The 288,358-nt window shown below is 40.7% G+C and overlaps 2 long non-coding RNA genes across 2 annotated transcripts; both read right to left on the reverse strand.

The window, feature by feature from the left end:
• Positions 1-12,421: 12,421 nt before the first annotated feature.
• Positions 12,422-56,391, reverse strand: LOC131080282 (uncharacterized). The gene is made up of 9 exons (XR_009114150.1): positions 56,218-56,391; positions 55,333-55,445; positions 47,902-48,005; positions 33,263-33,357; positions 32,224-32,380; positions 28,404-28,575; positions 19,073-19,128; positions 14,415-14,494; positions 12,422-13,420 (listed from the first exon to the last, which is right to left on the reverse strand). It is a non-coding gene; the product is annotated as an uncharacterized LOC131080282 (long non-coding RNA).
• A 5,175-nt stretch (positions 56,392-61,566) lies between these two features.
• On the reverse strand, positions 61,567-211,615 carry LOC131080283 (uncharacterized). Its single transcript, XR_009114151.1, has 5 exons — positions 211,542-211,615; positions 111,037-111,104; positions 108,155-108,253; positions 63,292-63,415; positions 61,567-61,738 (listed from the first exon to the last, which is right to left on the reverse strand). It is a non-coding gene; the product is annotated as an uncharacterized LOC131080283 (long non-coding RNA).
• Positions 211,616-288,358: the final 76,743 nt, after the last annotated feature.

A 288,358-nucleotide genomic window follows, 5' to 3' on the forward strand; every position in this document is an offset into this window, starting at 1 on the left:
AACCAATCTGATAGTAAAGCTTTGACCCAATTTATGGGAACAGCAATCCCTCGGGACTCCCGTGGGTGCTGTTGCCCAGCAGTGAACACCCTGCAGACACAGCCTGAGGAGCAGCAGGGGATTCCAGCAGCGCCCTGAGCACACACAGGGGCTCCAGGGAGCTGAGGCAAACAAGGGGATACATGTCACTATCTCCACTGCAGGCATAAGGACGAAATTTTCCAAATTCATGCAATTTTAGTGTCATCAGAATTTGTCATGTTGTTTGATATTCTTGCCCAAACAAAAAGGAACACAGAAAAATATAATTTCCAAAGAGAAGAAAAAATTCTTTTCTTTTTCTCCTATTTTTTTCTTTTATAATTTATTTCCTCTCTCCTTGTCTGACACCTGCCAAACTAGGCTTTCTAAGGAATGTTCTAACCCTGCATGTTATAGCATAGCAGTGATTTCCTCTTGGCTGGATATTACAGCGACCTGAGGAGGTCGCTGGGGTGAGAGAAGGATGAGAATCTTGTTTCTTGATCAGAAGGCTGGATTTATTGATATATGATATATAATACATTACAACTATACTAAAAAGAATAAGGAGAGAAGTTGCAGAGCTGCTAGGCTAAGAATAGAATAGAAAAAATCTATAACAAAGTTCTGTGTCCAGGGAATCTTTCCCGAGCTTGCTCCTGTGATTGGCCCTCAACTGTACACATGGAACATGAACCAATCACAGGTGCATCCTATTGCATTCCACAGCAGCTGATAACAATTGTTTACATTCTCTTCTGGGGCCTTTGCTTCCCAGAAGATGCACAAATCCCAAAGAAAGGATTTCTGTGAAAAAATGTCTGCGACAGCTGGAGTTTAGGGAAGTGAGGAAGGAAGTGAGGAAGGAAGGAAGAGAGAGAGAGAGAGAGAAGAGAGAAAGAGAGAAAGAGAGAAAGAGAGAAAGAGAGAAAGAAAGAAAGAAAGAAAGAAAGAAAGAAAGAAAGAAAGAAAGAAAGAAAGAAAGAAAGAAAGAAAGAAAGAAAGAAAGAAAGAAAGAAAGAAAGAAAGAAAGAAAGAAAGAAATTTGAATTACCCAAGTCCAAGTATTGGGTTTATCTCAAAAGAGAGAACAAGGGACATTAAAATTGAGAAAATCCAGGTGTATAGAACAAGCATATACTGCCTTAATTGAAACCCAGAAACATTCTAATTGCTAGAAAATGCTAATAAGCAAAACTACTGGTTCCTTAAATGAACATTTTACTAAATCACAGGCATTTAATTTCCTCTTGTGCATTTAAATAGCATGCATTGCCTGAAAATAAAGCACCACAAGAAATGTGAAGATTATGTTTACGAAAAAAATAATTGTTTTGACAATTAGAGTTTCTTCAAAATGATATTTTAAAATATTATTCATCAGCTAAGCTCAGAGAAAGCACATAATTTGGCACTAATTTGTCTCTCATTTGAAACAGAGGGCGCATTTCAGTGAAGTGTCTTGAGTAACCTTAGCAAGGGAACTTAAAGGAGTTCCTCATTTGACTAAGGGGATGGAAAGATCTGGCACTTTGGAAATCCCAGCCATGCAATATCCTTATATTTCTAATGAGAGCAACTTCATTAGTGCATTTTTAAAAGAACTTCAAGTGATTAACTGATAATTAACCAGTGGAATTGATTTTGATTTCAGACCATCAGCCCACACATTTCTAGGGTCATTTGACTTAAAGACAGAAAACTTCTCTGCAGTTCAGAGAAGTGGACTTTTGGCACAGAATTAAAGAGATTTTGCTTAGAATTACTCTGCAAGGTTTATATTAGTTATCTAGGTTTGATAGGACCTCCATTGTCAGGACCCAGGACATCCCTCTGGCTGTCCTGAGCAGCCCAGACCCCTGCCAGGGGTCTCAGAGACCCTGGCACAGAGCCCAAAATGCCTGTGGTTTTGATTATGACCTGTGGAGCAAGTTACCAACCTTAGATGAAGATCTGCAAGCCACAACAAATTAAGTAGAATGATAGTGAATTTATCACAAGGTGAAAAAGTAGATTTTGGGGGTTTTAGAATGGGGATTCAGGGGGGAAAGATGGAGGGATCTGAGTGTTTCCAGCATTTCTCCTTCTTCTTCTTCTTGGCCTCCATCTTCTGCTGTGATGTTGGCACTTATAGACTGGTTTAGAGTAGAAGCTCACTGTCTAACATAGGTGATAGGTATTGGAAAGTAATTGTAAACATTGTATATGTAGTTTTCAGTACAAAAAGACAGCACCACCCCAGGGGCAGGCAGAGTGCCTGGATTGTCTCGCTGAGCGGACCTTGGCAGGACAGGAGAAAGAATTTTATAGACAAGATACAATAAACAACCTTGAGACCAAGAAATGAAGAGCCCTGACTCCTTCTTTGAGCACCAGGCTGGGAAAAGAGACTTTGGAACTCTTCTTGGGGTCACTCTGACAAGCTAGAGATCCCAACACTCCATTTCATTCCTCTTACTGGACAACTGGAATATTCCTGATCTTTCCACTGAAACAGCAGACTGGCCCTTGAAAATTCCCAGCTGGCCTGAAAATTTTCTCAGGACAAGTCATTTGTGCTAAAGGACAGCCTCATTTCATATCTTTCTTTCCTCCAGAAGAAGCTGTGGCAGTAACCCTGCCCCAAGCAGGCAGCCAGCCCTGGGGGCTGCTCAGACCCTGCAGTGAGACCCCCATTTCATCAGGGCCAAGCATTCAGTATTCACCTAATGGGGCTTTTCAGTGAGCTCAGAGCAGCTGTGAGCTGGCATTCACTGCTTGCTAAGCAGTCTTCCCTCTCCTCTGCCCACAGAACCATGATTGTGCTGGCCCTGCTTTAATAAGAAAATTTTGTTATTAATGTATGGGGAAATGTGTGCCCCAAGAATAATGGTACAGACAACAGGAACACTGATAGCTTAAAGGGACAAGCTTCTAAGGAATCAGTGTTTGGGCTGAAGGTCCACAGAAATGAATGGACCAAATAACTTCAAAAAGAGCACATTTTTCATCTTAGTGGTCACATTCAGTGCTTCGATGAATTTTTAAAACTCATTGAACATACAGAAACTGTTACACATTATTCTCCAACAAATGGAAGTTCAGCTGTTAATCTTTTTACAAACCTAATACAAGCAACAAATTTGGTGAAGCTATACCAACAACTGAAAAAAAAACCTCCAGTGAGGATAAGTCCTTTGCTTTAACAGAGAATGGGTGGTAAGTATAGCCTTGTGAACTGTGTAAAAGTTTTATTGTGCAGAAGACTGGTAAAAGTCTAGCAAAAGCAAAGGAAAAAAATGTGAAACAGCACAGACATCTCAACTGTGCCAGGCTTATAGCATAGTATACATAGCTTGTAACTCATATTTCAGCGATATAAAAATGTATTTAATCAAATCTACTGAGAACTGTTTCAGGAAGGAATCCTGTGTTTCTTCTGACTCTACACTTCAGCTGAGTATTTGGCTTCCATAGGTCACTTCCACACACAAGAAGCAATTGCTTTTTACAACCTTTATCCATCCATTATAATTATAAGTTCAACTTCTTTCTTTTAGGCTTACAGAAGCTTTTTGCATCTCCTGAATAGGAATTGATTGCATCCATGATGACAGGCTGCTTCAAGGACACTGAAGCACACATGTGACATCCACAGAGACCATCCCCATTTCCTGGGAAGGCTGGCATAATTTCCTCAGTCATCCTCATTTTCACTTAATCATTTCCCCATGCTTTCTCAAAAAATGTGGGTATCTCAAACATCTTGCTGAAAGACAAAATTTATAGATCTAGATTTATCTTAATTTTCTGTAAACAGTCATTCCCACCTGCTCTGTTTCATGTTCTGCTGGATGATGCCATGTCTACAGGTGAGCTGAAGTGCTTCAGCTCCATTAGAAAAAGTTCAGTCATACACAGGATCTGAACTCTGAATTCTATTTCATCAGAATGAAATACTTGCTGAAATCTCTCCTACTCCTTCACAACAAAAACCAAAATAAAACAAACAACAACAACAAAACCCAAACCAAACAAACCCACAAGAAAAAACCACAGTGCCTGAGCATCTACTTGCACAGCCATGTCATCAGCCACTTTAAGGCAGTGTCATTCACCTACAATAACTGCAGATTTATCAGGCAAATTTGACTACCCAAATATTTCTCTGCATGACTCTGAATATTTCATCCACATTATAATCAAAACTCTCGCTTTTAATATTGACCTTTGTAATTTGACTTCTGTTCACTGTAAGCTCAAAACTGCTCCTTAGTTCAGGTAGGAAATTGCTTTTTCAAAGCAATACCCTGAGGCACACCAAAGTAACAAGGAAATTCAGCTGGCACGCTCCTCTCTGCACTCCTTGCTTGCCAGCAGGAGTCAAAAAAGTGCTGCTGCCCGGAGCCCACTTGGATCAGCCACCTCCAGCAGCAATGCCCAAATTTATGGGACTGCTGGTGCCTATGGACTGCAAAGCTTTCCTGTATGTCCTCGAGCACCCAGAGCTCTGTCCCACCCCTGGCAGTGCTCCAGGACAGGCTGGAGGCAGCTCTGAGCAACCTGGCCCTGAGGAAAGTGTCCCTGCAGATGGCAGTGGGGGTTGGAGCCATGTGATCTTCAAGGTGCCCTCCAACCCAGATGGTTCTGTGATGTTCTGAGGGCTGTAGGTCCATCTGACATTCTCACAGCCTTGGGTTGCTGTAGGTCCATCTGACATTCTCACAGCCTTGGGTTGCTGTAGGTCCATCTGACATTCTCACAGCCTTGGGCTGCTCTTCTTTCCATGGGTGACCCAACTCAGCAAGGAGCCCACGCTTCCAAAGCATCAAGGTAGAAGGCTCTTGCACTTGGGAAAGCAGGAATAATATTGCTTACCCAGCCTGACAGACAGTGCCATGAACCTGCCTGGAGAATCCTTTCATTATGCCTGACGACAAAGATACAACAGGTGAGAATTTCTGTCAGAGACTAGTGTCACAAAAAGAATACGTTCTTGGGCCAAAGAGTGGTGAAAATTAAATCACAGAAGGTTTATTAACTCTCATTCTATCTACAAAAAAGCCCAAATCTAAACAGACAACAAAAACCATAGGAAACAATTTCTTATACAAATAATTTAATAAATGTAAAAGATTGTATTTGTGCTTAGCAAACACCCAAACACTGAGAAGTAGGTGTATTTTAAATACTGACCAGGAACCCTAACTCTGTTTAGGGTCCAGAGAGGATCTAACTTCACACTGCTGATGAAAGGGTGAAAGAATCTGAGGATAAAATGAACACATATAAAGTGGGGAATGAGATTTATGTGTGAAAGTCAAATTCAGAGTCTTGCCCCTTCAAGCATTTGTGTTGAAGTTGCATTTGTGGAAAAAAAAAATACATCTCAACACTTAGTTCACACAGAATTCAGTAGGTTTCTACAGATGTATATGGGGACCTGCTTACATAAACTCCTGGGAGGAACACAAACACAGAATAATATCAGATTTCTATTCTTAGTATTGAATCACTAATAATGAAGGAAATCAGTGCAGTGCAATTTCTTTTTCAAATACAATTCAGTGGTGTCAACAAACACCATTTCAAACTCACCATGATTTTTTCTGCCCAAGGCTGTGTGGGGAGAGACAATATCTATTTTCATTCCATGTACAGTTCTTAAAAGTAACACTCTAATTGAATGATTCAGAAATACTGGATCTTGGAGCAGTTATTTTTTACCAGTGCTCCAGAATAATACTTCAAAATCCAACAGAATGTCTCCATAAAAACGTATGGATCCCATTATGTATGGCATCAGTAAAAATCTATGGTCCAACAGTCTCTGTGCTCTCCAACAGTTTTCCTGATTTTTTTGGCCTGGAAGTTGTCTCTGCTTCCAGTAGACTCCCCTTCCCTGGCACATGGTTTTGGGGTGGCATTAAACAGCAAACATCAGGAAACTGCTACTACTGCCTCCCCATCCTCTGCTGAGCCTCCCAGGCCCAGGCAAGCAGCCATTCAAGCTCCTTGCTGTCCCTCTGGCTCCTCCTGTCTCTCCTGTTGGGATGTTCACAAGGATGTGCAGGTGTAGATCCTTGGCTTCCCCAGGGAACTTCCAACCCCATCATGAGGCTCTCACAAAGATCCTCACCTCACACTACAGCTCTTGGCAAAGCCCAGCTAGTCCTAAAAAAGAACCCCAGACACTTATTTTGACAGCTTTTGAAGGTATCTGACTTTCTTAGTGGCTTTTTCCCTTCTGTCTTTAATAACTTCACCTTCTAATTAGGTCCCAGGAAGATACATCTCCTCATTTAACTTAAAAGGTTCATTGACCCTCTGGCATACTGCTATAACCCAGTAACCTGTGAGTACACTAATTAGGACATTATAAAACACTGACTTGATCTGCACACTTCACATTCAGAGGAAGGGACGTGTGCTGTGTTGCAAAGAGAGCTGGCTGAAGCAAGGGAAGCCCAAAGTGAAGGAAAAATTAATAATTTAGGAGAGAAAGTTGGGATTATTCACAGGAAGAAGAGATTGATTTGAGCAGCAAACTTCAAGGAGAGTTGTTAAGGGCAGCACTCAATTTGCTTCAAGAAAGCTCCAGGAGCAGTAAAGAATAAAAAGAGAGCAAAAGGCAGGAGAGGGAAGGGCAGCAATCACTCATTGACTTCTGTAACACCTTCCTACTGCAGCAGAGTCACAGTAACAGAGCACATAAGAAACCAGCCAAGAGTCAGCTCTTGTCACATGCTGCTCCTGGTGTGACCTGTGAGATGCAGATGGTCCCAAATTGTCTCCACTGCATTCATACAAACAGCAATTTAGCTTCACAAGGATATTCATGCAAATTCAGGAGGCACAATTTAAGAGGCACAAGGAAATCACAGCACCTTTCTTAAAGTGTTTTTCTTGTGAAGGCAACTGCCTCATTCTATTCTTATTTACTAGTACATTATTTTTCAGCCAATAAAAGTGGAATGTGTCAAAACAGCTGACAGCACCAAAGAGCCAGAGACAGATGAAACTGCAGATACAAGCTGGGGCTATACATCACTGAGGGTATGAAGCAGGATTTCAAGCACTTGTTTCAGACATCCCTGAAAGTAATGGCTTATGAACCACATCCTGGGCTTTTTAATAATCACAGATATACTGCCTTCAACAGGAGTGCACTGCTAAATATACGTGTACTGATGCCCAACATGATACTCTAAAACAAGTGTATCGGGCTCAGATCTATGTCAAAACAAAAAACACATTAAGGGTGTACATGGAACTGTACTTGTACCAATGAAAAATGTAGCTCATTAAATTGCTAGATTTAATGACAAGATTGTTAACATTGCAGAGATATCTACAAAATCCTTTGGATCATCCTGGATTATCTCTTCAGCTATTCCTCTTACATAATTTTTAATTTCCTTGGCTGTTAATCCTGTTACGGAGGAGGTTTTGAACATACACTTTAATTTTGCAAATTGATTTCCATGATAGCCCTTTTTCATTGTGCCCCTTCACTGTTCAAGCTCTGCAATAATATTATGTAATGGAGCCCACACATCACCCTTCCCTCTTTTATAAAACAGTCACATCACACCATGTACTTTTACAGGCACCTCAGAAAAATGATTTGCTGGTTACAAAACCCACACACAATTCTTTTTTTTTTCTTTCTTTTTTTTTTTTTCCCACAGAGATCCTGATTTGCTTTTTCAACATCAGTTATTTATCCCTGTAGCAGCCTGAAAAAATAGGCAACGTTAGTCACTGCTGTAAATCCTGAATAAGCGATGTTAACAATTACAGTTTACAAAACTGTTACTGCAGGAGACACCTCAAAGTTCATCAATGAAATAAAGTGTGCCTTAAAGTCTAGTGCTATTCCTATTAATCAAAGCTTTCCTACTTTACAGAAGCAGGCACACTTTGAGGGTATGCGTGTCTGGGGAGCTCAGCTTGCTGTAATTCCATAAACATTTGTCTTTCCTGCAGAGACACGAAGGGGTTCAATCAGGTTTGATATGACCTGGAGTGAAAATACTGGGGTGCAGCTCAGTGACTGAGGGACACACCTTCTACCTCACCAGATATGTGTCTTTGAAACTGGTCCCTTAAAGCCCTGCATTTCATGTTTGGCCAGGAGAAAGAGGAAAGGCTGTGCTGATGCACAGACAAACTTCAATTCCTGTTCAAAAAACTTTTCTCCCTGTTTTTGACTTTTTCTTTTTAAATTCTCCATTATTTTGGAAGACAGAACACTACTGCATCCACAGTGCACCAAATGGCTTGAAAAGAAGGAGTTTCTGGAAGAAACAGCTATTCCAGCTTTACTTGGTATCTGACCAAATTCTTTCTCTCAAGTATCATCTTTATCAACCATGCTTTGTTTTCACATTAGAAGAAAATTTTCCCCTAGATGGTCAGCATGAGATCTAGGTAAGTGTGGGATGGTAATTCTGGCATTTGATTGTTTAAAGCTGACTTTATGCCAATGATAAACAAGCCTCAAAGGACACATTCCAGTCAAAGGCAATGTTTGTGTAGATTTCAGGACTCCATCTCTCTCCAACAGGCTGCTACCCAGCCTTTCCACAATCAGCATAGGAACTCACTAATGTTCCCATTTTGTTTCCGTATTTTCCTTGCTGTGATACAAAGAGGTTCATGGGAAGCTTTAGAAAAATCTTCCATAAGAGATTATGCAATGAAAGACATTTCCTGTGCTCAGACAGACTTGATCTCCAAACACTATGAAAAATTTTGCAAATAATTGTAACTATATGAGCCAACTCTCGTCTAAGCTGTCAGAAAAGATTGGGAAGCACTTGCAAAAGACTAAGGGCATTTGGAAGCATGTCAGAAGGATTAAATAAGGAAAAAGAATTGTGGGGGTCTTTGAAGGAGATGGCACAGAGAAGAAAAGAATGGAGAGGAGAAGACAGCATAAATAATGTTTCAAAGCTGGAAGTGTCATAATCAGGTCAAAAGGGAAAAAAAGATGGCTTTAGCAATCTGTGGGTTTATAGCTTGAACGGAGATCAGAGAGTGTGTGTTATCACAGACAAGGAAGGATGTAAAGAGTTCTGGAGAAGGAGATGTAAAATTGTTTCAGTCCAAGTTTTCTCACTGTAGAGCTCAAAACCTCGGTGTCCGAGCCTTACTTAAGAGCATCACTATCAAAATACAAGCAGCATTCATAACCATTTCTTCTCCTCCTTTTACCCAATCCCACATTTCACAGTTTAATAAGTCACCATGGTGGATGAAAAGCCTTTCTTTGACCACATTTAAGCTGTTGGGCTATTTACACAGCAAGTGCAAAAGAAAAAAGCTGCCCTTGAGTTTCCATTCTCCACCAGCCTTGCCAGCAAAGGAAATCTGCACCAGTTTAGGAAAAGCTCACATTTTATGTGGCTGTGGGTAGAAAAGAAGGAGATGAGCAGGTAGCAACAACCCTGTCTCTCTCTTAGTTTGGGGTTCATTCCAGCTGCATTATTTACACTTAGGCTTTGGGTTTTGGCATTTTTCCTTTAATTTTATATCTCTATTAACTCACATATATTATGATAAGAGAATAAGGTTAGGCGTACAAAGTCAGCTATTCAAATCCAAAATTCAGGATGTCTTCAAAAATCAGTATCAGGGCACGTAGAATTGAAGCAGTGTGCCACAGACCCACCTTGATACAAAATCACTCTGAGTAAAAGGTAACCCTGTGTCTCTATCCTGTATGAACCAAGAAATGTGGTTGGATAATGGCCTTTGCAAGTGTTTTCTGGCATCAGAGAAACAAATGTACACCCTTGTCCTCTGGTCCTCTGGGTGCAGGATGTTCAATATCCTCAGGTCTCAGCCACTCCCTCTATCACCATTTTCCTGGTCTTTTATTTTCTCTTCCTGCCCAGGCACCTCACCTTTCTCTGCCCTGCTCCAATTCCCTCACTTTTATTATTGGAAAATGCTCTCCCACTTCTGCTGAAACAAAGAAAGTCTTAAAAGGAAAAGGCTTCTTTTAGAGTCAGGAGATCCAGTCCAGCCCCATGTTGTTCAGAAAAATTTGATATTGTTCAAGTTAGATCATCAGGGAAAAAAGAATTAAACTGAAACATACTAATTGAAATTCATTCAGCAAAAATTAGCTCTTTCAGAGCCCCTCTGGTCAGGAGTAAACCCCACTCATGGCCTCTGACCACAGATGAATGTGATGATAGGTGATCCTTTTTCTTTTTTTTTTTAAGAAAAGGCAAGTACGAACTCTGTTTGTTCAGCATGTCCACAGTCCCACTTCTGGGAGCCAACATAGTCATACCAATATATCACTGTCACTGCTTGATAAACAGCCCCAGATTTATGACAGGCACAGGACCCTAAAATAAACATATAACAAACTGTTCTGAGACCAGTAGAAGAAGCAAAGCCTGACTTATTAGAGATGAGTTATGGCTGAATTTGCTAACAAACTAAGCTCTGACCAATCCTTTTCCCTTGGCTGAAACAGCCAAAACACTTATTTCAGAAGTGGTCTGCCCAGTGCAATTGAAGATGTGCTCATGTCATTCTGTCCCTTACTGGTCCCTCCCCTTTTTTTTCCTAGTCAACTTTTCAACATCAAACCTGTTAGAAAATTGTGTATCTATGTCCTCTATCTCCGTTTCAAATTCAGCAAAACAGCTTGAAAGTCACTGGAGAAATTATACATATATGTGTATTCTCTTCACACAGACATTAGTTGAAACAATAAATCTTAGATCTGTGCAGGAAACAGATATTTTCATAGTTTTCCAAGTACTGATACAATTTTTCTCTTATTAAACATGTCTATAATATCTAATTATTCTGTAGATCATACAGGTCTGTAGGTCATTTTTAGATGATAGAAATTCAAAATTCAAATTATGATATGAGTGACCTGCAAAAACCTAGTGAGAAATAACTATTTAGAGAGCAATGAGTCAAAGCCAGTCTGTGGTGCCTCTGACTGCTGATCCATGTTCATGCAGCAAAGGCACACACACTGCTGTGGGGCACCTATGCCAGAAGCTTCTGGGTCAAGCCCCTAAAGATCTTTCAACTTGACCTTTCTTTCTTAAATGTCTTAGTGAGGATATCCAATACAAAAATATCCTGGTATATTTGATTTGATTTCTCTGTATTATAGGAGGAATGATGGTGCCTTCCCATCAGTACAGTTTACACTACAGGGAGCAAATGATTGCAAAACTCAATGACAGTGAAGACAAGGACCTAATGTGAAGTATCAGTGACAAAAATTAGTGGGGAAATAAGGGGAAAATTAAGAACTGATAAGACAGAGGGAACAACCCCAAACCTCTGAATAACCTACAGCAATTTCCACACCCTTGAGAAATGCAAAGTTTTTTGAATTAATGTGGTTATGTAGAATACATATTTCTATTCCACCAGCCCATGTGAATACAGATTTCAGCCTTAGGAAGAGTATGTTCCTTCAGGGCACTCTGAAATACCTGTTCTGTTTATTCTATCCTTCCCTTTCCTATCCTACCAATTCCTATTCTTCTTACATCACACTTATCATTGCATCTTGTCACAATCTTTCAGCTGAATGTTACATAATATTACTCAAAACTGTTACATACAGTATTCCAAATGTTTCAGTAATTGTTTTATTCTCGAGACAATCTTTTACTAAAAATAAAAAAATGCATATTCATATTACACTAATTTATATATTTTAAAAATCCAGATAGTTTCACAAAATACAAAGTGAATCCTTTTGTTCCTAAAACTAAAATGGGATTTAATTAGACAGAAGGTAGCTCTTGGTGCTGGGGCTAGTAGAGTCAGCATCCCTACAGCCATTCCCATGGCCAGAAAATGCCAGCTGGTGGCTTTTGGTGATTTTTGTAGATCAGACACCAACAAATAATTTTGAACCTTTTGATTGCCTTTTGAAAACTACCCACTGGGCCTAATTTGAGTGTCCTTTTTCTTCTTGATTTCAAGAAGATCTGGGTGTAAGCTGCATATCTGAAACTCTCTGTGGTCCTAAGCTCAAGTGACTGTACGTTAAATATTGGAATAGTTTGAGTTTTTCATGAAAGGTGTCAGAAAGATGCTCCCTCCAGAATCAAAATTGCACTGGGTACTTTCACTCTAAGGGACTTCTGGGGACAAGTGCCATCCACTTAAACTTCAATATTTGCTGTTGTTTTTGAGTTTCACAGCTGTGTAGCTCCTGACCCACGTGCATTTGACCTGCAAGTCCTAAAGATGCACAGCACAAAGTGGTGTGACCTTGTAGAGTAAACCTTGGGGTCCCAGTGTTACAACAACAGGACAAAAAGATAGCTATGAAACTAAATAAAGTGCTCAAAGTTAAAATTTCTCTTTTAAGATCAATGAAAATATTTTATTTGAAGAAGTTATGGCCCATTGCTGTTAATAATGAGGCTGCTGCTGCCAGACAACCTAAGAGATATGTCCCTCCAGGCAATGGTACAGAATTAAAACCAAGTAAAAGAGACTACAATATATTAATTAATCATTGGACTTCCAGCTTCTCATTAACAGTCTCCACTGAAGTTTCAGTAATTCCTAAGCATTCCATAATAAAATAGAACCCACTTCAGGGATTCAAGCAACAACAGATTAATTCAGCAAACTTCTGAACCTAGTGTGGGGATTGAGTTCTAATCCTAAATCTAAGGAGGATTAAGGAGGAAAATACGATGAACACAGAAAGGCCAAGACAAAACCAACCAGCCAACCAAAAAACAATGAGGCAAGACAAGGCAAATTTTCTATTATATTAAATTTAAATATGTTAAATATTCTATTCTTTTTTCTCACAAAAACTGGAGGAGTTGGATTGCCTGATGCTATTAAGAGATTTTTCAAAGCAATATGAATGCTACCACCTACAAATTAAAGATTTGGAGATTTTGCTTGAGTTTTTTTTAATGGATTTTTTGGGGTTTTTTTTGTTGGTGGTTGATTGGATTGGGATTTTTTTACATTTTGACTTAATACATATAAAGTAAAGGGTTTAGTTAGTGAAGAACCAAAACCATCAAATTTGCTGAGACATTCTGAATACTCCATGACTCTAGTCAGATGCCAGGAAGCCTGAGTTCAATTATTCTGCACCTTGTGGTGAACAAAGATTTCTGTTGAGTTGTGTCAAGGCTGAAGTGTGAACTTATTAGACTTGCTACCCCTTTTTAGAGACAAGAAAATCTACAAGGGGAGCAGTGGACAAGCAGAGGAGGATCTGGCTAAGAACAAATCCTTTCATATGTGCATTCTGTGGCACAGTGTCACTTAGTCATGAGGAAGTGATGCAGGTCAAGGAGTCCTATTTTGGAGCCACATAAATAGAGTTTACTAAGAAATTTTACAGAACATTCAACTCCTGTGAATTTTCCTTAAATGTCCTGTGTTCCTAGAAAGAAAAAAAAAAAAAAAAAACAAAAAAAAAAAAAACAGAAAACCACTTTTCTTTTCCCAAGAGTTTCACTTTTCATCTTCAGCATGGTGTTACAAGTTCATGAGGATAAAAAAAGGCAGTAAAAGCAGTAAGTCAGTCCAGCCTATTCTAATAAACAATGTTACTCTTGCAGTCACCATCTGGCTAAATGGTGCCCCACTTCAAATACTAGCATTATGAGTTGCCATGGAAAAAAAAAAGTAATTCTAACATTTTTAACGTAAAATAAAGAAAAAGTCTACTCAATATATGTAAGAATGCCATAGTCTGGTAACTTTGAATTAGGTTTGCCATAATTTAGAGGAGTATAGAAAAATGCATTTCAGGACAGGCTGAGTTTTTCCTTAACAAAAGTTACAGCCATAATTTTTTTTTTTTCTAAATTAAGCCAGGATAACTCTAGAAGGGATCTGCATCAGTTCAATCAATATCATACTGATAAAATATTGTCTATGTAAGGCAGTGAAGAGCTAAGGAAATCACAAAGCTCTCAAAGAATCATAAAGAACAAACCCAGTGACTGTATTAGAGTGGTCCCCTCACCAGCACAATTGCAGTTCACACTTTACTTCTCTGTATTTCACTCTCAGTGCCAGGGACTCACTCAATACAAGGAAGTATGAAGACGAACAATGGCTCTTTTCACCTTTACAGAAGTCAGCTCCACAACCACAGTGAGCAGATATTCTGCACCATGCAATGACAGCAAGGAAGGATTCAGTTTTAAGTTTAATTCTGCTGTGCCACAAAGAAGCTGAAAAACTTTCTACAGAAAGTGAGGAATTTCTCAGCATGGATGAAACAGGCTTATGTCAGCTTATATTTGATATCTGTTCTTATTTTTGCCCATATTCAGAAAGATATTTTTAATGATATTTCTTTGAGTTTGAAAAGAAAATCAAGCTAGAAACAGTATAGGAATATTTAAAAGATTATCTGGACTACCTACCTGAAGTGGAGCACTATTGCATTACTGTACAATATACTCTTCAAAGAGATGGTGTCATAAGCAATAATCACTGCCTGAATCTGTGGAGCAAAAGGAAGAAATTAGGCTTGATTAATATATATTTTTGACTAAGTAATTCAACAGAACAAGACATGAAAAGGGAAAAGATCTTAGTACTGTGTTAACAAGTTCACAAAAATGCAGGGAGTGTAACATCTGTGAGCCAGATAAAGTAGGAGGCAGAGAAATAACAAATGAGACAGATGCTGTCAGAGATGGAGACTCACCTGGAGGATAAATTATTCTGTCTAACCATCTCTAGTTCAGGGACCTACAGCTCTCCCATGGGCTCTGACTTTTTTTAGCTGGTTTAGAATATTCCATTTTTCTGGGGTTGCAACGCTGTGAACATACTATAACTCATTTATATTGAGGATAATTTGATTTGGTTTTTTGTTAAATTTGTTTTGTGTCAAATGAAAACTCCAGGGATATTAGCTGCATTAATTCACACAATTACTAGCAATTTTTTACCAGTTGAATGTCATTTTGTCAACTTGGTAAAGATCAGTAAGACTAAAATAAAAAGAAAGCATGATTTTCAGACACATCTGTTAGCTCTCGGGGCTTTCTCACCCTCCTCAATACAGATGATGAACTACAAGCAAATGGGGCTCATTGGTTTCTTCCTGGTAATCCCATTGCACAAACTTATTTTACATCACCTTTGGGATGAGATACAACCAAATACACAAGCAAATATTCCTCTAAACTTGGTATTCTTATGATGTGAAATGTTTAGAAGTTCAAGATAACTTCCACATTGGAAACACAAAGAAGAATATGTAGCTAAGTTTGGGCCATTGTATTCAGAATGCTAATTTATAGGTATTTTGTATTAAAAGGATATAATCCACAATTTTTTAGTTTTCCTTTTATCAGTGAATATCTGTGAAAATCCAGAAGATTGCTCCCATGGTGACTTTGAACCACAAGTATGCTGACCTTTAAAAATCAACACCACTTTGTGGTTCCGTTCTTATCTTTCCTCTCACTGACAACCACGACAGACTGTCAATATCTCAGACCATGGACTGCCAGTGAGTCACCAACTGTTCAGATACCTCGTTATTCACAGTCCAGTTTCCTCCTCAAGCCTCAAGGGACCACTGGAATGGGAAGTGCAAGATGTTAGTTGTGATTCTGGATCTGGCACCTTGATAGAAAAGCTGTCCTGCCTTGACTCCTAAGGCAGGAGCAGCTGTATATCCAAGTGGCATTGAGTTTCACAGGGGGTTTTGGCATAAAAAATGCCTGTGCTGCTTTGGGGCCCCATGCTCTGGAAGGCTTTGCAGGGTACATTTTTTTTAAATTAGTTTCCTCCAAATAGCAACAGTAAAGAGAGGAACAGAAAACATTTTGTGTTGCACGATGAGGCCACATCCTTTCCCCAGGAGTGGCAATGCTGCTGCAGTCCCACCAGGATGAGCAAAAGGATGGGAAAGGCAGAGATTGCAGTGGAACAGAGCAGGGCTGCAGGGCCCCAGGAGGTGCTGGGCTGCACCAGCTGGGGATAGGGGAATGAGACAGGCTTGGCAGGCTGTGTCTGGAGCAAGGAGAAGAAGGGGAGAATGTGGGAATTTGGCTGGTGAGATGTTCGGTATGTGGTCACACTTTGGTCAGATAAAAGTGTTCTTTGGTTAGAGAAAAGAGGGGACAGAAAGAGATATTTTTCCAATATCAGCAAGAATCTAGGTCTTGAGGCAATATAAATCAAAATATAAATGTAGCTGCTGACCATGACAACCTAATACAGATTCTCACCTCTCTTCTTAACATGATACTGTTTTGCTAGTATCATGTCCAGCTTCTGCTCCAACCACGGCATGTTATTACAATGAACTTTGCAGCTTCTTTGGTTTCCTATGGAGATCTAGTAATCTGGTTGGTTTTTTTTTTTTCTTTTTTCTCAATTATCAAATAAAGACCAGCAGTAGGTACTTTTGTACAGCTGATTGAAGGGTCTTCCCATGCTTTTGACATGTATAAATGAATGCAACCAGTTACCACCATTGAGAGGAACTATAGAGAGCATTCACTAGGAAAAAATAAGCAAAACTCTTGTTGAAAATCCACCCTGGTGATTTTTGTATTACATATTTGTGTCCTTATAGTATTTAAACTCATTTTTTTGGTGATATTTTATAGAGGCATGCTTATAATCACACATAATTACCTGAGTAAGAAAAGAAATACTGACTTCCTAAAGAAACACAATAGAATTTTCAGATACTTGTTTCAAAGCACAGCAAAAGGTGTCAGAGAGCCCCCACACTTCAAAGTTTCTGACTCAAGCCCAACCACTGCAGCTCAGGTCCATGTAAAATCATCTGCTGAGGTCAAAAAAAGCAGGCCATTGCCTGTGTGACAGTGTCTGAAATAGCAAACCCTGCTTCTAATTACAGAGGTGCTTCCAGGTCTGCTTGGGTTCCTGGTGCTTTCAGCGCCTCAGTCAGAGCTATTTGGTGTTTTCTCTGGCTGCAGTCCTCATGCACCCCTTCAGACTGAGAGAGATAAACACATGGATGGGGCAACTCTCCAAAGCAGTATTGATCAAGAGTGCCTTTCTAATGGCTCCAGGTGGACTTTGGAGCAGGCCTTGGTGCTAGTGCCTATTATCTGAGCAAAATAAAGCTTCATGGAATTGTAGCCTAGCCATATAAAAACTGTGAGCCATCCTAGGAGCTGGCTACTGCATTGATTCCACAGATTAGAAGGTCTGTTCCTTTTTGTTTTTCAGAGGGAGGCATCAAAGCTCTGTGGCATATTAAGCATTGTCCATTAAGTATGATATGACAGGAAACTACCACCTGCTTCTACTTAAACCTCTAAAAATTGGTATCTTAAGCACAGAAAAGCCCTAAATGGTGAAGCACATCACTGTCTTGGGTGCTCAACAACAGTGAGGTGGAAGAGCCTATAAAAGGGTCTACCTGTTTAAGTCAGAAATGGCTGGAGACAGGTAGAGATGTGCAAAAGACTTTGCAATTAAACTGCTGTGTAAGAAAAACTCATTCAGAGCCTTCAGAGAATCAAGTTCCTGATTTACAATGAGCTCCTGGCCTCCTTGAGGAAGGTGCTGATAAACCGTGACTGGACTTTTCACCACTGGGAGCTGTGTGACTCATGTGGTTTCCTCCACCATGACAATTCCTCTTTAACACCCTCACTGCTGTTTCCAATTCCTGTGATCTCTAGGGGATGTCTAAACTCAGTTTTGGAGCTGTTTCTTCTATGGTGTGGACCTCCCTCACCCCTGGTGAAGTTCCAACACATCACAGCTCCTGGAAAAGCCTCTGCAGGGCTGTTTCACCAAGGGCAGATGATCACTGTAGGATCCCAACCCTAGAGCAATGAGGGAGAAGGAAGGGACAGAAAAGCTTCAACTTGAGTTAGTTGTCTTGAATGACATAACTGCAGTTATCTTCTTTCAAGATTACTAGGTTCAGTTTTCTTTTCTTTAAGTGTCTGATCTGAGGCTCTTTTCCTTGTTCCTCTAGCAAATTTGAGACTATTTATGTTTCTATTAATCTTCTATTAAGACATTTTTCATCTTTTGTTTTATGATCTCACATTGGCTTTCCTTTGATAAAACATCTATGTTAAGGCATTTCTCTGTGATATTTGGATATAACAGACTTTGAAACAAATTAGTCCTTGATTAGTCCCTGCCTCTTTCTCCTCTCTCTCTGTCTTTCCTTAAACTTATCCCAAAATTTCAGTGAAAAAAAATTTCAACTTAAAACTTGAATTCTTTAGATTAAAACATGTGCAGTGAGACTCACTACTTTTTTACCTGAAATGGGGTGGACAGCAGGTAGCATTTAGTGCATTCCATTTTTCTCAAAATTGCTATCTCTTATTTTTTCCTGCTGTTGTTCTGTACTTTTGCCATATCTGTATTGAAGAAAACATTACAAAAAGAGGAGAAAGGAGGATAAAATAGATTTTTTTTGCCTCTCTGGTGTCATTTCCTTCCCCTGTTGATTTCTGTGAAATGATCAAAGCCATCTACCAAGATAGCAAGAAAAGGCTTAAAACATGTTTGTCCTCTGGTTTCCTGCTGCTCTGCCTGTGCCTCTTTTTCCCTTTGCCATTTACAGCATTGGTAGCTTCATTAGCAAGGGACTACAACAACCAAACGTGCCCTGATTCTCCAGGGACTGTCCCCATCTTCAATCACTTATTTAGCTGCTGCTGTACATTCAAACCAGCCCCTTTTCCAGCTGGTTTGACCTGGCCAAACAAACAGGAGCAGCCCTGACCTGACAGTATGTCCTGATTGAGGGGATCCCTCCTGGGTGAACACAGCCTCACCTGGCACAGAGCCTCCCCAGCCATGCCAGGGAGGATACTGCAGCTCCTGATGCCCTGCCCTGGCCATTTAGAACTGCTTCTAAGTCACCTCTTGGACCTGAGGGTCATGCACCTCAGCCAAAAGTGGTCTCCACACCAGTCAAATAGAAGCAGGAGAAACAGATAGTCCAGGTTTGAAAGGGCAGGCACCTCACTCTTCACACCCTCCTCTTCCTTCTCACCTCCCAGGAACTGAGAGTTTTGCCACTGCTGACAGGGTCAGATTTTCACATCACACTTACCCCAAGGAATTGTAAAATGTCTGGCTTTTCTGCATAGAAACACGGATTCAGATGCACTGAAGGGAAACATGCAAAGATAAGTCAGCTCAACAGAGAAACCATGAGAATAATCATTCCCAGCCAGTGAAGGAAGCTGACAAACAATTCATTAGTGACCTCTAGAAGTTCAGATAATCAATGGTAAAGCATGCTCTGCCACCAAAACACATAGCTCTTCAGGGGATTTTCATGAGATCAAGATGATGCTGAAAACAGAAGGACTTCCCAACAGCTTGTTTAAGACCAAGAAGATACCAGTTCCTTTGGGAATCTGAAGAAATACATAACTAGCTTATTGTATAAAGAATACAAGTATTGTAAAAGGTGGTACCGTGTTTTTTGCAGGGACCTTCTATACAGATTCAGTGAATCACAGGAAATCTGATCTTTAAAAAAAAAAAAAAACAAAACAAAACCAACTCAACAAAAAACAAACAAACCAAACCAATAGTTCCCCTGTGTACAGCAAAGAAAATATTATATATTATTAAAATCAGTTGGTTATTGGAATTTTTTTTTTTAGCTGAGACAAAAAAAAAAAAAAATCAAGCAACAGCAACAACAACAACAACAACAACAACAAAAAACCAAAAAAATAAACCAAAAAAAAAACTGGAAAGAAAGCTACTATCTACAATCTTGGTACATTTAAATGTTTCCTTGATTTTATAAACAAGGTTGCACTGACAGGTGCAATACCAATGTCCATCCTGTGTGCCTTTGAAGACAGCCATCAAGGAAGGCTAAAACCAACATTATTTCCAGTCTAAAAATAAGCTCTGAAAGCACTGTACTCCATGTGTCTCTCAGTCATGCTTTGTTTCTTTTGCACTGCTCTGGCAGAAATGGGCTCTCAAACCAGCTGATAACACTGATCACCTTGCAGGGAGAGATAAAAGGAGTCTCTTTTTGAGAAGACTGAGAGCTCTTCTCTTGTCTGTCTTGCCACTGGGAAAACACTTGCAGTTCTGGACACTGATTTCTGAATCCAGGAGTGTGAAGGTAGCCCTGCTGTAATCACTACATGCTTCACCATGGGCAGAAAGTACAAATGAGTTCAGCATCCTCATTTCTGAAGAAAAATTGCTAAATCTTTTTTTTTTCTATTAGCATATGTAAATAGACCAGATAAGCCAGTTCTGCTTAACAAGCTGGTCTTGACTAAAATATCACTAAAATTAAGGAGCCTCTAGAACACTCTGCTTGACCAATACTGATGCTCTGATTTGCAGAAGACAGGTGAAATTGTGAGCTTGATCCTCTTTATTTCAACGCAAAGTGTTGAACAGATATCTACAAACCTTATGCTACCATCAAAAATTTCTTCATAGCAGGACAGCTGGCAAACAAATCTCTGAAATGACTATTCAGATAGACTCAGAAATAATGGAATTCAGGCCCATTCTGGACAGCCTTATGTGTCCACAGCAGAGGGACAGAATCTTCTCCCTCTACCTGCTGGTCACACTTCTCTTGGTGCAGCCCAGGACAGAGTTTGGTTTCTGGGCTTCAAATGCACATGGACAGCTCATATCCAACCTCTCAACCACCATCACCCCCAAGTCCTGCCAGGCAGGGCTGCTCTCAATTTGTTCATCCCCCAGCCTGGATTGTTCCTGAGGGTGCCCTGACCCCTGCACTTCATCTTATTAAACCTCATGAGACTCCCATGGGACCAGCTCTTGAGACTGTCCAGGTCCCAAGGCATCCTGTACCTCAGGTGTGGCAACCACACCACTCAGCTTGATGTCATCTGCAAACTTGCTGAGGGTGCCCTGATCCCTTTGTCTCTGTCATTAATGAAGATATTAAATGGCACTGGTCCCAGTACAGACCCCTGTGGGGCACCACTTCCTGGCTTAGGTGTGTTCCCCCTTGAAAGATGTGGTGGTCAGACCCCAGTGAGCTGCCCTGTAGGGGTGACTGAGCTGGTAACAGTGTCTGTCCCCTCCGACTCAGTGACTGCCCTGGAGGAAAGCTGGGGAATGGAGGAGACTCCTGCTTCACGTTGGTTGGCAGGACAAGTGCTAGAGCTTCCTTCCTGCATGGGCTCGGCAACGGCAGTCCCATTCCTTTTCACATTCCCAGAAGGTCAAAGTTAATCTATTCAGACCTTCTCAAACCTATTTCAGTTTTACTTCTGACAGTTCTACTGAGGCCACCTTTGGAGAACAACTGTGAAGAGCAGTGAGTTGATAATTCTGCTGTGGTGGCTGTCCCTCAGTGCTGCTACAAATCTTCCTAAATCATGCTGCTCAGAACATGTGGAAATTATGTGCAGTCTTCCAGGAAGCTTTTTGTTGTGGTGTGCTGTAATGTCCCATTTTGGCCTTCCAGGTCCTTTCCCCAAGTGTGCCTATATCTCTCTCCCTTCCCCCTTGCCCCCATGCTGAGTGAGTCCTGTCAATCAGGCTCAACATTCCAGCAAGGCGTCATTTGGTTGGTCAAGTTCAAAGGATGCCACTCAGGCCCAGGGGTCATTGGCCTGTCTGGGTGTCATCTTCCCCTGAGACCCTGCCCCTCTCACCTGGTTGGTGGCTCACCTGTACCTCCCTTCCCCCTGTCCCTGAGCTTAAAAGGTGAATCAGACCATGCTGTCTTTGTTCTGTTGGAGCAGTTCCTCACGTTCAGACCTCTGTAACCATGGAATAAACCTCTGGACATTAAACCCTCCAGCAGAATCCTCTCCTTTTTCTCTTCACCATCACCTGAAGCTATTCCTCCTGAGGTAAACGGGGTCCTAACAAGCCTGGACTTGTTCAGTGCCCAGCTGCAACCACCAGCAAGCCAAGGTATCTCTGGGGTGATACACCGCAGTTGCTGCCTTTGGCCCAGCAGCAAGGGTCAGACTGGCCCAGGCACAATCTAACTGGTAATATTGGGAGTTATTTTTCCAATAGCTTTTCATTTGCTATTCACTTCCAGCAGCAGGAAAGCCTTCCTCAGCTTTCCATTTTAAACATCAAACCAAATCAAACAAAGCCTGAAGATTATTGTTTTCCTATGAAAAACAAATGAATAATTAATTGTCATGGGATTTCTCTGTGTAGTTCCAATCCAAGAGGAATTAACTGGAGTCCTTGAGATGGAAAACAATTAATGAGCACAGGATTTGCAGCCTCTGCATGAACATTCTGGGTTATTCCACATCATATTCTGCCAATAATCCCACTGTTGCTAAAGCACACATCCAGAGCTCAGAAGTTATGGCACGTGTGATGATGACACATTTACAGTAATGTCTCAGATGTGATCACCTTTAATTTCAGTGGAACACTGGCAGCAATACACACCCAGCATGTATTACAGGGGCTGTAAGAGAGTCATTAGGGTGGGATGCAAATATCTGAAATGAACAATGGACAAAATTTGGCAAGTGCTAATAGAACCATTAAAATATCTGAATAACAAGGAAGATGTTTACTGCTCCCCACAATGGAAGGGTTTAAAACTATTCAGAGCCAGAAAATGAAGCTCTGTGTGTTGTTCAGGAAACACAGCAGTGTTACCACCACTGTATTGCAGCCCGGCCTCTCTCAGCCACTCTCACTGCCCATGCAGGTGTCCCAATATCATGACTTTTCACTGCCCTATTAATTTAAAAAGGGTATCTTGGGATAGACCTAGTCTAAACCCAAGAAATAGAAAGGATAGGATGAGCTTACAGTTAACTATTATGTCTCCAACCCTGGCCTTTCTTGTTGCAGACTCTCTACTATTTTCTAGCATAGACTCTTACAAAACCCAGAGTCTGAAAACAGCTTGTTTTAATATGAAAAAATCTTCTGTGGCTTGTAAGTAACCTTGCTCTAAGGACATCCCCTTTTTATGTGGAAGGTGCATGGCCACATTGGGCTTATTCCAATTCCTAGAGAACATATGCATTGATAACACTTATGTAGAAGTATACATTTGTTTCAGGGGCTTTTGCAAGCTGAATGAACTCAAATTGCCAGAACATCTTGTGTGTTTCTTCCCAACTGTAGATGCTATAAAGCAAATCCTAGCAATTAATGAGTAAATTTCAAAAAAGCTTGAAGTTGCTTTCAGTGGAAAATCAAATGTTTGAAAAATTTTTTTGAGATATCAGCTCCCTTATGACATAAAACTGATCTGGAAATCTCACAAGCACTGTCACTGCAAGGTCAGCAATTCAAGCCTGCGATGCCACAAAGCCAGCTCATGATACCTTGAGGGCTGCTCCTGACAGTAGAAAATGAAGATGTAAAAGAAAAAAGGCATCCTTAGAGTTGGGCAGAGACAAAATTTCTCCATCTCTTATGAAAACAGTGGTTCAAGAAAACAGACAGATCCAAAAGTGTCCCACCTGAGAGGGAAACCCTTCCATTTGCATTCATAGTTTTTTAGATACCAGAGCAGTCAGAGAAGAAACTCAGAAGTATCAGAGATATTAAAAACTTCTGACAATTTTGTTCACATTCACAAATTTAATCACTGAGGAATCAATAATTCACAAATTCTGATATTTGTGATGAATGTGCTGAACATGCTGGAATTTACCCAGCTCTGACTTTCAGAACTGCTGCCTTTTGACTTTGAGATGAAACTGTAAGGAATCAAAATAGCAGATACTACTGCATAAATGTGTGCAAGTATCTCAGTGAATCTTTTGGAAGAAGGGAATGGATACTGATTGAATTCATTAGGATAAGAATTCCAAAATATATTAGAATCCTCTAGAAATTGCTCTCTGTGCTCAAGAGCCTGGTGTTCCAGCTGCTATTTTGTGGAGCCTAGGTGAAAGGAATGCTTTATCCTGAGCCTAACTCAGCACCTTAAGGGGTTCCCTCCCTAACACAGGGGTCCTAACTGAGGCTTTAATTCTTTTGTGGCAATTATGCTTTATATGAAAAGGAACTTGTTTTATACAGTCCACTTATGCCCAGAAGTAGAAACCTCACTCATTTTGTGATAATTTTCAGAAGCAGTGTACCTGAAGATGGCAGATTTGGAAATGGCATTATTTTATATTGCTGCAGAGCAGCAATTGGCACCCCAGCCTATAAAAGATACTACTCAAACAATATAAAATAGCCAACACCCACAAGAAGAAACAGAGTTCTATTCTATCCCAAAATATACCTCTGCAGAGTACCTGTTATATTGCACTTAATCTAATTTACTAAAGGAGAGATGAATCCCCTTGCTGCAATCAAGCTATTTTTAAAAAGAGATTGGTGGTGATTCAGCTGAATGGTGACTAAACCACTGACAAATTTCCCCTGTCAGCTTGTGTGTATAAAAAGATGCTTTGCTGGAATGATACATCTGCAGATACCACTGTCTTTTTGGACTGGTGGGGAGTTTTCCAGTCAAACTATATAATTTTAATTATTATTTAAAATTATATGCATATCAAGCTTTTAGCACATTTCAGAGAGGCATCAGGTCATACAATTGAGCTGTACTGGGTTTGCAGGGCCAGGAGTGGCTCCTGTGGGCAGTTTCCAGAAGCTTTCCCCAAGTCCAACAGAGCCAATTCCAGCTGGCTACAAGACAGACCCACCACAGGAGAGAGACTGTGTGGGAGGAACAGCTCTGCAGACTCTCTTTGGAGCCATTTCTGGAGGACTGTCTCCCATAGAAGGGACTCCCCACTGGAGCAGCAGTGAAGAGTCATCCCACTGAGTAGGGAGGAGTGGCTGAGACAAGGTCTGACCACAGACTTCATTCCCCATCCCCTGGACCACTGGATGAGGGGAAGGTAGAGAAAACCAGGAGTGAAATTATGCCTGGAAAGAAGGGAGAAGAAGGGAAAGATGTTTCCAAGATATGGATTTGTTTCTCATTATCCTACTCTGATTTAATTGGTAAATAATTAAACTAACTTCCCCAAGCAGACTCTGTTTTGCCCATGACAGTAAGTGGTGAGTGATCTCTCCTCTTAGGATGAATCCTTATCTCGATCCAAAAGCCTTTCACTGTATTTTGTTTCCCCTGTCCAGCTGAGGAGAGCAGTGACAGTGGCTTCAATGGTTCCCTGGTGTCCAGCCAGCATCAACCCACCACACAAGCCACAACAGAGAGAATTTGAAACAAATATTGAACGAGATCATTAGCTGAAACTGCTTGTTTAATTTACTTTATCTGAGCTGAATGTATCTTCAGAAAGGATAAACAGAGATACATTCCCATGAACAGAAAAGCAGAGTCATCCCCCATTCTGAATGTTACTCTGCAGCTCAAAAGATACAGGTTGAGTTCTTGCTCTCTATGAGCTGCTGCCTTTGGCAGGTACAGGATTACATCTATGGACTAGGGATGACTCTGATGCCTCCTACAGCTCTTCCTAACTGCAAACTTCCAGTTAATATAGCAGAGCAAGCAGGGGAAAAGGAGAGTTCTTCATTTACATCACCAGTGAGAAAGAAATTAAATCCGTAAAGTAAACTAAACCAGAAATGGAGTTGAGAAACAACTATTACAGTCCCTTGAGTAGGGCACCTAATTACTCTATAGCTCCTTTGGAAACTGCCTTCCAGGGACTATAGCAGAAGCTCATGCTCATGACATTTATCAGGATGTAAGTTTGGAATATAATAATCCTGGCAGTTCACTAGTGGGTTTGCTTGGTCCTGAAAAACTGATTTCCTAGGAAATTACTTTTTAAGATCTACCTGTAGTTCTGTCTGGTTTCTCTGATGATTTACAAGACTAGATAACCTGTTTTCTCACCATGGTGAGAACAAGTCTTAGAGAGCACAGAAGAATGCCTGTCCTTCTCTTCACCTTGACTTTAAATCTCAGAGTTTATGTCAGTGAAAATTGTTACACATTTAATTAGCTATTTTGTTGATGCAGAGTTAAAGACAGTTCAGTAAATAGTCTATTATTTCTATCCTCATAAGTCAATAATGAAAATTTTGTCACTCAGAGGACAGCATATGCAAATAAATGTGCATATGATAGACTGAAAGCAGAATAAGCAGAATTCACTGGCATCTAATAGGTGTTTAATTGCTTTGGAGTGCTACTAAAAAGCAATATTATTAGGATGTTTTTCTTGCAAATGGGTTTTACAAGCATATGGTCAGTGCTGTATAATCGCAGGCTTATAATTGAAACTAAATAGGTTAGAAATTACAAGGTAGAAGAAAATAAAAGCTCAGCAGCAAGTATGTATGGCTAACCATGGATAAGTGTGTGCTGTGTGGTGCTTGTGGGTGCACCCAAATGCTGTGCTCCTGCACTACACCTGCCAGGAATTACCATTATGGCTTAGGAGGAACTGTGGCTGTCTAAGGAGACCTCAGGGAAATGAATTCTTAGCTGGGGCTGACATGAGTACAGATTAACCAATTAAGGCACCTGTATCAATATAAGCATCCTGACTCATTGTTTAATGGGATAATTGGAATTCTGTAGAGGAAATAAAGTTGATTACAGGGATCAAACAGAGTGAAAGCTTTCTAAGCATTTGTCTCTTGCTTGTGACAAGTTGTAGCTTATGAGGCTGCTGACATTAATGCCTTAAGTTTTAGCTTTCATATTTTTCAGATTTTGTACTGCCTTAGTGTGTAACTCTGAATTTCATATAAAGTGTTAGCAAGTTCTCTTTACAGTTTAGTTCGACAAAACAATCCTTTTCCAGCCAAGAACCAAGGATACCATCACAGCTTCAGGCCCAAAAAGTACAAACAGCAGAGAACTGAGGAGAGCAGTCTGGGAGGATGGGACTTCATAACCCGAATCTGTAATTGGACAATTAACCCCAACATGTGAATGGACCAAAACTTACAAAAGTGTGAGAACTCAGGACCTGTCATCCATCTTGGGTGCAGCCATAGCCAGGCTCTTGTACTGCCCGAAGGCCTCTCAATAAACACCTACTTTATTCCTTTAACACTGTCTAGCCTCTGTTCCAGGGAGCCTCTTTAGGCATCAACATGGAACAAATAGCAGTATGGGCAGTAAAAGGTCAGGTCATTACTTTTCAGTGCTTACAATAAAATTGTGCACATGCTGTGAAGAAATATACAAAGGTCTGTGTGTTTACCAATAAAGGTGAAATCTATATTCCAACTTTTCGTATGTATCTGAATTCCCACAATGTTTTGGTTTTACCTGATGAATTGTTCTTGGTATAAAGCAATTCAGCAGATTTTCCCATCATCTTACATGAATCTATAAATCAATTTACAATACAATGTGTCTACTCCATGGTTTTGATGGGTGGATTTGCCCATGAAAGCATATGATGAACAGATGGTGGAAGAGAAAAAGCCAAAGAGATGAGGGGCTAGTTGGGCTATTCAATCCAAAGAAATAAGATGCGGATGATTTACTCTCTATAAACAGAAGACAAACTGATCTCCAGAGAGAAGGAAGAATGGAAATAAATTCACTGTATTCTCAGGAAGCAATCTATCACAAAAGGTCAGCATGCCTTTATGTTTGAAGAAGAAAATGAAAAGGCATTTGTGGCTTATTGTGTCCAAATGTATTGTTTCCTTTGAAGGATTCAAAATATTTTTGTCCAACGGAAACTGAGGCCTACATAACTTCTCTTACATGTTTCTGAAGAGTAGTCTGGTTATTTAAGAGAAAAAAAGAAAATCAAGTACAATAAAAGGCCTAGCAATATTTTTTCTTCAAGTGTCAGATGAAAGTTTTGGGTGTACAAGACTTGTCATATTTTATCTGGAATATCAACAGAGAAAAAATAAAGAACACCTAATGCTTTGTTTATTTATTCACATTCTCCTCTTTTTTTTTTTTTCCATTCCTGCCATTACTCTTTGCAGGGCACAGATCTTCAAAGGACTCCAGCTGTAATGCTCTGTATTTCTCAGGATGCAGATATTCCATTGGAATAGAGTGAGAATCTTACTGTTCAGTTTTGAAACTGCAGGAGCAGCTGGGGACCATGAAATCGAATAAGGGCCAGTACTAGAACTCTCCTTAGGCTACAGAAATTTGAAAAGCAAAAATCTTCTGTTTGAGGAATTTAAAACCATTTCCTTTCAGTTAAAAATGTCCAACCATCCTGTTCCAATTTAATGGAATTCTGGCATTTTAAAATTTTACCCAATTTTACATCAAAGCTCAAGATGAAAAAGGATGGAAATTCTCTATTAAATAACAGAAATTCTCTATTCCATAATGACTGACACTGCCTAGAACACAGAGCACACCATAATGTTATTGAACTGAATAAAATAAATGAGTACTCTGCAAGCTCCAGAACACATAATGAAATGAAAAACAATGAAACACATAATGAACCACAAAAGTCCATTAAATTTATTATTTTCTATGAGAGTTTACCCACCTTATCAAACTTCTGTGATAAAATTTGCCCCTTCTGGGCCTGATGAGTTTTGCAAATGGTGCAAATGAAACAATTCTTATCCAGCACAGAAGAAAAGTGCACACTGACCAAAAATTAGGACATGTAGAAATTCTTTAAATGAAACCACATTGAATGAGCCATTAGGATCCTTCTGTAGAAGAAAATTAGGAGAACAGTCACATTAGGACAAAAAGATGACCTTAAAATATGCACTTTCTATAAGTCCAGGATATAGTTAGTGTCTCAGTAGATACCAAATTCTGCTTTGAAATCTGTTTATTGACCTGTAACTTATGCAAGCAGGAAGACTCAAAGGTAATTGACAAGAGAGAGAAAGAAGCAATATGCTGTTGAGTGTACCCTGAGCTGTTTTCTCACCACAAAACTCTCCAATACATGTATACCTTGTAATTAAATATTATATAAAATTCTTGCTGAATACGATTACCATAGCTTTCAGATATATCTCTCCTGGAAGACCTCACAAGAAAACAAAATAAAAAAAAACAAAAAACAAACAAACAAACAAAGAAACCACCAAAAAACAACAAAACAAAACCAAAACCAAAACCCAAACCAACAACAGCAAAAAAATCCAAACCAAAAAACCAAAAAACCCAAACCAACAACAGCAAAAAAATCCAAACCAAAAAACCCCAGGCATAATAACAACTATGTATTCTGCTCTTAGTATTTAATATAGTAGAAGGTAAAGTATACTTTTTGTTGCCACTTGCAGCAACAACGTTAACAGCAGCATGTGATTAGGAGTCTGAAGTCTCTCCTTCATCTGAGATTGCTTTCTGAAATCAAATTCAGGCAGAGAGAAAAGGAGAAACAAACAAGTTTACTGCAGCTCTGCAGTAGCAAATAATCAAGATAACTACTTGAGGAACATAAAGTAAAGCACCAGATTCTTCAAATGATATGATAATTGAAACACAGGTGTTGAATATCCAGTTATGTGCAGATCTCTCTCCTCTCAGAGAATGGAAAGGGCACAGAAGGATTTAGCCTGAGATAAACAACAATGCAAGGGAAAAAAAAGAGCCAGTCTGTGCACTGGAGGACAAATCTATCTCAACCTAAAATTTGTCATTGGCTGTGTTGTACAGGCAGTCTGTTCAAACACATGACAAATGACACTGCTATTCATAGAGCAGGCATAGCACAGGTTGCCACAATCTAAATTGTTACCAATAGTGTCCCGTACACCAAGAAATGTCATGCATTCAGCTGTAGAGCACCACAGGCTGAAGGTGTGTATAAGAGGAAATTACAGTCAATAGAGTAAAAATTATCCAATAGCTAGCTATATGCAACTAATCTTCATGATTTGTTAAAAAAGCAAAAAACAAAACAAAACAAACCCCCCCCCCCCCCCAAAAAAAATCCCAAAAACCTCCAACCACTGAGGCTTTTAGCACCTCTTTTTGCAGTTGCACTGCATTTCAGGAAATGAGAAATATTGAATCTCTGGTTATAAGGAAGCAATATTTTGTTTTGACAAATGCTCCACATCAGTCCTTGATTTGCACAGCACTGAAGAAAAGGGTGCATCTTCAACTTATTTGTAGCCCCCACCTGTCTTTTTAAATATATTTCAAGAAGGGCACAGATTGTCTAGCCAATGAGTTATACTGTATGCATAAAAGTATGTGGATAATAATGTTCTTCTTCATACAGCTTCATAGAGAATCCTGGCCTCAGGCCAAACAACTGCAAAAGCAAAGCTTTTTCCCCTCAGCATTTCAGCAAAGTGCACATAATACATCTTTAAGTAAATTAGTGTTATAACAGGTTTCCACTGATCCATCTTGAAGAGTCAAATGAGAACTAAAAATAGATCCTGTTTTCAATTTCCCCTGAGCACCAAAATGATTTGAAATCCTCCCTTGCCACAGGAAACAAACAGATAAAACCCCTAAATTTGGCAATGATTCAGTAAATATATGTGCCTGTTTCAGTATTTAAATCCAGGAGCCAAGGAACTCTTTATTAGAGAAGGATTTGCAACCTATCCAATAAAGGTAGGGAGCAAGTGTGACTCTCCAAGAAAACCCCTTCCTCTTTGTGGCATTTGCAAAGGAAAACTCAGCTCAGAGCATGCAGCAGATGCCAAAGCCACCTCTGCAGAGAGGTGCAGAACATGTAAACAGCCACACACCATGACCATTCCTATACTTAAAGGGATTGGCAAAGCAGAGTGAAGATATGATCAGATACTATTCATTGGAATAAACAGGCTAAAAAATAGATCATAATTTCACCTTGAATTATGAAAAGGGGAAACCCCCTATTTGGAAAATTCCTGCAGAATGGCAAAGTCATTGAAACAGGAACAAACACAGCAAGCATTTTGAAGCAGAAGAGCCCTTGGCTTTAGGGCTGAGGGGATTACATGCAGTTTTTCAAGTAAATACTCCTGGAATTGTCTGAGATAAGTGGTTGTATTTTCAAAAATGAAAACAAGATGATCTCATTTAAAGTTTTAGTACTTCCTTAACATATTTATGCAAAAAAGTGGTCCCTGGCAAGGAGATTTGGATGTGTGGAAGGAGAGGACAAAAAGTAGAAACAGTAGCTCAGCATTCAGCTCAATTTTAGCACATATTTTTCTAAAAAGGATAAAATCATAGTGTATGATTTCATAGATATAGTTGAGATCAAATCCCTGAAAGAAAATTTTGCTGAATGTTGATTCAAATGTAAAAATTTTGACTGGTATCAACCAGCCCATCTCCAATTTTGCTAAAAACAGATGCTTGTTAAGTTATTTTTCTTAATGCCTGTTAATAGAATTGGCATTGAGTAACAAAAATGGATTATTTTTTGTATCATTGTTGCTAATGTGATGTTCTGTTTGTTTTTGAGCAGGGCATATGTATAACACTCAGCACTAGGGGCAGCGTAAGGAGGTAGCACGATTATCATGACAATAAACTAATTAAGACTGGCCTGAAGAAAGCCAAGGGTTTCCTCCTCTCCAGATCTGTAGAACAAAAGGAACGGGGAGAACAAGGGAAATATTAATCACAGTTTATATAAGAAGTGCTTGATTTTGCTCTGCTTATGGAATTGCAGCTGAATAAAGTGAAAGGAGAGAAAGGGAAAGTATTTCTTGGTCCATAGAAAAATAACAAATGGGTTGTTAATTGGCAAGTGTTTAAAGGGCTGGTTCTAATCAGGGTAAATGGGCTTGTTTTTCCAACACTGGGTCTCACATCAAAACAACAAGAAACAATTGAAAAAATCTTTCAAAAAGAAAGCAAGAGGAAGTGGGTTGTCACCAGCTGCTCCAAGACAAAATCCTCCAACAAATGTGTAGCAGCAGATGCTGTGTGAAGCACAGGGAATGTAAATGCACATGAGTCATCCCATAAGCTTAGGGGGACAAGCTGCAGGCCAGATCCTGGGGGCAAAGACTTTTGTGACTTTAACCATCTCCCCACTTGCTTTGTACTTTGTTCAAGTAGACAGTATATTTTTTGGAAGTTTTTCATCCCTTTTAAAGGGCCCTGAGCAGAAGGAGAGTTTCTTACAGAAATATTATTCCTTGGGTTCATGGCATCAAAAACAGGAGATGGTCCAGCATCATTGTCTGTCCAGCAGGGAGAAGAGTTTAAAGCATTTCCCCCTCTCCCCTCTTTTTTAAGGTTCATGATAATGATAAAAATTGTTAAAAGGATCATTTTTATAATTTCCAGCATTTCACTATTTGTTTTACACTTCAGTTTCATAACCTGGCACACTAGGAAAGGACAGAAAATTGGCATAGCAGCAAAAATAGAAGAACTACCTGCTGTGTTTCACAGAGATAATCCTGAGGATCCCATCTCAGGCTGGTTGCCCCTGGGCAGAGGGATAAGACCTTCCAAAAGTTGAAGCACAATGGAACTTGAAATGGAAGTGACAGAAGGATGCTCTCCAGGAGTTTTCAATAAAATCCTGTTTCTCTAAAAGAAATAGCAAGAAAGAGACAGAGGGAGGAGTCCCAGACTCAGTTCTTGCCTTGGCTGTCCCAGCTGTGTATATTTAGGTATTCTCATACTCTAGTCATTATAAAACACACACTGATTTGCACAATTCCATAATCTTATAAGAAAATAGGTCATTGGGGATTATCAAATTCTCATCCATTTAATTTCAAAATTCTTTTCTTGTTTTCCCCCAGCAACACCAAGGTCTCATATGGAGAGGAAAAAATGGATTTAGCAGAAGACTTTGCATGGAGATGGATCTACATTTTGAATCCATTTTTATGTTTGATGCTGCCGTGTTCCACTGTGACAGATCCTGAGGATTCCCTCCTGCCAGTTGCCCTGAAGGCAGCCATCCCCAATTTCTCCACTGAATTCATGCTACTTAACATGTCACAAACAATGAGAGGCTTTTTGTGCTTTAAAGGGGAACTCCAGAGCTGACTGGAAACAGTGATTTAATTTTGTGAAAATATGTTGATATTTTGATATTAGAACATACTGATGTGTGATCTGTCCTAGTTTAAAGAAAACAAATAAACGACGAAAAGGAGTGAGGAGGAGTGAGGAGAATGGGCCCTCAGTACCCAGTGGTGCAGACATTTGGAAATCCACCTGTGCCAGAAGGGACCCTGCAGGAATATCAAGCCAGTGGGGAAACAGTGACACTCTGAGCTGCACTGGGTGATGATTTTCAGGCTTCACTGGGATGATGCTGTGAACCTGGTGGAACCTGAAACATACACCTGCAGACTCTATCTGTGGTCAGGAGAGGCATGTAAGATTATAGTTTTCTTTGGGATATTTAATCTGCAAAGCTACTTTTTAAGAAACAGAATACTCCAAACACATTTGTACCTGATCTCAGGAAGGAGGCTTGAGGATTGGGCTTTGCCACGTCTCACTGCAGAGCACAGGTGGGAGCCAAGCATTAGCAAATCCTTCTTCTGTACCTGGGCAAATTTAGCAGGAAAGGAATAAAATTAGATCCTGCTGCCCTTTATCCCTTGTTTGCCAGATTTGGTGGAAAGAAACTGATTATATGTGATCCAAGCTAGATTCTTCTCCAGACTCATGATGTGTCCACTTCTCTAATTGTGTTTCCCACGGCGGTAATCAGGGAAGGGGAAGGGATGGGACAGCACGGGGCAGCCTGACAGCACACAGGCATGTTCCTCAGCCCTGGGAGCCAAACCATGCCATGAATCTGCAGCTTATGGTGCTTGGCTCCTCAGTGATGAGAGCGGACCACACAGCAGCTACTGTATTTCCAAGGGAGGGAAATCCAGCCTGACTTGGTTTTGTCATAAGTGATTAGATTTTATAGTGTGCTTATGTACTTCTCCTAATCAAATTAGCACGTTGGCTCAAAATCAGCCTAGCAGAAAACCTCTCATTTCCTTACCCATTCTGCTTCATTTATCACCTGGAATTACCAAAGTTTGGAGATTTTCTTTTCTCTCTGCTGGGCCCAGTTCTTTTTAGCTTATAAAATTTGAAACATTCATCGCCCAAGGTTGCAAGAGCAATGAATATTTATAATCCCATCTTCCCAGCACACTCAGAGGTGTCTCACAGTGTGACTTCATATTAGAAATGTCCCACCTGTGGGGATCACTCAGAAAAACACAGATTACAAATCTGTACAACATAGAACAAGGTCAATGCCCAAATTATGGGAATTATCACCTTAAAAAAGGTTGCATATCTGATGATGCACTGCCCCAACACTGATTTATAGGTGCTGTACTAGTGACTCTCCCCTGTGAAGATGGAATTTCAGCTATTAAGTTATGACATTATTCCCTGGTTCTTTTCTCAAGGCCTCTTATGAATCAGCTGCAAATTGTATAATGCACTCCTCTCACCATTTACAAAGGTAGCCCCTATCTCCAACAGCAAGAAATGAAAAAAGGGTTTCTCACCTGGCTTCAGAGTCCAGGGAAATATTATAGTTTAAAGAACATAGCAACTAGTGACAAAACACACGCAGGACTATGATGATGAGAACTGCTTAGAAAATACTGCAAATGAAACTTCCTGACCCTGCAGGCACCTTCTGGTAATTCACTGCAAATATAGGGTTTTTTGTAGGCTGAGGCCACACTCTAAAAAGCTCAACCCCCATCCCATTCATCTCCAAAAATGCAATTAAAGCTTAATGTTAATTCAGATTATTTTCCTATTCAAGACAGAGCTATGAGGATTACAGTCAGTTTTAACACTTGTCAGGAAAATATGGTTCCTTCCACTTTTCAGACAGGCAATTAACGCTCAGCAGCAGCACTGAAATTAGAAACTATCTAGAGGCCATTTTAGGCCAAGAAAGTTTTGCCATTGATTTTAATGCATCAAGATATAACGTATTCTCCAGTATCATGCCCTTTCCTATTTTTCCCAAACTTTGGTTGAACCATTAAATTGAAGCCTGCCCTGTAAATCCCATAAGCTATTAATGTAGTTCCCTTAGCTGGAAGATAGATTAATGACCTGAGACTTCTGTAGAATATTTGCTACTTCAGTGCAAATTAATATCATATTTTATCCTCATTTTATACCCACATCCAGCACTTCCTTCTGCAAAGGATACCAGAAGGAGCTGATTATTTAAATGCCAAGATTCTAAATCTTATCTTCAAATTTTTAATCAAGCCGTTAAACATGAGTCTTAAATTGCTGCATTTCCATTTTTCATACTTCTCTCACCTCATTTTTCATGATAAGAACAAATAAAAAATTAAGCACATAGATTTGTTTAGGAGGGGTTTTTTAATACTAATGAAGTTTTTTAAATACTTTATGTTTTTCAGGACTCTGTTCTCCTCCACACATTGGGCTGGGACTAAATTAAAATGTCTTTCACTTCACCCAGGTCTAAGTTCTCCATTTTAAAATTAGTAGTTTTAAATTTTCTAGGTATCAAATGCTATCCTGCCAATAATGATTTTGTCCACAGTCTCTGATTTTTTATGTATTTTTAATTAAATTACCAATTCTTATTCCACTGCCTAAAATATTTTTTGCTAAACACACTTCTCTGCTGATGAATGCAATTTCTGGAGAAAGCAAAATCATGAAAACCTGAAAATTGCTTGAGACACATGTTTAGTTCTAGAAAACTCAGGTCAGGCCTCCTTTCTGTAGGAATTAAAATTTATGGCAAAGTCTCCAGTTCCTCAGGCAAGCACATCAAGCTATTAGAAGAAATAAAAGAAGCAGAAGTGGGGGAAAAGACAACGTGGTTTTCTCTTACTATTCCTTCTTGCCAGCACTCTAAAAAAGTTTGGCCTTTATTTTTAAACAGTAAAACTAGGTTGAAACTTCAAACTTACAGAAAAATTTTTATTTCTATACTTCAAACCCTCAATAATAGTATTACTAATAATAAAAGGAAAAATGCTACAAAAATCACAGAAAACAAACAGCAGTTTGGAGTGAAATATACATTATATTTTCTTTCTATGTTTGTTATTATAAAAAATCTATGAAGAAAACATAGTCACTTCACAAAGTTTTTATTGTTGAATCCTTATGCTGTTTTGGCACCAGCATTAGGTATCAAGTCAGAGGCACATCACAAATGTAAAACAGATTTGCAAACACATTCACTTACACTTGATTAATCTGCCTTGTAAACTTCATTAGTTGGTATTGGGGATTGCTGTGGTCAAAATATTTTGGGGAGCACACTTTAGACACTCACCACTCTCTTGATTAGAATTATCCTTTATATCCAGTCTTAACATATTTAGAACTCAATATGACATTTTGAGGGGACCTACAAGGAATGTCTCATTCAACTGGCTGACCACTTCAGGTCTGAACAAAAGTTAAAATATGTTGTTAAAGGTATTCTCTAAATGCTCCTTAAATGCTATCAGACTATTGACAGCCACCAGATCTCCAGGAAGCACGTTCCAGTGTTTGACCATCCTCTTGGCAAATAAGTGCTCCCTAATGTCCAGTGTAAACCTCCCCTGGGGCAGGTCAGCAGCCCCTCCTGACTGCAGGAGTTGTATTTGCAGTGTTCCTCCCCTGCTGCCCCATTCCCCAGTGGTGCCAATTGTCACTGCCCTTCAGAGCAGCTGATGCCCTCCACAGGTCTTCCTCCAGCAGCTGAACTCTTCCTTGTCCCTGCAGTCATTCCTGTGGATTGACTTCTCTGTGGATTGAATTTTCTGTGACTCAGCCTGCCATGTCCTCCTGTTCAACAAGGGTCTCTGACTCCTGTCTTCTCCTCTCTCTTACACAGTTTCCTCCATGGCCATCTGAATGTCACCATCTGTGTGACCATGCTTTGAGTCTTCCCTTCCAGCTGTAAAGGTACACTTGGCAAAAGGTTTGGCTGTGCCCTGAGGTTCAGCTCAGTGAATTAACCATGAGAAATTACTGGACAAGGCAGAAAACAGAGCAGGAAGCTAACAAGTGTTGCAAATAATACCATGAAGGATGACTAAATTTCACAGGTAGTTAAGATGTGAAGACGGCCAAAGTAGGAGGTTTAGATTGGCTATTAGGAAAACTGTTTTCACTAGAAGAATTACTAAGCATTGGAACAAGTGGCCCAGGGAAGGTATTAACCTGGAACTATTTAAAATACTTAAAAGTGTTGTTGTGGCACTTAGGAACATGATTTAGTAGTGGACTTGGCAGTGTTAGGATAAAGGTTGGACACAATGGTCATTTCCAAACTAAATGACTCTATGGAATCTCACATATAATGGAGGGGAGAACAAAGGCATTTTGAAGAGTAAACCCTTGCTAGGTCCCTAGGTACTGCCAAATGATTGGATAGGAAACCCGAACAGAAACACCAAGTTCAGATACAGAGGTAGCAAAAGAGATTTGTGAGGAAAAAGTAACCAGGGTACAAAATTATTTGAGAGTAGAGTGAAAGGGAGGTGATCAAGGTAAATGAGAGAACAGGCATGGAGAATGGAGTGGAAGGGAACAAAAGGGGACAGCTGAGTGAGCTGTTGTTTGAGCTCTGCACCTGATGACCACAATCAATCCTATTTTCTCATTGAACTAAACTCCTATTTTCTGCGTAAGGGGTCTACCATGAGAATTCCTGCATGGACCCTTTGTTTGAGAAATAGCTTTGAAGTTAGAAAAAAGAGATACCAGGATACAGAAGCAAGAGAGGTAGCAATGTAGGGAACATGAAAAAATTCAGAATGACAAACTCTGCCTGTCCTGGCTTCAGCTGGGACAGAGTTAATTTTCTTCCTAGTAGCTGGTACAGTGCTGTATTTGAAATTCAGCATGACAATAATGTTGACAGCACACTGAAGTTTTGGTTGCTAAGTAGTGTTTACCTTAGGTCAGGGACTTTTATGTCTATGCTCTGAGAGTGAGGAACTTCACAAAATCTGGAAGGGAACAGAGATGGGAAAGCTGACCTAAACTGACCAAAGGGACATTCCACACCACAGAACATCATGCACCCTGTATGAACTGGGAGAGTCACCCAGAAAGGGACTAATTGCAGCTCAGGAATGGGCTGGGTACCAGTCAGTGGGTGGTGAGTAACTATGCATTATTTGTCTTTTAGGTTTTATCTCTCTCTCTCTCTCCCCTATTCTTTTTATTAGTATTATTGTTATTTTAGTTAATTTCAATTATGAAATTGTCCTTATCTCAACACATAAGTTTTACTTTTTCCCTCCTGATTCTCCTTCCCATCCCACCTGAGGCACAGGGTGGGGAGTAACTGAACAGCTGTGTGGGACTCTGTTGCCAGCTGGGGTTAAACCACAACACCCCCATAAAATTCCATGCAGACACTGCTGTCTATTGTCACTGGTTCATTGGTGCCCAAGCTGCTAAGCCTTTTGGCAGGGAAAATCAGAATGCATTTGACTCCACTCTGCTGCAGCCAGCATGCTTCCAGGGCCCAACATAATTCTTTTAATGCCAGGTCCAGTACCACTGCACTGCAGCACTGCCATACTTTGTCTCAGCAAGGAAAAGAGCAAGCTAAACAACTACACCTCCACTCAAAACTTCCCCTCCTTTTGTCCTAGAGGCAGGACTAAAAGCAGGACTAACATAAATAAATAAATTGGCAGTAGTATTGCTTCTGAGATCTCAGTAACTCTAACTTGTTATAATACAAGTAAATTGAATAATTGGAAGACTCAACAGAAGCTTTCATAGAAAACACTGTGACCCAAGACTGAGACCCTATCTAAAATACTGAAAAGGGGAAGAAAAGGGAAATTCACTAAACCAAAATCCGGAGGAACGAATTACAATGTCTAAGTTTCAACTTTGATTTAACAATTGAAACATCATGTTCTCTAACATTACACGTGACATGCTGTGGCATGATTTCTCTGATGTGCCAAACTCAAGACAATTGCCTGGTTTAGATGTTATTAGTCTGCTGACACCCTGTCTGTCTTAATTCTTTTGTTTCCAAGTAGAGACAAAGTCACAGCTCTAAACCATGGTGTGGATACCCACACATTGCACTTGTCTTTCCAATGGTGCCTTCCCAACAGATCAGTTAACAAAGGCCAATCCCATTTGGCTGGTATCATTCTCTTGAAATCTAAACTGTTTGAGAAGATAAATTATTGTTACTACATGCATAGCACCTGTCATATTTTACCCACTGAAGTGTGCATAAAATACATTTTCAGTGACTGTCAGGGAAGGAAGGATTGGTGCTGGCTGCCACTAGTGACAAGTCCCTTCCTCCAGCCTTTTGCCTGAGTTGTGCAAAGCCCTCATGAAGACTTTTCCACATCCTTTACCAGACCTGAGGAAAACCTCAACCTGGGCTCTGGGTACTTGCCACAAATTCTTTCAACTTTAACCTGTGAAATAGATGCTGTGTTTCGACTGTTGGCAATTAGCTCAGTGTGAGAGGATGACACAGAGGAGACTCTGGGCTCTTGTTCAGCAGTGATACTGCTGCTCTCAGTTTGTCAACCAGCCAGGCACAAACAGTTTGTTGTGCAAGTGTTATCGTTTTACTGAGCAGATCCCCAGTGCCACACTACAGCTGGCAAACAGAAACAGGAGCAGCTCCATTAAAAGCATGTGCTGCACTCCAGCCTTCTACAGGACACACTTCCCACATCCATCATCTTTGCTCTGGCTTCCCCACATTCACTCTGGCTTTTCCACGTCCCCACACTTGCCACCACAACCTTAAGTATACCAAGTTTGAAGATTTTCAGCCTACTGAAGAAAAAACACATTTAGCATTCACACAGTGAGAAAGCTGTCTTTTCCAAAATGTTACATTTAAGATTGATTCAGAATCATAATGGAATGAGATCTCAGCTGAGAAAAGGGAGAAGATGAAGTTAATTAAAGTGCTGTCCAGCTGGAACTTGAAAATTCTTCAATCAAGGAAATATATCATACTCTGCCTCTTCCCATGTACATTGAAAAATAGCAACTGCTGTGGATTTAATTAAAACTTAGACTTCGTTTTTACTGAATACTCTTTACTTGATTGATTATTATTCAGTCAAGATGCAAAGTTACAACCCTCATCATGAAAAAGAATGTTTTCCTACATTATGATAACCTATGTGAGTTTTTTGTTTGTTTTGAATGTCTTGTAATACCTGGGGAAAGCTGGAGAACAGAAAGGTTACTAGCTCAGCTGGCTTAAGTTGGCCTTTCCATTTAGTCTGAAGGTGGAGGATTTTGCTTGCTCTGTTTTGCTCAATAAATTTTCATTGTTTCTCAACCACAGATTTGAAGTTAAAATGTTATATTAAGAGTCAGATGCTCAAAGATTGCACAAAACTCTTTCTACATCAAAGCCCATAATCCATATTTCTTCACTAGTAGGGAACCATGCTGCAGCTAAACAAGCCCACCTGGAAGCAGCAAGATACTTCATTTTAATCTTGCTGTGGTTTCCTCATCACCTACAGAATCCAAATCCCAGGTCCTCAAATACACCTGTATATAATTCTAAAAAGATTCAAAACATTTCTTCTCCCAGCTACAAGCACAACAACAGCTCCGAGGTCTTTTGGCACCAAGAACAGTAACATTTATACCAGCCTCCCTCAGCTGCAGTGCCACATTACAAATAAAGGATAAATTCAAAATCACTGCAGGGGTGGATTTCTCCACCTGCAGGTGCTCTGTCAGCAGAGCAGACTGCTCTAAGCTGGTCCCATGCTCCAATGGCATAGATCCAAGTCTGGTGGGCTTTGCATGTTTGCATACAGTCTCGCACTAAGAAGGATGTGCTGATTTCAGAGGCCTTTTGGAGAGCTTGGAAAAGATGGGATGATACATGGCCCAGGTGAATAAGATGTTTCAGACATTAGCTGATCTCATCCTGGTATCTGCATCCTTATGTCTGCACTGCCCTCTCAAGTACAGGCATGCTGGGGAGCCAAAACCACACCATATCAATCAGTTTTCACCATCTGAACATGCTCCCTCCCACCCTCTGTGCTGGTAGAGTAGATTTACTTTGCAAACTGAAAATAAATCCTTCTGGCCTAATTGATAAATCAAATCTATGAGCTAAAGCCAGTGCTTCACTGTCTGTCTCAGTGGGGAAAATGCTACAACAACCACATTAGAGAGTTACAGCCTGCCTTCAGTGACCAGCATTCAGCAGTAGAGGAATCTTTACCCTTCTAACATAACTGCCCTCCCAAACTCAAACAGAGATGCTGTGTTTCTTACTATAGTCTCTGTTAGGGCAGTGCAGAGCAGGAGCAGTCACTGAGCCTCCTGAATCAATATAAAAAACAAGGAAGGTCTTTAAAAATATGCATACTAAGAAGACCGAAATTAAGGTTAAAATGTCCACTTTAACCTGAAGACACAAATCACAGAACCAAATAGGTTTAAGGGTTGTAAGACTGGAAGAGATGAAAGAAAACTTGTATGCAGGAGTTATGTGAGTTCCCACTGGGTGGTTGTGTAAATACCGTCCTTTCAATGTGTAATCTGTAACCGTGGCAACCCAGCTCTTTTTAAAGGGGGCAGGGTTGGAAAATAAGGCCTTCAGTCCCCACAGCCTGAGATAACCATCACAGAATAGCACAGGCTTAGGCAGGGAGACACATCTGGTGGGAAGGAGTCGAGGAGAGGCTGAGGAGGCTGCAGAAGGGTTAGAGTCAGGCAGGTGAGAAAAGGAAAATGCTCTCTGATACCTATATACCTGCAACATGCACCACTGCTCACTTACAAGGTCTGTTTAATTTTCAATCTTTGTTGTATGATTAACCTAAGGGTTTAATCAATCAAAATGAAGTTAGAAAAAACAGGAATAAGAATAAAATAGTCCTAAATGAGGTTTTCCTCCATAAGCATTAGGATAGAAATGGGGAAAGATAATAACAGACAGCTGCTGCTCTCTGTGACTTCCTGTCCCAGTCTCCACCTTAGCATTTACAATTTTATGTCACATCATAGATTCATAGAATATGGATTCAGATTCCAGAAAATTCTACCTAGATTTTAGAGACGCTATATTCCTCATATTAACAGGTTTTAGTGTTTGTATTTGGGCTTTTTCATTCTTTCATATCCTTTGCAAAAGGAAAGCTGGAAACCTCGCAATACTTCCTTGAATAAAAACCTTTTTTTGATGTTTTCTGTCCTGTAGACAAGCTCACATAATGAAAGAATTTGCAACACAAATTAATCCCCCAGTCTAACTTAAAATATGGTGGATAAATCCACAAAAAGCCCTATAGAGTATTGATATACTTTTATTCAACTTTTAAAAATGTGTTTCCATGGGTCTAGGATAAAACAGAAAAACAAGATAAAAGACTCAGTACACCTATTAATGTTACCAAAAAAAACAAGAAAAAAAGAAAAACAACTACAAAATCCATTCAGTGTAGGAACTGAAATTAACAAATTAGTATTCCTAGAATTAGTTTTTCACATTCACAGTAGTGCAGAAAAACTAAATTTAAGGCAGTGTGATAGAGACATGTAATTTACATACCCCCTTCCAGAGCAAGGAGTAGTGCTGACAAGTACACGTGACATAAGAGAAGAGAAAATGTTGCAACGCTCATTCAGCAAGACCCCAGGAAGATCCACACAGAAAAATGCTTTTCTCTCTAAATTGTCTACTGCAGCCTTTGAATTTTCAATACACTTATTTCATGTTAGTCTGTTTTAATCAACAAAAAGCAACTCACTGCCTGTTTTAGAGACCCCAGAGTCACACTCAGATCTGTGATGGTGAAGCCTCATACCAGGCTGCAGAAAGCAGGGATCACGCAGCAATGCAGCCTCTGCATCTAGGGCATGCACAGAGCAGAGTCAGAGCATCCACAACAATTCACAGTGGTGTGGATTTGAATTAAGAACCACCATGGAGAATGAATATACACCACAAACATTTGCCAAGTGTCTAGACAAGCACTTCTGGTGGTGTTAGCTGAGTAAATTTGCAGTGAGTTTGCACAAGCTACAACAGAGCTGTGAACACCAGCCTAGAAAAGGCCAAATAAGGTGACAGATTCATCCCATGGAGTCAATTCCCATCTTTAGGGCAACACAGTGGGTCAGGCACATCCACACAAGAAAATGCTTCACAGAAATAACAAGACACAAAAAAATTATAAGAGGTCTGTACACAACATCATGCAAGCCAATATGTTAGGATAATAGCAAGCTCAAGTCCTACTTTCTCCAGTTTCCCATTCCTCATTGAATTCGGTGGCTTGAAGGGATGGATTATATCATGTGAAAGAAAAAGGCAAATCAAAAGGATAAAATGGGGAAAGTTAGGAAAGAGAGATGACCAAGGGAACAATTTTTGCCAATTCACTGACCTTGGTATATTCTGTTGTATTTTTTAAAGATAATTTTTCCCTTTAGAAATACTCATCATTGGCCACATGCCTGGATGAGTCAAAAAGAAGACACATGGGCACTCAACAGACAGGGAGATTTAACATATTGTCATTGTTCTCTGGAATTTATTTTGGATAATGAATATTCCAGAACAGAATTCTTTTCTTTTGGTCCAAATATTACAGAAAATATTTAGCTTAAACCAGTCTGCTAATGTATTCTCATAACTGTGTATCTTTGACAGTAACATTAGCAGCTAAAAATCCACAAAATAAACAATATAGGGAAAACTAGGTCATCAGTCATAGTATAGAATGAAAAATGCAATCAGAGCTACTTTTAATAAATGCTCACACAGCATTTCTGCACTTTTGTGTTTCTTTTACAGAAGGTTTGACGTCGCTGAGTATTCAGTGTTGAATTTTTATTTCCAAAAGAAGTTATAAATTAAGCAGCCTATTGTGCTTAGAGTAAGGTTATGATCACTGTACTATATGTCAAGTCATTCTTTCAGATTTTGAGCTAAAAATACAATCTTTGTGAAAATCCCTGCTACTGCTAACAACCCCATGAAGTTCTTTGAAGTGCAGTGTGGCTGTCAAATGTGTCAGTTACCGAGGGAGCCTCTCATGGTGCTGAAGAATGAAATATTTGATTTGTGAGTCATGAAGAGTGGAATAGAGATGTGCTGACACAGAACTGAGCAGGTTCAATAGCCTGATCACCAGTTCTTTAGCTGGGTACGTGAATGTCATATGGCAGAAGTGGATCAAAGTGCCCCAGGGTGCCGAGAGCTCTGTGTGGCACATTTGGAGCCATTAGAGAGTCTGTCCCTGCACTGCACTGCAAGCACAGGGAAATCTGTGCAGAACTAAGGCCGAAATGCTGGAGGAGGCATTAAGGGAGAAGCACAATGGGACAAGTGCTTGGGAAGACACTCTGAGCAAACCAAATCAATCAGAGGGGCTTGTGACTTGAGCCATCCTGCAAGACCTTAGGTTGAATGCAGCATCTCTGGCACACCCAGCCACACTTTGTAGTTCTGATGTTCTGCTGTCTCACAGCCTCTCCCCAGAGAAATGGTCTTTATAGGATGAAAGAACATGGCCTCAAATGCTGGTTGTCAGGGCCAGTTCCCACTGCTATGCATTATATGCAACATTTGAACCCTCCAATTACAACCCTGTTATGCTAACCACTGCCCAAAATACTATGAAACCCCCACTCCAAATCCAAAAATACTGTTATCACTCACATATCTTTGATTGTGCTGTTTTTTCAATATATTAAAAAAAAAGAACATGAAGAACATTTAGTCTTTTTCATTTTTAAATTATATCTACGCCTCCTAATCAGGGACTGCAAAATAAAGTCACGTCATTGGACTTTGAGTTCACTTCTTCTTTTGCAACATAATGCAACACATTTTTAATTTCTTCATATGAAATTCATAAAAGAAGCTGCTGTCACTCTACAAAAAACAGATTTCTCTTCTTATTCCCACCATCAAGATACTTCCAGGATTTTTCAAGCTGATTCTGAGCTAGTGTAGAAATTGTTATTGTTTTAATGTAATGGTTTAGCTCTTAAAAATCCAACGTATTTATTTGAAGGAAATAGAACAGTTTTACTTCTCTTTCTAATATCTGAATATTAAAAGTATTGCTGTATGCTTTAGTTCTCCAAGGTTCGAATCTCCCTAAAACGTTTCTTATATTGTTCATTTATTTTTTATATTTATATATAAATTTGAATCTCTCTAGCCAGATTACTCCCAGCTTCTAATAGAAAGTAGCTGTAAGTGAAGATTGGCATGTGCTACTCTCCTCAAAATCACTTTGCCATGTTATTCCACCTGTTGTACCCATGTTTGCTACACTATTTTTGGTATTGACACAACACTGCTACCTTTGTGAGCAGCTCTATGATTGAAGATTTAATGAAAATTGCTAAAGATGAAAGATGAAGCACTGAATTTCATGAAATTGTAAATCCTACTACAATTAATTTGAAGATGCACATTCCAAGTGTGTGCCATGACACAAACCCATGTGTTAAAAGGAGAAAGCATCAGTCTTCTTTTAACACTACCTAGATTTTACATCACAGTCCTAATTTTGTTTAAACAAAATTTTAATGTTTGACTATGGAAAGGATGAGCTTGCTTTGTTTAAAATTAGAAGTACACCCAAAAAAGGTTGAGGGAAATTATTGGCCTGTAGGGTCAGGCAGGAAGAGCATTGGTCACACCCTCAGTAATGCCTGGATGTCTGTGAAAGTCACAAGAAATACTCAGAGTTTTTAGAAAGAAGAATCTGTACAGGTGTGCAGATTAACTTCATAATCTTGCAATTAGTTCCACTGATCTTTCAATTCATATGAACAATAACTTCCAAAGAGCATTAGAAATAATGAAGTCATGATGAAGTACAAATAGGGAAAGTATGCCAAACCTCAGCCTGAGGTGGCTGGCAAGTTATAGAAACATTTTTACATGCTTAAACTAGCAGGAGAGTTGCATAATTGATTGGAAAATTACAGAGAAAATAAACTTTCATTTTCATGGAAAAAGTAATTTTGTACCCAGGGGGCTTCACTCAGAAAGTTCCTTTGGTGTTCAAGCACTCCACTCCCGACAGTTCATGTCCAGGAGCAGGAGTACCACACCTGTGCCCTGCCAGAGCCAGGAGTCTCATCAGCTCATTAACCTGAGCTCTGTATCACATGAAAGCAGTCACCCGGCCTTCTGACCTGAGCAAGCCTTCCCAGACCAGTGGTACAGCCTCATGTTCCCAATCCAGGCATGCTTTCCTCACGCCAAGCTGCCTCCTCTTCCGCTGGATCTGACTCGAGAAAACAGATGAGCCTTTTAAAGGATTTTCACATTCCCATGGATTATAGAAAGACATAGCTTATTAAAGCTCATTTGGAGCATTTCCTCAAAGAGGAATCTTACTGTACTTCAGTCCTGTTGCAATTCATCAATGTTGATTTTTTTAAACTGGTGTCCACTGCATTTATTTGTTGACTTTTTCAATATTTACACAGGATGTAATGATCCACTGATAGTTCACTAAGTAGTTCATTTATCTTGTTAGAAATCAAACTAGGAAATCTCTAGGAAGCATGGCCAGCAAGCCAAGGGAGGTAATCCTTTCCCTCTTACTCCACTTCCATGAGAGCCCACCTGGAGTACTGAATCCAGCTCTGGAATCCCCAACATATGGATGTGGACCTGTTATAGAGAGTCCAGAGGAGGCCATGAAGATCATCATAGGGTTGGAGAACCTCTCCTGCCTCTCATACAGGCTGAGAGGTGGGATTATTCATCTACAAGAAGGTTCCAGAAGACCTTGCAGCAGTATTCCAGTACCTAGGACAGTTGCAGAGGAACTTTTCACAAGAGCATGCAGTGATATGATACAGGAGAATGGCTTTAAGATGAAAGAGGTTTAGGTCACATATTAGGAAGAAATTCTTTACTGGGAAGGTGGTGAGGCACTGGAACAAGTTGTGTCTACAAGTGGTTGTGTTCAACCACTACAGCAGTCGTTGAACTAGGCAACCTGAACTAGTGAAAGGTGTCCCTACTCACAGTAGAGGAGTTGGAAGTAGATAATCTTTAAGGTCCCCTCCAACCCAGACCATTCAATGATTCTATGATCTCCAAACTGTTTTACAAGAGCTCATAGCCAGAGATTTATGACCTGCAGATCAGTATGCAAGGATCAGTGTTTTCAGAATTCCTCCATTTCATATATTTCCAAGAGAAAATCACATTTTATAAAACCACAAATGCAATCTAGGCATTGTACCTAGAACCTGCAGGGCAAGTGGCTATTTGTAGCACAGATCCTGAACTGCCCCTGTACTAGGTTGTCCCTGTGGTTCCCTTTTCCCTGGCACCTCTTCTTGCCACACTCAGTTCATGGCCAGAACAACCAGGCCTCAGCCCTCCTGAGGGAGACTGAATGATATTGCAACACAAATATTAGCAGCAAGACTCTTGAGATCCTCTGAAAGGGAAACAAAGGAAGACTCTGTCCACACCATTGCCCCTCTCTGTACTATCACACAGTGAACCTAAGTCACTGTTCCTTGCTTCTTCATCAGCCTCCAGGTTTTCTGGTATCAGCCTTTGGATAGGTTGGGCCAGCAGCTGCTCCTGGACATATTGTAACTGACCCCAATAGAATCAGCCACAAATTTCCAGCTTTACACAGATATTACAGACAAGGACTATGCAGAGTGTTGGTGCAAGGCAATGCAGACATTTTAAGATTATAGTAATAGATATATTCAGAACTTCATAGTAATCATGTTCATATACTAATGAAGGTAATATATATATTTTAGTTTGACTAAAGAGGTCATAAGATTTTTCAAGGAAGAGATGGAGATAATTGAAATGCTTAGAGATTAATTACTGCTTTTATTTTATGGATTTTTACTGGTTTGTAAAGTGGAATGTGATAAAATAGCTTCAGAACACTGTGCTGAAATGAAAAAAAGAAAATACATTACTTTTTCAAAGCTCTCCCTTCTCTGGTAATTATTTGTTGAATTCAGCAGAAGTTAATTAGGAATTTCAGGACTTTTTTCTGGGGGGGGCGGGGAAAGTATTTGTTTTAGGAAATAAAAAAAAAAATTGCTCTAATACCAAATTTATTTAGAAAAACACTCACCCTGGCTTAATGAGGGAAAGAGGAGTAAAGAGCTCAGTTTTGTGATCCTCTGTCACACCGGTGTGTACTTTATTCTCCAAGTGCTTCAGCTGGGGCCAACTAATCTGCATGTACAGAGCAGAGCACTTATCAGGTTATATAAGATCAAAAAGGGTGGCAGATTTAGGTCATACTAAAGGTAAAAATACCCATTATTTTTCAGAAATAAAAAAGTAGATACCATAAAATAGGAAAAGACAATACATATTTGACAAAATTTGGGGGGAAGAGACAAGCCTTGTATACAACTAAGAGGTAGCAAAGAAAATTGATGCCACAAGCTCCATGGCTGGAAGCTCTCCATCTCAGTGGGAGCACTGAGACAACCAGAACAACCTGCCACAAAGTCACCACCTGAGGAGGTACCACCCTCATTGATTTCTTTGATTTAGAAATTATTCCAGTGCTCTAGTCAGCCAGATAATCGTTTTACAAAAAGAATTATTAGTATCAGAACTTCTGCAGCTCTGAAATGTCCCTCAGCAAGCAAACAACTAACTCTTCCACCCACTCAGTACGCCCCCACTTGTGAATTGCAATTAGCATTGCAAATGTCTTTCCCTTTTCAGAACTATTGATTGTGCTATTAAATAGCAGCAGAGAGTTTAAATGCTTGGAAATCTGCTTTAACTTCCATTCTATGTTACCTATCTACCTACCAAACTATCAACTATCTGTCTATCTATCTATCTATCTATCTGAAAAAAAAAAAATCCAATTCTCTACAGGTGCTACCATGACACAACCATTGCACAACCTTCTATCTATGGGCAATATATTTAATACTATAGTATTCCCACTCACCTTTTAAAGGATTTATTTATCATGGTCTGAATTTTTTCCCGCTAATTAGGGGAAATTCTCCCATTGTATATCCCCCCTGATAGTAGCCTAGACAAAACTTTTATGACTAGTTAAAAGAAATAGTATTAGCCCAGTTCATCTTCTGTGTGTCTTTGTTTTTTCTGCTTAATACTCCACTTTATTTAAATCTGAATATATAGATACATACGGATGTGTTGGTTATGAGGCAGAAAGAAAGTGAGATATTCAATATATAGTTGCTCTTACATCCAGACATTGCTTTAAAGGCTGAACACAAGGCTGTATTATGACTGACAAGAGTTCAGAAAATTGCAATTGTGGCAGTGAGCAAATGCCACATTGGTACAAGTGTTCTTAATACACCTTGTGCAACACTGGTATAAACCCAGCAATTTACCACACACTGCAAGATGATTGTAAACATCCTCTATAATCCTGTGTAGGCCTAGTGGTGGAGCTGAGAGGGGAAGCAGAAAGACTAAGAAGCCCTTCCTAAGAAGGACTCTGAGGAGGAGGTTGAGCTGGAGCCTCACTCTACCATGCCTATGCCCCACATCACAACCTCCTCAATTAAGAAAAAGAAGGTAAAGTGGTAAATACCTGAAAAAAACCTCTGAAAAATATAAAACTTTTTCCCTTTTGAGAGGACTGACTAGTCATGCTGACTAGACCCAATCTGCTGCTCACTGTCATCTTTGAAAGGTCATGGGAATCAGGAGAGGTGTCTAAGAACTGGAAGTAGCAGAAGTCACCCCAATCTTCAAGAAGGGAAAGAAGGAAAACTCAGGGAGCTACCAACCAGTCAGGTCAGCCTCAGCTCAGTCCCTGGAATGGTGATGGAGCAGAGAGGAAAGTGGTGGATATCGGTTAGCTCAACTTAAACAGGGTTTTCAACACTCTCTCTCACAATATCCTGATAGACAAACTCAGGAAGTGTGGACTGGATGAGTGGGCAGTGAGGTGGATTGAGAACTGTCTGCATGGCTGATCTCAGAAGATCATGGGGCCCAAGGTGTAGTTGGAGGCCTGTCACTGGTGGTGGTCCCCAAGGTTCAATACTGGGCCCAGTATTATTTGACATATCCATCAGTGACTTGGGGCAGAGGCCTCCTCAGTGAGCTCCCTGCAGACCCAGAGCTGGGCAGCCCTTCAGAAGGGCCTGACAGGCTGGAGAGAGGGGCAGAGGAAGGGTCTGGAGTTCAGACAAGGCAAATGCAGGGCCCTGCACTGGGGAAGGACCAGCCCAGGCAGCAGCACAGGCTGGGGGTGCCCTGCTGGAAAGCAGCTCTGCAGAGAAGGGCCTGGGGTCCCATGGACAATGAGCTGTCCATGAGCCAGCAGTGCCCTGGGGCTGAGAGGGCCAAGGGGATCCTGGGGTGCATTAAGGACAGCAGGGCAGGGAGGTGATCCTGCCCCTCCACCCAGCCCAGTGAGGCCTGTCTGGAGGGTTGTGTCTTGCCCCAAGACCAGAGAGACACAAGGAGCTCCTGAAGTGGGTCCAGCAGAGAGCAACAAAGACATTTAAGGGGCTGGAGCACCCCTCTTGTGAGACTGAGGGAGCTGGGCCTGTTGAGCCCTGAGAAGAGGCAGCTGAGAGGGGACCTCATCAGAGTCTGTAAGTATTTGAAAGGAGGGTGTCAAGAGGAGCCAGGATTGCAATCTTCCCAGGATTGCCAAATTTAGGACAAGAGGCAACAGGCAGAGACTGAAGCACAGGAAGTTCCACCTGAATATGTGGAAGAATTTCTTCCCTGTGCAGTAACCAAGCACTTGCACAGATTACCCAGAGAGGTCATGGAGTCTCCCTCATGGAAGATGTTCAAGAACCATCTGGACAGAATCCTGTGCCAGGTGCTCTGGGATGGCCCTGCTTGAGCAGGGAGGTGGGACCACATGACCTTCCAGCCTTTCCCATTCTGTGATTCTGTGAGATTGCTGTACCACCACAAAAAGATTCACAATCTCTGTGTCCAGGAAGGGAGGAGACAGAAAACTGCAATTTTAACAACTTCTGACACTAGAGGATGAGCAGGGTATGGAAAACCAACACATCAGAAGGGCTTTGTTTATTTCAGTCACAGACAAACTTCAACATTTGCATTTGCAAATGCAAATGCAAACTTCAACATTTCATTTGCATTTGCACAAACAGCAAAGTGTGCTACAGTAAGCTTTTCTAAATTGATTAGCTGGAGGAGGGGAAAGCAGACCTTCCTAGCTTTGAAGATCTATTACAGCGACGTGACGAGGTTGCTGGGGTGAGAGAAGGATGAGAATCTTGTTTGATGATCAGAAGGCTGGATTTATTGATATATGCTATATAAAAGCTAAGAATAGAATAGAAAAGAATCTAAAACAAAGTTCTGTGTCCAGGGAATCTTTTTCCGAGCTTGCTCCTATGATTGGCCCTTAATTTTACACATGGAACATGAACCAATCACAGGTGCATCCTGTTGCATTCCACAGCAGCTGATAACAATTGTTTACATTCTTCTTCTGGGGCCTTTGCTTCCCAGAAGATGCACAAATCCCAAAGAAAGGATTTCTGTGAAAAATGTCTGCGACAAAGATCCATTTGTAAGCAGGGGAGGAATGTGATGAGTGATCCTATGAGGCAATCCAGAGGAGGGGAGTCCTTGCTGCTCCAGAGGACTCCGCCTTGGGAGAGCCCACTGGGCTAATCCTCAGCTGCAGCAACCAAGGCAGCTTTTCCTGAAGGGCTTGGGGAAGAGATGAGTTTTTGACACAAGTTTGCCATGCTTAATTTGATGCTTTCATAGAAGCAGCTCCATCTCCATAATCAAGAGCTTTTCTCTTTGCTTTCCTGTTTTGATTTTAAGCTTGTCTAGCCACTGTATTTTGACAAATTTAGAGTGCATCAGCATTAGGGATGTAATATATTCAAGTGATGTTGCAGACAGGCCGTATGCAAACTGAGACAAGTCTGGGAATCCATGGGGTCATGGTGAAGTGCTAGGAACAAAGGAAAAAACCTCATAGGGAGGGATTATTCACTTGTTTCTGACACAGAGTTTCAAGCTGTGAGAATCAGCTGCATTGAAAAAGTCTCACATTATCACATGTGTCTCTTCTGATAAAACATCAGGTAACCCTCTGTTCCAGGTGTAAAGTACTCAGCTTGCTTATTGACTGCACAGTGGTAAATTCTTCATTAAAGCTGGTTTCTAGCTGTATCTCAGAAATTGAATGTTCATTTAAGTGAAAAGTGACCTGAAACCATTGCTACTGAGCAATCAGACATTATACAGGAAAGTCTGTGCAAGTCATCAGACAGATTGCAATAAGGTATCTCAGAGGTGAAAGATAAAAACCCAACTACAGTTGGCTTGGCAAAAAGTGTTCTCACAGGAACATCTTGCTCCATGAACACTGCCATTCTTAGAAACAGACCAGCTTTAGGCATGGTTTCTAAGATTCAGGGGAGTCTGGAGACTAGACAAACATCCCTTCTTGAAAACAAGAATTTAAATTTTTTTCCTGAACTGAGATGGACCAATCAACCCGGGCCAGAAGTGTGGAACCCCCCGAGAAAACTGCCATGACAAGAAGGGGAGCTTAAACTTGTGGTTCTTGCATGCCAACAAACTTCGGTAAGTAATTAGCTCAAGACCATTAGTTTCTTAATTGGTTAGCTATTCCTTCCTTCCTATGTCTGCAAATGAGAGGGAAAATTTTCCTGTGATAGGAAACTCAGCTATAATGTTATATCCTAAGGAGAGTAGTTTCAAAGTGTTTGTTTTTCTCTTGAGACCTGATGAGACAGAATCTAACTGTTTTTATCTCTATGAGTTCAGGAACTCAATGACCTTTTTATCTACGTAGACAAAAGTAAGGCCATTCCCCAGGCAGGTGGTCCACACCACTGCATCTCCAATCTGTAACTTCTCATTGGAACTGCATTTCACTGCTCTAGCTCCAGCACCTCTAGATGAGCCTTACATTTCAATCAAGGTAATTTCCAGCCAGTGATAATTTTTATCCCCCTACTTTTACATTGATTTATAGAAATTGTGATGAAAGATTCAGGAAAAAAAAATCTGTTAGTGTTCAATTACTTCTTTTTTTTTTTTTATAGCAAGCTGGTTACATTAAGCAAAAAAGACATTAAACTGTCACACTGACATGGAACAACAAGCTGACTTAGATTTGCTTTTGGAAAAAGAGTCAGCAGAAATGAATTTATATTTCCTTAAATGTTGCATATGTGCAAATATTCTGAGCGTTCAGTAAGCAGGCAGTTCAGTAAACCTACAGCATGCTATAAAACCTCAGCAGAATCTGAAATGGGAATATTACAGAAAAAGGAGTTATGGGTGCAAAATATGCTTGGACAGAAATCACCATTTCCCTGTATAATTACATAGTTTATTACAGCTGATTTTTCATGCAATTAGTAAATTAGATCAGGATGTTCTAAGTTTATTTTTTCAGCAATCTGCAAAATATTAAAAGCAATAAAATAACAAATCCAGACATTTATATTGAAGTGCCTATGGGGCAAGTTGCCATATTTCAGGCTTACTAAGGACTTTATTGCCAAATCCCAATTTATAGGACTCTGACATAAAATGAATCCTTTTAGTGCAGCTGTGTTTATTTTAGTACAGAGTATGCCTACGTTTGTGCTTTAGTTCAGATCATGAACGTGCTTTTGAAGGCAGATTGTACAGTTGCTGCCACTTAGAATGCTTTGATTCATATGATGGAAGGGCCTCAGAGGATACTTTTACAATTAACCAGCTTCTTTTCAAATTAAATCAAACTGGAGGATGGGATTGAGGAACACATTTACTGTCCTCCAGCTGCTATGACCATTTTGTGCTTTGAACCAGAGCAGAACTAGTTTGAAGTAAAACTCACCTGAAATGGGAAAAATTTTTTTTCTCAATCAGTCCTCAACACCTAGATTTCTTCCTAGGGCACTGAACTTCTTGCATGTGAAGGTACAGCCTCCAGAGACCCACAGTAAGCACTGAAAATTCCTTTACATTCCTCATAAGGAAAAAAAAATCCCAGCCTCAGTGTACAGTGGGTTTCCCAAGTGCTTTTGAGCCTCTGATGTACAAGTGAGATCATAAATTATCTAATTACTAAACCACAGAGAAATTTAATGTGATCTTTCCCAAACAGCAATTAACCTAATATTATCCTACAAAAACACCAAAGACATTTCAAACCAGACTGGTGTGTGTCATTAGAATAACATGGCTTATGTCACATCACATTCACTGGCTTGCATGAAAACCTCCAGAAAGAAATATCTTCCTTTTGTCTTTATTTTAGACTGTAAGGCCACTGGCTTAGGGACCACAGCATTGTGATACAGGAGTGGAAATCCCCTTTCTGTTCATGACTTGGGCTTGCTGCTGTTTATCCATTCAGCAACATCACCTCCCTGTGTATGCTCCTCACAAAAGCTAAGCGTATTTGTCCACACATTTGGCAATTGGGGATTTCCATCTGGAGTTAAGTTATGCACTCTTACTGAAGTGCTTCTCAAGGACAGTCAGTCTCAATAATACAAAACCTCCTACAACAGTAATGGTGTTAACTTCAATGTCAAGTACCTAGATTTGTTAAAATATTTTAAATTTAAATTTGAAATCAAACAATAAAAGTTGTACAGGACATTTTAAGTCAAGTATAAGCTCTGCTTCTATGACCTTAGACTTTTCTATATCATTTGGTGATTTTATTTATTTTGCAAGAGGATAATAAATAACAGGAGTTACAGCAGTTTCCATGCAGCCAGATAATGATTAGTACTCCCTAGGACAGAGTTCAAGGGAATGTCACCCCTTAACCCTGTATCCCCTCAGGGAAGTTTAGCTGTTAACGCAGTCTCCAACAAGTGCAAAGTAGTATGTAGCACATACAAATTTAATAGTTATGTAATTATGCAAATGACACTTACATGAACTATGTCATCCATAAGAGAAAAAATACCACTAAGCCTTGTGGAAAAGAATTTCCTGCTTTTAGAGGCACTAAATTTAGATGTATAATTTAAGCACCAAGGCAGCCATTATCTGATTCTGTTTATGATCAAAGCAGGGAATAATTGCACCTGTCTCTGCTAAGGAACAACATAATTTTCATAGTGGGTGGAAGCCAGTGATACACTGGGAGGGATTAGGAAATATATGAGCTGGATGGCAAAGCCTTTGATTCTGAATGGAAACAGATGGAGACCCTGGCACATCAGGGCCAGGGGTTTTCTACCAGCCAGGACTTTGAGGACATGCTGTGTAGACCATATTCAAGTCCTTCCCCACACACAGTAGATCCACTTTTATACCTTGCCAAGAGACATGTTTCACAGGTTTTTCTGGATTTGATACAATGATAGAACCAGTCTTGAGTTTTCTGAGTTCCCATTAGCTACATTTTTATAAGGCATATACATTTTTATCTATTACTCAATTTTAACATTGCAAATGCACAGTTCACTTCGGTTTGATATGTGTGTGGCATAGCAAGTTTTAAGAGGATGACACTGGAGTGCTCTAACAAAGCCCACCACACCAATACAATCCTCTGTGGTACCTGTAAAGCAGCAGGGTGCATTCCACTTTAATGCCAGGGCCAGCCTGGGAGCTGGAATTCAAGAACCTCTCTGTAAGAGGCATCTTTCACCAGGCAGCAGCACAGGACTGACCCTAGGAAGTTGTAAGAAAGAGAAGCAAATGGTAAAATGGAATATCTGAACATGGAAGGTCCTCCCAGGAGTTCTTAAGAATAACAAAGCTGAGGCAGGACTTCTGCCTGTCTGTCATTTAACTTAAATCATAGCTATTCTCTGACAACACAAGATCAATTTGCAATGCTTTGGAGATTCAGTGTGTGTTTGCTTTGCTTGCTTTTTCTTTATTTGGAGAATATAAAATGAGGATAGGAAAAAAGACAAAATTTTCACAGAAAATCTTGTTTTCAAGGCAGAGAGAAAGCAACTGGAATAAAAAAGCCTTTTCTTGATAAGGGATAAGGTGGTACTACAGAGCCATGAACTAAGCAGCACTATGTAAACCAAACTTAACAGAGTCTGATGGGCCAGTCAGGTGTATAAACATGTAGACATCAGAAATCTGCTTACACAGAAACAGAAGTGATAGCACTGAAAAACTTTTCAGAGAATGCATTATTGCTGAAAGGTGGGTACAGAGTTTAATCCAGTCTGGGAAAGCTGCCTGAACTTTTGGTTTTCCAATGAAGGAACCTGCTGGTGGCAAAGCAGGAGTTATTTCAAACATGTAGATGCAGGGAACAGAAGAAGTTGCTTATGAGAGGTGGGTGAAATTGCCAAAGATCATGAGGACTGGTTGGGAGTTAAGGCTGAAATAAGTAGCTGTGGGGCAAATGAACAATCACATTCCATGAGAACTGATCATGCTCATCTTACAGAAAAGACTCATATACTAAGGAATGACTTACCTTATTTCAAAAGTGCAAAATATTTACACAGTAACAGAAGATCCCAAGACATACATTATCTACAGCAAGAGTGGAAAGCTTAGACCACTTTATCATTACACTGCAAGAGAACTTGGTATATTCTGTACAGAGAGACTTCATGATGAATACTTAACATCTTTTGAAAGATGCAGTGTCAAAACCACTAGAACTTCTGGAAAAAAATAAAAGAGAGGTTCATTAAAACGTCTGTTAAACTTTCTAGTTCTGCTAAGTGGATAAAGTATTGGATAAAGTATAAGGAGAGCCTTACTTATACAGAGGAACCGTAACAGATGCAAAACCAGCTTTCAGTAGTAGGGGGAAAAAATACATGCCAGTGAGGGATCAGGAAAAAAGGCAAGAGAAAATTATTTAAGACTTATCCACAGAGCACAAGAAGAAACTAAATTATGAAGATCTGTGCATCTAAACTCCAAAACTCAACACCTTTTGCCATTCTGAAGATGGAACAAGAACAACAGATGCTGCAAATCCTGTCAATCTCTGTAGTGGTTTTTTGAGGTGGGCAGATGGGCCCATTATAAAATCATCATCTTGTACACAGCATTTCAGTACAGCTCAGTTATGACCAGTGCGTCTATTCCCGTGTTTCAATTCCCACTTATTTCCTTTGTAGTGAATGGAGCACAAATGCAGAGACACAGCAATTAAATTGTCATTCACAAAGGCTGAAATTGAAGCACATCTTTCCAACAGAGGCATCTATGCCTGCATTCACATTATTACTAGATCCTTCACTGTTTCCTTTTCAGTGGTTTTACAGTTGCCTAATAATTAGATATTCAGTTCATTGCTCAAAAAACTCCTGGAAACATGATGTGAAAAAGAAAAAAATAAATGAGAAAGTGGTATACCTGTCTGAAGAAATGCAGAGAAAGCCAAATCCCATCTGTCTGCAGTCATCTGCCTGGACATTGGATGTAGATTGTCTGAAAGCTATACACTTGCAGAGTAGGTAGAGCTACACATCAATTTGCACACCACAGCACATTAGTTTGCCACAAAGAAAATGTGCTGTTGCATACTTTTGGCTAGCCCTGCCTCATGTTCTATTAGCCCTGGCCATAGGAGACTTGCCCAGTCTTGCTGTTCCCAGATGAAACTTATTCCTGAAATCTATCCCAGCAAACCATCAAAAATTATCTTAGTTTCTTAAGCTATAATGAGATGTTTCATTCCCATTGCACTGATCTTCTGCCTCTGAGCAAATTTTGTCTTTGTTGCTAGATAGGAATAGTCTTTCCCATATGTAACAGGTATTCATTAACCATTTTTACTGGTGTCTTTTCAAAATTACAGGCCCCAGCATATCTCCAATAACACCTGGTGACTGCTGGTTTAAGATCTGCTTCTGCATGCAAGAATTGACTGGCCAAAGAGGACAAAGATACTGGCTCTGCCATACAAATAGAAGTGGCAGGTCATCCTGCCACATCCACCACTGCATCCTCCAGGCTGGGTAGGGAAGGGAAGGACAGGGAGCACAGGTGCAGTGAAATTTAGGGCCAGATAGGGAATAACTGCTAAGAACACATGGAGAAAGGACAGGTGATCCTGAGGTTCATAAACTCTTCTGTATTTTTCGAGGCTTAGCAGCATTCAGGCAGAAGCAAGAGCTCATTTTATTTTAAAAGATGCTATCTGGGCATTACAGAAATAGACTGGACTCTGACTGGCATTACATTAATCAGCCTCACTATCATTGCTATAACACAACTCATCTCTAGCTACATAGGGAATGGCTACAGCTCTGCAGAATATGGCTCCAGCAGAGCATGGTCAGGGAGTACTGCAGCAGCTGATTCTCTAACAGCAGTAGAGCCAGGCCTGCATTTATCCATCCTGCTGAGCTCTGTGCCCTGCTCCTCAGAAAAGCAGCCTTTGCCATATTCCCAACATGACAGATCTATCAAAATCTCTGCTTCTTGGTGACACTGCTGCACATAATACCAGGTGCAGAACTAGAGATATCAAGGAGCTGCTCAGTTATCTGTGCTTGCTCAAAGTCTGGCAAGTAACAATGATGAAGCTAATTAATGGGAGGCAATTAGTGCAGGTATCTGAAAAAGAAAATTTAAAAAAATGAAACAGATCAAATCTGGATGTGGTTGTATCTTTTTCTATCTTGTCATGATAATTTCTGTTGAGTTACACATTTGACATCATAGAAAGAATTCAGTTTGATGTGAAGACATTTACATGTAGGCATTCACAAATGCCTAAACCCTAGTTTTAGTTAGCAAATGCTAAGGAGCTCCTGAGGAAGAGTTCATTTGGACACCTGCCTGGAATTCAGATGCCTAAACACAGACAACCCATGCTGTTTGGGTGCTGTGGAGATCCCTGACCAGCCCCTAGCACATGCTCCAGGGAGTTCTCCTGGACCCCTCTGCTAATGCTCAGTCTTGAGCAGACATTTAAAAAGCAACCTAAGAGATCTCCAGTATTTATATTCTCACATTCAAGGCTGCAGAACACACTTTTTAAGCATCACTGGAGGTCAACAAGTACTGGAAAGAATTGTTAGTTAATTTGAGTTCCAAATGAGAAGCAGAGCAGGGAAACACATTGAGAATCCACACAGCCTGTCTTCTTGACTAAGGCTCTGGAGAGAGACTTGGGACATTCAAAAAGAGCAGCACACTGAGCCAAAATCTGCTGTTTGTAATGTGGGCATCACTATGTGGCTTGATGTCATAAAATCCAGACAAAAAACAATTTCTTACTTCATGGGAGGAGCCCACAGAGGAGAAACACAAATACCTAAGGCAATGCACTAAGGAGCCTCATGAAATTGTCTAGAAACACTGAAGGAGATCCAAACTGTAAAAATGCAGAGGAGCAAATCTGATGAATCATACACTGCAGGACAGATACTCCATGGGAGAAAGGGAACAGAAAGGTAGCAATGCTGAAAAAGATCTGAGCAGCATACACAGGAGGAAGAGTCAGAACTGGGATTGTGGTATCTAGTAACAAAAAAAAAATAAGCCCAAACTAACAGCCAGTGCCAATTGCACTTTTATCAGGAGCTCCACTGTGTGCAGTCTGTAATAAAGAGTTGAGGAGCAGGAGAGCACCAGGGCCCCAGTGGGGATCCCATGGGTTTACCAAGCCCTCCTGGGAGATGGCAGGGGCTGGGCAGCCCTTCCTGATGGCACATTCTTGAAAGCACACCCCAAACACTGCCATGTGTCTACCTTCATGCCAGGATGAATTGGAAGGGATCCAGACAAAAGCAAGGCAAATGACAAAGAGCTGGAGGGAATGACTTCAAAGGAAAGATTAAATGAGCTAAAATATGCATAGCATGGCTAAGAAACCACTGTAGGTCAGCAGACAGGGAATACAGAACTGTGAGCCATTCTTAGGCAGAGGTATAAAAGAAAAGGTCTATCATTGACAGCAAATAGGCAGCAGGAAGAATTTATCTTCTTATTAATATTCTTCTCCTTAATTTTTGCTCCATACATAGTAGCTTTATCATACCATCATGGAATGCCAGAAGGAGGAAGGACACAAGCACTGAAAAAAACCCCATCTTTCTTACTAGTGTACTTTGAATTTCATTTTATAATTCATTTAATTTCCTCCTTTCTTACTGCTGTAGGCCAGGCTTATCGTCACACAGGACTAAGGAACCAGTTCTCTCTGAAAACAAGACTATTTCAACAAGGCACATTCAAAATAATTTATGAACATTTCCAGTATTGCTACAAGATTATTCCTTCTTCTATGCCTTGTTATTTCAGGACCAAACAGTCTTGGAATTCCTTGGGCTCATACAATTTCAATGAAATAATAAATTATATTATGATTTTTCACGAGAATTTCTCCTCCCATATGTTTTTTGTTGTCATTGTTTTTGATTTTGCTTGGGGATTTTTTTCTGTTCTGTCTTTGGGGCACACACAGAGACATTTGAAAACAGATTCACCCAAGTCTCACCTCTCAGAAGGAGAATCCTTGTCTTGTCATCAGTTCCCTGTTTAGGTCGATTGTAGTCACTCAGGGAGGAGAATTCTTTCCATGTTGCTCTCCCCTATGTCCAAATTCTAACTTTTCAACAGCTACCTTCGTACTGTTTTCTTTATATTAGTTTCTTCTTTGATTACTAATGATTGCATGCTTTTCCCAGTAAGGATTTTTTTCCCTATTAAATCTTTTGAGGATTTCACTCCCACTATGCCTTTTCTTCCTTGTCACTCTTTACTCACTGGTGAAATGTATACAGCTGTTTTTATGTTATTTTTAATACCAGAAGGTCAGAACCTTGTCTGCATATAATCATACAAGTGAATACTTAACTCTGAGGAAGGTTTCCTCGGATCATGGAAGGCTGATATTCTTCTAGGCAGTAAAATTATCCCCAGTGATATGAAAGAGAAAGACACTTGCTTTGCTAACAAGTCTCTTAAAAGTTTGAGTTAAGAGCATCTCATCCTTTATGTTCAGCAGCCATTTGACCAAGAACTGAAAGAACTGAAAGAAATATCAGTGAATCACAGAAGTTACAGCTGTGCAAAGCTCACACACTGAGCTTTGTCTGCTCTATGCCCTACTCTTTTCATTATGGAAGAGGTCCCTACACTACCATTTGCTTTCTTTTTCAGGTCATAAACTCATTTCCATTCATAATGCAAAAAAGGAGTAATACAAACCAAGGCATGCAAAACTACATTTTAAAGCAAAATAAACCTGTGGAACTTATGACAAGTTGGAAATGTTTGAACATCTTTCACTAGAGTTAGTAGCTTGAGCAGTATGAGAAAATTAATGGGAATCTATGGATTTTTATGATTTTCCCCATATAAAATTGGTTTTGAGTAAGCACATTTGAGGGAGTGAAATGGTGCATTTTGGCAAGGAGCCTCTATATGATACATATTTATACTTCTGTGCAATATAATGCATACATTACAACCAAAATTATATTTTACATTGCAATATTTTATATTGTCAAAAATGAGAATTTCTGGGGATTTGATTTGATTTAGAAGTGAAAATAGATGGAATTCTATTTTTTTACAGGACCTGGTAATACTTTTTTTCCCCTTCTTGTTGCTTTCCTGGTGAGCATGCAATCAAATTTTAAAAGGATAATCTTTTCCCAACCTTTGGCTATAGTTAACAATGCTACTTAGAGACAGCAGTTTGAAAAGTTACAGTATAATTGATGCAGCATGAACTGAATCAAGAGGACAAAGTTGATGTGCAGATATTAACATAACCCACTCCTGACATTCCAGAGGAGTTCACATTCTTTCCCAGCATGTAATTTCCTTATTAAAAACACTTTACCTTTCCAGTACAGTCCTTTCTTGGGTGTACAAATGACAGCCTTTACATCCTGAAAGACACCTGTAGTCTTCCCTGCTGTCATAGCCTGCACATTTGGAAGAGGAAAATGCCCAAGTTTGGGGGTTCTTTTTGCACAAGGAGCAGTCAGCCAACAGGAGCCTCCTTCATGCAGCTGTTTCTACATACACACAGAGACACAAACATGAATAAAGCTTTTAGCTTCCTAATAACATGCAAACATGCTCAAATCAGTTCTGCATTAGATTACTGATCCTCATTTATATTACTGCCTGGAAACATATGACAGTGGCTCAGAGGAGATGCCTTTTATTTTTAAGTTTACTTAATTGTTTGAATAAGCAGACTCAAAAGGGAAAGGACAAATGAGTTTGTTCTCTGAAGGGATGAATGCACTGCTAGCTTTCCAGTGGGGCTCATTGTTTTCTCTCTACTGCAGACACACTTGTGAAATTACAAAATTCCAGAATGAAGTCAAATGTTAGAAACCACCTAATTTGGGCTCATGATGAAGCTTTCAGGTGCCTGTTATTAGTACAGCCATTTTCCAAATCTGACCATGCACTTGTGAGATGAACCAGTCTTGAAAGACCTCATTTTTCCATGATCCACACAGAACCAAGCAGTCACATCTGTGATATCTCACTCTCAAAAACCACACAGCAACTTTCTTCTGCTGCTTCAAACAGTCTCTGCATTCAGCATGGGCACCAGTGTGTGAAGAGGAAGGGACAGAGGGACGTGAAAAAGGAGTAAAGGAGTCAAGTGTGGTGGGGTTCCTCCCTCAGCACCTCTGCTGGATTCCTACCTGGAGATTACACAACCAGAAAGCTCAGCAGCACTTCCCCATATCTCCAGCTGTACTCATGTGGCACGTAGGTCCTGCAGTTGGAAGTGGTTATTTGCCAACTAGATGTGTCAGAGGAGATCCTATAGGATCTCCTTCCTGCCAGCTGTTTTCCAGAAATGGAGCCAGTGTTAATAACAGGAACAGGCAGAGCAGTGGCTGCTTAGCACATTGGAAATGAGGCCACTTGCATTTAAGAGCTTATAAATGGATTCAGTTTTCTAATTTCAGGACCTACATTTGCAGGAAAAAACCCTAATTTATCGTGTGGTTTTCATTTTTAACCTCTCTGTAGATGTGCGGATCTTTAATTTTCAGTTCTGCGCATACACTTTATAATCTCTCTAAGTATAAACCAGTCAAATGGTCTTCCTATATCTAAATTTAGTATTCTCTGATCAATGTATCTTTCATATGCATGAAAGAACTACCCCACATGCTACTGCAGACTCCTACATTTGCCTGTTTTTTTTATTCAGCTGTATTGGATTTTCTTTTTTTTGAGCAGTCATACTCCTTTGACAGTACATAGCTGTCGTGGTTCTGTCTCACAGGTTTCTGTACATCAGAGACCAGCTTTAAAACTATTTTGACAGGTTAAAAGCTGGGATTTTTCCAGGGACAGAATGGAGAGAAGCAGGAATAAGAGAAGTGAAAAAGAGTATTCCTTGACACCCCCTAATCTCCTCAGTGCAGATGGCACTGTCATTTTCAAGTAGCTTCTATGCACAACAGCCACTGCGAAAGAGTGAAAGTTGGAACGCTGAAAATAATCTTTTTTGGGAGAGGAATATACATATCTATATGTTCATCTATCCAATATGCCCAGCTGTGAATGCACAAGCAGACAAATGAGCAAAGCTTACCTTCCCACTTCCTCCCCTTGTCCATTCACTAAAATTAATTGTTCCCCAAGATGCTGTAGGCCACATTGTTAATTATTGTCTCTCTCTTCTGCACCTGAGGCATCACACTGGTTTAGAAAACAGCCTGCAAACAGATGGAGAGCTGCTGGAGATGAATCTGAAGGTACGTGGGAAAAAAAATAAAAAGGATGCAGACTTTATGGTACTGCAGGCTCAGATGGTCTATTAATTTTCAATAATATTCTGGAAAGGAAGGAGGTCTCTACATGTTTTTAGGCTTAATTTGTTTTCACAAAAGGAGTTACAAGAGCCAATTACTTTTATGATTTCATCACAATCACCTACGTTTAAAGAATATTTATGGGAAAATATTCCAATCACCCCTGCACCAGCCTTGCTGTTTGTCAGACAACCCTTCCCCCCATGGGCAGCTGTGCATGCACCCTGCCTGACAGTACCAAGGCTGCCTGACTTGCAGACCAGACAGAAATGCCAGCTTGAAGTGGATGCTGCATGCAGCCTCTTGCCTGCTGCCTTAATGCCACTGGTTCATCCCCAGCACCAACCCCAACAAGCTGGTTCTGCCACCACGTTGTCACAGAAAGCCACAGGGCAGCCTGGGGCAAAGCTTCCCTCACATGCCCAGGCTGCCCCCATCCCATTTGTGTGAGGCAATGTCCTGATACAATCCCAACAAAAGTGCTTCTCTCTTGGATCCAGTCTGACAATTAACAAAAAGCCACTGCAGTTGTTGACACTGTCTGGTTTTTCATCTTCCCAGGCTGAGGATCAAAGTTGGTACAGCCATAACAAGGAGGCAGGGATGCCTCTAATGGTGCTCAAAGCTGTCCTGTCCTACTGAGGAGGGCACTGCAAAGGCACACAAAGCACAGGCATCCAGACCTACCTGATGTGCACCATGCCAGCTTCAAAACAGGTAAAAGGGTTTCCCTTTCATAAGTACTTCAATGTGATCATTTTCTGTGTAAAAGTACCCAAGAGATATATCCAAAAACCATAAGCTCTTCTAATAGAGCCATCTCACTCTCTTCAAAGGGAAAACTATTGCTGCACATAAGGAACAGTTGCAATTTCTAAATGGGGAAAAAAGCCTTTCAGACTTGGCTGTAAGTTCAGCTCTGCACATTAGCCAAATTACTTCAGAAAGGCAGTGAAAAAGATATTAATAGATTTATCAAATGACTATCCAAAGGAATGCAGATATTTTAGCCAAGAAGCAAGAAAAAGCAAGTTAATTATGCCACGACCAGCCCTCTGATCCATATAGGAGCAAGGAAGAAGAGGTTATACCTAAAATGCAGTGGCCACTCTTCCTTTTACAGTGTTGGCATTGTGCATATTTTGTGGAGCAGAGTCTACTTGGCAGAGACTGGCACACAACTTGTCGAGTGTTGTACACAGTGTCAGGCTGCTATATGAATGTGTAAAGGAACTCTGGAACTTAAGTATGGTGTCATTTCCTCCAGTACCCAAATTCTGCATATAAGTATTTTGCAATCTAGCAGAGATTCTCAACTGCCATAACTTCATTAAATTCTTGCTACAGAAACAACTAAATGCATTGTATATGCTTCCATACATTTAGCTTAGATAACTAAATCTACTGTCTCTCACTCTTTTAAAAGCTCATTAAATATAATAAATATGTCACAAGAATCAGTCTGTATCACTATCACCTGCACAGGTTAATACACAGTATATTGTTGCATGACCTTGGGATTCCTAGTCAAGGATTCTTAATCTGCCTTTTCCCCTGTTCTGCAGATGGTGCAAAATGTGAATATTTAAAGCTGGTAGGGCTGAATATGTCTCTAGCTCCTTCTCTCTTTGCAGAGGCAGTATCAAGGCCTCTGGCACTCCATCTGCCCCATGGGTGAGAGGTGGAGGTAAAGGTGATTTCTGCTAAACCATCTTCCCCCTCAGTGCTGCAGAGGATGAGATGGGTAACTGGCCAGTGGTGGTGCTTAGCCAGAGCACTGCAGACTTCCCAAAAGCAGCGCTGCAAATAATACCAGAAAATAATTTGATCTGGAAAGGACAATCTATTCCAAGACTATTTTAGATTCCTTTCTTTCTTCAGTCAACCCTTTGTTTTATTTTGGACAACAAATCTTTGGTAAAATGCAATTGTCTTTAATGAATTGCTTTTCTGAGCTGTCACTGTCATTGTACTGAAAATTCAGGGTGATTTATTTGACCTGTAGCAGAGGTGTAAGACAAAAACTTTAGCTCTTCTCCATTCTAACAGGAGTATTTGCTCTGGTAGGATCAGTTCACCGGTGGGGGTTTTGGCTATGGATAGCACAAAAGAAAGATGCCAGACACTAAGGTTTGTAGGCTGGGCTGAGAACAAACTTGTCCAATGGTGGTGATATATCACAGATTCTTCTCTGGCTCTCATAGGCCCAAGGACGCTTCTTTCATTACTGCCTTTTATGAGGCAAAATAAGAAAAGATCTATGAAATCAATTCACACTCTCAAAATGGTGCTTTAGTCATGGGTCACACAATTAGCCACATCTGCAAAGCGGTATATTTGCTGATTGCTAAATTCTCACCTCCAAGAACCTGGGCTAAATTTTAGTTTAAACATTTTGGTACATGGAAAAAATGTTGCAATTGCACACATAAATGCCAGATATTGCAATGAACATATGAGTAAAGGAAGGTTTTTTCCTCTGGAAAAAGAAGGTTGCGGCTGAAGGTTCTGGCCTCTTCTGTATAATTTGTATCCTCTCCTGTATCCCCCAAAATATTTCTATCCTTCAGAGCCACAAGATATTTCTGGGAAGAACTGTATCTCAGCCAGACTTTATCTGTTAACTTTTAACTCACACTCGATACAAAAACCTTTTACATCCCAACAAAATAAGATTTTGCCTCTAGCATCAATTATCATTCATGTGGCTTTTGAAGAAGTTGACAGGTCTGTATTGTCCTTGCTCTCCTTTTTCATGTATCTTGAAAGATATTTGCCTTTCGTTCACCTCATGGCACCTCAACATCCTCCTCACTTCTCAAAGATATCTGCTAACAAGGCTTTCAGACATCATCAACCCACTTTTAAAAATTCAACGACACCATAGGTGCAACCCAATTTAAAACAGTCTTAGCCAGTTCCTGACCCCTTATGGTGCTAAGTAAGGTTACAATTTACCCACAGACTACTTCTGTATGCATGTAAGGCCTGATGAAGTTACTTAAGTAAAACATGGTAAGCAGTCTTCTTGTTCTGATAATTAACAATAATAAGGCTTCATCTAAGGTGCTGGTATTTACAAAATCTTGAGAGTTGTCAATAGACATCCCAGATTTTGTTGTATGCCTCAAATGGATAATTTAGGATACCCTTCTGTAAAAGCCTGTCAGTGACATCAGTGACCTTGCTGAGCTCACTGAGAATGATCAGCCCAATGCAGAAAGGACAAAATAGAAAGCAAAAGCAGAATGAAAACAAATAAACAAACAAACAGGCAAGCAAAAAACCAAACAACTTCTCTGTCATGGCAATTAGCAAAGCAATCTTTTGGGGGATGATCTCAGCCCAGGCTAGCATCTGCTCCTAGGAGGAGAAAAAACTAATTCAATATCAGACAGGAGTAAAATGTTTCAGCAGAGAGGGAAGACTTGCTCTAAATTTCAAACAGGAGACATTGGTAAAAAGAAAGAAGAAAGGAAGAGCATGAGAAAAGCCTACGAGGAATGAAAAAAAGCTAACATGAAGGAAAAGGAAAGCAAGCAGGGAGGACAAAGAGAGTTGCATGAAGTAGTTCTATGAGGAGACCATGTCAAAAGCCAAAACCAGTGCAGCATTACAATGGCACTTTAGTAGAGGAGAGAAACCCAACCCAATAGTAGCCAGAAGAAAACCCAGAGGTATTTAAAGTCTTCATTAAATGGAGGCACCATGAGCAAAACTGAAAGTAAAATAACAAAATTTGCACTAATGTCTCAAACATTCTCTCATAAAATCTGAACTTTCCCCAAATCAACACAGCCAAAATAGCTAAACTATTTGCAGTACTTACATGTAGTGCCTGCACCTGTCTATAAGAGTGATTATTAATTTTCTGTGCATAGGTCATGTAAAAAGTCACGTAGTTTCTCTGTGATTTAGTTTCCCATCTGCAAAGCTGCCACCTCTGCTTCATTAAAGGCAAAGAGGCAAAAAGTTGACAAGGAAGAATATAAATAAAGAAGGACAAAGCAGATGATTTAATGGCAACATCAGGCTCAGGTCCAGATTAAATTAAAAAGCATATAAAACAGTGAAGCAGTTAACTGATATATTTTATTATAAAAACATAAGTATCTTCCAAAATATATCTAAAAAGGGAACATGACAATTCAAAATATCAAAATAGTATGAAATTAAATTCCTCTCTTTTCTGTAGGCATTCACAGGCTCTGCTTCCCTGTTGCCTCCCTTCTAGTAAGACTTTTCCCCTTCTTTACTCTTCCTAATTGCCAAGGTTTAAAGGACACTGAAGAGCACAGGATGGGTTCATTAGAATTGCAAAGCATCACCGCATTCCATTTGCAGCAGGGCACCATTTATCTCTGTTGCCACACCATACTGTGAGGTGGCACCAAAAACCAGACGCTGCAATCCAGAGCTAGGGAATGCTAATCATCCTACATCAGACCCTAACCATGCAGGATTCAAGGTTAACTGTGGTGGAGAACATCTGTTCAAGGAAATAAATGACTCCCAAAGGCAAACAGGAGTGGGCTTTAGATTTTCGACATGACCAGCTTCTTTCTGTTGGCTTGGAAGGCCTGGTTTAAATTCTTGGCCATTTGTTTCCATCTCTTGTGTCTACATAACCAATTCTGTCCCCTTCCTTCAATGGAGGGCACAACTACCTCTCCTCAGACCTTTTGAAGGCACCAGGTTGTTACCCATGGTAAAAATTAACATGACCATGTCTTTCTTTGCTTAGTTGCAGTGAAGTAACAATATAAATTACACCTCCTGCACAGACCTCAGCACAGCATCTATGCATAAATAGCATCCTGTAGTTTGGCCAAAGGAATCTGTCTAGCCAGTTGCCCAGGTTCACCCTGTCCAGACTGATACCTGAGTTTAGTCTGCCTCAGAAATTCTACCTTTCCATAAAATTTTCTTTAAAAATATTTCTATTCTAATGTTGTTCATATTAAATGCCACACATGTATCCTGTCTTACAGCAAAAATAGGCAGAACTGGAAAAGGTACTCAGTCAGCACTACATTGTGGTGCCAAAGCACAACTAAGAAGTAACTATGAGGTTGCCAGATCAGAGACTGCACATTAAATTCTTGCATTTGGTCTAAGTCTGTAGCCCTGCTCTTATTGTAGTCTATAGCAAGCCTGCAGTTAATTGCAGCAATAGTAAAATGTATTTTAGGGAGCCACCATAAAGAGGTAGGCTGGATTATCTAATGACACATACGTATTTTACTAAATGTGTTACTTGTCAAGCTAATTAGTTACCCTGTAAATGAAAAGGTCAACCCTGCATAGCATTTGCATCTCATCTTTCTGAGTCAAATTTCCTGTGCATGGTAGGTGGAAAGAATTAAATTCTACTGAAGTTGTGAACTGCTGATAGGAGGAACAATTTGGCAGGCAGAGAAAAATTTTAAAAAAGCTGTTCAAATCTGATCTGAAGCTAAGAACATGGAACATGTCCATCAGGAAGACACCAATCCCATGGCCACCAGCTCCATATTGTACAATTTGTTTCAAATAGCTCTGCAGCCAAGCAATACATTGAAACTGTCAGTCACACTTTACACTTTTTCCACTTCTTCTGCTGCTCTTTACTAAGCCACATATGCAAGTAGAGGAGAGACAAGGCTGATGAAATCACTCCACTGCACCAAGGTGCTACTTTTGACCCCAAATTGCCACTCTGTAGAGGAGTTCCCTGACAAGCCACACTATTGTGCACACTCCACTGCGTGCATATTTCCCCCTATTTCTACAGCTGGAGGAGAAATCCATCACAATATAACTATTCTACACCTGCAGCTCACTAATTTTGAAGCTCTCAGGGCCTTGCACATCTATAGCAGCCCTTTTCCAACACCTTTGTCATATACATACATCTGAAGTATGAATACTTGGCACAATAACAAATACTTGAGAGCTATGGACAAAGCCATCAGCAAGAGGTTAAAGAAAAAGCATCAGAAGCCTTCCTGGGGAATATCAAACCAAAATAAACAGAATGTTTCAGGGCAGTCGGCAGATTAAGCAGGAACTTTGGAATATTTTTCTTTTTCAGAGAAACATCCAGCTTTGTGTTTCAGTCTGTAAACATCCTATGCCAGAAAGGGATCTTCAGAGACTCTTTGTCCTTGCTAAAGGGCTTTACTTAATGGGGTGTTACATGAAAAAGCCTATCTGTCTTTCAGGAAAATGTGCCCTGCGGGCTTACTGAAACACTGGCAATATCTAGAGGAAAAAGAAAACCAGGATATGAAATATGTCCTGGCTATTCTAGGTTTAAATATATATTAAGTCACTCTGCCAGGACTGAAAACTCTGGTGTCATAAATTTCACAGTAACCTGTGTGCATTAAGTAGATGTCAGGGGACCCTGCTCCCTTCAACAGGAGTCACATCTTCCAGGCAGAGAATCTCACTGTCAAAGGCTTGAGCTTTGCTTGCAGAAGCTGCCCCCGCCAGCTCTGAGCTCACTCTGCAGACAGGCTCTCCACTGCAGGGAAGCCACGGGATCCTTACAGCCCCCTGCCCATGGGCTGACCCCTGCAGCACTTCCACTGGGACTGACACAGCAGCTGGGAATTTAGAGCCCTTACACCTACACTGCAAATGATTACATCACTCTTCAAATGACAGGTCCTTTGAAATAGCTGAATTATGTTGGACTATTTCCTTTGTGAGTCCTTTGGTAAGAACTTTGCACCCCACTTAGCAGGCCTATATGTAACAGGAGCAAGTGGATGGTTTAAGATACAATATAAAGTCTTAGCTTATAACTTGTATTTCAAAACCCTTCATTCCCCATATATTTGACCAAAGTTTTAACTTCAGATGTACTTAAAGATGCCTTTTTTTTTTCTGGTGCACATACAAGCTTATGCACAGGTAGCACTAGGAATCAATTAGTCCATTTTAAGGGGAGTGAACACATACTCAGTTCTAGGCTTCAGAGAAGACACACCCTCTCCATGTATTTTTCATCAGGCAGGATTTTCCTGAATCCAAATAGCAATGAATATGGCACTCATGTTCACCCTCCTCTACTCATGGTTCATGTAAGAAATACTTCCTTTTGGCTTCGAGTTACCCATCTTATCTGTCAGAAGGGATAATAACTCCTCTGTATTACATCAACTTGATTATCTAGAAAGGAAAAAAAATCTGATTTTACTTGTAAGTCTTGCACAAGAGAAATTTAGGAGATAGCAGTAAATTTTTAAATCTCTTTCTTGTATGATCCTGGCTAAAAGCTCTCTTTCTTCCCTCCTTTGATTTTGACTTGGTTCAAGAATATCTGCCTTGTATGCAACTGTTGAAATCTTCTGGAACCATCAAAATTCCCACAATATGTACAATTGTGGAATTAATCTGAAAAGGTTTTGGTGTTAGGAAGGCAAACATTCTGTGTCAGCTTCAGCATTTTATAAGGAATATTGAAATTCCCAGTGTTTACATCAAGGACCCTAGTACCTTTAAACACAAATTACCTTTGAAGCCAGTAACCAACAGTTCCATTTGGTACCTCTTCAGCTGGTTCAGCTCTGTGCTGTGCTGATTCACCACATCAGCCCCAACTGTCCTATTCTTAAATTGTTTTTTTGTCCTGCTCTTTAAGATACAACTTGCAGCAGAAAGAAAAATGGGAACACCAGTGCAGACTTATTCTTAAAACAAATGCTCCCTTAATCAAAACTGGATGACTAACAAGCATAAAATTATGGCTCTAATACCACATATAATCGTTTATCTCATTGCAAAGAGGCATACATCATTTGCATTGTGTTCCAGTAGTGTTTTATACCCACTTTACCATAATCTAAATGAGCATGCACAACGCAGACAAATGGAGATTCTAGCCCATCTTATGCATTTGCCTGGAGAGAACAATGATGTTTGTTGTGTGCACTTTTAAAAATCATGTTCCTATAAATAAACACATTAAAATGTAAAGACAAAGCAGTGGGCAATCTCACTGCCTGAGCATTTTTAATTGTGAGATATACTTTTCACAAAAAAGGGATGTTTTTGTAATAGTTTTTTTCTGGGCAGCAGCTTTAATAAATTATATTTGAAACTGACATGAGCTATGGAATAGGTTTGTTGAAGTGAATTTAAACCTATGGATACATCAGCTCAGCATGTGGGTACTGCCAACCACACTTACAGCTCAGACTAGAGAGTATTTTCTTCTGCCCATTCCTCATTATCTGGGATGAAATGAACAGTCCAAGCCAAGGACTCAGCTTTAAGCAACTTTAAAAACTTACCAAAATGGCAACTGCCAAAGTATGTATCTCTTTCCTTGAGCCTACTTCTGCACAAAGGCTGTAAGAAGCTTTCACTTCTCCATCTGCAGCATCCTCCCTATTCCCAAAACCACCACAGCTGTGAAGTTCAATAATGCATAGTTCTTCAGGGAGAGCAGGTATGGCTTCACACGACAATATTTGCAAGAGCTGATTTCAGCTCCCATGTATGACTTTACATCCTTTTCTGACCTTGTAGATCTGTGAGAAACTGGCACTTGAAATTCTGACATTTTTATAAGAGACAAGCTGATCTTATACCTAATTTTAGAGAGCTTTATAAAGGTCTTTTTCCTATTCACAAGGATAACTCGCTCAGCACAGCTGATCTTACCGTACAGAACTATGAGGCTTTACAAGCAAAAAAAAAAGCATACTGAATATATGGCAAAATTCTATTTTGTATTGTTAAGATCATTTATCTGTGACATATGTGGCATGAAGATGAAAATATGACATGCTCTAAAGGCTTTATTGTTATTTCACTTGGACTGAACTGCATTGCTTATGCTCAATGCACCATTTGTTCAACATGCTTTTCTGATTTTGCCCACAACATAAAGCTACCATCCAAAAATCAAGGGAGCAGTACAATCTTGACACAGATTAACCTCAAAAATAAACTGTAACTACATTAAAGAACTGTGAAATTCTACCTGGAGATTATTTGCTCAAAGAACGGGAACATGATAGAGATGGTAGGAGGATGTATTGAAGATGCCCCTGCTCATCACAGGGGTGTTAGTCTAGGTGACCTTTAAATGTCCCTTCCAACACAAACTATTCTATAATTCTATGATTCTATGATTCTATGAATGATCCTCAGCAAAATAAAAGAGATAGATGGATACTCTGCACAGCACATTGAATGCTTTAGAGTTCAGCAGAGTATCATTCCTCTTTTTGCATCAGTCTGTCTTGTATGGATTTAGCACTTAAGAGAATAACTATATTACATATTTTACATACTATTACAGCAACCTGATGAGGTCTTCAGGGGAGAGAAGGACAAGAATCTTGTTTCTTGATCAGAAGGCTGGATTTATTGATATAAGATATATAATACATTATAACGATACTAAAAAGAATAAGGAGAGAAGTTGCAGAAGCTGCTAAGCTAAGAATAGAATAGAAAAGAATCTAAAAACAAGAGAGTTCTCTGTCCCTGTGTTCCAGAGAGCTTGCCCTGTGATTGGCCCTTAACTGTACACATGGAACATGAACCAATCACAGGTGCATCCTATTGCATTCCACAGTAGCTGATAATCACTGTTTACATTCTATTTCTGGGGCCTCAGCTTCCCAGAAGATGAACCAGTCTGAAAGAAAGGATTTCTGTGAAAAAATGTCTGCGACAAAATACCAGAACAATAACTATATTACATATTGGAGTAAGTATATTTATATCTGGAAATTAAGGATTCTATATTATTTATCTTGGTAAGCATTGTGCAGGTATTTTATTATCTGTATGTCCCACTCTTATTATTGATTGACATTCAGTGTTCAGCTGCTAGGGGTGGGTTTAATTGCATTCCTCTACTACTTTAAACTTTACCACTTCTTTCCTACCAGCATAATATTAAAAACAATATTTTGTCTTTACACACTCATGTTTCTGCATTCATTCTAATTTTTTCCCTGGAGAGCCTGCTTTCTTTCCAGTAACCCTCCTCTTGTATACCAGAGTGGTGTTCAGCTTTCACCACTAGTTCTGCATCATTTGTTTCATCTCTTCTCACAAAGTATTCCCCTTTAGCTTACATGCTTTATTTTTTTTTTATCCTAAATTAATTTAAATTTCATTTCATCAGTTCTCAGTATTTATCTCAGCTTAGCTTTTTAGACAAATCTAAAATTTGTGTGTGTCTACATATGACAGAGTGTCAAGAAATTTATGTATCCAAGCACAATGTGCCCTTTAGTTTACTTTTCTTTGGCTATTCAGGACTGTTCACACAGAAATATTGCCCACTCATCAAGCCTGACTGCCTGGACTTTAAACAACAGCAATTATTTTTCCATATTACACATCCACAGAATCACAAAATGTTCTGAGTTGGAAGGGACCACCAAAGATCACCGAGTCCAGCTCTTAAGCTAACAGGCCATACAGGGATTGAACCAGTGACCTTGGCCTTATCAGCACCAGTTGAGATAGCAACAGTTGAGATAATTCCATTTAATTCTCCCTCCAACTATCTCCAAAAAATACAGAAAAAACTACTACCATCTTTCTGTCTTTTGATGTCTCCCTAGCTGTGAACAAGATGTTGAAAAAATATTCGAAAGGTTTTCTTACTTCACCTTAACGATTTCTCTGGAATTTGTGAATGTCATTCATCTAGATCAGTTACTTTGTCAAAATGTAATGTTTCCATATACTTAACAGTGTGCTCTAGCATAATCATAAACCCTTTAATACCTTCTGTGGGAAAATACATTTTCATCTTCCAGATGTGACCTTCAGCTTTTGTCAGAAATGCTATACTATGAAAGTGAAAACACATTGAGTTATCTGCAATATATTTTTTAGTAACAATAGCTCTTATTCATGTTGCTTTATGACCTTGCAAGCTAGGTTTGACAGCTAATGCTACATATTCTATGCTTATAAAACCATTTCTTTTTACCATATTAATGCCATTAATTAGCATTATTATTACCAACATTAAAGTCTAAATTTTGCTTATCATCAATTTATCAATAACTTCAGCCTTTCTTGCAGCAGCAAGAACTCTCCCTTTTTCATATGAAGCATTTTCTTCCTCTGTAAATAATTTCATTAAATGTGAGGTAAAGTCTGGGTTATCTGGTCCAAGCAATATAGCTCACACTTGGCATTCACACACTTCTCACATATGTGAGTGTACACTTTGAGAGCTTCTACCTTCTGCATCAGACCATTGTACAGTACAGAACCATCTGTAGCTGTCTGTCATGACATATACAGAAAGAGGGAAATTCTAAATTTGCTTCACACTACCAACTTGTGCATCTGATGTTGGGTGTTATAAGAGAGAGGCAAAAGTTTGCAGGCCTAACAGCACTTCAAGCAGTGGAGAGCACTGGAATAAGAGGAGGCATAACATACATGAGCCTGTTCATTCATGGAGCACAAACTGACAGCTCTGAAACTCTGTAGACAGAGCTTGGCCCAATGTGTGTGATATTACACACATGGCAAAGCTTGAATATTCCAATTCAGATTTTTTTCCACACTGCTCAGGTATGAAGCACCTGTCTGGTGCTTCACAACCTAAGCCTGTTGACAGATCATGTGTTATTAGTTTTATATCATTTCACTAAATGTTCCCTGACAAATGTTTTGTGGATATGCAGAAAGAGAGAAGCTGGGTGTATAAATGTATCCATGCAAGGTACAGGGTCTGGAGAAACTAACTAAACTACCAACAACAATGAAAGCATCAAAGTACACCGGGAGACAGTTGTTATTGTGAAATCTTACATGTCACATCACTGTACAAGACAAGCATTTGACTAGCCAAACTACAATACATACATATGTATGTGTGTATACATCTATATATACAGATATATGTATATATATATGCCAAGTAATATGTGTATTATCAATTATGTAGCATATATACGTATATATATATATGCTAGATAATATATGCATTATCTATTATGTAGCATATATATTTATATATAGCTACATATTTATATATAGCTATATTTATATATAAGCCAGCTTTGCATGGCTTTCTGCACAATTAGAGCATTACCTGAGCAAGTCCCCATCTGAGCCAGCTGCAATTAATGCAATATTTTCCATTTCAAGCAGTGTCTTTCTATGAATCTATGCCAGTTTGCAGTGATCCCATTTGCACCTCCCATCAGTTCATGCTATCACCCTCACTGTGTGTCTTTTACTGCTACTGTGCCTTTCATCTGCAGATCACTTCCTTTTCATGCACTGTCATCTCCACCTTTTTCCTTAGAATACACTTTCACTTCACTGATTCTATATTTAAAGCTTGCAGCTCTCCCCATTTGCTTTGTCTAATTGGCTCTTAAAACCTTTTTCACAATGAAGTAACTAATTAAATTATTTTGATCAGTTTCCAAAATTTTCCTGAGGAAATGAATAATGTATCAGTTCGCATTATAATTTTCTTAGCTATTTCATTTAGGTAATTTTGGAGCATTTTTGCATTCATTCAGACAGAGATAAAGAAGCAAGTTTGGCTCTGTAAGGAAGCTGGCTTGGAAAACTGTGTCCAAAGAGTCCTATAGATCAGTCTCTACCTAAGTAAGATGATATAACTAAATTGTCCTTGAAGCATAGACTGGAGTGTTCCAAACCCATGGAAAATCAGGGTTACAGTTACTCCTACTCCCACTCTGTAGCTCATTGAATCATTAAATCTTTTATAGTCTGCCTTATCCTCTGGGCAGAGTTTGAAAGTACCCACCTTCCCCAACAACCTATATGCTGAGGAACTTTCCAGGTCAGACTGTGCTTGCAAAAGCAGAAAAAAGGGGCTGAAACAAGATGTCCTCTTGAAAAGGCAGAGGAGGTAAGAGGAATCACCACCTACTGCTACTCTGGTTCCCTTTTAAAAGAAAAGATTGATTCTTCTATGTGTTTTCCTGTGAAGAGGAGGATTAAGTTCCTACTTTCATGGCTGTAAATCATGTGTGGAGAGAAATGCATGCAGAGAAATGCACAGTTAAGCACGTAAGCCTCCGAGAGGGCGGGGATTTAAAACTTGAGTGAGTCCCCAGGGCTTTTCTCTTGCTGCCTCAGATGGCTCAGTGCTTAGGGCTGTGCACACCACTATAGGTCATATACATTCTTTCTTTGTCCTTGTACAGGAAACATACAATGCCAACCCAAGGCCACAGGTTCTGCCACAAGTCTCCAAATATCTCATGGTATCAAAGTCTTTGTTTGGCCAAAACTTAAATCTCTCTAACTTATCAATAATTTAATTACTTCTTTCACACATGTAGTGCTGTATGCCTCTGATCATTTACACATGAAATGTTTCACAGCTGGAACAGAGCAGGATATGCATGCAGGGATATGAATGTCAGCACTGCCAGGCAACACACTCACTGATGCACTGTATTTAAATCCTTCTGTACCAATGGACACCAAACCTGGCAGGTGCTGGAATCACTGATGTGTGCCTCCCCTGCCTTCTGTGCCTACCATTCCATGCATGACACATCAGAAGTCATGTCTCCACCTGTTTTTTGGTTTTATGGTCTTGTTATAGCTCTGAATTTCTACTCTTCTCATCCACTGCTCTGTGACCACAGACAGAGTATTGTGTGATCCCACTGATGCAGCAGTGGGCAAGGGAAAGGAGCAGAGCAGAGGTGTCAGGTGCACTGGAATGGTTGGAAGCTGGAGGTTCTGCAGGAAGAACTCATTGTTCAGGGTCTGTATTTGAGGATTGGAGGGAAGAGCAAGGTCTCAATGTTCCTAACATCCCAAACTGCAGTATGATTTACAGGTCAGAGGCACAATGAGCTCCATAGCCAGCATGACCGAGTGAGATGTTAACTCTCCCCTTCCAGCACCCCTCCAAGCCTCAGAGAAGCTTCATCCCCAGGCCCTAACAGAGCAAATGCCAGCTGGGGTGATTTCCTCATGCTCTGAGTCACCCACTGTGTGGGCTGAACACTCATCCTGAACTGTGACACAACCACCTACCTCTGAACTTTGACAACCTGTGCCCATAACGTTATTGAGTGATCGTGACCATTTTCAGTTAACTTTTTCTTTAATGCTTCATTTGCTAAAAAGGCAATTTTAGCTCCTGAAGAAGGCATTTTAAGCAAAACTCAGAAATGTGACCTGGAAAGACAATATGAATGGGATTTTTCTCTGTCATATCTCTATGCTTTTTATTATTCTTGACATTCTACAATGTTAGGTTATAAATAGAAAGCATTTTGAAAATGTCGTAATATCCTGAGTTTAATAAGAGAATACCACAGCTAGAAAATGTGCTTAAGAAATCAAGATTACATAGCAGACTCAAGAGGAAGAATTAAACTGGGCTTCACTGCAATGGAACTTAACAGCAACAAAAAATGTGAACTGTGAACTCAAGCTGGAAGCTAAAATTGAAATGTAAACATTGCTTATTGAAAGCAAGATGCTGCATTAATAACAGCAACCACAAAAGTTGAAGACTTGTGGCATTACTGGATAGAGCAATGATGCTTTTTCACCCTTTCAAGTGGATCTAATTCAGATTATGTCCCCCAGCTAACCCAAACATCAAAGTCCCTGTACTTGATCCTTCAGTAGAGCATGAATTTGTTTTGGAATGTCCTAGCTGAATTGACTTCTTTTGCTCTTGCCTTTCTATCTCATATAGAAATTATTCTCATCTCTTTGCAGGTCTTCTGTGTCTTAGCACAGGAAAAGGGGCTGGTACTGATGAATACATGACAAGCTTTTCCAATTTGCATAAATTAGATCAGAATATTTACTAAAGATCAAAATCAATTCTTTCTTTTCTATGCTTGAACCTAAAGCACAGTGCAATTCTGTTTTGATCTGTACAGAACACTTTGCTGACTATATCAACAGCTACAAATTCACCCCAGACTACGTGGAACAGACTTTGCCTCCTAGAATGTGCCTGTGAGATTTCAGGGGCTGAGCACCACTGTGCATCACTCCTCCAGGAGGTACCAACCACTGACTCCTCTGGAGTCTGGGGATGGCCAAGAAGAGTCACAAACATGGCTAGATTTGGGTTTGACTAGTACTGAAGCATAACTGAAGTTATAATAATAAAACCATGGCAATGAGATGATATGTGCTGATGTAACTCTGGTGAAAATTTCAATGAGTGATCTGCAAGATCAATAAAAATTAGACTCTTAACATAGTCAATAAAATGGTTCAGAAGTATTTCAGAAAGGAATATATGAAGCAGAAAAACTTATAAATAACTTAGGCAATTTCTGTGGAGCTTTGCCCAAACTGATATTTATTCTATTATACCATCCCATTCTAACAGTCCCTTGTTTAGTTATCTAAGGCAACCAATGAAAACCCAGTGAAAAATACCTTTTTCACTCTAGAACCCTAGCTTCTTGATTACAAAGAAGTGATGCTTTAATTACCTTTGGATAATTAGAGGTGATCAGTCAGAACAGAAAACACAACCAGACCAAGGATCAGTGTAATGTGACAGCTGCAGAAGGGCAAGGTCTGTCACACTGCCACTGCCCCATTGTGGAATTAACATCCACAGTAGTAAGCAAAACAACAAGGAGTAATAAAAACTCCACAGCAAAACATATAGATTTCTTTTTCCACCTGCTCCAAGCAAAAATATTTGGCTGTAATTGCATGATGGGAGAAAGAGCACCCTTTGAAGTTTAAGAGTTACCTGCATATTTAGAAAATGTGTTCTAAGATAGGTCATTTTTCTTCCATATGTGACTGATCTGCTCCGTGTGAATGCAAATTCTCTTTTCTGCTTTGTTATTTGTCAAGAAAATTGGAATCAATATTATTTTAATCCACCTCATATACAGTGTTGAACCTTTTATTTGTCTCAATGAATAAATAATTTGAACTGAGACTCTGCTCAGTATTTTCTCAGTACCTAAAAAAAAAAAAAAGCTGAATTCTCTTTGCACTTTTAAGCTTTGAATTATGGACCATCCCATTGCCTGGAAGCAACTGACGTTCTTAAATTATAAACGGTGAATTATCTTCTTGCTTTTGTACAAGAAGATACAAAAACATTATTAAAACAAAAGTATACATGTTTAGGAGACAATAAAAAATTAATATAATCAGTAAAAATTGATATTCTTATTTTCTTTGCAGTTTTTTTTCTTTTTTGGCTTTTAAATAACATTTCCTGGACTTGATTGCATTAATTTAGTTTTAGGAAAGATTGGCATGTTGGATATACATATGAATCAAACATTTACATTAACTCTAACTGCAGTCATCAGAAGATATGGGAAATTTGTGTGTACTTACTGATGGAGAAGGTGAATTCCCACAATCCCAAAATCCTTAAATGTACTTAACAAAGGTAATTTTGGTAATGTTTTGGAAGAATATAAATAAATGTCCTGTTATGGTGCATATTTCTGCACCCAGACTGACATTCCTCTTTTGAAGAGTTTTAGCATCTGTAAGAAGTAATATTTATAACACATCAAAAGTAGAAGTAGGTCTTGAGAAAATCAGGCTGACATTTAGAGAGCTACATTTGGTGCAACTCAAATTTACTGCAGCTGCAGTATAAATAATCTGAGCACTGCCAAAGATGAGCTACTTATGTCTGTATACACACAGAACAATTTAAACTTCTCCACATTTAATTTCAAATAAAGGACAGTTTTACGGCTGATCAGTGCAGTACACAGGATCTCAAGCATGACAAAACCATGAAATCTGAAGGAAATTCCATCACAAAGAGCCTAAGAACACACCATTTTCTTCAAAACTGCTTCATAGCCCTTGCCACTAAATCCAGGTGTAATGTAGAAATTTGGTGTAATTCCTTCTTAATTATGTTGAGTACCATTTGCAGATAAAATCTGTAGAAAGTTAGAGTCGATGCTTTCTACTGCTCTTTATATTTTGGATAGTGCTGGATAAAGGGGGCTGGAGGAATACAGGCAAAGAAAGCACTGGAATTTTAGGACAAATTCTTGCTATAGTAAACACCTCTGTGCTAGCTTTTGCCCAGGTACTGCACAGCAGCTGAGCCAGAGATGCTCAGCTCCTCTGTGGATTTCGAAGGGTCACAGCCAGCACTGCCACCCCCTCAGGGATGGCATGGAAGCCACGTCACTCACAGGGACTGCAAATTTCATCCATCAATTTTGGCTCAAGGGGATGGAGGAAAACGAGACATTCAGGACTCAGTTGGGCCAAGTCAGTGTTGGAAGATTTGACCATTAGGGCTCATTGGATTAAAGGAGGGATCTCTTCTTAAATTGTCCCCTTGAGGTCACATTTTTTACTATCTCAGAGTCAATTTTTACAATAATTTTATGGACCATGGGCTTTAGGGAAAAATTGATGCCAGTATAAGCTCAGTAAAAGGGAAAAAACAGTGTTCTGATTTTTTAAAAAAATGGCATTGCTGACATTGGTGCTTGCCTCATCCACATTTCAGTGTTGTCTCACAAACAGTATAGGATGTGGTAAACTGGAAAAGCACTAGAATAATGGGGAAAATAAAAACAGGGAACCCTGCTGACAAACATTTTTTCAGATGTTGTTTCTCATCATAAAAATCAAGTTCCTATTTCCAGTCTTAGAAATTATACAATTCAGATATTTGTCCCTCTTTCTTTTTTTTCCCTGTTGCACAATTGTCCCAGGGTGAATTTATGATGCTTGTATCCCCAATCCTCTGTTCTGTTTATGCTGGATATTAAGTTCTGCCCTTCTAAGACTGGTTCTGAGGGTGAAGTGGGGGAGAAGGAAAAGCGGTGGAATTTTTCATGGCTGTATTCACAAACAGAGATAAGAGCTTCACCTCTCTCTCCATGTGTTGTCTGCAGCACAGACAGCAGCAGAGCACTCTCCTTTGTCTTTAGTTAGACTTTTTTAGTTGGCTGAGGCCAGAAGATTTTTGGAACTGTTCAGCCATTGTTCCATCAGGAACACCAGGACTGTCATCCGGGCCCCCCAAGCTGCGCTGCGGCCGGGACACCGGAGCCGAGCCCGAGAGACTGAGGGAGAGCCGAGGGCACAGCCACGGAAAGGACTCTGAGCTACAGGGGACTTTCTGGATCTGCCATCTCTTCAGAACAATGAGAGGTTCCATTGTTTAGTATTATTCATTTTCTCATCTTTGTGAATACTTTGCTTGTTAAATAAACAGTTTCTTCCCACTTTTCACAAAGGAGATTTATGTTTCCTGAATTGGTAGGGGGAGGGGCTGCTTGAATTTGTTTTACAGAAGAGATCACTTCAAAAGTTTCCTCCCAAATTTGTCCTAAACTAGGACAACAATTCTTAAATTCTTAGACTTGCCTTATTTTAATGACATATGAACAACATCCAGGTGGCTGTAATGCATTTAGTTTCATTGAGAATTATTCTGAATATTTAAGAAAATAATGGACATGTTTTGAAAGTGTTCCAAAATAAATAAATAAATAAATAAATAAATAAATAAATAAATAAATAAATAAGGCATGTGTTGATGATTAATAGAATTTTTGTCGAAATCGGTAATTTTTAATTAACTCCCTTTGAAATGTTTGAGTCATTTCATGAAGGAAGAGAAAGTCTATGTTAGATTTAGGAGACTAATCAGTCAATCAAAGAACAATTTAATCCATATTCAGTGTGATCTCTACAGAAACAGAGTCAGACTTTAAAGTGTTCATTGCAACCTTTTCATGAACATTTTTACTTTTCAAGACAAATTACTCACTTACCCAGGAACATCACTGATTTTGCAGGAGTGTCATCATCCACAGCTAAGCTTGTAAATTTATAGCTGAAGATAAAATTAAGAGTAAGTTCTGACAGATTTAGAGAAATATATGAAATTACATTACACAAATGCCCTTAACCTTGTCCTGTAGATATGATATTTAATAACTGCATTTAAATATATTATCTTATTAGGATCAATTGGATTGTTTAAAAATGTGTTTCTTCTCTTTTGGCATCCTAGAGAGAAGAGATAATGTTACTGAAGTGCCATACCTATGCATTCCTTCTGCTGGCTCACAACAACAGCTGGACGTACCTGTGGGCATAGTTTTGCAGCTAGAACATAAACCTATATATCTGTCAGTCAGGAAGACATAAAAATTACTTAAGCTGCATCTATAATTAAATGTGCCCAAAAAGTGGGGGCCAAAAAAATCCACAGACAGCAATAAAAAAAAATATCCATCCCTTCTGGCAGATCTGACATGACCCTGATCTCTCATGTCATATATGTGTCGATTTTGTCACTAATGCAATTTATCTGAAGGGGCTAAATCTTGACTGACACTATTGGGGAAGTCAGAATCAGGCCCAGAGATGTTTGGATCATCAGATGGATTCCACAAGAGTCATGGCCTTCCCAGTCCCATTCACAAAATCATTTGCTGCACCCACTGCCAATGGAAGTGTCCTTGCACAATAAGCTTCACTCTTCATGCCAGGTTTTTCAAGAGCAACAAATCATCCAACATCAAGCCATGGCTGATATCCCATGGCCTGTCCCTTAATTTTATGATTACTCACAATGAAACCAAGGCATGGAACAGCTTCCCTGTTCTAAGCACTGTCTGAACAGGAAAGAGGAGGGTATCACAGCCAGAATAAACTTACCAGCACAAATGCAAAGTCTGCACCTGACTGAGCTTGCACAGAAACACTCTGTGAGTCCCTGCTGGAGACCAGCTGAGGATGGTTGTGTGCTTACAGTGCAGACCATCTGGAAACAGGGAGCAATACAGGGTCTGAACAGGGTCTGTGGCTTCAGGGCTAATCCTGTACTGCTTGGTCCACCAGATTTGCTCCTCTTCTGAGAGGGCTGCAGATCCCAATGTTAGTCTAGTTCAGAAGAACAGAGACTGAAATAGGTGCAGTGGAGAGAGATCTCCTACCTGCTTTTTTTTTTCATTTGCTTGTTTGTAAGACAGTGATCCTCTTGTTCTGTTTCTACACCTTTGGAAAAAAAACCAAAACAGGATCACAGAATGGTTTGGGTTGAAAGAGAGTTGGTTGGAATTGCCAACAGCTCTGTAACATCTTGAAACAATGCATTCAACTGCTACAACTTGAGTAAAAGGGAGACAGAAACAGATCAATACTACACGGTGCTTATTCTGTTTCTGATAGAGATGCACAGATGAGTAAAGCAATGGCTACTGAGTTGCTCTGACTTTCTGGCTTTAGAAAATGTCTGACTGGTTGATTGCTGCTATATTATGCTAAGCAACACAAATAAAGGAGGCCTCTTCTGTTATACTAGTGATAACATCATCTCTGTTATCTCTAAGGTGCAGGGAATACTATAAGCCATATTTTAAAGGTGAGATAATCTTTCTGTTGGAGGTAGAAAACTACTTTCTTAAGGTAGAAAATTCTGTCTGCATCAAAGTCACAGCTCCTAAATGACTTCTCTACACACTGGCTACATGTAGCTGGGGCAAAAGAGGAAGTTTCAGGCTCCTGACACATCAGCAATACCCTATCCAAATAAATACATCTTCTAATGCAGCTGGGCTACGTCAGCTCATCTTCTACATCCTTATCAGTTATTCCTAACCAACTTTCTTATCATAACTACTTCTTCATACAGCTTCTGTTTGTTGCAACATTATGTCCCACAGGCAAAAAACTGAAATGTTCTAGCTCGTAATTTCATGCATTTCTAATTTATTGTCTCACTTTAAATCTCCATTAAAATTAAAATAGAAGAAGTGGGGAGAAGAAAGCCCTTTGCATGCTTATTCACCAAGCAGCTTTCTAAGGTTCTTAGAGGTCTAATTATGATATGAAAACATGATTTCCAACTTTGCAGATGATACTAAATTGGAAGAGAATAAAAACAAATGAGGAATAATTAGGTAGTGCAACCAGATATAAAAGAATTTAGATCATTTTATATTTCAGGAATAATAAATGGCAAATGCAGGGCTCTGCAAATAAATTGAGAATAATTAGCCTCACAGTGTGGCATAAAAAGTGGGATCCTGTTTAGAAAGACAAGAGGCTACAACACAGTGAGATAAATTCTGAACTTTGCAAAATTCTCGTCTAAGATTCCCTTATGTAACTTGCTAGCAGTCTCAGTGGTACTCCCCCAGAAATGAGAAAAAACTCAGTGTCAGCAAGAAAAAAACCACTTGGCCTCAAGGAAAGGAAGGGCTACAGGGTGATACAGTCTGAGAAGTTTCTTCCACAGCAATTACACAGGACCATATTAGCTAAATAATGGACCCCAGGCTGTATTCAATCTGAAGGGTGTCTCTGCCCAAACCAGTATCTTTCTCTGGGGACATAACGAAAAAGAGTGGGGAGAAAACATCACGGAAATGTTTTGATTCTCTGCTCGAGTGCTCCTGCAGAAGAGCCACCTGACTCTGCGGCAGAAATGCACTGCTTGTTTGGAAAGACCTCTGGGCTGATCAGGAACAGTCATTTTTTATTTCCTTACGTTATGTTATGTTCCTTAATGTATTCAGGCCTAAAGTTGGAAAAAGGTTTCCAGCAGTTGAGCTGGGAGGTTCCAGGAGAGCTGTCAGTGGGAACAATGGTGGGAAGATACCTTGCTGGTTTTAAAATGTTGCTTTATGAACCATGACAGATTAAATGCTGAGGTAGCTGGGATGGCAAGGGACATCACCCTAAGAGATCACCATGGTTTCCTGCACTGCTGCTTTCCGCTCTATATACTGCTGCCTACTTCTCTTGACTGAAACACAACCTGTCAAAAACGCACTCCTTCTTCTGCATATATCAGCACATTAATTTCAAGCTATGTGATACGGGATGTTCTTCTGTATCAACACAAGACAAAAAAAAAGAGCATTTTTTTCCTTTTTGAAGAGATGAAAATTTCTTCAGGAAACTGGTTTTTTATTTTATGGAATTGTCTGTTCTTTTGAAGGTGGGTGAAGATGGAAAATGGACAAATGCATGGGGGAATTAATATCACTGCGGGTGAGTCAGTACTGCAAGAGATTACTGACTATGGAATATTTTCACCGAAAACAGAATTAAATAGACCTCTCTAGTATAATGATGTCGAAAATCCATCATTAGTTCTCAGAATCTGATATGTATTAGGTTGATCTGTCTGCCCATGAAGAGAAGCCTTTTGGGGGGTGAAGATTTAGCTTCCTAGGTTTTCTTATAGTAAACTTTGAGCTTTTTTAACGATAGCAAAATAGACAAAAGCTTCATTTTAGGACATTTCTACATTTCTGTCTAGCCATGTTTTCCACAGAATTGGTCTGAGTTATTAGCCATCTTTCAAAGCATGCCATTGTGAAAAGCCATTGAAATCTTCCAGATGCAATGAAGTGTATTTCAGCATTTCAGCGCTAAACGCCTGCATAATTTATGGCAGAGTGCACATAATTTCTATGTATGGCTATACCTAACACAGGCTCATTTCACATTTGAAATTCAATTCTTCCAGCTGACTAATTGATTCATTTTCATAAATACTCTAAAATTTGTAATAGGAACGATGCTTTGCGGTAAGATATTGTTTTGGCCGGTACCCAAATTAACTATGAATATTTACTTTCAACAAAAGCCAGTGGGACCAATAGCAAATAATGAAAACAGTGATTTATAATTTCTTTTTACAGTCCTTTTGTTACATGAGGTTCAGCAAAATTTCAAATCCTATAAACCATACCCTTAAAATACAGTTATTATGATAGTCAATCTCAATTTTCTGTTCTCTGCCTCCTTCTGCCCATTCCCCTCCAGGAGCCCTCCGTCTGCTGGGATCCCTCTAATTCTTTCTTGGGATGTGAGACAGTGAACAAGCTTCTGACATGAGATTTGATAGCCACTATGTCCATGATCCTTCACCAGAAGAGCTGAATTAGGATGTTTTCAGGGAAGGTAGAAAATAGTTTGCTTCCAGAAAGAATGATAAATCATTCCCAAAACCCTTGAATGTATATCCTAAGTCACTTGGGTTCCCAGAGCAAGGACCTGGTTTAAAACATACAAGTTCAGACCAAGGCAATGTTCTCAGGAAGGGCTGATGAGGGTTGCAGTTCAGTTCCCACAAGTCCCATTAGGCCAAGTTGTGCAGCTGCAGCAGGAAAGATGGGAGTAACATAAAGTATGGAAAGTGATTTGTTAGTCCAGTGCAACTCTTGCATGATCAGGTTTAGAGAGAAGCACCTGCACTGGTGATGGACACTTCTACCAGCTCTAGGCTTTTGGGAGCATAGTCCAACCTTGTCACATCCCCCTCCTCCCCAGCTGCATCACAGCAGCTCTCCCTCCTGCCTGACCATTAGTCTGTGGAAGTGACACCTGGCATTTGGGGAAACAGGCAGCATGGGCCTCAGGTACCTTTAGGATCAAAGATATTCATATATTAATGACATCAGTTTTAGATTAGCATGATTTTAAGTGTATGGGAGGTAACTTAAAAGCTGTGACTATCATTGAGCTCTCTATGTCCCAGAGCTCTGTAACAAAGTTCAGGGACTGTAGCCACGCTTCTCTTCACAGAGTAAAACAAGGCACAATTCTTCCCAAGAATATTTCTGGGTTTCACATTCTCTGAACCTCAGAGAATGATAGAAACAATTCTTATTTGCTGTGCCTGTGTTGTGCAAAAGTAGAATCCAATATGGAGATTGCTTACCCAAAGTGATGGTGTTTTGTTTCCTTGGCCTATCAGGGCCAAGCGTGTGTGTGTGTGTCGGGACTGTCGGCTGACAGTCATGAGATTCTGTGCAGTTGTGTGCAGTGTTGAATGCCTGGCAGATTCAGTTTAGATGTAATGTAATATAGTGTCATAGAGGATAGAATAATATAGTATAATGAAGTAATTAATTAGCCTTATAAGATGGAGTCAGATGCATCATTTCTCCTTTGTCAGGGGCGAAAATATTATTGATAAGGGACAGGCACACCTTCCCCTGAAACCCATCAGCTTCCCACTCTTCTTAGCTCTGTGCTATTGCCTTGGGCTGTTTTAGCCCCAGATGGGACAGGAAGAGGCAGCAGAACCAGATTTGCCCTCCGAAAGCATTCTGTAGTCTTCCATAGCCACAAGGAGAGCCTACCATAGAAAATCCACCTTCAAATCCACCAGCTGTGCTCTAAGAGTCCTCACTCTGTCTCCCAGCCACTTAGGAAACCTGCCACTAGGAATCGCAGCTGCTGGAAGCTGCCACACACCCACCAGGAAGGAAACACCCTGAGAACTTGCACTGCAGCAGGCAGGCAGCTCCCAGGGGGCTGTGCCCGAGCCCAGGGCTGGGCACCAGGAACCTGCAGCCCTGGCTGCCATCACATTCCCTCTCCTGCAAATCCCAGCTGTGCCCTCCTCTGCACCCTGCTGTGCTCTTGCCCTTCTTTTTCTGCAGAAGATATGCGCAGTTTGAGCTTTTCTTTTTTCTTTTTTTGTCTCCTGGAAGTTTTATTGCCCCAAGAATTAATCATGACACTTAATTAAATTTTGTTAGTGATATATACATAAGTCTTTAATTTATTTGTTGTTGAGAAAAGCAACTCTGTATAAATAAAAATAAAAACTATTAAGAAGTTAAAAACAGCCTGACTTGCTCTGCAGAATTTTCGATCTTCCAGGATTCAGCAAAAATAGAATGAAGTACTTACATCTTCAAAAAGCATTAAGCCAAGTACTTCATCAAAGGTTAAAGTGCAGAAATATGAAATAGCTGAAAAGTTGGCTCACTGGACTGCAAATTGGCCAAGAAGAGGAAGTGAATTTGAAGAAGAAAAGAATTTATAAGAGGTTTTGATAGAGATCAGCAGATCTTCAGCCTCTCCATACAATATTAACAGTGGCATCAAAAATTTCTGCTGTCAGTTCCTAATAGTAAATTCTGGTTAACAATAAGGAAAGAACAATACAATCAGAAGCAGGAAAATCTAAAATATTCATGCATTGCAGTACTCATAAATAACAACCCATGAGAGGGGAAAACAGTCAAGAAAGGGATCTCTACCTAATGGAAAATTGTTGCAGAATTACAAGGAAAACAATTTTGTTCCAGAAAAGAAGTGTGTACTCAGTTCAACCAGAAGTGCAGCTCCTGTAAATAAGACAAGCTAAATCACCTTAGAATCAGGCTCAGCTTCCAGGAAAGCTGAGGAAGTCTTAGGTGTGTAAATACATATATATATATATATATATATATATATGTGTGTGTGTGTGTGTGTGTGTGTGCGTGCGCGTGTGTGTGTATAATTAGCAAAACATAATCTAAATTAAACTGAATTCAATACTTTGTTAAAGACTGAAAGCGTTTGAATAGGCACACATTTATATAGTACAATTTTTATCTCATCTGCAGTGTCCTATCTGTCAGCCTTACAGAGTCTGTGGTTTTTCCCAAGTATTTTCCACTTTTACCAATTTTGTAATCATCACAGGTGCTCTGTTTTATCAGCATGAGGTCCACCATGAGTCTGGGATACCCAAAGTCAAGGCCCCCAACTGCTCTGCATCACTGGAGATGCATCAGGGCAGATTGTGTGAGTAGAGTGTTAACCAGGCATCACAATTCCTAGCTCAAGTTTAAAACCAGGAATTTTTCTTCCAAAATTCTTCATTTTTTCCTCCAAGCCCTATAGTTTCCTACACAATACACAGTGGTGTTACAGCAGAAAAACTCACATCTTCCTCTAATCAAAGGCTTGGGCTGACCTTACAGTCGCTGCATCACTGCCAGCACTCTAGTGAAGTCTAAAAGGAAGCATAAGATTTCAAAGGACTTCCTTGCTTCTTTAAGAAAAAAAAAAAAAAGGAAACAAACAAAAGAAACCTTGTAATTTAAATTTTTACATAGTATTTGCTTTGCATGTCCATTTGAAATATTCCCTATGGAACTGCATCTCTAACAAGACATTCTTTGCAATTTTATTGTTCAAAATTCCTGGTAATATTGTGAATGACCATGTAAATGTAATAAATTTCCTTCATCCTTTCACAGGATGCTGGTTGTTTCCTTGCTATATGCCAATGCAATTTAAAGGAATTTCTGCAACTATTTTTGGCATTCTGAATTTTAAAAAATTAGGGAAAAAAATATGTTAAAGAACAGCATTTTTCAGATGTGTATCTTTTCCATACTCTGATCTTGGACAAATTTGGCTAGGAATGCAGACAGACACTGAGCTAGGAAGCAGGAACTAACTTGAGATTTTATATTTGCCATGAACCAGTGGACTCAGAGAAATTATGGATTGCTAAAATTTCAACGTGACCAGTGAGGACATAACAAAAGGATTTTAAGAACATCAGAGATGTCTGATTATATTAGGATAAGTATCATATTAAACAGGGGAGAAAATCTATATAATTTCCTCAGAAGAAAATGCCCTCCTATGCTGCTGATTGGTAAAATAAGCAAATGGCACCACTGAGTCAACTACAACTGTAGTGGCTAGATCTCTGCACAGAATCTGATGGATTTCTCCATTGTGAAAGGAATCTGATCAAAAAGCAATGAAATTTCTTTCTGAAAATTGGTATTAACAGTTCAGGTTATAAAGAGGCAGGGCTGTTTTCAAAAGGCTGTCTCATTCCTCATTTTCCAGTTAAGTCATAGTTATTCTAACCCATAAAACATTATTCATGTTGAACAATGGCAAATTTTTTGAAATCTGTGATAGAGCACCTGTATAACATGTTTAGGCATGAAAACAAAAAAGAATGACAGAAGTGTAAAGACACCAACTGTTTAAAAATATACGTGTAATGAAATAATAACCATAAAAATATCTCCATAATAAATGTTCAAAATTAATTTTTTTGCTTGCTCTTGGTTCTGAAAATTGTGTTTATCTGAGTAAACATAATTCTCTTTGAAGACCAGACTTCCCTTTAGCATGCATGATTTTCCTGTCAATCAGCAATTTCCATAGCTATGCATTTGCACTGTGGCTAGAGTTCTCTGGATGCTTCACTACCAATGGCTTCCACTTATCCCAGTGCCACTCTGTTTTTCAAAACCATGCACTCTGGAAATTACTAGTGTTCATAACCCAAGCTTTTAATGAGAAAAAATCAGGGGGAAAGGATGTGTCCCCAGATCTCTTCACAAAAGGGCACCAGCACAGGAAATCACAGAGAGAGAAAGCAAAAACTGAAGATTAATATTCTTGTTTCAGCCTGACACATTCATTTTCCAGGCATCAGCCTGAGAACATTCATGCTAAAAGCAGTGGGAAATAGCCTGTAAAAATTGACTTCATCTTTATAGGCAGTGTTTTTTGAGAATGAACTTTAGCAAAATCTTTGATAATTCAATGCCTTAGAATCATGGAATGAGGGTTTTCAATTTGCCTAGCTATGGAAAATGCAGAAACAACAAACTTATTGGGAAAAAAGCTATTATGCTTCTTCTGGTTCAGAGCTTACTACTCAGGACTATTCTTTCAAGGGCACTTTTCTTAATCCTTTCTCAAAGGTAGGTTCACACCTTTCCAGTGAAGAGCTTCTAATTTTTTCCTTTTTTAGATTCATAGTCATCTGCATTCACTGCATTGACTGATTTCTGACTTCCTAGTATTACAAGCTTTATTTTGGCCAGAACTAGATTCCTGCTTTCCACTGGAAGTTATGAATCTTTCAGTAAAAGCGAGACTTACATAAAAATGAAGGTGTAAATTTCAAGTGGGTACGTAAAACTGGAAAGGCAGAAGACTATGAAGACAAACATAAGGCAATACATCACTAGGAGCATCAGTTCCTTTTTGATCTATTATAATATATCCCTTAATGTAATTTAAACATTGTATCCCCAAATGTCATGAAACAAAATGTAAAAAGCAGTTTCAATGGACCAGGCCTTTAATTACTATGAATGGAAGTCACAGTCATCTAACTGCACTAAATGGATCCTCTTCTTATTTCATTTTTAGACCTTCCAATTACTGCAGTTTTTAACTATGTCTCCAAAAATCATTGGTTTTTGTCAAGCTACACATTACTTTCTCTAATTATCATCACATATCTCCTTCCATGTTAATTTTTTTTTCATTAAGGAGTTCACTAATAATCCAAGTGAAAATTTGGTGCAATCACTTATAAACTGCTTCCCATTAGAGAAAAATAACAGAAATTTGAATAAAGTCTTTCATGCGTCTACACAAAGTATGAAAATATAAATAAAGGACACCAAAGATTGAACACAATGAGCAGAAAAAACCCCCATGAAAGTTACTTCCAATGCACTTGAAGTACATGGTTAACCACAAAGTCTGGAGGCACAAATTGAGAAAAGATTACAGCGTTGGGCAGAATCTCTCCCTCTTTCCAAATGCTGACATATCTATCCAAGAACAGTGACCATTTTAATGTTGAATCTACTTGACATAGCATGACAGATAAAATTAACCTACAATGCTAAGCAAAAAAAAATCGGTGCATACTGATCTGAACACAGATTTCTGTTCTACTGGAAAACACCAGATTTGTTTTCATTATGAGAAGAACAAAAGGAAAAGCTGAATTTTATTTGTAAGGAAAATAATTGGATAAATTAATATGTTCCACTTCAAACTGAGTATTTTTGTTCTGATTTTGATTTACTGTTATGTTCAAACTATAGGTTGGAAAAATAAGAAGTACATTGAAATAAGAAACCACAGAATTTCATTATGGATGAAAAATGGCATTTTCATCATTTATCCTTAATTAGATTTTATTGAAATTGAAGCCTCACACAAAATTTTACTATTTATAAATAAAAATTATTTTTCCAATGGGAAACTTGTATTTTGGAAACCCCTCCACTTTTGACTTTTACAACTGAGAAAATAATGTGCCCATGTTATCAGTCCATAGTACAACTTTTAAATGGCTTAGAATTTCATCATAACCAAATCAAGCCAAAATCCACTTAGGTGAAAACCAACTTATTGGAGCTGACAGACAGTAAAAAGTGGAGATACTAGAGACAAGCCAGAAACTGAGTGCAAACTGTGAGTCCTACACACAGCATACACTGAACACCAGTAAGCAGATAACATTAGAGAATGAAGAGCATTAAATGTCCAGGGCAGCAGACGCAGAAAGAGGAAGGCACTTAAGAAGACATGGAGAAGTGGAAGCATTGAAGAAACATTCACACAAGTATACTACAATGTGAACAAAAATGATGCTCTGAGAGGCTATCGCAGCAATACATTATAGGAAGGAAAAAGTTGGAGTATGCACTAAGACTTTAAGTGTATTCACTACAAACCAGGCAAAATAGGAAGAAAAACAGTTAAGGTATTTTATATTTTGCAGACAAGTCTTTATTTAGAAATCAGTTTGGGGAACTAAAATTCTTCAGAGTCCCTAATTACACTCAGTTTCGTATCAAGCAGCAAAAAAATGGGAAAAAATCACTTTCAGCAACAGATTAAAACAAGCAATGGCTCAAAACATAAAGACCATGCACTTAGCCCTTATTCATATGTGAAAAATTAATTCAAACACTTGAAGAAGTCTAAAAAATATGAGCCATAAAGCTGATTAATCTCAAAATTAGAATATTTATTATGTGCTGAATTATGTGCACTTAGCCACCAATATTAAAAATTACAATCCAGTAAAATGAAGTAAATGGTTGTACTTCAGACTGTCATAAAATGTTGCTTGGAGAAGTCATGGCTGAAATACAGTATGTTGTTTAGCATCCTGACAAAGGTGATCACTGGTGAGGAAGCCAAAGAGAATGGACTGAGGGTTTTGCAGGAGCAGAGGGGGAAAGGGGGTCACGTAAAATGATTTGCTACAAGCAAATTTTTCTTTAGCAGCTGTGGGACAAACCCAAACCCTGACAACTGCTTTAGAGGATGGATGGAAAACATGCTTCATGCCTACTGGGTAGTAGGATGCCTCCTTTCCTACAGGAAGCAGAAAATGCTAAGGGGAAAAGTTTTCCCAAGCCAAGTTCCAGCAGAAGAAAATATAACTGGAGGCACTCAGCCCCAGGGACCTGGAGTGCTCAAGCAAAGAAAAACTCTTACCTCAGGTTTTAATTTTTATTTGATTTATATCAGAAAGAATATTTAATAGCTTCCCTATTCACCTATGTGCTCTGTAATGCTCACACATACAGAGTATGAAGATTATAAGACAGACTAATGCCTCTCTCCACTGAAATTACTGTAATAGCAAAGCCATTTTGCAAATGACAGTGTAAGTATCAGCTCAGATAATTCTGGAAAATTAATGCCTCAAATGAAATGCTGCCTCAGAGCTGAGGGAATACATTTTATTTTTGTTCTTTTTACTCTTACTTCATATATATTGTTTACTACTCTGTAAACAAGAGTATAGTTTCTTTTGGTTTTTTTTTACCCCACTCTTCAGCATGAAGCCAGTGCAGTCATTTAGCAGGCTTTAAAACCAAAAAGGATCTCAGAATCAGCTGACATGAATGCTGAGTGCTACTAACCAGAGAAAGGTGAACAGCCTGCAGGATGAGGTGGAGATCAGAGGCATGCACTCAGTCTCCCTTCACCTGGAAAAGGGGATGGGAAAGCCACACACAACTCCAGGCAGCAATTCATTCATCTTATGTGCCCTAAAATTGCTCTGCAGAGGTGCTGCTCTCTCTGCACACTGATAAATGGAGGCCAAATCATTAGCATGGACTAAAGCACCTGATTTCTGAAGCCTTAGAATACATTAAAAAGATTCTGCACTAAAGACTATCTGACTCTGCAGGACAATGACAAGGAAGAAAAGCTACACAGGACATTACCAGAACAGTAAGGGTGGAATGAATAACAAGGTGACTGGAACAGTAATACAAGTTTTCTGGTTGTTTGCTTGTCAATTTGTTGATATATTTCTATTTTTGAGACCTAGAGAACTACCTCATTCTATTTATGCTACCAGCAACTTGGTATTTACTACTGCTAACAATTTTTCTTAAGCTAAGTTTGTATATGCCTCTCATTCTATCAGATTGTACAATTATCAAACAAAAATGGCAAATTCTTTCCTTGGCCAGATCATTGGAGGTTTTTAGCCCACAGCACACTAAACACAGGCTTTATCCATTATGTGGAAAATATCCATAATAAATTAAGCACACTCCAAGAATCCTCTAAGAGGTTTGAATAAAACAAAATCAAGTACAGAGCCTATATACCTCAAAGATGCTCTGAACTGCAGCACATTTGGATCTGTGTCATACAATGAAGATAAGAAAATTCATTCTTTCTCAAGATACTATTTCCTATATCCACTTCTTCAATTACATTAATTTTAATTTATTATCTGTTTTCTGAGCCACTTGATGTTTTCAGTGCTTCAAGGCTGTGGTATCTGCTTTTGAGAGTTTGAGTTATCATAAGGTTTTAATTGTCATACTAATTGTGGTAATTCATTTATTATGTTGTCTTTCTACTGAATTCAGGCTCCAAGTCAAGCTCATAAATTGATAAAATTAACTCTGTCACTGAATTTACCTGGTTACAGAACATCAAAAAGTACTTTGCAGAAACTCACATTCCCAATCTGCAAAAACCACCATGATAATGGACACTCAGTGGATAAGAAATTTGCTGAATGATGATACCCAAAGAATTGTGTCAAAGGTGCCCAAGGCAGGGGGTTGGAACCAATCTATGATTCTATGATTTGAAGATTTGAGGATTTCATTCAGGGCTTGTCAATTATTAATAATATAAGTTAGAGCTGGGAAAGATTTTGCTGGTTTTGGAATCCATAAGTCTGTCAGTTCCTTCTGACTGAATAGTTTGATAGGAAACATACCACATTATAGTCAAAGTCAAAAGGACAAAATTAAAAGCAAATGAAAAAAAGAAAATATAAAAAAAAGAAAATGAAAAAAGAAAATATAAAAAATCTCAAGCTATTTCGCTGCTAGAACTACTGGAAAGCATGTACTACTGCATCTTACCACTTAGACAATAATTTTCATTTTTTTCTTCTCTCCTTCCCTTTATTACAGTTTTTCTTGCATGCAATTACACTATTGCTTTAATTAGGATCAAAAGTGAATCTTCTCTCTCCACTTGGGTTCAGAGAGGTCTCAGAGAAAGTGAATTAGTTTTCTAGTAGGGTTACTCAGTGGTCAGTAATAATGAAGCCTTGTTCACTTAGCACTTTCTTGATGACCCAAGCATAACAGAGGTCATGGTTTGTTAGATAATGGGATGTGCAGGACTGAAAATATTGGGAGACACTAAATGCAAGATGTTCTTGACAAACTGGAGAAATGGTCTGGAAAACTGCAATTCACTAAGTGTAAATTCTAGCTCTAGATGAGTGTACACAAATACAACATGGCAAACAGCTAACCATGGCAGCAGCCATGCTGGAAAAGATCTGGAGGAGGCTAACAGAAAATGACTCAGCACTGATCTACTGCTGTGGAAATTAATGCCCCTTATGCTAGGAGCTTATACTCCTTATACAAACAGGAGTTTAATCTGTAAGTGGTACAAAATAATCCTCTTTCCTACTTTCTTCACCAGCCCTGGAGTCTCAGCAGATCTGATGTGTCAGGTGTCGCATATCCTTTCAAGAAGGATGCAGGCAATCAAAAGAGGACACAAAGGAGAATGCTGAATAAGGTGAAAGAGATTTGATCTCTGGGAAAAAAAATTGAAATTTGGAATTGTTTTATCTGGGGAAGAGTGCTTGCAAGGCACAAGAGAAAATATGTTCTTTGTGAATCAGAAGAAATATGAAAGGTCTAGATCATAGCAAAGAGCTTGGAGATGGTTTTTTATATTGGTTAAACCAGTTGAATAAATTTTTCTGGAAGCTGTGAAAACTCAATCAGCATGGTTTTAAGCACTGCTTGATTGAAACCGTCAGAAATGTCACAGGTAGAGGGATCTTGGCTTGAAGCAAGAACCTTTAGTCCAGATGGCAGACACAGCTCAACTGAATAGCCTGCAGTCTGCCTGTTACACTTTGTATTTTTGCTCTGCAGATGACAAAAAGATATACTGGGATGTAATACTTTGCAAACTCCACAAGAAAATAAACATAGGCTTGGCTGGTCCAAAACTTGCACAAGGCACACCCCCTCCTGTGTGTGCACAGGCAGTGTGAGATGTGATCACCAGACAGCCCTGGCAGCCCTGCTGCTCACACTGCATCACCTCACTGCACATGGGGGTGCCAATGAGGGCAGCAACGTCCTGCTGACCTCTGTCCTGCATTCCATGACCCACAGTGTTTCCCCATCTGACTTCCATATTGTTTTTGAGGGATGGTCAATTACATCATTGCTCTTTTCCTCCTTCTCATTGTTTCACCTCAACCCCTTCTCTACTTCATCTGTTGGGGTTTTTTCCTGTCCCATGCATCTCCTCCATTTCTTCTACTTGTAGCAATTTTTCAGAGCCACAAATGTCTTCCATTTGTTTCAACATGGTTTGCATCCATTTAGAATGCAAAAATGTCCTATGAGCTTCTCTTCAGCTTTTGCAGCTGGGATTTCTGCCCTTAAGGCCTTGTCAGTGATCATCCCTTTAAGTGCCAGCCATGGAAGGGGTTCACAATCAACATGGAGATGGCAACAGCTCAGAATATCTCACTTACCAAAACAATCCTGCACCACATCCGCCAGCCTGCTTAGTTTTCTGTTGTCAGATTCCTGTAGGTTATGAGCAACATCTCCAACAAAATATGTTGCAAGATGTGGGATGGGGATAACACAAAAAGCATATCAAACCTGCTAAAACTAAACACTGTTAGAAGATGTGAGACGGGGTACTTTGACTCCTTGTGGCTTATGAAAAACAATCCTTAAATATTACTTTATTTGAAAGGCACCAGTTAATTCTGTATAATGTAGACTATTAGCAATTGATACACTTGCTTTGTTCAGGGAAATTTGAAGAATAAAACAGATTTCTGTTTCCATCAAAACACTTCAAGCTGGATTTAATAGTGCTGAAATGCTAATTGTGAATTGTATTTCACATCATACACTGCAGACTAATTTACAAAGAGGAAAACATTATGGTAAATACCACAATGCATTCACTATGAGTCATCTAAGCATATGATGAACTGGAACAATACCAGCAGCACAACATAAAGCAGCTGAATAAAAGCTAGAGGGAGTACAATACCTTTTGATCAGGCCTAGCATATACTAAGCATATATACAGCTGCACACACACCATTAGGTTTCTGGCAAAGAAAACAACATTTTTTGAACATATTTTGTCTCTCCCTCTTCTTTCCCCAGTGCAACATTCCCAAATACATTTGCATTAAGTAACCAAGAAGCAAAAGAAGTAATCTTGCTTGTATGAAGAACAGGCAGCTTCAGCATCTGTTCCCCATGCTCCACTGTGATGCTGACCATGCTTATATTACACAGATGCTTGCTTTTAGCATCCTAATGAGAACTTTCAAGAATTCAATTACTATTAAATTAGCTTTACTGAATGTTATCAGAATGCTTCTGAGGGTTTTGTATTATCCCATCAGCACAGGAAGGAAGGAATACCACATTGTCAATCCAATTATTTTTTGTGTACTTTTTACAAGAAGGGGAAAGGGTCAAGCGTATGATTTCTCAGGCGAAAAGGAAGAAGGGAGATGGCATCTCTGGGAATTCAGTACCAGTTCCTTGGAACTTGAAGAAAGCCACTTTTGTCAAAGCCTCTCAATCCTCTCAGTAACCACCAGCTTTTAGTAGTCACTGTAGCATTTCCAGAGACAGTGGCTCCCTCTGAAACAGCTATCAAGCAGTCAGGATCCTCATTATCCTCAACACAGTGCTGGAATTCAAAACACATTAGTTTATTCTCTGCCTCATAAAACTTCTCTGAGGTGAAAGAAGCCCTGAAAAACTCAAATGGCTTCCTCCAGCTGGACTCTGAAGCCCTCTTAAAAGCCCCATGACTATGAGTGTATGATTCTGAGATACCTGGGTGTGCAGGTGGGATTGCTCCCAGGGATAGCTCTGCTTTCAGAAGAAAGGTCAGAACACTGGTCCCTAGCCCTTCCATCCAATAACTATTCATGTTTTCCCCAGTACCTTGAAGCATTGTCCAAAGCAATATTACAGAGGGTAGTGTATTTCAGTTATAGTTCCCTGGTAACATTATGTTAGATATTTGTAAATAGGTATTACGTGGACACATTACATTTCTCTCAGCTTTCCTCCTTCACATCCCTGGATACTTATATTTTGCTCTAAAATATGCACTAGAAAGCTCTTTGGTACTTTACTCCTTTGATTTCCATTCTGGTAGTTGTGTTTCCTCAACTTTTTTCTGAGGATCAAGCATTAACAGGCCGCCATTGGTTCAAAATTGTATTCTGTTTCTGAGATGTGTAACAACCCTGTTAAGAACTGAGCCAGAAACTAGAGTAGGGATTTGATATATAAATCCTCAGATGTCCCACTGTGCCCATCATTCATCAATAGCTCACTCAACAGCCCTACTATTAGAAACAGAGGATGCCAGCAGGGATTAAAGCACAAGGAACTCTGAGTGCATATTAACTGAATTAAATTGTCAATGTATTAAACTTCCATGAATTCACAGGTTGATTTAAGCTTGTGTAGAAACTAAACTTCTACCAGGTGATACAAAAATACCCACATACAAATACATACTTAAAAAAAGAGGGAATCAATACTCTCACTTCATTGCAAATTTAAAAGAATCAAACACAATTAAAACCTGCTTAGCTTAGCAGTAATGCAGAAGAATTTAATTACTTCTCTCAGAGCTTAGATTTCCTTCTCTGTTAAAACCTTTTCTTCTGGAGAACTTTAGCTGTTCAGGGAGCATAAAGAACAGTAAATAAATATGTGGCAATAGTAATTTAGTTATTCATATGACTGGAAAAATGGTTGTATTTATCCCTTCAGCATACACAGTGCCATAAGATTGCCTTTTCTAATTTATTGAACTAAGCCAGGAAACAATTACCATCCAAAAATGCCAAATCCCCAGGCACACATACACCCAGCTAACTCGTGTTGTGACTGCAATCTGGAACATCCCTGTGCCATGCAGCCACAGGGGACCTCAGTGACACTGTAGGGTGGCAAAGCACAGCACTGTGCTCATGGAACAGAAGCAGGGCACGTTCTGTGCACAGGCAGCACCCAGGGGCTGCAGCATTCTCCCAGCATCAGTCCCTCCTGAGCCAGGCAGGTGAGCAGCCCTGGGGGAGGGCAGCAGATGTGCTCCATCTCCCATCCCTCAGAGCCAAGGCAGGATGCATCCTGATCATTTGCACCCCAAGGCAGATATTCCAGGAGCCACCAGCTGTCACAGCACCAGGAGCTGATGGAGGACAACACGCAGCAAAGGGTGTCAGGCCCAGGCAGCTCCCAGAGGAGGGCAGGGTTTTCCATTCAATGCATCAGCAGCCTTTATAATGTCAGAGGAGTGACCTACTTCAGCTGAACCACAGCACAGAAATCTCCCCACTTCCAGTAAATTGGAGAATAGGATAAGACACCATGTTTTAAAGCTGGGCAAAACCAGGACAGTTTCCCAGCTATTTTCCTTCATGCTTCTTCTACATTCATTTTTATATGAGGTTTTAGACTAAACTTGGAAGGCTTTTTCAAAGTCAGACCTATGGCTTTTTCCTGTGTTTATTTTTACCCAGCTGAGCTTCTACTGAATTCAATTTCAACCCAGTAAACTTGATTAAGAAGAGCTTTGGTGGGACCTTGGTACGTCTGAGAGCAGGGGCTTCCAGCTTTCCCTCCTCCTCCGCTAGTCCAGGATAACTGGCAGCAGCATCACAAGCTACTTTACCTCTTATCACCTCACAGTAATAATCAATACCAACTAAAAAAGCAAACAGTGCAGCTATTATTTGAGAAAGAAACTGCAAAGACACCCATGGTCTATGGTCTGTGGAGATGACTCATTCCACAGCGCAATCTAATTCCAAAACAATTACAGCAAAATCAAAATCCTCACACAAAGGAGAGACAAAACACAAAGTCTGGACCTCTGCTGAGCACATGACTCTATAAAGCTGACATGACTGCAGAGATTGTACTGCCTTCTAACCATAAAGCACAACAGTCCATTTTCTTTAAACTCTTCCATGGAGAATTAACTGGTAAAGAAAACAGACTACAGGGCAGTATGGTTCAAATGTGGGTGCTTGTGCATCAAATTTGCTACTGCAGTTTAATTCAAAAAGAGAATTAGCATTCTTTTCCTCCACTGTAATTTAAAATAAATTACCCACTGACCAAAACCAATAGATTATCATATTAATTGGTAACTTTTATGTTCATTATATTGTAAAAGAAAACCACAATTTCTCTAAATATGTTCATTACTCAGATAATTATCCAAAACAATTATGCAATACAATTACCCAGACAATTACTTAGGAGGGAAATTATCTCCAGATGCATCACAAGCTATTCTACGAAGTGCTCAGTATTTATTGTTATAGTTGTATTGGCTATGATTGATCAAATGAGTCATATATTGTTCCATCAATTCTCCTTTCTGAGCAAATACTTCTAGAGCAAATATCCACTAACTCTAACTTCAGGTGATGTAAATATTCATGTGAACATGTGAGCTCACACTTCACATTCATACTCTGGGGCAGAAAAAGTCTGAACTAACCGAAATCTAATCCAGGCAAAAAGCCACTTGACTATGTATTGCACTGTCTGTACTTGCCCTTAAAGTAATATTTTCTACCTGTTAAAAGCAAATTAAGCCAAGTTCTGTGAAACAACCAGATAAACAGTCAGATTCCTTCTCTTGATCTGAAACTAGTTACTAATTTGGTAGAAAGATTATTTTAAACATTACAGTTTTCCATGTCAGTGGAAACTGAAAATTAAGTGGTAGCTATTGTGATCTCATACAGTATTGCAAATTCTCATAATGCAAAAACACTTAAGCTTTTATTTTAGATCTGAATTTATGGGCTTCTTGTTTTGAATTTAAGATAGATTATCTTTTAATTATTACCTTTTCTTCAGGTTTGGAATGAACCTAAGAATTCAAAGCACAATCACAGCCAAATCAGGCAAAATTAGCCTGTGTTTGTGAGCACAAAGAATGGAAATTACAAATCAGGCTTCAGCATTTATTAACTGAGTAAAAAATTTAACAGATTAGCTGTTTTATAATTAAAGCTATGAAAGCCGTAAGAAAGTGTAGGGCTGAATCAACAATTCTTGAGCAAGTTTGCCACAAACTCATTAGTATTTCTGCATCATTGCATTTCTAAGATTTTTTGAAAGTTTCAAGGGTCATAATGCCAAGGCTCAGTGAGGTCCAGTATAGTCTTTGAATCACCTTAAGCAGCAAGGTTTAAAAAGCCCACAAAGTACACCTCATTTTACTGTTTTAAAACATTGCACATTAAGATATTCCAGTTCAATCATAACAAAGACTTGCCACAGCTTACCCTGACAGCACATTCTTCAAAATATTCTTAGGCCTTATTTTCAGATGTTTTTGTCCTAGTTGGACAGATTTGACAGTATAGATAGGCAACTAAGCCCTAGGGCTAGGCATGAGTTTCACTTCTTAACAATATTTTATCTACAAAGAGCAGCATAGGAAAAGACAAGTTGCTCTGTGCTCTGCTGCTTCTATTGACTTTAAAACGCAAACTCATACTTCCTCCTCTGCTTTCATAGAAGAATTTAATTGGTGCCAAAGTGAAAGATCCCAGCATGACCTGTCTCCACTCTAAGCCACTCTAGCTGTGATTGTGAGCAAATTTGTACATTCAGGCACTGCTGCAAGAGAGACCTTCCTAATAAGCTGAGGTTTTGCACTGATGGAGGAAAAAAAGAAGTGCTTGGTTGGAAACGGAGAGCTGAGACTTGGTTTACCCCACCCTTAGAGTTAAAGCTTTAAAGGCCTCAATAAGGACCAAATGAAAACAGAATAAACACTTGACTATTTACTCCACACAGAAGAGTTAGTACAGGTAAAGTGCTAGCAACTTGTGTAGGATAAGAGCTAACCTATATTGTATTAACCTATATTGTGTAGGCATTAGGATTGCAACTCCTCACATATTTTTCCACTTTTCTGACGAGAGTCTCCCTAGGGAGACTCCTTTGCAGTTTCTAGGTTTTCACTGCACTGTGAGCAAGTCTGAGTTAGCTTTAAACTACCTGCTGCTGCTTGTAATGAAAAGTCAGTCACTCAGCCTCAGCATAACATGTTCACTACCCACCAGTGCAAGGTGGGCATGCTTTATCACAGAATCATAGAATGGTTTGGGCTAAAAGGCACCTTAAACATCACCTAGTTCCAACTCCCTGTCACGGACAGGGAAACCTTCTACTAGACCAGGTTTATTCAGAACCCCATCCAACCTAACCCTGAACACTGCCAGGGATTGGGCACTTCTATGGGCAATGCATTCCTGTGCACACTTACAGGAAAGAATTTCTTCCTAATATCTAATCTAAACCCTCTTTTAGTTTAAAACCATTGCCCCTTGTCCCTGGAGCCTTCTCTTCTCTAGATGGATCAGCCCCAACCCTCTCAGTCATTATGACCTGCACTGCTGCTGCATGGCATCCCTTGCTTTCACACAGTGCCCCTTTTGCTTGGGGTGTTGTGGAAGGGCATGGTCTGATGCAAATCTAATATACACACCCATCACTGACCTGGCAATATCCACAGCCAACACGTGTGGCAACCTGTCCCTCTTTCTGATTTTGACTTTAAAAAGCTTAATCCTTGCACATTAAAAGAAGAATTTAACCACAAAGAAATTTGTAGTAGTTTGTCTGAGTATGTTGAGATAGATATTAGAAAAAGAGGTTTTTGACTGTTTTTCCAGTGCTGTCAATGGAGAACCATAGCATGCAGGTAAAGAGCAACAGCGTGAAGAAATTATTGGAAAGATAATGCCAGTTGTTTGAAACAGTGCTTCAATGGGGCTAAATGTGAACACAGGCTAAATGTCTCAGTGTCCCAATAGTCTTCTAAGGAAAACTGAAGCCTGCTGAAAATAGTCTTGTTCTAGACAAATTTTCCCAACCTCAGCTACTTTTCTATTTATCTTTAACATATCACAGACATATAAAAAAATATATCACACACAAATCTGGACTGAATAATTATTTCATCCATATAAATGTATTATTTTAAACTTAGGAAAATATTGACCAAGAGAAATACACAAGCAACAGAAACACTTTAAAATTCTCTGTCTTTATAACTAAAACATAAAACCACTTGTTTTCCCATAACTTTGGCCTGAAACAGTTGAGCATCACGTCCACATACTTAGAGGAGTGCTTTCTGCAACCAGTAAAACTGGAAAGGACAGCCAAAGCCAGAGGTGAAAGGCAAAGCTGGCACATGGGTATCACTCTTTTCTTGCTTTTTTGTGCAACTGAATTGGTTGGTATCCTGAGTTTGTCACATTTGTCACACATAAGCATGACAACTCACAGAGTTCCTCTTCCAGTTTTGACACTGGAAGGATGGATAAACCAAAAATTCCATTCTTTGTTAGAGATCCTTGCCCCAGGTAGTTTGTCTGAAAGAAGGTTCAGCTTGGCACACTGGGAAGTAGTTCATTGCTAAGACAGAAAAAAGATCTGTTTGAGCTGCTGTGCCATAAGAGAAGATAAGGGAAAATAACCTGCAGGATGGGTTCAGGACAACAGCACTCAAATACAAATAATGGACAGAAGATTTAATGACCTTTGGGGTACCATTATGGCTGAAATTTGTGATCCAATGAATCATTTATTTGCCACTGACTGTAATGGGACTATGATTGAATTGTTTTTGTGTTCTCCCAAAGTGTGGAGGACTCAATTTTTGAAACTTTAGGCACAAACCAGGAAGGAATGAGAGAAAGAAACTAGCCATAAAGCAGAAAATGTAAACAGTAATTACAAAATTAGTATTTTCTTTAACAGGATTTTTGAACAGAGAAATAGCCATGTAGATTAAAGTCAACCAGACTATTTTTTTGTAAGTTCTAAAATGTTCTGCAGAGAAGCATTTATTTAAATGACATTTTAAGGAGGATCCATGACAATTTCAGAAGGGAAACAAGGAAGAGAAAAAGGAATCAAAACACTTCCTTTCTCAGTTTGAAAACTGACATTTTTATTCAAACATTTTCACCTAACAGAATTATAACACTGTGACTTTGTGCCAGTTTGGAACAAAAATAGGTGTATAACCTTCAAAAAAATCATCATAAAATCAATCTCTTTCCTTTGACCTGCTGTCTAATTGTCTGGAATTATATCATATAGCTTAAGAAGCTGCCAAGAAACGTCCAAATTCAAAGACATTATGAAAGTAAGCAGAAAATAAGCTATTTTTTTAATGTAACCTCACTGATTTCGTAAAAAACCTTGGCTTGATAGCCTCTTTAAATTGCTATTTTTCCCTATATGTGAAGATATAAATACCCTCTTGCTACTAGATGTTTTTGTATCACCAGTGATCTCTGATCAAGCTGCCTCACTTTTTATTAGCAAAAATAAATTTTATAATGTTATTTGCCATACCACCAAAATCTTAAAATATTTTCAGTTCTTATCTATAATTTTGTAGGTGAGAATTGTAGGTGCTGTTGAATGGGATTTAACTGGAAGCTCACTTTTCCTTTTAAAAATATGCATTAATGTCAGGATGGGCACAGATGAGGCAAATCCCCTTCTTCCTGGCAGGCTGAATGAGTGATGTTGGCAGGTAGGAAATCAATGCTTCTTTGGCCTGGAAACCAACAACACAAAACTAAAGATGGGGCAGAGGGATTTTTCAGTGTCTCTACAAAACCAAACCTCATCTTAGGGACTCCTGGAGTCCATTTCCAGAGCCAGTTCTTTACTCTGCACTGCTGTGCTGCCCCTGGCCTGGATGTGCGGAAATCCAGTGGAGGCAACATCTGGCACAACTTGGAGAGGTGAGGTGGAAACCAGCTAATTAGGAGCCTGTCACTAGAGGGCAATGCAGCACTTTAGCTGTCCCATCCCTGCCACCCGGTGTGTCCAGCCTGAGCTCTCCAGGAGCTCCGGGCAGCTCCCGATCCCGCCCGCAGCCCGGGCAGAGGCATCTTATTGTAATTCACTGCCTGCGGCTGTGCGCATCCACCCAGCCCCGGCTCTGCCCTGCCAGGAGGCGGAACGGCCTCACTCAGCCTAGAGGAGGACACTGCTTAAACCGAATCCATTTCATCAGAACGGCCTCACTCAGCCTAGAGGAGGACACTGCTAAAACTGAATCCATTTCATCAGAACGGCCTCACTTAGTCTAGAGGAGGACACTGCTTAAACTGAATCCATTTCATCAGAACGGCCTCACTTAGTCTAGAGGAGGACACTGCTTAAACTGAATCCATTCCATCAGAACAGCCTCACTTAGTCTAGAGGAGGACACTGCTTAAACTGAATCCATTTCATCAGAACGGCCTCACTTAGTCTAGAGGAGGACACTGCTTAAACTGAATCCATTTCATCAGAACGGCCTCACAGCCTAGAGGAGGACACTGCTTAATCTGAATCCATTCCATCAGAACAGCCTCACTTAGTCTAGAGGAGGACACTGCTAAAACTGAATCCATTTCATCAGAACAGCCTCACTTAGCCTAGAGGAGGACACTGCATAAAGAGAATCCATTTCATTAGGCGGAGACTTGTGGGACTTTGCAAAACCTGGAATGCTTGGTTGGCAGGCCTTTAGTCAGATCAGGGGATATCTGCAGGTAACAGGACCTCCTGGCAAGGCTGATATTGTAGAAGACAATAGCAAGAGAGAGGCAAGAGCTTGAGGGAAAATTAAGCGCTCATATAAGCAAGCAAGAATCCCATTTAAGACCAAGAATCATAGCAGTTGTTAGGCATCCAAAATAGCATCTATTCACAATCAGTTTTGTGCAGAGAGAGAGAGAGAGCAAACAACCAAGTTTAGAATGGGAGAGCCCAGAGGATATGTCAAATTTTGAACTCAGTGTTGAGGTGCAATAAGTTTGGTGCCACTGTTACATTATGAGAGTTAGGTCTAAGATTCTCAGTATTTAAAGAAGATTCTTATTTTCACAGAAATGGAAAAATTTCTCTTTTTCATGCAGATTAAAATTCTCTACCCTGTTATAAATCAAAAATTAACAACTTTATCTAGGTCAGGCCATTGAAGCTACATTAAAGTTTTATCCTCATTCACTAAATTTTAATTTTAATGTGGCACATCTGACAAGTCTTGTGGGACTACTTAGAATCCATTGACATCCTTCTGTCACTGGTATCAAAGCCTCATCTTTGAGACTCTTGTTTCCAGATACCTAGCTGTCATTGGATTATTTTGTCTCTGCAATGGTGTCACAATTGATGGCTGTGCAGGCATTCACATGCATGTCCCACATATGTCAGCCAAAGCTCACACACCACAGAAATAAACAGCTTTACCTCTAGAAACACAGATTTCTATGTAGCCACTTAAAGGGGAAGCTATAAATCATTTTTTATCCATTCCAGCTTTTTTTAAGTCATTGTAACTGGTTGCCTGCAAGAAAAACTCTACAACAACTCTACAGTTCAATTTGAAAACAATATTTAATTACAGGACTGGCTATGAGAAGAAAAAAAATATTTTCCATATCACTGCCATCATTTTTATGACTATTTATGGTAGAAATGTTGATGCACTATTTGACAAAACTGTCGGTAGACCTGGAAGACATCTAATTCTAGAGTAGAAACAGTTCCACATTATTTGTCTAGTCAGTCAGTTCAAAATTATGGCAGAAATTTAGTGTTTCAGCTATTGTGGCCTTTAGCACCCGAGCAATTACCAGGCTTAACTACAGGCCTCTTACAAAATAATAGTTTTGACGCATTCATGGAATGTCAAAGTATGTTCACAGATCCTTCCCTGGCCAAAATATCACTGCCAACATTTCAAAAATACAAATGGTGAAATGCACATCTATAAGGTAGGTGTAAATGGCTTCACAGCAACTTCTTGGAAATTAATTTGACCGAGGAAAGAATCCCCAAACTTTTCTTCTGTTCGTGTTCCCAAGCAGTTGCCAAGGTTTGTGCTCAGACCTCAGACCTGCTGTTAGCATGGCTGTGGCTCAACAGGGGCAATACCCTGTCAGTCAGGGCAGCTGGCTAATCCTGGGCTTGTGTGCAAGAGAGGGGAAAGATGTAGGACAGAAAGAGACATTCCTAACACATGCAAAATGACAGCACATGGCAAAATTACAAAGAGATTTTCTTCTCATTTGCAGTTGTGTTGCTGTCTTTCTTACGGGGCCCCTCTGACACACTCAGGGAAACACCACTGTCCTTGTGTTTCCCAGGAGGGAAGGTGTTGCACTAGGTCTGAACTCACCAAAGTATTACATCACCCTGCATTTCTCATCACAAACCTGAAACTTCTTCCTACTGGAGGTCTTTAAAGTCTCATTCTTCCTTCTGGGATACTGCACATAGACCAAAGGCTTTCAGGCACCAGAGGCTTCTAACAGACACGGGGCTGGGATGAAGGAAAGGAAGGACAAAACACATCCAGTAATACATGCTGTACCTAGTTAACATAAGCTGGCAGTGTTCTCACTGCATCTTTGACTTTGAATGCAGCACACACTCCATTCTGTCCCCATCAGTATGCATCAATCTTTTAACCTGAATTTACAGACAATGTTAAATGTTTTACCTGTCTCACAGTCACTTGAAGCTTTCTGCACTGTTTTCTCACTTTCCTCCTTCAGAATCACTGCCTCATATGGGGAAATTGTGGTTCACTTACTTTCTTCTGTAAGAATAAAAGTGTGAAGATAAAACTCCACGAGTGACAAGAAATGTTTCTGCCCATTAGGAATACTGGCCTGGTTCTCTATCTAGTCTGGCCTGGTCTTTAGGTGGGAAGACTAAATAATGTACCTCACAGCAATAAGGCACTGGTAATTTTTCTTAAGAAAAAATATTTTATTTACATGTGCTTGATATTGATAATTGACCTTTTGGTTCAAAGCTGAAGTTCTACTCCTGAACCCATCTACAACTAAGTCCCAAGTATTTGTTCTTCTTGACATATTAGGATTACATTTATTGAACTTCAGCTTTGTTTTTAATTGAATGCTGATGCATAATCTTACCACTTATTAGCCTTATTTCTCTTTCCTGTTGCAGATCCTAAGTGTTCCAAGCACCATTCCTCCTTAAAACTAAAGCTCCTGCTTGTTTGCTTTTTCATTTCCTTAGCCAGCTTTCAGATTGCATTTTCCTGAACACCACAGCTATTTATTCAGGGAAAGGACTAAAGGACAGATTCCTTCTGACATTCTCAGCATGCTGCTGTGAAGACTTCTGGCTTCAAGGGTCCACAATAATGGAAGATGAAAGCTTTTTAACAGTTCACCTTCTTGAGTAAATTACTAACACACAAAGTTCAAAATAGGTGCAAAATTCATATTCCCCTCCTCGGGAACTGACATCAACAAAAGCAAACTAAATGTATCAGGACCATTGAACACACATTTTTCCATTTACATACAGCAGAAAAAAAATTACTTTTTTCCAAAGGAGAAAAAGAAGTAAATAAAAAGGCCTTTTTATAGAGCCTAATTTCAAGGATATTTCGGTATCCACTCTCCATTATTTGTGCTTGGATTTATATCTTCCGGCACACAAATCAGCCAATTCTGCAACTTGGCTTCATTAAATTACTTTATACATAATTCAAGATGGAAGTAAATTCTTTTCTTTTTACTCACACCGTCCCTCTTTACACCTGCAGTCAGTCATAGGACTACATTTTGATAAAGTGGCTCAGTGACTGTTACATCTTCTGACAGTAGCAAACTTAGAAACATTTTTCAAGCATGGCCGTTCCCGTGGCTCGGGGCAGGGTGAATTCCAATTTCCATCAGTAAAATATATGTGGGCCACAAGGAGTACACTGGTACCACAGAGCCCCTGAAGCCATGAAGCATCCAAAGCACTCAGAACAGCTCAGGCACTTTATCCCACTGACCCACATTCACCACCAGTCCCTGCCCATTCAAATACGCTGTTTAGACTCCCCTAAGTCCCGGTATCAGTTGATGCTTGTCACTGATTAACATTCTCAAATACCAAAAATATTTCTGAATTCCAAACAGGAAAGGACATCAGGTGTTACAGCCAGGAAGCATTTTGATTAATGTTGACCAATATATTAAAAAAAATGAAGAATAGGGTCATCACTTTCTTTAAGACATCAGATATAGCACTTTGCACCAAGGAAAATCCCCCACTGAGTTTGTACTTGCCTAGCAGAGGAGAAGTAAAAAAAGAACTCAAATCATTTAAAAATTTGCTCATCTGTCATAACATTAACAATTTTCCAACTTTAACATGGCCCTGAATACAACATAGGCCTAAAAGCAAAAATAAAATGAAAAAACTCCCCAAACACCTTCATCTTCACATTAAGATGGATTTTTGCAATGAATGAATAACCTCTTTCACTTTTAATTTAGACCTACCCATCAACATGGCTGTTATTATTCACAGCAGCAAAGTCCTTGCCACACTACAGCAGAAATAATAGCTGCATCTCTGGGTTCTGTTTTCCCCAAGAATTCACAATGTTATTTAAATAAGTCTAGTATGCCATAGGTACAGCAGACAAGGCTGCTTCTAATGAAGGGCTATTTTTATTTCTGTCCCAATTTTATATAACATGACTGGAATTTGCTTGAGGAAGAAAGGATCACTAATAGCATGCCATCTTTCCCCTGCATGCAAGGACTCATGACATCCTTGGACATTTTCAATAGTCATGTTGACATCTATATTCTATGAAGAAGCACTATGTCATTTACTAAACAGCACAGGCAAGACAGTAACCTTGGTGTTTCCATAATACATGATGCAGTGTTTTCCTGAGAGAAGCAAAGAAATAATCTACTGCCAGGTAAGTCAAGAACTGAGGAAAAACCATCATCTTCTTCATGTATGCCTCTGCAAGACCCAGCACAATGTGATGTCCCTGCCTGGCTTATGACTGGGACTCTGATCCTGCTGCCACACTGGACCATTGGGTCTCCTCTCCTGCATGGCAGGAAAGTGAATTATAGCACTGAGTAAAGCTTTCCCCAGTCTAATTCCACAGTTCAGTCTTTCAAAAGGACCTCAGTGAGATGCCCAGAGCACGTGCTGTTATGATAAGTGCTGGTTATTCATGTCCCCAAGGCCTATCTGACTGCTCCTGCCTCACTTTCCACTGCAATATTTTAATTAGGATCCAGAGGAGGTACCTCTGCAGAACTATCTGAAACTAAGTTGTATGTGTGCTCTCCAGGTTACTTCTTGAAAACAAATGCTGGTATCTGCAGTCTTATTATTCACACATAAAATGGTATGGCAAAATTAATTACAAGTGACACAGGTAGCTAAGTTATTATATTGTACTTAGAATCTTCACCCTTTTTATGAACAGCCTCTAAGTGTACTTAGATTTCTTTAGGTGAAGCTCTGTAGCATAATCAGTATTTCTACCAAAGTGATCATTTGGGATGTATCAACAAATGCAACTATTAACATAGAGCCTACCTTTCAAGAGAGTGGACAGCCAGCCATGATGGAAGATGTAGGTAGAGGCATCTTACTGTAATTCAGATCTGCAGAAGACCAAACAGAAAATTAGGGAATGAACTGAAAAAAGGACCTTGATGTGAAAATGTCTGTTTAACCACCCCAAAAAGAACTGTTTGTCTGGTTTCAGACATATTTTTATGCCAGGCTTATTATTTCAGGCTTATTTAAGTGTTTGGAGTTCATCTTAAAGCCACCATTTAGAGCTGTTGTATTCAGAGGTAAGTGATCACTAATCAGAGAGGAAGATGAGAAATGTTATATAACTCAGGGTAAGGATCTCTATAGTAGAGGAAATTTTGGAACTATCCAGAACTTGCAAGGAGAGACTAAAATAAAAATAGTACCTAGATGACAGGCTTTTATTGATACAGACATTTTACCTTTTCACTGTCTATTTGTGAAGAGATAAAAAATACACCAGGTCCTGAAGGAAAGGCTGTCTTGAAGTGTGTAATGAGCACTGCCAGGAGGCAAGAAGTTTCTTCCAGGACCTGGTTTCCAACACCTTAAGGCTGCAACCCACTGAACCAGGAGAGGCTCTGCCAGCAGGTGCACTCTAGAGGTGAAAGAAATGAAACACATCACCTGAAAGGTAGGGCACCTGGAAGACCCTGAAGCTCTTTGCTCCAAACTTGCTGAGAAAACACAAAGGCCCTTTAAACTGCCTTTCATGGCTTATGTGCCATTCTATATAGCTAAAGTGAAGAACACGATCTGAATACCTAGCAACCTCAAAATAATGTTCAAAATAATAGAGACACCCCTAAATTCTACTGAAGTTAATATCATTTTTCAGTTTGAATTTTGAATGTTATGAACTTTTATGATTGCTGAACTCAAAAAAAAAAAAAAACCATGCCCTAAAGTCCACAATATTACAAGGAATCTAAGTCCAATAATCTTTTTTAAATCAAGCATTTGTTTAAAATTGTGCAACTTATATCAGAGTTAGGGCTGAAAAAATAAACTACTTAACAAAAAGTAGGTTTATGTCACAGTTGGAACACAATAAATATAGTTTATTCAGAGCAACCAGAAGTGATTTTTGTCCAGGAATGTCTTATTTCTATAACTGTGTTGTGCATCACTTCCATGTGTGTGTAACAGCAGTTCCCAAACTGTGATCATTCTACTCATTTATACTACAGTGCACAGTAGTATATTCTCCTCATTTCTCTGATTACAGTAGGTAGCAAGAAAAGAGGTGTGAACAGTATGTTGCTAATGAAAAAAATGTGGGTGCCAAGAATGAATTGCAATAATTGTAATATTTGATATTAAGAAGATGAGGGAAAGAAATTACTGACACACTTTCTCAGCTGCTCACTCAGTCACCATACTGATAGGTAAGCTGCTCAAGACTTATGTATGAGAGACTTAATACAGCTAATAATAAATTATAATGAAGTCTGAACAAGGATATATGAAAATTACTGTGTCCGCATGACATTTCCTACTGCAGGAGGAAAGGCTGAGTCAGCAGGAGACTGGAGAGCTGTAGTTATGAAATGGAAATGAGCTTTTCAACTCAAGGAACATCAGAGAGATGGAGTTCTAACTCCCAGTGAAAGCCAGCAGGCAGAGCACATAACCCACCTGGTCCCATACAAAGTAAGAAAAATGCAAGCCCTCTCCCAGTGCCATGCCTGGACTGGAACAGTGTGCAGAAAACATATTTATTGCAGCTTTGTGCCATATTATCTCCAGGGCTTCAAGCCTCTACTGCAGGGTAGGATAGTTAGCTTTCCTATTAAACATGGCAGGATACAGCTGGAAGTTGAAGCAGAAGAGATTGTGTTTAATGAAACTTCCCTGAGTCTTACACTTCAGTGGTGTGTTAAGACCTAAAAGCATTTTATCTAAAACCCTGGACTCTTCTGTAGAATTCAAAATACAGACCAAGTGTTCCAGCTCAGCAAAGGAATGATGCAGCAGTCCATCACTGATGAGAAATATTTTTTTCCAGGTGTTTGAGTACAACCTATGGGGTGACTAATCCTCTACCTGAGTCTGAAAATCCCAGCTCCACACTGTTCCCAGCTGGGAACAGGAATGTGCTTTTGAAGAGACTCTCCTGAGCATTCCCCATGACATCATTTTGCTTTTCAGTGCAGGGCAATCTGAGAGCACAGACTGTGCTCATTTGGGATGGAACTGAACTGGGGTGCCCTGAGTGTGCTGCATTGCTCATGAGCACTCATTCAGCAGGGTGGAAGTGCATCTTTTAGAGGGTATCAGTGTGGCTGTTGAGTCTCCTGCATTCTCTGCTCACCTGTGCAGGACCACTCCTCTGTGAATACAGAAACACAACTGTGCACCCTACATACACCACTACTGCCAATATGCACATCTCAACCAGGAAGTTAGGAAAAAAAGAATTCTGAGATGGAAATTGTCTCTTTAACTGAAGTGAACATTTGAACAAATGGGTATTTGCAAAGTTACTAATATAAACCCCTTTGTACAACTTTACAGGGACAGGGAATATAAGAGCAACCAAGGGCATTCAGACAGACTAGACAAGCATATTGTACCTATGAAATGCTCTTTATCATTACTGCAAGCACTAGTGCTTGCATACAAGGCATGTAACTCTTGTCACGTTGTCTGTAGCATCATGACAGAGCTTATAGTTTCAGGAGGGATGTGGGCTGAAGATTAATTCATTTCATATGCATTCAGATATTTTCATTTTCAGTTTTTTCATTTTCTCCCATATGGAAGAGACAAAAAGACAGGCAGCTTTGAAGGAAAAACCTTTTTCATTTTAAACATTCTTTCCTAAAATTTAGTATTTCCTCTGAAATAGCATATTGGTCTTCCTTAAATGAAGATTTGAATAGTGAATAATAAATAAAATAAAAATATGTATTTCTTTAATCATGAAATGTTGGAACACTTTGTAAATTTCTTTCCTTTGTTGTTGTTGTTGTCGTTATTACTTGATTTTCCATTTCAATGAAAAACTGATGCTTGGAACCAGCAAATAGGCATGCATCTGTTGAATAATGCTAATTCATATTCAAGCTGTGCTACTTAATTACAATGCATTTTTCATGGTACCATCACAGATAACCATGGATGATTCTTGGTCAGTCACGACTTTCTTAATTAGCAGGAACTATTTTATTTTTTGACTTTTCATGGATTGAATAGGGTACGCCTTCCAGCTCTCATGATCAAGCATACTCCCTCCCCAAAGCATAGGATTAAAGGCATTATATTGATCAAATTACAAGCAGACATCTTTTTGCTTTGCTCTGCAAATGTAGAAATTAAATATTCACAAACCAAATGTATTACAGTGAATAAAAAACTGACTCAGTCCTGGAAAGGCAAAACACAATGTATCTGAGGAATTTCACCCTAAAAAGCTTCCTTCTTGAATAATTTTAAGATTATTTTTAGATATTAGTGTAGGTGTTGGGGAAAAGCCCACATTGCTTTAAAGTCTGCCTTTTGTTTAAAACACCATTTCAAGAGATGATGTTATGCAATTAGAAAGAAGAAAGGGAAAGAGTCTAAAACCAAGTGATTCAACCCAGTTATAGTAATAGAATTTCACACAGTCTGTAGAAGGTTCTGTCTCAGAAAGCTTTAGAAATATTCTCAGGTATATAGTTTAGTAGATCATTGATATTTATGTTCATATTACATGAAAATATCAATCAAAATCTTTCTTTCCAAACAGGTTTAGACTAAATTATTCTCTTTACAAGTAAGTCTCAATCCATATGTCTATATGAATTTCTTAAATACCAAGTCCAAAAGTACAGGAACCTTAAATGGATGCTTTTGCTACCTGCCTTAGATCAGCTGCAGTCCTTTGTGTCATGCAGTAGGCACTGAATCAAAGAAAAATTCCATCTGTGTCTAGTAAAGAGGCTGAGCTGGTACTGGAAGGATACTCTCCACAAAAGAGGAATAATACAGCAAAGAAAACCCAACATTTTTTCCACAAACCTTGAAGACAGAGACTGTTTCTGAGGGAGAAAACACTGTTTACTTTTAGTGCTGCCTGCAATCTTTAGTCGTCTGCTTAGGACTGCCAAAAATCTTCTACATACCGGGTCATATCAATAGGACTTTCCAAAACAATATCATTTTTCTGAGAACAGCCACTAGCAGATATTGGGTGGGAGTGGAAGGAGAGAGAAGGCACACAGTCGTATACTTTGTTCTTATATGAACATACTTTGTTCTCATATGCCCTCCTCACTTCTGGGAGTTTGGACAACACCCAACAAGGAGGTTACAGCCACAATATGGGGCTTAACAGGCTGCCAGCCATCTTCTTCCCATTAATGCCCTGGCCTGCTTTTAACACAGTTCTATTTTGTACACTGACAAACTCAGGCTTCAGTTTCTGGATGAATTCTTGGTGTGGTTTAAACAGGTTTCATTTGGTATCTCATGTAAGAGGCAGCTAAGGGAGAAAGGAAGGAGAGGACTAAAGGGGATCAAATCCCTGTCTCAACAGGCTTCAAATCATGGAGGCTTTCTGATCATATTGGAAACTTTGTCCACTCTTCTCTGTGTGTACTTACCTGGACACCATCATCTATGTTATTTAAAATGTGTGTAAAACAAGACTGTGTAAATTTTTGCCCAGGCTTTCAGCTGGAGCCTCTATATTGCAATATATCAAAACATGACCTTTATCTCTCAGGAAGGCATGACTTTGCAAATTTTTTTGGTTTTTGTAGCATAGGTCTGTTAAGAAAATAAAATTTCACAACTAAACTAGAAATTATTGTGAAAAGACACTCCACTGGGAGCCTGGGGCTAGTCACTAAACATGGCAAACAGGCTACAAGTCAGATTTATTCCAGTGGAGCCTGCATAACCGAGTGGCACCAGCCAAATGGAAGATTTAATGTCTTCTCATGTATTTAGACCAAAAATCTTCCCACTACACCACAGATACTCCTAAGAAGAAGGTCTTTTAGGATAGCAGAACCCTAACAATGAGAAAAACAAGGCTTTTGAATTTTACCCTTTTATATATTTTTTAAATCTGGCTGAAGAAGGCCAGGGCCTGTTTTTTAGTTCCATTCCTCTGCAGCTAAGTAGAAGTAACAGAAATGGCAGGCAGGCAGATAGATTGGGTACATTAGTTCACATTCTAAACAAATAGCAAAATTCCTTTCAGCAATTTATGCACTGACAGACCACTTCAGCTGCTGGCACATCTCTACTGAAGTCCAGAGTGCTACCTCTAAACAATATTTTACCATCAAGGATACAAAGACCCAAAGCTCAAAAATTAAAGATTAAAATACTTTAGATAATGACAACAACATACATGTTTAAACTTAGTTCCAAATGCAACAGGGTACTTATTTACCTATGAAGTCCTAAGGTTAGATATTTTTTTTCTTTTACTAGGAATACTAGGAATTGTGGGAACATGCCCATGTGTTTTAATGTCATCAGCTCGCCATATCTATTCACCTGTCAGGTGCTGCACCATATTTAGCAATTCCTGTCAGCTCCTTCACGACATTCATCACTGGATTGCCATTTTTGCCTATTCCTGAATACCCTGCAGCTGCTTCTCTGAAAGTGTGAGTCATCCAAAACTGTTAAATCTTAAAGCCAGTCTCAGTTTGGCTCCCAGCAAAATCAACACATATGACAAACCATCTACACTTGTGTGGAGGTGTTCAAGGGACTTATAGTGAAACCCTAAAGTGTTGTGGGGAGGCAAAGATTCCAGCACCTGCACACTTTGCATGGTGTGGAAGCTCAATAACTGCACTGTAATCTCCTGGGGGCTAACCAGGAAAGTCAGTCAGCACTACCTCATGAGCTGCAATTCAACTGTGGTGAGGCACCTATCCCTTAAAATAGGCTTGATGAGCAAGAAGAATCCCATGGCCTCACCCACTGCAAACTTGACGTGATCAGCGCTCAAGCTATGCTGATGTCACCATTCTCCTGTACACAGACTTCACAGAACCACAGAAAATGGCAAGCTGGAACAGACCCACAAGGATGATCGAGTCCTGATCCCTCACAGGACTGCCCCAGGAATCCCACCACGTGTCTGAGAGCATAGTCTAAATGCTTCTTGAACTCTGTAAGGCTTGGTGCTATGATCATTTCCCTGGGCAACCTGTCCCACTGCCCAACCACTCTCTGGGTGAAGAACTTTTTTCTAATATCCAAACTAAACCTCCCCTAACACAACTTCAGGCAATTCCCTTGGGTCCTGTCACTGGTTATCACAGAGAATAAATCAGTGTCTGCCCTTCCTCTTCCCCTCATGAGGAAGTTGTAACTGCAGAAGTTGTAACAGGTCCTCAGTCTCCTCCAGGCTGAACAGACCAAGTGACCTAAGCTGCTCCTCCTATGTCTTCCCCTCAAGGCCCTTCACCATCCTCATGGCCTCCTTTGGACATTCTCTAAGAGATTAATGTCTTTCTCATATTGTGGCACCCAAAACTGCCCCCAGAACTCAAGATGAGACTGCCACAGAGCAGAACAGTGCATAGATGGAAAATCCTTTCCCTTGCCTGGCCTGTGATGCTGGGCCTGATGATCCCTCATGATCCCTCATGGCCCTCATGGCTGCCAGGGCACTGCTGTCTCATGTGCAGCTTTCCATCAACCAAGACCTCCAGGTCCCTTTCTGCAGCACTGCTTTCCAGCATTTCATTCCCCAGTCTGTCCATACACCCAGGGTTGCCCTGTCCCAGGTGCAGAATCCAGCACTTTTCCTTGTTGAATTTCACATGGTTGGTGATTGCCCAGTCCTCTAATTTATAAAGGTCACTCTGCAGGGCCTCCCTGCCTTCCAAGCAGTCAACACCTTCTCCCAGTTTTGCAGAGTTGCTCAGTATCCCATCCAGTCCTGCATCCAAGTCATTTATGGAGATGTTGAAGAGCACAGGGCCGAGGATGGAGCCCTGTGGAACTGCACTAGTGACAGGTCCCCAGTCTGAGGTCACCCTTCACTGTAACCCTTTGTGCCTGACCCATGAGCCAGTTGCTCACCCATCCCATAATATGTTTATCCAGCTGTGTGCTGGACATTTTGTCCAGAAGGATCCTGGGAAAGACAGTATTGAAAGTTTTACTGAAATCCAAAGACTGACTTCCCTACATCAACTAGGGGATTTACCTTGTCATTTAGTCATATTACACCAGAATCAAAGCCAAATTTAAGATCAAATCTCACCTAACTTTGACAAAACTCTAAGCAGCTATGAATGCTATATACTTAAAATACTATATATGAACATATATATATATATAAATGAAATTCCATATTTATGCATATGAAGCTTCTAAGGAAGGTGCCTTCTGATCAATAGAAATACTAAGAATTATTTAAAATAATTTCCAATTAATCGATCTTTATATCACTGAGAAAATATAAAATGGAGCTCAGCTGGACATAAATTGTTCACATTAGGCAGCCTCTTAAATGCTAACAGCAAAAAATTTGTTATCTGGCTGCAGGAATTCTTTCAAACAGCAACAAGAAATAAACAGAAGCAATACATTTAGTTATACACATATGGGAACAAAATTGCAAAGTTATACACTGACATTTCGTCAATCGTTTGCTGTAAATGGTGCATTTTTAAGATTGCCAGAGATTATCACCAACTGCCTGATGTTCAGTGCCTTCCCCTACAATGATGTTCTCAGAAGCGGTTTGAGTTTTGCTTGGGGAGGTCCCAGGAGGTAATTTTTATTTGGTTTCAAATTTTTCTCTCCTGTAGAAAATCTGATAGAATATTTCAAGTGGTAAATGTCGATGTTCTATTATTACTTTACATATTTCAGGTTTATAACTGAACTACTGAGTGGCATTAGACTGTTTTGTACGTTTCCAGCTATTCCAATTCTTTGCTTCATAAACTTCTGAAAACAATAAAATCTTGTTTTGATGGAGCAGCTTCTAAACATGACCACAAGGTAAAATACCAAAAGCAAACCTTCAGGCTGTTTATGTAAGCACTAGGGGAGTGATTACAAAGTAAAACAAAAAAGTGTCAAGAGTATATTGATCAGTGGCAACATTTTGTATTTATTTATTTATTTTAAAATATTAAAGAAAAAAAATTAAATACTTAGAATATATATTTCAGGCTACCCAGTGGACACCACACTTTTCTTTCTCCCCTACACAGACTTCATCTCTTTCCCTCCCCTCTTAAAATTCTGACTTCAAAGTGATTTTGTCATCTAGGCTTTTTGTTATTGTAGAAGAATAGAGCTAGGCAGCCAAAGATAAGCTCAACATTTATGTATTCAAATCTGCATTTTGCAGGCATTTCTGCTCTTTTGGCATTGTTACTGTTCTTCAGTTCCTGTTCTTCCTAAGATGAATTGTAGAGCCTTCTAGCAGCCTGGCACTGGTCAGGCCTGATGAATGTCTAGACCTTGAGGTCGAGATGTGGTCAGAGGAGACATTCTCTCCTATGAGATTCTTGCTGCAGAACTGGGGAACATAATTCACCAAAGTCTTGAAAATCTAGAAGAATTACCAAAATGATTAGGAGCCCGGAGCATATCTCTTTTAGGAGAGATTGAGGGAGCTGGGTTTGTTTAATCTGGAGAAGACTGAGAAGGGATCTCATTAATGCCTATAAATATCTCAAAGCTGGATGCCAAGAGAATGGTGCCAGACTCTTTTCAGTAGTGCCCAGTAACAGGATGAGGAGCAGTGGCCAGAAACTAAAACTCAGGAAGTTCCACCTCAACATGAGGAAGAATTTGTTTGCATTGAGGGTGGCAGAGCACTGGAACAGGCTGCCCAAGGAGGTTGTGGAGTCGCCCTCTCTGAATATTCAAAAAACACCTAGACACAGGTGACCCTGCCTTGGCAGAGATTTGGCCAGGATTATCTCCAGAAGTCCCTGCCAACCTCAACAGTTCTCTCACTCTGTCAAGAAATGTATTAAAAAACTCACTGTATCTCGATATTCACTTGTGGGAACACTGTGTAAATGGCATCTGTCAGAGCAGCACAGGCTGCCAGAAAACCGGGGCCATGGAGGGCTCCCCATGCTGGGGACAGCAGAGCAGGGCCTGCAGCCCGGCCCAGCCCAGCCCAGCCCAGCCAGGAGCAGGGCAGCCACAGGAAAATGGGGCAGCCCCAGCACAGACATCTCTCTGGGGCTGGGGACAGGAGTGGGCTGGGGCTGGGGACAGGAATGATCTGGGCCTGGAACACGAATGTTCTTGGGCTGGGGGCAGGAATGGGTTGGGGACAGGAATGATCTGGGGCTGGGGGCAGGAATGGGCTGGGGCTGGGCTGGGATGTGCAGCTGCAGCTGTGCCTGGCTCAGAGCTCATGGCTGGGCAGGACTGTGGGGAGATGGAGGACGGCCCTGCTGCAGCAGCCCTGGGGCAGGGGATGGCCTGGGGATGGGAGCCCAGCAGGGGATGGGGAGCCCTGAGGCCCCTGTGATGGCACAGGCAACACTGGGGGTATCCTCAGGGCCCTGACAGCACAGGGTGTTATTGATGCAGCTTTAGGCCAAGGATTAGATAGTGAGGCATAGTCTCTCCTCAGCTGGGTGTTTGGTGACTGATGGGAAACAGTGTGTCCAATTAGATTTCCTCGTGAATGTTTGGGCTGTTTTCAAAGGGCTGTTACTGAGTAAGACTGATTTGATGTTTTCAGTTTTGCGCAGCCTTCTTTCCTCACTACTGCACTGATCACTGCACTCATCAGCCAGCTCTAGGCATGAGAACAGTGTTTCTGCTGTTCCAGAGTATCTGAGGGGGCAGATTGCTCCAGCCAGCAAAACACATGGCTTGTAGGATGGCTGGTGAGTGTGAGGAAGATACATGCAGGAAAGCAGGTATTGCTGGGGAACAGTGGGCAGAAATGCAGATGAAATCTTCCTAAGAGCAGCACTCCTAAGACCTCCAGGAACACCTTTTCCCTGACAGCACATAAGCAAAGCCTAGCCTCTTCTGGCTTTTCCTCCTTGCTCCCCAACCAAGATCATAGAATCCAAGATTCACCAGATGGATTGGGTTGGAAGGGATCTTTGAAGATCCTATAGCCCAGCTCCCCTACTATGGCCAGTGACATGTACCCCTAGATGAGGCTGCTCAAAGCCCCATCCAACCTGGCCTTGAGCACCACCAGTGCTGCCTCCCTGTAAGTAGTAATGCTGCCTGGCACAGATTCAGTTCTGGCTCTGGGTTGGTCTGAGGACTGCAAAGTTTACTTATAACTCAACTTCCTGGTGAAGTGTGAAGCTACTGGAATTGCTCCAAACTTACGTTCTCCTACAGATCATTAAAATGGCCACTAGTAAGCAGCGAGATGCAACTACAATGGATCTACAAAGAGAAACAAGTTGGCATCACCATGAGACAGAAAACTATCCAACTGGATCGATTCTGAATAAACTACTGAGTTTGGACTTTTATATAAGGAGTTAGAAGAAAATATACAGGAAAAACAAAGAAACACTGATGAGTCAAGAAACTTTCATGGTAATTTTGCATTCATTTTTCATCAAGACTCCTACTGGGTCGTGTACATATCCTCTATTCTCACATCTTTTGAAATTATGTTTGCAAGCATGAAATCTAATATAGTAATGGTGCCAAGTAAAGAAAGCAGTGTCTCCTTATGTGCCATATGATAGTTTACATGCAGCTTAAAGAGGGAAGATATTCTCGCATTGTTCAATATAAATTTTTATTCTGGTGTTAAAAGTTCAAGAAGTCTACCCAACTTTTAAAAACAGTTGAGTTCACTTCAATTCACTCTTTCTCTCAACTTTAGACTAAGTAACATGCTTTCCTATTAAGCCTGATGGAATTTCAGGAGCACTCAGGGTTGGTTTTTTTGCTAAAATTAATAAAAGTGTTAAGCTGTGGGCACATTTTGTCAGATAGGTGTGTCACCTTGTGGTTCTGTCAGACACCAGAACTACAGAGTAATGTACATCAATAACAGTGCAGAAATCAGAAGTGGAGGACAGCATTTTACAGTTTGGTTTGCTTTGTTACAGTCATTTTATATAAAAGCCACTGAAATAGAAAATAAGCAAGTAGCTATTTAAAGAACCTTTTCCAATTGCTAAAGGCCTGGGTGAATTTTACAAAGACAAAAAAGTTTTCTGCAGATAAGCACCCGAATTTTTATATACTTTTGCTGTACTAGAGCAGTGTACCATGGTAGTTTTCAGAGACATCTCTCCTCCTGAGGTTTCTAGGAAGGTTCCCAGGCACAGCTCCATAATGGTGTGTGACTTTATACACAAAATTAGGCATCTGTTAATTAATGTGGGGTTGCCTTTATCACAGAAAGTTACCAGAAATTTCCTAACAAGATAAATTGAAAGCAAAACAGCACAAAGAAGTAACTGAGTTTAAGAATATCAAGAAAGAAATATGATGATTGAGACTGCTCATGCTGCAACAGAGACAAACTTATTTTGTTTCCTGCAGAAATAAGATTCCCATCATTCAGCTACAAAACACAAGCCTGCATCGACAATCTGCCTTAGTTTTCCTCAGTGTAACCTTTTGCACATTATCATTTTCAGCTTAAAATTACCTGAACCAAAGAGGCTCCAAATGCAGGCACCCTCCTGAATGCCTCTATCAGAGAGAACAGCTTAGAGGTTAAAATAGTTCTGGCAACCTTAGTTTTCATCCAGATACTCAGAGCAAATTTTTAAACTGCTCCCACTTTTCCTAAAGAGAAATAGGTTACTGCATGCAAGAACTTTTCCCCAAACTTTTATGCACATTAAGTAAAAGCCAATGTTCCCCATTTTAAAATTTTGCAGAGTAGAACACAGACTCCAAAAAGTCTACAGTCTAATCAAAAAGAGAAGATTATTTTCAGAAGACTACTTCAAAATATAAAGAAATAACCAGAACTCATGGCTTTTCAAAGTCCTTGGCTGAAAGAGACAGTTTCTGTATATTTTATATAGATACAAAAAGGAAAGGGAATTCTAAGGTAAGAAGAGAGTCTGCTGAGAAGAAGGGACAGGTTGTTCTCAGCAGGCTTGAATATGAACAAACTCACAGGCAAGCTTTGAACCTTACCTTGTAATTGGTGTTGATATAAGAAGAGTGACTGTGTGCAAGAAAGGAAGACGATGCCCCCCGTCCCTGAGGGTTGCACTTCAAACCTGATTGAGAGAAATTCTTCCCTTGGTACAATCACTTCTACTTCAGTGAAACTCCAGCATAACGAGCATTTTATATGCACTGCAGAGGGACCAGAATACTAATTTCTAAATGGAAATTGATAAACATCTTCTTCTATTTAGGCTTGTGGCTATGACAGAGAAGGCAGGCATGGATGGAACTCCAAATAGAAATGCCTCTGCAGAGATGAAAGCATTCAATATCCAGTAAATACACAAGTCCTTTACAACAAACAAATCCCAAACAACAATTTTTTCTGGTACCAGAACATTAATTCACAGAAAGATCTTTTAAAAGTCATCACATTTGATTTTGCTTTTGGATAGCTGAAAAGTTATTATATCCCAAAAGGCAGAACATATTTGAATAATAAACTCCTTACTATAACAAGATGATTATGTATAAATATTTGCCTATCACAACAGTGTGCTTGAACTATTGCATCTTTAAAATTGTATTAGCTATCCACATATGTCAAACTGGAAGTGAGATTAATATAAGCAAGTGTCTCATTAACTTCCCTTCCTGCACTGGGAAAATGAGCCATGAACAAATTTCAGAAGTTATGAGGGTTAATTTGGATAAGCAGACAAAATGTTGATGTTTGCCTGATTTATCTCTTGAGTCTGAAAAATCAACCTCATAAGCCTTAAACTCTACTTATTTTAGCAAGGTTTTCCTGATTTTTTAGCTCAGGCAGAAATGAATGGGAGTTCATGGCATTCTTGTGCCTCAGGCAGGGAATGTACAGGTCTTGCAAGTCTGGATTTTTTTTGTAAAAGATGTTTTTATCAGCAGAATTCACTTTTCTGCCTTGCCAGTGTTCAGGACAGAAAATCATATTTTTAGTGAGCCTTTCCTTAATTTTTAGAATGGTGGTATCATGAATGATACCTCTTTTGCCTGATTATTTTGAAAGCCACAATCAAATGACAGAAAAGGAAGAACTGCTAACCTCATCTTTTGTGTGTTATATAATGACTGTTCCCCATTCTCTCAAAAAGTTCATCTTGCACACCTCAGGTTATTGGCAGACGTAAGTTTCTCCTCCTTCTGAGCACCTACACAGGCATGTTGACCATGAGACATGTTGGTAATTCTAGTGTGAGTATGTCATCCTTGCTTTCATCTAGTGTGAGGGGTTCAAAAGATGGTTGGGCAAGACACTGCAGGAACCAATCCTTTCAGTTTGGGGAGGCAAAAGATAACTTTTAGCTCTGATCCTGAGAGAGGGAAGAAGGAAGACCCTCCTTTTGGGACATGTGCTAGAGGCAGGGATGATGGCAACAGCAGGAAGCAAAATGATGAATGCAAAACTCACAAGAGACAGGACTGCAGCTACAGCACATTGGGGGCAACGGACAAGACACAGTCCAGGAACTGGCTCTACTTTCAGACTGTGAAACCAGACTCATCTGATCCCCCTCAGTGTTCCAGCAATCATAGAAACTTCCCTCTGTGTTTGTTTCCAAGATGTTCAAGACTGTTTCTGTTATATTGTGTATGATCCCTTTAGACCATGAACAGCTCTGAACGGCAATACACTAATAAAATTACCTCTGACAATTTAAAGACACCCAAGTTTTATCAGCTGCAGTAAAAAGAAATATGTCCAGCTAAGTCTGTAAGGTTATATTAGTGCTAAAATAGATTGCAGACTTACAGACTATTAAAGAAAACGGATTTGTCTTCAAGATACTATTTTTTCCTCAGAAGGAAAGAACATCCTCTTCACCATACAAATACATCTACTGGCAAAGGACAACTGGGAAGCAGTTATTTCTGATAAATTTACCTGAATTTGTAAAACTAATAACAGTCTCTCTCAGAAGGAGCTTTGCAGCTGTCATTCACTTCTGCCCTGGTAGCACCCTCACCTCTGTTCTAGGCTTGGTAACTTTTTTGAAAATGATGCAAAAAATATTTGACAGAAACCACTTCTTCCATTTAAAGCCAGCAGCAGTCCATACATTTCATGCCCATACATACAAGTATTGTTAGCACACAAGTGACAGAGCAAATAAAATTATCCTATAAAATTCAGTCTTAAATGGATGATAATTATTTAAAATGTCCCAGGGCACTTTGTGGGCAATAAGCAAATAATGAAAATATCATTGCTTCCTAAGGCATATATTTAAATTCCAGTATCTTGTCTTAAAATAAATAAACTAACCAAGCAACCAACTGGAGAACAAATGTGCTGAAAGGCAAATAGGAATTCCTCTGCCTTCCTATCAAGATAACAGTAAGCCTTAAATGAAGAAGGTTCATCTCTTTTTGAGAAGAATTTAGTGTTTTTCTACCAAGTAATACATATAAGCTTGCACTTGAATGAACATACATTTTTCATCTTCATGATGAGTTATGCAGAAAGGAGAGATTGTGCATATGTCTTTCCTTAATAAAATTTTATATTTACATGAATCTGTTCATGGCTTAAGCCATTTCTTTCAGATGTCTTCAGTTAAACAGTCCTGTTGTCTCTTCATTCCTTTTGCAAATTAGGCTGTCACTAGGTCATGCCTTGCTGTTTAGTTATTTTTAGCCTTCCCATTACACCTGGAGATGTTTGCAGCTAAAGTGCTGCCATCTGGAGTTGTTAATGGCATGCTGGTGGAAGTGTAATCACTGCATGACTTTGTTCTGCACTTCCCCAGGGTGCAGAAAAATGTGATACACATTTAATTTATGTTAGTTTGGGCTTACAGCTGCTCATCATCAAGTGTGATAATATATAAAATTTGGTGTTCTCCTTCAATGTCTTGCCATCCAAAATTACCTTTGACATATCAACAGTTCCTACCATAACCAAAATATACCTGTACACACTAAAAATAGCTTTAGGTGAAGCCTGTTCAATTTTTCTAGGAATTCCAAATCTAGGAGCCTTCGAAATCAAGATGCAATTATATTCATCTTAGTAGGAGGTTCCTCACTTGTTTCTACTGCCACTGATTTTGGGATGGAAATTTATCTCTGCTTTTCACTCTCTTTAAGCTGCAGACAGGAGATTTTATCTGCATTATCTGATTTGTCTCTGCTATGTGATTGCAGAAAATGATGTATTATTGTCTTAGCTGCAGTGATTTATAAACAAAGAACCTAAATTCTGCCTTCCAGCCAGGGGTTGTTTAGGCCTGGGAAAGGACATTATCATGTAGGTGCTTTGCTGTTTAATTTGTTTTTGTTTGTGGGTTTTTTTAACGACAGCATTTTACCAGGGTACAATCAAAATCATGCTCATATTCAAAATAAATGGAGGTTTTTTTCCATGTTAACACATTATTCTGACTCAAAGGACACTTGGCCTCCTAACTGGGAAAAAAAAGTCTGAATTACAGAAGAGGAAACAAGAAGAACTTTAATAGGCAAGTAACTGCATAATTCATAGAAGATGAAACAACACATGCAGCACAGAACCTGTTGTACAGAAGACCTATACTTTGAGCTGCTGAGCAGCATTACCAGTCACAGCTCTTGGCATTGCTCAGATGTATTCTGCCTAAGCTTCTCACTTCGGAGAAAAATCATTGATTTTCACATAGAAGCTTGACTTAAGCCCACAGACTACTCCACTAAAGAATGTACCCCTAGCTTGGGCTCCATCCTCACAAGCTCTCTTCTTGGGCACCAAGCACCCCAAAATGCACCTCAAGCCAGAGACAAGACTCACTCACGGTCACTCTCATGTGGGAGGTCTGCATGACTCTTCTCCCAGGGTAGTCTTGCAGAGAGCCCAGAGGCAGGAGATTTGCTTGAGTGTAAATAAATGCCAGGTATGGGAAAAGCTGACGTTTTACAGAAAGGAGGGAGCCTTCTCATCCCAGATAGGGAGCAGGAGGATTTTTCTGAGTTACACTCACACAGATCTTCTCTCACATTAGTGTTGCCCAAGCAGGGGGCACAGTAGTATTCCTGAAGTAATTTCAGCGCCACAGAGTTGGCGATTTCAGTCTCTACCCTTAGGAGGCAATGCCACCCAGGGGGTTACCAGACCACTTTTTCTCCCCACTCACACTAAGTGTATTCATTTGGGAAGCACTGCAGCGTACAGGCAGCATAGGAATGAAATCCCAACGCTTCAGTCTCAGGGCAAACAATAAAAAACTTGCCTGAGATTAGACAGTTTTGAAAGGCAGAGCATGCTGTTAGGCAGCCAAGCTGGAAAACCTTGACTTTTGACTTTTTAACTAAATGTACATGTTTGACAAATAACAATTTGAGAATTTTACTTCGTGTATAGCCCACGTGTTTGAGTCACATAAAACTCTAAATATCAGCCAATCTGAGGAATGGGCAGTGGACATGCGTGGATGGTGGGGTACATTTTCACATTTTCCTAGATCTGATGTTGACGCAGTTGCAAATTTCCATATTGCATTACAGCAAAAGGCTGTAATTTGTCACAGTCACACAAAACAAATTTGTAAATCTGTCTTAGCAGTATTTTTCCTAAACAAACTTCTAGTATCTCTCAAATCTGCTCTATATTTTCCATATTTGCCCAAATGCTCTAAGTTTTTGTTTCTAGCTCTATGTTCCTTACTTTTTATTTTTAATTACATCCTATATACAAGTAAGGTTAGAATACACTCGAAGACAACAGAAAAAAAAAAAACATTAATTTTTTGAAACAGAGATTGCTTCATTCAGATTGGTGGGAGGATAAAGCCTACTCTGATGATCTGGTTGTCCATTGAGATGAAGGTGTTGAAAATGCAAGTGAAAATGTAAGTGTTAATGTTAATATTCTGTCAAGAGATAAACAAATAAACTGATTTTTATATTAGAGGATCGTACATCAGGTGAATGCCTGGAATGGATGTATGGAGGCAGCCTTTATTTTGTTCAATACTACCTAATTCTGTTCAATATTTACATACCATAGCTAAAACAAGGAAAAAAAAACAAAAAACAAAAACAAAAACAAAAAAAAAACAAACAAAAAAAAAAAAAAAAAAAAAAAAAAAAGGAAGGAAAGACAGAACAAAATAGAGCAGAGAAACAGAGAAATTTGGAGGCAATTCCTGTTACTAGAGTAGCAAGTTCTGAGGTAATGGAAAGAAACATCTCTGGCTGGACTTCATTTTCCACATTTGCAAAACACACATCTGTAAGTCTATCTTTGGACCACAGCTGCTGTGCTGTGCACTCCAGGCTTAGCTGAAAGAAATGAAATGTTTCTTTCTGGGAAAAAAAAAATGCAGGTACAGCCTCTTAACAGAACACAGCAGGGTGAGAAGATTATGTTATATGACCAGTCACAAACTTTGGCTTTATTAGTTCAATATGAAAACTTCTAGTTTGTTTTTACTGTATCCTTAGGTCGCTATTCTTGAAGGAGGGAAACCTACAGATTCCCTTCTAGGCATGATTTTGGGCCAGCTGTAAAATTTTTCATAGGTGAATTGTCAGCAGGATTATTCTCCAGTGTGATCATATGTTTCACATGAACATGAGGAGAGGGTGACCACTATGGTTTTATTAAAGTTTCTTATATAGATTTTTTTTAAAACTAAGTGCAAGAAGGCAATGTAAAATGCCAAATTGGTTCTACTATTCTTATAAAAAAATGGGGAAAAGTTTTTATATGCCAGGTGGAAACAATGACCTTGTAAGAACTATTTACTAATATAAGCCATCTGAGGATAGAATATTCATAGTAATTGGGAACTTAATTAGATATCTGGCAGTGCTTAAGCAACTAATTTATCTTAAAAAAAAAAAAACAAAGCCAGATCAACTAGGGTCACCTCTCCAGTGAAATAAGTGCAATCTTTTCCTTAATGCACATTCAAAACCAAAGTCTTTAAGCATCATTTTGCTTTAAAAGAATGTTTTGACAGAGAAAAGGATTTTCTTTTGGTCAATTTTATTTCATGATTGCAACTATTGTTGATTATAAAGAAAATAAAGGAATGTCTCCTCAAATACTCTGAAGAAAAATCTAAATTGTTGAAAATACTTTTATCGCTTTCCTAAAAAAAAAGAAAGACTAATATATCTCAGGGTATGTGGTGCAGGTGCCCAGGAACTGTCAGGGGCAATGTCTCTGAGGAGCATCCAGGCCTTTCCCATGCCAGATACAGCAGCTTCCAGGCAGGAATGAAGGACTGAATTTGAGCCTGGAAAATGCTGGGGAGAGAGCAAGTGTTTTAATTTTGTATTTGTTTCTCATTACCCAAATCTGCTTTAATTGTTGATGAATCAAATAAATTTCCCTGCAGTCAAGTCAGTTTTTGTTGTGATGATAACTGAAGAAATCTTCCTGTCTTTATATCCACCCAGAAGCTTTTTAATCTAATTTCCTATCCCTGTCCTGTTGAGCAAGGGAAGGAGGGAGTGGCTGGGTGGGCATCCAGGTGCTGGCCAAGGCATTGGAACCCAGCACACTCCGGGTGGAGAAACAAAGAACACCTCCTGCTGTCACCTCCCAGCCCCCATCCTGTCACACCACACCACAGGTGTGTCTTATCCTGCTAGTGCAGGCTGAGGTCACAACAAGCAGCATAAGCCAGTCCTATGGCCAGACACCTCCAAGGAAAGTAAATTCCCCATTATTATCAAGAAACAGCTAGCTTTTCTTTCTGCACCATGAGAACCACTGATAAGATGAATTATTTTAGACCACACAGAGGTCAGTACAGCAGAAGTTAAATTCAATGCTTGTTTTACAAAGTTAGTGAGATACAGAAAAAATTCACTACTATGATACAACAGAAGCAGCCTTTTCTACAAATAACTATAATTTGAAATTCTATAAAGTTCTCCAAATGGGGAACACAAAGTCTTCTACTTCCAGGCATGTGAGCTAACCTTAGTAAACAGACAAAAGGGTACAATTTCATTTGGGTCTGAGATATGTGTACGTGCTACTACTACACAGTAGCAAATTAAAAGTGCTTCAAAAACTTTTGCAACCCACAATCCTTTTGAGCTACTTTACATACCTTGGGGGAGCCCTAAGCTTTAAGAGCAGAAGGACATCCAAATTCATTGAAAAATGAGCAGAAACTGAGCAAGCTCAGCAAGCAAGGTTGAAGGTAGATCTCTCCATTAGTAGGGGAAAAATGTATTTTCTTCAGGAGAGGTTCTGTTTATATCTTGGTTGTTTTTTCCCAGTACTTGCATTCTTCTCCACCTGAAATCATGTTATTTCTCTTTTTAAGGTTGCTTAATCCAATTTCCTCTTGAAATAATTTCTATTTATTGCTAATACATACAGTTTGCTACAGTATTCCCTTATGTGAACTAAAATGCTTCACTTCAATGCCTTGTCTACAAGTTTCCAAGTCTGCTTGTCATCTTCATAGTATATGACCTCACATTTTTGAAGCAACTAGTCTTAAACCATGGAGAGGTATCAATCTATAGCATTCCTTCAGTATATTTCATCCCACTGTGAGATGCCCTCTTAGCCTCAATTTATCTATGCTGTCTAATATACTACAGCCTGTAGCTAGGTCTGTCTAATCTGTCTTCATAACTCATATCCTCACAGTCCTAAGCACTTACACAATTCTTCGCTGCAGCCTCTTCAATCTTGACAGCAGGTTTTTCAATATGGGAAAGAATTTGCTCACAGCATTTAGAAGATGGGTGAAACTCAAATTACATTATTATAGGTTTTATCATAAACTACAGACTCATTGGAAATTGTTTGAACTACTCAATTTTTTGCATATTGTTACAAAATTTAATAAAGATAAAACTATTAGAGTTCAGTTGAAAGTATCTTTCAAACATTTAAAGGGAAGTAAGAAACTTACAACTACTACAGACAATGATTTCCTCAGTAAGAACAATCAAGTGGATTTTACTCATGTGGTACCCATTTGGGAATTTGTTCCAAAAAAGTCTTGCAAAAGACACACATATATGATAGTATGAAACTCTTAGAAAAATGACTAATTTGTATTTCCAAGGACAGTAATGTCAGTTTTCCCACACATTTATAAGCACTGCAGTATTTCATACAAGTGTATATTTCTAAGGACAGACAGGGGAAAGTTCAGGCTTTATTTGTGGGGATCAAATAGCACTGAAAGCACACCTGCATCCAGAAATGCAGCAAAGCACTGAACTGGTATTGATATGGCACTCACCCTGTGGGGGATCCAGTGAGGCACAACCCCAGACCCAGGGTATAACTACTCCAAAGGAATCCAATAGCATTTGCTCTGAAGTCATTAACAGAAACCCCTGCCCTACCACATTTGTTTGGGAAGATTTCTGGAGACTGGGAAGCCTGAGTTGTGGTAGGGTGAAGTTATTATATCATTCCTTAACTAGTGGCTCATTTGCATTGAGAGAGAATCACAACAAAACCAGACCCCTCCATCCTTCCATCACCATAGAAATGCTTCTACTCATGTGGAAAAAACTCCAGCACCATCCCATTGGAATACCTATTACCAGTATTGCTTTCAGCCATTTTTGCACATTCCATTACACATACATAGAAAGGTGAACAATCACTTTACAAAAACTCCTGTGCAAGAAAATAATGCAGAATGCTTAAGTAAACCAGAAGACCCAAACCTGCATTTTACAGGTGCAACAATATTTTGTGTGGAAAATCTGCTGTCACCCTCTTTGGGCGGCTCTGTTACTCTGAGAGAAAAAAAAATCTAGGAATTACTGCAAAATGCAGTAACTGCAAAACAAGTTTATAAAATTGCATCACTAAAATAACATATTTTAATATTTAATCATATTTCATCACTACTGTGGTTTGTTTTTCTTTTTTTAAACTCCTAGAAGGACAGAATCTGAACTGATTTCTTGACTGGATTCCCAACAAAGTAAAAAACATAGCCAGAAAGGGATTAGTTAATGGAGGAAAAATCACAAACAGAAAGAAACAGAGCAAGGAAGATTTGGAAGCTTGGTTACACGCATAAAACTGATGTTACCTGAGGCACCACTGGACAGCCCCATATATCACAGAAATCTTACATCTATTTCAGAAGGTAGGCTATTATTCCTACAAAACAGAACTCTGTCTTGTCTGTGCTTCACACTCTTGTGGATGTTCTTTTCAGTGACAATGAAATTGCATGTACTCTCTTCTGATTACACCAAAATTGCTAGGATTTGCAAAGAACACATTTGAATTCATACATCCAAAAAGTAAACCAAGCTTATAATTTAGGCAACATAACTTTTGTAGATCTGACATCAGACCATTCTGACTGAAAGATTTAAGTCTGACTGAAAAGGTTTAGGGAAACTATTTTTGGATCCATCAATAAAAGACAGTTTCCCAAGGAATCGTGATATTTATGTGGAGGGAGAAAATCGGTTCTGCCTGCATAGATAGGAATGTTCACTCTTTATCTGCAAATGTGACATTTTCTACTATGCATTTGGAAATAAAGATTCGTCAGCAGTGTCAGATTTCCATAAGCATGATGTGTTGTGTGAACATAACTAAGCAAGGGACCCTGTGCATTCAGTTACAGCTTTGCTGAACTACAGCAGTACAATACAGCAATAATTACCAGACAGCTCAGAAAGAGACCTAAAGAGGTAGCTACCATCACCATGGAAAGGGATGGAGATACTGAAAAGATCACAATGGCAAATCTACTACTTGCATTTTTAGCATAAAGCAATGTTTCAATGATGAATTATCACCCAAGAAAATGAAGAACAGCCTTTCTTCCATTCTGCATAAAGTCTGCCTCTGCAACACCTCATTTTGGCTTCAGAGGTAATTCACTTGGATTTCCAGATCTGGATGGTTAAACAATTCAAAAAAATCCTTTGGGTTTAGGTTTTTTTTTCATTAAGCATTATTAAATAAAACACTAATTTAATTAATTTTCTTGGGAGATACAAAATCAAATAGCAATCAGAATACTTTAATTCCCTCTTTGCTGATCCACAGTGTAAAATGAAATAAGAGAATGGCTTTTGTTTCCAATATTACTACAGCATAGCAGTTTCCTTGTGTGGTTTTACACAGGTTTTGAACACCTGGTTTGGCAGCTTTATTCAAACAAAAATTCAGACCTAACCTTGCTGAGATGGTAGGAGATGGGGCTTTTAGAATTCAAATAGAAACGAAAAATTCTCATGGAAGACAGGAAGATTTATATTCCTAGTTCCCACAAGAGTGTTAAAATTATGTCTTCTTACCATCAGAACACCCTTTTAAATTCCTATCCATTAACAAAAGGTGAGGTCAGTGGCAGTAAGTAAAAACAACTAATATCCAGCTAGAGAGAATCAAACAAACAGAGCCAGAAATCAATTTGCAGAATCTTGGCCAACAGCAAAATAACAATAACATCTCTCCTGAGGTTCCTAGTTTAAATTCTCTGTCATTGTATCACACACAAAGTCCTGCAGCAGCTGACTTCACTAGCTTGGCTCCCTGTGCTCCCCAGAGCACTAAGGACCAAACCTCACAAGCAATAGCATGGCTGTCCTCACATGTCAGTCTATACCACTGGAGTCCATACCCACAGAAGGAACAGTTCTCTTCTTCTCTGGTGCTGAGTTCTACCTGTGGGGGAGACAAGGGACATGCCCTGGGACTCTGTGCCTCTGTTTCCCCCTCCACATGATTCATTTGGAGGCAGGTGGGAGCTGGAGTGGAAGCCAGACATGAGAGATAGGTACTGTCATAGATTTGAGTCATTCCTCCAGCTCAGCAGGGCACAAGAGCAGCAGTTTGCCAATGCATTGCCATTATGGTTGCTCTCCCCTGCTTCCCTGTTCAGATGGGGAAATTCAGTCCAATCCTTTCTGGCTATGAAGAATTTTGCTTTATCAGAGTGGATTTGCTGCTTCAGTCACATTAGAGACCTTTAAAAGAAAAAGACTACATTCTCTGATATCTTCTGTACCTTCACTGTCATGCTCAAACTTGAAGCTTGAGATTTTCTAAATAATCAATCCACCTGTTAGCAAGGTCTTGATCACAGCACATGATTAAGATCTGGACTTAGGTTCTGCTCCAAGAAGAGCAGCAGCAAAAAGCCTCCTCATACTAATGCTGCTCTTATATTCCATGGTCTGGATGTTCTTCTCCTAGAATAACATAGATGTAGTGTTCATCACAAAATGAAAGAAATGAATGAAACAGTTCTACTAGCTTTTTAACCTTCAGTGCAGTTTAAGCATTGCCGGCTTTGCAAGTTACAACCTAGTCTGTTCGATTTTAACATATAAAACTTTAAACTTTACATATCATATTTTTGGGGGTTTATTTAAACTTTGTTCTTTCAGGGTTGCTGTGTTGTGGTTTTGGGTTTTGGGTTGGTTTTTTTTTCTGTCTTTCTTTCTGCTGTCCTTATTTTCCTTTCCAACATAACCTTTTAAATAGTCTAGCAAGTTTTTTCCTGATATTTTCTGTGTATCTGTATAGTCTATAACAAAGACCCACAAATGTATTTCCCATAGAAATAAGTGGGCAAAGGCATATAAATCCCTTTGTGACTGTGGCTCCCAAGGCTTAATGGCTCCACCTACAAACTGGGTTTTGAACACAGTAAGCAAGAGTCTTAAAAGAGTCTTGTCCCCAGAGATTGTCATCTGATTAGGAAAAAACAGCAGGAGGACAAGGTAAGGTTTATTCCCATTAGCAGATGAGAACAGAGGCATAGTTTAATTATCTAAGGTGATCCCAAAAATCCGTGTTAGAAATACAAGTCAAGGTCATTTCTTCCAACTCACATTCCAAGCAATGTCCAACCTCCATATATGATGATTTTTTCCTAAGTTGCAGTAACTCCTACTCTAGCTTGAGTTTATCTAAATATGCAGAGTGAACAGGTCTTTCTGATCACATGAGTTGACTTTCAACTATTTCTAAGCTGGACCAATGCATGCAAATATGGACTGAGGAGGGAGCACCAGCCCTTCTCTTGGACATGGCCTCTTTCTTGGTCCACGCAAGGTCAGCAGGACAAATGTCCTGTGCATGGGAATGTAACTCCTGCTTCGATGGCTGGAACTGTTAATTACAGTTCACATGTCCAGCAGATGTTTGTGAGCTCCATCAAACTGTTCCACAAGTCCTGCATGAAGGAGTGGACATTTTCTGCCTTAGTGGCTGCAGAGGTCAGAAAGGATCCTCCTAGCATGACAATTTCAAGCTGAAACAGGGATTGCTGGAAGCTCTTACCACTTCATTGGCTCCTCTTTACTGCATCTCTGCACAGAAGAGTTTGCAAGTGTCACTATTCCACACATTTTTGACGCTTTTGTGTCAAAAGTCACTGTTGACACAAAGTCAATAGTGACTTTGCAAGTGTCACTATTCCACATTTGGATAATGAGATTAATGAGAGCTGAGCTCCAGAAAGTTCTTTATTAGGCATTTTTGTAATGAACTGAAATGCTGATAAGTACTATGCCTTTTGTGACATACAACAAGTGAGCTGGGCACTGAAAAGATGTCACCTGATAAATACTGTGGCAGAAGAAACATCTGGAATATATATGACAATTATTTTACCAACATAAATTATCTTTGTTCCATTATACTTATTTACAGTATAGTTTTGCTACTGAATCCGAATTGGGAGCATTGCAGCTACAGTATATCAGTATTCCTACACTGGTGTAGCACAAAAAAACAATTCTGGAAGCTTTAATTAATTCTAAACAATCACCTAGGAACCTTTCTTCTTCAGCACACAAGCAAATTCCCAATGACAGAACAGTGCAACCAGCATATTTACGTAAGGATTCCTTCCTCCCAGAAGATGTAAAATGTGTTTTTGACCAGACAAGAGTGTTATTGTTCTGCAATATACACAGAATCTTATTAACCTGGCTGAGAAGATAAAAGGAATGGCAATAGCACAGTTAGTGAATTTTAATAGAAAGTCTATACATATACTGACTCTTGTTAAAACGAAGAAAAAGCAAGAGATCTTTTTTTACTTTGATGAGACAGAAGACAATTAGAGGAGTCATTCCAAAACAAGATACAATTTTATCAACTGAGTTCCACGTTTTGGGCTCTTGATAGACCTTTACTTCCTTTCTGATTTTGCCCTAGACACAGTGAATGAGCTTATGACTGATTCAAATGAGACAATAAAAATCAGGAATCTCACTACAGCACGGTTATTTTGTCCTCCCTGCTCAGATCACAACCTCTGTCCCTATGTCAGCAGCTTCCTCAGATGCCATTTAAAATCCCCTTAGCACAGAGGTGTTTCTTCTTTCTCCTCTACGCTTTTTCTGCTCTTTCTTAAACAGTTTTTGTCTGATCTTGGTTGAACAGGACTTTTCTGTTGAAGGTAAGAGAAGTCAAAGGCCACATATGAGAGAGCTGGCAAACGAGCTTGCAAAGCCACTCTCCATCATTTACCAACAGTCATGGCTCACTGGTGAAGTTCCGGATGACTGGAAGCTGGCCAATGTGATACCCATTCACAAAAAAGGTGCAAAGGAAGATCCTGGTAATTATAGACCAGTCAGCCTGACCTCAGTACCTGGCAAAATAATGGAACAGTTTATATTAAGCGCCATCATGCAAAATTTACAAGATGGCCAGGGTATCAGACCCAGCCAGCATGGATTTAGGAGGGGTAGGTCATGTTTGACCAACCTGGTCACCTTTTATGACCAGGTAACTCGCCTAGTGGATGCAGGGAAGGCTGTAGATGTTGTTTACTTGGATTTCAGCAAGGCCTTTGACACTGTCTCCCACAGCAGTCTCCTAGACAAACTGGCAGCCCGTGGCTTGGACAGGAGCACTCTTTGCTGGGTTCAGAACTGTCTGCATGGCTGGGCCCAGAGAGTGGTGGTGAATGGTGCTGCATCCAGCTGGCGACCAGTCACCAGTGGTGTCCCTCAGGGATCTGTGCTGGGGCCAGTTCTGTTTAATATTTTTATTGATGACATGGATGAGGGTTTAGAGTCCTTTATTAGCAAATTTGCAGATGACACTAAGCTGGGAAAGTGTGTTGATCTGTTAGAGGGACAGAGGGCTTTGCAGAGGGACTTGGAACAGTTGGATGGATGGGCAGAATCAAACGGGATGAAGTTCAATAAGTCCAAGTGCCGAGTCCAGCACTTTGGCCACAATAACCCCCGGCAACGATATAAGCTGGGGACGGTGTGGTTGGACAGTGCTCAGGTGGAAAGGGACCTGGGGGTGCTGGTTGACAGTCAGCTGAACATGAGCCAGCAGCGTGCCCAGGTGGCCAAGAAGGCCAATGGCTCCTGGCCAGTATCAGGAACGGTGTGGCCAGCAGGAGCAGGGAGGTCATTCTGCCCCTGTACTCAGCACTGGTGAGGCCTCACCTGGAGTATTGCGTCCAGTTCTGGGCCCCTCACTTTAGGAGGGATGTTGAGATGCTTGAGCGTGTCCTAAGGAGAACAACGAGGCTGATGAGGGGCTTGGAACACAAGCCATATGAGGAACGACTGAGGGAGCTGGGGTTGTTCAGCCTGGAGAAAAGGAGACTCAGGGGTGACCTTATCACTCTCTTCAGCTTCCTGAAGGGTGGCTGTGGTGAGCTGGGGGTCGGTCTCTTTCTCCGGGCAACAACAGACAGAACAAGAGGACACAGTCTCAAGCTGCACCAAGGGAGATACAGGCTAGAATTAAGGAGGAAGTATTTTACAGAAAGAGTGGTCAAATACTGGAATCATCTACCAAGGGAGGTGGTGGAGTCACCATCCCTCGAAGAGTTTAAAAAAAGACTGGATGTGGCACTTGGTGCCATGATCTAGTTGAGGTGTTAGAACATGGGTTGGACTTGATGATCTTAAAGGTCTCTTCCAACCTAGAATTTCTGTGATTCTGTGATTCTGTGTGACATGACTCAACTGAAAGCAAAGAGGGTCGGTAATTGCTATTACTGAGAAATAACAGTAAAAAAATAAAAAGCCCTACAAGAAACTCAGTATTAGCATATTACTATTTAGGAAGAGAGGACAAGAAACACCAACTTTCAGGTCATATCAGTGCTCAGCTCATCAATAACACATGACTCCAAAACAAACTGAATATCACTTCATTTTCAGCCTCACTTAATATTTTGTCACTTTTTGCTGATGTGAGCATTCACTTCAGTCCTTTACATTTACTTGTAATTCAATGTCCAGTGCTGATGTAAACCTCTCACCTTCTTCTGTCCCTTCAGATTGCACTAAGTTCCTTTTGTTCTTCTCATGCCATACCTTTAAGAGTTTATGATTTACAGGATGTTTCTCCTACAACCTCCTAAGCTACTCTTTTCCTATGAAATATTTACACAACCTGACTGAACATGGGAACAACCATGGCAGCATTTTCCCTGGTTTCTCTGACTCATTACTGGAGATAATAATCTAATTTTACTTCCATTAAAAAACAGGTATTACATATAAGCAACTGATTTGAGAAAGAAAAACTTCTAATAGATTGGGGTTAACTCACATAGAAAAGTATGTACCTGTAGCACAGCAGTAATCAAATGAGGATTTACAGTAATTTAAGTGATGTTTTATAGCAGAAATTTCATTTGCATTTGTTATAATTCTTAATCAGGTCTCAGAAATAGAAACTTAATTCCAGCCTTTTAAATCTTCAGGTTAATGAGCTTCAACCTGAAATAAGGAGAATATATTGATCAGAAAAAAAAAACTTCACAAAAACAGAAAAGCTTGGCCTTGAAAAATATTCATGCCACATTAGGAGGTGTTACATCCTCTATATTTATAACATAACATCAAGTTGCTAAAACAGTAAGAGAGTAGAAGTGATTCAATTGTAGTAAAAGGTTAGGCAAGCCAAGGTAACTAATACTTGAAACAACAGTGTCAAAAAGGGGTTCAAGCAAGTCTCAGGTTTATTTTTTATTTAACAAGAATATTAAATGAAGTTTCCTGGAGAGTAAACAAAAGTTTCAAGCCTTGAGAACTCAAGAGGATGCCTGTTTATTTCTAGTGCTCTGTGAACTGAAGCAAGCACTCTTACACCTGCAGTACATGGTTGTGCTACATATTTTGGGGCAGGGCAGGTTCTGAGCAAGAAGGCAAGTTGGAGGAAGGGACTGGTGATCTGTTTGTAGGAGACCATAAAAAACACACCCTGAAACAGCAATGTGTGGCCATATTACTCCTGCTCTGTTGTCATACAGCAATCACACAATAATTAAATGAACAATATTTTCCAAACAGATTAAATCAGGATTTCCTATTTTCTTATAATAAGAAGATAATTTCTTATTTCTGGTCACAAAGAAAATGCAAAGAAGTAAAGCCACATTAGATATCTTCCCTCAAAATCTCTTGAGGAGATACAGAGAGGAAAACTGTCATTTGAGGTAGGTGAGACCTAAACCAAGAGAGACCCTTAGAGGGGGTGTAGAACCACCCACCAAAAATGCTGAGCTTTTCTTCAGAGATGAGAAGTGGAAAGCCACCCACTCCTGCCTCAGGCTCAGGATTACCATGAGCATCATGATAGTAGTAGGCAGTGATAAAAAACAGTTACTTGGAGTAAAAGACACAAGAACACATAATGTTCTACTGAGGCCTGAGACTGCAGAGTGATCAGTCTTTGCTGGGAATGGCTTTCCATGGTCAGGCACTTTTCTCAGCAAGGTGCAAATAGCCTTCAGATATAAAAAAAAGAACAGCTTTTGGGAAACCTGAATTTTCATCAGTCAGGAGATGTTAAAATTAATGTCAGCAACAACAGCAAAAAAAAATTGAACTCACACCTTCTCAAGAAGGGTGAAGAGATGGTCCAATAATCCCCTTGAGGAGCAGCCTGTCGCCATCATCCCACCATCTTCCCAGAGAAAAGGGAATGTGTTGGGCAATTCACCCCAAACGCTCACACTGGGAGGTATTTACTAGACAACCCTCCCTACAGTTAGCACACATCCCAATATCAGAAGGGCACAGCTCAGGCCAGGCTCTGGGCCATGAGGAACTTCAATGCCATTCTCCAGCTGTAAGCTCAAGTGCCTGTCAAAGGATTCTTTGCATCTGCAACATCCCTTCAACTCACCTGCTCTTTCAGTTAAGAGCACAGAAAAGGAGGCCAAAGGACAATTTGTGAGCTACATAGATATACCTCCAAATGATGGAGACTGATGTCTTGTACAGTCTGATGAGTGCTACATTGTAAAATCTCCTTTTACAGTACATTCTATCTTTACTGGTAGCAGAGGCTCTGAGGGGTTTTCTGTTGCTTTATCTCATTGCTTGTTTTGGGGAACGGTAAATTGCAATTTTGTAGTCTGGTAAGAAGTCATTTTGCTATGCATCACTACAAGTAAAAGATCTGTACAAAAATGAAGCCAACAAAAAAAATGCTACTTAAAGATACCTTCTTAAAGTAATGAAGTTGAGAAGCTGCTGCACTTACCAGTTGACAGATGTGTAACTCTGGAAAAGAGTTAATTAATATAGTCAAATAGCTGTACCTTCTGTTCCTTATTATATCTTGTTGTGGACAACACTTTTAGGAATATCTCATTTCCTTTGTCATCTGAGCTGAAGGGGGAAAATGAGCTCTGATTTAAGATCCTATTTCCCAACATCTACTTCACAAGCTAGCTACTATACTTAATCAACAATAAGGCTATAAATATGCACACCTTGTTATTTCAATGTTTCACTTGATGAAACATAAGAGGCCACTAGTGGACAGCTATAATAAGAATGAAGAATTACTGCAGCAGCTCCTAGATGACCTGATATAATGCAAATCTGACAATAGAGCCAAAACTGGGGGGAGGACAATATTTCACTCTGCCAGGTTTCAGTGACATAGACCACATCAGGGCTATTATCCATGATGGAAATTTAGATATGTTGCAATTTATTTGGGAAAGACAGGCTGTTTAGTAAAGAAACAAAAGAAATGACAGATTGAAACAGCAGAGTCCACCACTTGTGACTAGGTGGGCTATCCCAGAAAAGAATAGCTGATAGACTTTTATGAAAGATGCAATATCACTTTTCCTCAGCCAGGTGTGATGTATTCCAATCTAAAGGGGCATTTTACACCTGAAATATTACTGAGAGGCATTTGTAAACAGAAAATGAGACTGGCTGCACATAGGTGAAAATGTTATGATAAATATGCCACCTATGAGTAAGATATATATTATAGAAGGATATATTGAGGAGGAGGGGGGAATATATATAAAAGGAGATATACAAGAGTAGGTCACAAAAGTATTCACAGGTGTCAATCCATTTTACATAGGAAATAAGGACAGATTAGCTTAAGTTAATGTCCAGATCATCTCTTCAACATATTATGGTGTCAACACTCCGCACTGTTGCTATAGCAAAAGAAAAGGTGAAAACAAAATAAAGAGAGACAAAAAGATCAGCGAAAATTATCTGCTTCCTCCCACACACACGCCTTTATAACAGAATTTTGCTTCTGAATGAGGTTGCCCTTCTGTGCATATTCACGTGAATTGAGACACGGTTTCAAGGGTCAGCAAATAATGAGCCTCTATGAAAATGACTTGCAGAACCTTAAATTCCTGGAATTTCTTCTATGAAAAAACAGCAACTGATTAGAAAACCCCACCTCTAACAGGGAAATATCAGGTTCAATGAAGTGTTTTCTCCTCAAATAATACATTCTTTTCTTGTGAACCTAAAGGAAGAAGGAAAAAGATTTCACAGTAGCCAGCTGCACAGGGACATGATTCAGAACAGGGGCTGGAACATAGATCTCTCCAAACACTCCCAAATGTGCTAGCCACTGAGTTTATGGCAATTCACTTCTGATCCATGCTGGGAAGAAAATTCATTCTGAACTATTACAAAAATTTAGGCTATTTCAAATAACAAGAGCTACCATCCAGTAAAGCCTAATCTCAGTCCCAGAGATACAGTTAAAGGATCAAAGCTATTCCAGAATCCACTGTTGGCTATGCAGCTTCACATCATATATTTGCAACACTTGCATGGACATTCTCTAGAAAATCAGCAGTAACCCCTTCAGAAATTAATTCTTCTCTCTTTGTACCACAAAAGAGCACAACACTCTTTAATCATTTTCAGTGTATGAATATCTTTCCCTGTTGGGATTTAAAAGAGAAATTAGTCCCAAAACAGTGACTCCAGTACGATTCACAGCCCTCCCATAAACTCCTCAGCACTATTTCAGGACTAATTGACAATGCAGTTACATTGTTGGTGATATAAAAAGAAATCTACCGCAGTATTTCTTCAGTGTCTTATGACTTAAGTGCAGCAGGTATTTTCTGAAGCAAATAAAACTATCCAGTAAATCCTCTGTAACATTCTAGGGTAGGGAAAAGAGAATATTTTCAAAAGGCTGCCACTGTAGACTTGTTTTCATGACCCACCTGGGAAAAAAAAGGCCATAGCTAAACTGAGTAAGACAACTTCACTTTGTTTCCCTGCAATAAAGATGAAATCATCACTGGGCAACAACACACTGAATTTTAAACTCAGTGCATGGAAAGGATATTTTGAGGGGAATATATCTTTTTCCTTTCATGCTGATCAATAAGTCAAGCACTTCATCATCAGAGTTCATGATCATAAATGTAAAGTGATTTAAGACCCAGAATTCACAAGAAGTCACAGGAAATTTTGCTTTCTTACCATTACATTTTCAATAGATTGGCAGCATGGCAGAGCCTCAATGCTGAATTGCAGATGTCAGATTTAAAAATTCCTGCCTGTGCAGCACTGAACTGTGATGCAAAGGAGCTGGGCAGGGCTGCTTTGCAGTGATCTGGTATCTGGGCCAATACCTAGTTCATCTGCAGACTTTTGTGTCTATTAGGACTAATAAATATTTAAAAGCTCCTCCACCAGCTCCAATGGCAAAGAAGACAGAGATCTGATGTTCTGACCTGTTTTCCTATTTAGTCTTGAATAATTCCATGGCAGTTGCAGCCAACTGCACTGATATTCCCAGTCACTGAATTAGCAGATAATGTTCTCTCTGGTGATCAGTACCAGAAGATAACACTGTATAACACTGCATTTGTACCCCTATAGAGCAAAAGGATCAAACACTGGCTTTAATGGATGCAGTAGCTTTGTCTTCAATGGGATCAGGATATATTTTCAGAATTACTTTTTTTTTAAACTTAAACATGAAGAGTACCATAAATGTGTGTTGTAGTGAACCTGTCCTTATAATATTCAATTTAAGAAAGCCTCATAGTTGTTGCACTTGTTTTGGTGTTTAAGACAGAAGCAAAGAGTCACTTTATCCAGTCTAGGTGATGCCTAATTCAGTTTTGTTTGTATCCTGCTGAGATCAGACCACACTCTTGCAGGCAGGATGCAGTTAACTACCAGAATCTGCCAGAGTGAATCAGCAGGATCTACACAACTTCTCACTGCAGACTTCCATGTGTTGCAAATCAAGGAAGGCAACAGAAAAATGCCTGGTTATATGCCTGATTTAGAAAAAAGTTCAAGTTACTAAAAAGAAGCTGGATCATTTTTTTGGGAGAGAAAAAAAATTCAAACAAAAACAACTAACCAACCAAAACAAACAGGTTAATTAGCATTAGCCAGAGATGGCACAAGTATATTGCTTCCTTCCAATAAATCACAGAGACACCAGCAAAGCCCAGTAACAGCAATCATTGCAAAATTGCTGCATTATATAGTTGTTTTTACTCTCAAGTACACAGTTACCATTACTAATAATTTTATTAAATGAGCATATTATAAACACATAAAGAATTGATTATACATAAAATAATTGATTCTTAGTTAGGAATAAACATCTTTCCTATATGCCTTTGTTGTTGGGATTTTTGTTTGGTTGATTTGTGTGTATGTGTTTTTCCAGTGGAATTTTTATAAGCACAGAACTAAAGATGACTCAGAATTTTTATGAAGAGAATTGGGATACATATTTGTGATAAAACAGAGGGGACAAGTCTATTGCAGAGTCACACAGTTTTGTAAAAAATGCTAAAGCTGGAGCTTGTTGAACTCTGGATGCTGTATTAGCAGGCAGAGGCTGGGAATACTAATCACAGAAAACTTGCTGTAAATCTAAGAGATAAACAACAGGGTCAGGGACTGAAAATTCCTGGCAGATGAGCTTTGTGCAAGAATTGCTTTAAAGATGGTAAAAAATACTGCAAAACTGCCATGAAATAATGGAAGAGGGTATCACATTCTTCCCTGAGAAATCTGTTCTCATCTGGGTGTGAATCCCTTGAATGTGAGACCCTCTTCTCCCAAGCCATAAATTGCACAAGTACAGTACCATTCCCACCAGCAGCAGCAGCCAACAAATCCTTCATGGAAGTCCCTCCTGTCCTGTTCATACAGGAAAAAAAGTGCCAACATGTTGAACATACATACACCCTGAATCAGTAAAGAGGAGAAGCTTTTGCACATATATGAATTTTTCCCCATTATTTACTTTTGAAAGAGTATGCCCACCATCTGGTTGGAACACCAGACCAGAATGGTAAGGAACTAATGGGAAAGTTTTAGTGCATCTGAATGGTTTGAAAATAGAAAGGTGATGTCAATTATACTTACAGTGAAAACTGCAGCAATTAAATCACTTTGGTAAACAAAATTATTGCAATTTTCTACACAGAGTCACTACACTGAAAACAAATGAGAAAAGTTTATATTTGTAATCAACAGAGAAAAAGAAATTACATAACTGTGTTAGCTTCAAATTAGTTCTGGTTTTGGACAGAAGATATATGTGCTAGTACAAGATACTTGAAAAACTATTTTGGTTTTTTTTAAAGTATGTGAATTTATCACTAATCAAGAAGAATGCATGACTTTTTTGCATTGTTTCAAGGTAACGGGCAGGAAAATAGGAACTGTAGGCTTTCCTCTTAAAAACTTGGGGGAAAGAAACAATGTTAGGACAAAAACTGTTGGAGGATTTCATAATTGAAGCCAGAGTTCCAAAGCCTTTAAAATGTATGATATTTTTAAAGAATCATTAAGTTGTTTCTCCAACCATCACTGCTAGAAGCTTGCACTTCAGTCTGCAATTCCCAAGCTTCAGCTTCCAGTTGTCCATTCCCAGAGTATCCACTTGTCACAGATTTACCCCAGCCAACAGCCAAGCCCCTCACAGCCACTGGCTCACTCCCCCACCAGCAGGTTTGGGCAGACAGTGGGAAGGCTGAAAGTGAGAATACTCTGGGTTGGTATAACAAAAGTTTAATAGAGAAAGCAAAAGCCATGCACACAAGCAAAGCAAAACCAGGAATTCATTCACTGCATCCCATGGCTGGGCAGGTGTTCAGCCATCTCCAGGAGAGTAAGCGCCTCATTGCACATAAAGGTGACTTGGGAAGACATCACTCCAAACATTCCCCCTTCTTCTACTTCCCCTTATATTCAGGATGAAGATACAGAGTCTGGAATATGCCTTTAGGTCACCTCTCCCAGTTCTGCCTCCTCCCAGCTTCCCATGCACTCCCAGCCCCCTCACCAGTATGGCAATAGGAAAAGCAGAAAAGGCCTTGGCTCTGTGTAAGCCCTGGTCATCAGTAACAAAAACATCTCTGTATTATCAACCCTGTGCCAGCATAAATCCAATATACAGCCCCACACCAGTCACTGTGAAGAAAATTAACTCTGCCCCAGCCAAAAGCAGCTCACTCTTAAATTCATCAGACTTCTGCAGTGAGACAGCTTCTTGCTACACAGATACTATGTCTACCTTTAAATGCCCTCTGCAGTGAACTGGATTTCTTTCTCCCCTCTCTTGCAAGAAAGAATACGATGAAGTGTCAAAAAATAGCCTTGCATTTGCCTTCTGAAGTCTTCCCGGATAGTCAAGGTACTTGTATAAAAGTATAATTTTACTGAGTATCCTGGCACTACTTTCACTAATGCCAAAAAACGGCCATATTTTCATGGCTGTATTTTCACTCAATAGCCAGCCCACTGACATTTGCTAGGACCTCACTCATCATTTCTGGCACCAGTCTTTAAGAGGAGCTCAGTTCAGTCACTGAGCCTCCTTGGGCCCTGAGCCATTGCCCAGCATCTGCCCAGGCAAGCTGGTGCTGCTCACTGCTGGCTGCCCCCTCTCTGGCTGTGCTTCACATGCCATTCTGGAATGCCCATCTCCTCCCATGATAGCCCTGAGATTTCTAAATGACTCTTCTGCCTTTACATAACACTTCATTAACTTGTTCTCTGAAACTTCATCAGCAATTATTTTGTTCAACACTGGCAGACATTTTAAAAATCCCAACATTTCTACAGAATCACAGAATGACTAGGTTGGAAGAGACCTTCAAGATCATCAAGTCCAACCCATGTCCTAAACACCTTAACTAAACCATGGTACCAAGTGCCACATCCAGTCGTTTTCTGAACTCATCCAGGGATGGTGACTCCACCACCTCCCCAGGCAGGCCATGCCAACATTTTATCACTCTTTCAGTGAAAAACTTCTTCCTAATATCCAACCTATATTTCCCCTGATGCAGCTGGAGACTTTTAGAGAAGGGTATTGGGTTTTTTCACACTACCTTCTTGATCTCCCACTCTTGTTAAAGACAAGCATAGCCATTTCAAACAGAGCACCTGAACTTGCTCATTGAAACACCTTAATTATTACATTTTAATTCATTTAATATATGCTATATTGATTTCACTCGGCAGTAATTATTTTTCTAATCATAATGTTTCTCTGCCAAAAGTCAGTTGTTTTACTGGAGTCTGTGACAACAGTGTTGCCTTTATCTCACTGATTTGTAATTTAATTAAAACTGATACCAAAGAAATAAATGAACTGTTTATTATAAAACCATGTTGAATAACACTCATTAGAATTAAGGGATTACAGCTTACATTGATTATTATCATTCTTTTCATGATTTGTTGAGAACTGATAAAAGGCTGGCCAATTTAAAGCTACCTAGCACAGCCAGTTAATTTATAAACACACAGACAGAACATTAGTTTTTATTGTGTCCCCCATATCTTCTGTAACACTCCCAGAGATGCTGAACTGGTTTGGAGAACTCCTCAGCCAGTTCCTTCAGCACTCTTGGCTGCATTGCAAGATTGCTGTGTTCATTGATACCAGTGGCTGCTCACCAGCAATGCTGCTCACATACACCACCACATTTCCAGGCACTTGCTCTTCCCTCTGGGTACTGACATTTGAATTTGTGTATTTGCTGACTAGGTGAAGGAATGAAACAACAGCACAACACTTCTGTTCTTATGAGCAAAACAAAAGACAACATATTTCAAATTTTTCCAGTGGAACCCAACTCCCAAAGTTTAAATCAGTGAACATTGTCTTTCTTTTCTTGAAAATATCAACAGTAGTGAGTAGCTCTGAAAAGAGAAAACAACAAACAAACAAACCCAACAAAAATGCAACAAAGAAGCCCAAACCCAAGAGGGCAAACAGAAGAGGGGAGAGCAAGCAGCACAGGAGGAGAGAGGTCGGTAACAAAGAGCAGCTGGGCAGTCCCCCGGGAAATCCTGTGATTGAATCACAGCTCCTGACCTCCCAGCCAGGGCTGAGGCACACAGCAAGGCAGGGCATCCTCTGGGAAACAGGAGCCTTTGCTGTGCTGCCAGCCTGAAACCTTTCTGATTGCTCTGTTAGTGCTTTCCAGCAGCTCCATACAGCTCCGTATTTCACCCTCACAGAGGAATGTAACACTTGTCTAAAAACTTTCCAAGGATGACAAGAACATACTTACGCCTAGGAGCACAAAAATCACACAAAAGAGTAAATGCATTAAATGTGCCTTCTCTAATCTTGGGATTATGGAACCCAGCCAAGAACTGGAGTTCCTATCAGCACCAATTAAAGACATGTATTTTACAGTATAAAAAGGACATGAGGGGAGTGGACATCACATAAATTCACCAGCAAAGGTCAAAGAAACCAAAAGTCTAGCAAGAAATAAGCAAGTAAATGACCAGAGTATCTTTACTGAATCAATAGAAACATAGGCTCTCAGTGTGCTGTTATAGCACACCATTTTAAGGACCTGGACTGATAACTATCTCTCCAGATTGAGAGAGAATAATAACTAACACCTGAGAATGCTAACACAACTTTTAGAAGAAGGTTTCAAAATACTCCAACCAAAAAATATCAAGATAATGGTCCAAATCTAAAGTCTAAAACTGAATCATAGTACACAGGCATTACATCCCTGGGATCTAAAAGCATGTATTTTCTAAAATTCATGTCAAAGTAATACATGCAAAGACAGAGAGCTCAACATAGCTTTCAATGCACAGACAAACACATAGCTCATTTTGCCAGAAGGATGTGGTTGAGTTTGAGGTGCTCCAGAGCAGAAACCAGCAGCCTAACACAGGTATCCCATGCTTTTATCTGACAGCTGCCTTGAAAACGACAGGATCACACAGCTTCAATATCCAGAACATTATCAGACCTTTATTCAGATTAAAGCAGAGTACTACTATTTGCCAGACTTCAAGGTAGCAATAAAATAACTATCCATGCCCAAAATATTTAAATGCCAGTACGGACTCACAGTCAGGTAATTTATTACTGATCACCCCACCTCTTCCAAGGTCTGGGAGCAAAAACATGTTCCTAGTGTCCCATGGGTTTTGAGTCACTTCCACAGTCATGCAGTAAATAAATGTTGTTAGCCGAGGAGCCAGTCCCAGCTTTATCAAATAATGGTCCAGACTGCTGTGGCAAAACAAGAGAAAGAGAACTCCCTCTTGAGGCCAAGAAGGACCACCAAGAGGATTGGAGGGATTGAGCACCTCTCCTATAAAGAAGGATTGAGAGAATTGGGACTGATCAACCTGGAGAAGGCTTTTGTGTGACCTAATTGCAGCCTTCCAGTACCTGAAGGGAGCCTACAAGAAAGATGGAGAGGGACTTTTCACAAGGGACTGGCACAAGGGGTTGTCTAAAGAAGCTGTGGATGCCCCACCTCTGGAGGTGTTCAAGGCCAGGCAGCATGGAACTCTGACCAAACAGGTTGAGAAAACAAGTCTCCCTGTCCAGGGCACCAAGGTTGGCACCTAACAACCCAAACCATTCTATGATTTGTGATTCTCTTCATGTCCTCACCATCACAGTCTGGTGTTTCCAAACTTCACATGTAGTCAGTCAGGAACCCAACAGGACCTTGACCATTGTCAATGTGTGGCTTCACCTACATGCCTCTCACCATCAAAACAGAACAGTGAGGCTGAAGCTGTCAACTAGAACACTGGTGGATAAATCTATTGAGAGAGAGCTGAAGACAAAAAATGTCTTCCTGCTTTGCTAAGAACCTAATTCTGTCATTTGATCAGTGTTCCTCTCAATGTTCCCTGAAAACAAACAGACTTCACTTGATTTCAAGATCACCTAAATGGTCTTTGCATCCCAAAACAAGAGTTACTGTCTCTACTGGAAAAAGAAAAACACTGACTAATACACCACTTCTTACCCAGTTCAAGCCTCCAAAAGAATATTGCATGGCAACCTGCATGAGCACCCAGGGGAGTCCTGTGCTTGTCTCATCAGCCATGAAATCCTGAGCTGAACAAAGCAAGGTCAAACATGTTCTGTACAGATACTGATGTCACCTTTTCACAAGAATCAGTCTTGACACATTTTTCCTCTTGTTCTCCCTTACAATGATGCCTTATTTCAATTGTTACAAGGAAAAAGAACAGCCTGAAGGCCAGAACAGAACTACAATGGAATACCAACCTGACACACTGGAGATAGGTGTGCATTTACCAAAATAATCCCTTCTCCTCCTGGTCAGCTGGCATTGAGGAGAGCAGCATTCCCAGGAATGACATCCTGTTTTCCATCTCATGTAACCTCTACCTCCAAAACAAAGGCAGGAGTGGTTCAAGAGCTTGTAGGTGTGTTTTGAATCAGCCCCACGCCAAAATCTACAGCAGCACTGCAATAACGTGACAGAGAAAGCAGAACTGTAAATCAGCAGTCAAGACAAGGAGGGATAGGCAAGATTCTAGTTAGTTATTCTATCTTGTGGGTGACTGATCTGCAATGAAAAAGGTGATGAACACCTTCTGAAGTTCAGTGAAGGTACCATTGTAAGAGAGAAATAACTGAAAACTAATCTTAGCTCACATTCCCCAATATCACCCTTACAGTTTTCATACTAGACACGTTTCCTACTTTTTCTTCCCAACACCTTAACACTGGACTGAATGAATTTGCAGATGTGTGCAGACTAGTGCCCATATGATTAATCCAGATTTGAACCTGCAATTATCATCATTAGTGCTTGTTCTGAGTAGTGGGGATGTTTTTCTCACAAAGTGATCCCTTTGAACCTTCCAAGCAATCAACTGCTATAAAAACAGCTTTGAAAAGCTACAGTAGTTTACACTTTATTTTTCCAACAAATACTCCTGTCAATACTGATTAGTACTGAATAGTTAATACTACATCACTTTAGGAACTATTGTGGAAATTACATAGCATAGCGGAAAAAAAAACACTTCTCACTATTTCTGATTGCGGATATTATTGGTTCCTATTGTCTCATTGGAGGACTTCAAAAACAACTTGCAGTTGCGCGTATGTTTTCTTACTCTACAAAACATTGAGTGAATTATCCACTACATTAAAGATATTGTCTCCAGAATATTTACATGAGGTTTCTGTGTTGTACAGACATTATTGTGTTAAAAGCTTGGTGAATTAATTTTGTGGTAAAATGTAAAATCAGAAGAAAAAGGAATTATCTGTTTAACTGTAAGGTAATTTTCTGCAGATAGACAGTCAGTTTGTAGCAGACCATACTTTTCATTTTAATCCATAGGTCAGATCTCAGGTCCAGTATTCTGCTCCCTTCTGAAAAACCCCAGAGGTTATCAGGGAGACAGTGCATATCCAAGGGCTCTACAGAATGGCTTCCAGTGAAATATTGCTGGGTCAGAGAGGGAAGCAGGAGGGCAGCATAAGTAAGAAAAATTCAGTCTTCCTCCTAAAGCTATATGCAGTTCAGAAAAGATCCTTTGCTGTGATTTTCTTCCAGTTCCATCTACACTAGAGCAAAAAGGAATCATTCCTTATGTGGCAAAACCATACAAGAGGAAGTAATCTTCTATCTATTCATACGCTATTTTCATATTTCCATGTTTACTAAAACATGGAAAATTCATTGTGTTCTGTAAGCCTACCCCCAGATGATGAATTCTGATTGCATTTAAGCTTCATGATAAATATAGCACCTACCATACCTAATGATTACAGCCTATGCTCATTACCACAGGAAACTGCTTTCCAAAGTTGTTTAGGGTAGACAACTCCCCCAGTCCCAGGTCCTTCCTCATTAAGCCACAATTAGTATGATAAATGGGGATGATTATTTGGTTACAGGCAATAAAGGCACTGCTTGCTCATCAAAAAATGGGGAGAAAAAATTAAATACCACAAGAAACGGCTTAATAATTAATAATAGTACCTCAGTCGCCTGCAAATAAAGCAGAACTCCATCCAGGTGTTCATTGCAGGCTGCAGTTCAAAGCCAACATGGCCTTAACCTCAAAACAGCCATCTGCATTAATGGGGTAGGCAGAAGGATGAAATCGTGCTTGTCCTTGCCAGGAGTGCTGCAAGGTGCTTGAGACAGAGTGTGTACAGTCAAGCTGAAGCTGGAGTTGGTAATCATTTTGGCTAAAGCAGCTGCAGCCTGAGGAACCCGTGAGTGCATCCTTGGTGGTTCCCTAATTTGTAAGCAGCATCTAGGCCAGCATTTCCCTGTCCACAAAGTGACCTAAAGAGCACTTGAGGATCCAATATTTTAATATACATTGAATTAAGGAAGACTGTTCTGAGGCACATGGTCAGTACTAGGTTAAATCAAAAGGATTCACTTTTCTGTCATTTAGTTACAAATACAGCATTATATAATCTCATTTAATTGCACTCTTCACCTCTTTAACATCCTCAGCCTTCTGTCTCAACTCATCTCTCCTCAGGAAACACCTCCTGCTGACTGAAACTGCCTGCCAATAATTAAGCTCAGTACCCTCTTTTCTCCCAGGGGGACACAAGGCCATGTCCATGTCATAGAAATCAAATGCAATAGGGCTCAGCAGCACCTCAAGAGGGTCACCTAATTCACCTTTCGCCCCAAAGGCAGGATCAACTTCTTCTAAATTGTTCTTGACAGAAGTTCATTTAATCTGCTCTTAAATCCTCCAGTGGCTCCACAGCCTCCCTCAGCAATCTAGCTGTGATCAGCCTCCTTTACCATTAGAAAACTCCAAATGCTCAAGGTACATTTCCTTTACTGTAATTTAGCCCATCACTTCTTGTACCAGTCTGTCACACTTACAACTGCATTAAGTCAGAGAGTTTTACTTGACTTAATTTACTGCCAACCAACATAAATACACAACCACTGGTTCATATTGATGGGGAAAAAAACAAACAGAAATCACTGTGCAAAAACCTACTTAAATTCCTGACCTTCCCCCTTCTGCTCTCAAGTACTCTTCTTTTGCCTTTTTTTGATCTCAGTGCAGCAGAATTCCTCCAGTGAGGAGGAATTTTGGTTGCGTAGGAGGCTGAAGAAGTGCAACTCATTCTAACCCTCGATGGTTAAGGTTTCCTGCCATGTTCCTTATTTTCCTTCCCCAATGTGGGTTGCCCATGAACCCCAGTCCCTCAGCAATGTCCCATTATGAGTAAACCACGGCCACAGTCCCCCTGTTGTGTCCTTTCCCCAAGTGTGCAGGTTTGTTGACTTCTCCAGGCAGACTGGTGCCCACAGCTCTGCATGGGAGTCATGGGCAGGTCAGGGAGGAGGAGCAGGCAGAACTGCAGTGGTGGGCAGCCTCCTCCAGCCTGAGGGCCCTCATCTCAGGGCTTTCATTCCTTCTGCTCCTCAAACAAGTACAGTGTGGTGGTGGTCTCAGGCTGCACGGGCAGGATGTGACTTTGGCACAGGTATCCCTGGGGGTGGCTACATCCAGCTCATCTCCATCCCTGATGGAGCCCTGATCTGCTCAGCTTCTCAGAACTACTCCTCCTATCACCCCCTTTACTTCTGAAGTCAGGCTTTCTTCGTATTTCAGTTTCTTTGCTCCACTGCTGAAAGGAACTTACATCTGCACAAGTACTTTCCTCTGCTTAATCAAAGCCTGTGTACTTGTATGCAAACATACTAATTGCAGGCAAAATTGCTCTTATGTAAGCCACTACCTGATGTTTTTCATGGAGTTGGAAGTGCACAACAAAGACCTTTGTGCCCATTAAACATTTTAGGAAAAGCTTTTAACTTTAGGTGAGGAAATGTGTCATGGGGAATTTGAGTGCATTATCATCAATATCATCAGAAGAGAAGAATAATTTTTTCCTGACAGTTGTCTTTTACAGCCTGTCATTAGAATGATCCCTTTATAGCACCCATTCATATACATGACATCTTAAGTCATACCAATCAATCTCCTCAGCAGATAAAAGACTATCATCTTTCTAAGATCTCATTTTTTTTTCATTTGAAAGCCTGAGTCAGAAATTATTTCACAAGCATTAACTAGTCCAGCCTACCAGTTTCCTGGAATGCTCGAGCGCTTTCTAGAGCCATCTCTTCTTCCTTCCTTTCTGCACCCAACCCAGTCTTGTAAAAGAAAAGTACAAGAACGCAAGACACTTCCCCAATGAAGGACTAAGTGACACAGACCATGTTTACCAACCCAGATTACTGACAAGCATATGATTTTGTGATCAAGAAGCCTGTCTGACCAGATGGAATATACACTTCAACTGTTTTGTTTTCAAAGCCACCCCCCACAAAAATAATCTCTGAGCTGGAGAAGACTAACAGCACATATGAGGGCAGCTGTCTCTGTGAGATGCTTGGAACAGACAACAAACCAGTTGGGATTTGGTGACCAGCCTAGCAAAGGCTCTTTGCTCTGGTGCTGTGTAAAATTCTCATAATAGTTAACACCTGACCTCGAGTTCTCCTCAGTCCTGTCTTAGATCCCCACAGTTCATTTGCTCACATCTCTCACTAGAGATAAATATCTCACTAGAGAGACAAATGCGTACATCCCACATCTTGCTTTCCTCACTTAAAGCAGTCAGGATAACTGAGGTAACTTCCACACATATTTACATCTTCATAACATGGAACCATCATCCTGCAGGCAATCAGCTTGTTCCAAGTTCAACTCCTTTTACATTTTCAGGGTAAATCTCAGTCAACAAATATGCTTCCTCTCCTCTGCAAGTAAATACTTCTCCATGCTTGGCTTCTTGATTTCCCACCTGCTTTCTTCAAGGACTGCAACAGTGACTTTTCATTCCACACACTGCATTTAGATGGGTAAGGTCCAACCTAATATCCACTCACAATAATGGTGTGATATTAAATCAGACTCATAGGCTGTGTTCCCTTCATACATTGACTATTTCACAGGGTAACTGTATTCAGTCTATGGAAAGGCTTCATGTATGACTCACAAAGAGCTTTTTTACATATTCGAAAGCTCAGGTGCCCAGTCTCATATTAATTGTTTGCATTGCTGGCACTCAATGTCAGCATGCTGTCACTGAAGAAACATGGTATTGTGATAGGGCTTTTAGCACTAAGATTACTTGTCAATGGAAGACAAAAAAAAAAAAAAAAGTACCATTCAAGATCTTATAATTAGCACAGCATAATAGATAAGAGTTTTAATGAGAAAATCACCTCCTTGATTGTGAAGGGAAATATTAACAGTTTTCTCTTCTGCTGCAATATTAAAGAACTGAAGTTTATTCCTCATGCAGCTGAAGGTATCTCTTCATAGCAAAGTCAGTACCACTCAGAAAAGAGACAAAAAAGTAAAAACCTGTACACTTCTGTAAAGGCAAACCATCAGACTGGTAGCTTGTTCAGTGATGGATAATGAAATGCACATTTATTGCTCACTACCACCTGCTCCAACAGAACAATGGCAGTGCAAGCCACAATCTTCTCAGTCAGAACATAAATAAAATATACATAAAATAAAAGAAATATATGCAGAACTCACCTCACTTTGTCTACATACATGGCACTGGATCTGAACTTTCAGTCACTCCAAAAGCAATCCTCTCCCTGAATTCACAGGGAAGTTTTCTCCCTGTATTTTGTGCATACAGAAGTCAGATTTACCTAGCAGGTCATCATACATATTTCTGAAGTCCGTGTTCTAGTGAGTTTGATTTTAAATATTTAACATTAGGTAGAATTGTTTGGAGTTATATGGAATGGAAGATATTTTCTCCTAATTTTTAACACTTGCACATAACAGTGCTGCATATTTGGAAACGTCCACTTTTCATGCTGGATACATGTAAGGGAGTGAGGCTGATAAACAGACAGAACCAGGAGGTGCAGGACTCTGGATAAACAGAAGTTACCCAACACATTAATAATTATGGATTTCTATCAAAATGCACAATAAAAGATTGAAAGCTCATCACAAGAAGAGACATTTTCACTTGTTCACATCAGTAGCAAGCAAATCCATCTGTTTGATCAAATCTTTGTCCAAGTAGTGCACAGAGTACAGTTTGCTGCAAAAGTTGAAGTATACCTGAAAAAGTAAAAATACAGTCCTTTGACTACTCAAAGACTCTGGCTATTTATATATTTTTACAAAAATATCCTTCCCAGTACCTTCCCTATTTTAGCCAAATTCCACTTTGAGTAGATACATTTTCCAGCCTGCAAGCCCTCTAGGTTTAATGAGATGCTTTCATTGGAACTGAGTTGGCAATTGAAACACAGGACTGTGGATGTGGCAGGGGCCTCTGCAGAGGGACTCAGCTCACTGCCCCACGGGCTTCTGCTCTGCAGAGGCCTGAGTCACTGCTGGCCTACCAACCCACCCTGTTGCCTTTATGCTGGCCATGCCAACCAGAATTTAAATATTTTCCTTTATAATCTGAAAATTAAATCTCACTATACACGGCCAAGCAAATGCTCTGCCTTCCTTTCTAAAACCTAGCAAACAATGATGCTGACATTCCACTTCCATACACACCCACACATTTCCAAATTTCAGTTTGAAGTGAAATAAAAACAAATTAAAAAGCCTCTTTTTTTTCCAATGTTATAGAACCACAGAATTGCTGAGGTAGGAAGGAACCTCTTGGGGTTATCTTGTCCAATCTTTCCACTCAAGCAGGGCCACCCAGGGCTGGCTGCCAAGGAACTTATCCAGATGACTTTAGATTATGCCCAAGGATACACAGATAGAGACTCAATAACCTTCTGAGCAATCTGTGCCAGTGCTTGGTCACCCTCATGGTGAAAAGCTTTATTTCCAGTGGTTCCACATGCTGTCTGAAGTAGGGCACTTTTAATGGGAACTTTTATTGGCAACAAGATTCCTGCCCATGTATTGGTGAGCAGAACACTGTCATTTGTGGATGAAGATTAGGAGCTACTGATCAGTACTGCACTGCTACTCTTGCCCCTTGAGATTTAAAGAATAAAGCTGACCATACTCATCAATATCCCCACACTGTGTGAAGAAATCATCTCCATAGATCTTTATAAATCCATGAAGAGCATTGAGCAAATCACAGGAAAGACTAAAGTCTGTAGCATGAAAGCAGAACTGGCTTATGCAACCAGCTTCATGTGTATTTTATTACTATTTCTTTTAAGCATAGCAGCCAATAGATTAAGTCTGAACATGAAAGGTCATCTAACAAAAGTTGGAAAGAAATGCTATCTTCTAATGTTCATGTTTTTACATAGGGAAAAAAATATTTTTCAAGATCAAGCCGTTTTCTCCAGCTTCTTGCCTGTGGTGGAGGAGCATAGCTATACTCACTTCAGTAAAATTCTCCAGATGGTAATAATGTAAAATAATCTGTGTTTTTAAACTATATATATATACACACACATATTTTAATTCTAATACATATTAAGAAGATAGAAAACCATTAATTACGAAACAAAATTAAAAGGAAAAAAAAAAACCACAAAACCAACCTACAAACAGTTGGAGGGTTGATAGAGCGTCTTTAATGGCCTTTAAATGCCTGCTAAGGCAACTTAGATATTCAAACAGCAATATCTGCTCCTGGCGCTTAGCATGTACAACAAGTACTCTGGACAGCCTCCATTATTTACATTTTGATTGTTTAAGGCCTTTGACTTTTTCCAACCTACATTGATTAGCTTGCAGGGAGAGGGACAGCACAGGCAACACAGGCTTCCATTTGATGTGCCATTTCACAAAACCCTTACAATAATCAATGAAAAACATGCCAGAAAAGGAGATGCTGCAATAAATGTTGTACTACATTGCAAAGAAAACCTAACTTTCTACAGCATAGATGCTGTATGTCATGCAAAAGTGCATGCAAAGATGCACCTATATTTATCTCTCTGGTGAAAAAAGATTTATCTCTAATGAGAGAAGGATACACTTGAAAGCAGGAATCATATTTCTCAGCCAAAACAACACCAGGGTACATCTTCAACAGTTTTCATGCTCTTATGTTGTTATTAATAAGCAACTGCCTATGACCTTGTCACATACACCAAGAAAACAAGATGTTTTGCCAGCACATTTCTAATTTGATGGATCATGATTTTTATCTCCCAGCAAGGATTCGATCTTTGCATGTCCTTTTTTTATGGCTACTATTTAAGGCACTGAGCCATGGCAGTATCTCCCCTGAACCACTTCTACAATACAAAAAATAGTTTAAAAATGCATGAGAGGGTACCAGTCATTTTTGCAGTAACTGGTGAGTGTGACTGAGGAGTACAAGACCCATAACATCAACAATGAGTGACCCATGACATCCACTTACAACACACTACACTAGTGTTTGGCTGTCAGTTCTCTTTTGGCACTCATGGTACCTCAGGGCCACGCCTGAAAGTTAGCTGGTTCTGCCAGTGTGGCATCTTAATATTCTGTTGTAAATACACAAAGAAGTGCAAAACACAGCTATAGGGACTCATCCCCAAATGGACCATTAACTGTTGGCATTGGTGCTTAGCACCAATCAATAACGGATAGAAACTGACTACCACTGCCAGTTCATTATATTATTGCAAAACTTGCACATCTCCTCCCTGTGAGTTCCCATGGGCAGCTCCTCACAACACTGACTCCTTTCCTCTTCCTTCTGCATGACCAGCTTACTCCTTCCTGTCCCTTGCACAATTCCCTAACCCTTCCTCCTCAGAAAATAGCCAACAAACTCCAGCCCTCCTCTTGAGGAGCTAACCCACTCTTTCATAGCACCCATCCTTATTGGCCACAGCTGTGGCCTGTTAAGGGCAGGGCTGTTCCTACTCTTTGGCAATCAGTACAGCTGCAGCTCCTCAGAGGTGAGATTGCCTTCAGCACTGTTTCTATTCTCCTACAACCCATCCTCCCACAGACAGCCACCTTTAATTTCTGATCTCCTCTGTTCCCCAGTCCCTCTTCTCACCATATGGAGGAAAGGAATGAACACACAGAGCTCTTGTGACCAGAAGTTACAGGTTTCTCACCAGGATGAAATGGCCACACTGTCTTCCAAACATTCTGTGGACAAGAAGGTACCAAAGTTTAAATAGTGCCTGCATACCTAAAGCAGCAAGAAACTTCTGATCAATGAGCAGGCAAAGCATTTAAGAAGCCACACAAGGGCCAGAATTATCCTTCCCTCCTCTAACACTGGGGACTCTGTGATTTTCTGAGGTGGGCTTATGAATATTTCTTTTATTTTTGTAAGGTTTTTTTAAGCCACTTAGGTTTATGGTTTACAGCACATCCGGACAAAGACTTCCAAATTCAATTTTGAAAAATCCCTGACACAGATCACCCACTAATTGAAGCCAGCAAGCAAAAACCAAGGAATGCCTGAGCAAGCCACAAGTAGTTTTTTCTTTGGTCTTTGCAAAGTTTCTCAAAGAACAGGGTCTCTTATTTTCTTCCTCTACTTTTCAGACTTAAAAATAGCATTTCCAATGAGCTGCCCTCAGAGGATGCAAATTGTGGTATCTGCCAGCCTCACTCACCGGGATTTGGAGGGAAGTGCTGCTATAATTGCATCCTATCTGGATGTACTGTGATGCTCTCTAGTCCTACTATGTCAGGAAGGAGCAAGAGGGAGCTGTTCCATGAGGAAGAGGAAGCTGCAAGCCAAGCATGGTGGCAAAGCTGGCAAAGGCAAGGTACCAGCAGCAAGATCCATCTCATCACACTGTGTGAGGTAAGATCCCAGAGCAGGCAAGTCCATAATCACACAATCATATAATCCTTTGAGTTGGAATGGAACTTTGAAAAATCATCAAGTCCAACACACATGCAAACTGATCATGAATATTCCCATGGATGGAGAATCTCTGGGCAATCTCTTTCAGTGTTTTGTCACTCCCATTAAACAAAATGTCTTCCTTATATCAAACTTAAATCAACCATCCTTCATTTTAAAACCATTACCCCCTATCCTATCAGCATGTGCCCATGTAAAACATTTCTCTCCCTCTCTTTTTATAAGTTTCCTTTAGGTACTGGAAGGCTGCTGTAAGGTCCTCCTGTATCCTCCAGGCTGAACAGAAATAAATAATAAGGTCTCAGGCCTGATGTCAAGAACTCAGTCCCCAAGTCAGGGCCAGGATCTCGTGTGTGAACAGGCACAAGTGACAAGCTGCAACACCCACTGCAGAGTGTCCCCAGCAGCAACCAATCCCATTCCCAAGCAGCTGTTGGAACCTCTGCCATGGGAAGCCTTCTTCCAGCTTTTGGTTAAAAAAGCCCCAATGCAAAAAAGGCTTTTCAAATATCTCTGTCTGACCAGAGAGCTGGCCTTGAGTGCAGAGGGCCAGACTCCTGGGAGGGGTGTGGAATCATGTTCCAGGCTCTGCCACTGCTACTCCAGAGGCAAGGGGGGCTTTCCCTGCTGAATGCATTGCTCCATGCATTGCAGTTGCTTCTGTGGAAAATGCCTTACAGACTGGATGACTGACATGACTTCCTTGCTTAAGTCTCTCCTCTCTGATGTGGCCCTTTATTTACTCTTTAAAAAAGCTATTGAGTGAATTTCAATTTAGATTATTTGAAATAACAAGATTTTAAAAGCAGGTCAGGTAGAGGAAATCACTGTTGGAAGGCCATAGCTGAGCCACCAATTTCATCCTCAATATGGATTTGTATCCCATCCTCTCAAAATTCTTATTAAAAAAAAAGCTTCAACCCACAAGAGCTGACATCAGGTCAACAGTATAACGTCTTCTTAAGTATCACATTGATGGCACAAGTGTGTTTTCAGTGACATTTTAACCAATGAAAAATTCCCCTGTTCAAGTGCTGCAATGATTCAAAACCTAACTGAAAGTTGCACAAATAGCTCAGCACTTCTCATCACTTATAATAGTACTCTGTGAGTCAAGGGCAGGTAATTTAAAGACAAAATATGTGCATCAAAGCTACCTTAAGGAATTGGTACAGGCAATAATGACCTCAAAATGACTACTCACAGGATTAAATACTGTATACAGGAGCCAGCAATTTTAACCTCATTAACTGCAGAGTAACCTCAGTTCACTAACTCAATTACTTAAATGATTTGCACAATCACTGTTCCTTAATTACTAGCACAACTTTAATATTAAAGGTGTAAAACTGTGGAGACATCATTAAAAAATAAAGTTGATAGAGAATATTTACTCGGTTCTCCTCCAGTGCTTTAAATTCATTCTGCCTGAAAATGGAGCTGGGAAGAATACTGACTGTTAAAGCTATTGTCCTTCCAAAGTTGTCTGTTGCTTTGGAAGAATTTGAGATGCCATCTGTGAAAATGGAGAGGGATTTAACAAACTCTGGATCTGATATAGGGAGGTCAGCTTCATGATGGTTTTTCTGCTGGCAGTCTTGCATACAAATTTAAGCGGGATGGGAATGGGTTCTGGATCAGTTTTTCACTTTGATGTGGATGGTATGGTGGTGGTGCTTGATCATTTCAAAAAGCAGTAGAAAAGTTTGTAGACAAGTAAGTGAACTGTCTTGAACTTGACAAAGAAAGAACCAGAGCTGGGAGAAAATATTATCCTGGAAAGAAGGAGACAAGACAGCAATAGAGACACCTGCAAGTTGTCAGGGTAAGGATCACTATTGAGCTGCCATCTCAGTAATATTATGCAAGGAAAAACAAAGGGATAGAGGAAAAAGTTCCAGGACATCTCTTGGAAAACTAGCAGAGAATGGAAAGGGAGAGAGAAGGAAAAAGGATTTCTCTGAGGGGTGCACTGAAGAAGCAATTAATCACAGAGTGAAGAAGAGAAGCAGTACCACAGTCACAGCTGAAAGCAGAGGAGTCAAGCAGATCCTTTCTTTTCTCACAGTGCTGAAGGAAACCTCCCTGTCATGTAATTGGAAGTCAGATGCCAATTTTAAGCCTCTGTGCATAAAGAGGCCTTGGGAATGTTTTTAATAGAACAGACCATGACACAGAACTTGCTTCAGTTTTAGTGCAAAACCAAAGTTTGCATGAATTGGTTCATTATAATACTTTCATATGTTGTTTTTTCCCCTGCTTTCTACAGCTGTATGAAAGTAAGAAAATAGTCCCCATTAGATCTATTCATTCCACAACAATAATACATACAGTACGACAACAGGCTACAAAATAATGAAGTTGTAAAATCTATGGAGGGGAGAAGTCCATTTTTTTTAACCTACTGAGAAACAGACTACAGAAGCATTTAACCAGTTATCTGTATACTCTGCCCTTTTCTCAGCATATCTGGAAGCACAAGCTCTCTTCCCTGACACCTCGGGAGAGGAGCTGCCAAGCATGGCTCTGCCTCCACTGCTGCAGCTACACCCACTACTGTCCTCTGTGGCAGGAGTCTCCTTCTCTTCCTGTGAATGTGACTGAATGTCCACCAGGCCTAGAATGGAGAACACAGAAACATTGCTGCCAGTGACTAACCCAGCCTCCAGCACCCTGAAATCTGGAGGGAACACAATCAAATCCTCCATAAGGTGTATCCACCTTTATTGACTGCCATGGTTGTGGGGTCTCTTCTCAACACAATGCCCTTAAGAAACTGTCATTGTTGTTTCACAACAGATATGTTCACATGTGCAATTTTTATGAAAAATTCCTTTCTAAAGATGAAAGTTATCTGCCTCTTGTGTCTTTCTCTCTTGAATTTGGTGTCCTTAGTGATGTTCCCATACAGGACCTCTCTTTATCTCCCTGTAAGTGCCAGTCTGGATTGATTTCCTTTCCTCAGCAAATTCCAGTCACTCCCTCCAGAACTATTTCAAAATCTTCCTGTGATCTCTCTCTGGCTGTTGGCTGCAGTCCAGGTCCTTCTGGAACCTGACATCACACTCAGGTCACTTTCTTAAGTGTAGGTTTGTGACTAAGTTGTGACAAAAGGGGAAATCATTTTACTTTCTGCTTTCCCCCTTTACTTAACAACATGCTGTTTATATATATTTCTGTCTCTATACCAGCTCCTGAAATGTTTGAGTGCTCTTTCACATTTAGCAGTAATATAAAATAGCAGCAGCTCAGTTGAGTGGTTTAGCAGTATTTCTATTCCTTCCAGTGCCTGATCCAGCTATTCTGAAGTTAGATTGTGGATCTCCACATTGTGCCCCTGCCTGCCTTTAGCCCATAGGCTTCTCAGTGCCTGCTGTGTTTGTACAGTCCTGACCAAAGGCCCACCTTCACCCACAGTAATGTCTGCAATAAAAATAAATGTGGGTTTTTTCCTGTGGCACACAGTGTGTGTCAGGCTTAGAAATGTTTGTTATACAATCCTAGGAGAGAAATTTAATGTGTCTAGCTACCCTTAAGTTTTTCAGGGTCAGTTTCCAAATCCAGAGAGGCATATACCCAAGACAGCCATTCAAACAGACGCAACAACCACTGCTCCAAATTTTGGCTTCACTTCATCTCATTACAAAAAGCAGCTCATGTCCTGCTGTGGAGGAGGTGCAGGATTATGCAGGAGGTCAGACTCCATCATTCTGCTGATCACTTCTGTCCTTTACTGTCTAAAAATAAGTTTTCAAAGCCCTTCTTAAGTCTAATAGAGGGTTCATAAGAAATCCTTGAAGTGAGATCCATTTCTGGATCCATGCAAACAGCTGAATGGATCCATTTACAAGCAAAGGCTCCAATCCAGCAGAGAGATCCATTCTTATTCCCTTTACTAACAGTTTTCAAAACCCTAAATGTTGATGCTTCATTCTGCACTTTCTGCAATTTCTTTTAAGTGACTTTCACAAAGGACAGTTGGCTAATATTCAGTACTCAGCTTTGTACAGGAGCTGGTGGTCACAAAAAGTGCAAAGCAACATTCCAGCAAATTTCCTTGTCCTCCTGCACTTCAGTGGGGGGCTTTGCTTTTGCTTGTGAACATTTGATTTGCAGCAGCAGCACAGGTTATCACCAGCTTCTTCTTATATCCTATCCTCAAGCTAATAATTCATTGTACCATAGGAAGACAGTATAAGAAGATTGAAATAACTTTTGGGAAATAACTAGTACCTGGAATTATAGAGGTTGGATCTACTTTTCTTTCTTTTTCCTAACCAAAAATCACAAATTACTATTTTCACATTATTTTTAGAGCAGCTGCTGAATATGCTTATGGAAATTTCCACTTAAAAGAATAGCCATGATTTTTGAAGACTTGCCCTATATTAAAATGTTTGGGCTTAGAATTATCTGGTATCTTAGAAATACAAAATTCTTAGATTTTAATAAAATTTCTGGATATGGATCAGTTAATAAACTTTGTTTCACCAACCACCTAACAGACACCCAGCTATGACTGCTTAATGAATGTTTCCCTGAAATGAAATCTGGAACATTTCAAGCTACCAGACTGATGGAAAAAATAATTCTCTGTAAGAAAAACCCTGTTGCAGATTCAGTTCTACATAGCTGAAGCTCACTTTATGTCAATTGACAGCATTTTAACCTTTGAAAATCTTCTCACATAGCACTGTGGCAGTTTTTTATGTTCACAGTGATTATTTACTGAACAATAAACTAAAATAGGGTGCTGGGAGTGCCAGGCCAACTGTTCCCACACAGTCCAGCTTCCACAAGTTCTGTATCCCTTCTGGACCTATAGGTTCTGCAGGGAAAGGCAGGCACAGAGCCTTTCCCAGGGGCAGAATGGAAATGCTTGAACATTACACTAGGACTAAAAGCTTGCACACTTTCAAGGGGTGTTACACAAATGCAAGTGGGCCAACTGCAAATGTTCAACCCTCTCCCTGCACTGGGGCACAAAGTGCAGAGCTGCACCTGCAGGAGGATAATGGGAGCTGTACCTGGTGATGGGAGCTGCACATGGTGATAAGAGCTGCACCTGGTGATGGGAGCTGCACCTGCAGTGGGAGCTGCACCTGGTGATGGGAGCTGCACCTGCAGTGGGAGCTGCACCTGGTGATGGGAGCTGCACCTGCAATGGGAGCTGCACCTGGTGATGGGAGCTGCACCTGGTGATGGGAACTGCACCTGCAGTGGGAGCTGCACCTGCAATGGGAGCTGCACCTGGTGATGGGAGCTGCACCTGGTGATGGGAGCTGCACCTGCAATGGGAGCTGCACCTGGTGATGGGAGCTGCACCTGGTGATGGGAGCTGCACCTGGTGATGGGAGCTGCACCTGCAATGGGAGCTGCACCTGCAATGGGAGCTGCACCTGGTGATGGGAGCTGCACCTGCAATGGGAGCAGCACCTGCAATGGGAGCTGCACCTGGTGATGGGAGCTGCACCTGCAATGGGAGCAGCACCTGCAATGGGAGCTGCACCTGGTGATGGGAGCTGCACCTGCAGTGGGAGCTGCACCTGGTGATGGGAGCCATGCCAGCTGCCTCCTGCTGGCCTCAGCTACAGGTTTCAGGCACATGAGGCCACCAGCCAGGTATCACCTATGCACTGTCTCGAAGGTGTACAACATGTCCTGGAGAAGGCTGTGACACCTTGGGCTGCCACATTTCCATCTTTCTTTCCATGAGAAGGGAGGACTGGAGACTGGGAACAAGCCCCAGTGCTTGAGCTTACATTACCAAACTGACACAGGGAGATGCCAGCCAGCCCTAGTAGGAATCCAAGCTGGACCAGCACAGGCTTGCTTTGTAGTCCTGTTGTACAACCCTGCACTCAAGGCAATAAATCAGCTTCCTCGTTCTCACCTTAACACTTTTATAGCCCCTGCCACAGACACTGCCTCATAATATTATCACAAAAATAATATTTGTGATGATGGTGGAGTTGAATCAGTAGTGAGTGCAACTTAGGCACTGGGCTGACAATGAACAGTGCATCACTGACTGTGGAGAGGCAGCCACAGCCACAGTAATGAAACATTGGGGACTGTGGTTCCTGTGATAAACAATATGCCACTTCCTTGCTGCTTCCACCAAAGCATAAGAGACTACTGATCAACTGCATGTGAGTGACAGAGCAGTTGCCAAATTGCTAATTTATTCGGGTTTGTCGAGCAAATAGCAGCAGTGGTTGTGGAAGAACTATTAGAGGATGTGAATATGGATTTTGCTTCATAATTGTCAGGATATTGTAATACATTGCTAATGAGACAGTTTTAGGCAGCTCCACCATTTTTTCCAAAATCATTAATTAGAACAGTTCAGCTAAGAATGGTGTACCTTTCTCTTGAGTTCATGAACTGACTTTTGACAGAAAAACACACAGACAGGAGAAGGGGAAGAAAACACACAAAGGTGGAGCTAAGACATCCTAGTTAGGGACTGGCTTTATTTTTATGGCATAAGCGAAAAGATATCAAAACTGACCTTTTCACTAGACAAATACCTTTCAATCTTGTCAGCTCAACATGAGCGTGGCTATTTCAGCTGCTAGACTGAACTACCAAATGTCAGAAACACCAACTGGTGTTTGTGAATCCTCTCTGGTACTGACACGAGGGCTGCAGTGTCATTTTTGCAAAAGTAACAAAACAAAACAGAGCTTACTATCCCTGCTGAGGAAGGAAGGCAGCACAAGAGAACATCTACTCCCAGGACAGAGATTTCACAACCTCTGGGCAACCTCTGTCAGTGTTTGATCAGCCTCTGACAAAAGGTTTAAGTGGAACTTTCTGTGTTTCAAATTGTGACAATTACCTCTTGTCCTGTCACTGGGCACTAGAGTCTGGCTCTGTCATCTTTACTTTGCTCATCCCAACCCAAGCAGGTATTTATGCCAGTGGGTAAGTGTGGCAATGTCCCTCACTTGGAGTCGCCAAATGTGGCGGTGTTCTCAGGGGTCCCAGGATGAGGGAAGAGATGAGAATCTTGACTCCATGTTTCAGAAGGTTTATTTATTATTTCATGATATATATTATATTAAAAGAAAATTATATATTAAAACTATACTAAAAGAATAGAAGAAAGGATTTCATCAGAAGGCTAGCAAGGAATGATAATAAAATCTTTTGACTGCTCACAGCCTCGACACAGGTGGCTGACACTGGTCATCAAGTAAAAACAATTTCACATTCTAGGTAAACAATTCTCCAAATCACATTCCAAAGCAGCAAATCATGGAGAAGCTGAAGTTTCTCAGCTTCTCAGGAGGAAAAATCCTAACGAAAGGATTTTTCATAAAATATGTCAGTGACAGGTAAGATCCCCTGACTCTTCTCCAGAGCTGAGTCCCAGCTCTCTCAGGCCCACCTAATCTGACAAATGCTCCAGTCCTTTAATCTTCTTTGTGGCCTTTCAGTGGACTTGCTGCAGCACATTCATGTCTCTCTTGTGCTGGGCAGCCCAGCCCTGAAGCCAGATCTCATATGTGTCTCACGAGTGCTGAGTGGATGGGGAGGATCACCACCCTCAGTCTGGTGACACCCTGCCTGCTGCAGTACATGGCCACAGCCAATCTGGTCCCAGGCGCCAAAAGACAATACAAAACTTGTCATAGAATCATGGAAATATTTAGATTGGAAATGACCTGTAAGATGACTGAGTTCAACTGTTAATTTTGCAGTGCCAAGTCCACCACAAAACCCTGTCCCCAAGTGTCACATCTACACATCTTGTACATAGCTCCAGGGATGGTGACTCCACCACATCCCTGGGACCTTATTCCAATGTTTGACAACCTCTTCTGTGAAGAAATCTTTCCTAATGTTAAATCTAAACTTCCCCTGGTGCAACTTGAGGTCATTTTCACTTGTCCTCTGTTTGTTCTTCTGCACCGTGTGTAGGAAAGAGAGAAAGTTTTACCTCCCCAATGTCCAAGCCTTTGTAGAAGTTGCAAACTACTCAGCCAACCAGCTAGAAATGTGAAGGCAACATCAGAAAGGTGTTTTTCAAATATTCTGGGACATTATGCTGAGGGATTTCTTTTACTCCTATACCTAATCTACCTAATTTTTTACCATTTTCAGATAACACTAGAAAACTTTTACATAGGAAACCTGTTCAAATATTCAGCTGGAAGCCATGTGGAAGTCATTCTCTAGCACTTCTCATTGTGCAGAGACTACAGCTGTCACATGTTGACACTTTTTTTGGTCTAAGAGACAATAAATTTATAGAACAATCTCAGAAGTCTATGTAGCTTATCTTCACAAGTCTTTTTAGTTTAGCTTTTCTATTTAAACACTTCAAGCACTTCAAACAAGTATCACATGCCTTTCTGAAGCCTGCTACAGAAATGATAATAGAAGGCCTATTGTAGAAGAAGCATAACTAAACACACAGGGAAGACATGATTCATTGGGACTGGGACAATTCAATGTCTTCTGTAGACAAGTATTTACTTCTTCCTGATTCACAATCACCTGAGGTATTTCTCTAAGCAGCAGCAAAGTGTCAAAGGCAAGAAGAATTTTAACAGTTCAGCATGTGAATAACAGACTGATGCTGAGACACAGCCAGCTGAAGCTGTCATAAGGACGATGAGATAGACAGGTTTGCTCAGGGATTGAACACTATAAGCAACTCAGTAGTGCTGGCTGCAGATGTGCCCTGTGCAAATACACTGGGAGAAAGGCAATGAAAGCCCATAAAAACGGATATAAGATGAGAGAAACTTTTATAGAAGTACTGCAGCCTGGAAAGGGTTGTGGAACTATGGTCAAAATGAAACTCCTACTCCATTCAGAGAAATGGAACTTTGTAGGTGTTTGAAATAACGGATCTGTAGTGGGAAAAAAATGCAGACTCTGTATCAATTTCTTTTTTGAATGAAAAAACTTGTAAGACCCTGGCTGATAATGAAATCATCAGGTCAAAGGGACATCTAACTGGACAGGAGAGAAATTGAGATGCTATTCTTGCTGAGCCAAGGTGGAAGGAAGATATTCATTGACCTTAATCAAAAAGTTAACTGAAAATATTTAAACAAACCTGGCAGAAGAGCTAGAGGCTTTACTGCAGGAATCTGAGAAGTCTGAGAATGTCTCCAAAGGACTCAACAACCAAAGCTGCAACTTTTGCTGGGGAAAAGCATCCAAAGAAAGGCTGAAACCTGGCTTTTGAATTGATTTTCGCAGTTTCAAGAGGTTTGATCATATGTTTGTTATTTATAAGAAAGGAGCCAGAGTCAACACATTTCTGGACTAAAATCTTTGTAACTATAAAAGCCAAGACAAATTATTTCTAAATATGCATTTAAAGTATCAAGAAGATACTTAATAGTGGATATTCACACAAGAAAAGAGTTCAACTATTGATTTACACAACAAATTTTTTTTCTCGGCAAAAGGACAAAATCCTTGTTATTTTGCACCAAATGACCCTCAGAGGATATGAACTAGCTTCATTTTTCTTTGGAAGCCTCTCAGTGCCTCATATTTCATGGGTGATGGATTCCTGTCTGTGTTTCACAGGAAGAGCTGCCATGCAGGGAGGCACCTTTCAGACAAGAATCACAGAATAGCTGTTTGGGATGATGGTTTACAGTGCACTTGCAGCACATATGAAATCCCTTCAGAACCAAAGATGATTTTTATAAAACAGATAAAACCAGAACTGAATTTTGGGACAACCAGGGAGTAGTTCCATGTGATTGTGGAACAGTCATAAATCAGGCAAAGATCTGCCCAGCAGAGTAATCCACTTGCCAGCAGAGTTATCTGAAACATTCAAGTCTCTGGCAGCAATTTTAACTAAAGAATCCACTGTAATTAACTCACTAGCAGTTGTTTCAATGAGTTTAGCACTGTAAGCCTCTGAGGCTCCAGAAAGCCAGATATTTCAGAGGCTGAAATTTTGCTAGGATGTGGCAGCTGTTTGCACAAGGCTTTCCTCAGTAAACAGAAGTGAGTTCGAACATTTTCCACTTCTTGGGAAAATGTAACCTTTGTGGCAACCCTTCCTGGCAGAACTCATCCTGTGGTGCTTTTCCATGGCTACTCAGGCTACACAGCAAGGCCAACAATAAACACAAATCATTTTATGCTTAACAGTGAGGTCTTTCTTTACTTTTGGGGCTAAAACAAAACCTGCTACAGCTCCATTAGGGACTGCAGCAGCTGGCAGTACTGACTTTGTGCAGCAAAGAACAATAGATGTATAACACACAAAGGTCACTTCTGTGACGGAGTGGGACCTGCTCTAACAAGTTATGAATATGTAACAGAAAATGGAGTTTGACAGGTGTTTTCTGTTTTCCAGGATGAAGTCCACAATGTGGAAAACTCTTCCCTTTACTGGGTCTTGCAAAAGATACTGAAACCCAGCACAGCATCACACCAAGCCCTGTTTCAGTCAGTCCTGCTCCCTGACCAGGAGTGCATGACCCAGAGACTTCTCTTGCAAAGCATCCCAGGCAGGAGCATCTTATCCAAGTCCTCATTGCACAGCTTCAGGCACTGAGTCAGCACAGGCCACCAGGGGCCAACCATGCAGCCACCAACTGCACCCTCCCTTAGATCTCACCCAGATTCTCTGTACATGCCATGCACAAGCCCAGAATGCTGGCTGGACAGCAGTAATCCCAGTGTGCAGGTAACACCAAAGGGTCCCTCCAACCTAGGCAGTCCTCAGCATCCCCTGTCCCTTTTCATCAGGGACACAGCCTTTCAGTAAAAACATATTGCAGGAAAAGAGGGAGAAAACCACTCCACACCAGGACAGCTTTGCTTTCCACACTTATCCATTCAGAATCCATTCTTGCCAGTATGCCCCAAGGACAACCCCTGCAACTCCTGGCCTTCTAGGCTGGACTCCTTGAAGATCTCTGTTCCATGGGGGGCTGTTCTGCTCCAAGTCTTTCTGGCATATGTGTGTTTTACCACCACCCCTGTCAACTCTGTTTCCACCAGTTAAGTCACAGTCCTCCCCATGGAGAACCAGGAAGTCACAGAGACACTGTGCCATGTTTTCCTGTGGGATTGGCTCTGACATGCACAACAGAGCTAGAAAAGCTGAGCCTGCCCTTGGTTCATGTGCCTAGTACAGTCCTTTATATTGTAAGGCAGAGGATCTGGACAGACTTGTTGATTTGAGAAAAACAACACATGTTTCAGCACTTAAGTTGTTTCTTGTATCAGATGCTGAATGCAGAATTGTCTGAATTTTATTTTTAAATATTGAGGGAAAATTTTCATGAATTATCACCAGTTTGTAGCTGGATCATAGTTTCTAGAGTTTCATCACAGTTCAGTAGTATTAATGACTCTCTAATGAAAGCTAGAATTTGTAGACACTGACAACATACCAGAACTGCAGAAAAACACAGATCCAGATAATTCTGAAAGACTTCAGTGAAGGTCACAAGAATTTGCAGTCCAGCCAATGCCTGCTCAAGTCTGGGTGCAGCTAAAAACAAGCACCCTGCTCCTCTATTACTTTTAGATCTGGACCCTACTGACACTAAAAGAGAACTGGGGGAGGAAAGGACAGCTCCATTATGGAGGCTGGAAAGAACAGGACAGCCCAGTCAGGACACACCTGGGGTGCTGGTCTGACTTTCTTTAGCTCTGTCTGCAGCCAAACTCCAGCTTGCAGTAGTGATTATACAGCTCCAAAAATACGGTTCTTCAAAAGCCATGAGGAGATGTAAGATCTGTTGGGCCAAACATGTCCCAGACAGTGTCCAGGACACCTGCCAGCTCAGCCACAGACCAAACACACTGAAAAGTGGCACCAAATATCCCCTGTGTTGGTGGGCTTGAGCCCTTCAGGACAACCTTCCACCCCTCCTGTGCCACCTAGCTGACACTAAGGGTCAGTTTGTGTCAGGGCAGACAGGACAGATGACTCCAGAATAAAGTAAAAAGCAGCAAGACAAGACAGGACCTCACTTCAGCTCCATCAGTGTGCCAGACAGCCCCTGAAGCAGTGATCTCAAACCTCTGGTGTAGCTGATAGCTGAGGTAGCTGTCCTTACATCTGTAGCTAATTTTCATATGCAAACAGGGCCTCATCTTGCACATTATTTGATGAATAACCTTTACTACTGCTACTGATGTCCTCTTCAGCGCAGATAGGCTGTGCACTTGCCACAATCAACTGTTACAAACCAAGTCTTTCTCAGTCTGCTGCATTCCAGTTTTGGAGGAGGAAAAGACTAAATTTGAAGCTTAATTATTTAAAATAAATTAGTTTCCCTGCTTAAGAGTTAGAGATGTGATTTAACAAGTTGGGGACTGACATTTAAAAGTTTAGTGGTGAGTCAGACTGTGCCAAAAGGGTGCAATTGAGAACAGAGTGGAAAGTGAATGTAAACTCTCTGGAGCTTTAATCTTGATTGCAATATTACTGACAAAACTCAGCCCAGAACTGACCCAGATTCATCTTGCCTAGCTTTATAAACATAGATGTGACACCCCATTTAGAAACTGTTGTCCTACACACCATCTGTAGTTTATGGAGAAAAATCAAGACCTCTGGGGAAATCAGCCTGATCTGAAATCCAGATTTTAACAGCCTGTTAGCAATATTCCCTTCCTTTTTAAAAGAAGTCTCCTGGTTGCATCACCCCTTGCATCTGTGAGCTGTAGGAGTCAGGCTGTTCATAAAAATCTGCTTCAGACACCAGAACATCTAGAACTTACCCTCTCTACCCAACTTTCCTAGCTTGCTGTCTCACTTGCTCTGTCACTCTCCAGGAATGAGGATTCCCGTGGCTCAGGGCACACCCCAGCAGGTGCCACTCTGCACACACAGCAGGTATTGCTCACCTCCACGCTGGTGTGTTAAAGCACAGAGCTTACACAGCCATGGAACACATCTCCAGCTGATTATGAGCACCCACAGGACTCCAGAAGAAGCCTCATGAGTCTTGTTGAACAGCTGCCAGTTTCTGTTGGCCCCCATGGGCACCAGGGACACTGCTCTGCTGACCAACAGGAGCCACACTCCTCTGCCAAAAGGCTGCCCCAGCCTACACTGGTATTTGGGGTTATCCTGCCTCAGCTGTTGGTCTCTTTGGCCAGACTGCCAGGATGCTTCTGAACAGCAGCCCTGCCCTCCAGCCTATCAGCCTGGTGTCATACAGGGAGGACACTGCTTCCCTTTACCATCCTCCAATACATTCTCCCAGGCATTTCAAAGGTAAAAACATCCCACCTCTGTTTTCTTTTGCCTCTTTCTGAATCCCCCCACACAAGGGGGATCATTACAAAGTGAAATAAGAACCTGTGTGTGACAGAGTCAGATTACATGAGACTGCACTAACAAAGCTCAGGAAAAGAAATTGAATGGGAAAACTTTCCCTATTCTTGTATTTCAAGTGCATACAGACAATGTAAGATTTCTATTTGCCTTAAAGGTACATAAATTTTTACTGGCTTTATTTTCTGGAAACAAAGCATAATGTTCAGTATCACAGCATAGTGACAGGGGTCTGTAAGTTGTATAGTCACTGGCTAGATCAATAAAATCAAAATGCAGTTTCAAATTGACCAAATATAAAATAACTTAGCTGAAGGCAAAGAACCAGAACAGTCTACAAGGTTGATGGACCATTGAAGAAAAAGATTCAAGAATTCTTTCAGTAAAGTTATTCAATATGTCAAGGTGTAATAAACTGGTATTTAAAAATACACATTGTACTATTCTTAGCCTGGAAATCAAGAGACCACACCACTACTATAACTAACTAAATAAATACGTTCATTGTACTATCAAAACACTGTGATAATTTTGCATTTTCTTCAATAAGAAAAAAATGTCATTTCCTGCAGTGAATTCAAGGTGAAGAGGGATTAAAGTGATAACATTAAAAAAAAAGTGCATTTGTTCATATCATCTAAAATAGGTGGAGAATAATGACACAGAAGAAAATATCAAGATGACAATGCAAGCTATGGAAGATTTTAAGATGGCCTTTCATGCTGAAAATCAATGCTAAAATGGCACTTTCCAGTTCCATGTATCTGTGTTCTCCCTATTTTTTCTCCAAGATTCTCCACATTTGTAAGTGGTTACTGTTTTAAAGTGATCACACTTGCCAATCATTTTCTAATTGGGATACTGCCCAGTTTCAGAATTCCAACAGGAAGTTAAGATTCTGCAATCACAGTTTGTATTTAGAGATACGAAAACATAAATTGTCCCTATCCTATAAACTAGCTCCTCAGTTAGGGAAAACTGAGACCCTAAGAAGATCTTTTGGTTTCTGGTTTTTCCCCCAAAAAAATGATGGGCTAGTCTGTAAAACACACCCACATTACAGATGGAAAATCTAATTCCAGGGGTTTCATTGGTATTGATGACAGTAGGGATTGGAACGCAGGTGTCCCAGGGCAGGGTCCTAAGTGGAATCATACAGTGCTGTTAGGAGCATTTTACAAATGGTCCATGAGCTGGGAACAGCCAGAGCACATCCACATATTGCACAGATGCCTTGGGAGTTCCTGGGATGAGAAGCACAGCAGGGCTGGGAACAGGACTCTGGGGTCAGGCTCCAGACCTTGAGGATTCCATAGGAAGAGATTGCTTTCCTTAGAGTGAAGAGAAGAAGGTCAGAAGGATGCTGGTTGGAAGACACCTCCAGTGGTCACCCAGAGCAGCCTCCTGCCCAAAGCAGGAGCAACAGCTCAGCTCTGCCACAGCTTTGTCTTGCTCAGTCTTGAATACTCCGGCAGGCAAAGAGGGCACCACCCACCCAGAGATAAGGCTTCTCCTCACATCTAATCTGAGCCCTGTAAGCTTCAGTGCAGCCACTTATTCCTTGCCATATGTTTTGACTCCACCAGGGAGACTTTGGCTCTGTCATCTCTATCCCTGTTCTTTAAACAGCTGTACACTGCTCTGTGCTACACCTGCCCTTCCAGTCCTTCACTGATTCCCTCAGTCTCTCAGTGCAGTCCCTGTTGACCCACTGAACCCTCTTCTGTATGTAAAGAGGCTGCCACTGCTCCTCTGGGGGATATTCAAACAAATCAGGAAACACTGCATTAGGTCACTTCAATGTTTTTCTCCTTTTCCTTGCCTTCCCTGAACTTCTTTTGCAAAACAAGCATATTACCACAAATAGTTTCAATGCTACAAATTAACCTTATCTGATAAAAATTAACATGACCCAAAAGCTGTTCCATTGATCCATGACAAAATATGGGGTTATCTTCTTTACTTGAGGTGCCTAACAAAGACAGAGAAGAAAACAAAGAAAGATTTAAGCCTAGGCAATTCTTTTTTTTCCAGCTGATAATTGGAAAAAGCACCTGAAAAGAGCAATTAATCTTCCTTATCTGAGCTGACTTATCATAAGAGGCATCACCTTCTGGAGTTGTCTGTTCACTTCATTGCTTACAAATGGAGGGTGATAGACTTAGGCTCAGACATCAAGCTTAGTGCAGATGACTCCCATGCAATGTTTGTTAATAATATGCAGGCTAAACAGACAAGCTAAGTTCCTCTCCTAAATCTAAGCTGATTTGATAAAGGAAGCAGTAGTAAAAATGTAGTTATATTTTGATAGAACAAGAAGCAGTTACAAATCCAAATGCAAAGATGGAACTAATGGTGGAATTTGCATCACTCTCCAAAGCTAATGTGCAGCCATTACACTTTCTTTCAGTACATTGTAAAATGTACAGTAGCTATTTAATTCAAGAGTTTGCAGACTCTGGGAAGTTTCACTGCTTTCTTGCCAGAGTGGACCGCTTAACTCTATTCTCTTACTTCATTCATCTCCTCTATGAAATTCCTACACATTATTATAAACGGAACACATGACATCTCCTAATTTGCACAATGTTCTTTTAAATGATTTGTCAACATTACACTCATGAAGTGTAGAAATTTAAGCCCTTCTTTACTACAAAATTACTCCAAAGCCTAAGTTCTTGTGTTATTCATACCCCTGCAACATCATGGCAGATTTAATTTATCAGCACCACTGTCTGTTCCAAAGCTGATAGCAAGGAGTAAGAGCATTGTGAGGGGTCATCACATTTCACAAATGTTTTGGCTGGGAGAGGTAGATCAAAAGGCACTTTGGCAAGGAGGACCCCTAGGCACAGAAATGTAAGAAAAGTACCTTGGTTAGGAATTTGTCTGCCTCCTTGCTCTGGAGTAGAAGCAGTGAGGAAGTGAGGTCAAAGCCTGGCCTCAAGCAGCCAGGAGGGGTGATGGACTGGACTAGAGCAAGACAGCCAGGAACCCACCCAGCCAGGAAGTGGGCCAGGAAGGAAAGATGAAGAGTGCTGCCTTCACTCCCATGAAGCAGCCTTTCCTGGAGACTTGATGCAGTGCCATCTGAAAGTCATCACAGAAAAGGTCTGATTTCTAGGCAAGGTGTTTTTCAAAGCCCTTCAATTGTGCAGATCAATGTTGGATGACTGATATTGCCATTCTGTCAAAGAGAAATCACTGGGACCAGTGAAAAAACTTAAATCTTAACTACTACAGGTTTTCCTGTTCTATAAAATCTTATTTTAAATGTATTTATATATGGAAACACCTGGGAAACAAAGCAGACATTATAGAATTGTAATTCTGTAGTTTGTAACAGAAACACTGCAGTTCTGCCTGAGCCAAAGTTCTTCAAAGGATAAACATATTTAACTGATGGGATGAGAAATTCAGCGTGGCAAAGATCTTATTCAGCCTCAATAAAGTCTGACCAAGACAGAGAATGAAAGACAGGCAAATTCACATAAGCACTAGCACTGAAGATACAGAGGTGGGGGAAGGATCAGGGAGAGATGAACATTTAATACCATAGTTTTGGCAAAGACTCATATCCTATAATTTTAGCTATCAAGACAGCATCCTCCAGAGAGTGGTGCAAAGCACAAATTCAAATTCCTCCCAGTCTGAGAAGCAAAGACAAACTAGACTGCTAACACAAGCATCTGTATTTGTTGACTGGAGTTAAAGAGAAGTATTAATTTTCTTCTGTCAAAATTAAATAGATTTATATTTGGGCTTACTAAAGGTTTGTTCAAAAAAGCTTAATGGTGAAAAATAAAAATAATAATGGTGAAAAAATATAATGGTAAAAAAAATCCAGCAGAGAATTGGTAACAAAAGCAAAATAGCTCAGAGTTAAGCCCTGTGCCATACCTTGCAGCCATGACCTTCAGCTCCAGCAGGTTCTGCTTCTCCAACTCCCTTATCTACCTTTCTATATAACGAGTCCAGCTCACAGAAAGTGCGTTCACTGAGCACATTTCAGATCAAAAACCTTATTAAAGGAACATAATGTGAGGAAGATAGGACCAAGTGATTGACAGTAATTGTATTGGAAATGGGAAAGGCTGCACAGCCCTTTTTGAAATGCAGATTTTGCAGGACTGTGAGAGGTTGAGATCCAATGCTGCATTGGGCCCATTAAACAGCTTTTTAGGCCAGAAGGGATATCTTTAGAGTCTCACTTCACAGACCACAACATTTCACTGTTTAATTCCTTCATTAAAGCAGTAAGAGTTCATTGTGCTGTATCATATCTAGATTTAAAAGGATTTTCAAGGAAAAGAATAATCTATAAAACTCCTAGATAAAGTTATTCCAGCAGTTATTCAGCCTTGCTGTAAAAAGTCCTCTTTTTTGTCACCTGAAATAATCTGGTTTTAGAGATTGAGTAGCATCATGCTTTCATTCACTAGATTAAATTGTCATCCTGTATCAAAAAATGTCACTGTGTAGCAACTCTTAAACCATGATAAAATAGCGTGCCAACCTTCTCTTTGTCAAAATAAAAAGAATGTGCTTTTTCACTTCTCACAGACAGCATGTCCAGACCTCTGACTGTGCTGGAAGGATTTCAGAGGCATTTAAAACATCAGCACCACAACTGGACTCAGACCTCAGCAGCAGTTTCACCAGGACACAAGTGACATCATACCTTAACTCCTACAGGATATCTCTTCAGCAGATATATTCAGGTATCCCCGGTTTCCTTAGTGCCACACATGGGGTGGCTCCAGAGTTCCCTGACAGCACAATGGCTTTGTACCACCAGTCAGAGGCGGCAGCTGTGGAAAACCAGAGCCTGAAACACCTGAGGGAATGGTGTCTTACAGAAGACTATGTTGTGGTGATGCCTAAAGACTTCTGGCTCTTTCATATATTTGTAGCTTTGTAGGTTTTTTTATATATGGTTGTATAGTCTCTAGTACTTTTCCTGCCCTTTCTCACATTTTAGAATACTAAGCTAACCCTTTCAAACATATCCTTGAACTTCTGTTGAGTCTTATTCTCAAGAAGAGAATTTCTGACAAGGACATCTTGTTTTTCACCAGAATTGGAGGGACATAACAAGACATAGGGCAAAGAAACCCCCGGACCAACTAACTCCAAGGGGCAGACATGAGGGTGGGTTACTGGAGCAACTGATCTCTTCTTGGATGTATCTGCTAGATATTGTAATTAATTGACCTTTTTAAAATTGCAGAAATCCTATGGCCATGTGCACACGGCCATATTTGTACATCTGAAAGCTTCCATTAAAGAACTGCTTTTTATCTTACCCCCCTTAATATTGTTTTTGTCTTGATTCTAGGCAACAGTGGAGTCAGAAATACCTGAGCTAGCTTTTAAAAACTTCACTGTGACAGCACGGAGCTCTATACAGCTAAATTTATCTTGTTTCTTGGCAGTCTCCAGCATAGGCATACTGGGTAGGATTCATCTGGCCAAGTGCAGACATACACATCTGAGCCAGACACCCTTGGCTCCTACATGGACATCTTCTCTGAGAGTAGGTGTTTGAAATAGATTACATGAGTCACCCCTCCAAAGAGCCTACTTTTCTCCACAGATCACACAGGGAACCTAGAATAGCTCAGAAGTAGGCACCTCCAGGCTGTAGTAAAGTTTGCCAAATTGAATCCCACCCCCTCCAAGGAGAGAGGATAGACTTGAAAAAACACATTAGAAAATTTCAGAAGTCCTGGTTTTGCCTTTTTCTTCTTCCCCTTTCCATCAGGCTTGGTATGAAAACACGAAGTGTTTGTGGGAAAATTGAAAAGAGTTTTGTCAAACTTCTTCATTCAAAATTAATCTTTCCAAGTACTGTATGATACTATTAGTACTGCTTCACTTCAAACCTACATGTATTAAGAATTTCAAATTAATTTTATTTAAAGAATCTCTAGTGGAAAGTTACACTTGTCCATATAACTTTCCACCTTTTTTCATTTCAACATATTAGTAGTTTCTTACCTTTTTTCTGGATGATTTCATAAAGGTCTGGAAAAGGGTGAGTGAACACTTCAGTGTTTGCATTATGACACTAATGTATATCAGGGTACTGCACCAACTGCAGCCTGATTATTTTGGAGACTTTTCTGTTTCTCATTTGCTTTTGGCAAGCAACAATAGTTATGTGCAAAGTGTTGCTTAGGAACTATATACTAGATAATGCATGAACTCAATAATTATTACTGCAGCTGACCTTCATTTCTCTGCAGACATTAATAATTAAAGGACACATTTTCATTAGGATTTGAGGAAAAAAAAAAAAAAAAAAAAAAAAAAAACAAAAAATTAAACCACACAAATCCAGATAACAAAAGATTTCTTTCTGGTTACAACTATCCAGTTTCATACTGAGCAAAAATGGGAATAGTGTTTATGTCATGCTCATAACTTCAGATTCCAAGGGGTCCATGCACCTTCTTCATTCCTTTGATTTATATTGTAAGAACAAAGTGATTGGGCAGGTTGAGCCCATGGTGCTGGACATAAGGTGTTTCAAGATTTAGTTCAAGAGATTTTAAAGGAGGTCCTCTGCTACACACTGCTTCAGTAGAAACAAAAGAAATTCTTTTTAGCTGAAAAACTTACTCATTTTTATTTTTTCTTCCTTTAGCTAGCAAAAACTAGTATTTATATTAAAAATTGTTATTTTAACCCCTTTGCTGTGCTGCTCTACTGAGATTCAATAGTTTAAGAGAATGAGGAAGAGAATCAGGAAGATGTGGCCACAGAAATGCCATTCATTTGCCAGTATCAATTACCCAATGTGCTACTGACCTTAAAAGTTGTGCTGGATGAATGAGCTGGAAGAGACTCACAAATACAATGATGATGTTGTCCTCCCCTTGGTTATTCCAATGTTTTCATCTTCCAGGTGCAAAGTTTTCTCTTACTGGCCTATCAAGCACATATATTTGAAAGCAGTAATACTTTTTCCTGTACTACAGCATTATTTCTCTTTTTCCTTGTTTGAAGAAGACAACCATAGATGTTCCTATTTTAAATGCTGACTGAAAATACAAGAAATTCTCAATATTGCTCTAAAGTAAGCTAAATTAAATTTTTGCCTTTGAACTGGGACGGAACATTCTGAGTCAAATTTTCATTTACTTTGTGGTATATTTAAACTTGAAGTTTTAGATGTTCTTTTGGTCTTTCTCAGCAGCTTTTTTAAGTTTCAGCAATGAAAAGGGTTAGCATGCAAAAGCTTAAAAGTTTAGTATTTCTGAGTACAGTAAATGAAATGCACCTTTTACATCATACCATGAAATTAATTATGCCAGAGAGAAAGAAAACTTGTCTTATACAAACTCTCAAAGATTTCTCAATGAAAAGAATTCAGACCAACAATCAATACAGACATTTGAAAATGCGTTGCTACAAAGGTTTTCTCCTCAGAATTTATGATTAATTTAAATTTGAATTCCACATTGCAAGGTAATGCTGAATGCCCAAAAGATAAATTATGGCAAGATAGATTTCAAATAGAAGAACCTATGAAGTATTTAAGAAACAAGATTACATAAACAGTGCCACATTATAAACATCCAACTTGTCCCTTTTTATTTAATAGCAACATGATGCAGAATCATTTACAGGTTAAGGAGCAATAACCCCATTTTTAGACAGAAATCAAATAGTTCTTTGAATGAGACATGTATCCTCATGTATTTACATGAGTTAAAAATGACAGAAAATCTTATCTAAATAAACTATTGTTTGACTATGAAGCATCACTTATATCTTTTACTTGCCAAGTTTTCAAACTTTTTATGAGTGATATCTGAGTTTCCTCAGTCATTTTGTGATTGGTATACAAGAATAATGCAGTATTTAACTTTTTGAGCATGTAACTGCACTTGTTGGCTGACTTGATTATTTCTGTTGTGGATAGGACAAATTACATTGCATTGGGCTTTGTTGTGTTACAAGGTTTGTGTCATCCCTTTTCATTATTTAAATCTTTTTTTTTTCAATAGACTCACACTGTAACTACATTAATTATAATGAAAATTACTAATTATGGTAGTACTACTCATTATGTTTTGCACATATTAACAGCACAAGCAGCAATTGATACCTGGTGTACAGCACACTGGAAATTCAGTTTGATTTTTGTGGCTCTTACTGCATCCCAAAACTGCTCTTGCCCCCAGACAGACAAGGTCCTTGTGTTACAGCACAAGTTTGATTCAGAATCTTGCACATTCATATTATATACTTTGAAACTTAAGCATTTTCTCTCCACTTGCAGATTTCCTCACCCCTTGACACCGCTCAACTCCTCAAAGCACTGCCAGACATGGAGAGAGAACAGCCTGAGCAGAGGCATCCTGCTGGGAGACAGCGGCACCCCCAACACACAACGGACACAAGCTTCTTCCAGCCCATCACTGAGACCTGTAGGCACAGACCACGATGTTTTTACAAGTCTAATTTATTTCACACAACAATATTCCACCTATTCTATTCATACAGCAGGCCTGGTGCCGTGATTCAGGAATATGCTTTTACAATGTACACAGAAAACATTTTCCCAGGCTGTGAATTCTTCTATGGATCAACCAATAAGCCAAAAAAAGGCCAGGATTTTATGTTTCCACCTTGGGAAAATTTTGTGTTTCTATCCTGGAAAATTACCAAACAGTAGAATATTTGTATTTTCTGCAAAGATTTTCACCACAAGATTAAGTTTGAGAGATTGTTCTGGTGATGCCTAATAGTCTCCAGCCCGGTGTGCTGTCACACATGCTCTCTCACCAGGCATGGTTCTGCAGCTCAGAGTCCACAAAGAGGGACAGGGAGGCAACTGGAGAACAGGAATTGCTGCAAAAATTTTGAAAGAAAGACAATCCAGTAGGACGAGGCATGAAAACAAGCAGGGGAGAGCTCATGTAATGGCCTCTACTCAAAAATATTTCTTTGTAGTCATAGCTTCCCCCAGCTACCAACAGCTTTCTGTGTAAGGAAAAAAAAAACCAAACAAAAAACAACATTAAACCAAACAATCAAAAAAAACCAAAAAACCAAACAGCAAAATGTATATGTATAGTCCTGAATACTCAGTTGCAGATTTAAATGGACTGAATGAATACCCTAAACAATAAATCAATGACCATAACGTGAGCACAGATCTGCCTCTCATGTGCTACAGGGTATATAGGAATATATTTCCATTAAAAAATCCTTAAGGATTCACTTCTGTCTCAATAGGGACAAGGCAAAGGAAGGGAACAGATGATGGTTTAATGCAAGAAGTTAAAGCTGACTGTCTAGAGCAGTCCTGTTATGTACCTGGCTCTCAAGCACACCCAAAGCACAGGGCTTTGTACACACCAGGCAAAGACAGCTTTGCAGGGTGCTCGCTGCTGTAGGGCTGCCCAAGACCTTCACTTAGCTGCAGTATTTGGCACAGTCACTGCAGCAATCCTGAACGATGCCTGTGTGCTTCTCAAAGCCCTTTTCCAAGTCTCTGTGTGATTTAACTGAGAGCCAATATTCTATTTCCACAATATTTTAAGTTAACAGCAAAAAAATTCTGGTCATATCTTATTACTCTGCTTGTCTTTTCCCCCAGGGCCTTTCTGCTGCCTCTGACAGCTTTCTGATTGCAGCCTTTCCTCGCCCAGCGCTGCCTCAAGTTCCATCATCCAAATTACTGTACTTTAAGTCCCCTGCAGTAACTGTGGTTATTTCCAATATCCCAACAGGAAGACCCCCGTCAAGATGAGTCATTCTTATTTCCAAGGGTGTTGTGCTGAGGCTGCTCAGAGGAAGATGCAGCAGCAGCTGCTTTGTATTAGCCTAGTGGGGGGAAAAAAGCACAAGGCCCTGCTTTCAGCTAAATTCCTTTCCAGCAATATGGACATTTTTTTCCAAAAATGATGAAAATGACAAACACTTATTCTAACAAAAACCCTGTTGGAAGCACCAGAGTCCTAAAAACCTCTGGAATTGTGCCATGATGTGCGGAAAATGGAACTGGCTATTTTAAACTTGCTGCCGTCTGGACAGAAAGCGATGCTTTGCTGTGAACTGCTGGGCCTCTGAACTGTTCATTCATGCATTATTTTTTGGCAGCCTTCACCATTTCCACAGAATCACTGGCAGCAGCCTCGCTAGAGAGCAGGTAATTCTGACCCTGCAACTTATCTACTGCTATTACTGACAAACAGGTTTTTAGCTGCATCCTAGCAGATTATTCAGAGCTGGTTTAGGATGGTGTAATGCTGCCATGAAATCTCACATATACAGATTCTCTGAAGATTCAGAATAATCCTTGCTTTCCACTCAAAGAGCACAAGAAAAACCTTTCAGCATGTTACTTCTGCAGAACAGACAGAGCCAGCTCACACAGACCTTCAAACAATGCAGCTAGAATTGGGTCAAGATGTAGCAGAAGTCTGAAAAGTTTTGATTCTAAATCAAAGATCAATTTCCAGCTCTAATTCTGCTATCTTTGAAAAGAATCCTTGCATATTATACATATATTACATAGTCACTGGAATATCATCTCATTTACTCTTGGGCTCCAGAGAGGCAGTTAAAAATAAGCAAATGCCTATGTGTATCAGCATAAGAACCCCACATTCCCAAGACTTTGAACATCACTGGAAAATTTGTCACCATATGCATGCATTGCTGAGGTGTGATATGATGTGGCTTTCTGGAGCCTCTGCAATTAGTCAGTGATATGCAAAATGAGGAATCATGGTCAGTGCACAGAAAACACAAGCAAGGCCAACCAACAAGTATCTGGATTTTCAACGTGCTGCTGAAATTCTGGTTTGGGCTCTTCTATACCAGAGCTGAGTGGGACAGCCCAAGGTCAGAGAAAGAGGATTTCAGACATGGTGGGGAAACATCTCCTAGAGTCCATCTCACATATGTTACTTTGAAAGCTGTCCTTTCAATTGCAGATGTTTGTTACATTTGTTCTTCCCAGCTACTCTTCTTTTCCCAAGTGGAATGGAAGTGGTGCCTGACAGGCTGTTTAGAAGATTAGGGATTTCTTTGTTTTTCGCTTTTAATGTTCTTGCTGAATTTATTTATAGCTTGGCTGGTTATTAGAACTTGTTCCATATGGTAATCTGGCAATGCCAAGAAAAGGATTTAAAATTAAAAAATATATTATTTCAGCAAGAATATATATTTTTGTGATTTGGAAATTCACTCAAAAGCATTGGAGGACAATTTAACCCAGCTTTTCAGGGGAGAAGTGAGGGAGGAAAGTAGCCAGAGGGTAAATGGGAGACTATATGAAAGTAAAAATTTCCTTTCATGTTGTTGGAAAGTGGCCCAAAAGCTCATTGTGTTGAAGCCTACTTCAACAAGAAAAAAGAACACAGCTTTTCTGGATTACAGGGTTTTCCAGTCTTCTGCTTCTGTAGGAAATGCAGCTATGAACCCCTGGGAGGAAAGCAAAAGGGAAACAACCCAAGAAGCAAACAATTTGGACCCAGACTAAGACAAATTACATACATGCCTGCATAACTAGAACAGAAAATACTAATAAATTACGTATTTGGGGATTTAAGCATATAGAGAAAAGGCTGTTCTGCAATGCCAAGGGGACAATAAGAAATAAGAAATTATATATATCCAGGTTACATTGAAAATTATGCTTTGATATTTCAAATGTCACAGTAATACCACAATGCAGGCTTTTGGCCCCTGCTTCAATTAGACTTGACCAAAAATCTCAGATACACATTTGATGAGGGGGCTTTGACTAGAAAAGAAAATTTCCTGCTTTGTAACTGGTTAGAATAGAGATTTGGTTTGCAGCCTACCTTCAGCATATATTTCTAAAAAAAGGAAGCACACAAGCAAAACATAACAAAACAGAAAACAGATTTCCAAGTCCCACATGCTTTTGAACAAGTATGTCACAATTTCCCCAGAGTATTCAGACGAGGATGGCAGAAGCACTGGAAAAATATATTGCACACGCAGCATCAGTAGGCAAAAATTGTATTTTTATCATCAATAAAGTAAAAAGTCTGAACTTACAGAAAAAGTACTTCTCCCATAGACAAATTATTAAAAGTGAAGACAGCATTCTCTATTCCTCCAGTTACAACAGTGGAGACCTATTTGTAGAAGAGAAAGGACTGATGAGTACAATCTTTGCCAAATTCTGACCAAAACTTCACAGGATTCAATATTATCACCAGCAGTAAGGTCAATGTGACATTCAAGAAAGACTGATTGCAGCCATTAGAGAGCTATTTGCTTTTTTGATGTCATAGTCTATTGTAAACCCAAGTAAAAATACACAGAAATCAGGTGTGCTGCTGATTTTGTTTCTATCTTGGCCACTGTGCAAAATACAGCAGCCAGTAGCATCAGTCAAAAAATACAGGTATTAGTGAACCGATAAGTAAATCAAACTTTGGGTTTCATTTCCTCACCTTGCATTTAAGGAACAAAGGAGTTTGTCACAAAACAAGTCCTAAGAGGAGTGCTGATGCATACTGCTCTCAGTTTCAAGACTTTTCAAAGACATTCAGTTATTGAGTTGGATGGAGTTTTGAACAAAGGCCAAGATTTGTGGTCTTTTACAGAAGTCTGTGAGAGCTGGTTGCCTTATGGGGTTCAGGAAGAAAACAAAACTGTTCCAGGGAAGGAGGCCTGACACACAGAGATGCATCATCTGGCTTGGCTACTGTGCTGCTGCTACCAACAAGAGCCAGCCAAGGGTCCCCAGGCCCACCAGAGAGTGGGGATCTGTCCCAGGCCCTGGGGATGCCCTCTGAGCCAAGCAGCAAGGGGGGCTGGTGCTCCCAGCCCAGTACACAGAGGAAGTGGCACAACACACTGAGGGACAGCATCATGGTGGGTGAAATCATCCCATCCCTGTTTGCACTACACAGTGACAGAGCCCTGAGGCACAAATCCCCAGCAGCCTGTCCAGCAGGAACACATCCATCACCCTGCAGTGACCCCAAGAGATGAGGGAGTGCAAGGGGAACACCCTGCTCCTGGACAACAGTAAACCCTGCTGCAGAAAATGGCACAATCTCAAGTGGTGGCTTGAACTCAATACACCTGAAGAGAAGGCAGATAATACTCAATAAAATCACACTGGACATTAGCAGTGCTCAGGCAGATTTTGTACTCCATATATGAGGGGAGGAAAAGTCCTCTGCTCTTCCCGTACTCCAGCAAAATCCATGAGATTTTCATGCCATACTAAATCATTCAGTAGTTTGCTCTTCAACACATCTCAGCTTTCATTAAGGTCACACTAATTACAGGAAAAGCCCTTGCTTGTATGAAAATGTATCTTTATATTTACAACTGCTTGCACTTTAAGACTGCCCATTATGCCCCAAACCAAGGCACAATGAATTTAACAACTACAGATTTGTTTCTTGCAATAATTGAAGGTAAATGATCCTTTTCTGTTCAAGTCTTTCATGCAAAGGCCAAACTAGGAAATGTTCTAGGCAGGTGGGACCATAAATGAGCCTTACTTATCTTATCCTATGCAAGCTATCACAGCTCCAGAGCTCAGTCCCCAAGGGGACTGGGTGCCAGTAGCCAGCTCGCTCTCAGACCAAGGCCGTGGGTCACCCCCTGGCAAGCAGGGAATATTCAGCTCTTAGTGATTAGGCAGCACTTGTGATTTCAGCTTTGCTTGCTAGGTAGCTTTTCCCTTGGCCTAAGGCTCCAGCAGACAGTAGAGAGAGGAGAAGCAGAAGATGCTGGCTGTTCCACGAGCATGGCTTTATTGGAGGGGTTCTGTGAGGGGTCTCAGCTCTTCTTCTTCCGAGTTAGTAGGGGTGCAGTATGCTACTTTTATACCCTTGGCCCGGATCCAATCCTGACCAAGGGCAAAGGTGTTAGAGTGACCATAAGTGACCAATAGTAGGGTTAACAAGATATTGCCTTACATGGCTATAGGGATAAGGTACAAGGCGGATGTCCCTGGAGACAGGAAACTTCTTTGTCGCTGTGTCAGCATTCTGTTCTCCAAGGGGCCCTGGCTAAACCCGAGGGGTTTACTACAGGACCACAAACTCCAAGACAAGATTCTTCTCTGCCTTAATCAATGGGAAGCTCAGGGTCAAAGGCTACTGCAACATAGAAGTGATGGCCAACTAAATTCTAATATTTCCTTTCTTCCCCACATGAAAATTCTTCCTGAAACATACTTTCACACACATATTTTATAAAAGTGTCAAGGTAAAAGACATATTAGGGTCATAACAGGGAATAATAGCACATCTGTGAAAATTCAATTTCTGTGCAAGTATATGCTGCATTTTCTAGTTTCTTTCCTGATCCTGCAGAAATCAGTATCTAGTGTGTGCCATCTCTTGTATGCACCAGTTTTCCATTTACCACATCCTTTTACAGTGAATGCAGTATTAATAGTGTTCTTATCCCTTCCAATAGAGCACATTGCAGCAGTAAAAATACTGCAGGCAAAATAGGATTATCATAGCTTACATCCACAGCACAGGACATGTAAGGTCAAAAGTTTTCCTTGATTATGGATATCCCAGTTGAGATACCACCCACCTCATTTTTTGAGACTACTTAGCATTCTCTCTGCTTTTACGCTGACAGCAAAAACTTTATGGACTGCAGTTATGGCCATAAGCACTCTGTATTTTCTAAAATAAGATCCCAAGAACATTTAGTCTAACAAAAAATTAATGACAAGCTTGAGTCAATGAGAGTGTGGTTAGTGGGTGTGCTGGCATTAAAAGAGAACTCAGAAGAACCAGCAGAGAGATTGCCAAGATCTCCTTAAATGTGCCCACCTCTCCCCAGAAGGAAACCACTTTTCCCTTCCTCATCCAGTCCCTGTATCATTCAGACTACCCAGACACCAAAAAAGATACACTTTGGTGTCAGGACCACCCCTCCAACTCACCATTCCTCGACACAATTCACAAATAAGCAGTTTCCCTACAGAGAGAGGTGCCATGGTGCTTAGCCATGCATTGCTGCAGATGGATTTATGTCATTTCCAGTGCACACCACTGAAGAGGGAGGTCTCCTGCCAGCAGCTGACACAGTGCCAGGCTGAGATCTGTAATGTGGATTGTGGACCCTGCTCAAGTGCCTGCATGATTCTCCCAAGTAGGAGCACAGAGCTTTTTCCCACCAGATGACAAAGGATGATAAAGTGGGAATGAGAGCAGCTCCATCCTGTTCCTCTGCACAGAGCCTGTCAAAGCCATGAGCAAGTGGGTCTGTGGGACAGCAGTGCTTTTCTTCCTGCCACAGAAAAACCAGCAGGACTTGGAATTTCAGGGAGGATCACTGAAGAAAAAGGCTCAGGTATAATTCAGTCCATGAAATTAAAAAGAATTGAGGATGAGAGGTGCAGGACACAAAGCAATCACTGCCCTTACTTGTGTGCTGTCTGGGGAAAAGGGCCAAGAGGAAACAGTTTTATTGCCCCATGACTTAACTGAGCCAGGGGAAATACAGGGACACTTCTGACATGGATCATTATCAGTGAAGCTGCATAGCTCCTACCATAGCCTGTTCATTCTACATCCCTCAGAGACATAACCCTGCTTTTCAGTGGCCTGCATATGAATGAATTACAGGAAAAATTATACACTGCTCAGTCTTGTTCTACTCCAATGTACAAAATCCTTGCTGCCTGGCCTGGAAGGAGAAAGGAAGTTTAACATTTTTCTCTGGGAAAAACCTTGGCAGTGGTTTGTCCCATCATCCAGCATTCCACGAAGTCCAGAGGAAACACTTTCAAAAATACCACCAGAAAACATCTAGAGTCTAGTTATAACCTGCTTCCTGCTGCTTTCATCATGTCCTCTCTGCCCTGGAACAGTTTAGCCCTCCTACACTGCAGAAAATGGATGGTGAGGGGAAAAGATATAAAGAAGTAAATGAGTGGACAAGATGGACACATCAACCACTCAAAGCTCCCATAGCTAACACAGGAAAAGAAAAAAAGCTATCAAGGTAGTATCAGCATGTAATCCTGATGACAGAGCATCACACATTAACCCAATTCCTTCCAAGAAAAGAAGTAAAGGTTATAGGAGTAGGAATTCCCTGCTGCAAGACTGCAGAAAAACCTCAGAGAGTATTTCTTTATTCATGGCAGGGTTTAAAAAACAGTGCCTATTGGCTCTGGCACAGATAGTATATGTCACACACACAAGCACAGGCAGCAGCCCTTCTGTGCTGTAGCATCAAAACAATGTTTGCATGAGCCTAGAAAACCCTCGGCTCCTGTCCCACAGGGGACACTCAGACAAACTATAAAAGTGTGTCTGAACTCATTTCTGGCTTCCCACATTTCTGTGCTGCACAGAATTCTTCCTGAGTCTACCCCAGCCAGATCTGTGAGTCCATACACACACTCTCTGGAGGCCTGCAAAGCATTCTCTGAGCAAGCATTAAAACAGATCTTCTGAAATGATTACAACTTGAAACATTGGAGCAAAAAAATGAAAAGGGACCAACTGTCTGGATAGCCTGAAACCCATGCATGCAAAGGTTCCAGCAATGGAAGAGGGCTCTCCAGTGCAAAATTAAATTCAGCCCTCACCTCATCTTTACTTCATTGAAAACCTTTGCTCCTTGATGATCAGAAAAGTTTCAAAAAGCTGCATTGTCTGTGAGCCACAGTGCCTGCTCAGACACACATATATGTGTGTGGGACAACACAGTGCAGGATGGGAGACTGCAGTCGCAGGGAATGTGAGTAACATGGACAGGCAGCACAGAGCTGCAGCATGAAACAGTCCAGCAGAGACCTTATAGCTCTCAGTAATACCTAAAGAGCTGCTGTTTTCTCCAGAGAGCACCACTTGGAGAAGTCTGGAGCCAACCACTGTCTTCAAGGAAGAGAATTTCCATTTCATGTCTTGTCTCCAGTGGAAACACCATTAGCCTGGAAGGATTTGAAAAGAATTCCCATAGTATGAAATATTTTAGGTTTACAAGATAGATGTGACCGGGTTTAACTATTGGTGAATTGATTTCTCAAATATTTGTCCTGGTTCCTAGAAGATGCCCAAGCTCTTTGGCACCAGTCACAGCTGTGCTGGACACCATGATAAGAAGTGAAGAAAATATATGGTCATGGTGCAGTGCACAATTTTGGTCAGCCTAGAGAGATCACATGAATGATAAATAGTTTGCAACCACTGCCTGTGACACCAGTCAATACCAACAGCCCAGTCAGGTAACAGATAATGCTTTGTAGGTGTCCTGGGGCAGCCCTCAAGTCTCCATTTTCCATTCATCGAGGCTCAACCCAGAACTCTTCCAGCACTGTTGTCACACTTTCTCCCCCAGCACAGATGAGGCTGCTGCTCCCCTGATGGGTCTGTACTAATGTTCTTACCAAAATATAGACTAACACACTGCCATCACCCACCTTAACCACCATCAGTGGGAAAGAAATGCAAGTAGAGGCAGTTGGCTTTACCACATAAAAGAAAGAGGCGCAGGAACTATCAACTATTTAAAGATTAACTGCATATCTCTCAGGCTGGGAGAACCAGGAGATGAGGCACTTGCCATAACAGCATCAGCAGAGTCCCCAGAAAGGCAAGTTGAGTTTGATGCCAAGCCCTGTGTGCCTGATCCTTTGCTGCAGATGATCCCACAGGACCCCGACCATTCCCTAAAATGCCTTGGGGCTTTCTTGTTCTCTGCTCTGCAACAGAAAGTGGCAGCTGCTCCTCCCCAGGACAGCCTGGCCTTGAATCCTCTTAGCTGCAACATCATGTTCTTACAATCAGGCACTGTGTCAAAACAATGTCTTTTGGTTTATTTTTTTTTTATTTATAAAAGATAAACACCTCATGGGAAAGGCAGGCTGGCAAAACACAAATCTACATCCTTTCTCCATTTATTAAGAATTGTGAAAAGCAAATAAATGTTTTGCTGGGAAAAGTGAATGTTCCAGCAGCCACATATGATCTCATTCTGGCACTGTGCTCATATGCTAGTTGAATCTCACAATGCAGTTTCAGACACCTGCATGCTGTGTGCATCTGTATTTCTCTCCCATATTTATGCAAAACATATTGAAGATAGGTACAATGCTGTCAGAAGAGAGAGCAGAAACTGCTCTTACAAACACATCAGTAGTCATGGAATTTCAGAGCCTAAAGAGAGAGTTGATAATTTCAATACCACAAACCACCACATTTCCCAGTGGCAATATATTTCTAGCATCACTAGGAACTACATGTTCTTCCCACAGTTATTTCCTTCTGCATCTGTAATACCTTGTTTTCTGAAGTCATTTCATTGTGAATGTAGAGAAGTCAGGTAACAGCTGTAGATGGAGAGGGAAACAATCCAGGAAAACCTTGTGTCACTCTCTGGTCTTGTTGCTGCAATTTCAGGAATAGAGGCAGCCAGTTTGTTTGCTTTATAACCTGCAGGAAAAGACTAAAACTATGAGCTACAGCCTGCTAGATTTTCTACAACATCCCAAGACCAGAAAGAAATTAATAACACGAAGAAATACATGGAATATCTTCTTCATTACAGATAGGAAGTGTGCTGAGGACTGTTATCTTGTCAGTAATCAATAACTAAAGAACTGCCTGACTAAGACACTTATTTGAAAAATTCACAGAAGTGCTAGGATTTGTTAGAGAGCACTGCAGTGGAGAGTTTGATCAGCTCCAGAGGCAGTGGAAAATGCCACCCATGTTTATATAAATGTATGACCAGAAAGCCCACTCAAGGTGTTGTAATAACTGGTGCAGTTCTGATACTGTACTCTAGGTATCTGATAATAGCATTGTTTCAAAGTGATTACCAGGAGTTATCCATACAGCTAAAGAGGGAACATATCTATTGTGTGTCTTCAGAGAACAGTTACACCAACCTGATGCAAATCTAAGTGCCTTTCTTTATCTCCCTTTACGAGACCACCCTCCACAGCACTCCATCTCTTCCCTTATCATTTTCCAGTGAAAGATGTACTTAAAGCCTTTTTTGTTCGTTCCAATACTTGCAGAAACATTTTTCTTTTGCTCTTAGGGCTGCCTCTCTTTGTGAACTGTTCTAACTGATCACTCCATTACACCAGTCCATTAGTCCTTCTTGAAGAACATCCCCCTGTACTCACAGCTTTGTCATAGTTGCACAGAGCCTACAGCCTCAGCTCAGCAGCTGAGGGACTCTGGCTGACCTTCTCACCATGGGTATGTGTTGCAACACCACTAAATTGTTCACGCCATCCATAATACACAAGGTATTAAGGTGTTCTCAGCATAATTCCTCAGTGTGACTTCTCACAGTAACATCCAGTCTCTTGAAAATTACTACTGCTGTACTATTTACTTTCTGGATAGGAAATAAACCTACTTGAATCTCAAGAAGAAAGAATTTAACTAAACCTAAGGAAATTATTTTTCTTAAAGTAACACCGATTGTGTGAGGTTTTTTGTATGCATACAGTCTAATACACACATACAGTTAGAAGCTGAAGTAAGTTAAAGAAAAAATGTCACTGCTGAATAAATGGCAGTCCTAAAAAGTCCTAAAAAGTGCAGAGTCTTACTCGGTTTTTTCTCTTCTTTTTTCAGCAATAGGTCCTACAACACCAATTTTGTCCCTATTTCCAGTTGCTGTAGATGATGGGTGATTAAGATTTCATTCACAACCATTTATGCTAGCATGTCTTGAGACAAATCTGTAAAGGTAAATTGCATGCATTCATTTAAGTCTCAGACATCAAAGAAACTAAGATGAACCTTAAGCAGATTGCTTTTCAAAAACCAATTTTAAAGCCAGTCTCATGTTTTTGATCATTCTGAGCTGGAGGTAACTCAAATCATTTTCTCTCCATCTAACCTTCAGCATTGCTCACTGTTCTTCCCATGTGCTGAATGAAAAAAGAGATCAGCAGATCAATTACTTAAAGCCTGTTGTAAAATGGCTGCATGCATTTTATAAGATTCATATTTGCTGTGGAGGATGATCAGTACAGATATTTATCGTGTAGTGAGGATGTAGCAGAAAGATTAATTCTTGGAAGAAATTCAGCCTGGCAAATAAGGTACCATGCAGATACTGTCCATATATCAAACCATATCCTCTCCAGTAAGATTGACAAGGCTGTTCACACACAGCAGCAATACCTAGGCCTGACCTGGCTGCAAGAGTGAAGGCACTGCATGCAAAAACTGCTGTAATTCTTGCTGTCAGTCCCACCTTTCTTCAAAGAGAGAAGCAAAGTACAGTTCAAAGAGGTTTGAAAAGGGTTTTCACCCCTTCCAGTAAAATTGTTGCCAGTCTCACTTTGTCAAAGGTCTCTCATCAAAATGTGCTCTTTTGAACTGATATAGTTCCTGTGCTACCCATAAACAAGGAAAGTCTGAGAATCCTTTTAAATTCAGAAATGCCACAATACAAAAGTCACTGAAACCAATTTTTTAAGCCCTTTTCTTTTTTTTTTTTTTTTTTTTTTTTTTTTTTTTTTTTTTAATTTAGAATGCTTGATGTCTTTGCTGTCCCAACAGATAGGTAGTTAAAAGGAAGGCAAACTGTTTAAAAAGAAAAAGGGGGATGTGTGGAAACCATACAACAAAGTAGCTACAAATGGGGCACTGCTGTAGAACTCCACTTTTGAGACACAGGAGCAAGGGAATAAATCAAATAACTCAGACTGTCCAAGGCAATATGATGGAGCGTGGAATTTTTGGCACATAACAGTCTCATGATTAATGAAAACACAAATAAAAATCAATGGCTGAGTTGTTCAAAGAACAAATTTTCCCTAGCAGTAAAAAGACTTGAATACTGGCTGCCAGCCTAATTTCATTAGGAAATGCATTCCAATTAATGGAAGCTCTGCAAACAAGAGATAATTACTAAGGCGAGACGGAGGAAAGGCCTTACAGCCTTTCAGCTTCTCTTCCTTGGCTGCAGCTTGCCCTTTTCTCCATCCAATCCATTTAAGATGGGGTTCATTGGAATTCTGTAAGTGCATTTTCCAACCTCCTCACCATTCCTGCTGCACAGGAGTCTCCTTGCCTGCTTCTGTCATTGGCCTCATCCCCCCCTCACACTATGTACTGTAAAGTTTCCCATGCTGGGGAGGGATGTGTTTGTTCTCACATCTCAGTGTCTGAATGCCATTGTTTGAATGGCACCAGTTGTGCCATTATTTCTGTGCTACTTGTTCATATTCATTTTGATGCTACATTTCCTGTGCCAAATTAAATACTGGCACAGACAGGTGCCTGAAATCAAAGTTGTGCCTGCTTATGCTCTGGTGAATTTAGCTTTTTCACTTTCATGATTTCATTTCCCAGGAAAACAGCAATTATGTAACCTTAGTAAAACACGCCAACAATATTAAGCTCACTACTGCACTCCTTTCACCCCAAGGGCTTCTTTCAATGGGAGGATGGAAAGTTTCTTAAAACCAAACAAGCAACCCAGACCTTTTGTTTTAACAGACGTGCTTCCCTGTTCCATCTGCACGTAGGCAGACACTTGAGGTGCTTTGCCTCCCTCACATCCCCTGAATGCTGTGCTCTCACCAGCTCCACCACATCTCTCTCACAATCAGTCCTGGCCTTGACCCAGAGGATGCTGGACAGCCCATCATGAAGGTGTGCAAAGAAGTGCCTCCTGCAGAGCTCAGCAATGAGGAGGAACCATACTTGAAGTCCTTCCATTGCACACCAGAAGATGCTGCAGCCAGGGACAAGGCAGGAGCTTGGCAGGAGCTGCATCCCACTTGGGTTTTTCACCCCGCTGCTCTGCAGAAAAAGTTCAGTGACATCCATCTATACAGTGAATAAAGCCTAAGTGGCTGCAACTCCATTCTCTTGCTCTCTTTGATGCCCAGCCCAAGCTGAGTGCCCATGGACCCAGAGGCTGCTGTGTCAGCTCACATGGGCCAGCATGGCACCCCAGGGCTCAGCACTGACTCCTGTGCAGTGAGGGTGCTGCCACTCTCTCAGCTGCTTCCAGCTACCCTGGGTGTGGAAACACATGGGTCAAGGCTACAAAAACCAAACATGAGCATAGAGGCAACCCTGCTGCTTTTGGGAGACCTAAATCTCAGTGGGACATTCACTTCATCATCTGTTTACATTTAACTTATTTGAAAACCCAAGTGTTTGTCCACAGCCACCACATGGCATCACCTGTACCCAGTATCTTCCCTAAAAGGCAAAATAAAGGGTGTACACAGAAAAAGCATTGGCTTTAACAGAATCATAGAATTGTTATGGTTGGGAAAGACCTTTAAGATCAATTCCAACCATCAATCTAGCACCACCACCATCTTCACCATTAAACCATGTCCTCATGTGACATAGCTTCATGTTATTTGAACACTTCCAGGGATGGTGACTCACTCACCTCTCTGGGTTGTCTTTTTCAATATTTTATAAGCATGTCCCTGAAAAAACTTTTCCTAAAATCTAAGCTAAACCACCCTCGGTGCAACTTAGAGCCACTTTGTCTCATCCTGTTACATTTTACTAGAAGAGACCAAGCCCTACCTGCCTGAGAGCAATAAGGTCTCCCCTGAGCCTCCTTTTCTCCAGGCCAAACAACCCCAGCTGCCCCTGCAGCTCCTCATAGGACTTGCACTCCTGCCCTTTCACCAGCTTTGTTGCCCTTCTCCGGACTCATTCCAGGGTTTGTGGCAAGGGATACAGGACTAATTCACCAATTCTAATCATGTGAGTCACTAATTAAAAAAAAAAAAAAAAAAAAGAGCAAATTAAAACAAAACAAAAATCAGACAAAAACATCAGCCTGTATCACAGGCAGCAGCAGCACTATGGTAACCATTGTGATGCCATACACTGCCAGTTTCCAGAGGCTGACCAGCTCTCCACATGCATTTTAGACACGGCTCTGCAGTTCCGAGTGTTGGGTCAGATGTGTAATGTACCTTTCTCTCCCACTGTGGCGATACGAGCTCATCATTTTAAAGGTCTTCCCTGGCATGGCTGCCAGGCTGTTTGTCTGAGCTGCAGTGGTATTTTTGGAGACAAAGACTTGGACAGGGTGCAGGACAGGTGGCCTGGCAGCAGTGGTAGGAAGCTATCAAACCGCGCAGCGTACATTTCAAAACACAAACCAGGGGGAGAGGAGATAAATCATTTACTGTATTTAACTTAGCATATTGCCACTTTTTGTGACTCATATAGTCCTGCGGAAGACTTCCCAGACAGGTTAAGCCAAGTTTGAAAGAAAGACGATGTAAAGCTTACAGACTGCCAGGCATTTGTGAAGTCAGTAGGCATAAAGGCATGGAGGCAGCACTGAAAACAACAAAACTGAAAATGGGAAGGCATGTGTATCAGCCCATCTTCCTTCCCTCTCCCTGGGTTTCTGTGCTTCACTGGTCAAAAATAAACCTGAACCATCCTCTGAAGGCCAGTGCAAAGAGGCATCAGCCACAAAAAAGCATCAGTACCTTGCACTCCACCTGAAGAGTCTGTCCACAGCACTGCTGTGGCCAAGCAAACCAGGCCAAGCAAACCCCCACCTCCTTCCAGGGGCAGGGCTGGACACCTGCCATCATGTCACCAGGTCACTTGGCCAGAGCTGGTGGGCACCCACAGCACAGTCAAGCTACAGGTGGCCCCGATCTGCAGCCAAGCACACACAGGAACCACCTGGAACCACATCCACAGCAGGACCAAGAGTGCAGCAAAGCTGGGGCTCAGTGGAAAATGTCTCACACAGCCCCTCTTGTGCTGTGCCCAAGCCTTGAGACACTTGTGCATCCCACTCCTGGTTACCCTTTTACTGAAGGCCTTCTCAGCAGCAAGCAACAAACAGCAAAAAGCCTTCTGACTGAACTGCAAAGGCATCCTTCTCTTTCTGGGGTACTCAGAGCCTCCAACTCTGCATATCACTGGAGATATACTTGCAGTTTACAGAGGAGGCTGTCGGGCACACTTGACTGGAATAAACATGATGTGAGATTTGCAAACCCAGGCACAGTGCAATTTTTTCCCTCTCAGCCCAATTCAAATAAAAAAATTTCAAACTAGGGGCCTCTTTGGGAAGACTGCATTGCATAGCAATTCTTCTGAAGGTAGTTAGTTTTAATCCAGTTACCAAGAGCTACACTAATTCTGTGGTTTTCATTTTAAGATAAATTCCTTGAAAATCAAGATTTTCTGCACACTGGAACTTTTGTCCCCCTTTTAAATGTGCAGGCTGTTCCCAGCTAAATACAACAAAGGGGAGGCACCACCAACCTACTCAAATCCAACAAGATTCATGACAGATGCAGCCAGACAAGGGAAGCCCAAACTGGAGTCCCTGCACAAGAAAAAATTATCCCATTAAAACAACCACAATGCCAGATACCAGAGTGCTCATGGGGTGGAGAGATTTCATTGCAGCTCAGCAGCGCGTAAAGCTTCAAGCAGACCTCATTGCTAGTTAGTCACAGGGTAATGCAAATACAAGGCACAACACTATAAAAACAATCTTGTGCAGAGCTGCCCCCATTTCACAGAACAATTTATGAAAAAATTAGGATGTCACACAATGCTGCATGCCCTACAGCATGTGAAATTATCTTTACCAGACAAACTTATAAGAAAAGCCATCAGCTATACTTGGCTAGACATTTTCCCCACATCCTTCACTAATTTATATTGCATTCATAAATTCACTGACTGTGCTGTCTCTCTCTCTCCCTCCCTGACCCATCTCAGCCTGGCCCAGAATGGACACCAGAATAACCTGCTATTGTTTCCAGGGTCATCACAAGTGTGCCCCCGCAATCCTTCATTCTTTTATTGCAAATGCACACTGCTTCCATGCCTGGTTCTTTCTTCCATCTGAGTCAGGAGAATGAATCATCAAAAATGCTATTGTCAAATGCTTTCTATGAATTATGTTCTGCACTGCAGTGGCTTTCTCTGCTCAGGATTCTCCAGTTTATTGGTATTCCTCTGTGGGATTGCTTTTTGAAATCACTAAACCAAAGTCTGATTATCCCCAAAAGGGGGCAGCCCATTTTAAGCCATTTTTAATGGGCATGAAATTGAAAGCAGAAGCCAGTTTGTTACATGACTGATGTCAAAAAGTAACATCACCATAGGTGTCCAGAAAATATTATTGGAAAAAAATTGAATATGTATTATATGTAGATATTATATAACTCAGCAATATCTGATAAACAGGATACCAGTAAGTCCCAGGAACACATGCAGCAACACACAATACCTACTGCTGTATTTGTCAGTCTCACTTTGTTTCAAGGGCATTTGCCCTCATCAGGAATCTGGGGTACAGAAGAGAAGGAAGTGTTGCTGATCTTTGGTGTACAAGTTTATCCTATTAATATTCTTTAGCAAGTACAGACAATTAAGAATTCTGTGTGGGTTTTGATCCCCTGACCCTGCCTGGAGTACAAACTGAAGGTGCTGAATGACCTAAGTGAACTAAAATCTGCACCTCCTAAAGGCCATACATACACCAAAATTAGACATCCTTGCTCATTATTTTGATGTTGAACAACTAATATAAAAAGACAAAACTATTGTAAAAAAAGCAGAGTATAGAGATTAAAACTAGATAGTTTTAGTCTAGAAATAAGGCACATGTTTTGAACAATGAGAGCTTATGAAATGAGAATTCCCATAGAGCAGAAGCCTAACAACATCTGTGTATTAACTCTTCTTTGAAGCTACTATCTCTTTCTCAAGACTTTAAATTTTTAAGACTTTTTTTAAGGTTGCGTGCCTGTGACAGGTAATTCATGTCACAAATAGAAAGTTATTTCAGTTATTTTCAATTTCATTGCTTTTCTCTCGAATAAGTAGTCCTCCAAAATTGCTCTGCAAAAGCTTGTATTAGATCCTCCATCATTTGCCCTGGCAGATCAAAGCTAGATGACTTTCTAGCAATACAAAGTCAGATGCAAGAATCCCTGGATCTCTTTCATGCTGAAAGTCAGACTAGAGGAACACAGCTCTTTTCCTTCTTACTGTCTATGACATGAAAGTCATGATCACCACCTTTTCTTATGTTCAACCAGGTATTTAAGCTAGGTCCTAATGAAAATATCATCCTAAAACAATTAAATACTTATTTAAACAATAACATATTTAGAGTGTCAGGAAAGAATTTAATTTCTTCATAAACTCCACCTTATGCTACTTCTTTTTTATGAGGACACAGAAGCAGAATATATTATTAGAAAATAATTATGTTGGCCCTCAGGAATGTAAAAATTGAAAAAAACAAAAGTGATACCATTTCCAGTATAATGACTGTAAGGAGACCAGAAAACAGCATAAAGTATATCCGTTTTAATGACAAAGGCTGTAATGAGAAAAAGAAAAGTGAAAAACTAATCTGCTTCAGAAGTCTGCACAATCTGATCCTCCATCAATTATCTATTCCAATCATGTAGAAAAGAGTTTCTGTCTACAGAACAAATCCACTCTGGTAGTTAATCCTGCTGTCTTGTAGTTCCCCCTGGAGACCTGAGGATACAAAGCATTATGTCCCTGGGTAGCACTGTGCAGCCACAGTTTAACAATTCCCTCATCACATCCTTGCCATGTGTATCTCCGGGAAGCACAGAGACAATGACAATCCCACACACTGATTTTATCCCATGCTGATGCAGCAGGAGCCCAGCTTCCAGCCCTGCCTTACTCCTTTGCAGCTGAACCTACCAACACACTCCCTGCTCAGCAGGAGGCTGCAGCCACAGCTCCGGCTCTGCCTCACACCATCAGCTGCCTAGTGAAATGCTCCAGGTCATGAACATTTGCAAATTAAACATCATAATGGGATCTCTGAATTACCAGATAATCACATTAAATCGCTTTTTTCTGAAAATTACATACCTCAACTGATACAGAAATTAAAATGCAATAAATAGGATACAACCTTTCCCACCTGTGCAGGACTGCTGAACTATGAAATTCCCTTCACTGTTTAAAGTACCTAGTTTATAAAGGCCAGTAACTCTTCAACACATTTTGCTTTTATTTGTAGTCTGGTAAAGGCCTCTCTTTTTTCCTTGCAAACATGCCACTTTTGTGATCTCATTTCTTCTTTCATCTGCCTTTTGTCACACAGACCCTTTGAGTGTGACAGTGGTTGTAATTCCCTTCCATCTTTTTGTAGTTTTTCCTTTGGAATTAGCATCCCAGGTTATAGAAATAAAAAGTACCTCATATACGAACTTGAGCATGTCCACTTACTGATAGCTTGTGCATTTTATTCCTTTCCTACTAGGCATCTTCTTCATTTGGGCTTTCAATTATACAGAATTTCATCTCAGCAGAACTTTTTATTACATGGTGGTGAGATCAAATAGTAAACCACAGAAGATCTTTATAGACAGAGTACACTGCATTTAATATATGTGGGATATGAAAGGTTTTGTATATAAACAGCTTTTTAGCCCTACGTAATATATTTCCAGCAAGGGTTTTTTTACTGAACCAATATCTTCTCAATTATCTTCAGATCAACACAGTATTTCCTTAAAAACATCCATATGTAATTTAATATCATAATAACCTTTAAATGTAAAGCCTTTTCAAAGTAACTATTTAGCTTCTCATGGCCTATATTTATCAGAGAACATGATTCCAAAACAGATTTCAGACTACAGTATTCCTTGATGCAGAATAAATCTTCATATACTCACAGAAACACCACTTAAAGAATTTAGGAGACATTAGGAAACATTTTCCACCCAGAGGCAATTGCATTAAAAAAAAAAAAAAGGAAGCAAAATGTTTTACTGATTTTGATTCAGTTACATGGAACCACAAAACAGCAGTAGATTTTTAGTTACAGATGGAAAATTTTCTGCCATATCATTGTTCCCATTATCCTGAGGTGGTCTATCCTCAAATACCACCACCAACAATGTCACTACTGCACTTTTTTCTTCTACTACTACTACTCCTACTTTTTTCTTCAACTACTGCATGTTCTTCTTCTTCCTCTCTGTACCTTCCCTTCATATCTTAAGAAATAAGGTTTTGGCATCAGAAAAATTCTTTGTAATTCTTTGACTCTGTAAGCTTTTCTGCCCATGGAAGACTTTCAGTCCAAGACAACCTCTCCAGGAATTATATTCTCCTTAGTTAATTGTATTCATGTTAATACAACATTTAGCTATAAACATTTACATGAACACACATGGACCCACTCTCTGTAAAGTAGCCTTGAGCTGGCCACATGTGCCTCTCCAAACTGAGTGGGTTGGGGTTGAAGCTATGACAACGTGTTTTCAGATGTGAATTTGCAACAAGGGAAGACAAAAAAAGCACACAAAACGCACTTTACTTGATCCATTTCTTCAGAGTGTTTGAGCAGCTGAGGAACAGCTGGGACTGAAGCTCCAGCATGCTGCAGTGTCCCAGCTCCCTGCCCTGCCCTGGCATTCTGTACCTGACACACACAAGCCTTGCCCAGCACAGATACCCTGACGGTGCCTGGGGCCCACCCATGTCCCGTGGCATGCACAGGCCTATTGTTTTCACTCAGCTGCTTACAATCACTCATAAGTCTGTCAAGATTCATGAGCACTTCTCACATACAATTGTGGGAACAGAAGTTCAACTTCCATGCCATTTTGCTCCATGACAAACAGTGCTGATCTTTAAAGCTTGGGAAAAAAAAGAATATTTTATGACCTCATTGCAGCTCTTCCTAGCTGTGACCCTGATGTTTGTGGAAAGAGCAAAGAATCACATGCCATACATCTTGCTAATCCATTCAGTTCTTGTGTTAGGAATCATCCATAAATAGTTATTGCTCATAGAAAATACTTGTGCCCCTAAGGCTGGGTGCTAGGTTGCAACCAGAAAGCTCCTAACCAGTATTGCTCTTGGTATGTATGCCTATGACATTAGTATGTATTTCTCTTCCATCAAGGTTAGTCAGTATCTTTCATACAGATGATTTAATAAGCAAAATGTTCTGAGCAGAGGTATCAGCCAGGTGAACAGAAGTTCTCCCAGGTAAGTGTGCAACGCCTGCTGGTGGGCAGGTCACTGGAATACAGACACACAGAGCAGCAGCACTCTTGGCTTCTCAGTAAGGACACTGATAGTCCTGGCTACACATGAGACAGCCACAGCCAAGTTCACTCTTCTCACAAGATACAGAAGACTATCTTGCCAGAAAAATGAGATAAAATAGTAAGTTGTAGACTGTAACACTAAAAGACCAAGACACAAGACTAAGAGAACATTACACTAAGCTCCAGTTGAACAGCACAGTCCTTTATCAGACACCTTCAGTCCAGCTGTAAAACAGCAGGGCACAGCTCAGCACAAACTGGGGTGAGCAAAAGAAAGCAACTGGATCTTCTTTTTAAGCCTGATGGCAAATTATCAGTTCTCATAAGAAATTCAATTTGTGGCAAAAACTGGGGAGAAAGGATCATTTTAAGGCATCACTTCACAGAGGAGAAAGAGAGTTCTACCAATGTTACAAACAGTTCCAATGTGTAAGTGTTGCTGCAACTGCTGGAGAATATAGACTGTGCATGTTGTAGGCTGCTGCCACTGGTAAACTGACACGGGAATTGAACATAAACACAGACTAGGATTTAATGCAGTAACTGAAACAGGGATAGAGTGAGGAAGGATGTATTTTTATGGTCACAGGGAAAAAAGCGTAAATTTGTTCTTGAGGACAAACATGGAGGGACACGCTTTCTATTTTGATTTTTATAAATTAAAAAAACCCAACTATTTGAAAAAGAATTTATCATCACAGTATAAAAAAGATTCTCACTGAGACCAACACCTGAAATTTGTTTATGCATTTGCTCTTGGGTACTTATCAAATTTTGTATTTAGTGGTGTCATCAGCACGGTCCAGTGGATAAAAGAGCAGCTTGAGACTCATTGATACTACCCCTGGCTCTGTTTCTAGGTGATCTGGGCATGTAATTTCAAAGTCCTCTGCAAAGCAAGCCAGCTTCATTATTTTCAATTTTAGTAGGATGGAAGGATAAATCGTTCCAGTGGGCAAAAGTGGGAAAGAAATGGCACGTACAATTACTAACTGTACTAATTGTATATGAAATACCTGGATTCAACTGAGGAGCATTTTCCATTGCTTTAGCAAAAAGGTGAAAAACATGCAGGTGAACATTAACTGTTCTAAATGCAAAACATTTTCATGCATTACTCTCAGCCCTGTCAGTAGTGAACAGCATTAACAAAAACTGAACAGATACAGCTGTAGTTTAATGCAATGGACTTTCTAAATTCTAATTCTAGTTCTTGAGGATGGGAGCAGAACCTCATTAAGATCCCTTGGGCTCATCATGATATCCAAGTTGTAACTCTGAAATTGGTTTTTCTTTCTGTCACCAAACATTTCAACATTAAGACATTTCAATATAATCTTAAACAATCACAGCTCTGAAGAGAGCCACAAAATTCTTTCATAGGTAAGCAATATAAACACAGTCACAGGAAAACTCTCTACTAAGGTTTTCATACAACCTCTGTCAAGCAGAATGCAGAATCTCCTCTAGCCCAACATAAAAATTTCATCTTTGTCCCTTACTGCACTTAGTCAATTCAGAAGCCTTGCCTCAGTTGGGCACTACATTCATCTGCTCTGGTTACAGGCCAAAAAAAACAGAGAACAGAAGGAATAATAAGTCAAATTCCTGGTCTCTTTGTCCAGGGTATTTAGGAAGGCTCAAGAAACATGGTAAGAGAGCAACAGGAGAGGGGAGTACAGACATTCCTTATGTTCTAAAGCATGACCTTCCCTGCTTTCATTCCTGCCAGTAAAAACATGAACATAAAACCAATTCTTTGATATAATATCTGAGTAGAGCAAGAGATTACATTAAGTTCTATCAATATTCAGAGGCCTGAATAAAGCTCCAAAGTTCTCTAAACAAATAGAGGTCCTCTTGGAAATGGCCATAAATTGCACAAAAAACCACCTTGAACTGAAGTAATGTTTTTTTTATTTGACAGGAGTCTCTAAGAGTTCAGATCTGAAAAATACAAGTCTTCAAAAATCACAGATCTTTTTGACTGGAATTTATTTTTGCATCATGTTTGTACTGTTACTCATATTCCAGTGGTGAGTTCACCTCACTGTTACAAAGACAAACCTTGCTTGCTCAGTTTCACCTTCTAGACAGTGCATTTCATCAGGCTGGCATTGACTACAGTGAAGAATTCCTTCCCCTGTGATGAACCAGAACAGGTACTAAAACAGAGCAAGAAAAACTGGGCCAGCTCTCTTTGGTGAATCAAGCAGATAGTGAACTTGGGTTCCATTTTTTCTAATCCTTTCCTGTCATGACATTATCTAACCCCTCTTCTCTCTCTTAACAGCAATAAAATGTACATGTGCAAAATACTTCTCTATCCTTAGTATTGTCATTAAATCTCTAAGAGCCACAGCAGCCCACTAAAACCTCACTCAGGGTACACTACAGCTTGCACCCACTTTACTAACACCATCAGATCCCTTTGCATCAGATAGCTTTTCTCTTTCTTACATTTACTGTGGAAAACTGATATTGTTACCATCTATGTCATCAATAAAGTGCTAAATAGTCACTGCTAATAACCAGTTCTTATAGGATCCTACAGAAAGGTACACACTCAGTGAGGATTACCCATTTACAGTCATGTTTCATAGCCTGTCTGCCAGCTTTTAGTCCATTTAAGAAGCATCAAATTGATTTCATTTCAGTCTAGTCACTTGATCAAAAAATCATGCCTCACAGAAGCATATTATATATTACTTCAACGCAATGGCATTGATCGAACTGTTTTTGTTATCTCTCAAAAAAGAGAATAAAGAAAGGAACAAAAAGGCAGGTTGATAAAATCTATTTTCCAAAAATCACGGGTGACTAGACTTAAAGAATGATAGGAAGCTTAAATGTAGCCCAGTGAGAGAATTTCCTTCATTTTTTCCAGGACCAGAGCCAAATTGATAGGCTTCCAATTATCCAGAAGATTCCTCTTGAAAGCATTGGTGACAAATTTCCAAGTTCACTGTAATTTTTCCATGTTTCAAAGCATACTGAAAAATTCAAGCTTCATAACCCAAAGAACTCTACAGTGAATTCTGTAAAAACTTGTGGGTATTAGTTGTCAGGTCCAGATGTTTAAACAAGCCAAACAGTAGCAGAAGAGCAGCTCCCACAGCAGAGATGGAGGAGGCTGTTTTGTGCTTTACCATCACCACCAGCTGAGATACAGTCTAGTACTTTATCCTCTACTGACACCTGAAGAAAAGGTGATTCAATGAATACTTTCCCTAATTCTAATAGACATTTTTCAACCAACAACAGCCCACTCTTTTTTCAGACTCCTTTTGTTCTTAGTAGGCTTCTTTAAAATAAAAAAAAAAAAAAAAAGAAAGGCAAGAAAAAGGTATTTCATCCATTATTCCATTCACCATTGAGATTTCTGTGTGCCTTTATCAATTTCTTAAAGTACTTAACTTTTATTTTATAGAAGATTCATACTCCTACTGTCTCACTTGGGGATTTCCATAGCAGTAATTTTTCTTTGTTGGGTTTCCTTTATCTTTTTGGTCATCAAGTCTAACATTCTTAGACAGGAAAAAGCTGTTTTATCATTTTTATTTGTCTTGAAACTCGTTTTCAGTACTATAAAACTGGTCACTTTCATAAACCAGTGAGAACAGGGACTTAAATATATTTATTATAGGAAAATTGAACAAAATCATGATCACTTATGCCTAATTGGCTACTTATTAGTGATTTGCATGCCACGTAGAGAAGCATTGTAGGAGAGGAAAAGCTGTGGCACTGCTGACTACAGCTACCATGACACTCAGTACAGAACCTCTCTGTCACAGAAAATCCCTGTGTGAGTCCCCCAGAGTTCTGTTCTCTGCTGCAGAAAAAATCACCCAAGAGAGGCTGCTGGTCACAGGCTCATGGCACAGATGAGTGGGGGCTCCTTACAGGCCCCACCACTCAGCCCCTCGAGGAGCAGCAGCACAGACCAGATGGCTCCTGGCTCACCCTGCAGCACCCTGAACCACAAGTTTCCTCAGAACTGGCTTTGTAATGTCCCTCTGATGCACAGCAGAGCAATTCTGCCTGCAGCCTCCCATCCAGGGACAGTTAAGGACATCTCCATTGGATTTAGGGATATTTACTTGGCTCTGGCCAGCTGAGATACAAACTAGATAGCAACTTGAACAGCATTTCCAAGATCAGATACCAAAACACAAATTCAAGAACAGGACACAAAATTCAATGAATATCATATGCAGATCAAGTGAGGAAAAGAGATTCTTAATCAGGGTGTGTAAGACTTTATGGTGGAAAGACTGTATTTATTAATGGTAGTTTAGTATTTATACCATGCCCCAGGACTATTCTTTCTGCTGTGCAAAGACCAAAAAAAGCCTTTTTACTTTAGAAAGAAAAAAGTAATTTTCTAGATGTCAATGGACTGTGTTTTCTGTTCTTCTGCAATAGCTATTCTCTGAAAGCTTAAACGGATTGCTCTTTAACCATAATGTTGTTAAAGAAATGCCAGGAAGTTTATTCATGGTTTATTAATACTGCAGAGGGCCCAATGCAGCAAGATGTCCAGACTTCCAAAAAACAGGCTTGCCAACCATCCCCTTGGCCAGTTTCCAATCAAGGAAGAACATTATAGCCAAGCTGCAGCTACAATGACTTCAGAATTTGTTGAAAAAATAAAAAGTAGAATGATCCAATACACAAAGTCTTACTCCAATTTTATATACACACACACACAAAAAAAAGGTCCCAAAATGCCACCCACATTTTATTTGCACCACCACATAAAGTCCAGACAAGGTCTGTAAGAATATGTTTTCCCCAAATGATTTTTCAGAATTCAGGTTGGTATACTGACACCAAAAGGCAAAGCCCCTAACCAATTGCAGTACATTTCTTAATTCTACCATATGCTTTCTTTCCCTGCAGAATATTGATAATTCTGTCATCTGGGTTCCTCTTATCTTTTTGATAAATGAGGCTATTGCCTTCCTAAGTCATTAAGGCATTTAACCCCTACTTTACATTTGAAACACATATCTGATATACAAAATAATTATGAAGCCCTTCACTACAAAACTATTTTGGCCAACACCAACTACACTGAGGTTTGCAGTTTCTGAGATGTTTTAAGATTGCTCTCTAACAAGATTACCTGCATTGCCTCCATCAGGGCCAAACATGTTTCCTTTTCAAGGTTAGTGTTTGCAGATTTTTGTTCATCTCTGGAGTGTTATAGGATGAAAAAATGGGTTGTAAAGTGATAGTTTTCCCATGAAAAATAGCTCAGCTTCTTCTGAAGGCACATTCCACTATTGATCAGTCACCCTGCTCTCTATGAAAATGAATGACTATGATAAATAGAAGTGTGCTGTTGTATATTCCTTTATAGAAGAGGATCCCAGCACAAGGTCCAGAAACAGACTCCCAAGGCATTGCAAGGCTGTCCCTCAGCAGGGTTTGGGGAGGGAGAGGGCAGGGATTCCACCACACCCATTCCCCAGCATTCAGCTCCTGCCACCAGGCAATGGCTCCTCACCTCTTACTCCTCTGTATTCCAGAAATGAAAGCAGAGACATTTCAGGTGTGATTGCCTGTCCCAGTTGTTTCAACCATTCATAAACGAAAAAAATTCCTTTACTATAAAAGTTGCCCACAAAAGGGTGGCTGTTCAGTATTTCTGGTGGATGAAAACATCTGTCATTATTTGACACTCAGGCAGCCTTTTTTCTTTTCCATAACATATGCAATATTGGGAATAATGAGTTTACCAGGACTCCAAGTCCTATAAACACAAAGTGTTGGGTTTTTTTTAGAGCATTCTCAAATGCAGAACTACTTCAATAATACAATTTAAATCCGAGGATTATGTATCAGTGTTTCTTCTGTAATTCTTTTTCTTCAAAAACAAAAAAAATTACTTTATCAAACTGCACAATCACAGGGAAAAATCTGGGAGCCTGACAGGCAGAAGCCATTCACTTTTCATGGTGCACTGTTCCTCACCATCTCAGTGCCAAAACATTTCTGCAGAGCTGTCACAGGGGAACTTGAGGTAAAATCCCTAAGATTTATGTTAAGCAAGAGTTTGGGTATCAGGTGATAGTTATTCTTAAGTCTTCCTAATGAGGTCATAATGAATTTTGTTTTCAAACACAGTGTTTCTGATTCAAAAATTTAACTTTGAAAGAATCTGATGGGTTTCAGACTTCATTTTAACAAGTATTTCTAGATGTTTTAAGGTTCTTTTAAGGGCAAATACTTTTGAATATGTACCCAGCTCTCCTGACATATGAGACAATTGTTCAGTAAATCTTGTCATTTAGCTCACTGGAATTGAGATTTCACTTCAGGTTTTGACTTAACAAAACCAGGAATCCATCCCAGGAGTGGATCTAGCACCTAGAAAGAGGACTTTTCTGCCCCTCTACTTTGCTCTCATGTGACCCCACCTGGAGCACTGCATCCAGCACAGGAGGAACAGGGACCTTCTGGAGCAAGTCCAGAGGAAGGCCACAGAGAAGCCTGGAACATTTCTCCTATGAAGACAAGCTGAGAGAGTTGGGGTTCCAGTAACTAAAGGGGCTACAGCAGAGCTGGAGAGGGAATTTTTACAAGGGCTTGTAGTGACAGGACAAGCAGGAATGACTTTAAACCATTCTTTTATGTTCAAAGAGGGCAGGTTTAGATCAGTTCTTAAGAAAAAAATCTTTAGTGTGAGGGTTTTGAGGCACTGCACAGGTTCCCCAGAGAAGTTTTGGATGACCCAGCCCTGGAACTGTTCAAGGCCAGGTTCAATGGGGCTCTGAGCAGCCTGGTCTAGTGAAAGGTTCCCTGCTTGGTAAGGGCTTGAAATGAGATGATCTTTAAGCTCCCTTCCAACCCAAACCATTCTATGATTCTGTAACTTTACAATATGGCTTATTTATTCAGTGATACCAAGGAGACAGCCTTAGCAGTTTTTGCATAGTTCTCCTAAAATGCACATGGACTTTGGGATTTTTTTTAAGTACCAGTAAATAACAGTCCTAAACAATGCAATATTACTTCATACTGTTAAACACCAGTTCAGGTACTATGTGTTTTGTTTTCTCCGTTTTACTCTAGGCTGTTATGAAAACATAAACAAACTTAAAACATTTGTTGCTATTTGTGCTATGTACAGCTCTACTCAGCCCAGAGTCTTTTTCCCTTGTTCATTACTTCTATCTGGAACTGGGAAACTTTTCTTGAAGCAGTATTGTTTTTCATGTGGGAAAAAAAAGAAGGCAAGAGAAAATGAAGTGTTTAAAAGTCTCACATTTTACAGAGTACATAACACCCAGTTATAAATATGCTACAATCAGCACACTACAAATTTTATGTAGAAAGAAACAGATGATGGTGGAATTCAGTTCGTGCTAAGAAAACAGGAACAGGGCTTAGAAGAATGCTTACATGGGTCCCTAATTTGCTAGCACATAAACCCACAGTAATCTGCTTTATTGCCAAAGTCATATAAAGAAATTGAGCACCAAGCAGCATAGGTAATCTTCAACTGGAGGCCCTCCAGCCTAATTAGACACAAATGCCCAGAAGGCCAGAGACTGAAATATGGCATGTAGATTTTGAAATATATGAAGAGACAGAACAGTCTCATTAGCAGCCATCCGGGTATGTGCTTAAGCCTCTGAAGTTCCTTTTCTGACTGAGGGAAGGAGCAAGCCATGTCCATGCCCGAGGCTAAGCACAAGGAAAGCATCCTGCTCCTTCTGGAAATGGTCCTGATCTCCCAACCCCCACCCCAGCACACTCCTCCTGGGCTTTGTGCAACTCTTGGCAACTCCTTTGTGCAGACTTACCCACAGTCAGCCAGCTGATTTAGTGTCAATAATGCTGGAAAGCCAAAACATTATAAGTCATTGAAAAAATAAGACAAAGAAGCAATTCTGTGGATAGTTTATAGAGATATTGGTTCGTTATTCACTATTTAGTAGATACATTTCTTAAAGAAAGTTAGTCATGGAGTTTTGCCAAAAGCCATTTTCAAAGTGATAATTTTCCTTATTTCAAACCACTAAATGCTTTTATTTTTATTGCATCAAACAATTATGGTTGGCTACTTTCTGACTACACTCTTGTCTCTCTTTGATTTCATTTATGCATCTATTTTATATAACAATGAAAAACTATGAGTGAATTAAAGAAATAGACAGAGGAGAAGTCCATGACAATTTTAAGGCAGAATGGCTGTGGCAGAAAAGGCTCTGTGCAGAAATGACCTCCATGTTGCAGATTTCAGGCACTTTCAGGGACTATCTATTTTTGGAACCATAATAGCTGCACTTAACTAACCAGAGGGTGTGATAGAAATGTTTTTATCAAGTTATCTCCATCTAAGTTATTTGGAGGAACAATGCAAGGCAACACATTACTTCCTTTTTCAATTGAATTTTTACATTATCGGGAAATATCACACTGGCCACAAAACTATAAACAACTTTCGGTTTTAGTAACGTAAAAGGAGCTTTGTGCTTCTTTCAATCTTCTGCAAACACAACACAAAGAAAACACAGGGACACAGGAGCCCAGAAATCTTGTGTGCAATAAAAAATTGTGGATAAAGCCTTCTGTTAATTGACATTCAAGGTCAGTTTGTACCTTTGCTTGTGATACTGTTGCTGTATCAGTGCCTGAGATCACCAATCAGCCCCATTTTCTTGACAAATTTTATGGGAAGAGAATCTGACATGTAACCTTAGTAGCAAGCACCACTGAAGTGTTACTATTACAAAACAAATAGGCAAATGTTAACTAGGGATAATTTTTTTAAAGAACTTATCCTATAGATTTTTTTAATGTTTTTTGTAATTGCAAAGGGCTTGTTTGAGAATTTTTTTAAGAATATGTAGCAGAATATGCACTGTTCTCTTTTGCCCTTCGCTGTGCCTTGAGGTTTGAGTTTCAAGGAAAGAAAATAAAGCAGTAAGAAAGGATTTACTTGGCCGCAACGTGGCAAGCCTTGCAGTACATCCCATGGCTGTGTGACCGCACCCAGCGGCACAAACCGGGGGATGCCCGTCGGGCAGGGGCCCGCAGCCCGCCGGGGGAGCGGAGCCTTGGCCCGCGGGCCTGTCTGCCTCCGGGCCACGCGCAGACAGACAGACAGACAGACAGACATGAGCTCACCGCCCACACAGGAGCCAGCTCTGCTCCCGAGCCGCAGGCCTCGCCACAGAAAGCCGTGCCCAGCCGGGTGCGTCAGTGCCCAGCTCGGGCAGCCGAGCTCAGGCGGCAGGATCCACCCCGACGTACCGGGATCCTGCAGAGCCCGGGGGACACGGCACCAGCGAGGCCCAGCCTTCGCTAAGGACAAATGTAAACAAGAAGAAATAAAGGGGGAAGCGGGCAACCCTTGGCCGGTTGAAGCGCATGGAAGGGCAGATGGCACCTGTGTGGGCCCAGGCCCAGGCCCAGGCTAGAGCCAAGCGGCCCCGAGGGCACACGCAGGGGCGGTTGTGAAGGACGGTGTGGGGATGTCCAGCCAAGCCAAGCCAAGCCAAGCCAAGCCAAGAGGAGGCCGTCGGCGAAGCCAAGCGCAGTGGCAGAGGCTGGGAAAGGAGATGCCCCGGGCGGGGAAGGGTGGCGGAGGCGGAGGGCAGTGAGGGGGAAGCCTGCGAGCCCCGGCCCCAGGGAAGCAGGGCTCAGCTCTGAGCTGAGGAGCTGCACCCTCCCCGAGGCAGGTGCGCCATGCCCGGCCCGGTGCCTGACCCCGAGGGCTGCCCCTCGGGGACCCTGCATCGCCCCGACCCCGCCACGGGCAGCACCCCCCTTACCTTCCGCTGCGGGCGGGGCCGCTGCTCGCCCGCTCCCCCGGCTGCTCCTGCCAGGGGCGGCGGGGCCGGCCTGGGGACCCCGCGGGGCAGGGGCGGCCGGACCAGCCCGGCCCGGCCCGGCCCAGCGAGGCGGCGAGGCGCGCCCGGGGCCGGCGGCGGCGCGGAGCCGAGCGGGGAAACCCGGGCTCTCCCGGCTCCCCCGGCCGCCTGGCACCTGTTGCCAGGGAAACCCAGGTGTCTCCTCATCCGCGGCCATCCCCGGCGCAGCGGCGGGGGCGAGGGGCGCGGGGGCGGCGGCGCTTGCGGCGCGGGGGAGGCGGCGGAAATTTAACGAGCAGCTTTTTCTGCTGGGAACGTGTCTTTGGGCAGGTTTCTCCTAGTTTTGGGCACGATAAACCTGCTCGTCTGTTAAGCTAGGGCCTGTTTGAGGAGGAGTAATTGTGATTTGGGCAGGAATTGCCAGTCCCTGCGAGCCCAGAGAGGCTCCTGTCTCCTGGCCTTGTTTGAAGGACTCTGTGGAACAGGTGGAGAAATCATGAGCAGATTTCCTTTGGCTTTCTGACAGTGGAGAGCGATGTCATTGCATTGACTGGTTCAGCAGCAGTTCTGTATGTAGCATAAGGGCATGTCAGTCTGGAGGAGAAGATCACAGAAATTACGCCACTCAAAAATTGCCTCCATTCCCTTCCTTGCAGCTGGCAACTAATCAGTTCTAGGAATTTGAGGGAGGCTGTCTATTAAGGTAACTCTGCAGCTAGCTGGGCTTGCCAGCCCCCATTCATCCTTAAGGCTCACCCTTTGTGCCATTCCTGGCTCTCTCTGACTGAAGACTTGTTCTTTGCATCTTTCTTCTGCAACAGAAAGGGTGAGCCTCTCCATTTGGATCCTTGTGGCACTTATTTCCAACATCCTGTAGTACTCTGCCTATAAACTAAAATACGGTCTTACAATAAAAGTTAATTTGACATTTTCTGATTGTATATTCATTACAATTAATTTTCTTATAAGCACTTGATATTATCTTTTCCTACCCTAGAAGAATTTTGAAGCTGTTTTATATATTTTCTGCTTCAAAAACCCAAAATGAAGCATGACTGTATATATTTTTGATATATTAATAAACAAGAAATGTATATGGTTTTATTCCATTTAATATATCAAGACCTGACAGACAGATGGATTGCCTCTGCATAGGCCATGTTCTGGCACTGGGGGCCCAACAGTAGATGTTACAATCCCATATTCTTCTGCCAATAATACTGGGGAGAACCTGACACTGGGCAATAGGTATTTCTGCCCTGTAGACCTTTTAATCCCATTAAAAATCACCAGGCAGTGGCTGGCTTTCCCTTATCTCAGAAAAATCACATCTGGTTTCAGCATACCACATGGCTGGGCTGGAGTCTCTTCTGAAACTCCAAACCAATCTTATTGTAACTAAAAACTGCTCATAGAGGCAGTGCTGCTGTTGTCTTGTAAGGGAAGAAATGCGGTCAGTTTAGAGAGAGAAGGATATTTTGTTTCCAGATGCATCCTCCTGCAGCAGTTGCTGTGGTTTTATACATTCTGAAGTTGTTTTGTCACATCAGCACTAAAAACTGTCGTAAAACATCAAAGGCATCAGCTGAACAAGAGGCAACTCAGTACCTGTGCTGTGTGCTTGTTTCAGTTTCTGTGTCAAGACAGGCCACAGGTAAGCAGTTTTCAGAGTCTGTCGGATCTTCAGATCCCCTGCACACTGACCCACAAGGCAAGGTCCTGTACTTTTCCCTCATTTGAGCAAGGCTACAAGCTCTCTTGAGGATTAGAAGGACACATGCTGTTTCTAGCATGTGCACTAATAAATGATCAGTAATTACTTCTTCCTCAGTACTATGCGTAATTATTTCACCTTTCTCACTGTCTTAGGTTGAAAGATTTAGCTGGGGGTGTGTATTCTATTTGCCACCTGTTAGAAGTGGGGCAATTATCTTCTGTTAATTGTGCAGTTTATCTATTCCACAAACCAATCCTCTCTCCAGGAAATATCTTCTGTTAATGGGCCATTGAGCCTCACTGAATGACTGATAAAATTACTTCATCCCACTGGGAGGAGGTCTGCCCAGAGGGAGGAGCCAAGCATTCCTACCTGGATATGATCTGAGATTTGGAACATCAGAGCGGCCTTTTCCCACTGGATTCCCAGAGGAGCAGCTTTCTTCTCCACTGGATTCCCAGATGAAGACCAGGCCCATCTCCATCACCACCAGACCTTCAGAAGAAAATTATACCCTTCTATAGGATCCCTGCTTCAGCAGAACCACACCTGTCACTCCAGGAGGGCTGCAGCCACCATTCCAATTGGACTGCTATCAACCCCCTGACCAAGAGGATGTCAGGTCGTGTTCTGACTCTGTAAGAGCTTTGTTTTCTGTTTTTGTACTATAGCATTTGTATTTTTAAATTTTCCTAGTAAAGAACTGCTATTCCTATTCCTGTATCTTTGCCTGAGAGCCCCTTAATTTAAATATTACAATAATTTGGAGGGAGGGGGTTTACATTTTCCGTTTCAAGGAAGGGCCCTGCCTTCCTTAGCAGACACCTGTCTTTCAAGCCAAGACATTAATGTACATTGTGAGAGATGAATCTTCAGTTGAATAAATACCCCCGAGAAGATGAAGTTCCTTTCAGTGGGGCAGTTACAACCCATCCTCTTCAGGCCATTCACGTTACTGAGCCAAAAAAGAGGAGCTTTATTTACTGTTGTGGCAATAATCTTTCCTGTATATAAGATTGCCTCTCTTCTCTCTCTTGATGTTTCTTGACAGGCTTTTAAAAAATACACATAGAAGAAAAACAAAAAAACAAACTCCAAATTTTCTCTCAGTTCAGTGAAACTGCAATGGATGCGGTTCGTTTGCAGAAATACCTGACCTAGCTTAATTCTGAATACAAAAAAACAAGAGTAAATTAAGAGATTTTTTTTTTCTAATGCTTTTTGGCTATGACTATTGTAAACTTCATGAAACTTTTGTATGTGTAATGCCAGAGAAATGGTGCATTTTTAAGATCCCAGTTTGTCACCTTGCATGAACTCACAGTTCATGACATGAATAAGGTCAGGAGTAAAATGAAGATTAAAAGCGGTATGTAAAGAACTAATAGTAGTTTTTAATATGCTGATTCTTTGTGGCTGGTGTTCAGATGACGGCTGACCTTATGAAATCTACTGATAATAAAGATTTTTATCTGCCATTTTGTCTCACATACAACAACAGCACCAAGTCTGAAGTATTTTTAATCAGGGTATTAATGACTAAGTATTTTTAATAATTTTTAACCAGCAGGACATCACAAGATTTAGATATTTTGGTCTTTTGTCACATGCATTTTTTCATTTTTCTCATATAAGAAGGATTCAATTAACTGAGTCACAGCAAAAAAACCATGCAGAAATTTATCAGAAAGGCTATATGCAAAGACTATGTGCTACCTCACTGGAAACCAATGGCACCAGTCCAGCAACTAACATATGCTATGGCAACGGTGACACCACATGGGAGTGATGGGCTGGGCTGCAGGGTGAAAGGAAGTGCTAAGCAGAGTACGCAGTAGACGGAGGGAGCTATTCCAGGTTTATCCTCCCAGTGCTATTTTTAAGTTTTCAGATTAAATCTGATCTCGATGCAGTCCTTCTTTCCACACATTTGGGAGTCAGTGCAGTGCATGCACATGGAAAATACTTTCCAGTTACAGCATGAACAAGCTGAGCAGGAGGGACTCACTGCAAGATTACCATCCAAATCGCCATCTGCCCAAGGGAAGGGACAGCATGTAGTTGCACTATTCCTGGAGCAAAGAAAGGACCAGGTAGTTACCAAGTCTTTCTTGCTCTCTGCAGAAAGTTGCTACAGCCCACCTCAAGAGGTTTGTTCCTGCACTGGTTTGTTCATGCTGCCAGTGGCTTTAGCAAAGGCACAGGCAAACTTCTTTGTCCCTGTGTCCCTGTGTCAAAGTTTCTTTACTGCAAGTCCACAGATTTTGGGGTGTGGAGGAGAGAAACAACAACAACAAAAAAAGGACTAAAAATGTGGTACACTGAAACAGAAAAAAGAGAAGGTAGGATGAGAATATGCTTCTCCTCTTACACCTATGGCTTTGTCCTAGCCTACACCTGAGGACATTCACAGGCCAGCCCTATTTGTTACTGTTTACCATGACACAGTTCCTTCAACTAACTTAGGATAAATGTCAGACATGAATTATGGAAAACACAGTCTGAACACCTATTCTTTACATAAACAAAGGCTTTTGTAAAAATTATTTGGCTACTTAACCAAGAGTTTTTTGGATTGGACCATCAAAGAAGAGGAAACTTCTGCAGCCTATTTTCTGGAATGAATGATCTGTCTTCAAAGAGCAGTTCACAGAGCAAGCCCCTAAGACTTCAAAAGGGAAAGGCTGTTTAGTTACTCAGTATAATCTCTGCCATAAGCTCTATCTTATCCCACAAGTGTAAAATAACAACATCTGATCTGAAAGCATCCGTGGAGCTGCTAAGTAAACATATAAAAACCTTAAAGTGTAACTAAAACTGCTGCCAATTGTTAGCTGTTGTCACTGGAAATGAAGGTGTAGAAAAAGTCAAGAAAAGGTCATTTAATTCCTCACTTTTCCCCCTGGGTCTCAGCTGCCTTTACTCCAGACTCCAGAAGCTGTTCAGTTTTTTACCATGTTGAGAAGCTGCCCTAAAAGGCATAGATAGACAGCTTATTCCAGCTTATCCCCTTCCTCTCCAACATGTCCATGACACTCCCTAGCTTTCATGGGGGCTAGAGAACTGCTCCTGCAGACCCACCCAGATCAGCAGGATTCCCCTTTTCCATGGCACAGAAGCTGGGGAGCAGCCAGTTCCACCAGCAATGCCCCCTTTCCTGCTGTCAGAGAAGCATGAAGAGCTCACAGGGAAGCTGGGCACTGGGTCTGACATTTACAAACTAAGAGCAAGGCTAGCTGCAATGTCTACAAGCACAGAACTTTCATTCACAGCTTCCAAATGTTCTGCTTCACAGAAGTCAAAAGCTCCCACTGGTCCCTCAGGAGCCTACCTGGGATCAGAAAATAATTTTATCTAGCACAGAAGACAGCTGGATGTTACTGTGATCAGGTTTGCACATTCCCAAGTTGGTAACTCATTGGACAATATCACCATTATGTAGGGTTTGCTTCTCTACTACATGGATGCATAATTTTAGACAGTGAGATGAAACTTAGCACACAAAATTCCACTTGCTTTATTCCTAGCTCAACAATTGCAGGCATTCAGTCATTTTATATCTGTATATAGCACTAATCCATATTGCAATAACTCATGCACCATGTTATATTGCTGCACTGAGCCTCTGCCAGCTTCAGATCAGTCACCTCTGTCAAGTCCCATAGGATAAGAGGGCCTGTAAGACCTATTCCAAGTAAGCTTTTTACCCTGGATGGCCACACGTGATTTAACTTTCATCACCAGCTGGGTGCCAGGGGAAGAGCAACTGATGTTGAGAAAGGCTGTTGGAAATGGTATTCCTGCCTGTGTCATACCAGCTGCTGAACTTCTGCTCTTTTGTTATCTGAACCTGCACTTGCAGTGCCTGCCTGGACAGCCTCTTATTTTAATTGCTATTACTTTCAATGACATTAATCTGGGGGAGGGAACTTAGAGTTAAAGCAACATATTTTATGTTTATAGAAATGATAATCATGTTCAGAGAGCAGATTAAAAGGGTTCTCGTAATGATGGCAGTGAAGGCAGAAGATAGAGCTTTCATTTCCATAAAGCATTAAGCAAACCTACTTTACTGCCAACACAATCTGCTGCTGGCTCTAACTATTTATGTTTATTTTTATGTATTTATTATGTGTTTGTCCCCTGCTGTCAAGGAGACAGGCTTCTGCTCCTTACCTTTCAGGAATGCATTAATCCTGGTGATTGGTTAATGTGTGGGGAGGGAACGGAGCAAGGGGAATACAAACTGCAGCAACCCAGTGCAGTGTAAATCCTGGGAACAACCTGAACTGGATAGAGCTGGGATCTGGGAACTGTTCTTAATCCTGACAATTACAAGCAATGGGAATGCACAGGACCCAAAATAACACTCCCGGGTAATAGCAGACTTTTTTTGTTTCTCTCCAAGTGGAAATTTTATTCACGCATCCCAGGTAGGGGTTTTGAAACAACACAATACAAGTTGATGCAGAGTTAATTCTCATTTCTGCTGCTGGCCCCAGAAAAGCAGGTGTCGTCATGGGCTGTTGGCTGCCTCCTCCTGTGCACAGGGCACAGTGATTAGAACAGCATGAGAAGCCCAGTGAAGCCTCCAGAGCTGGCACAGGGCAGTGTGCCTAACAGAAAAGCACTGGGGGAAGTAGACTCTTGATGGCTGATGTCGCTGTAAATAAGCCTTAGGTTAGCCCAGAAAAATCCAGTTCAAACCTTACTTTTTTTCCTGTTTTCTCAGTTGCCAAATTTGTTGAAACTCCACTGCTGTATGACTAATCATACCTTTTAGTATTCCCCCCTGTGATGAACCTAAGTAAAGTTACATTCAGAACATTCAAACCCAAAAGCACTGAAAGAAAAGACAAAGAAGGGAATCCTAAATTCTCAAATTTCCCATTCCAGTCCAATTTAACATTTGTCATCTTCCAAACCCTATGAATGCCTTAACTTTTAAATTATTTTTAATGATGGTTTAGTTTAATCCTTTCCTTGCTGGTTCATCAAAGGGACATCAGTGATCCAATCAGGTGTGGGAAGTGAATGGATCAGGTAGACAAATGAGCTCTAGTAACAGCAATTTAAATGTCTCCCCCACTCCATACCTCCTCTCCACAGCCTCCATAGCAACCATGTTTTTGAGAATCTTTGCAAAGATTCTCCAAAATTGAGTCTCCAGAGGAAAGTAAACCCCTAAAACCACATTAAAAATCTGAAGCAGGAAAACCAGAGAATTTTTGCACAAAGCGCAAGAGGGAAACATCACAAAATCTGAACCTCCAAGTCACACATCAAGTCCAATTTTACAGTTTTCTATTCCATCAGTGCCAGTTTTCAGCATTATTATAGCCTTGTGATGCCTTTAAAAACTAGGGGGAAGGGAGGGCTTTTCAGTGCAGCTCTACTGAAACCTGGGTCTAATGGTAATTTAAAGTAATTTATAACCCACAAAGCACTCACAGCTAGGCCAGTATCACAGTATCTAGTCATATTTATGAGTTTGCAGGTCCTAGTTCTATTAATATGAATAATATTTAGATTATTAATGAGATAAAAGAGTGTTTATTGTTCATCTTTCATTAAAAATACTAAGTGAGCAATCTGCAGCCTACTGACATCTGGAATTATGGTTTGTGTTATCTGCAGATTTTGCTTTGTTTGCACAGAATGGGTCAGATCATAAGTGGTTTATGGTGCTCTTTAGCATACAGCTATGGCATGAATAGGCTGAAAAGACAGATGCTAGGCAAGTCAGCAGTTTACTGATTTGACATTCACTGCATTTGCAAGGTTAACACAACTTCTGTCCTGAACAAAAAGAAATCAGGGGCATTCCCACTGAACCAGATGAATGCTGGTGGTTGTAAGGAATAAGGGCACTGCTGTCACACAAGAACCTTCATTATGGCAGAGAAAAAGCTCAAAGGGTAAATAAAAAATTCTCTGCTTTCTGAGGCAGCATTTGTGCAAAATTTATGTATGCATAAATACTTCTAAACATTGTTTTACTGACTTTCATTTAGGGAAAAATGTGGTGGTTACAGAAAAGCAAGCATGAAATTTTCTTTCAAAATAAATTTTATTATCAAGCCTAAATTAGCAAATCTGCAACTGCTCTAATATCCTCCTGAACCTGAAGCTAAATGTGTGTTATAAGAGCCCTTTTATATAGAAGGCATGCCATGAATTAACACAAAATGCAAGGAATCTGATATGGAGTAAAGTACTTAAGCCATGAAGAGGAGAAATTTAAAACCAGGTCTGTGTATACCAGGTAAATAATAACAAATACATCACCAGAGAATCAGGCAAAGCCAGTGTGAAAGCACTCTTCCTGCATTTATCTCCTCTTTTTAGAAAGTACAGCAGCAACACTGACTCTATTTTGCTAGAATGTAATTTCTGGCATTGTGTGTTGTCCAGTGCCTCTGCTGGCATTTTGTTTTGGATCTCTCTAAATCCACACCACAGCAGCAGAAGCATTACCCTCATGATATAGTGCTGCAATCCCTACAACTGTGTATCATTAGTGGGAAATCATTTTAATACTCTTGTAAACACCATCAGAGAGCCAGGAGACTATTTGTATTTGTTTTACTGTCACAGACTAAACTGCCTTATTCCAACCCTGTCCATCAAATTAGTGTTGGACCAGGTTCAAAGCACTCTAAACCTGCCAACTCCAGTCTGGCTTGAACTTTAATAGAACCAGGCAACCATTTTCTGGTGCAGACACTGCAAGCATATCAGTTGCAAATACATGTATTAATAAGGTGCCCTTGCTCCATCATACAGAAGGCTGCAATCCCCATGTTGGAGGCTCAGCACTTTGCTCCAAAGGTTTTATTACAGGTTTTATACTTCACATTGGCAGAACTTTTCATTTTCCCCACATGGAGAAAATGTAGGTGTATAAAATATTGGATAATCTTCTTACATAAAATATCTTACATTTTTATGTAAGAATTCAGTCTATATTTAGTCCAAAGTCTTCCCCTCTGAGGTAACTTTTGGTTTTAACCCAAGAAGAAGGAGAAATCTTGGCAGAGTGTTGAAAGAGAGATTTTGTGACCTAGTCACTGGAAGAGATGATATGATTTTTAAGATAAAAGTTATACTTTTCTTTCAAAAAGACTGAATATTCAGCCCACCACAATTAACTATAAAACACAAAGCTGTTGACCAAAACATGTTTGGTGAGAGGGGTTTTCAAGCCTTAGCTGGGTGGGAGGAACAGCAGGTGACCTGGGAGCTGAAAACACCTCTGTCCCACAGAGCCACCAGGATGGAGTTTCCTCAGCAGAGTGGGGTGGCACTCACAGTTGCAGAGCACCTGGGAGGGTGCACTGCAGGGCTGGTGCACCTCAATCTGCTGCTGCTTCCAGCTCCTCCTTTAGCCACTGCTGCTGGAAGTTCAGGAGGAAGCCTCATCTGCCCAGTCAAAGGTCAGATCTATGTTAAAAATATTTGCCAGAAAGAGCTGCACTCACAGGGAACAGGAAGACACAAAGGTGATTAATTCATTTTTTTTTCAATGCTGAAAAAAAAAATTGTCTGTGGGCAGTTCCCAGAAGCAATGCTGGTAACAAGAGAAATTCTGAGTGACTGCACACTCAAGCACATTTCTTTTAGCCTTCATTTTTGATCTTTTTTTTTTCTACTTTCTGTCAACAGCAAAGTGTTCAAAGCTAAGCTCCACTGCTCATGGAAAGCAAGATGTTAGCTTGCCTCTCAGCTGCAATCAAAATTTGAATTGTATGTTTAATAAATTGGGGTTGTGATGGTTAGTTACAAGAGCTAACAAAAGTATCTCTTAGGATTTGCATAGCAATCCTATACAGGGGGAGCTTCCAAGTACAACTATCAAATATTCACAAGTGCTTGTAACCTTTCCACTTGCGTCCAGATGCTCTCTCCTGTACCATGCTGTGCAGGAACTGCTACTAAAATCAGCACAATTCCCAACAGAAAATGCTACTCAGCTTGAGTAAAGGTGACAGAATCGAACCCTTGGAGGGGGAGGATGAGAAAACTCAGTATTAGTTTGAATAATTAATGTATCTGAGAATATCCTAATCTCCTTATGAAGAGAGAGGCAAAATCTAAATACATTATTCATGATGAATTATTCAGTCAGCTGTGTATGAATTATCCTGGGAATATTTCACTGGCTTTTAGAACTTCTTTCTTAGAACAAATAAATCTAGCTTGGGAAAAACATCCCCTTTAGTGGCCAACCACATTTTCAAACTAGTCTGTCAGCCAAAGATAAATTTAAAATGTTTCCTTGCATTTATATCTACTGTAGAATCATCTAGGAATTCAAGAAATACATTTGCATCACAGTAGCATCATGTAGGAATCCCAGCAATGCTTCTCATTATCTTCAGTTCAGTACAGACAAAGATGTGACTATAATGCTGTTAGACTCAAATGAAAGTGTAAATTTATTTTAACACCATGAGATTTTATAAGACCAAATCTAAAATTCTGCAAAGAAGGACTAATTGTTGACTAAGCATAGAATTGTACATTCACACTTTCAGGACAATCTCCATGAGATATAGTGCGTCACAATGTCACACCTGCCACATGAAGTGAGGCAGAATTTTTCCTAGGACTCCTTCACTGAGCCCTACTGCCAAAACCTCAAAAGCTCAAAGGAAGGATGCATCTGTGAATAAACAAGATGGCTGGATTTCACTTTCTGAGCTCTGAAATCCCTTGAGTGCAATATACTTACTTTTTTTTTTTTTCTCAGAGATTTGTACAGTTAAAATATCAAGGTGGGAGCAGTTTAATATATTCATGCATAACAAAACAAGCCCACTCCAAAATCATCAGAGAAGACATCAGATCAGGCAACTTAAATTTCTCCATTCTTTGCATCCCTCTACTTTTTTCTTTGGTAGGACAGTTTACAGAAAACATTGTGTGTCCCTAATAGACTATAGAAGGGTAACACAGCAGATGTTGCAGTTTCTCCTTTGCTCATTCTAATGCAATGAAAGGCCTAGGAGATGGACTAGTGGGAATGTCAGGTGTTTAAAACTCTTACAAAAAATACCCAAGAGCAAAGCCTTAGTACCACAATGCCACAAGAAAACTGTCACCAAGCTCAAAAAAAGAAACAAGCTGGAAAAAACAGCCTTTTAAACCAAGACAGAACAAGGAAAAAGGGAGGATAAGAACTGGTGGAAAATGGAAAACAGTTATGACAGATCTCAAGCTTCAGTGAGAAACTCTGCTCTGTCTCAGCAGGGGGACCTTTTGAATCACATTTGTGATTCTTGCTTCACTTATTTGAGGTCTATTTTGCTTTAAATCCTGTGTTCATTCCTGGGTATTTTCTCTCTCTTAATTAAACCTTCATATCAGACTTTTATTAAGATAGAGGCAAAGCCTGTACCTTCCTCATTCTCTTAAGGTTATCTGCTGAAATAGGATTGAATTCTTTTAATGGAAAGAGACAGGGGAGAGAACTGCTAAACCTATGGGGAAGTTGTAATTCCACAGTTATTTCTAAGAATACAAAAGATTGTTGTATCTTGTATCTGGACAATCCAATTAGCTTAATGTCTGGGAATTAAGCAGGCTGCTGATCATGTTGGAGAACTGACCTATTTCAATAGAAAACTGTTGTATTTGCACAGCACTCTCACTTTGGCTCTGTAGCTGAGTCTCCAGAATCATTCTGAAATTAACCATGGGCACCACTGCTCAAAGAAGGAATGGTAACTTGGTCTTGACAATCACAGGCACTGTCTGTTCACTGACTGGTCACAAAAGTCAACGTGGTCAGATTTTCATCTGGGTATCCCCAGTTGCTGAATTCACAGGTTTGTTTTCTAAACAAATAATGGCCTTCGGATCCATAAAATATTTATAAAGGTTTTCCATTTCAGGGTGTGAAAAGAAGTCTTGTTGGTTTCAAAATTTTCAATAAATGCATATCTCACAAGCAAATTTCCATCCCCTTTCCCTTTTTTCATCCTTGAATGACATGGAGTGACAGCATTCCTGAGTGTTGTCACTAAGAAACTGGAGGGGGCTTTTTCTCCTGAGTTTGGTTTGCTTCCCTAGTTCACTCCACACTTTGGTGTTTCCACCTGCAATAAAGAGTAGAACAGTGCAAAGCTGGTTCCCCTCTGCCACCCAGTGTGGGTGCTGCTCCTGTCAGCAAAGGTGCCAGAGCTCTGGACTCCCCAGGGTGTCACATACTTCCATGGATGGCCACAGCCTCAGTCACAGCTCATCCCCTCAGAGAAGCGATAAAGAGCCAAACAAAGTCATTGACTATGCTGGGACAGCACCATTCTCACTATAGGGGCTCTTTCACTGAGAAACATTGCTCTCTTCTTCCTTTCTTAAGTGTAGTTTATGATGCTTAAAACATTTGCATTTACCTCCACAAGCCCCCCGATACTATTTAATCAGTGACAACGGAAGTGGAAATTACAGGGAAGTAAATCTTAATCAACAAGAATTAGTTAATGTTTTGTAAAGAAAGTTTCACAGTTTCAGAGGTGGGAATTGTTGTGTTACCTTCACATTTTATTTTCATTCTCAACTTTGTGTTTTATTTTCATTCTCAGCTATCTAGACAAGATAGTTATTGTACAGGAGACCTTTTTAAATCTCAGAGATCTGCATGCTTTAAAAAGAAAATAAAGAAAAAGAGGAAGAAAATTTTAAAAATCAGAAAACATAAACAAAATTAAGTGATGTTTGGAAAACAAGTCCTATCGCAACATATCGTGCAAAGCATTTGACACTCACACATGACATCTTTGTCTATAAACTGGAGAGAAATGGATTTCACAGATTGACCACTGGGTGAATAAAAAATTGATGAGATGGTCACACTCAAAGAGCTCGGTCAATGTTTCAATGTCCAAGTGGAGGCCGGTGAAGATTGGTGTTCCTCAGAAGTTGGTATTGGGATCAGCATTGTTTAACATCTTTGTAAGCAGCAAGGACATTGACAGCAAGTTCAATGCCAAGCTGTGTGGTGGTCAACACGCTGCAGGGAAGGGATGTCATCCATAGGGACCTGGCAGGCTTGAGAGGTGAGTCTGTGCAAACCTCATGAAGTTCAGCAAGGCCAAGTGTAAAATCCTGCATCTGAGTCAGGACAGTCCCAAGCACAAACACAGGCTGGGCAGAGAATGGATTGAGGATAGCCCTGGGGAGAAGGATTTGGGGTTGCTGATTGATGAAAACCTCAACATGACCCAGCAATGTGCCCTTGCAGCCCAGAAACCAACCACACCCTGGGCTGCTTCCAAAGTAGCGTGGGCAGCAGGGCCAGGGAGGGGATTCTGCCCCTCTGCTCTGCTCTGCTCTGCTCTCAATAAACCCCACTTGTAGTGCTGCATCCATCTCCAGGCTCCCCAGAGCAGGAAGGATGCAGACCTGCTGGAGTGAATCCAGAGGAGTCTGCAAAGATGATCAGAGAGCTGGAGCACCTCTTCTACAAAGACAGGCTGACAGAGTTGGGCTTGTTCATCCTGGAGAAGAAAAGGCTCTCGGGAGATCTTCTAGCAGCTTTCCAGTACCTAAGGGGCTACAGGAAAGCTGGAGAGGACTTTTCACAGCATGGGTAGGGAGAGAACAAGTGGGGATGGCTTTAAGATGAGAGAGGGTAGGTTTAGGTTAGATCCTAGCAATAAATTCTTCACTGGTAGGGTGGTGAGACACTAGACCAGGTCATTCAGAGAAGTTGTGGATGCCCCATCCAGGAAATGTTTAAGGCTGGGTTGGATAGAGCTATGAGCAACCTGGTCTAGTGAAAGGTGTCCCTGGCAGGGATATTGAAACTAGATGATTTTCAAGGTCCCTTTCATTCCAAACCATTCTATGATTCCATGATATTAGGAAGCCTAGTCATTCAATCTAAAGGTAATAAAATATGTGAGTGCTGAAATAAATAAATTTAATAAATAAGAATCATGATCACTTTCTTATGTGGCACTCTTCATAAACAGACCTCAAGGATCTTTGTATGGGAGATCACTCTCACTATCATAAAGACAAAGACCACTTATTTTCTGTTTTATTAAAAATACCATTTAGAATTTCAATCCAGAAGGATCTGGATCTCCCTAAAAAGGACTTACTTTCTGAAATTTCCTCTACAGCTTGAGCATATATATGGTCATATATATATAAGTTGGATGAGGAACAGTCAGACAGGGAAAGAAATTGACTCATATGGGGAAGAACTGGCCTTGTATGAGGCACCAGAACTATTTCTCTTTCTTGACCATTTCAGCAGTTCTGAGCAGACGGCAGTTTAATTGTTCATGTCTTTCATGATATAAAATGCCTTAAGGCGTGGAAGGTCATCTCTCATTTCCTCCATAAAATAGTTTACCACAGAGTTTTTGCAGGAAGGGTTACACCAGAAGATTACTGGCTATTTGGATTACTCATCAGGGTCTGATATTATGGCATGTTTGAAAGAATTATGAGAAAATAAAAAGTAATGTCCACATTCACTAGCAAGAAAAAAAAGCTGGCACTGTAAAATGTGATGTTTCCTGCTAAAAGATCCCCAAACTCTTTCATTCATCCAGTGGAAACTGCTCGGTGCCTGAACCCTCTTGTGCAGCAGTAGGCAGTAAAACTCTCACAGGTGGAGAATGAGCCCAGCCATCAGGGCAGTGTGCTTCTAACTTCTCTCAGTTGGCCCTATCTCAGCTTTGAACATTCCACTTGATAGATAATTCAGCAGTGTTACCTTTTCAGTGATTTTATTCACTCTAGGTCAGAGCTGTGCTGCAGGATGAGAAGGAGCCCTGGGGAAGCCACCGGGTCCAGGGGGCACAGCTGGCTCCTGCACTGCTCTGCTGCTGCTGCTGCTGCTGCCAGCCATCAGAGCAGAGCTGGATGTGAGCAATACCCCATCCCACCAAATGCCAGCATTTGTCCTCTCCCTGAAAAGGGACACGGCTCAGGAATTATAACTTAAGCAGGAAATTTGTACAGCTACCAATGGATACCAGTCCCTGGAAATAAAATTGTATTATGACCAGTGGCTAACCCTCCAGTGCCCACACACTCCAGCTTTGAAGGAAGCCTTATAATTAGAAGAACAGCATCTATTGAGGTGGTGGGTGATATCTGTATCAGGCTTCAGTCCTAAGGATAGATGTGTCATCTTAAATGTGACCTGAATATCTAGGAAGGTGTAAGATCTTTGGAAGCTTTTAATCATTTTGGAGCTCATTTTAGGTTGAACTTACTGTCTCTGCCTTCTCTTTTGCTTTTCTCCTCAAGTTCTTTGATTTATCTGATCTACTTTTTGCTCCAGCTGAAGTCAGTGGGAGTTTCACCTTTGATTTCACAGAGCTTTGGCCTTGCCTATCTAAAGGAATTAGCCTTTTCTGATGAGGGTAGTTGGGTGTTAATGAAATAAGACAAGGGAAAGGCAAAGGTCATGGACAGGAGGACTTGTGTCTCCTGTACACAGATTAGAGAAAGCAGAACAGAAGGGAAGAACAAGTAGACACTGAAAAATGCCAGCAAAGCCATCACATAAGGCTAGAGTTGAGGGGGAAAAGGATAGGGTCCCAGATCAAGAAGAAAGAAAAAAAAATTCAGGCCAGTGCCATTACAGGAGACATTACACTGCTACATACCAATGGGCTCTGGTGTAGATGGGGGTTCTGCTGCCCCAGCTCAAATCCTCTCTATCTCCTGAGAGGGAAAGACTGCCTACATCTTTGAGTCTGTTGGGTTTGTGCCACAATATCCAAAGAATCTATGGACTTTTAATACTGCCCTATGTACAGTACTTGTCACAGCTACAAGGAGCTCCATTTTCAACTACTCACAGGACAAACCTGGCCACATAACACACAATTTTCATGCTAGAGTTTTTGTTTGCCACTGGGGCCCATCTTGTTTCCCATTTACATTTTACAGATGTGTCCAGGAGCTGGAAGCAGCGCCCTTTTGTTGACATCCTATCTGCATCTCCATTCTCTCACCACAGCACCTGCCACGTTTGCTGGGAAGGATGTCCAAAAAGAGAGAGATGATTTACAGAATGGAAAAGGATTTTATAAACAATGAGTCATTCATATTCCCTCTGAGACAGAGGCAAATCTCAGCAGCTGCAGAAAGGAACATAAATGCCAATGGAGAGGGTTTGAAGGGAGCCATAATGTGCAATGTTTTAGCCTCTGAACGTGACCCTTTGGGGCAGTTACCTGTCTACCATGGATTTTAGGTCCCAAGCCTTAAGCTCATATTCCGACAAAGTTAGGAAATGAGCCAGCACTGTGGTAAAAGCTAGAAACATTGCAGCCCACAATGCATTATTTGTAGAAAAGAAGCTCAGTTTCATATTATACTGAGACTTTTATTATTTTCTGGTAAGCATTTTCTGATACACTTTGTAAGAAAATTGTGATAGATAGCTCAAGTTCTTGCCTTGAATTTGGACATTTATTGGGGAGTGAAGTCCCTTTGGGGGGTATTAATTGTCACAGGTGGATACAGATCAGTGAGGTATAACACCATTTATTTGTTTGATAGTCTGTAAAAACATCAAGTAAATTTATCCCAGTATTTTAATGCTGAGAGATATAAAATGAAGAAGACACAAGGAAAAGGGAGAGGAAGCAGTACAGGAAGAATTTGAGCCAGGGAATACAGAGGGTATCTTCCCATCCTTAACTTGATCCAAGTGAGTGAGGACCACTTACAGGTGCTTTGATCCAGACACTACTTCTGTTTGGAATGCAAAACAAACCTGTGCATGACTGCACTCTAATCTGTAGCAAATACAAACTGCCTAACCACTACTAAGTGGCAGAAGCATTTACTTAGCAGATTCTCAGACAAATCTTCCCTTTGCATGATGACAGATTCCCTTGTAACAAGAGTCTAGAGATTTGCTTGGTTGACTTATTGATTATTGAAAGCAGTGCTTTAATGCTGACTTTCCCAGAAGACCATGGAGCATGTTTGATTTTAACCATCCCTTGCCATTAGTAAGTGTAAATATTCATTTTCAGAATTTAAGCTTATTAGGCCCATATCTACAAAAGAATAATGGTTCATGCAAGATGGAAGCAACCGGGGATTTTGTCAGATGAGATCCAATAAGAAAATTGATGTTATAATCCCTTTGTCTCCATCTGCCATCAAGCAGAATGAGCTTAAAATATTGGCAGTGATTAGCCTGGGAGCATTCAGACAATATTTTCTCCATGGAACAATGTCCAGTTCCTGCAAAGATAAGCATGCATAAATATATATATATATATATATATATATGTACGCACACACATACTCTTGCATCCATGAATTCAGATCCCATGTAAGATACCCAGATGTGTAAGTATTTACAAAATCAAGGCTCAAAGCTACCAGAGACCCAGAGAGCTGCTGCCTTGCCATTAGGCTAAACTAATGGTTAAAAATATGTTTTTTTCTCTCAATTTAGACTGAGAAATATTTTTACAGTGAAAAAGGGAATAAATCAGTTGTGAGGTTTTTTTATACAGCTGTCATCTCTCCCTTTTCACACTAGCAATGCCTTAACTACAGGGAGAAAGGGTCTGGGCACAGCACTGCCAGGGCAGGGGGCAGGAGGCCAAGTCAGGGCAGGGAGCCCCAGCCCCATCCTGCTGCCCAGAGGTGGCAAGAGGAGCGTGGCTGAGGACTGTGGCCCCAGACAGGGGAATGGAGCAGTTCTGAGGCCATCAGGGATTCAGAATCAGTGAAAGGTGTGGGCAGGAGCGGGCAGAGCTGCAGAAAGCTCAGGCAGTGACCAGGGGTCACTGTCACATTTCAGCTGAAGCTGAAATGCAGCTGAAGCTCCTGGAGGCCTCCCAGCCCCACCAAGGTTCCCTCAGCCTCTCTCACACAGCTCTGCCCTGAGCTCACATGTTGCTGCTCTGCTGCACCTGCAGCACTGGCCTGGGGCACACTTCTCAAAACACTTTGGGGCTGTGCATTTCTTCAGGACACCATAAGAAAAGCACAACACTTTATATCTTTTAGAAGACACTTTTTCTTCTCTGTGTAAAAAATACTCAACAGTGATCATGAACAATAGTTCATGGTTTTGGGTGATCACAAGTTACATTTTTCTTTTTGTGGCTTTTGGGTTTTTTTTGTGGCTGTTGGGTTTTTTTCTCAAGTAAAAACTTGACTTCTGCTATGCTTTTTGCCTGTTTTGTAGAAAAGGCCTTTAAAATCTTCAACTATTGTATTTCTTTTAACTCTGAATAGTGAACAGTATTGAATTGCTGCCATAAAATACGAGTCCCCTAAGGAGACAGACATGATTACCATATTAATATTCCATGCAGTAACAAATATAGGAAGTGGTAACTCATTGCTCTGGGAAGAAACACACTCTGATGATTAAAGAAATACATCTGGGAGAAAGGCTACTATTAACACCAGGGTAAGTGAGTGGACATAGAGCAAGCAACAATTCACTTGAGGGTGGGACAAAAGTTGGATGGATGGATGGATGGATGGATGGATGGATGGATGGATGGATGGATGGATGGATGGGTGGATGGGTGGATGGGTGGATGGATGGATGGATGGGTGGATGGATGGATGGATGGGTGGATGGATGGATGGATGGATGGATGGATGGATGGATGGATGGATGGATGGATGGATGGATGGATGGATGGGTGGATGGGTGGATGGATGGATGGATGGGTGGATGGGTGGATGGATGGATGGATGGATGGATGGATGGATGGATGGATGGATGGATGGATGGATGGATGGATGGAGAATACAAATATGAAATTAGGCAACCCCCATCCTTCTAGAATATTGAGTAATAAGAATGACCGTAAATGTCCTTCATCTGATGTTTGTATTCACAAATGCTATGAAAACCATAACATGATGCCTCAAGCAGAAATAAATTTTAAACATCTTTCTCCTTGAGAAGAGGCTTCTTGCATGACTTCATATCCCTCTTCATGAGTGATGGCATTTTGTGGAAAGATGTCATATATTTGTTTCGTTTTGGCTCCTAACCCACACACTTCGTGTTTCTGCCATTCTTGGTATGCCTTTACTCATCCTGTGCATGCATTCAGCAATCCCTTATTAGAGCCTTAGAGCTATTTATTGGGATTTTGATCCTGCTCTGCCAGGTTGTTGTTGTGCAGCCAGTGGAAGCACATCTGCCCTCTCTCACCCCACAGCAGTGTTGCCTAAGCCACCTTTCCACTCTGCATTGCCCTTTCCCACTCCTGTAAGGCTTCCACAACCCACCCTGAGATGAGACAAACTCCAGTGCAGACTCTCCTGAGCAGCCCTCTGGACTGCTGACAGTGCCATCTGCAAGCAGTGCACTGGCACAGGACACAGGGGAAGCACCACCAAGGCACCCCTCATCTTCTAATAGGCATGCTTCAAAAAGCTTTAGATTCAAGAAACAGAGGCACAAAACACCTTTAGCAGACCTCAGCAGAGAGGAGTTTGTGTGCAGCAGCCCTCCATCTTCTATCTCAATTATTGGTTTAAATGTAACCAGGAATATTTCACATTAAGCTTCTAAATCTGGTGCCCACAAAGGGAATTGCTAAACTGAAATTGCTGGAAGCTATTACAGCGTAGGAATGATGCTTCTCTCTGTCTATATCTTGATGTAAGTATATGAAATATATATGAAATGTTTTTCAAAATTACTATAAGCCAGCATCTAGGAAGCCTTTGATAAATGCAGTCATGGACTTTGCAGGAGAAGGTCTGTCTATGTAATTTTTACCTGCTACATTTCTAGAGGGACAATTTTAAACCCTAAAAGATTAAAGATGCTTGAAAAAGGCCACCATCTCCTGATGAAGCAGCGTCTGAGCTAAAAATAGTTTTCTTCTAATGCTGTTAGAGTTATTCTATTGACTTCAGGGCTTCCCACCACTTTTGTCATACTGACTAGCAGTTTGCTTTGTTGCAAAGAGGGTAAATCCATCTTTTCTACGGTCATAGTGCCTAGGGGTAGTTGCCTAGGCCCAAATTACAGCAAGAAAGATTTGGACTCAATAATAGTGGGAAAATTGTTCTAACAGTAGAGCTCCTAAGTCACTGCACTGGTAATTCAGGAGAATGTGGACCATCTTATGCTGGAGATTTTGAAGAAAACATTTGCCAAGAATTGTGTAAACATATCTATGAGGGGACAGACTGAGGGTGGCTTCTCAGGCTCCTGGTTGTCTATGAACCTCTGAGACAGAACATGTCTTAAAGCATTAGACTGAAATAGAAGAGCAGTTTTCCTTTTCAGCCAGTCCCAGAAGAAAAGCAATATTCCTACACCTCACAGTACTGCAATGAACTCAGCTGTGAAAGCTGTCATAACAACATTCATCCAACTGTGCATTACAGAATGCACACTCAGTTACCACAACCAATGTAAGGCTAAATGTGTGTTTACCTACAGCCATTCCCCGCCCAGCCTTGCATTTTTCTGCAGGCATTGACTGATGGCTACAATTACAGTGCCTCCATGCATAATTCAGTTCACAAAGACCAGGCTAGGTTCATAATTTTTTTTTCCCAAGGAAGCATCAATCTTCTCCTTAGGAAGAGAAAAAACATGGAAAGACTGGTTAATAAAAACAGCTAGCTAGCAAGCTAGCTAGCACCACCAGCCCAAGTGTTTCAATTATAATTCATTCCATTTCAGCTGCAACATTTAAGATATATCACGAGCATCACACAGTGATGTGCATACTCCCACACCCATTCAAAGTGGATCATACATCAATATACCATGTACTATAGTCACTACCTGTATTTTGAGTCTCCATTCCTTCATAAAGACTTAGCAATTTCACCAGATTCTGTGGAGTTTATCTAGATTTACTTTGGCAGAAAAGTAAAGGAATGTACTGCAGAGATGTCTGTTTCACTCAGAAGTCATTTAGTTCTTAGAGAGAAAGGTTTGGCTGAAAACAGCATAGAAATCCAAAGATTCAAAGTGTGTTGGAAAAAAACAGAGCAACACATCATAACCAAGCAAGAGATTTTCAGTGATTAATGCCATAACTTGATGGTAGTAATGAATTTATCAGAGAGCTTGGGAGTGTATCAGAACAAGATGCTTGAGTCACAAATAAACATCTTTAAGTGATGTTGTATTCAGAGGCCAAGATGCATAGCCTGCATTTATTCTTGCTAAGTGCCAGGCACTTGGTGAGTAAAAAAAATTAGCTGAATTACAAATTCTTTTTTTTCTTTTCTTTTTTTTTTTTCAATTAGGCTTTTGGATTGGCCAATCATGCCATATTGTGGAATCTTAAATGGCTGTTTCACTGGCATTTCCTTCCCATGATGCTTCTGAAAAAGCCATTTTTCTATTCTTATTTAAATTTAAGGCTTTCTAGAAAATGGAGAACTTACTTTGAAACATTTATTCCGGGATGGTTCTACTGATGTTACAGAATCTTAGCTGAAAGTTTTCATCAGTCTTCTCCAGATGATGAATAATCAGCTTAATAGGAAGAGCTTTTTTCTTGGACAGGACTAAATCTCCTTTCCCAGTCCCAGTGGGCTGAGCCCCACCCAGCACCTCATAGGACTGTTCCTTCCCAAAGAAGCTGCAAATATCAAAGCAGTCTGATGGCAAGTCTGGCAGTGCACAGAATGACAGGGAAGGTTTCCCACTCACCTGCTCTGGGATTGAGTGCTGAGTCCCTCCATGTGCAGAGTCGTGTCTCGACCCTTGACAGTGATCAATGATTATCCTACAGAGTGTACTATTGACAATCTCCTTGTTGTTGCTGCAAATGCCAGCAGAAGCTCTGCTGCTTGTAAAGTCTGTCCATTCTCTTGAACTTGTCTTTGCAGGCTGTACTTACACCAGAGCTTGGCTGAATGACTTGGAGTCTGCCACCCACGCTCCTGACTCTGCAGATCATCTTCATCAGCTGGTATTGCTTTCAATCCTCATCTAGCTGAACCTGTTGATCAATTATTGGATGAATACAGACTTGGGGAGATGTGTAATGCAACATTTGTGAGGCCTTCAATTCTACTTTTGAACTGGAAATTTTATTTTTCCCAAAGCAATGCATTTAATTTGGCAAGGCTTACTTCAAAAATATGCATGCATTTTCCAGAGAGAGCAAAAATTAAGTTTGTGTGTCCCCATGCCAGAATGGGAACTATGTATGTGCTCACTTGAGACAAACAGTGAGAACCTGGGCATGTGTGTGTGTCTGAGTTCCAAATGTATGGTATTTATCAGCCACATAATCCATACATTATTGATGGACATCAGAATTCCCAGCCATATTCCAAGCAGTTTTCACAGTTGATCTTTTATGGGCTAAATTCTTCTCTCTATAAAGAATTCTAGAAGGACTCATGGGTGAAGAGTCTTTAGCACTGTTTTCACCTCTCACTGTAATGTTGTGACACGAACATGAATTTTAATTGCAGATTTTTGTTCTATCAGCTCTATCAAGAGGCTGCCTTGAAAAGCAAATACAGTTATTTTAAGGCATATTGGGGTTTTTAGTGCCCACTGCTGGCAGCACAACAAATACCTCTCTGAAAGTGATATCCACTGACTGTTGCTTGTCCACTCATCTTACCCTTTATCTCTCCCAAGATTCAAGTGACCATTTTTTGACCCCCCCAGGATGAGAAAGGACAGAGCAGATCCCAACAGCAGCTGGCTGAGGGGTATTGAGGAGTGGGGAAGCCAGTGGCAGGAGCCCAGCACACCCACACTAGGTATTTTCTCTCTGCAGGGTTGGAAACTGGGAGCTGCCAGCATGGTGTTGAAGGGAAAGGTGTGATTTTGCAAATGAACAGAATCAAAGTTATTTCTTGATTCTCAGGGCCACCCTTTCTTGCTGTACATCATAGCATCACAACTCTTGCACAAACATGCATGCACATATATAAATACTACATGTACTTGAAAATGCGTCCACATAGACACAGAGCTAATTTCAAGACACATAATAAATTGTTAGTAAGGGACAAGGAGTGAAAAATAATTCCCAGGTATGACTAAAACTGTTTAAACCCTCAAGTAAAAGCTCGCATTAGTATACAATACTGATATTCCACATAGCTCTTGAATACTTCAATTTAAAAATTATCCACATAATTTGTTTCACACATCCCCACTGGCTGGGCCTGGGCCCACCAAACAAGGCACTCTCCTGAAGCTTGAAAGCTGTTTAATCTTCTTTTCTGGCCCCTCTGAGATAACTTCTGAATGGATTCTCTAAGCTCCTTAGACTAAAAGGTGATCATAGTGTAAGGCCAGAAGTTCCCAGGTTCCTTTCAGATGGTGGACACATGCTGGGCCTGACCAGTTATCTGTAAACACAGATAGATTTCAACCTGTTGGACAAAAGGCTTTGTGTATTCTGGAGTAAATAGATATATTTGAAATTTCCTCATGACAATAAGAAATCACTAGGATATTACCAGGAGGGAGAAGAAGACAAATATTTTTAAATGAGTGGTCTGAACCTGTTCCTTTGTGACTGATTGAAATGAGAGTTATGAGGCCTGGATTCAGCCTTTTATTATGAGACACTGAGTTTCTGCAGTATATTTTTTCCTTTCTTTAATTTATATCTGTGCAAAAAATTGGCATGAAATACAAATAAATGACAAAGCGCTGAGAATTAGGCCATTTGTCTGTAAAACCAGACATAATCCCCAAAATAGCAAAATACAGAAAAATGCATCAAAATGTATTAGTGATGACAGGCCATATATTACACAGGCTGTTAATGCAACTGCAGGTCACTTATCAGTACCAGTGAGTCACGAAAGCCTAACATTAAATGTAAGAGGCAACATACAGACAAATATTAATTAAAATAACAATCACTGCTAAGTGCAGCATTTTGCTAGATACCATGACAGCTAAAAGACTGGTGAGGTGCTCACAGTAATGAGCAAAGAAAATATTTCCACCCTCAAGTATATACATATATTCACATACATGTACATATTGCTTGTAGGAAAGAGCTGAAGAAATATGTAAATCTCTATGAATACATTATTTTAAATGCTACAACAATCTTCCTTATTTCAAAATCCCTCTAAAGAGAGATTTAAAAGCCTCATAGCTTTTGCCTTACACAGACACCCATGTGACAGTGTTCGCAGGAGTCCAAGGATGAGGGAAGAGACAAGGATCTGAGTCCATGCTTCAGAAGGCTTGATTTATTATTTTGTGATATATATTATATTAAACCTATATTAAAAGAATAGAAGAAAGGCTTTCATCAGAAGGCTAGCTAAGAATAGAAAAGGAATTAATAACAAAGGCTTGTGACTGACCAAGACTGTCCAGACAGCTGGACTGTGATTGGCCGTTAATTAGAAACAACTACATGAGACCAATCACAGATGCACCTGTTGCATTCCACAGCAGCAGATAATTATTGTTTACACTTTGTTCCTGAGGCCTCTCAGCTTCTCAGGAGAAAAAATCTTAAGGAAAGGATTTTCCATAAAAGATGTCTGTGACACACCCATAGGTCTGAAGAGCCAGTGGAGTTGCCCAGTTCGTGAGGGATTTCTTTCTCTCTATTTCAACAAACTTTGCCTGTCCTCACTTACCCTAAATCCCTGCTGTCAGCACAGTGAGGCTGGGCTGGCCAGCAGTGGGGCAGCCTGCAGCAGGGACCTGTCCCCCACACTCAGAGGTGACAGCAGAGCCAGGCTGGGGCTGGCCATGGGGACAGGGCACCTCTGGGACAGTCAGGGAGGCAAGTCTGGGATCAGCAGACAGGATTGATAGGGCTGGGTACAGCTGTACCACAGCATGAGGCCTGGAGCTGAAAGGCAGCCCCAAAGCCTGAGGATGATTCTTCTCACAGCTGCCTCTGGCCATGTTGCTGCTTTCCCAGCACTGAGAACAGATTGTGTGGTGTGCCAGTATCAGAGCAGCCAGACAACTCGTGTTAGAGCATGTGGCAGAGCCTGTCCATGCAACCAGGGCACCTCATAGTTGCTTCTGGAAGTCTCCAGAGCTCCAATTTAATTGGACAACACAAAACATGAAGGGCTGATGGATGTGGCCCCCAGCCTCAATGTCAGAATGCCACCAAACAGAGAAGCCAGGCTCCAAACTTAGCACAGTGTCAGTTTTCTCTCCAATTCTCCTCTGGCAAGTTTTCATGAGGCACAGTTTGTTTCAGACACAGATTTACAACATTGCATCCTCTCCACCTTTAAGCCCATATGTGGGAAGGATATTGGCATGCTCACAGTCATTCTGCAGTGAGTTCCTGTTAATGGACCTTAGCATGAGAGGGGAGTCAGACCTCTTTGCACCCCTTTCATCCAGAAAGCAGTGACAGGGTTTGTGTGCAGGCCAAAATGTGGCACAACTCTGCCACAATGACTGCATGCCCGCAGGAAAGCTGTAAAGATAGGACATGAGGAAGTGCTGAGTGTGCTGCTCTCATCCGTGAGGATGTAAAGTGTTTCCCAATGAAGGTTCAAGGGGATTTCTATATCACATGAATTCCATTATTAGATCACCAGAACTATCACCAGAGTTTTCACCTACTGATACATGTGGGCAGGGCCATAGGTCAGAGCACAGAGCTGGTGGGGTGTGTACATGGAGCTCCTGTGCCTCCAGGCATGTCAGGAAGGTCTGTGGACTCACCTAGACTGAGTCAAGAAGGAGCTTGCAAAAAAACACCATCATACCATATCTCTCAAAGACAGGCCATCCACTTGGCCTATGAAATTTCAGATCAATATGGTATCTGTTTGAGTAATTATGGCACTGTTTGCTGAGGTGGTAGTAATTTCCCATTACAAGATTTCTGTTCTGATAGATTAGAGGTATTCTGATCTATTGTGGAGCTGAAAGGGTTGTATCCTTTCTGGATAACATTTGTAGCTAGAAGAGAAAAAGGTCATTCATAATTATTTTTCAGGTATACTGGCTTAGCTACTCATTTGATTTATCACGTGTCCTTTCTGACACAACATGAAATAATCAGAGAGTTGGATAGTCTTTAGAGGAGACAGGCATCCAGCTCATAAAATATATCAGTTTCAATAACACAGTTCAAAGGAATCCTGCTCCTTTCAATATATTCAGGGATTTGTTCACCAGTTTAGGTTCAGCTGCTTTCAAAATAGATAGAAGAAACCTCCTTGTGTGATATAACCAGATGCCATTTGCAGAGACGGTGACATATGGTCCTTCAGACGTGGAGATAATCACAGAGGATAATTCTTGAGAGCCCGTTAGGATTCCAGAGTAGCTGTCTCTGCCATGTGGTGCTTGCTGATGTCTAAATATGATAAATTCACTCACTTTATTTTCAAAAACACAGCTGAAAGAGTTTTAAAAGGAGTAGCATGAAAGCAAAAAAGTATCAACCCTAATTACTCAATCAAAGTGAGAAATATATTCCTGATTCCATCCAACTTCAAGGCAAGTTAATGAACTAAATAGAAATCTGCAGCTGAAACTTACTGATATGAGAATAATCTAATTTTCCACAGTGAATGCAATGAGGATTTCAAGGGAGCCTACACAAGCTTTTGTTCAATACATGGCTTGGGCAGACAGTGGGTATACCTCGTTATTTAACCCCTTTCTGTCCCTAAAAAAAAAAATAAAAACCCTTATATTAAGGGTAAGAAGCAAAAAAAAAAAAAAAAAAGTTTATATTGTCATCACAGAAAGTATTTTAAAAATGGGACTTAACACAAAGGCTATAAAGTACTTATATAGTACTATAAAGTACTTACAGCACAGGGTGTCCAGGCTGGTATTTGATCCTATGCCTCTCCCAATCTGATATTTGTCCATCAGCATTGACAAAAATAATTCTCTCGAAGAAAAAAAACATAGCAGATGGTTGTGAGCATCTAAAATTGCAGCAGTGCCTACACTGTGCATGTTTACCCTGACCAGAAGAGGGCCAGGGCTGGAGAACTGAACTCTTCTCTCAGCTCACTCCTGCCACCACGCCTGGGTCATCAGTTGGGCCAAGGACTGTGCCAAGGACTGGTCCCAAAGGAAGTGTGGGCAAGGGTCCATCAGCATCAGCATCGGCTTGCCATGGAAGCACCATGGCACTGGACACACAGAGCCACACTTTGTGCTGTGAGACCACTGCTCAGCCAGCCTGTGGCACAAACCTTACAGAGCTCATCAGATCTCGGGCACTTGGAAATAAAACTCATGCAGTAACACCATGGTTCAAGGCTGCAGGCTCAGCTGAAGGTCAGAGCTGTGCAATGTAAGTGCAACCAGTCTGCTCTGGAGTGAACCTGCATTACATTGTGTGGTGCAAGGCACTTTGTGCTCCCCAGTCCTGAATTTGATTCCTTAACCTGTTAGGCATAATGTGCAAGTCACTTCACCGGTCTGAGATACCTAATGAAAAAAATCAGCTCTACACACTGGGATCAACAGAGTTAGAAGTTTCTTTGGGCATCAGATTACTCCCAAAACAGTCTAGAAAAGTATGAAGGGGCATGGTGCCATCACCTAAAACACGGAAATAAAGATTTTAGTGATTGCTGCCACAGTAGCTGAAGCATGTTAAAGGAATGCTATAGACTTCATAGGAAGATGTAGCACGTAGGAAGACTCAGCTGATTTAATGTCAGCTGATGAATCTCTGTCTCCCATAAAATATTTGCTGTTCTATTATTTGGTCTTTCTCCTGACACAAGGAATCCTTCCTGTGTTGGTTTTTTTTTTTTCTCAGTGCAATGCAAGGCACACTGGATGAAATAACAGACAGAAGGTGAAAGTCCTTCTGGCCTTACACACACATGAAAGCAATATGTGTGAAAATGGTGCCAAAGCATCCCATGGGTAATTTTAAACTGATATAGCTTGAAAACTGCTGAGTACTCAGCTTACCTGGATAAAGGAGACTAAAATACCCTTTCTGAAGCTAGAATGGGGTCAGCTGCTGACAAACATGCCTTCCCATGGAGGCACATTCTATGAGTAGTGTGTGACTATTCAGTTTCACTGTGTCATTGCTCAGCTCAGCTGTGTGGAGAGTGTTCAGGAGACCTCTTCATGTCTTATAGATCCAGCTGAAGAATCCAAGAAAATTACTTGAGTCTTCAATCTCTTATAAACCTCTCAAGCACAGGAATGGGCAGCCCAAGGGGAGGTTGGAGTCACAGTCAAAGACTGCAGGTGGCACTCAGTGCCCTGTTGTAGTTGACAAGGTGGGGATTGGTTAAAGGTGGGACTCCTTGAAGGTCAACATTAATGATTCTGCATTGCCTGAGAGGGCAATCATTTATTCTGTGTGGATTGTATAAAGCTTGTTGTGCAGGCTCTGGAAACCTGTCCTTCAAGACATCAGCAGGTAAATGAGGAAGAAAACACTGTTTACAATTCACTTGTGAAGTTTTAACTGCTCACAAGATCTCTGTGCCACAAGGCAGCAGCAAATTGGCATTATCAGCCTTGGGAATATGAATTTTGTGCATCCCAGAGTAATAGAACATCTTCTGTCTAAAGGAAGAAACTAGTATGAGCAGTTAACTTTTCCTATTTGTCATTCCTTTTAAGAAATGAAAATGCTTCAAGTGCTTTCATTAAACTAGTTTAACAACAAAGGAGCTAGAACAAAGACACAGAATTTCCATGCTGCCGGAGATGCTAATCACCCTGGATTTGTTTCCTACAAAAATGACACAGAAAAATAGGATGTATGAATGGAAGGAAAATTTTAGACACCCATGATTTTTGAACTTCTGGATTAAAATAAAGCATTTCTTGGCATTCCAAAACCAAAACTATCCTCTTTGATTCACTGGCCTGAAATAAAACTTTTTGTTTTCACAGAAACAATTCACAGTTTATAGAATGGTGTGAGTTGGAAGGGACCCACGGGGATCATCAAGTGAGCAGAGTCAACATGAATCTCTGTGTCCAATTCAGCTGCCAAGGAGCCTTTGGGGACCTGACTCCCCATGCCTTTGTGTCCCTCAGATGGGCACTCTTCCCCAACAAAATATACTGTCCATGGCCTCACCACAAAGCAGAGGTCTAAGACAATCCTGTGATGTATCACCCTGACTCAGCCACAAGAAGAAACAGCCATTGTTTCTCATTTTCATGAGCACAGTTTCATCAAAGTCTTTTTTCCTGTGGCAACTTTCTATTTTGATGAAACACACTGTTCTCATGGAAAAATATGTGATGTTTTCTATAGGCTGGTAAACACCCCTAAGAAAACAGATTTAAAGAAAGAATGAATGAAGACCTATACCACTGAAGGCAGATTTTCCCTGTCAGGAAAACAAAAATAATATTTGAATTAATTTGGTAGGTAATTCTTCTAAAATTATGGAAGTTTATTAAGCATTTATCTGTATGTTACACTCAAAGATGAAGTAACACATTTTGAATTTAATGAACATGTGTGTTTATATAGCACAAATGACTTATCCATTTTATGTGACATGTCTTGTATTCTTAAGAATTATTTATTAGTAGTTTAGGGAAAATTTACAGTCTGAATGCTAAACTCTGTAATCAGTTCGGTTGTGCTACTTGTTTCTAAGGGGCAAATTCAATACAACTAATGTATTTTCCAGTGTAGACATATGTATAGGAAATCACTTCTAATACCATGGCAAAATAAATTATTTAAATCTTCACATTCCTCACAAATTCCAGTCCTCTTTTTGACTAGTAATTACACAGTCATAAATCACAATTATCGTGAAATATTGTGTTATTAATAACATGCTGTCCAAAGAGTCAACAATAATATTGAGACCTTCTGTAAATTTGCTTATTTCTGCTACTTGTTAATAATCATAATGGCTCATAAATGGTCATCTGAGCAATATGAGTTTGATTTTTTTACCTGTTTGGCTGACTTCCAAATTGAATGAGAGGAAACGTCCAAGAAATTATGGAGAGTTAGAAATTCCAAGTGTACTTCTTTTTGTTATCACAGATTATCACAAATACTCCCTCCAGCCATTCTGGCATGAGAACAGATCTGATAATGTGACCTCAGAATCACAGCTAAATGTTTCAGTTCTATCCACGAGCATTCCAGGGTATTCCTGGGTATTCCTGTCTCTGTTGGCACTGTGCTAGAGACTATAAGGTGGAGGTCATATTTACCTGACAGGCTGTGGAAAGAAACCCTAGAGACAAAATGGGTTTTGATATAGATACAACTTTAGGTGTAGGGGTAGGTGTAGCTGTGGGTATAGGAATATACTATCCCAGGCAAATAAACTATTTCAGAAATTGAGATTTCTTTGGTACCCTCCCAGAGTCTGGTGCAAAGAAGGACAAGGAAGACAAGTCTCCTCCTCACTGTCCACAGTGGTTCTCCAGCACTGACTGCCAAGGAGGGGCAAAAGGAGAAGTTTCATTCTGTCTTCGGAGACACAGAGTGTATAAAGTGGAGCAGCAAAGAGCTATTTATGCAAAGGAAAAAGGTACTTGAGGCTCCCCTGGTGTCTCTGTTCCTCTGGGAGCCTCTCAGGAACCACGGCCAGCCCTGAGTTGGCAGACACCTGAGAGAGACACCGCAGACAGACACCACTAGAGACATCGACAGAAGATAAAGGGCTGACTCTGAGCAGGGATTAATCCAAGGTTTTATTCTAGGAGTCCCAAAGGAGCCCCTACACCTCAGGGGGCTCCTGCCCAGAGCCCTGGGAGAGGTGCCAAGGTCACATTTAAGGCAGGTGGAAACCCAAAGTAGATAACATTTCACTAACCAATAAGTGACCCTAAGGGATGGGTACTGGGGGATAGACATGTCGGACAGCATATGGGGCAAGGCTTGGGGGGCTGACCCCTGGCCTCTGGCTAATCATCCTGGACCGAAGCTTCTAGATGGAGGGGATGGGATGCTGAGTGATTGACAGAGAGCCAGGGTGGGGATTTGGGGATGATCTCAGCAAAGGAAAGGTGTCAGGACCCAGGACATCCCTCTGGCTGTCCTGAGCAGCCAAGACCCCTGCCAGGGGTTTCAGAGCCCAAAATGCCTGTGGTTTTGATTGTGACCTGTAGAGCAAGTTACCAACCTTAGATGAAGATCTGCAAGCCATGACAAATTAAGTAGAATAATAATGAAGTTATCATAGGGGGGAAAAGTAGATTTTGGGGTTTTTGGTATGGGGGTTTGGGGGACAAGATGGAAGGAACTGGCCATGTCCAGCCCTTCTTCTTCTTCTTCTTAGCCTCCATCTTCTGCTGTGATGTTGGCACTTACAGATTGGTTTAGAGTAGAAGCTCACTAAGATAGGTGATAGGTATTGGAAAGTAATTGTAAACATTGTACACATCGTTTTTAGTATAAAGACATAACAGCACCCTGGGGGCAGGCAGAGTGCCTGGAACTGTCCTGTTGGACGGACCTCAGCAGGGCAGGAGAAAATTTTTTATAGACAAGATACAATAAACAACCTTGAGACCGAGAAATGAAGAGCCTTGACCCCTTCTTCAAGCACCGGGATGGGAAAAGAGACTTTCTAACTTTTCTCGGGGTCACTCTGACAAGCTAGAGATCCTGACAGAAAGGGATTACCCAGGTAAAGGGAGGGGGTACAATCTGGGGAAAAATACGGGGATACAAAACCAAACTATTACAAAGTATAAAAACACACTACAACGCCCTGGCTGTCGGGGTGAGTGCCTGGCTAATGTGATCGCACGGCTCCTTGGGACAGAGCCCTGCACGCAGCTCTCCCAGCGGGATGAGCGCTCCTGCGGGATCAGCCAGCGCCGGCCCGACAGGGAACCGCTCAGAGGGAGCAGGAATCTCCTCTGCCCGGCTCCGGCAGCTGAGTTCCCTCGCCACCACGCTGGGAGCTGGCGAGGAGGACGGGCTGAGCCAGGGCTGTCGTTACCGATGTAAATTAAACAGTTACCACCGCAGGGTGACTCTCTGCTCCTTTCCCCGGGCAGACAGCTGCTCCAGAAAACACATGCTCCGGCTGCTCGGGCTGAAAGGAGGAACCGCAGAGGTTTTATTTATAGACGCAATAGGCAGGTGTTCCGCATTTAATGTCTGCCCGGCGAGAGCTGGAATTGCCTCTTTGCCCACAATGACTGCATATTTGATTGCTTGCTGTGTACATAATGCATTATATATACTCTATACCTCTCCCTTCCCATTTGGATTCAGTGCAGAACCTCTGTACAGCTGTGTTGCCCTCTCCTGCAGCAAAACATTTACTGATCTTATCAAGGCAGAAAGATAAAGTGCTGCAGACTGTGGAAAAGTGAACTTTAATGGAGGAGCTCACGCCAAGGTGTGCCTGCTGTGTTTCTGGATGGCAGAAGAGAGTTGTGTGAGGAGCATCCATCTCTCATTTCAGTGCAAAATGCTTCATCAAGCCTTGGGAAGCCACGTATGAAATATTAATTAATTAGCTCCAAGTCTCACTGTACCGTCGTGAAACTGGAACAGTGCAGCTTTGTGCAGGTTGTTTTCAGAAACTGTTGCCTTTTATTTCAGCTACTTGATCATAGCATGCTGCATAATTTATACATCTAAGAGCCTTTTGTAGGGCATGTTAGTAGAAAAGCTCATAAGTACCACAGGAGCTGGGATCTTGTCGATATTAACAAGGAATTTTGAGGCTGACAAGCAAGCACAACAAAAGCAGCTCCTGTGCTCGTTGCCATCCATGATCTTGGTAACTGCAGGTTTGCTACAATGACTTGTGACAAAGCAGTAAGAAAGCAAAACTAAGCTCTCCCAAATCCAAATGAAACAAAGAGGACACCTTGCTGTTAATGCAGGATGGCAGCCATACCGTGGCACAAATACATTTTGAAAATATATGAAAATTAACTTTTAAAAGTTTTCATTTGAGCAGAGGAAGAAGGCAAAACACTTTTGGGTCTGCAGTCCTATGCACCAGTCACCAGAAATGCAGAGCCTAGGAGCACAGGCAACTTCCACTACAGATTGCCACTGACAAAATCGGGAAATGTTTTTTTCTGCATTTCTTGATGAGAATAAATATTCTGGCATACCTTTTTTACATTAGGGAAAGGCATCATCAGATTGAGAATAATTTAAAAACTCTTTTTCTCTTTGGAAATATCTTTTTTGGATAAATATCCACAGGAAAGAGTGGAGAGGGCTGGGGAGGTCTGGGGGTGTCCCCAAAGGCCAGTTAAGAGGCCATTAGTGTCAAAGAGCCCAGCTGTGAGCAGACCTTGGCTGGGAATCATCAGGAAGCTCCATCACAATGCACAAGCAGGTAAGCAGCAGTGATGCAAAAGTCAGGCCCAGCAGCAAGACAGCACAGCTCCAGACCCATGGGTGTGAGGGGGACATTCATGCCACCAAAGCTGCCTACCTAAATGCTCAGTGTCTATCCCAAGCCAGATATCCAAATTCCCTTGACTCACAATGCAGAGGGCACCTCCCTCTCCTCCCAGGCTGCAGAGGGAACCTCTGTGATGAGCTTGGGTTGGACACCCTAAACTTTACACAGCTACAGCTGAGTGAGGGGGATGCAAGAGATGTGCCAGGACTAAGAATAAAGCTCACAAGTCTTTGCTTTCCAGCTCTACAATTAAACTGCTAAAACATGTTGACAATATGCCTGAATCTTGTTGGAACGTCTATGGCAGAAATACAGCTTATGCCTGTGCCTGTAATTACTTATAATTAGAATGTGTAATTGGGATGTGGACAAACAGCCAGGCTCAACTGCATACAGAGGCCTGTGTCTGCCACAGCAAAATTTTTAGAAAGATCAAACAGTAATCACATTCTGTAGGTGTTAATTTTCACAGCTTAGCAAAGAAGCACATACAATAACCAGCTAAACAATTCTGGCTGTTTACAGTTCTGCACCTTCAAAAGACAGACTGTAATCAAGATATTTTGAGAAAGCCATTGTATTCTTTCACCTTCTTGACAATGTCTGTGCAGCACAGAGCATCACCCTGGTTTGCACTAAGCCACACATCCTTGAAAAATTAATGGTGACTGAGTAAGTCATGGCCTCTAGAGCCAGGGCACAGATAAGCAAAAGGAGATCTGGCCCTTGCTGGAGAAGGGTGCAAACAGGTGTGCTTGATGCCATTTCCACTGCTGTGGCTGTCCAGGAAAAGGGTTTCAGCAGCAGAGGCGAGGAAGCCCCAAGATGTTGATAGAGGACATTCCCTCAGGAAACACAAGCCCCCCCTCTGTCTGCCCCCCCTTGATACTCCAGGCCCACGTGCTTTCTCCTTGGCACCATGGGCAGAAAGACACCTGTATGCAAGCCCAGAGGCAAAGGGCAAGCTGGGCAAAGGCCTGACTTGGAGGACCAAGCCATGTGGAGGACACAGCACAGGCTGTTCTGTGCTCTGCCCTGTCCCCCCAGGCACAGGCCAGGAATCCAAACACAGAGAGAGACTGGCACCTCTCAGAGAGGAGATCCAAATGGAAGTGAGAGGCTCTGCCACTTCTGCCACCCCATTCTCCTGGCAAGGGAATGATTCTCCAGAAAATGGAAAGTACTCAAGGAGTTATTCTGGAACATGGCACTGCCACAGCATCTCCCATGTCTCACCAAGACAGTGTTGTTGGGAGAACAAAACAGAGCAGGTCACACAAGAAACAGCACTTTTTTCCCAACCCTTATGGCAGTGTCGAAGGGCTGAAAAAACATGAAGGAAGAGGGTTAAATATTTATTTTTAAGTAATAATATCTCCCAGAAAGGTATTTCATAGATATTTCTAGCTGGTACAAAATGAAGCCGCTTCTCTATCACTGATGGGTTTTATTCTCCACAGGTTCCCTACAGAAATGTAGGCAAACACCAAGCCTGCTCAGCATAAGAAAAAAGCAACTGGTGGCTAGCAAGCAGAGCCAAAGCCTCAGTCCAAAATAGGCTGGATTTCAGGATTTAGTCCAATAGAAAGAGAGGTACAGACCTGGAACTTACAGGCAAGTTTCTAAAGAATTGGAAATGCATCTGAGAAAGTGCAACCTACCTGACAGGCATCATTCCCTGTGCACTCTGTATCAAAATGTTTGTAGGAGCCTAAAGCAAAGGGAGAGAAGAAGGCAAAATTTGGCCAGCAACATCCCTTGCTGCACAGGAGACCTAAGGCTGTGCAAATATTTCCAGTCAGAAACATGGACTGCAACCCAAAATACAAATATGTATTCAGAGACACCTATTTCCCCCTAATCTTTACTTTTCTGATGTACATTATCAGATGGTGAGTAAAAATTATTTTGGATCCCTAAAGGCACACAGGCACCTTCATGCTGACAAGAACACAGTGGAGGGGCTAATTGTTTAACTTCTCAGCTTTCAGTGGTGGCAGGCTATTAAATCAGCTTGGAGCTCACTCAGTACAATGCCCTCCAGTTGCAAAGCGGAAGATTTGTTCCTGTTCTCCCTAATTACTTTGGCATAATTAGTTTCTACTTTGCAACTGCCTTGGCCTCTCTCCTGCCAGCACAGCATTTTGTCAGCGGCCACTCCAAAGTTCACGTGTGCCATTTCACCCTGACCTACCACATCCTCTGTTCCCCTAAGGAATTTGGAAGAAGACACGTTTTGCCTGGGGTGATCATTTAAGCGTTGTTTTCTTTACTAATTTTTTTCTTTACTAATTTTTCTAATAATGAGGTAAAGTTTCTTTGTAATAAGGGAACTATAACTCTTGCAAAATTCCAGTCCTCCTTTATGGTAGCTGGCTTCAGTGATAGTTCATGTCCTTTTGCTCACAGATGAACCACCAAAATGTTTTCAAAGCTCATGGGTGAGTACTATCTGGCCCTATTGATAAATTTCATTTTTAAATTGTTCCTCATCTTTATTATCTACAAAAAAAAAAAAAACTCTAGAGCAGGTATTTCCCCTTTGTCCACTGTGATGAAGATAAATGCCAGAAATTTGTTTCATTTTGCAGCAATTTTCTTATTATCTCAAACTCTTCCTTTTCAAAATGACAGTGTCAGCTGATGGACACATTGGATGGAATGCATTTGTTTCTCTCACTGTATAGTTTATGCAATAAATCTTCTTTTACTTTTCCAACAAGCTCTGTAGTAGGCAAGCTATCCTATGAGTACCACAGTACTACTGAGAAAATAATTTCATTTTTTCCTCCAATGATGGGGGTTTTCCCTTTTTTCCCCAGCCAATTGCTACTGGTAGCCTACTGAAACTGCCTCCCCCTTCACAGACTCCTGATCCTGAGGTTCTTGAGAAGATTTTCACTTTCTTTCCCCTTCCTACTAATTACAGTGCATGTTCCTTCCCACTGACTTCACACAATCTTAAAAATTTACTTTTTTTCTTCCTTTGCTGGTTTAAGAATATGAACCAGTCTTAAAAAAAAAAAACATACGACACCTTGCGAGTGTTTTAGCACACCTTTGCAGCACAAATTTTTAAAATTCCACCTCCAGGGAGTTGTTGCACTGAAAACCCCTGTTACTTTTCTTCACTAAGCTGAGGGTCCCATGCCATCCACAAGATGCTGCAGAGACACAGACAAGCCAGAGAGCCTCAGCCCCAACCTGCAATGGAAATAAAGCATACATTATGCAGCAACTTTCCAAGACTCAGACACTCACCAGACTCTATCACACTTCATATAGCACAAGATAATCTAATTTATAATAATACTGCAGCAAACGAAAACAATAAATATATCTTCAATCTGCACAGCCACGTTTTGAGAAATGTCATTGTGGGCACAGTAGGAGCAATGTGTAATAAATGTTTCATTGGCTCCCACAGGTAAAATTTTTGCCAAGGCAGCTGGAGAAACTGTGCAAGTTTACTGGCCCTCATTTTCAAGCTCAGCATCTATTTGAGGAAAACAGCTGAGGACTATATACAAATTTATATCATAAAAATAATAGAAAACCTCAATTGCAGTGACATATTTAGCTCAGACTGTATCACCCTCTTCTTTTGTTTTTATTGCTAATAATAATACCAGTTTTACAACACCCAAAGCATGGAAAGTTTCAAAGTTTTATGTACAGAAAAAAACAGCTCTTGCATGATGGGGGTAAGAATTGACCAGGGTTGGGAATCCCAGCAATTGCATTCATTCAAAATTGCTCCAAAGCTTTCTTTTATGACAGACCATTTCCAAGTGCAGTAGATGAGGGTGTGCATAACACAAGGATGAAAGAAGGTAGTAAAAGAGAATATATCCTCTTAGAGTCAGCATCTAATTCTAATGTTGACTTCAGAATGAGTTGAATTGGCTTTTAAGTTCAAAAAGTACTGAAGAACATTACTTCCAATGACTCCAAAGAGTTGAAGCATTCTCCAGAAAGCCCAAGATTTCTGAAAAATCAGGAAACTTAATTGGCACCCATTGCTCTCATGCTGCTCCTTCGGCATGCTCACCTACAAGGGATATTTCATGGAGGGATAAGTGTCCAAGACACCCTCCCACCTCTGACCTTGCATTTTCTAAGGTGGTCCCTTTAAAAAGAGGATCTCCCTTCAGGAGAGAAAGAATCAGTCTTTTTTCTGGCCTGAACAGAACAACTGAACGTGTACTTGGGAATCACTCATTGTTAATGGCAGTGCAGGCAGGAGAAAGTGCAGATATCAACATTTCCAGGAGGCTGACTGTGTTGATGTCTTTCATCTTCACCAAGAAAAGGAAACCAGAGCTGGGGCTGAAGCCCTTGTGTTTCTGCTGTGGGCCTTTTACAGAATGCAAGGCCAACTCTCAGAGCATCACTCTGTCTCTGAGAGAACACATGGTGAAGTTTCTCAAGGGGCCAAAAGACCATGGAGTGTTCTCCCACTTGGAGAAAGGACCATGTACTCAGAAGGATATGTACTCAAAAGGATATGTACTCAGAAGGAAATTTCAGCTCTTTCATTGTAGGCACCTCACTCCAGCATTTATCTTGAAAAAATATATCCACAGATCACAGTAGCCACAGAAGGAAAACATCTTGGACAACATTCACCCTTTCATCTTCAATGCACACATAAACAAGAATGATCTGTAGCAAGATTGGACTATTTCTGTTTGTCTTGTTGTTGTAATGAAAATATTAATAAGATAGGTATTAAGTTATAGCGTTCCCTTTCCCTGCATTAGTAATTCTGATGGAAAACAATATGGACAGCTTATACTGTCCCTGGGCAAATATTAAATAAACAAAAGGCTCAAATACAATAAGCATTAATCTTTCATGAAGTTGGGCAGACCATCAAGAAAGCTTTTCTTGATCACTTTACCTAGCATTCTCCCTGTGGGATTGGAAATGGCATTAATGAGAAGCAGAAAGAAATATTTCAAGCAGCACAAGTACACACCGAGTATGAAAATGAACTCCTTTTTTGGATGTCTCAGAGGAGCAGGGCTGTGCAAGAGACAATATTTCAGATGTCTTAGCAGTATATTTTGAAAAGTCAGGTTGCCAAGTTCTGGTTTGCTTGTTACTTTATTTGCTGTTGCCCACAGGAGTTTTCAAAACCCTGCTCCATCAAAACACTTTGCAGATGCTGCTTCAGGAGGGTGACAGCTACTCAATATGGGACAATTTGGACCAGTGGATAACTCTGAAAATTGTGGCAACCTACAAGTACTGTGCAGTACCCACAATGGTTTAACCATGGCCTGAAGAGGTGCTGGAAGTGCCTTATTCTTTCACTGCAGGCTGGAAAGGAATCCAGCCCCCGGATCCCCAGAAGGGAAAATGCCTCAGGAGTGGGCTGGGCCTCCTCAAGCCAGCAATCTCATGGTCATTGATGTCCATGGAGTTTGCATTTGAAACCTTCATGGGAAAGTGAGGAAACTCATCCACCAGAGGCAGGGGAAGCAGAGACCCAGCTGGCTCAGCAAGCACGTGTGCTGGAGCTGCAGAGCGAGAGGCTTTTGGATGTGTGCCATGGCCAGGGTGCACATGGTGATAATTTGTGCCCCCTCAACGGGATTTGTTTTGCTTGGTCTTAGACAATTATAGCACAGACATCTTCATCTGGGCTGGTTGTTATTCAAGGAGGAATAGGTGCTCCCAGGGCATAATTCATGTCCTCCTCAGATAGATGTCTGAAATAGAGCAGATGAATCATTTTCTAGAAGGACCTCCAGACTCTCCGTTGTCTCCAGAGTCATAAAGGAGGCCAGACAACAAGATCAGATGTAGACTTCTGCTTTTTGGGCTTATAAAATTAAGTGAGAAAAGTGTCACCTTTTGTGGCTGAGTTGCATTAGACTTGCACATTATTCAAGGTGAATACAGCATAGAATACAACCACCTTCATGTAAAACAAAGGACACCATAACTATAATTTTCATCAGCAAACGTTTTATTGAGCTGAGCCACATATAGTTTCAAGTCCATTCACAAGGAAAATGCCAAATATCCACTCTTCCTGAAAAAACTCACGGAATAATGTATAATTTCTTGAAGCACCTCTTTATGTCTCCTCTGGCATTTGTAAGCTTCTCAGAGCATGCATGGACCCTTACTTGCAGTTTCTAATGCCCTAGCTTGGATGTCTAATATTCAGAGTGCATGACCTCTGTAGCCAGTTTATTTCTTTTTCTATCTGAGATTCAGCCTTTTAATGGATGTGGAAAGTTTATTCTGGCCAAGGCCATTTATAATTATAATAAAATCACAGTTTTATTGTGACCCTATATTCTTGAACTATGTGTACTCCCTACAGATTTTCCTGATTTCTAGAAGACAAAATGTGCTGCATGCTCTAAACAGTGGTTGATGACTACTGCTCTATTCCAGTAGTATTCTGTGCCATAAAAATATCTCCAGTCTGCAGCAGAAATTATATTCTGTAGTGCTCCTTTATTTTAATTCAGTTCAGCATTGCACAGTGATTCTGTTCCCAGAAAAGGAAGAGCTGGCAATCAATATGTTTAGACTGTCTGTAGACTCTACCCTGAATTAATTACCAATTAACTCAATGTATTTAGCACATTTGTAAAGCCCACAATGGACATGCTACATATTTATTTATAGTTATAGACGTCTGTTTCTTACCCAAAAAGGATCTTCTAATCTTTATGTAAAAACTATTTTTTCAAATTGTTTTGAGGAAATGTGAAATGGTGTCCACAGTAGGCTTTATTAAATGTGTTAAATACTTGCTGCTAATTGACTGCTAATAATTCAGAGAGCTAAAAGTTTACAGTAGATGTATCTGCTCTGACTTGTCTGGCAAAAACATTTTCTCATTACTCATCAAGCAGGGTTGTGGTTAACTCCAGACACTGATCTTCAACCATGAGCATGGCACACAAGGACAGAGCTACTATTCTTGTGCACCAGGGGATTTAAGTGGCAGAGACCAGAAGTTCACAGTGCTCTGTTGGCTGAGAGTACCTGGGGTGTCACATGAACTCCAGACACATCCCAGCTTTCCTGCATTTTCTGGGCTACCCTTAAGCATTTGGAAACAAGGAGCATTTGAAGACTGCTGTGAAGCAAAATGGACAGATTTCAAAAAATGAAATTAAAGTTAAGATGCTCTGACATAACATAACAATTCAAAGAACTTACAGGTAATTCAGAAAGTGATTGCACGAACACGTTTCCCACTTGCTACCCATATATATCAGCTCCCAGGGAAGGTTTCATTGTTCACCTTTCACCACAGAAACATTTTCAAATTAATTCAATTTCCTCTGCATTTTATACTAGAAATAGAGTTTCACAGAATTTAGAACAGGCTACTGAGGAAGCTTTAATATACTCATTATGCCATAACTTGGCCTTTTCTTGATTTCAGCATTTTAAATTCACATTGTCTTATAAGAACACCTTACCCAAGGAAAGACAGAAATTTTAGGGAAAGCGTCTGAAAAAAAAATAAATTAGTTTAATTAAAGCCATTTTCAGATCTTTGTCGTTTATATTTGAGGAGCAGATTCTTTCCTAAGTACTAAAAGTGCACATTGTTACATTAATTTAACTAATAGGCATTAGTTATGACAGCCTGCTTGGTAAAGGTTCTGAGCCAGTGTCGTTTCTATAGATTTATACACTTGGAAATGTGCACTTTAAATGAGAATCTTGCTGGTGTCAAAATTAAATTAAACTGAATTAAATCATATGCCTGATCACAAAGGCCTAAGATTCTTTTCAGAATCAGGTCCAAATTATAATCGTAACTCTAGCCCGACTACTGAAGCAAATTAAAAGGCAGTTCCAACTTCATTATACTCTGCTGAAGTTGCCGGCTATACAAACAGGGCAAAATCCTTAGCTCTGCAAAGTACTGGTGCTGGAGCACTTCCAGGACAGTTACTGCCACATGCACAATCTGAAAAGCTCCAATAGCAATGACATCCTGTGAAGCACAGCTCCTCCAGGAACTGTGACCACTGTGGGGTCAAAGGCTCACAACAAAATGAGCATCTCATACTAGATGCTCATCTAAGACTAAACTTCATCATCTCCATCAAGTCCCCACTCCTACTCCCCACCCCCTGAGTCTCAGTTTCAGACCCAGAAGGATGTAGAAGGGGAAGTGCTCTCAGGATTTGTCTGTCAATGTTGACACACAAATGTCTCTATGTGTTGATGTCCACCTCATCTGCAGTACTGTAGTCAGTCACAGTCAGTCCTGTCTTGCCCCAGAGCACACCAGTCAGAGCAGCCTTCACAGAAAGCAGAGGAAATGGGGCTTTGCCATCTTTAGTCCAGCAGTCCAGTGGTTCGTGGCACTTTGGTGTGGCACAGTCATAGTGAATATACAATGGGAGCTAGGAAGAGCTTTTCATCAAAGATGGAAGATGCTACAACAAGCTCAGGGATGGAGTAAGACTCAGAGTAAGCCAGAATCCTTCCTGCTGAATTTGGACTCCTGTAGGAATCAGGATCTGGAAAATGGTGTCTTCCAAAAATATTTCATTTTGTATTTATGTGATTCCCACATGTGTTGGCTGAGAGCAGCCACCTGGTGCTTCTGTGTCCATGCCAAAGGCTGTTACCCTACCTTAAGCTGCTTGAAGCATCCATCAATGCATGATCAAGCAAATGCAACATCTGCAAGGCAATGTATACTGGGAGCTTTCCCAGCAAGAAGCCTCTCTCAGCTGTGCCATGCAGAATGTCTGTCCCTCCTGCTATGAGAAAATGCCCCAAGAATTCTTGAGAGAATCACAGAATCTAGAATCATCCAGATTGGTAGAGACCTTCAAGATCATCTATTCCAACCCAGCACTACCATAATAAACCCTAAATCCAGATGCCATGTAAACACTTTCAGAGATGGTGACTCCACACCCCTCTGACAACTAACTTCAATGCCTGACCTCAGTGAAAAACAAACTTCAGGTATCTAATCTGAATCTCCCCTGGTGAAACAGAATATCATTTTCTCTCATTCTTTCTCATGGCAGAAGAGACTGACCCTCTCCTGGCTACAATCTCCTTTCAGGTTATTGCAGAGAGCAATGAGCCTCCTTTTTCCAGTCTATACAGCCCCAACTCCTTCAGCTGCCCCTCACAGGACATGTTTTCTAGACCCTTCACCAACTCCATTGCCCTTCTCTGGACATGCTCCAGCACCTCAATGCCCTTTTAAAATGGAGGGCCCCAGAACTGAACACAGGATTTGAGGTGCAGCCTCACCCATGCCAAGTACAGGTGAGCAATCACTGCCCTGGTCCACTGGGCACAGGATGCCACTGACCTTCCTGGCCACCTGGGCACACACTGGCTCACGTTCAGCAGATTGTCAAGCAGCACCTCCAGGTCACCAGGCAGCTCTCAAGCCCCTGCTCCTCAAGCCTGAGGTGTTGCATGGATTGTTGTGACCCAAATGCAGGACCTGACACACAGGCCTTGCTGTACCTCAGTCCTCAGCCAACAGATCCAATTTGTCCAGATCCCTCTGCAGAGCCCTTCAACCCTGCAGCACATCAGCACTCCCACCCAGCTTGGTGTCATCTATGAACCTACTGAGGGTGCACTCAATCCCCCCACCCAAATCATCAGCCAGTTGCTCCAGGAGAACGCTGTGTATTGGAATAATACCAATATTGCCAGATGGGGCATGCCTGGGCTCGTCTGGCCCTTGCTGCTTGACCAAAGGCAGCAGTTGTGGTGGTTTCACCTCAGACACACCTTTGGCTGGCTGGATGCTGCAGCTGGGCGCACAGAGGCAAGTCCAGGCAGGCAGGAGCTCAGGTTTACCTCTGGCAGAGAGGCTTCAAGGCAAGGTGAAGGAAAGGAGTCAGTACTGAAGGAGAGTTTTTGATCCTTCATTCCTGGCCCACAGGCCTCTGAATGCAGCAACAGCCCCAACAGAACCCCAAACCCCATGGTTGCTGTGTCTTTTAACCCCAGGGAGAGGGGGAGGGCAGGGATCCCACCAACCAGGTAAGGGGGGAGAGTCTCAGGGGACAAATGGCACCTGGATGGCCCAATGTCCCCAGGGCTGAGAGGCATCTTTTGAACTCTGCCAATCATTCAATGTCCTTCTGGAATGCCAGGATTGACAGACAGCCCTCAGCAGGGGTCAGGGTGGGAGAAAGGAGAGGTGATTGACCCCCCTGGGGAAGAAATCTACAGGGAGAAACCCGAGGTATCTGAGGCAAACCATGACATCACACCGCCACAGCTGTGTCAAGGCTTTACTGAAGCCTAGATAGACAACACCCACAGCTTTTTCCTCATTCATTCAGGGGGTCACTTTGTCACAGAAGGAGATCAGGCTGGTCACACAGGACCTGCTTTTCATAAACCCATATTGGCCTGACCCCCTAGTTGTCAGCACATGCTACATGATGGCACTCAGGGTGATCTGCTCCCTGAGAATGGCGGGCACAAGTCATAGCAAAAACATTATCAGACCCACAAAATAAAAAAAGATAACACCATGTCCTTTTACACGTTGTAAATATAGGCTTAGGCAGGCCCCACCTCTGCCAGGCTCTTGGCAGTCAGAAATAAGATCTTGGCAAGAAAACTCTGGGTATCATTATTGATCACAATTGATCTCTAGCCTTCAACCAATATGGCATTTAAGTGAGGCGTGGAAGGTATGAAGTACATGAATGTCAAAGTTGTACCATGAAGCATCATTCATTCATCAAACCCTTGCTGACCTGACCAAACACAGTCCTGCAGCCTCCATGGACTTTTAAGGAAAGTTAGAAACTAGTGTGGGTGAGATGAAGGTTTATACTTTGAGGAAAAGAAATTCTATCATGTGTATGTATCTCTTCCTTAAAGATATGTGGCTCATCTCAGGGTGAGATTTAGGGAATCTCTCATCATACAGTTGGATCACAGCCAATCTAGAAACCTGCCAAGTACCTGTCATTAAAAGTGATCAAGGGAACAGCCCTTCCCCTATGATGTCACAATACTGAAAAAGAGCAGACACAAACAAAAGGAGACACAATGCTCAAATCCACAGATATATCCACCTCCTTCCACCCACAGGGTCTGCTGGGACTGGGGCTGATAGATGTGCTGTGCTGGGGACAGATCACCCTCTACAACCCACATCTGCCCTGCGAGAGGGAGCTGTGCTCTGCAGCTGTAATTCTGAGATACTCAAAATATGCCAGACAACAAGCTTGTGCCCAGCTTTCTCCAGCCTCTCAAACCCTGCATAGCTCATCACTCCTGAGGATCATCTCACTGGTTTCCCGCTCATCCCTCTTTCCTGCTCAGAAAACAAAGCATCTTTTTCCATATCTACAATCAGGAGCCAGCTTTGTGCAGCTACCGTGCCCAAAGGCAGCCTCTTGTCAGTCAGTCTCAGAAGCCTCTTTGAAGGCTGGTTTATTGGCTGCCTATGAGAAGATTGAGGGAGAGTGGGGGTTTTTTCCATTTCTTTGTATTTTCTTTTAAAGAGCTTTTCTTTCGAAGTTATGCTCAAAGGAATGCTCCATGCAATGTTCTCTGTGGGACAGGAAAAATATTACAGTTAAAACTTCTGTAGAAAAACATCATTTATTTTAACAAAAAAAACATGAATTATTTTTACAGAACACAACTTGTACTACTGTGCTACCCAAACACATGCAACAATAACCTGTACATATAGCACAGCTTTATTTGGAAACAAAGTCTGATATTGCATTTTTCACAGGTGCTGAGGTCTTCCTCCCCTATTTTAGTGCAACCAAGGTATGTCAGTATGGCTATCCTGTCTCACTTTTCATTTTCCTGAATAACTTTGAAAACTGTTGTTCCCTGGCAATGCTTCCATGCACACCTGCATTCAAAACAAACTCGTCTGTGCCCTTCTTCAGGGAAGGGATATGGTGGAGGGAGTGAAGGGTGATACAATAGCTGTCCTGCCAGCACTCAGCAGGGCAACACAAACAAAATCAGCAGCCCACTTAATTCTCTGAAATGAAAAAGCACATTCCTCTGGCAGAGCACCTTATAAGTCCTATCCAGCAGGGATCTCTCCCATCTGTGCACACTGAAGAGCCACAGATTGAATACCAGAAGTATTGTCATACCAGAAGTATTACAATGATGACTGCTTGGCATGAGCTCTCTTCCAAGTCAGAATCAAGCTGCAGAAGCAGCTCCAGTGACTTACTAAAGTGACCTGGACCTTGATAATAAGCTGCATCATCCATGTAGAAAGTAGTAGCAGCCATGGAAGGGACCCACAGGCCTCACATCCTCACCCTAATATTCCTTACCACAGCATCCAAAATCACTGAGTAACTCAAACCTTGTCATTTCCACCAGGACATTGGTAAAAAAGGTAAAATCTCTGCTACTTCTGCCAAAAGTAACTGAAAATTCCTTCAAGCTTCCTTGGTCCCTAATGAGTGATCATTAATCATGGGTACTTTCTAAGCACAGTTTAGAGTTTTAATAAATGCCAAATAAAGAATTAACAAGGCCATAATCAAGTAAATATGTTCCTTGATCACTGCAGCAGGAAGGTTCAGAGCCAATTAAACAGCATGCTGTAGTTCCAAGCCTTTCCTGTGTTCCTGCACATTCCTCCACTGGCTGCTTGCAGGGAGCAAGGCAGACTCCTGTTTTCACCTGTCTGCTGTCATAGGAGAAATCTGACTTCCCACTGCTTCCCCAGAGGAAAATGGAAATGAGGGGAGAGGGGCTCCTGACCCGGTTTAGTACAGTGTGTGCAAGACCTCAGCTCACCCACACACAGTGGTGGTGTCCAGAAGAATGCCTTTGGAGGAAGGAAGCCACAGGAGGGAGATGGTTAGGTTAAATGCACAAAGCACATGTCTTATCCAAAGAATGAAACTGAATGACTGTTTCAAAGGAAACAGTCCCTTCCTCCTCCACCTCAGCTTGCAGGTACTTCCCTCTCTCCCAGCCACCTCCTGCAGCTCCAGCTTGGACTGGGAGTCTCTGCTCTTCGAGGAGGGGGCAGTACAGCAAATCCAAGACTGACTTGCTCCCTGTCCTGCCTCCCATACCACAGCCTAATTTATGGACAAACAGCTGTGGGCAGAAACAGAGCACAATTTCACTGACCCATTCCAAGTGCACAGGGAAAAACCCAAAGAAATGTACAATCTAACTTGGGACAAACAGATCCATCCCACGTGCCAGGCAGGAGAAGGCAATGACAGGAACAGTGCCCAATCACAACAGTTGGCTGCTGCAGGACTGAAGGCATTGTAAATGCACACCAGGAGAAACCATCAAGCTGAGATGAAACCATCTGGACCCAGTTAGGCAGCAGCAGCTGGCTGGGGAGGGCGGGGGATGGTTTGAAGGGGAATAATGCAATCACTGGTTCCTTTATGGATGGCAACTCTCTAAAACCCTCTAGCCCCTCTTTTCAGCAGGATGCAGTGCTAATCTATGATACCCAGGGCAAAGTGCAGTTGGAGAAGCAGCCTTTTGCTGTGCAAACTACACCCTGCCTGGGAATTAAGATTGTAATGATTGAATCTATCAAAGCAATGGGAGAAGGTGAGGTGGCACAAAATGCTGCAGCAGAGGCAATCACCATTCAACCATTGCCCAAGAAACACCCACAGATAATGATGGGGCTTCACAGCTTTGGGTACTTACAATCTGCTGAGTCCTTAGTGACCCGAAAACCTACAATTGGCTTTCTTCTTATTGTGGACCTCACAGACCTCAACCCAGCTGAGAGCATACAGGCCAGAGAAGAGCTGGATTTGTCAGTGTCCACTTCCCATTGCAGTTTTGACACACATCAGGCAAGTCGCTTGAACTCAGTTGCATTCTCCCGCATGGTTTTTTTCACGCCCCTTGCTGGTGTGACACGACACCCCCAGGCCTGACAGATGCAAGTGTCACAGTTGGAGCCAGGGGCAGTGATTCATGGAGCATGTGATGGCAGCTAAATGTTCATAGCAGTCATGCGTTTGCCACACTGAATTCATGGAGATCTGTGATTTATTTTCTGCCTCCAGGCCCTGACTCCCTCCCTACAATTAACCCTGCCCGATCATCACTACCAAATATCAAACCCCACTTTCAGCCTTCTGTCTCCTGCCCTATCCCATCTGTCCTGTCCCATTGTGTGCCATACCCACATTCAGCCCAGGCTCCTCAATCTCCTTTCTCAGGTTCTGTCCCCTCCTGAGCTCCAGCAGAGCTCCAGGCCACCAAATGTCACTCTGAAGCCACCTGGGCAAAGTGCAGTTCTGCTTGCCTGGTGAATCTCTGTGTCTCCTCTCCTTCTCAATGGACATTCCCATTGCCTGACCCAGCTCAAGCTGCAGTTTTCCATCCTCTGGAAAGCTGATGCCTGGAGGTTTTTTAACCTTTTTTTTCTTTTTTTTGCTAAGCTGCTCAGGGCTTTTTTTTTTCTCTTTACTTTTCTTTTGTCTTTTTCTGCTCTTGGTGTCTTTCCCTCCCCTTCTGCCAGCTCCATTGTCTCCAGACTCAAACTAAAGAGAGCCCCTTTTTCCCTCCCTGGACAGGACACTGGGAGATGTCCTCTGCCCCCATCATGCCCCCAGAACCTGTCTACACCCTCCCTTAGGACACCTGTGTCTTCAAAGCAGCCTTTCAAACCAGACTATGTATTCAGTTGCACAAACTTCCTTTGTTTACTGTAAAAGAAATCTTATCAACTGATGTGCATGTCTATTACAGCCACCTGATGAGGTCTCCAGGGTGAGAGAAGGATGAGAATCTGGTTTGATGATCAGAAGGCTGGATTTATTAATATATGATATATAATACATTATAACTATACTAAAAAGAATAAGGAGAGAAGTTGCAGAGGCTGCTAAGCTAAGAATAGCATAGGAAAAAAAAATGCATAACAAAGTTCTGTGTCCAGCAGAAAGCAAGGACAAACTCTCCTGTGAGTGGTCAGCAAATCCAAACACTCACAGAAGCCCAATCACCGCTGCACCTGTTACATTCCACACCAGCCAATAACAATTGTTTACATTCTTCTTCTGGGGCCTCAGCTTCACAGAAGATGCACAAATCCCAAAGAAAGGATTTCTATGAAAAAATGTCTGCGACACATGTCTATTTACAATCCAACGCTGCAAATAGTTGCTGTAGAAAATAGAAAAAACTTTAGAAGTGTAAAATTGCATTAGCATTTTTTAAACAAAACTGCTTGCTTCAGAAAATTTCATGGCCACCCTGAAAGAGTTTCTCTTAATACATGCTGCCAAAAAGAAAAATAATTGTATTTTGGGTCAGACCAGAAGAACTTCTCCATGTTTTATTGGTTGGTTACAAAAGCAAAGACCTCATTAGCATTGTTCTGATACACCTTTTCAAATCATACAGATGTAACATTTGTTTCAGATCCGTGGGTGGAAAACTTACTTTTAAATATTATCTAATCCATAAAAAACTATACTTATGTTTTATTCCATGTAGTAGTTACCATAAAATCAGTCCAAAATATATCACTTGTATAGTATGTATTTATGTATGACTCTCCCCCCACTATATATCCCATCATGCCTGCAAAGTCTTTAAAATGCATTTTGAAACTGCAGAAACCTCAGAAAAGAACTGTGAAAATTATTCCAGAGTTGGAGATAACATTGCACCACAAGGCATTTTTAAATCTTGCCAGGAAGAAGACTCAGACATTGCTGGATTACAGTATCTAAGGACCTCTGGGGGAAGCTTTTCCAGGTGGGAGAGGACTGTTTAATCCACCAGAGAAAAGCATATAAAGCAATGATGTTTGGAAGCTGAGGCTGATGAGGAATTAGGGACATGGATTTAATAGTGAAGATATTAACCAGTACAACAAGTGGTGGAGGATGTTCTTGGTGTCTTGAGGTCTTTAATGCAGAGTGGATGCTCTTCTAGGGACCTCATTTATCACAAATACTTTGCTGGGATCTCTACAGGAGTGTCAGGGTGAAGATACATTGATAGACCTGCAAGTCCCACTTGTATTGGCAGGTTATGCCAAGATCCCTCCTAAATACATAACATGGATGCATTTCCTCTTCCTTGGGACTGAAAACACTGCATGGACTTCATTTCCCAGGATGTGTGTACGTATGTTGAGACGTGGCCAGGACTGTGAGGTCTCCCACACCTTACAGAACAAGCTGAGGGATGTCTGATACCTACAGATGATCTGAGAGCAGCTTCACACCTCATACAGCAGCACTGCATCCTGATGCCACACTGAGGGACAAGCATTCCACCGTCTCTGATCGGAATATCATTGACTGAATTCCAAACATAATCTACCAGCAGCATCAGAGACATTCATGGAACAGTTTGATCCAGCAGACACCAATTACATCAGGCATCTGACCACCTTGTGAGTTCTGGATGCAGTCATGGAGAAGATGCAGTGGAATTTGCTTTATTCTTTTTATTATTCCATCTATACTGGAGGAAACGCAGATATTCCCCTCCTTAGTGGAGAGCAGAAAGAAAGAGCTACTGAGGGGGAAAAATCCTGTATTTTTCATCGTAATTCACAGTTTCTTAACTCCTCTGTGCCCCATCCAGTCAGCTGCAGACCTCACCAAACTTGTGGATGTGGTTCTTGCACATCAACTCAGCCATTAGGTAAGGACACTAAAGGCCATCCCTGCAGCACAGCTCCACAGCAGCTGGCACAGCCTCTTCCATTTGACCCTCCAGCCCAAAATTCAGGGAAAGACAGCTGGCTGACAGCTGAAGTGGATACAAGGAGAGAACTCCACCTCCAAGGGCTTTCTGCCCCAAACAGTCTCTCTTTCAAGAAGCTAATGAAGGGGCTTGTGATATCAAAAAATACTATTTGTATGTTTTATGCTGCCAGTTTTCCCTGATTACTCCTGATGTACAGTTCATAAATATTTACCAACTCTTTTATTGGCCAGATGAGTTGCTACCCAAGTTGGTGGTACTATTCTTGTCAGTAATTTTATTTAAGAAAAAAAAAAAGCTCATTGTTTTATTAAAAGGTCATTAATTTAGCTGAAAATACCATTTTCTGCAGGAGATATTCCCTCCTGTGATTCAGTAACACAGAAATAAACACTCCCTAATTGTCCAGAGACAAACTGCCTTCTAGAAATTAACTTCCCCACAACATTTCATTCAGGCAGTTGGTAGTTTAATACTAAACCAATTAAAAGCAATATAGAGCTACATGAATAGGATATTAATTTCCTCACCAGAAGTGGAAATGAGTGGGTGCTTTGATTCCCACAGGGAAGGCAGCTCCACCAACCAGCAGCTTAATCTACAAAGGCTGCAGCCTCAAATGAGAGATTCACTGTGCACAACCGGATCATTACGCTGTGTGGCTATTATTGCTACAGACAAAGCCTCATCCAGTCTGCAGTAGCCTCAGGAAATACTGAAAAAATAAAGCAAGGTGATCTTCTTACAAAAAATTAAAGAAAAAGCCCCACACTTTCCCCTGTAGCTTATTAGATTGTATGGATGTGATCGTTGCTGTGCCAAAATCTCTCCTGTGTAAATTGTCATTCCAAATCAATTCTAAGTATAAAAGTGCTTACATTGAACTGATCTGTTCAATCTCTTACTTCCAATTGCAGACAATAGTGGAAAAGAGCATTTAATCCACTTTCAGCATCTTCTTTTATTGAGGATTAGCCACAGGAAACAATATTAGTTCTCTCTCTGTGCGTTGGGGTGGCGTGTGATGCTATCCAGGTAGGGATAGAAGGAAATTCAGATGAATTCTGCTGACAAAGCTCCTGCAGTCTGAAGTGGGACTGGATCATCCATGGATAAAAGCCAGCAGTCCAGAAGCCATTTCATCTTCCTCTCTTGTGCCCCTGGTGTAGTGGCCAGGCCAAGAAGAGAAGGATGAAGCAGGATCATTGCCCCATCAGCCCACCAGCAAATACACTAATAAATACTTCCACAAATTGAGAGCTAAATCTGCTTTAATTAACATTAGAAACAGATGTATAAGAGATGAAGCATGAGAGAAGATGCAAAATACAAGGTAACAAAATGAAGATGCAATAATGATGATAGGAAACTTTGCCAGAGTTCTATAATGATAATTGATTCTTTAAATGTTGCCCATCCCAGGCAGCCAAGACTCCTATTTAGAGTGTTGTATATCAAAATTGAGCAGGACACCCAGAGAGGGGTTTTAATTTATTTTTAAGTTGTAATCATCTAGTCCTTGCAGAACAATTTATCATATGTCATCAAATAAATAACACTTCAGGGCATTTAAGTTTCTTAAAATCACAGCAGCTGCTTTTCCAAGTGCTCTGTGATCTGTGTACATCATTACAGGGGTCTTCAACAAGTTCAATGGATCCCAGTGAGGTTTCATGTAATTTTTATATTCATATAACAAGAAGTATTATCAACACACATTGTCAACTTCAATATGACAACAATTTAGCATTTGAATTTTCACTCAAGCAAGGTCAGATCAGATGAGGAGTTCAGAGGATTTGCAAAGGGGAAAGGGAGAGAGAAATTCCACCCAGCAAAGTATCTCCAAGCTTCCCCAGCCCCATTGTGCCCTGCTTTTCCCCAGAACTCACCACAAAACTCAGCTTTGCTCAGCAGTACATTACTTTGTTCCTAGTGGGTTAAATACTAACCTAAATTTTTGCCTTCAGACACCTGGAATGACCTCTCTCCTCCCACCTCCCTCATACATGTTCACACTGCAGGGTGAAAGGAGGGCCCAGATGGCTTAAACCTTTAGCTGTAAGCCTAAAACCTCTCTCCTCTGGCTTACAGGAGGTTCTCTGTCTTCACAGATCCACCAACTTTTAATACTCAATAAAGCAAAAAGGATCTTTATATCCCTCATAAGGTCAGCTACACAGTTCAGTATAAACACACAGTTCAACACCAAACATATAATTCTTTTTTCTGTTTTCGAATTGTCCAGCAGCATACCACAATATCTGCATTGTGATGTAGTCCCAATAGCCTCTGTGTAGATTTTTTTCTTTTAGCCTATCAGTAAAATATACCTTGCCAGTTTTGAGCATCTTCAGCTAAAAGCATTTTGGTTTACAGAATAATAAAGCAATACATTTTTGTTCGGTGACTCTGAATGTAATACATGGCTTTCCTTGCAAGCCTTGCTGTGGATCTGAAAAAAAGAAATTTATCATCATTTGCAGTATTTGCTGTAATTGTCAACTTCCATGAATACCATTGCCAGCAAAGTACTTTACAAAAACATTTGAGGAAACAAAAAAGGGAGTAAGTGTGAGTACAGTCAAAGAGAAGTTCCTTAAAAATATGAATGAATATTCACCCTGTCCCACAGTTGTTTCCAGGCTCCTATCAGTTGAAGTACTATCCTGAAAGCTGCTTGCTGGCTAGAGCCAGATATTGATTCAAGCTAGTGCACTCTCACATTGTCATCTTGCAATAGCAGCTGGTGGGATGTCACTCATTGCAGTGAGGGGAAGAAAGCACAGAAAATCCAAAGCAGATAGAGGCGTCCTTAAATACTTCTAATCCTTTATCTGTAGGGACTTAACCAAACCTCCAAACCAACACACAGATTTTTAAGTTCATTTTACCATTCATTTTCAAACTATCACAGTGTAGAAGCCTCTGGAAGTGCCAAGTCCTTTTTAACTCACTCTGCCATCCTGCAATAGCTCACATTGTCACCCTGTCACTGAAAATACACCCAGCACCAGTTTTGACAACAAATCTGTGAAGGCAGGGTCTTTCTCAACTTAGTTAATGAAAAGCTATTAGTTTGATTGCAAGTTGGTAATTGTTCTAGCTCTGCAGAAAATGCCATTAAAATAATTTTTGCAGAACTCTTTTAATAACTAGCTATTTTTGTAGCACAATTGTTTTTAAATCTCATGAGGCCCATGTGTAATACATGACTGTTCCAGCCTACAGCTCTCAGCACTCAGAGGGTTTATATCAGGCTTCAAGTTGTTAATTTGTTATGGTAATCAATACCTTATTCTTTTTAACCACAGAGGCAAACTCATTTGCTCTTTTCAGTTTGATACTGGATTATGAGTGATTTACATCCATAACTACTGCAAACGCCACATGACACCTAACAGCATCAGCCAGGGATTTATAACTTGTTTTCCACTGGGTTTTCAACAGATTTTGGCTGCAAGTTGCCAGATGACCACCAACAGTATTTGATGGTTTGGGAGCAATGCTCAAAGATGATTGCATAGATAATGATATATTCATAAATACATCAAAACAAAAATTGAAAAAATCAGATCTGATAATCAACCAGTCAGTCCTTTCCATTTTACCAGCTACCATCCATGCCTGCTAGAGTAGCAGAAAGCAGGCACTTGGAGCTTACCAGCTCTATTACATCTATCAACACCTTTGAGTTGTGCAGGAGCATAAGTAAATCTGATAAACATGTCTGCTAAACAGATTTGTGTCAGCTGTAAAGAGGCTTTTCAGACTATAATTTCTTGAAGCATTTCCCAGGTGTCATCCTAGGTTATAAATTATATGTAATCCCAAGTGTAATCCAGAAGGAAAAGAGGATATGGAAATTTCAGCATTCTTTTCCCAGTGGTTGTAACTTCATCTCACATCATCTCTTAGGTTCTCCTTAGGCCACCACTGTGATGCTTTTCACATTTAAAGAACATGGTGAAGACAGACATGAAGGCCCATAAATATAGATTTGTTTACAGGATTCGGGGGTTGATGATATTTCAAATATATTAATTTTTTAATATTTTTAAAGGTTAGAATGACATTTCTTTCTTCAGCAATTTTCCCTGAATTTCCTGTCATTCACTGGAAGCTTCATTCCTTCTTTTGATTCCTCTTTTATATATAGTTTTTAATTGCTTTCTCAGCACCACAGATTTCCTGACCTATTCTTTTAGAATTAGTTTATTGCCATGGTCACACTCCAATATTTCATCTGGATGACACTAAACTGAAGTGGCTTAGTTTATAGGCCATGTAATTTTGATGAGTCTTAATTTTGCATGAAGATCAAGAAGCCAGGGCAGGAAAAGTCATTCATGGAAAGTGCCTTCTCTCTGGAAGAACACTCGTATGATGAACTCGTTCCTTGATTGAAACTATTTCTAATTACATTAACCATATTCTCCCTCTAATCTCCCACCATTACTAAGCTTGTTATTTCATTTCCTGAAGCCCTTGCACTTCCTAACTGACATCCCATATGAAAATATTATGGCTATATCTAACTCCAGCATATTTCAGCCTGATGTCTTTAGCTAGACCATAGATATTGAAACATACGAACCTTTTATTTTGCTAAGAGTCCAAAAGAGAGTGCTTTGGCATAAGATCAGTCAGTGCTTGTCTAATGTAAATGGCCCTCATAAAGCACCGATTCTGACATTTATTTTAAAAATTCTCATTGCTGTTTTGTTTGTGATAAGTATGTACCAGGAGCATTTCCAGAACAACGTGACATAGAGCAAAATATGGGAAGCATTTGCAGGAGCTCAATCAGCTGACACTCAGTACATGGAAAACCTCAGGGGAGAGGAGTTTGTCTTATGCCTTAAGAGTGAAAGCTGAGCTCTGGCAGAGCCCAGCAGGGAAAACCTTCTGCAGTAAGAGCTGTATAGCACTGACACTTCAGCTGCTGGATACCTCTGCAAACCTCAGCTGAAATGTCCCTTATTTCAACCATGAAACTGGGAGAAAGGGTGGTCTACAAGTACCAATGCATTAATCCCATTCAGCAGCAAATCACTGCATTGAACTGCATCTTAAAGGCATCAGCCAGGTAGGTCTCTCCAAGCAGAATCAATCTTAGAAGTTCCTGCCTCACCCTTATCACTGGACAGAGGTAGCTGGGTTTAATGAAATATGGTTCAATAATGTATTTGCACACTTAGCCCTTGAGTTCAGCCAGTTGCTATTTCTAGGTCAAAATGAATGGTAACATCAACTTTCTCAAATACAATAGAAATTTAAAGTCATTTTCAGTTTACTTCTTCCCTACTTGTTGTGGTGTTGAGAGGGTCTTTAGGATGAGGTGAGAGACAAGAATTTGACTCTAAATTCTCAGAAGGTTGAGATATTATTATATTATATTATATTATATTATATTATATTATATTATATTACATCATATCACTATACTAAACTATAGAGAAAGGATACAGACAGAAGGCTAGAAAAGAATGAATAATAAAAACCTGTGACTGACCAGCTGGACTGGTCATTAAATTAAAACAATTCACAAGCTGGGTAAACAATTCTCCAAATCACATTCCAAAGTACCGAAACATGGAGAAGCTGAAGCTTCCCAGCTTCCCAGGAGAAGAAATCCTGGTGAAGGGATTTTTCATAAAATATCACAGTGACACCTGCTTTCTTTGCATCAGTAGCTGTGTCTTACTACCACCTAGTCCAAGATAACAGTTTTATTTTCCACTTAGGTTTTCAGCTAAGCACCTTCTATTGCTGCTAGAGAAAAAAAAAAAAAAAAAAAAAAAAAAAAAAAAAAAAAAAAAAAAACACAACAGAAAGACATGCTTATATGACTTCTTGAAGCACTCTCTTGCCTGATGTCTACAAAATATGTCAACATTGAGCTCTGTGCGTGCTGAGGTCACTGTACCATGCTGAGCCACTTTGCTGCCTGTTTTCCTGGCCTCCTCAATATGCTGTCAACACCACTCGTCTCACATCCTAGCCCAGGATTGCAAGCTCCTTCTTCCCACAGCAAACTCTTCACAAGCCTGTGCAATAAGCTACTAGAATGGGTTGTGGTCCATAACTCAGTGTCAGTAGCAGCACCAGCAACTAAACCCCCAGGGGTTTCACAGGGTTGGCTACAAATTAATAGTTAACTAAAAACTCATACAGATAATTCAGTGTTCACAACAGAAAAATCATGGCTAGGAAAAGGAGCAAAGACACCACACTGATCTCATTCTAAAGGGCAGTTCTTCGGATTGCATAGAAGAGCATAACAGCATTGGTGTCAGTAGAATTATGACAACTGATACCAAGGACAGATGTGTCAGTCTTTCAGTAAAACTTACATGATGCAAGGTCTTTTTCATAAGGATTTATTGAGCTTAATATGTTGCTAACATTTGTCACTGGGCTTTCATTTCACAGTTTTTAAACCAGCAACATCTCAGTAATCCCATGAGGGAAATAAAATGTCATATGACCTTAGCACCCAGTGCAATTTTTTCAAATGAAGTGTTCCTAAACAACCTCACAAGCCAAAGTTATTCCCTCAACTAATCCATGAGAAAATGCAGATGCTAAATCTGTTCTTAACCAATTTGAGCAGCACTCACATAAGTCTGCCACCCACATCCTGCTTAGTCAAATCTTCTAAGCTTTCCTCAGCCCTAGCTATGGTGGTGTCCCATCTTTTTTAGGATTACTGATGCATGGCCAAATATAGAAAAGACAGTCTAGAAAAAAGAACAGCTGTGAGTTTGTGTATCAGCAGGGAGACAAGCAACAGCCTCTGACTGAGTCTGGAAACAGCAAACAGTCCCACAGAGAAAGAAGGGCTTCAAACCACTTCAGCAGGAAGGCCAGAAACCTTCTGTCATTTCTAGGTCTCTTACTGGGAAGCTATCAGCATGCTTAATGATTTGATGAACTTCCACCCATGGCACAGAACCCTCCCAAGGTCAGGAAATGTGAGAAATAAACCTAATGAAGAGAACACAGAGAATTTTTCTTTCTCTAACAACTTCTAAATACCTGTGAAAGCCAAATCAAAATTTGCCCCTTTTTTTTTTACCAGAAATAAATATTTAGGTCAAAATCCCCATTTGCTTCAGATTGTTTTGGTGAGATTTCAAGGAATCAGTAGAGTAACTGAAGCACAGAAATATCTGCTTCTAGCAGAGCCACCAGGAACCCAGCATGGATTTGTAGTCTATCATATTTAATGTTGCTGAGTGATCCAAATGAATTAGCATTGATTTTTCTGTATATTTGTCCCTCTCCAAGATGTAATCACTTATTAATAATACCAAAACTACTATTCTAAGAGATATTTTTTCTCCAAATTATTGTGAGTTGGTTTGGTTTTGTTTTTTTTTTTAATTTTCATATTTGTCTCTTCTTTAACATGCTGTTAACAGGGTCAAAATTCCTGGGAGCACATGTATACTAAAACTGGCTTAGTAGTTCCTCCTGTAGGGAATTATGCCATAATCAGATAACCTGTCTCTCCACCTTCTCCCAAATCATGGCTTCATTCTCCAATGTGTAGGATTATTTCTGACAAATAAGTAACAGCTAATTTAAAATGGTCTACATGGCACATCAAACCCTTTTTCCATCAACATTTATTTTTTGACCCCTCAGGAACATACTATTTTTTTCTTATACAATAGTTGTTTTTTTGTTGGTTTTTTTTTTTTTTTTTTGAGGAAAATACTATTACTATTGCAGAGATTTTGTAAATTCTCATAAAAGCAAGGAAAAATGAAAAGCTTGTGCAGTGACACCAGCTGTCAGCTCAGCATTTAGTTAAAATGTTAAGAGACGGAGCCAAGGATAAATTTGAAAGCATAATCTCATATATATCATGATGAATCATATCTTGAACTGCCTTACCTTAACTAGCCTGGAAGGGTGATTGTGAGTGAGTTGTAAGCGAGATGTCTGAGCCTTTTTGGAAAGGAACTACACAGTGTGTGGCAAATTTATGTGCTGGAGGAATAAAAATTTACAAGCAGCTCTTAAAGTTGGTGTGATATGTATTAATTAGCAAAGTTACAGTGACATCATTGCTAAATTTATTTTTACAGAACTACAGATATAGTAGAGATGTAGTACTGTAGGAAGCCATGTAGACATAGGCAAGAAAATCAAATAAAACTTTACTGGTGATCAAGATTTCTAGTTGAAGTTCAGAACAATATTTTGTTTACTATAAGGGCCAGACTGAAATGTTAAAAATACTTTCTTCTGGCCATAAATATCTGTAATTCTAGGATAACATCACAAAGGTACTGGGATCTTGTATCATCATAAACAACAAGATTTGCCTGCAAGATCCAAGTATCATGAAGGCATGCAAATAATAAATGATTGAGCCTCTTTAGATTTGAATAAAGCAACATCTCTTAAACTTAACATCATTGGAGCCAGGTACTTGTTCCATGCCCCATATTCCTTGCATCTGTGTTAAACCTAGTATCATAAAAGGTTAAGGGAAGAAAACCAAATCTAAACTCGCTTAAAAAAACACCCCAACCACATCTGAGAAACCTTAGGACAAGTGATACATTATAGATGCATAGCCACATTGAATTGAGGAAGGGGTAAGGGTGAAAAATAAGCACTACAAAGTGTCTGTATTTATCTTAAATAGATAGTAGAACAGTTTAAGCTAAAATGTCAGAATTTAAAAACAAAATAAACCAGAGAATGGCTGAGGGTGTTATGATCCTTTTATTGGAGAGATGCGTCAACCCAAGTTCAGGTGCAAACAAGACCATAGGCTGAAGTCAATAGTACAGATTTTATTTACTCATAAATGTGAGGAAGAGAGGGAGGTAGAAAGAAATAGGAAAGATGAAGGGGGAGAGAGTGGGGCAAGAGAGAGACAGATTAAATAGAAACATACCCCCCACCCATGGACCCAGCAGCATCCCTTTGTCCTTCTTCACCCTGGTCTTCTCAGCGATGGGTTTCAAAACTTCCTAAGGTTTGAAAACTTTTCACTACTTACACATTTTAGCAAACAAAGGAGTTAGTGCTCACTGGATACACAGTTTTCTGATTCTATTAGTTAAATTATTCTCTTGCTTCCAATGCTAATCAGTCCCATGCTCAGTCTTTCTCTTCTTTTGATTAGGTGGGTTCTTGGATTCTGTGGGCTGAGCACGATCTCCCTCTGCTAGAATTACCTCTACTCAGTGGGAGATTTTGGGGAGAGGGTCTGTAGTGATGCAGAGTCCCCACACAGTGCAAAGGACAGCCACTTTAGGAGAGGCACAGGACAATGCAGTGTAAAGGCTGTGATTTATTAATAATGTATTTTATTGCAAAAACTTGACCTTTTTTAAGCAGTTAGCCAGTTATCAGTTTACATAGTTTTAAATGATAACAAATGAAATGTAACCAACCACCATATAGCAAGATGTGAACACACCATGGTTGCATAACTTGTTTTTCTACCCCTAATTCAGCTGAATTTCCCACAGTCCTTTTCTACTTAGCTGAAATAGCAGCCCTGAGCCATGATTTTACAAGGCCTCTCCTCTATAAAGCCTTTCTTGTAGGTAACAGGAGCTGCCCTCAGCACGGTTGCTGAGGTTTCCTCCCTTGGGGATTCTTTGCAGTGTTTCATTCCTCTCCCCCACCCCGTTTACCTCTCCTCTAGCCTGAGATAACACACAGGGAATGGAACCACTTTTATTTTATTTCAAGCTCCCATCAAGTACCTTAACTGACAGTCCAAGTTTCAGGAATCCAAAGGCATATTCAGGGGCCAGGGGGACACTTTGGTGGTCACAGGTGCCATCTGTCCCATACCTTGGGATGATCTTTCTTTGACTGTCAGTGTGCTTTGGAGCAGTTGTCCCTCCACACATTTTGGCATAATTGGGGAATTTACCCGGGATGTGCTAGCCAGACCTCACCAGGCCTGGAATTAAAGCCATCCTGTGTTTATATCAGGGCAAAGTCCTTCTGTGATTTTAACAGTGTTTGAGACAGGCAATTGTGATATCCTTACAGAGCTTCAGAAGTTTTTGGGAATTACTTGCCCCTCATCTGCACTCATCAGCAGAGACAACAAACAGTTTTGTCTGCAGTGTAAAGGGGAAGGGACATTGTGGTATTCACATGCCCTCTGAACAGAGAGAGATGGAACTTTCTCAGCATTCTCTGGAGAAAGGCCGTGAGAGAAGCAGAGAAAAGAATGATCAAAACAATTCTTTTCTCATTTGCTGCTCCTGTGTTTGTGCCCATGTGGAATGTGTTCTGGAGATTGTTTACCCAAGGTGGTTCCTTGATTGGGTTCTGGTGATGGTGTTTTGGATTCATTGGCCAACTGGATCCACACGTGTGTGTGTGTGTGTCAGGACTCTTGGGCAGACAGCCATGGGTTTTCTAGTTACCTACTGATAGTTCTTGTTAGTGTGATATAGTTCTAGTATATTATAGTATAATAAAGTAATTAATTAGCCTTCCGATATCATGGAGTTCTGCACATCACTCTTTCCACCCTTCAGGCATCGTAACACGAATAGGACACAGAGAAGCCTCACCCAAGGAACAGTTCTGAAAAAGGAAAAGAAATATCTCCAGCTTTCACAAAGAAATCCTGTATAACAGATGGAGCAATTGTAGGTGTGAAGTATATTTAAAGTTTGCATTTATTTATTTTTCATTTTTCTCTACTGTAACTTTGTTGCCAGTAAATAATCAAAAACTTAGCCCTTTGCTTTACTATTTTTTATCTAAATGCATATCTAATGTTCAAAGTGACTGCAATGTTTCTAAAAAACAAAAAAGAATGGGGGGTTTGCACTTCCATGGAGATAAGATATCTAAGCAAAGAAGCCTTCCAGAGAGTTAGGAGCCAAGACAACTTTGGGACTTCCAGGAGTTGGTTTGTTTCCAGCCACATTCCCTTTGTGAGCTGACATGAAATAGCAGGATGGAAGGAGAGATTTCCCTGGGGTGTATTATCCTGATCCCCATTGCAGATGGTAAAATAGACAAGGCAGGTTTTCAAGAAATTCCATATCGTTGCTGAGTGTTATACCCATCTCCCAGTATTTCTGTGAGTGAGAGGCACCTTGTCCTTATCATTTGTTAGGCCATATGTCACCTTTTCAAATCTTTCTAACTTCAACAAGCTCATTAACAATTCAGTGCCAGGCCCAAGTAATTTCAGGGCTGATTTCTGGTCGAGTTAAAAATGAAATGGTCACCAAGCAATGACTGCACATCTCAGGTTGGTGCTGCCAGGTGCTCCTTTCTCTCAGTCCCCCTTGCTTTGGACAAGGCTACAGAAGCCTGCATTCCCACCTCTGTTTTCTCATCCTCCATGGGAAGGTGATCAGCGCCACAGGATGGGATGGCTCTGGGCCGTCCTCTGTGCAGCAGCAAAAAATCAGGGTGTTGTGTTCTCCACAGCAATTCAGGAGGATGCAGTGTAAAGACTGTGATTTATTAGTAATGTATTTATGAGACAGAAAGCCTTTAAAACTACTGGGGAAAGAAAAATACAACCACATGGGCAGTTGCTTTAAAAGCAGTAAGAATTCACCCTGTTAAACACGAAGCATCTACAGCTTGGTCCCTTCCCTGCAAGCTCAGGACAACAAGTATTTTTCAGAACCAACTTCTTAAAGACTTGGTTGCCCCTGTAAAGTCAAGAAACTCAGCTCCTAGACCCAGCAGAACCTTTTTGCACAAGGACTGACTTATGTGGAGATAAAGGTTTTTTTTTCAAATTGGTTTTATGTGTGAGTAGGAACTCTAAGACTTTTGACCCTTAAAGACCTCAGAAAATTGGTCTTCTACTGCAAGGTGCAAGTCTGCAATCATCCTTTTTGTCTTCCCTGAGAACCAAGTGACAGGTACCTATAGAAAAGAGGGGATAAAATCTGCTGTAATTTAGAAAGTGAATAGCTCAAACAATCCTCCCTGTAGGGAGAGGGGATAAGAGCAAGAACAAACTTACAATAAGTGTTAGTTTAGTGTTAGTAAATAGAGTACAGTCAACATACTTCTGGTATCACATCCTGGCTCCAGTAGTAGGCTAGGGCATGGTGCAGTAGTATCACTTTCAATTAAATAACTTCTCTTCCAAAGTCTTAACATGAACTGAAGCTTGGGAGAGTCTATTACAAAGCACATTCAAGTTCAAAAACTATAGGAACAATGATTTGTCTCAACTACACATACTTGAAAAATCTTCAAGTTCACAGATAAATCTAAGATCATGTCCATTCAAGAATATTACACAGCACATCTAAGAGCTGTATTATAAAGCTATTTTTTAAATAGTGAGGATCTTAGGTCTAATATTAAAGGTTAAATTGACACTTTCAGATGTGATACTCATGAGGTTTAAATAAGAATACCAATATAATATTAAGCATTTTTAATTAGAGAGAAGAGTTAGTTTTAAAAACCGATTAACACTTGTTAAGTGAACTGTCAAATTAACTAATAAAATTTTAAAACTTAGCATAACTTTGATTTTTTGTTTTTAATGCTTTTTTTTCAGTGACTAAACCAATTCTTTCTACTTTGTCTTATCCATCTGGACCCCTGCTGGGAAATGTCATTAATGTTTCAGACCCCACTGAGTGGCAATAGTGCTACTTGCTGAACAGAGATAATTGAAACAGGGACAGGTATTTCTGAAAGCATTTCCAGAACTCCTTAGAGACAGACATATAAATCTGGAAAATATTATTTATCTTCCTGCAGAAACTGCTGCAGTAGGAGGGCAGATACCGGTGCTGCTGCTGATTTGCTTCTCAAGTGCAACACAATATTTTGGTCTGGTTTATACCAGGTTTGCAAGGCATAGACAAAGGCCAAAACTTCTTTGAAAGGCACTCAACCACCTGGAGAAGGAAAGCAATTTAATATAAAGAAACATGTATTACTTATTCAGCTGCTCCATCTTTCTGAAGAAAGTGCCCTTGGTCCCAGCGATGTCTAGAAGCTCTCTGGTGGAACCATCTCCTGGCCAGCACCTCTGGAAGCCGTAACTCCATAGCTGGTGTCTGAAAGAGTGGTCTGGGAGGACACACACACAGCCAGCCAGCAGAGCAGCCAGCTCACCCTGAGCTCACCCTCTGTTTGCCACTGCTAGGTGACCACAGACCTCACCTCACCACGGCCAGCAAACACCAACTGCTCCAGGTGGGCTGTGTGTGACTTCAGAGCAGGTGGGGAGCTTTAGGGAGCTGGCAGGCACACAATCTCCTGCTGTGGCAAATGTGGGATGTGCCCCCTTGCCCAGAAGTTAGTTAGTTCTCAAGAGCAAGAGCATGATACTGCTTATCACACGGGTCCTGTGCACCTGTCAATGCCACAAAGGTAACAGGGAGATGTTGAAAAGAGTGCAAATGGAAGAGACATCTGTGGAGATGAGAGTATTTTCTATCAAGTGTCTACTTAGATGGTCAACACTTGCCATTTTCACAATGACCTCAACAACTGGGGAAAGCAAGTGGAAGAGACATGGAGACTGAAGGAAGCCCCTGCACACACTGCAGTGTATATCCCTCCTCTTGGGAGCTCCGGAGGACAGCTGATGCACCCAGCTGTGGCCACCAGGCCTTTTTTGCAGACCCTTCTCAACAGGAAGCCCCTTTTGAGGGATGCAGGTACAGCAATAGGTGCAAACAAACTTCCATCTGCAGAGCCCTAGCTCCATCTGCCTTGTTTATCAGGGCCTATATTCCCATTTTGTGGGAATACAGCAGCATCCCCACGGTGTGAATCATTACAAGCTGCAAACTACTTGCAAAATATGGGCACACGTACTCCAACCATGCAGTACAGCAAAGACAAAAAACTTTTAACTGGCTAAGTAGACACTGGCTAAAGGAGTGAGATGGTCTGTGGTGCCACACGCTGTGGCTGGGGGCTGGTGCTCTCTGCCTGTCTCGTGGCAGCACTGCTGAGAGGTTTGCTCAGAAAGGCCCAGCAGAAAGGATGCTATTTTACACTGCAGGTGGTTTCCAAATGACTGACTCCAACACTGGAAACAGCTCCAGCACAGCAGCACAGAGCTATGAAGCCTGGTTTGTCCTGTTTCACAGCAGCTTCCTGCATAAAAAAGCTCTTTCTTTCACACATCTTTTTACTCTTTCCAAATCCCATCACATTGCAATGCAAAGGAGGCTGCGTTCAGGATATTTGTTTTTTAGCAAAACTGTTCTCACTTCTCTGTAGGTATTTCCACTGAAAATATCCCAGCTGGGTGTAGTGACAGCATCTGAAATGTGATACGACATCAGAGACATGAAAGAGATCAGCACTTAGCCTGCTTGGAGGGGGCGGGCGAGGGGGTGGTTTATCTCCTCCTGGACATCACGGTGCTGGGTGAAGTGAGATTTCTCCCCACAGCCTTGGACCATTTGAGGCTGGGGCACCCCACTGAGGGCTCTGGCTGGGCACTTCAGCCCTCTGAAAGCCATAGCCCTCCCCAGCATGGGGCAGGAAGGGAGAGACTTGTTGGGAAGGATGAAAGTTTGACAAGTCTCACAGATATGTATGTTAGCAGAAAAATTTTTGAATGTAGAATCTGAAGAAGAATAGAAATGAAAGTTTTGATATAGAAGGAAAGAATTGCTGAGCCAGTCTCAGTGGATAACAAGGAGGCAAAGGCTATGTATGTTAGAAGGGGTTTTTATGACTTAGAGCAAAGGATAAACCCACCTCAAACAAGGGGATGTTTTTACCAAGCAGAAAGATAGCACAGGCAAACAAGCCTGCTGATGTTGCAAGTAGAAAAAGGTCTCAGAATTTTTCACTGCAAGAAAACTGAAAAACATCTTCTAGCTTAAACTGTAATGTACTAACTTTTAGTGATTGGAGAATAGTAACATGAATATGGTAATTATAGTACTTATGATAGGCTGTAGATAATAGTTAAGGTATAGATTGGTTCTACTGTATTAAGCTGCCCAGCAAATAGAAGTATATAATGCATTTGTAACCTAAACTCAGGGTCTCCAGGCCTGCCTGCAGCTGGAGCTGACAGCTGTAGGCACAGGCTCTGTCACCCACCACCCTGGACTGCTGTAATGTCTTGGATGTGATAAACTGCATTTTGAAGAGGCACTTGGAGTCCCACATCTCTCATTCAGGCTCTTACTGAGACTGACAACTGCTCCCAAAACTTCCAGCTCCTCTCCTCCTGCCAGCAGCTTGCATGGCCACCACTCTTCCCAGGGAAGTGACTCAACCTATAACCATGGGGCAGGGTCAAGCAGCTGGAAGGGTGTCAGGGAGGGAAACTTCTTCAGAAGTGGAGATGAATGGATGGTGGATCCTTTAAATTTAATCCTGCATCTTGGAGATGTCAAAGAATTACAATACTTCTTTAAAGAAGAAGTGTACAGCCTTTGGAAAACACAGAGATATTGAAATGCATCACTGAATTTCCCTTGGATTTAACCCAAAGCTGACATTTCTCTGACTAATTCCACTTCTTTCTCCCTTTCATATCCTCAAACACAGCTAATTTTAGCAAGAAAATAATGCTCTTTAGACTCATCAAGACACTCTGAATATTTTTTTAACAATTATTCCACTTACGCACTGTGTCAGTCCCAAAGAAAAGCACAGCTCTGCAGACCCAAATATGATATGACACGATCTGCTCCTGGGTTTCCACACAGAACATCTGTATCCCACTGCTGCTCCACAGTATTCATGGACTCCATCAACTCAGCAGCCTGGAGTTCACTTGGAAAGCTGAATGTGAGTTAAGCTCACTCAACAGCCACAGAAATCAGGAGCAATTTCTTGGCCACAAATAGGACACCTGCATTTCCACTGGGAATTACTTTGGAATTGTTGTCCCATCATGGTAACTACATTTTTAGGGATCCCCTTGCTATTACAGCAGCTTTAGCAACTGTACAGAGCTAAGTAGAAGTGTAGAGTTACCTATTGTGGGAGCTGGCTGGAAAGAGACAGTCAAATTTGGCTCAAAATAGATGTGCATTATTTCCACTTATCTGCACTTTTCTTTGGTTGCATCGGTGAAAATCAAAACTGAGAAGTGTCCATAAGAAAAAAAAAATTAAATTAAAAAAAAACCACGCAGCAAACATGGGCTTTTTGATTTAAATTCCCAGGCACCACTTTAAAATTAAACACTTTAATTATGAGTCATAGTTAAAAGTTTATGATGTATTTCTAGTCCCATATAGGTGCACCTGTGATGTTAGCCCTAGGCAAAAAATTAAAAGATTAGAATATCTCTACTATGATATCACAAAAAATTGACACAATAATTCACCGTCCCTGTTGGCAGGTCACAAAATAATGAAAATTATCAAAACTAAGTACAAATGAAAGTACCAAATAGAGGAAAAAAACCCCAAACAACACACTTCCAGACTCTGAAATTAAAAACTTAGAAACTTTGTCCAACCTTAAATTTTTTGAAAGGTGGCCTTTTGAAAATCTTGGATTTTGTCCTAAGGCCAAAGTAAAAATTAATTTCAATATGTGCAGATTTTGAAAGTTGACACCAAGGTGATTTCCCTGAAAGCAGTAGCTTCTACAACACCAGTATGAACTGATGTGAGATTCTCAGACAGGCTTTAGGTCAATAGGAAAAAGGGATGTTTTACTCAAAATGACTTCTCCAAAAAAAAAATTCTTTAAAGAAAAAATCTGAGACATGTTTAGCAGATTTCAGACACAGATAACAAAGGTGGGAGAATCCATATTCTTTTTCAGTGACATAATTTGCACTTGCCTTGCAAAACCAGGCTGAAATTATTTCACATCTTATGAGAGGCATTGTCCACACAGGGAAGCCAAAAAATCTTATTATCTACAGGCAAAATAATCTGAGAGAGCAGAAATAAAGAGAATAGGCAAGAGATTTCTGTAGTGTCCCTAGAGGAAGTGGATCTGAGGGCATCAAAGAGCATGGGGAACTTTGTGAAATACATTTGAATAATGCCTTTGAAATAGGAAGAATGGAGAGACATGAGAAGTGATAGAGGAACTGCTAATTTACATCCACTCTCTGTCTGTGCAGGCAGCACACCAGTGCCCTGAAGCTTCCAAGCCTTAGTGCCTGTCACCCAGTTCTGAGAAGGCACCAGAGCAGTGCCCTGGCACTGATGGCAGAACAGGGAGCAGCAGCAGCTCAGTCACCCTCCAGATTGGGCCAGTTATTTCTCAGTCACTCTCCAAATTGGGCTGATTTCCCCTATTACTGCTCTGTGGCTTAGTGCCCCAGGTCAGGTGGAACCTGCCTTCAGGTCTCATCCTCCAGGAGCACGAGAGAGTTGAAGCTGATTGATCTGAATGAAAAGAGAAGGAAGTGAAAACACTGGCATCTTCTATTTACCAGCCATATCCAGCAAATGCATTCCCTTCCAATGTAGGAAGGGTCACCTTATCCATTTCAACCTTTTATGTTTTGTTTTCTGTGCTGAGATTTTCTCTGAACTGCTCCCCCAGACTTGACTTCAAGATCTGAAAAACATATGATGGAACCTGAAAAGAGTAAACCTTGCTGAGCTATAAGGCTCACAGTGACATTTCACAAGATGACTCTTCCCTCACATATAAAAACAGCAGAAAACATAATTTTCTTTTCCTTTTTTGTCCTTTTTTTTTTTTTTTTTTTTTTTTTTTTTTTTTTAATAAACCAGTTTAGGAAGGCAAAGTAATTCACCAACAGGCCAGATGACAGTCCAGGCCAGGGTGAGTGAAGCATGAAAGCTGTTTGTTTGAGAGAGGAAAGGACAAAAGAGGTCCTATTTTTTTGCCACCTCCAAATCTTTGCTCAGGTATCTAGTCAAACCTCACCCCTAAGAGCATCATCAGATAAAGACTACAGGCATTCCTTGCATCCTCACTTCTGTTCAGATGTAGCCACAAAGAAAGGGCCTCCTGCAGCTTTGTCATCTGGGGTCAGATTCACCAGGGGTAGGGTGGGAACATGAAGTTACCCATGGAGCAGGCACCCTGAGACCCCTGAAACCCTGACCCAGCTGGCTGATCCAGCTCCACTTGTTCCTGCCATCCTTCCTAACATAAAGGTTGGCAATTAAGCTGCCCTTAGCACGAGGTTAATGACAGAATTGCATCTGTTCACAGTCAAGCAAGGGCAGCCATGATCTGGTCTGCATGGGTAAGTTGCTTATAGGGAGGAACAGAAAGGTCTAAACCACAGAAATTGAAACTAAGCATGGTACAAAGTTGTTTTGGTTTAGATCAAATGACACATACACAATTTTTGAACCACAGAATTTATGTGCTTTCCTAGTGATTAATATTTAAAAAGATTGCTTGGCACTGGACACTCAGTACATGTCTTGCAAGGACTTGGCAGAGAGAAGAGGTAAGTAATCAGAAATGTGCCAAAAACTTGTCAAGGAAAAACTTACGCTCAATACTAATCAAGCTCAACTCTGTGCCAGTCCTCCCACTCATCCCTCCATAGGAGAAAGTCTTGCAGCGTGAGCCTGCCCATGCTGCTTCAGAGACAACCAACACCTTCCACAGTCAGCTGACAGAAATGAAAGTTTGGGAGGCTGAAAACAGAGAAAAAATATGAAAAACACAACTCACCTTCTGCTCTGCAGCAAGGATCACTGCTGGGCGCAGATCACTGCTCTGCTCAGGGGATTTCCAAGAATAAAAGACTTAATTTGCATGCCTGCAGCACTAAGAAATAAATTTCATTGTGCCCCTCATCCGGCGTGTTTTGGTCCCCAGTGCCATTCCTTCACAGCAGCCACCATATTTTTCTGCTACAAAAAAATTCATGCTAGAGGCTGTATCAGACTCCAAACTCATTAAGAGTTGTCCCTGTCTGGATGAGAGATGCAGTTGCAGAGCAAAGTCATCCCTTTTCTTGGCACTTCTGGCATTCAGTGTGCTAAAGGGCTCCTCTGGGATGCAGCCCATGCCCAGACATGGTGTGGGGCAGGGACACGCAGGTGGGGTTGGTCTGGAGTGGGACAGGGACACACAGGTGGGGTTTGTGAGAAACAACTGCTCATTTTGAAAATTTAAAGAGGTTTATTGAACCTTAACAAAAATACAACGAATGACTACATAAGGAAAAATCTGCAGCGCTGGGAACTGCCCCTCATGCATTCCATGTGGCCAGTTCACCTTCAGGATGGATCTTTTATACCCCTGGGGTTGCATCAGCCAGCCCTGGCCCCTCCCAAAGTCTGTCAGTCAGCTCTTCTTTGCCATTTATCAGTGGAAACTGCTTTCTTGTCACTGGATTGGAGGTCAGGTGTTGCCATGCCTCACCCCCTAAGCACCAAGCTTCTCCATTCCCACCTGCCCCAGGCAAGGGACACATGTGCAGCTTCTTGGTACCTGTCCTGGACAGCCCAGGCTGTCTGATAATACAGGCAACAATACAGGGGGGAAAGGGGACTGTGGGGAGAACAGAGGACATCTAAACTACAACAACATAATAGGCCACATTTCCTGCTCTCCCACCTTCCCTCACAGGGGCTCAGGGTTCCTTTCCAATATTAGTGAGCACAGCTGATGAAAGCCCTGCAAAGCCCAGAGTGCTCATCTTGCAGGATGGAGATGGAGACATTAATTATCATGCACGGGGGTGGGAGGTCCTTGTTGGAGCCACCAGTGTTGTTAGCACTCCCATCATTAATTTACCTTCTGAATTACTTGCATCCACAAGTTTAAAAAGGTAGGGCTATTCATACCACTTTTTTGCACCTGAATTAGAAAATGTGTCCACCAAAGTGTCGAAATTAAGTGCTTTAAATATCTCTTGAATAATATTTCTATCTCCAATGACTATAGAGAGACCCCAGGGACAAGAATTTCTGTCTGAATATAGGTAGTTATAGTTAGCTGGTGTGCACCCCTGTTTCCCATACAGTTTATAGACCCTGATTTTATTTAGGCTTAAAAATAGGATGCATTAAAAATCTTCTGAGAATCTAAACCAATTTACAACTGCCTATGCACAGAAAGTTTCACTAACTTCAAAGTGTTTGTTAATATCACTCTACCCACACAGGGTACACATGTTTAGACAACTGCAGAGTCAGAACTGCATTTGGCTGGGAATCTGAACCAAATCCTCTCTTAAATTTTTGTCATTTAAAGAAGAAATATATTTAACACTACATGGAGACTGCACTACATCAAGGATACTCATGGAAAGTGAATGTTAAGACAGCCAGGGCTACATGGGCACCACTGAAACACAGGAGAAAAGACAGCCACAACTTATGTCACTCTGGCAAACAGCATTAGGAAAAGGAAATTATTCTCCCAGCTTCCAAAGCACGTTGAAAAAAAAATAAAAAAAAAAGAAAATTACTGCCCTCATAATATATATTTTTTTTCTCTTGTAATGTTCGCAATCTCTTTTCTTTCACTCTCTAATCAACATTTTGAAACACTAAAAAAATAACACACATCTTTTCTACAGTGTTTATTTCCTGGAAGGGAAAGACAATCAGCAAACATGATCACCACAGTGCCAAACATGAGTCCAAAGTCAATTTTCCCAAACTTACTAAAGCAAGTCCCTTTTCCCCCTCAGTGAGAGATAACAAACAAGTGTACAACCAGTAGGCACCAAGGGGATGGGGAAGAGGGGGAGAGGTGGGATAGAAGAGGCCCAAGCAGTGGAGGTACATGCATTATTTGCTTTAGATAATAGTTCAGAAACTGCTCAGAAACAATAGAACTCTTCTGGCTCTAATCTGCAGCGTTAAAAATATTAAGGTTGGAGAAAAAGTGTGATGGAGCAGCAAACATTTAAATATTGTTGTTTGGGAACATCAGCAGGAAAAGGAAATGTAGCCACTGCTGCTGGCACATTGATTTTCTCTCTCCCCATCTCTCAGCAAGGGTTCACACTCATCCTCAGCAGTCCTGCACACCAGAGTGACCCACGCTGCTTCTCTTGCTGGAGTTGGCAGTGGGGAAACACCAGTGTGCTTCAGAAGGCATTCCAGGATCCCTGGTTCCCAGGACTGGCAAGGGTCACACCAGACTGTGGAGCTCCAGTGATGCTGTTGTTCTTTCTCTGCCTGATGGATGCAGAAATCATGGTCAGGCTGCTACAACAAAAGAAGCCCTGGCCTCCAGCTTGCAGTGCTGTACAAACTGTTCCCTTCCTCATTTCCAGATAAACAGGCCAGTCTGGCCATGAGGAAACAGTCCTCTTGTGGTGGTGGCTTCAGGTGTAAACTGTAACCTCAGAAAAAGCAAAGACAGAGCAGTGCAGAGTTAAAAACTTTTCATTACATCTTTAATTTCAGTGTAACTTTCAGCCTATTATCTGAACAATAACTTCTACCAGTTTTAGATTCTCACTGCTTTTTCCCCCTAAAATAAAAATCTTTGCAAATTACAGTTGTTGTTATATTAATCACACTTTCTGCAGCAGGACCTGTGGCATGGAGGATTAATGAGCAGATAACCAAGAACTAATATAGATAAATGAGATCTACCTACCTCTACTTCAAGCACTTACCCCCACATACTCCACACTGGAGCAAAGAGATCAGATAATGTATATTTCTGTGCATCCTTAAGGCACCAGCCTAAAAGCCAACCCTCTCTAATACCCTCAAAGTACCAAGATCCCAGGGAATCTACAGCCCAGATAGTCCAGTGTGGTATTTTCAGGGTCCCCTGTAGCAGGAAGGAAATGATGAATCTGACTCCACATTCTTAGAAGGTTATATTATATTATATTATATTATATTATATTATATTATATTATATTATATTATATTATATTATATTATATTATATTATATTATATTACATTAGCTATACTGAAACTATACTAAAGAAAGCGAAAGGATACTTACAGAAGTAAGTACAGAAGGTTTAACAAGATACTCATGACAAACTTGTGACTCCTTCCAGAGTCCCCACACAGCTGGATGGCGATTGATCATTAAGTAAAAACAATTCACATGAAACCAATCAAACAAGCACCCGCTGGATAAACAACATCCAAACCACATCCCAAAGCAGCAAAACACAGGAGAAGCAAATCAGATTAGCTCCTGGATGTCAGGGCTAGAAGAGGCACTTGGAGCAGCTGTGCTCAGCCCATCCTTAAGAGACAGAACCCAAATATCCCTCCACAGACCCAACCAACCCATCTCTGATTAGCATTCAGAGGGGCATTCAGACTGGCTATGAAGATATCAAGGGATGGCAAATCCATCATTCCTTTCATTCATTGATTCCTCTAGTTAATCCTCTTTACTGAGAAAAAAAAATTGGGCTTCACATCTGAGTCCTTTATAATCTGTCACCCTCAAAATATGAAACTACAGTCCTGGAAGCTAAATGTTCAGGGTAGTTCTGTGTAAGTCTCTCTAAAAATATATTCTCTTGGACAAACAGTGTTTGGACATCTGACCAATCAGCCACATCTGGATGAAAACATTAATTTTAATTATATGGGCACTTTTTTTAAAATCAACTCTTCTGCCAACCTGTGTCATGCACCTCACATTCAGAACAGGGCGCTGTTTCATCACAGAACTTTGCAGGGTGAGCAGGAGGAGCCAGAGCTGCCCAGGAAAAGATGTGTCTTCACACACAAACTGGCAAGAGGTTTCATTCAAGCATGTGCTTTGTAGGAATTCCAAGAGAAAAAGAAAGTGGTGGGTTTTTTTGATGTAGACTCAAAGACACCATTTTCTGCCCAGTTGCCTTGTTTCATGGAATGTCAAGTAAATCTGCCCATTTAGTAGACATAGTCTGGCAATAAAACACGGTGTGTGAACAGAAAAGGACTCCTTATTCTGCTTTAAAGTATCATAAATCAAATTTGTCCTTACACACAAACTTGTGCAACAAAAATTGTGGAGTGTGAGCCAGCACGAATTTCAAGGAATTAACTGTATTTTAAAAAGTCATCCACAGCATCTGAACATGACAGCAATAAAAACTTATGCAAAAATAACTGCCCAGAGAGAGAAAAATGCACTTGGTGTTAACAGTCCAATAAAGATACCTTAAGATATCAAAGGTTAATGGAGGTTTTAAAAACATTAATAATTTAATTTCAATTATTTTAAGAACAACCATATACTTAATGCTTTACTGAGACTCCTTGGGCTTTGCTTTCCACAGCAAACAGCAACTTGTGATTCCAACAAGGGCAGTTCACCACTTGGTATAAGGAGATAGTAGTTTAATAAGACCATAGGACAGCCATTTTTTCCATAATTATCTGACAGGTTTTTATCCACTTCCAATCAAAACCTTGTTCCCACTGAAGCATTTAATTTCCTTAAGTTGAACTTTAAAATTCCCTTGCAGCCATCAGGCTTGGAGTCTTTCTTAATATCACTAACATTTACAAAAAACCAAAAAATCATTCTATGGCAACACTCTAACCTTTTAGAAGAGTTTTCTTCTCTTCCCAGTGCCAAAGGGAGGTTTGGAATTAAGCTAGCAGCAAACAAGGAAGACGAGAGACCAGATATATCTGCAGACCAGAGCATGCAGAATATATATGCAGCCAGGGAAAAAAAGTGCAATGTGTGTGTTTTTCAAATGCATTTCATTGGAGGGAGTTTATAAGAAGAATTAATGATAGTCAGAACTCAAATCTTATCTCTCTAAAGGGCAATGAGTCTTCTGCAAAGAAGAGATGCTTTCAGCTTAATTGTGGAGTTAAGTAAATAACTATATTTTTGACCAGGCAGAAGAGCAAAGATTTGCAAGAATTTGAATTGCATTTGAAATTATCTGTGATTTTAAATTAAGATGTCTCTAGAAAAAATGCTGGGTATTATCTTTCACATAGAAGTGAAAGTGAGATTGGCTTCTCTACACAGAAGGTCCTCTCTCCACAGTACAATAAATTGTATTAATCCATTAGCAGAAATGTCAAGCTCAACTGATAATTATCAGCTGGCTTTGTAAAACCACCAGCCATTCCTCATTAAATTTATTAAGAGATCTAACTGGAGAGGTCCATTCTGAGATATCTGATGATCTTTCACTTAATGTAACAACCTTCTTGCAGCACAAGACTGCCTTTGCTGCAAAATGCACCTTGACTTGCAGGCTCCAGGGTTTCACATCAGGCAGAGAGGGTTCAGAGCATCCTGCCAGTCTGAGCAAAACTGCACCACAGCCAGGAAAGAGGGATGCACCACAAGTTCACTCCTACCATGCAAAATCCAGGCTGGAAGGTGTGTCTGTAAGCCAGGCAGGGGGATGTGAGAGCTGGGGCTTGCAGGTCACAGGGAATCACACAGTGGTGCTTGGTGTCCTTTTGGGTGGCAGTGCCAGTAACAGCTCCCCTGGCACACCCACAGGCCCTGTCCCCATCCAGGGCAGCCCAGCTGGGTCAGACTCTTGTCTTCTTTCTGCCACAGCACAAAGTCTGCATCTGCAGGATTGGTTCAGAGCGCTGAGGGAAATTCCTGCTCTGCTGAACACAGTGGTGGATTTCCCAACTGTTCCAGCAGGGCTGGTGTTTAGAAAAAGGGCTGTACAAAACAACATTGGCTTGCTGGTGAGAGGGATAAGCAAGAAAGATTGTTTTGGTTTATTCCAACCCCTCTGCTTTATTCCTAATGGCTAGATTTATGCAAAAAAAATGCAGAAAAATGTATATCAAACAACTCAGTTGAAGGGATTTTTTTTTTTAATCAAACGTCACCAAGATAAAATTTTGCCAGTTCTGCTGAAAAAAATAACCAACCCAGAAAATCTGTTTTAATTTTAGACAATCCTAACACTTAATTTACCATAAAGACTATGGACATACCCAGGCAAATTCTGGGGGTTTGCACATTGGGGTGACACTGTTTATAGCACAGCCTCGGTGAACACAAGGAGGGAGAAGCATAAAGACTTAATCTGTTCCCCCTGGAATGCAGAGCAGCGCCCTGTTGAGGCAGGGCTGGGCTGCCTGCTCTGTAGCAGCATGTATAATGGATGAGACTTTCAGGAGGTGGGTGTTCAGGTGCCAAAAACTGATGCTCACAGAACCGTTAGTCACTTCTGAAAAGCCTTTGGCAGGATCCCTAACTACATGGAACCCATCCATAGCTGTACAGCTCACAAGTGGGATGCTACAGACTTAATGGTCTGTTCTCAAGCAGATATACGGTTTGTTTTTGTTGAGTTATTGAGTTTGTTGATGGCTTCTTGGAGCAGAATGGGATTGAATGAAAAAGGGAAGGTGATTCACAGAAAAATGGCTCAGCTGACCAAAATACACCTTCTCTACTCACTGGCTGTCACTGTCAGCTCCAGCTACAGACAGCTTGGAAAGATTTTTTCCTTCCTTTCTTTTTATCTCTCACTGCACAACAACATGAGTGTGTGCCCTTCAGAATGACTGATGAAGGCCTGAAAGCATTTTAGGAGCAATAGGGTAAGAAGAGAGGCTGAGGAATAAGCCTGGTCCTAGTTCTGCCAGAGCGGTTCAGAGGGAGAACTATGTGGATATATCACACCAGAAGGGAAGAGCTGGCAGCACCAAGCCTTTAGCCAATTGGTTCCTTGTCAGCAGAAGACACTGGTCCCGAGGATGAGAGGGGTAAGAAATGAATGAGGTTTGAAATTGCCATGGCTTATTTCCTCCTCAATCATTGGCAGTTCATTTACTCTCAAGTCAACAACTTAGCAGTTGTAGACAATGCCATCTCCTTTCTTTTATGTGATTACCCAAAAGGATAAAAAACCAGTTGTTTTTACTGCCACTTACTTTTAGAGCCATTCATGAGACTGAGCTTCAAAACAACCACAAAACAAAAAAGGATGCAAAACGTAACAGGGAGCAGAGAGCAAAGATGCACAGAACAGCTCCTCAGCCACTCAGCATCTCAGCTGCACTAAACAAGAGACCCTGCTGGCACTCAGGCCAGAGGGACTGTGACAATAACAGGGCTTAGAACTGAGACACTGCCCTGTGCCACGGCAGCACCTCCCTGACCCAGAGCAGGCACTGCAGACACACTGACAGGGGCAGAAATGCAAGAACTGCATGTGGATTTTCCCTCTGTGTGGAGCTAGCAAGGGCTGCATGGAATGGGCAGAAAGCTGCCCATGAGAGCAGGGAGGAGCCCCCCTGGGCTGGCAGCAATGCCCACTGCACACTGCAGAGCAAGGCAGAGGAGGCACTTAGAGCTTGTGCAGTCAGTCTTGTCTGTGGCTGCGCCTCTCCCCTTGAGATGACTCTGCAGTGCCCTCATCCACCTCTGAGATGTCCAGCAGCAAATTTTAGTATATTCTATATTCTTCAGCTGAGTCTCAACCCATGCGGCTCCTCTAGCATACACTCAGACTTCTAATCTTCCAAATGTTTAGTGGATCTGAGCAAAACAGGAAGCTTGACATGCACAGAGAGCAGGGGCAAAGAGGCAAGTTGTGAAATTATTTGTGAGGAGGATATAGGGGGGAATGGCTTTAGACTGAGAGAGAGTAGGTTTAGATTAGATATCAGCAAGAAATTGTTTACTGTGAGGGTGGTGAGCCGCTGGCACAGGTTGCTGAGAGAAGCTGTGGATGGCCCATCCCTGGAAGGGTTCAAGGCCGAGTTGGATGGGGCTCTGAGCAACCTGGTCTAATGGAAGGTGTCCCTGCCCACAGCAGGGGGTAGGAACAAGAACATCTTTAAGATCCCTTCCAACCCAAACCATTCAGTGATTCTATGATATCCTAAATCCTTGCTTTTTGTTCATCATGGACTTTACAGTGCCATTTAGGCACCTGCTTATCCAAGCAAAACATTTTGCTAGATGAGTAGACCAAAACTAAGTTTAGCAACTCTGTACATGTACCCAAACAACCCAGCCATTCCATTGCAGCACACAAAATCTACTGTGCTGGCATGGCTGGTTAGCAGTCAACACAAAAACCAATTCAGCCAAAATCTGACAAAAAACCCCAGCCTATTAATTTGGTTCCCATTTAACACATATAAAGGAGATCCAAGAGGATTTTCAAGGGAAAAAAACTACATAAGGGCTCTGCTCAAACATCCCATGGGTCCCTCCTCCCCTACCCCGGGGTGAATTCAGCAGTGACATGATCAGCTCCTGGTCCTGTA

This window comes from Melospiza georgiana, chromosome 2 (assembly GCF_028018845.1).
Source record: "Melospiza georgiana isolate bMelGeo1 chromosome 2, bMelGeo1.pri, whole genome shotgun sequence".
Lineage (NCBI taxonomy): Eukaryota > Metazoa > Chordata > Aves > Passeriformes > Passerellidae > Melospiza > Melospiza georgiana.